Here is a 288358-nt window from a genome sequence, read left to right as displayed (position 1 = left end):
TAAGCCTTGAAACTGTATAAATGTACAGAGTTTTAATAAGTTTATTCTTATAAGTTTTAAATATTAAGAAACACTTACGGGTGGTCTGCTTATGAAGGCTTAACCTTGTCCAAGCTTCAGCTGTTAAGTCATAAGAAAGTATCTTTTTACAACAGCAGACTGGAATTTTTATGGTCTAATCACTGACAGAAAACTTCATTATTACAAATGTGATAAGTAGATGTACTAATTATCTCTCTCAACAAACTAAATTTAACCTTTAACCTAAATTTTATCTTCAGTGGTTCTCTAGCCCATTTAATCATATTTTGTGGTTTATTCTAGAAGTGTGAGCACAAATTCAACCCTTTGCCACATATGGCAAATTCCTTTAATACATCTTCTCTTGATATCTTTTTTTTTCTTTTTTGATGAGGTCCTGGGACATAATTTTGGCAGTTTATCTTAATTTTGGCAGCCTTTTATAAAAAGTCTAAGTGTATTAACATTTCTACAACCTCTTTAGCATGCTTCACATACATTTTATGCGTTTTGTATTAGCAGCAGTCTTTGACTCTGTAGTCTAATAGATAGTCCAAGATACTGATTAAGGCCTATCCTGGGCTTAGTATTTGTACCCATTAGCACGAAAACCATAAAAAGGTTAAAAAGAGTAAAAGCTCTGGTAAAGTCATTGGGTATCTAAAATAGCATGCCTTACCTTGAGGAAGTATTGCCAGTCTGATGCTGCTGAGGCCAAAATGAGCCCCCACGCAGGGCCACCTAGCCCATGACATGCAGTTATAACATCAAGCTGCTCTAAGTGATTAATTTGGCACCCAGAGCCCACCTTGCAGCCTCAAGATTCTGAAAGGGTGGGTTTGCAGGTGGATTTGGTTTCAAATATACACTTATAAAAATGTCAGTAGAGACAACATTCTCCTGAGACCTCAGGAGCCCTCTAGAAAGTGCCTGTATGTAAATGTAGTACTGTTGCTAGAAAAGGTGTCAGGAAATTACATTTTAATGGATCTGTATTGTTCCAGTTCTCTTGTCTCTATGAGACCTGTGGGAACACTCCTTCAGAGTGTAATTGTGCTTAAGCTTTTATGAATTGTTTTAAGAGACCATCAAGTATCCAGCACCAACACTTTTACATAACATGAGAAACTTTACTGAGCAAAGTTGTTTGTCCTGATAAATGTTAGTTGCTCTTGTAAAAATGTTGTTCTGAGACTGGCTAGTTGATCACATTAGGGATAATTGTTTGACTATTCTTTAGTGGGGAGAGGGCATAAATGAAAAGGAGATTCATGTCGTTACTTGATTTCAGCTTTTTTGTTTTTTACTATCTCAATCACATTTAATGAGATAAATTAGAACGAGAATGAGCAGATTTTTGAAAGTTTTCAAAACTGGAGATTTATTGTACAATAAAATCACTTGTGGATAAGCTTGTACCAAGCACAGATAAAGTGATTTGTCTCTGATGCTGTTCTGAAGTTTTTATGTCAGTATGTCTTGTGTTGGGATAAATTTGAATGAATAATTAACATATCTTCTATTTGACGACCTGCAGAGCTACACACACTTGGCTTGTACATGTTACAGCTTCTGCTCTGACTCTATGCTTTGCTACAGAATACTAGGAGAACTGTAAAGATAAAAATGTTTTGTTTTCTCAGTCTACATATACATACATAACACTTTCTGTATTTGAGCAGCAGCCTCTGTGTCTCTCAATTTTCAGTATTGAATTATCTACATAATTACACTACCTGCACTATCAATGCTGATCTTAATTTGCACCTATCCATTACATGTGGTCTTATTTCTATTGTGATTATCAAGGACATATTAATTTATAGAAGAAAAATAGGTTGTAGAAGATGAACCTGAAAAACTAGAGTGCATTTTAAATGGGCTGTAGTCATTGGCTGAGGACAGGGTCCTACAACTGACCAAACAGTCTGTAGTCAAGGAACAGTCTTGACTTTCTTCTTAATGTTAAGTTCCCTTGAAGTAGCACTTGTGAATAAATTTCTATCACTTTTAGCTAACTAATATGTAGCTCCATTAATTCCCACTCAATAATGATCCAACACAGAGCACTTGAGCACATCTCTCAATGATACTTAAGTCTCCTTATACATATAATGTATATAATCATAGAAATATAGAATCATAGAACAGTTGGGGTTGGAAGGGATCTTTAAAAGTCACCTAGTCCAACCCCCCTGCAATAAGCAGGGGCATCTTCAACTAGAGTAAGTTGCTCAAAACCCCATCCAACCTGACTTTGAATGTTTCCAGGGATGGGGCATCTACCACCACTCTGGACAACCTGTTCCACCCTCATCGTAAAATATGTCTTCCTTATATCTAGTCTGAATCTACCCTCCTTTAGTTTAAAACCATTACCTCTTGTCCTAATGCTACAGGTCGAATTAAAAAGTCTGTCCTCATCTTTCTTCTAATTTTGAAATTCTTCTAATATTGAAAGACTGCAATAAGGTCTCCCCAGAGCCTTCTCTTCTACAGTCTGAACAACCTCATCTGCCTCAGCCTTCCCTCATAGAAGAGGTGTTCCATCCCTCTGATCATCCTCATGGCCCTTCTCTGGACCCACTCCAATAGGTCCTTGTCTTCCAAATATAGTTGGAGGGGACTGTTAGAGGTCATCTAGTCCAACGTTCCACTCAAAGAAAGGCTACTGCAGCACTAGATTGCACATTCTCTCACAATTGACTTCTGGTGGATCCAGTAGTCTGTCTGTGGGTAAAAGTAAAAGAAAGTCAAAGAACACAGATGATGACTCTGGCCAATATCTAAATATTTTGGGCAGCATGGAGAACAATAGGAAAGAGCGTCCTAAGAGGGAAATGGATGTTGGTACTGTGAGGTATTCTGCATGAACTGTCAGAAGACTTATTATCTTTTTGCATCAGAATAAAGGCATATATCTTTTGGGTTTTCTCCTGATACAGAAATGCATAGGAGTACCTTCCTCTTCATCAAACTAGCCACAGCCTAACTAACTAACTAACCAAGCAAAATTATAAGTACTTTTTGGAGGAGAAGAATATGAATAATGAATCATATATAATGATATAACAAGCTGAAGACATTGAGGATCTGTGAACATAAACATGAGAAAAGAAACTATGCAAAATGAAATAGAAATATATTAACAACATAATAATTAAATGATAGGCCAATGGGAGAAATGTTGTCCTGAATTCTATTAATAAAAACTAATATTTGTCATGAAATAAGAAGGTTTTGTTATTCATTTTTTCTACTCTCTAAATTTCATCTTCATGTTCAAGTTACACTACTTGCCTTCAAGAAAGAAAAAAAAATAAAACAAACCCAAAAACATTCCTTAGAAATTCAGTTTGGCACTACCTGTCATAATAAGAGCTTCAGTTTGCCTGATGGCTCAGAGAAAGTGCTAATTAATTTATTTAGATGGCAAAAACAATAAATGGCCTTGATTAACATAAGATGTAATATATTAGTTTTATACTTTAGGTGGATAGTAAATCCATCTAACATAACCAAAGAATGTCAGTCCTACCCATGGTTCTGTAAGAGCTCTAGGAATGAAACACAGAAGAATGACACCATTTTCCTCAATGGCAGTTGGAGTAATCTGTCAGTTCAGGGGAATGTTGCATTAAAACCTTCCTGCTAACAGATGAGTTAAACACTTCACAATCACTTAAATGTTAAATCACACAGCAGATGCTTGGTTGATTCATCTGCGTTCTTTCCCCCACTTGCTCATACATTCTCAACAACACAATAAGCAATGGTTAGGCTGAGCTATACTTTGAAATCAGGTTATCACTTCAGCCTGTATTTACTTTGAGAAAAGTGTTTCTAAATTCAGTAATTCAAGGAAAATTGGTATTTTTAATCCTATTCTTATAAGGGAAGGTCAAATATATAGGACAGTACCAGAATTTTTCCCTTAAAGTGTTCAGATGTGTCCTAGGTTAATAAGAAAACAAAGCCATCTCCTTATTTAATACAATTTGCAGAACTGCAGCTTTCTAAAATGAAGCTTGGAGCTAAACTATACTAAGGCTTGTATTTTCTTACTAAGCTGAATAGTCATATTTGGTTTTTTTAAATGTTGTATCATAGCAATCTCAAAATGTAATGGATTCAAGAGTGTTCCTGCACCTATTTTTTGTGAAGAACTGGGAAACATCTTAATCTTCTAAAGGTCAGTTGAGGCTTTTACAAGTTTTTAACATCACACTGCTAGTATTAGTTTTTCCAAAGCTCAGTATGATGTTTGCGCTGCAAAGGGAAGATCTTTGTTTATTTACATGTTCTTTCAATCTATCTGTCTACTACAATGAAAGCATTTCATTCACATAGAGCTCTTTATTTGAAGTAAAAGACCAAGCAGTAACTGAAAATTTCAAAGTTTAGGTTTTTTCTACCTTGTGGGGGAAAAAGAAATTAGAAAGGTTGTGAAGTTCTCATTATAAATATTGAAAGATTATAGGATTATATTTCTGAATTTGTTTAGACATCCAAATAAGTAGTTAGCTGCCCATTACGACTACATGAATGTATATATGCGTATCTAAGCATCTAACTATCTTGAAATTTTGGCCAAGGTTGACTTTGGCCAAAACTTATTAAATTCTGTTAATTCTGATAACTGTTATTCAAGAACAGATATATGTGATATTCTAAACATGTTTTCACATGTTATGGGTATTCCAGGAAAAACATGTAAGTTCATTTTAAAAATGCAGCAATACTGTCTTGGTTGTTTTCAGTTCAATTGAAATTTTCTGCCTAATACAGTCTGAGGCAACTCTCAAATTGAATCATAAACAAAGAATGCACCATTCTTCAGTCTCTAAAATATCAATAGAAAAATCAAGTTTCTAACAATATATGCCAACTTATATATTCTCTGAAATAAACATATATGAAGACAATTTACCATTTCACTCAGCAAAGAATATAAAATATGCCATTAAGGTTAAACTAGGTGTAAAATTTTTATTTTAGAGCCTATGCTGAAGAGGCAAAATCTGATTAAAATGATGGCTTACATCAATTGACCTGAGTCAGTCTTCCCTCGTGATAGAAAACAGCTTTTTATAATTACCTATAAATATTAAACATGACCTGATGTATCATTCTTCTGTGTTTGGGGAAAAAAATCTACACAAGGCATTTAGTAGCATGTAGGAAAATGTGCTCAGTACCTTGGTGTCATTCTTACTTACTCACTCTGAAGTTAAGGCTCAGACTGTGCCTTGTACCTGACTAGATTTTAAATGGTATTTTAGGACCGATATCTGGATTTGGGGGAAGCAGGGGTTGTGCGATTCTACAGCAAATCAAGCTTTGATAAAGAAGGCTACTCTCAGTGCAATTAGTGCCTCATTCTAATTTTAGTTGCTGTTACTACAGGTCTTGTAGGAGGAAAGTATGTCTCGTTCTTTACCTGATGGAAAATGACAATGCCATATGCTGGTAAAATATGCTGAGACACATTTCAATATGTTGAATAATACATGAGAATTCAAGACTATTTCCAGATGTCATTAATATATTACAGTTTCGTCGCATAGTAATAATGGGCGGAACATTACATAAGGCAAGACTTGCTATTTCTTACAAGATATGAAAAGGTGTGCAGTTTGCTCAATACTTGTGTTGCTATTTCTGGGGATAAACTTTGGCTGAAGATCTCCAGCATGGAATATAACCTGACCTCACTGCAATAACGCCACAAACCTAGCTCAAATGAAACCAGTCAGATTAATTAGAACAAGATTCAACTCTTACCAAGGTTGACCTGCATACTTGTTTTTCTCTCTCTGCATACATGACCATACTTGTTTTTCTCTCTCTGCATGAAGTTTTTAGAACCACAGAGGGTGAAAACGTGCACATAAAATACTTGTGCTGTTTTCTTTAAAAGCACCCCTTAAAGGCTGATGTGCTCCATAAGTTTCACCAGAGTTCTGAATATTGATGTTCAGTTCAGACTGGTACTTATTATGCTGAGCATCAACTTGACAAATGCTATTATAGTGAAACCTTGAGATAATGTTTAATGGTATGAAGTGAGACTGCTGTAGTAAAGTTAAGTGATATGTGACTGAAGAAAATAAGTTATTTAGCAAGAATCTTGAAACCTTTAATCTTACACATAGTTTCTTAAAAGCAAGTTTACAGAGAAATATAGAGTTTTTCAGCTCTGAGAGAAAAAATAAATAAAAGCAATATCAAAATGAAACAGCTAGTTTTAGTTTGAGACATTTATTTTCTCCAGAAGGGAAAATCTGCAATGAGTCATTCTAGCAGCTAGTGCTAAAGCTGGGTTAGTCACATGCCTGTGACACTCTTGACAGGGTCCAAACACCCAAAGGTGACTGAAGGAACTAAAACCGGAAGTCCGTAAAATATATGAAGGTCCATGACCAGAAGAAAATCTATTCAAGTCACCTCCACCTTATCATCTTTTACACATACGGCCATGCTTTTAACCAGTTTCTTCCTGCATCTATATTGTTAGCTGGGCATTGCATCAGGCTGAATCAACATTAGCTTATTAACAACAGCTTTAACTGGTGCTAACACCTAGAAATATGTATTGTCCTGTAAATCGTATGTGTCACTGATCCCAGCAAGTGTGGGCTGTGACAGGACAAGGGGTAATGGTTTTAAACTAAAGGAGGGTAGATTTAGACTGGATATTAGGAAAAAATTTTTTACTGTGAGGGTAGTGAAACACTGGAACAGGTTGCCCAGAGAGGTGGTAAATGCCCCATCCCTGGAAATATTCAAGGTCAGGTTGGACGGGGGTCTGATCTAGTTAATCTAGCAATCTGATCTAGTTAAAGATGCCTCTGATCACTGCAGGGGGGTTGGACTAGATGACCTCTATAGGCCCATTCCAACCTAAACCATTCTATGGTTTTATGATCTTTTCTGCACATCTTCAATATGCAGCAACTCTCTTTGGCATTATGTTGCAAAGCCATTTTTCCTTTCCAGGTTTGAAAATTCATTTAATCTTCTAATAAGCTCAGGAGACTGAAAATGTTACAGACTGCTCCTCAGAAGTTCTTCCAGACTAATCATAGAAGCTAAGAGAAGCAGGCTGATTGCAAAGAACAAATGGTTGCTTACTGTGCATGGGTGGCTGAGAAGTCTAATCCCTGATGGTGAGTCAAATTCTGTCCTTCCAACTGAATGACTGTAATAAGATACAGTTGTTGGATGCTAAGTGAGATTTTTATCCCTCTTCAATAGCTTTGCCAGCACTTTTTACATTTAACCTATGGCCAATGCCTGGCCAGGAAAGATCTGGGCTGTCGTGATTCATATCAAGCTGCCCCAGGTTATATGATGTGGGGCAGCCTGATCCACAGCAGAGGGCCCTGAGTACTCTCACATACCTTGTGTGTGTGGCTGAGCTTGCAATGCTGGCATCTAAACACACCAACAGCCAGGGATTAGTTACATGTAATTGCAAACTCAAGAAACTGAACAGTTGGTAATGTTTATTTAAAATGTTGAAATTGTTGCAAATGATGATAGATCACAGCCAGACAATGATGTGTGATATCTCTGTGGCTCTGCTCCACAGGAAAAACATTAAATCCTTGAGGAAATAATTTTAATTCTAGCAACAAGAGGAGCGGCTATTTACAGGACTGCAGTCAGCCAGCCAGGCTTATCCATTAGGCATTTCTAAAAGGGAAAACATTATAGACAAGTATTCACTATTTGCAACTGTTTCATCCCTTCAGTTCAGTAGACTTTGTTATTTTTATTAGGATGTGCTTATTAGAACATGTCCAGAAGAACCTAGTTCATTACAGCTAGGGAGGGGAGGGAAGTGCTGAACAAAATGCATTCAAATGTCAAAATGAAAGACAATTTCACCAGTATTTTTCTCCACTAGTCAATGCCCTGTCAATGCTTTATCTTATACATGTAAACGTTTTATTTAACTTGAAAAGTGTGATTATACTTTCTAGTAAAACAGATAGAGAGACTTATGTGCACACATTTTTGTTATAAACTTAGTCTACTTGAATTCTGGTTATTGCCATCAATTTCTTCTGAGTGTACACAAGTTTCAGCTGACCTAGCTTTCCACAAGACCGTAATCTCTTTTTTTTTAGCAAGCTCACTTACAAGTGTCTTGATGCATAAGAGTTGGTGAGATTATTAAATTCTGATACTGAAATAAGAATCACTGAAATCATTCTTAGCATACATTTCAGATGCCATTCATATATTCCCTTTTATACAGAAATTAAAAAAGTGCACTCTATCTTGCTACTGGGACAGCGTGCACATGTTCAGTTGCAGAAACTTACTTAACAGGTGGTAACTTGTTAAGACTTTAACAGATACTTGTGAGCGATGTGTCAGAGTCCAAAACCTGTGCCCTGCTCTTAGAATTGGCAGTGACAAAAACAATGGTTCTGAGTTGGCCAGAAACCTGTCAAGCTCAGGTGAATTGTTTTTCTGCAATATTTCTAAACTGTTTTCTTTCTCCCACCATATTTTCCCATTTCCTATCCAAACAAACACCACTCCAGTGAAGAAACTTCACTTCGTATATTATAACATTACATTTCTACATCCCTGAAAGATCTATTATTTTCAATAACACCTCCCAGGTTTATATTAAGCTGTTTGAGTACTGAGAAGCAGGTGTTAGCATTGTGTGTTGGTAATTGCCATTGGTCCTACTCTATCTAGGCAATATGCTAAGATTTCTTACAGCACTGGAAATTGACACACATTTAGTTATTTTGTTATACATAAATACACCTTTTCATATATGTAATTTGGAAATTCAATTCACCTTTGTTACGCACTACAGCTCATCTGTACAGGTAAAATGTAGAATTGCTATATCAATGTACAGGTAATCTTGCTAGCCTTCTATGTGCAATCCTGCTGGTTCTTCATAACAACTTTACACCATCTAATACTATTCAGCCAAAAGACAACCAGACTCCAGAATATATATGAAATCTAGGATGGTATAACATAGCATTCTAATCTGTTCAGCAATTGTTAATAATTGCTTTCATACTGTGTTTGTTTTTTTGTCTGCTCTTGATGTTTCTGTTGATTATTTGTGCTAGTGTAAGTTAAAGAATAGATCCGCAATACCACCAAGACTTTCAAATGAGCCGTTGCCAGATCAGTGAAAACATACAGCAAAATCTGTAGTCATCAGTGATCAGCTAGAGCTGTAACACAGCCTATCAATTCAGAACCAGTTTTACTGGCATGCAGCATACAGTAGTGTGGTGGGTTCATCCCAGCCAGCAGCTACGCACCTACACAGCTGCTTGCTGACTTCCCACACCACTGTGGGTTGGAGGAGAGAATAGACAAGAGTGAGAATACTTGTAGGTCAGGACAAAGACACTTTAAAAGTGAAGGAAAGAGAAAAACAAACCAACAACTGATTTAAAGGCAATCACTCACCACCTCCCACAAGCAGACCAATGCCCAGCCAGTCTCTGAACAATAGCTACTGTGGAAGACAACACACACACACACCTTTTTTTTATTTATTGCTGACCATGACATTATATGGTATGGAATATCCTTTTGGCCAATTTGGGTCAGCTGTCCCAGCTGTATCCCCTCCCAAAGTTTTGCCCACCCCCAAAATTACAAACAGAGAAGGCCCTAATAATGTGTAAGCACTGTTCAGCAACAGCCAAATCATTGGTGTGTTATCAATACTATTCTAGTCACAGATCCAAAACACAGCACCATATGGGCAGCTACAGAGAAAATTAACTCCATCCCCACCAGATCCAGTACAAGTAAACAGAGTGCTTAGTGTCTAATCTACGGGAAACTGTCTTGAATTCCATTAGTAAATAGACTGCAGAACTTAATCTTACAAAAGGAAGTACAGCTCATTTCTTGGAGACCATGACTATAGTTTGCTATTTTTCTGCATTATATAGACAACCACTGCTCAGAGTGCCCAGTGCCTCCTGGCAAGCTCCTCCCATGTGGAGAATAGCATGTGTTTCCTGGGGAGTAGGAAAGAAGCAGCTGAAGTTGGGTTGTGCTCAAGTCTCCACAAGTGGTGAGGTTAGGAGATAGCTTTGTTATGCACTTGGTTCTAGGAAGTAAAAAATATTTCTGGGTTTTATGGTACAGATGTAGTCCAAAAACCCCCTTCATTTCCTCTAAGACTGGCAGTGAACTGACATCCTAGGTGGACTTAGAGCTGGAAGATGGTCTCATCCACAGCTGAACTTGAATGGGATGCCTTCATCTGCAAGGCATTTAACCACCCAAATACTTTTAGTCACCTAAAGTCAGGTATTAACACAAGCTTCTAGCTGAAGTGAAGTGTTATTCTAAGTTTGTAAACAGGGTAAGGAAAAGGAGATTCACTTGAAGAGTCAGTGTGCTTAGTTCTTGTTCAATCTCTGTAAGTTGACAAAGTCCTACCTTTCATTAGCTCTGCAGATCTGTGTTCACTTGCGTTGACTTTCATTTCAAGAAGGATGACCTGTTCCTGCAGCAGCTGTGATATAACTGTTATGAATGTGAGAGTGTACAATTCTGTTAATAGAGAGAGGAATTACGTTTTACTGGAAGTGTTGGAGGAACTCTGCCTCATCCCTTTGTACAATTTCTACTCAGCAGTCAATGGACAACCATGCTTTGTGTTCATGAAAGCACTGCATGGTTTCCTGAATTGCTTCTTATGTACATAATCTGAATGCAAATCTCAGCTCTGGGTTCATTATAGGTACTATAAAATAGCAGTAAGTGTTGAAATTTGTAACTGACTGAATTTGCTATAAATGTTGTGTGCTTTATTGCCTGTTAATGCACAGTTGCTGCAGTAAACTTTGCAGTCTTGTTATTTTACAACGTTTTACAGTGCGTATTAGAACAGCATGTTCACACTGGCATAGTTAAGAATGAGTTGCAGTTTCCATTACAAACCTCTGTTTTCACTCATAAAGACTCACTGCTCGAACATAATGCATGAATTTTAGATCTGCACTTTTTCCTTAGAAGCAGCCAGATTGGCTAATTCCAAATAATTTATGTATGAGTACAAGAGCGTGGGGCATTTTTTTGAATTTGGATTAATTTTCAATCTTGTATTTAAATATGGAAGTGGCTTTAATTTAAACAAGGACAACGGTTGTTTACAGGAGCTGTTCTGGTTTAGTTGAGTGAAATCTTTTCCATTCTGTTTTCCCAGACACTAACAGAGGGCCTACATGATGTAAAGTCATAATGACCTGATGTAGACCTGTATTTTAAATGAGTCAGTCCAGTCAGTCAGTGGGGCTTCTGCCTTAGTGAAGAGTACAGGACCAGTTTTATTATGGGTTGAAGTTCATGTTGATAGATATTTCCCAGAAATTAAGTTTTTATTAATGCTTAATAAGGAAGAAATCCAGATTATTTTTTTTTTAATAATCATGTTACTCTCATCTTACATTTTGGCTCTGGAGACTTCATTGCACTATACAAAGAAGGGTACTGGAGGTACTGCTCCCTGCACTTATTCTCTAGAATGGAGGACATAGGTACTTAGCAGGCAAAATACATGGTATTAGCTAGTTACTCAATATCTGAGAAAAGACAAGTGTAGACTACTGGTTAGTTACTGGGCAATGCTGGTTTTTAGGCTAACCTCTCTGCTTTTGTTGTTTGGTTTTTTTTACTTTCCTACTCAGGCTCATGTACTTCCAAAGAAGCTGTAAAAGTCACAAATTCTTAATCAGTAAATCTAAATGTGGCGGGTATACCTCTGGGAAACTACAGAGATGTGCATCTGTGCCCCATTCTCAGAAAAAACTCATGGGAATTATGTTGGGAAAAGAAGAGAATGGGGCAAGAGTGCAGGTCCATGCTCCAAGACATGTTCAAGTGCAAGATTTTTGTGAGAATTTAGGCTTACATAAATCTCTCTTTGAAAGTCAATGAGAAATCCTCACGATTCCTGGCTGTGTTTTTTCAGAGGTATGGGATTTATTTTGGCAAACTGGAACCACACTATGAGATTCCTTGGCAATCTGAAGTTACAGCTTCACCATGGGCAGCATCAAGTTGAAATAGGGCATTATGTTCCACTGACATGGCAACTGAGTGGAAAAATAGAAAATAAATAACTTGATGTACTTGTCCATGAAATGATGTACCGACTGAATGGGTAGAAGTTCATGTGCTCAGCTGCAGCATCTTCCCAAAATGTTAGTCACTCTTAAGGAAGACAAATCTGGGGCTATTGCATGTGCCAAAACATCCCCTGGGCAGCTCTGTTCTCATATATTAAGAAATGTTGGAAGGGATTAATGTATAAAAATATTTGATATCTGGGAACATTTCAGACAAAAATGAAGCTCAAATCAAATTCCTGTGCCTGCTGCTGAGCTGCTGTGTCACAACGGGGCCTTCCATTTCCTGTGCAAAATACTTGGAAAGCAACACAGAGAAAATATTCCTTGATTACTCAAAAGGCAGTGGGACATATGGATGCACAAGAATTGCAAAAAACTCACATGAAAGTCATTGTTTTAAGGGCCAAATGTTTCCTAAGCTGAGAGAGACAGGGGTGGCACAGCCCTTGCAGATCTTCTCCACCTTGCCTAGAGCCTGTATGCTGAGCTGCGAGGTGGCTCCACATCTGCATCCTCACCCTGCACCCGTGAGTGCTCATTAAAGAGGACATGTTTTGTTTAACAAGAAAATCCCCGTATCATCTTCTGATGCTTCCCTTGAAATTCCCCTGAGTTACAGCATTCATCTCTGGGAGCTGCTGACAGGCCCCAAGGCAGAGTTAAGCTGAGCTGAGGACAACTGAAAAAAGAGGCAGTTTCCATCCTCACAGGCTTTTTATTGCATTTCAACTTTGCTCTAAATATTTTTCCCTTTCGAAAGGATGAATTAAGCAATGCTTTGCAGTGACAGGGACATCTTCAAAATAAGCATTTGCTGGCAAAGAGAAGTCTTTCAGCATCCACGTCACAGGATGAGCCATGGAAGGGGGCTACAACTTGTGTGCTGACTTGACCTCTTCACCCAGCATTTAATACCCATCACTGGAGGGGCTGCATGCAGGGCTACTGACTGACGTGGGCATTTTCAGTTAGACATCTCTCTCTGTCAGGAGAGGCAGAAAGAGCCAATCTGTTTAGCACTGTGAATTCTTTGCTTATCTACCTACACAGCTGATCTGCTTTTAATGACACCTTCAGTAATCGAAGGTGGCACACAAGCCATGAGATTAGTACAATTTCTTGCCCTTTCCAGTGGCTTCCCATATAACTTGATTAGCAGCAGTGATAGTCTTCACAGCACTTGTGAGATCCATGTGGAACTTATTTTCCAGTTACCTCAACTGTAATCTGGCAACAACAATAATAATGTTGTTGATGTAGCGGCAGTGCTATTGCCATGAAGGTCTAAGGATGTAAACAGTGCAAGGTCTGGGGAGAGCAGTTATAGCTTTTATCAGACCTACTATATGCAGCTAAAAATACAGGCACGCGAGACTTGATACCACAAACAGACATCTGTTTTCTCCATCTGTGACTCAGTCTAATAAAAATAAAAAAGGAGGGCTCACTGTGTAACCTTTCTCCTTTCTGTCAGAGGTTAATGGTTCTTAAGGACACTGTAGTTTGGCTCAGACAGACAACAAGCTAGAGAAAAAAATTCTTCAGAATTAATGTGTTTTCCGCTGTACGCTGTGGGGCAAAACCCTCAGTGACTGCTGCCCACTCTCTGCACAGAATTCATCTGTGCAGGGGATGCTAAACTTCCCTCTAGGACAGCTAGGTGAAAAGACATATCTGCTAATGCAGCCTGGAAACAGTGGTACTGCCTTTGATACTGATGATTTGGGATTAGCTTCAGGAGATGTTAGTGTATTAATCCATGATTCTGGCTCTTCCCCTGCCTACCCCAGGCTGCGGTGTGGACAAGGGCAGCCCAGCACACAGTTCTGTACTGTGCAGCCCAACAGAGCCCAATTTCAAGACATTTCCACAGCTGTGATTTCTTCAGCATGTATTTATCCTAATTCAGTTACCATAAGTTCTTCTATAGCTCATCCACAGCACTCAGGTGTGATCCTGTGTGGAAATGCTGTGCTTAAATCCTGTTTCTAATGAAAGACAGAGAAAAATCAAAGCAAGCTGAACACCAGCATGAATACAAAGTCTTCTGGGTATTTAGTGCACCAGAGAAATATGATTTCATCTTATGCCTTATGATATCCATTTACAAAGAAACAATGTAAAAATTATGCTGTTGTAGAAAAGCACCCTTTGGAAGTATTGTATAAATGGTTTAGATGCAAATGATTTCTTCCTAAAAGCACAAATGAGTTAAATGTACTTTAACTCTACCTGAGAAAAATTACTGCAATGATTAAACACAGCTCAGGAGCCACTTTGTACATAGTGCTACTAAACTATCAGTTACAGACAAGTCAGCGTGGACTGAATGGAAAGTAAGATCCAAATTCAGAAAAAGGATGAAAAAACCACCGGGGAATATTATCACAGTGACACAGGGAGAAAAGTGAGTAAATTAAAAGTAACAAGGGAAGGACAAGTTGCAAAGAGGAACTGCTGCATAATGCCTGCCTTTTTAAAGCAACTTAATTTTAGCTCTAGGTGATTGCAATCTTGCAGGTCTAGTCTGACAGGACATGGCTTTCCAAGAACATTTGGAAAGTAAAAGCCTGAGGAAAAACGTGGTGCTTGACCTGGGACTAAGCCATAACTTTAATCAGCATGGGCACACACAGGGTGGGCTGCAGCACCTGCAGTTATGAGGGGTCTAGGGCAACGTAACACTCAAGACACCTGAATTTTTCCTTTATTTCACATTCCTGAGCATCAGTGTTATTTTTGTTTGGTTTGGCTTTTCACATATATATTTACATGTATATCTTTATATATATATACACAAATTCATATATATTTTTATATTTTTTCCTGCACTGTTGGCTTAAAACGTGTACTCTGCTGGAGAGTATCACACAATGAGCTTTGCCAAAGTGGGAAGGATTGTCCCCACTCACTCCTGCCCTTATCTACCATTTTTAGTGTGCAAGGTCTGAAGTGACAAAGCAACCGTAGGTGAGTGTTTAAGAAATATAGAGACTTCCTTACTGAAAACACAAAGTATAAAGCTTTTCTCTAGCTTTACAGATAAATATAAACTAAAATTCTAGATCCAAACACCTTTCAGTTTTGAGAAAACTCAGACCTCAAATTAAATTGACAGATCTACTTTAAGATTTTCTCAGGGACGAAGAGACATTTTAGGCTGGAAGAGATATTGCTGCAAAGATTGTGGCTTCAGACTTACACAGCAGTTGAGCCAGATTCTTTCAGGATTTCCATTTAGGACTTTCCTGAGTGCACGCTCCCTAAAAGCTAATTTAGGTGCCTGAGGTTTTTTTTTTTTTGGAGTTTCTGGCCATCAGATGTATCTGAAAAACTTATACACTCTCTTTTCAGCTGAAAGAATTGCTCAAAAATTGCTGGTAGAAGTAGATTCTTGTCTTTTATATAGTCCAGTCACTGACAAGGAAAATGTAATTTCTGGCAAGTTTGTGGCAGGATGAAACATGCTGTTTATCCAGTTTGGAATGCTTTTCACATTTAGTAAGAGTATAATTTAGGTAAACTTTTCAATTAGTTATGGGAGGTATGTTATAAACAGACATTATAAAAAAGGAAAGAAAACTTACAAGACTGAATGTCTGGAAAAATACTTCCTAAATGAGAAGTTCATCAAGCTGTGGTAAAATGTCCCAAGAGTAGCACTGGTCAGCTGCTCAGCTCTTCCGTCAAATACAAGTAGTCTGGACAAAGTATTGCAAAATACACTTTAGGGACCAATTTTGTAGCAGCCGGGAAAATGGAGCAGGCAAACTACAAGTTCTATTACAGTATGGTTGTTTGAAGCAAATTTGTCTATCTAACCTCTGGCTCATGAGTCTGAGAAAGCTGTTACAAAATCTCTGTAGCCATTAAAATGTATACAAAGGGATAATGGAATCTAAATTTAAATGCAAAGGAAACCTAAAAAGACTTAGGTACAAAATGTATCTGTGTGTAATGTTGAAGTCCTGGTCATCTATGACTTATATGGTAATTTCAAGAAGCTTCTGGCATTTTGCTGGGGAATCATTTCCAGCAGCCATTCAGAAAACTTTAATAACTAATAGCAAACTCTCACTACAACCAACCTAAAACAACATCTTTTTAATGCCCTGCTGTCTTTTTCTGTCTTCTTAACTGGCACCTTTAGAACTGCAAACTGAACAGAAGCAAATAGTTTAAATGACTCAGGTTTACATCTTTTTCAGGGGACCTAGGGTAACAAATTGGCTAATGTCTGTGCAAATGAGGCGATTTGTTACTGTGGGCATGAGTGCCTCTATTGTGGTAAGGGTGAGAATGACCTGAAATGCATACCTGCTGGTGTGAGTAGGATTTGGAATTGGTTGCCTGTCTGGCAAACCAGTTATCCGTCCCTTTTACAACCATCCTATTTTGTCAAAGCTCCTCCTTTACAGTCTGTTTGTAACTGATGCCTTAAATTGGCTGCGTAGAGGCCCCCCTGTGTTTATACTGCATGGCAATAGCTGAGCTACAGAGGTTATTGCCAGAGTACACCAGCAAAACTCCTGTGAACACGACGTGCTTGCTTACACTGGACACTTTTCTCCAAAGAAATTTGGAAATTATATTCTGAAGTGCTTTGAGGCCCCCTTGGCTGTACCCATTGCTCTCAGCTTTCTGTAACAGAGTGCGTAGCTGTTGGGCAAACTTCTCATATGGACAGCTGATCCTGGTGTCTGCATTTTGCATTGAGTGTCAATATTATTGTGTCTCAGTTTCACATTGACTGTGTTCAGGTTAAGGGAAAGAAGTGCCTTCCTGGCTGCAAACCATGCAGACAGAGCTGAGCTACATACTCTCCTTCTGGTGGTGTCTCCATGGATAGGGAAACTCAGCAGCTCAGGCCATGCTTTCTGCAATACGCCCTGCTGTCAGTAGGTCTTAGAGGTGTGAGTGGCAGGTTTGTTACCTTCCAGTTATAAGGTCCTCTAGGGCTTCCCTCTCAGTGATGCATGAGGAGGAACTGGAACCACAACATACCTATTTGCAGAGGTTCAGACTCTTCAGGGCTCTTGGGGGTAAGAATAGCCAAACCCATCTTTTTGTGCTGATGTCAGCGATAGCTATCCAGTAACCCAGTGATTTTTTACAATGATACCAAGGAAAAGCTGAGTTACCTGATGGCTCAGTCAGAGATGTCACATAGTCAATTAAAACAATGGTCCCCAACTTTCCCTATATGCTAAAAGGAGGGAAAACAACTGAACTTGCCACTGCTACACATAGCCATGACGTGCTGAAATGGCACATATGCCTAGCTCAAGAGTGAAAGACATTACAGTCATTCTTACAGGAAGCTTTTCCCCATGTAATTTGGACCAGTGGGGCATTAAGAAGGTCTAAAGCTTGCTCTCTTTAAAGTTCAGTTTTTGACACATCTCAGTTTCTGTGCCGTTTAAGTACATTTAATTCTATTCAGAGCTGCTCGGTGCCTCCCAGCAGCTGCCATGAACGTGCAAGCTGCAGCTCCTGCAGTCTATCCTTGCTTCCCATTCAGGCTTTTGACACAGCTCAAGATCCAGCTCTTATTCTTTTTGTCAAATGCTGTATTTTCTTCTTGCTTTCTCTTCCTCTGGTGCCTCTGGACAGTAGTATAATTCTGACACCAATAGTTGTTATAAATAATATAGTTCCTGCTCTGAGGAATGAAGACTTGACGAAGGGAGGCATTGTGCATTGAAAATAACAGGAATGCAGCTGAACTGTCAGGCAAGACCACCAGCCCTAGGTAAGCTACAGTGGAAATTCGCTCATCTTCGGTTTGCCTTTGGCTTCTGTCTTAAGTTTGGAAAAGATAATGGATTTTAGATTATTCTTCAAACATTAGGGCATACCAGGCTTAAGTACTTTGTGATATATTTCTATAATAAACCTATGTATTTACCATAGATCTTGGCAAAAAGACTCTTGCCTAACACTTGAGGGCCCTTTTTTGTTTTAAAAACGTGCAAGGACACACAAAGGGAGACATTCCTTAAAATCGGAACTGCAAGTCTGGCTTCTTAATTTTTAGGTTTTATTCTCAGTGTGAGGGAACTTTTAGGGTTCGCTTTGTGCTTACCCTTTGTCATGCATCACTGAGGAAAACTCATCTGTCCTTCCTTAATGTACTTAAAACAGAAGTTCAGTAACATTTCTATTCCCACTTTATCCTGAGGACTAGTCCTCAGTTTTCAGTTTCTCCCATTTGCACACTTGACCTCTGGCTTGAGGAGTCAGTAGCAGGATGCATCTCCTTTTATGCTGCCGTTCATTACATTAACCATTCTTGTGTATTCATTCTATGTACTTGTTCCCAGAGAGACTGTGGTGGGTGTACCTATTTTTAGAAGTAAACAGTGACAAATATTTCCATCTGGGGAATAATAAAAGAGTTGCTGCAGTTGAACCTAAAGTTTGACTCACAAGGAAACAGACTTCTGCCATACTTTCAACTTCTAAAGTGTAAATTAGAAGATAATTTAAGATAGGACTGAAACTGATTTTCAAAGGCTGTTGTGTCTGTCAGACATCTAATTATCAATGACTTTTCTCTGACAAAGTGTTAGACCCTGGCTGGTCTTTAGTGCCTTTGAAAATCTGTTCTTGCCTAGTCCTGTGTTGTACATGCCATGTGCAAACTATTCTGATTATCCCAAAAAGTTTTCCTTAGGATATCCTAAATGCAGCTGTTTAAAAGGCACACAGTGCCAATGAGCACTCCCTGGTAGCACATTTCTGTAAAGCCTTAGAGGCAGGGATGAATCCCACATGAAAACCCATATAAGACAGAGAATTGCTATTTGGATAGCAAAACCAGAAGGTTATTACTTTGGGGAAGCAATGGAAGTTGGCACTACAGCTTGTCAGAGTGAGGTTAAGTGAGCTAAAGGCCGCAGGCCTATTTAATTAGGTAAGTAGACTATCAGTCAGAAAGAATAACAGTCCTAAATAATAGGTTTATAAACCTTGCAATCTCATTCCACTGATTCCACTGTTGTCTTATCTGCATTATGCAGAACTGGAGATTTTCACTGTGGAATCAGCAGGACAGTGGTTACAAGCTCCTGGCAATTTAGGGAGAAAAAATGGCCAGATGCTCAAAATAGCTTTGACACTTAAAAGGAAGTGCTAGATACTATATCACCAGCCCCAAGTGTACCAAGCTCATGGGTGACTTCAGAATATTAAGTTTTCAGAAGGTAATAAATATCCTCAGGACTTTCCTTTGTTTTCTGAATTCTGTAACTTCTTCATTTGTATTTTCAGGCTTGAAGGTTGAAGCTTGCTTCATATATTTTTAACCAAAAGCTGAGCTTCTGTTATAATTCTGTAGCTCTTTAGCTCAGTTCAAATAAAAACACAAAACTGCAGAACCTCTGAGATAAGATCATGAGGGCTAGCAACAGAGTGAGTTGCCAAACAAATTCCAGGGGGAAGACTCAACAAGAAATCCAAGATGTTAGGAGCCATTTTTAATGGAGATGCCCTGGATCTGATCCTAGATTCTGAAGCATTCAACAGATTTATTATAACTCATGTATAATCCACAAATGCTCTTCCCCTGCATCCTATAATGATGCCACACCTCTGTAGGCAGTGACACCTTCCATGGTGATGGATGTCTAGCAGTCTGAGGAGATGACTGGGGCTCCCCCACATGCTGGTGTGCCACTCCTTCCCTTCATGTGTAGGGATGAATATTAAATCACACAACTGGACAGTAAAGACCATGTAAAAACAGATCTCTGCTACACTTCCAGTGACATTAAGATGGCAAAAAAGTTGCCTTAAGAACTTTTTCTGCAGTAAAGGGTTATAAATGTGTGTAGATGATCTGTAATGGATGTTTATGTGTGGTTGTGTTTTGGGTTTGTTTTTTTTTCTTAAACGAAAGAAGGGATTTTTCCATCATACTTGTTAGCCTGTTCTGCTGTTTATCCAGTCTTAGACTGATATTGAGGAAACTTTCTAACTCTAAACTGCTTTGTTAATGGTTAGCCTTTCTGGTCCTACTCCAAGGAGCACTAGAGAAGTACTGCTCATTCATCTGGAAGACATGCTACAGACCTGTAATGCTGCTGCTTTAGTCAAGGCAGATCTTAAAGTTTCCTTATTGGTTTCTGTTCCTCTTCCTTTTGTCTTCTTCTGTAAGCCAGACCCGCGCTTCATCTATATGGTCCTTAAATGGGCATGTGGGAAATGGGGTACAAACCTCCTCCCTAGTGCAAAGTGAGCAGGAAACTTGTCCTTCTGAGGGCAGATATGTCACTCCTATTATCTAACGTACGGGTGAAATTCCAAAATGTATGACACTCTCCTGGATAATTCTTGTCTGGACTACTTGCATAAATATGTGCCGCCTAACATAAGGAATACAAAATTGGGTTTTTGCAAAAATACAAATCTGCTCAAAATGCCAACCTATAAGTCACTGGCTTAGCTAAACATTTTACTGTAAACTATTCAAACTGACTGTCTTACAAGGTAAGCAATCATCTCTGTCATGGCTTACTTGGAAGCTGTATGGTGTAAGTAGCCTGTCCAGTAATATTTCTGGAGAGATTTTTCCATTTTTTCTCCTAGGTCATAGCACGTTGGTGGAAAAATAAACAGCACTTACTGAAAACTATGGGATTCCAAAGCATAAGAAATACAGTTTTCTAAGGACATTAAGCACAGTGAGGGCAGTTTCTGTTTAAGCTAAGTTGACTTTCCCTTCTCTGTCATGCATCACACCTGATCCTGAGAAAAGCTGACCTTTCATCCTCTCCTAATCCTGGTAAAATTAAGGGAAGATATCCTGTTGTGTTATGAGTGATTGTGAGCTTCTACTGTATTACTCCAAATTAACTTAACCTTAACTGGCACTGAAGACACTGTTGATCCCTGGTAGCCCAGAAGAGTTCCATTGCTCTGGCCTCTTTACCTGCTTTATATCTTGGACCAAGCCTCCTGTTTCTGCTCTCAGTAAATATCTAAACACCCACCTTCTATTAAACGCATTAAAATAAACTTTGCTCTACTTGAAGCATGAAATATTTTAATAGAATGACTGTTCTGAAACAGAAGAAAAGGCACTTTGCTGTTACCCTGAAGTTACCAATAACTGGCATTGGAAGGTCTTATTGCTTAGATCACCAACCAAGACTGAGCATCTCCTAGAGCAGGTAATCAAGAAATTAATTAGAATGCTATTAGGGAAACATTCCAACTCTAACTTTTTTGCTGAAGTTATAAATAAGACAGAGTTTTAGAGCCCTTTTATAGAATGTAATTGGGAGAAAATGTAATGGAGAAGTGGATGGCAACAGGAAGAAAAAGCTTTATAAATCTTTTATCTGTTCTCCATTTGTCTTTTTAAAGTTCGGTTTGTCTTCCTGCATTTGGGGTACCTCATAGTCTAGGATGAGCTATTTTTGGACTTGAACCCTGGGGGAAGAAGGAGGTTGCATTTTTGTCTGCTGATCCAACCCCACACCCGCTGTGTTGTTTCTGAGCTGAAACCCAAGGAGGAGGAAGCACCACAACTTGGATGCTGCTAAAATCTCATGGGAACTCAGTTCTCATGTAGTTTCAGCACCTGCTAGAGGCAATTTTCCAAGTTCTATATTTTAAGGTTCCTGACACTCAAGACAATGTTCATCTGCTCTGCTCAGCTTTATCTGCTTCTGTGATAATCCCAGTATTTGGGATCAAATGTCATGGGAGCTGGTAAAAGGAATGGGGAAGTGAAAAAAAAAAACCATCTGCTCTAGTTTATACTTAATCACGGTCCAAATGCCAGCTCTTCTACAGGGCTCTTTTAGTCTCTTTCCCATGAGAGGGTTTATTCACAGCAGCAGAACACGATATGGTTTTAATTCCCAATTTATTCACTCAACCACTAAGTTTTCCAACCTTTATTTTTAAAAACCTCCAAAACTCTCATTAATTAGGACTCCCTTCTTCCTCCAGCTGTTAATGGGCACAAACATGGCCAATTTGAAATATGTCTAATCAGAGCACTGCCTAATTCTTTCTTCATAAAACAGCTATTACCCTAAGGGACAAATTATGTTTTCAATTGCACACACTCATCCCATTCACCAAAGACTTGACAGTCCATCCATCAGAAAGAAAATATATATTGCAATTAGCTGCACAAGTTACATTTTTATTCATTTTTTAAAACTTTTATTTATTTTGCATGTATGAATATACATGTGTATGTTTTATATATTGTGGATTTGGTTTATTGTTTATTTTTCAGTTAGCCATGCTGTTTTCTTTAGGACTCTCTTTTACATCTGTGCACAAGCCTATAAGGAACCTTGAAGAAACCTCTTTAAATATGTTTCATAGAACATACCCACATGAACCCAAGCTACTCTGTAATTGTGAATTAATCTCAGAATAACTGTGTTTATTGTCTGTTAAAGCTTGATAATCTCTCCAGTATGAGTGTAGGCTGCAGGTCGTCTGCCACAAAACTACACCATCGCTTGTGGAGGTGCAGACTAAGCTTCACAGCTCACTTAGACTAAGAGGACAGAGATAACAGCCAGAGCGATTTGTGGACTATCCTCAGCCCATGACTCCTCCATGCACTGAAGCGGATTTGAAAATACTTGTCATTAGGGTGACAGGGGCTGCTGAAAATGAGGGGAAACTGCCTATCAGTGAACTTAAATTCTACGTCCAGTGAAAGCTAGAAAGCTGAATGTATACCCTCACCCCAAAGAAAGTGAAAAGTAACTAACACTTCACAGGCATTTAATTGCCATGGTAATTTTTGTCTAGCTTTTGTCCTAGTATTTTCCTAATACTTACTTCTTATATCACCAAATTCAGCTTCCTAGTCAGTGCATTAAACTCTCTTTTCAGTGCAGAGAGAACAGAAATCCACAGATAATTTAAAGGTCACAGCCCCCAGTGGTACAGGTTAAAGGCAGTCATATTTTAGCTGTGAAGGTGTCACTGAAATTGGGAATAAAACTCCTTAACACCGATGTAGTATTAAGAAGCAGTCATTCTTTATTACGGCGCTGGATGCCCAGGGAATTGTTCCACCCAACTTGCATTCCACAAGTTGCAACGGCCAAAGCTTATATTGCTCAGTTATATATACACGCATTAGATTTCCTGGCATAATTATACATATTAATTCACAGTGTGTTGCAAGATGTGTCAGTTTCAGCTGGTTTCTGACTCTTACCTAGGTGCAGATGTCCTTAGTTCCTTTTATCTTGGCTTCAACTGGTGTCCACTGCTAGGTTGTTTGCATCCTTCCAGGATGTGCCAATCACACTCATGAAAATTACGTCCTTGAGTGCATTCTTGCCTGATGCCCCTTACAACAAAAGTATGGGTATATCAGGTGAGGTAGCAGCTGCGATACAAACACCTGCTTCCAGAGATATTTGCAACTGGACCCAAGGGGCAATCTCCACAAGATAATATGTGTCTGGAGGTATAATGGTCCAGAGACTCACTGGATGTCAAACCCACCTGGGTACTCCCTCTATGACTGTTAGCTAAGGGCACAACGTGCCCTGCAAAGTCAGAGCTGAGGAACCAATAGTGTGTGGAATTAGGTGGAAGGAAGGGGGAGGCATCCATGGTTACTAGGTAATCCTGCTCTCCCCTATGGGAATATTCCTGGATTTCTGAACATTTCCTGTCCATGGTGGCATTTTCCATACTAATAGCATTACCAAGAACTTCATAGAATTCTCACCAGCACTGTTAAAAATATAGGTCTTCTGGTGATCCTACTTAAGAAAATAAGTTATGTCTAATTCAGAAAGGAGCAAGACACAAGACTACTCAATGAAAACCAGTGTACTTTACAGGTATCCATGTGTTACATTCCTTCTCAGCTGTTCGAACACTACGGAAGTGATACTACCTAATGGGAAAAAAATCAGTAAAGATAATGCCAATTTATTTTTTAATGTATTTTTGGATGGAAAATCTGTGAATAACATGTAAAAATTATGGGTGATAGTTCTTGTACAGTCTTTCTCAAGGGTACTTAAACTGTAGCATTTTGTGAAGCTTGCAAGTGAAAGTTTATTTTCTAATGCCAATGAAATAATTATTCAGGTTTACATTCAGCAGAATTTTTTCCCTGAATACCCCTACCAAAATTAGGTAAGGAATGAATTTCACTGATTATGTTTTGTAAAGAAATAATTCTAATTTGCAGTTACGCAGTGCTCGGTATCAAAGGATCTCAAAGCATATGACTGTTAATTAAATTTCATGACCTGTCTCTGTGGAAGACATGCATAGCATTATCATTTAAACTTTTATTATAGTCATTAAAATCTTGGCATCCCCTTTCACCATTGCCTTCCCATGGAAAATGCTGAGCTGAATTTGGTATATAGTCTGTTTTCCTCGTTTGTACCTTAGTGAAGTGACTACATGACAGTCAATAAAGGCTGATAAACATTTTAGGTGTGGTGGCCCTTGGAGTGGAATCCCAAACCATACTTTAGTACTCAGTAAAAACATCCTGAATATGGAACAACATAAAATAATTCCAGGAGATAATAAGGCAAAGAATAAGCCCTGAGATCTTGCTTCTTAAGACCCTCGTATAAAGATGCAGGACATATTCCCTTCCTGTTGGATCCATAGCTCTAAGCTTGTCCTGGAAAATAGGTCTGCAACTTCATTTGACATATACTTTTAAATGCAGGCACTGTAGGGGCACTGCTGCCCTTCTTTTCACTGTTAGTTGCCTTGCAAGAGTAAGCATAATTTTGGATTTAGGTAGATAAAGTTCACCAACATCCCACTTACAGTATTAGAAACCTTCTCTGGATCTGGCTTGTTAAGACTAAGTAAATGTAACAAATCATAGGAAAACATTTTTATTAGGAGAATAGCACAGCACTGCAACAAATCACCCAATTTCCATCTTTGGAGGTTTTCAGGAGTAGCCTAGACATAGCCATGATTGACTGGATCTCATGTTGGCAACAGTCCCGCTTTGAGTGAGACATTGGACTAGGTGGCCTCATGATGTTCCTTACATCCGAGCTGACTATGTTTCTATGAAATCTTCCCATTGTGGCTATCTGTTATGGGTAATCTGGCAGAAACCAGCAATGCATTGTCAGTGTTTTAGCTGAATATGATTGTGTTTTGTCAACCCAGCAACCTATCTGTGAACAACCAGGTTGATATGGAGGATTATCATTGCTCTGATTCATTTGGGTTTACCTTGTATTCAGCTTCTTACTAGTTTTTGCCTGCTTCTTCTGGGCTCTACCTTCTTATTTATCTACAACTAGAGAGGCTAGGTCAGGAAACTGATTCATGAGAGACTCAATGGCATAGTCATAAATACAACCACGGAAACTCAGCCCTCAGTCATTGTGATGTTGTCTGCACTGAACAGCAGCATTTCCAAAAAGACCTGTTTTGGATTGCACAAGCAAAATGGAGCAGAGTAAAGTTATGGGAATTAAATCTCTGCTTCTTGGCACTGCATGAAACCCCAAGGCTTCTATGCAGTGATCAATATTCAGTAGTCAGTACTAGTTGCAGCCAGCACTCACAAATGATAGGGTAGTTTTTTCTTGTAAGCATTTAAGGGGGAACAAAATCATACGTAATACTTCCACTTTGACTGCAGCTGAACAACAAATATCAATATAGGACCCTTTTGTCTGTATCTTTACAGTTCACTGCCCATAGAAGGCTTCACTAGGCTTGTAAAACTTTTCAGGGTTTGAAGGTGATCAATAATTTGACTTCCATCCACACCCTACCACCCTGGCTGAAAATTAAAAGTAGGAGGATGAAACCAGATTTTTTTTTTTTTTGGTCATTACAAGCATGGGTTCATTTGAAGATGAGGCGACTAGTCAGCCACTGGCAGTTCAAAGCAATTTGAAGATAAATGGTGAGTATGTGTGCATGCATACACATACACATTACACATATATCACAAGTATTTTTAATATGATCAAAACCAGTGGACAGGAAAACTTGGTTTCCATAGCTTTCTTACATTGACCTTTTTATTAAAATTTACTGCCTGGGTAACCACAGATTGTGATTAAACCCAGCTAACTACAGGCAACTAATTTCAAACTATTTTCCTTCTGTGATTAATGAGGAGAAAGTGGGCAGCATAAAACAGTGTTTCATCCCTTAAGTGTCTAAGATGGATGCATGGATACAGGAGATTAATCCTAACCACAGCCTTCCCACTTCAGCTGAGTTGTCATTAATGTCATCACCTTCTTAAGTAATTCTTGCAGAAAGTTAATATTCCAGGTTTCAAAATTTTGAAATTTAAAAACATGGTGTGATGTCTCCTGTTTCCTTCTGTACAGTGACTTACATGATCTTAGTGGATTCTGTCTCTCTTCATAAGACTTACGCAAAGTTCTTTTTCTCCAGGGATCTACTGTGAATAGTTTTTTCTGTTTAATTTTACACCATATGATTTTGTACCTTTTTTTTTTTTTTTCTTTCTCTTTCTTTTTTTGGGAACCCTCATCTGAATCCATATATCAGGTAAGAAGCAGAAGTTGATCTCTGTTGTCAGAAATCAATATATATTAACTAAGAAATTAAATGTTTATGATTTCAAAATTAATGCAAACATTAAGGAACAATATATCTTGCTACGTACCATGAAAACAGAAATTTTGCCCTGGTATATGTGCCACTATCACTGAAATTCACTCTATATATATGCATTTAAAGGTAAAACCTGATCAGTTATGCCTTGCTACATATATTGATCACCATATTCATGTTTCTGTGTTGAAGCATCTAATTTGGACTTCCTACCTGAATTAATAAGTTGCTTTACTTATTTTTCTAAATGAAAATTCTAAAGAAGAAATTGTCGTGGTTTAGCCCCAGCCAGCAACTAAGCACCACACAGCTGCTCACTCACTCCGCACCCCCCCTCCATGGGATGGGGAAGAGAAACAGAAGAGTGAAAGTGAGAACACTTGTGGGTTGAGATAAGAACAGTTTAATAATTGAAATAAATAATTATATTATAATAATATAATAATAATTGTAATGAAAAAGGAAATAAAAAGAGAGAAAAATCCCAAGAAAGACAAGTGATGAAAAAAATTGCTCACCACCAACTGAGAGATGCCCAGCCTGTCCCAGAGCAGCGGCTGCACCCTGGCCAACTCCCCCCAGTTTATATGCTGAGCATGACATCATACGGTATGGCATAGCCCTTTGGCCAGTTTCAGTCGGCTGTCTCAGCTGCACCCCGCTCCCAGCTTCTTGTGTACCTCCAGCCTCCTTGCTGGCAGGGCAATATGAGAAGCTGAGAAGTCCTTGACTGCTTAGGAACAGCTAAAACATCAGTGTGTTAGGAGCATTATTCACATCCTAAATCTAAAACACAGCACTATGCCACCTACTAGAAAGAAAATAAACTCTATCCCAGACAAAACCAGGACAGACACGAAATTAAAACCATAGAAAAAGAAAAAAAATGGTACTTCTCTACCGTAAAGTAAGCAGTAAATTTGATAAAGTTCACTGTTGTAAATTAGAATTGAGTGAAGTATCATGACTGGAAAATGTATTTCCAGGACTTATTATTGACCATTACTCATGAGCTGAAAGAACACAAATAGTTTTAGCTTGTTTCAGCTAGTCGGGAAATATGCTTAATATGTGAATGCTAAATATTTCACAATAATTTGTATTTATGTGCGGGCTTTACCAACTTTTTGATTTATTTTCTTTATTAATTTCTGTATATCCATACTTTCTGGGACTTTGCTTACTGGAAAAGAGACAATAATCATGAATGAAATACAATTATGGTAAATATGAGTCATGGGAAAATGTACTTAACAAGATAAGCATGACCAGAAACATACTATAGGATGAATTTGGCATAGCTAAAGCAAAATTAGAGCAAAGATAAATTCTGACCATTCTGTCCAAAATTTCTTGATTCATCCAAGATAAGCAGTTGCTATGACTCAGGGGAAAATGCATCAGTCCTCTTATGTTTAGAACTTCACCCTTTCCTTGGAATTAGTCCCCTTGTTTTGGAGAAAAGGCTTCACAATTGTCAGGAACAACAGTTATGCTAGAGATTATTTTACCCCTGTGGAAACTGCCTCAGTGGTAGCAGAATTACATGCCTTCACAAAACATCAGTTCCCACAAGCTCCCTGGTACCTTGATGTCTTTTAGCAGCTGTACTCTCAGTGCATTCCAGACAACCTCAAACATACTTCGTCCACATTGTTTCTCTAGACGATGAAGCTGTTATCACCCCTAAATATACTTCAGGAGCAAAGTTGGACTTTCTCATTATTGCTGCTTCCTTCTGCTCTGTGCCAGGGTGCTGCTGTACACCAGAACAACCCAAGAATCTCTCTCTTCTGTATTTTTCTGCTAAATAAAAGTCTCAGAGAGTGAATTTGAGCCCTAGAGTTTTGATCACCCACATTGCTTTATTGTAACTTCTGCTGCCTCTGTTTTGGAATGCTCTATTTACCTTATTCAAAGGTAATAGTCTGGGACATTCAGTTCATTTCAGGGGCTGTTTCTATAAGGTAGTAGGAATGGGTCTGTACCAGATCTTCCTGTCTTCCAAGAGTGTCCCAAAAGACTTTGCACTCTCAAATCCCATGAGGAATACCTTCACCCAATGAATGCTATGTTTACTCTCAATTTCAAGAAAAATCCCCCTACTGTTATGTACAGATTATTTGAACTGGGAAGAAAAAAAAGAAACTAAGCTTAAACACAAAACAATAATTCTGCTGTAGAGACACAGGAGGTCCAGAGGAGACCTCAAAGAAAGTACTGTGTAGTATGGATATGACAATTCTGTGCTGCCAGTGGAAGAGTCTGAATATAGCCTCTCTCCCTAAAGCCTCTTTCCTCTATCCTGATCATCAGGAAAACAGGCAGACACTGCAGGAGGTCATCTTGGCTGAACAGGGATTCCTGATGGAGTTCAAATGAGAAAAGAAAGCTCAGGTGGAAGCTTTGCCAGGAGGTGGAAATGGGGACAGGCTACTGAGGAAGAAGAGTTTGCAGTGATTCTTGCAGTGATGAATGCCAGGCCTGTATTGGGCAACTTTAGCGACAACAAAGGTAGAGAGAAAGTAATTATTAGACATCTTTTTTGCCCTCTTTTTCGCCCTCTTTTTCACATATTTCCAGTTACAGGACTCCACTACATGTTCAGGGACCTGAACCACAAGGTATATGAAAAGAGGAAGCTGGGCTTGTTCGGCCTGGAGAAAAGACTAAGGAGGGGATCTTATTCATCTTCCTGAAGAGAGTTATAGAAAAGATGGAGTCAGACGCTTCTCAGTGGTACATGCTGAAAAGGCAAGAACCAACAGCTGCAAGTCATAGTAAAGGAAATTCCCACTAGGCACAAGTGAAAAAATATTCAGAGGCTGTGAAATCTCCATCTCTGGAAATGTTCAAAACTGGTCTGGAGAAGACCCTGAGAAGCCTAATCTGATTTTGAAGCTGGCCCTGCCTTGAACAGGAGTTTGGTCTCCACAGGTGCCTCCTAACTTAATCTTTTCTCATTCTATGCCACCCAGCACCAGATAAAGACATTAATTCCTATCCATCTTTACCTACCCCTGTAAATGTACAGTTAGTGACATCCAGCTTGTGTTTGGGTGGCATAAAATAAGAATTCATCAATCTTAAAAGGAGCAAGGACACAAGCTACACCGGGAGAGGAGAAAAGGAATACTTCAGTGCAAGAAACCTCAGATTTCTCCAATGAATGGAAACCTTATGTGTGAAGCTTAAGCTGTAGATCATATAATTGAGATTACTTTCTCTTTACTCAATGGATATGAAAATGGTGCCTCAGGGTGGGCACCACTGGGGTACTGACACTTTATCAAAGAAGCCCCTTAGCTGTAAGTTTTTGCTGGAGAAAAAGTCAGTAGTGGCACAGGGACCTGGGAACAAAGAGAAACCATGGTACCATTTTCAGTGTGCGAAAAATGGATACTCCAGTTGGGAAAAGAACATGCAGGCAAGGCCTGGTGCTTATGAAGATTGTTGAATATCAGTGGGAATGGAGAAAATGTGAAATGAGTTAGCAGTAGATGGAATTCACCAGCCAAAATGCCAAAGTGAGGATGGGCAGCCTGAGAAGTGAAACCTAGTACAGGCTTGTCAAAGGAGGAGATTGAAATGAGGATGTGGAAGAAATAAAAATAAGAGAGTCAAACTGCATAGGAAAGGCTCCATTTCTCACTCCATGTGAAAAACAGAGCACAGTTCTGGTGAATAAACCAGTCCTCCACCATCAACTGAAGAGTGTGAAACCTACTAGGAAGCATGTTTCTTATCCCTCTCTTACACTTTTTGATATAGGTTGTGTTTATATTAGGCTATACATGTATACCCTGCAGCATGCTGAGGACTTTTTCCTGTTTCTCTGGTTGGTGAGAGCATGATGCACCTACTGAGTGCCTGATTTTCCTTTCTGTGGAGACCAATGTGCAAGGACATGCGAATGGGAAACTGGTGTCTATCTGATGGCTGGCAAAAGTTTGGAGTAGGGATGCAGCCAGTGTGTTCAGCTGGGTGTGGGAGCTTGAAAGAAGTCTCACAGTTCATGCTGGGCTGCAGAAACTACACCTCAGAGTAATTCTAGCAGCCACTACAGTAGCTCAGGCATCTGAAGGCTGCAGGGAGAGGTTCTAAGTGCCGTCCTTGCTGTGTCTGCAGGTTTCTGCAATGCGGTGTGATAGAATTGAGGGAGGTGGCTCCTATTGAAAAGAAAATTGCTCCGATTTCTTTTAAAAAAGCTCACACTCTGAACTTAAACAAACCAGCTTACAGACCTTTCTGCATTTGCAAATTCTTATTCTCAAGCCACACCTGCAGTCAATTATGCAAAAATGGCTCACAATACAGCCAGAAGGGGAGGGCAGCCTATGGCAATATTAATGGTGATACCTACTTTATTTTATGTTGAAATGCCTCTTTCAACCTTCTGAAAAGGTTGATAAGATTTTCATTTCGTTTGCTGTGGGTGCCCCAGGCACGTGCAGGTATTGTAAAGTAATACTTCCTATTGCAGTATTTCATGATTGATAGGATATGCCTCATCCCCTCCCACCTGAGATGCTCAAGGGTTTCAGGGAACAACAGAGGACAGGAAACTTACAGAGGAGATGTTACAGGGTGTGCCACGGGAGGTCAGTGAGTGCTAACAATGTTTAGGAAGTGGCTCATGAATACTCACAGGTATTTGGGCTGGAAGACATGAAACAAAATAATTTATTTCTTTCACTGCCAGTGGCCAGACCCAGATACTTCACAGGAAACCACAAGCCCATAGTAAAGATAATAGGATAGTTGTTGCACAGTGGAATGTCTTTTCTAGCCTGAGGTAGTTTGTATTTTATATTTGAATCACGGAAGTTTATGTTCCCCCATATATTTTACACTATCTTAATGCAACTCAGGGATTACTTTTTTTTTTTTAATTCATTCCACCTGGTATAAAGAAAAATTTAATCTTCTTGAACTCTTGATTTCGGTACTTTTTTGTGGCTGTTCCTCAAGTTAATTTGATGCCACAGAAACACTATTGTGTTCTATAACTTCCACATTTGTCACCTTGCTATGTGAGTGTTTCTGTGAATCTTGCTCATAATGGTAGAAAAAAGTGTCAAGGAGGGAAACTTTTTCTGTACAGTCACTTTTTAATCTTGGTTCTTGCACTCCCTAGTTCACAATGAATGGATGAAACAAAACTGTTACAAAATGTTTCTTGTTTTGGGATACAGAAAATAGTCACAGGCTACCTTTGTTTTATCAGTGTTTCCTCCTTTTTTAAAGTTGAATTTGAAAAACAAAAGACCTGAAACTGTAAAATCAATTCTTTGGTTTGATTCTTAGCTTCTTGTGTCTGAATAAATGTCAATCAACCTAAAATCCTCTGTTTCTATCTTTCATATGCCTGGGAAAAGAAAAAATAAAAGAGGTTTCTCTCCTATCTCATGCACTTCTCCTGTTTTCTTGAGCCCTAGTCCACAGGGTATGACTGTAAAGAAATTAAGAGTTCTTTCATATGCTTTTTAAAGATCTGAACCTATTTAAACTAAATGTCCCCCAGATCTTATGCACAAAGCATTTCACATTAGCAGAAAACTAACAGAGGTCAGTGCCTGGCATCAAAATTGTTCAGTTTATTAAATGATGCTTAAATTAACTCCAGTGGAGTTGATTTTAATTTCTCATGTGCACAGGAAGTAAGCTAAAAAAAAGGAAAATTAGAGGTAAATCAGGTAAGTAGGCAGTTATGGTCTGGCTTACCTGCTGAGAGATTTCTGCATGCATTTTTCAAGTTCAGGTGGAGTATTCTATTCAATGCCATTCATTCAGTAGCACATTTTGCCATGAATCATATATTTGCAAAAAGTACCTATGAGTCATGAATGGCTTGCTTAGTAGTCAGGCACTTCTTTTTCCTATAACCTGGATAACATGTAAATGAACCAAAGACTGCAAAATTTCATTGCCAATTTGTTTGGCTCTAGTTTATGAAACCTCTACTCTCCATGTGTATTTGCTCTTTGCTGTTGTTCTGCACATTTACCTGTATGCAGATTTTTTTTATACCAAGGTCCCTTCCAAGGTCCTTCTGGAGCACTATCAAGGTTTCAGTTCAGAACTGCTTACACAGGCAAAACTTGACTTCACTGAGAGGTTTCCTTGAGTGTGATACACTTGGAGTACTTGATTTGCCTCTACAAGAAGTTAGAGGGGGAATGACAGAATTTTGTTGCTTTCAAGAGAAGAAACTCTAAAATAATGTGATTAACAAGTGCTTACGGAATACATTTAACACTGTAATACAATATTTTTACACCAAGAGATATCTGTGTCTGTGAATAAATATTAGCTGACAACTTGTTTCCTTCCCAGACCTCTGTGCTGACTTTGTATCTCTAATGTGTTAATTTTGTTACCACTGTGAGTCACAAAAATATAGTTCATGTTGTATAAGCTCTAATTGGCACTTGATGTTGAGAATAAAGGCATTTTGTCTGTTCTTCAATCTTCTTGAGCTTTGAGTATAATTTCAGGTTAGTATGTGCCTTATTTGCTTCTGCTGAAACTGTCTATAAAACTCACTTTATGTTAAATTATATATATATATCAGAAACTAAAAGAGACTGCCTAAAATACGAAAGAAGAATCTTTGAAGCCAACACGAGATAAGAACAGGTTAGACAAAGAGGAGCTTTCTAATCACTACACATTTACGTACAGTCAGCCATCATAAGTCCTACCTCCTGTCATCTATCTTTAGAAAACTGTGGGAGCCATTAAACCATTCAAATACAACGTGCAAGTGCTTAACGTAGGAATGAGTTTTGGGTACTGGACCCTGTATGAAGCGATACCTGTCTTGTAGGCCTTAAGAAATAGGGAAATTCTGATACATTCCTGCGTGAAGCAATTCCTATTGCTTAGTATGGCTTCTGCTGACTACCTGGGTTTTGCAGATTATTTTTCTGAGGTATTCTTTCCGTAGTAATGGCAACCTTTGCATTTCCCATTGATGCCAGTCATCTAAAACACTTGTGCTATGATATCCAACTTAAAGGCAAGTAAATCCATGCTGAGGCTTGCTCTGAAGTCTATTTCTCTTCCCAAATCAAGTGAGGTGGTACAGCAACAAGAAATGGGCTGAAGCCCCTCCTCTTCAGTGGAAGAGAAATAGTGGCGGGTAGAATTATAGCAGAATCTGTATTATATCTGAGCCCCTGAACAATTAAAAATATCAGTTAGGCTAATTAAGTGCTTACCCCTGAGACAGTATATCACTTTTTCTTCCGTTCATGTGAAGAATTCACTTCAGGCTGATGGCTGAGGTCAGAAAGCCTGAAGAGATGCCAGTGTAATGGCTGTCTGGCTCACTCTTCAGTGGATCTTCAGGATGGCTGAATATAGGCTTGTCACATGAAAAATGAAACCTTTCAACAGCTCTTGTTATTAGAAAATGTGAGGATAAAATTAAACCTGACACTGGAAAAAAATGCCTCTTAACTAACTGGACCTGCGCAAACTTAAATTTTCTCAATATTGCATGCTGGAAAGTGCCCAAAGAGTTAATGTACCTTTTTCAAAGCAGCTATTACATGCAGCATTTTAACACTTTTTTCTTATTGATTCTGCTAAGGTATTCACCTGGAACTCATTCTTCCAGCTAGTTATAGCCCCCTGCCTTGCAGTTTGTTCAGTACATTGTTTTTTTCTCTGTTAATTTGGTATTGTCCCTCTTTGCTGAAATGTGAAAGAGGCCTATCAGCAGAAACAATTATTGTCGTTTTCCCTTCCAAAATCAGAACATAGTTATTACTCCTTTGTTTTGTTTGGATGCTATGGAAACTCTTAATTGATTTTTAATTAATAGCCAAGCTAGCTACAATGGAATATTCTTTAAATGGCATATATACCTTTAGGATTTACACACTACCACTAACCCACTTTAAACTGTGCTTAAGAACGCTAAGATTATGCAGAGGTATTCACAGAAAGGAAAGCTAAGTAGGGCAAAAGTTGCAGCCATATTCTTCATGGGAATTTATAAAACAGAAACAAAGTCTATAAAAAAAATACCAAAGTTATTCCTTTGTCCAGGCTAATCTGTTGTGCTCTGACAACTCAAAACTTGAAGGTACAAACCCAGTTTTGGAACAGAGAACTGCTATAAGCCATGAATTTGCAAAAGCGGAGCTGGCAAAGCAGGGAAGATGAGCAGGCTGGGCTTAGCTTTAGATGTTTGTTTTTAGACTACCTTTCTCACCTTCAGTTTCTTATTTAAAAATGTATTTGTAGCCAGAGTTTTTGCATGAAAGGACGTAACTTCAAAATAATTTGGGTTCCTCTCCCTCTGATCTTTGTGTTGGCTGCTTACAAAGAAAACCATAATAAATTATCACTGGACTAATCAGGAAAAGGCAAGAAGGCCAACACTACATTTTGACATTTATAGTGTCTCTTATGTATTTCATCTTTATATCCAATGATCTCAGATAATTTCAAACATTTTCATATAGAGCACCCACACAACTGTACCCACAAAGTCATTGTTGAAATACTTAGTGTGTACAGGAGCAGGCAACCTCTGTTCAGGATACTGGATCCAGCCTTCCAGAAAAATTCATCTGCATAAGCCTGTTTTCATGCTTTTTTTTTTCTTCAGAAGCCCTCAAACATGGCTAAATCATGGTCTCTCATGTTTTGGCCATGTGATGAACACTTAACCTGTTATGTGATGGGTTTGGGTTGAAGTAACCTGACCAGCTTGATAGAAAGAGCTTAGTCAGCTTGATGTAAAGAGTCTGTCTATGGTTAATGCCAATGAAAAGTTTATGCATCGATAACACAGAATTACACAACTCCATGCTGTTTGTTTTTAAGCTGCAAAATTAAATGCTTCTGAATAGTGTTTGTCACCGGCAAATGCTCTCCATTTGTACAGTTACTCAGCCAAAATGATCTGAAATTTGGAGAGAGATTCATGAGAGCTCTATTCCTGTTAAAAGAAGCTCAGTGGATGACTAGCCACCCTGTGAACCTCTCCAAGTTGCGCAATAGCCATACAGCAGCTTGGCAACACTATGTAGAACTAAGAACTCTATTCCACCCACTCCCTGTATCCTCTTTTCCTCATCCATACAGCTTCTCTATCACCTTTAACTCCTCTGCAATTTCATCAGGGATGATTCCCTTCTGTAGCTTTTCTAAAAAATCAGACTGTATATTTTATATATATAAAAACATGTTAGTGTAGTCCAGTATCTCAAATGTGTTTTGGTTCATAAAATTCTTAGGAACTTAAAAGAGTCTGGGCAATACTCGTAGAGTCCAATGTAATATATATAAAACAGACCTGAGGGGCTGATCATGCCTTGGAAAGTCTTTCTGCTGACTTTAGAAGTGTCTTTTGAACCTTCATGAAAAGGTGAATCAGATGTATTAGCTTTTATGAAATGATCAGAGTTTCTTTGATGGTAACACTTCAGAAATGTTTGTTATTATCAAAGAGCCTGAACAGCCAGACTACATCCATTATTTTCTACAATATTTTAATTGTTTTCATTACATAGGTCGATATAATCTGCCAGTGAATTATTATTAATATAGCTTGGCATGGTCTTTTGGGGTGTGACTTTTGATTTCATGACATGCCAGTATCACTGGAATTACTCTCAAATTTAAATCAGCGAAAAAGGAAATCAGAATGAGTCCAAAGTCTTTATGAACCAAAGAGATTTCCTTCGATTTTGGTGGGACATGCTTATATTTTCATAGGCAGAACTGGCTGTGCAGCAATTTGGCATTTTGCAGCTCTTACACTACCTGAATACAGAAAATGAGAAAGAAGTTTCTGCAACTCAAATAGGTCTTGTTACTAAGTGATGCATGAATACTCTCATGTGCACCGTCTGTAGCACCTAGGAGATATGAAAAATTAAGAATGGCATAAAATTAACACAGAGCTTGCTGTTCCTGTATCTCTTAGAATGTAAATTAATGATGAATTCTCCCGAGAATAGACTGTGTCAACTGATCAATGCAAATGAAAATTGTTGACTGGCTAATACCTGCAGTGATGGTTTGAAAGGAAGCTGTGGCTAGAAAGTCTTAAGCAACAGAAGTAAAACTTGTATTCCATTAACACACACTCTTTCACCCTCCTTTATCCTTCTCTTAGAAGAAGTCTAATGTGCCTGTGGAAACCAGGAAACAAACTCAGTGCTGACAGGCATCCTCTGCAACCCACATTAAGTCAGTAGGGTTTGATGGGACTTCAACTTGTGTTGAGTATGCCCCTATGTCTTTTGTAAACTGTCTCATCCATTACCTCTCATGTGCATATAATTTTCTGTACCTGTCCCAATATATCCTCTCTCTAACTTGTTTCTGAGAGCCTGGAAGTGTATCAAATGGGACTTAAGGCAGGAAAACATAAGGATTTGGGTATCTACATCTCTCACTATTATGATAAGAAACATATAGCAAGTAACTCTGCTTTCCTGTCTGAAAATATCTGCATGTTGTTTTCTGTTTACGCTGCACAGTGTTTTTTTAAGAATCTTTTAATCAGTAAACTCATATACAATTATACAACGTCATCATTACACATATTGACTTGAAATCCTTAAAAATTAAGCATACTATTGGACCTTATTTAGAGAAAAAGAAAAAATAGGGGGAGGTTCAGACTTGACATTAGAAAGCATTTCTTTACAGAAAGGGTGGTCAAACACCAGAACAGGCTTCTTACAGAGGTGGTCAATACTCCAAGTCTTTTGGTGTTTAAGAGGCATTTGGACAATGCTCTTAGTAACATGCTTTAACTTTTGGTCAGCCCTGAAGTGGTCAGGCAGTTGGACTAGATGATCCTTGTAGGTCCCTTCCAACTGAAATATTCTCTCTCCTCTCCTCTTTATATGTCATGCAAGGTCAGTTACTGACCTGTTGGCCCCCACTACCGATTTTAAGTTGATCTGAAAACTCTTGCTGAATCTGCATTATGAAATGTTCTTGATTAATATTGCATTATTGGTCACTGCTGTTCTTGTCCTTTATTAGTTTGTCTCTGTCAGCTGGTGCTACTCTGACTCTCCAGCTGCTTATTTCTCCTTCCACTGTTTTCTAGTTTTCTTCTGTGATCTTTATAGTCTTAAATATCACTGATCCACATTTTGCAATTTTCTTTTTCTTTCATTACATTTATTTCATGGTCTATTCCTTGCAGAAATTTTCACATGACTGTATGAATAAAATCTCTCTTGGTCAAAGATTGCAGTAAGCCATAGCCATCCAGAAATAATTTAAAATGAACTGTAAAGGTGTAATAGAATCGAAAGCAGAAAATGTGAAAAAAATTTTGACTGACTGTATAAACTCAAAAAGGCAAAAAGTAGAGTACAATATGGTGTGGTGTAGTGTGGTATGTAACTACCTCATGAAAAATTCCACTGATGTTAGCTTTGTCATACATACTGAGATTCCTGCTAAACTGGGCAACCTACTGAGAAGGAGAAATACTTGCCTGATGCATATGTTTCTTTCTTTCTGCAAGAACATTGTGCAACTGTCATAAGCAGTTAGATGTCATCTATGACGGACTTACAGAGCAAATAGAAAACTACTACCCTGAGCTCAGTAACCTCATCAGCTGTATCCTGAAAGCTTGTTAGACTTATATTTGGATGCAGATATAAGTTGGGATACAAATCCCTGACCTCATGGGATGGACAGTACCACGAGCAGTGATATATGGTCCTTTGTGAACTTGGTTGTGTTTTCCAACAGCTGAACGTTACAAAGGGATCTTAAATGCATCTAAGTTTTTTTTTAAGCTACCTTAGCAATATAAGCTATGTTGGAATAACCTCCAACATGTGTGATTATTACTGTTGGATGGGTCACTGCAGGACTTAACACAAAGCTGCATCCAAAAGTCAACCCAAATATTGCCTAACAGCTGTAAAGCAAAGGTTGAGTCTAGTTTTGGAAAAAGTTATGTGGGAGGAAATCATAAAGAGCTGGTCTGAAGCTGACAGCCACTGCATCTGCTTCTGAAACTCTTTCCAAGAATGATTATATTAGGAAGAACAACAAACTTTATATGATCTCCTCTTGCCCCGATCAAATTCCTAGTTCATGTGATACATGATACTCAGTTAACAGCTGCTTAAGTAAGAAGCATAGATCATGTTAGGTATCATAGACTCAATCAGCGGCAAGATGGCTGTTACAGAATTTTGTTGTTAAGCCCCAGTCAGGTGTCTTTATATGAAAAGTCCATAGTTTTGTGTCAAGGCTGATGAATTACATACATAGCCTGACAATAATCATACATGCACAGATGGAGGCAGTTTCTGGAAAAGCACCGGTTATAGGGAAGACCCTATAGGGTCAAGACCACAGATCAAAGGCTGTGAAGACACAGGCCAATTCTTATATTTACATGGTCAGTATTTTTGTGTTGATGTGATTGTCAAACAGGTGCATAATTTGAGGAGCCTGTTGTCATTTTAGACAAGCTAGGACAAATGGGGTTCAGTGTCTTCGTGATAACCTGCAAACATGGCTGGATATTTGATCCAGGCAGCAACCTACCAACTACATGACTGCATTAACTTCTCTATCTGATTGATGTTGATGGATGTTGTGTCTCTGGCCTTCATAAGATATGCGTTACATCAAAGACTTCAAGGGAAAGGAGAACCTGACAGTAGCTGGCCTGGTCTTCTCTTAGATGTCTTGGGGTGAGTGGTGCTTTTGTGGAAAAGAAACTTCTGGGATCATAATGTCACACTGGATAAAATGCAGAAAAACAGGGACCATTTTTAAAGCTTGAAAACTTGCAGAAGTATACCCAAGGCAATATGTAAATATCTGAGCATTTTTTATGGGTTTGATGATGAGTGAGCCAACCTGACAGTGAGCCAACCTGGATTTCAGAGCATTGTGGTAAGACAGTCCTAGCCAATTAAATTTGTTCAGTCTTGAGATAGACAGCTCTGTGGTGGTATATATGGAACAGACCTTTCCAGTATAGTAATAACCCGATAGTAACTAACATAAAAATTCTGTTCATTTTGTCAAGATATAGAAATTATTTTGGATGGTTTTCTAGTAATAAAGTCCAGTTTGAGAGTGTTCAAAATCTTTTCTACATTTTCTTGTATTTCATTAAATCTGTTATGAGCCCCCATTGGTTCTTATACCACACTGAAAAGGACTTTGAAGCTCCAGTCTGCAGATAGTTTTGATTACTTCAGCAACCCACATCAGGCACTCTAAGTAAAACTTGTAAACCACACTCACCTTTGAAATTCTTTTTTATTGCCCTTGTTTCAGTCATTCCCAGTAAATGAAATCTGTGCATCTGAGGAATTTTTTCAAGCAAGGCTTATTAGAATATATACAGATTATGTGTTTGGGAACAAATTGCGTAGGCTTCGTACACATTAATGGATAGTATATTCCCAAACATTCCCTCCAGCACAAATATTGGCAAGAGCTAACCAGTTTATTTTATAAGAAAAGTTTCATTTGCATGTGCACATTTGCATTATGTTTACTTGTATCACATTGCTAAATATGTTTAGATCCTACTGTAGTCATAACAAGGTAAAGGCTAGTTTTCGAGATGTCTTCAAGGTCTGTGGAATGTTCTCATATTGCCATTGGCTGTTACTTTGTTGATTAAGTTTCCTGTCAGCTTCAAAATAAACACAAGTTCTCATATTGCACAGAGATGTTATGGCCACCAAAAAATAATGATTATATGAATATAGTAAAACAGTTCATGCCAAAAAATTATTTTACACTTCCTGACTTGGCTGCTTTCACAGTGTTTTAACAGTGTGCTACATTTATGATCTTATAGCACCAAAAAGCATATTAGATGCTTTCCAAAATGCCTGAGTTCATGGCCTTTTGATTCCAAGATATAAAAAGTAGTTCAGCTACTTAGACCTGAGGATTTGAAATAATTCTGCATTGTTGTAAAAAGAATCAGCTGATGGAATTAAGTGATTGCACATGAATTTAATTGTTCATATAAAATGTTCTTAGATTTTGTTATTGCAAAGATATAAATTCAAGAGCCAAATGTAGTCTCAAATACTCGAGAGACATATTTGTTTCTTCAAAGAGTTCCCTCAGAATATGTAGGCTTAAGTCATGCTTTTTAAACACCAGAGCATTTGAGACTATTAAGAGATGATCATACAAAACATTTAGCCTGACTTGCATTTCCCAGGATACTTAATGCAGAAACTCCTGTATTAACCCATTTTTGTCCTCATAAATATTTTGTGATTTTGTACTGAGGAAGAGTTAGGTTACTTAGTCAAGTGTGTGTGATATTCACAAACATTTTCCAACAAAATTGACAGCACTACCCAAAATATGTACTGGTACTCAGATGACTCATTAGTCCCTCAGTGTATATTGTTGACAGAGAATTTGTTCTACACCTTCGGGTACTCAGTATGAACATCTCCAGCGGAAAGGCATGCCTCCTACACAGCACATAACATTGGTCTTTCAGAGTTATAGATGGATTGGGTTTGATTGACAAAGGCAGTTGTGAGAAGGATTTCAACGGGAAGAGTGGTTAAGGAAAAGATGCAAATGTTATTTTTAGCTATATGTATGAAAAAACTGTAAGCTAGCCATACTTTTTGCTTGGCTTTGGATATTCTTCAGTAACCTAAAATAAGGATAACCATATTTTTCAGAGTGCTGTGAGTTTCAATTATCTGATCTGAAATATGTGATTAGTATTTAGGTAAAAGCAGCCTGACATTTTGAAATATGCCATACACCTAAAGATCCTTTACAGTTCAATGGGACTTGTTAACCAGAGTGTCTAATAACCAGACAAAGGAGAGGTTTAAAAACTAATTTTAGGCACTGAAGACAAAGTCTGGGTCACAAGAATCTGTAGCGTTTTTAAACTAAGATAGCTATCTGGGATGAGAGATACTAAGTGGCCATAATCAGAGCTGATGCAGAAATCCAGGGCTTTCAGAGAGACTTGAGCAGCTTACTGGCCATTTCACAATAGAAACTATTATTCAGCTATTTCAACACGTACATGTCTAAGAGCAGAACTAAGAATCCATGATACCTGTAACCATGGAACTAAAAAGGATACAGTGCTTGTAGTATTCTACAATAACACACTCAAAAAAAAATAATCTAATAAACAATGACATTAACCTGAATTTTGACAAAAGTAATTTAAAAGCTTTCCTGGACTAATAGAAAACCTTGCTACAGTCCTTAATAGTCAGACCAGTTATCACCAGGGTATTCAGCCCCCTGAACTGGAAGATGGGCACAGAGCAGAATAAACATCCCATAATCCAGGAAGAAGCGGTTTATGACCTGCTGCACCACCTGGACACTCAGAAATCTATTGGTATCCAACCAAGAGTACTGCGGGAGGTGGCAGAGGAGCTCACCAAGCCACTATCCATCATTTATCAGCAGTCTTGGTTAACAGGGGAGGTCCCAGACAATTGGAAGCTTGCCCGTGTGACCCCTATCTACAAGAAGGGCTGGAAGGAGGATCTGGAGAACTACAGACCTGTCAGCCTGACCTCGGTACCAGGGAAGATTATGCAGCAGTTCATCTTCAGCGAGCATACCAAGCAAGTGCAGGACAATTAGGGGATCACCATGGCTTCATGAAAGGCAGGTCCTGCCTGACCAACCTGATCTCCTTCTTTGACAGGGTGACCCACCTAGTGGATGAGGGAAAGGTTATGGATATTGTCTACCTGGACTGTAGCAAAGCCTTTGACACTGTCTCACCCAGCATCATCTTAGAAAAGCTGACAGCTCATGGTTTAGACAGATGTACTCTTCACTGGGTGAAAAATTGGCTGGACGGCCGAGCCCAGAGAGTGGTGGTGAATGGAGTTAAATCCAGTTTATGGCCAGTCACTAGTGGTGTTCCCCAGGGCTCAGTTTTGGGGCCAGTGTTGTTTAATATCTTTATCAATGATCTGGATGAGGGGATTGAGTGCACCGTCAGTAAATTGGCAGATGACAGCAAGCTGGGTGGAAGTGTCAATCTGGTGGAGGGCAGGAAGGCCCTACAGAGGGACCTGGACAGGCTGGATCATTGGGCTGGAGCCAATGGTATGAGGTTTAACAAGGCCAAGTGCTGGGTCCTGCACTGGGGTCACAACAACCCCATGCAACGCTGCAGGCCTGGGGAGGAGTGGCTGGAGAGCTGCCTGGAGAGAAAGTCCTCAGGCTGTTGGTTGACAGCCAGCTGAACATGAGCCAGCAGTGTGCTCAGGTGGCCAAGGCGGCCAATGGCATCCTGGCTTGTATCAGGAGTAGTGTGTCCAGAGAGAGTAGGGAAGTGATCGTGCCCCTGTACTGGGCACTGGTGAGGCCGCACCTCAAGTACTGTGTTGAGGTTTGGGCCCCTGACTACAAGAATGACATGGAGTTGCTGGAACGTGTCCAGAGAAGGGCAACGAAGCTGGTGAAGTGTCTGGAGAACGTGTCTTATGTGGAGAATCTGAGAGAACTGGGTTTGTTTAGTCTGGAGAAGAGGAGGCTGAGTGGAGACCTTATCACTGTCCACAGCTAACTGAAAGGAGGTTGTAGTGAGGTGGGTGTTGGTCTCTTCTCCCAAGTAACTAGTGATTGAATGAGAGGAAATGGCCTGAAGCTGCACCAGGGGAAGTTTAGGTTGGATATTAGAAAAAACTTCTTCACCGAAAGGGTTTTCAGGCAATGGAACAGGCTGCCCAGGGAGGTGGTGGACTCACCATTCCTGGAGGTGTTCACAAATCATGTAGACATGGCACTTCAGGATATGGTTTAGGAGGCATGGTGCTGTAGGGTTGATGGTTGGATTGATTATCTCAGAGGTGTTTTCCAACCTTAATTTTTCTATGATTCTATGATTTACTCTTAAAAATGCAAATTATTTATATCTGTCTTTCACTTGCATTTTGCAGACCCATTGTCTTGCACAGAATTGAAAAGAGTTTTGCACAGGCCTGGAATACAGGTTTACCTAATAGATTACAAGTATCTCAATGCACTCCTCTCAAGAATTGCTATAACAAGGACTGAAACATGAATATGTATTTTATGAGCTTATACGAGAATTTTTGAATCCCATCTGGCCAGTGTCCTGTCCATAGTGAGTACAATGTTCTTTACCTTGCCCTCAGGGAGGCATCTATATATGGTTCAATTAATAAGGGCTGTTTTCCGAAGAGCTCTCTGTTATATAATTGCAAAGAACACTAAAAAATTACTCCAAATTTCTGTGATAGGGTTGTTTGCTTTCTGACAGCACAAGAATAGACGAAAACATCTGCACAGCCTTAGCTTCTTGCCTAATTAGGCAGCTCTTGTATATTTGCTTTTTCTTAAACCAAGCAAACACATTTTTAAATTACATTATTTTATTTGCAGTCTGCTGGGTGTAGAGGTGAAATGTAAATTAGAGGAAACTGTCTGTCTATCTGCATGCTGGATGTTGTCTGGAGACCTCAGGTTGTAGCTGTGGCTGACATATCATTAAGAGGAATAATATGCAGCGGGAACAGCAGCAGAGAGATTAAACTGCTTTATTTTGACATCTGCATCACATCTGAGAAAAGAAGGAGGCATGACAGTCCTGAGGCTGGACAGGAGCCTGCTCAGTAGGCTCACTGAGCGGGGGTGCATCTTACTGACCTTCACTGGCATGAAGCATGTTCAGTGGCTGAAGCATCTACTGAAGTTTTGCTCTGAATCACTGCTAAAATTACCCAGGGCGGTGCTCCTATCTCAACTATCTCTATGACTTTGAGCAAGGTGCTGGTTTCTTTTGCCAGTCTGTGAAATAGTAATGCCAATATATAATTATCCAGCCTACTCTGAAAGAGTAGTTCTGTTTGTAACAGGCTTTGAGCTTCTAGAATAAAAGCTGCCTAGCAAACACGAAATATTATGATGGCTCTAAAGCTGAATGGTATATCAAAACATGTAAGGCAAACCACCCTGCTGGAGACTGCATAGTGTCTCCAAATACACATTTCTATTTGTGTTGTCCAGAAGCTTTTATTGCTTTTAATTTCCTTGTACAGGTGTGAGGAACAACGAGGTAATGAGATCTTGTGTTATTTCTGCTAGTAAGTGATAGAATTACCTATAAATGAGAAAGTCTTTTCTTTTTCCCAGTTTTCCTCCCATCTTACTGTGTAGTTCTTAGTAATGAAAAATCAACATGTATACCCCCATATTGTGTTTTCCTTTTCAATTATGCAAAACAAATACTTAATATTATATTCCTTTCAGATCATCTCATAACATGAAATACTCTGCTCCATCGTAAAAGTTATTAAATAACATTTGAAGCTATCTCCTGAGTCACTACTGCACAAGTAGGAAAGGAGGCATTTTTTCATGTTATTAAGGCTTCTTAAGTGGCATAATTAAATATATATGATATATAAATAAACAAATATAATATATATAACATATACTGTATAATGTATGTTATATAATGCATACTATAATAAATAAACAATTAATATGTAATGGCTTAATGGATGATTAATAGATATTTCAATAAATAATGAATTATTATAGACTTCATCAGGTCAATAGTTTGCCAGTTATCATGATGCTTATGTACATGGTATACTTATAACCATGTGTACAGCTTAGACCTGTAGCATACTCTTAACATTTATTTATTATTTAAAATAATTTATAAGTGTATTAATTTGAATTATGTGTGGTTTTTAGCATATGAAAAAAATAGGCATATCAAGTTTCTTAAAAGCAAAGAACTATTTAGTTCTAATGCATTCAATATTCTCAGCATCTAATTTGATTTGTAGCTTCTCTTGCTTTATGACAACATGATCTTTTCCTGACAGCTTTCCTTTGACAGTGCCAATACCTGCAGTTGCTTGTTCATGTGTGAATATTATTTGATAAGTCTCTATGTGCATATGCTGTCATTCTGCAGCAGTAAAATAAACCACCATCTACCATCATGGGTAGAATCAGATCAGAGTTTTTCTTTTCACAGAAAGATAAAGTAAAATGCTGAAGGATACTATTGCTGTGGTTTTGGAGCATTGTGAACTGAGCTGATGAGGAAGTAATTAAAGACAGGAAAAAACAATCCTACTGAATCCATCTCATACAAATTACAGGAATCAGAAAAGCTTTTCATATGTAGAAGCCTGAATTAGATGCTCTGAGAGGAGAGGGGTAAAAAGAGGCTTTATTTGTGAGCAATGCACAATATCAATGGATTAGTCTGAACAGGCTTTAGCTCCTGGAGCCTGGAAACTGTGATTCACCTCTATTGTGTAGCGAATGTTTTGGGGAGTTAGATCCTCAAGTCCTTCCAGATTTGTTCACAGAATCTAAACAATAAAGAACAACTCTATTATGATTGCAAAATGTTAAATATTTCCTACTTACGTTTCCTTCAGGGCCTAAAGGCCAGCACTGCACCCTTCCAGACTGAAACAGGAGGCAAAAATGTGGGCTGACAGAGGTTTAAAAAGAAAGTCTCATTCTCTGAACACTGGAAGAAATAGAAAGGGATAGTGCTACATATTAGGGACTGTATATAATTTTTCCCTTCAACATGACTTTTAGGGACACACACATGATTTGCTGCGAGTCAAAGCCAGGCAGCTGCCTCTGAAAATGAATATCCCCCAGCCTGTTCCTATGCTCAGACAGACTCACACCACCAGAGCTTACTGCTGCTGAGAATGTCATGTCTCATACGTGGGTTTGCAGAGTCCTCCACAGACACAGGGAGAACTAATGCAGCACTGCCTAACACACAGGGTAAGGTTTAACTCAGAAGACTGAGGGAGGTAGCAGGTGGGGATGAAAATGGCTTTCAGCATTTTTCAGTGTACCTAAGCGATGTGTAGGAGTCCTCCCTAACAGCTTCCACAGGGAAATAGCTGTTGCAAAGCAGCAATAAGATACAAATTTTTGGAAAGTAGTGCAAAGCCAGGCATACATGAGGTGATTCTAGATGAGGGAGGTTAAGGGGCAAAACGCCACACTGTCATGTAAAGCTACCCATATAGCATCAAAATTACATAGCTGGGGAAGTGCAGAAGTGAATGCAGTTGGGAGGCTGATGGGGCACTGCACTAGAGCGCAGCGTTGTACCAGACTGGGATGATGGAGGCACAACACTGCAGCTACTGCTGTACCCTCCATCAGAGCCAGAGTGTGGATAGCAGAGGCAGTCCACCATGGGAGGACCAGACTACTTCAGTTCACAGTTTCATCAGGGCCTAGGTGCATGGACAGGCCCCCAGATATCTCCAGTTTCAAAATTTGTAAAAGCACAAACGTATAAAGTAAACTGATGTCTAGAGGTGAAAAGCACTAAGTATTCTTGCAGCGATTAGTGGGAGGATCTCAATACCAGAAAAACGTGTCACCATTCAGAAACAGCAAGATAGTATTTTTATGCTTAGATTTTTTCTTGACTGACCAAATAGCAAAATCTAAGACCGATCAAATAGCGAAATATAAGACCCATTAACTCAGTACAATATGACAAATAAGTATGTTTACAATCCTAATGCAAAAAAATAATTTCCTGCTTGTTTTAAACCTTCCATTCTGCCTGTGCATGTGATATTTGGCAAATAAACTTGGTAGGACAATGTTGTGAAATGAAGTCTATTTAACATAGGATACCCTATACATGCTAAATAAGGTTAATTACAAATAATCTATACTTTATAAGATCATCTACAAGCATGATTTTTCCATTGTAATTTGTGCATTTGGGCTCACATAGATCCCTGATCTGGGGATGATCTGGGAACCATGCAGTATCATGGCATGACCCATTAAGTAAGCCAAGTTCAAGCCCGATGAGAGTTCATTTAAAGGATTAAGTTCTTTTACAGAATCACAGAATGGTAGGGGTTGGAAGGGACCTCTGGAGATCATCTTGTCCAACCCCCCCTGCTTGAGCAGGGACACCCAGAGCAGGGGGCACAGGAACACATCCAGGTGGGTTTTAAATATATCGAGAAGGAGACTCCACAACCCCCTGGGCAGCCTGTTCCACTGCTCTGGCACCCTCACAGGAAAGAAGTTTTTTCTCATGTTTAGGTGGAACTTCCTGTGTTCCAACTTGTGCCCATTGCCCTTGTCCTGCCCTTGGGCACTACTGAAATCTCTTCTCTTAAAGAGTTCTCTATCTCTTACAGGAGTCCTAGGTAATTAACTTATATTAGATTCTAAATGCACAGATATCTAAAAACAAGTGATATGACTCTCAGCACACATAAAAAATACCCAGAGAGCCTCTTTCTAATGAAGGTTACATAGAGCTACAAAATTTCTTGCTACTTTTGCTGTAAGCAGGAAGAAAAGCAGACAGCAGTTGTTCCCTTCTATCCTGCCACAAGGGCAGGGGAAAATGCTTGGTAAAAGGGTTTATTTACATAATCCATGCAGAAAGGACTGACTTGTAGTCTACCACCACTGGCAGAGGAGGGCACTGAGAAAGTCCATGAAGTCTAACATACCATTGCTACTGTAATTGTTATTGCAGTAATTTCAGAGAATACCTGCCATACATCAACGCCCTAGAGTGCCAGGCTCTATACTAACAAAGACCAAAGGATGATCCTTCCAACAAAGGTTTACTATTCAAAAGCAGTATAAAATATTATTTGTACTAACACTTGCTGATCCATGCTGATCTTAATTTTAATACATGAGTGCATCTGAGACAAGCCAATTCTCTTCAGCAATATGAAAAGGGTGGTGGAGCACTAGAACAGGCTCCCCAGGGAGGCAGTCATGGCACCAAGCCTGATGTTATTTAAGAAGCACTTGGTCAAGGCCCTCAGAGATATGGTGTAAATTTGGGGTTGTCCTGTGCAGGCAAAGGAGTTGGACTTGATGATCTTTGTGGGTCCCTTCCAACCCAGGACATTCTATGAATGATTTTATGAATACTAGCTGAATCTTAATTTTTATCTTTGCTCACTACACTTGCAGCTCATGTGGCTGTCAATAAGCTGCAAGACCATTTCTGCATCCTAGTGCTGGACCTATCCATTCTCAATCATTTGCACTTTCTTCCATTTTGTTTGTTTGACTTTTTAATGTGTCCTAATCACTCCCCATTCCTCACAGATGAGTTGCACTCTCTCCATTGAAACAGTTTCTCCAGCATCTGGATGTTTCTGGCATCTGGAAATTGGCAAAAAAAGGAAAGCTTTTAGAAATGTCATGTGGTTGCCTCATATGTTATAAGGGATTGCCAACTCTGAAGGCCTTTTTTTCAAGATAATCATTGTCGAATGAATTTATACTGCATGTAATAAAATGGGTATGTTTCATGGAGCTAGGCACCCAAAACAAGTGTATTATCAGTGATCGTGCTTCCAATGAAATGGGCACATCTAGTGCTCAGAGTTTTATTTACTTATGATAGAATCATAGTATGGTTTAGGTTGGAATGGGCCTATAGAGGTGATCTAGTCCAGCTGCCCTGCAGTGAGCAGGGACATCTTCTACTAGATCAGCTTGCTCAGACCCCCGTCCAACCTGACCTTGAATGTCTCTAGGGATGGGGCCTCCACTGGGTCTCTGGGCAACCTGTTCCAGTGCTTCACCACCCTCACAGTAAAAAATTTTTTCCTAATATCCAGTCTAAACCTACCCTCCTTTAGTTTAAAACCATTACCCCTTGTCCTGTCACAATAGGCCATGCTAAAGAGGTTGCCCCATCCTTCTTATAGTCCAGCTTTGAGTACTGAAAGGCGACAATAAGGTCTCCCCAGAGCCTTCTCTTCATCAGGCTGAACAACCCCAAGTCTCTCAGCCTGTCTTCATAGGACAGGTGCTACAGCCCTCGGATCATTTTTGTGGCCCTCCCCTGGACCCGCTCCAACAGCTCCATGTCCTGTTGTGCTGAGGGCTCCAGAGCTGGGTGTAGCACTGCAGGTGGGGTCTCACCAGAGCAGAGCAGAGAGGCAGAATCACCTCCCTCGACCTGCTGGTCACGCTTGTGATGCGGTCCAGGAAAAGAACAGGTGTGTACAAGGACATGAAATGCCAGTGATGTAAAATATGGAGAAAAAGATTCTGAGTTCAGTTAAGAGGAAACATAAGAGTAAACAAAAACAGGTAAACAGAATAATTTGTGCACACAAAATATATTGCTTCAGATTAATAGCACAGTGTAGACACAGCTGACAGTGACCACAGCCACGTATTTGTCTTTGTCATAACTGTGCATTGAATACTAAATTAACTCAAAACCCAAAATGATTTGGGGATGTAGAAAGCTTACTTCTAAGTCATCAGCACAGGAGTGCTGGAGTAGCATCAGAGTAACACAATAAGAACCAGGAGCTGTGATTAAATCAATTGTCCTGAGCTGTTGCAGTTCTCAGAGAGAAAATAATTTATTACTTTTGTGTAGGTCTCTGAGTAAAGACAAAGGAATGCAATTGAGTGGTATTTGAAGAAGCTTTGATGCAGCAAAATTGTAGCCTGATCCTTTAATGCCAATTAGAAAAAAGAATGATAAACTCTCCCAAGTATTGAAAGATAACAAAAGAAACAACATCTGATTTCCCTATTTGTTTTTCCTGTTTGATTCTGATCGTATTCATGTTTACTTTACATGTAAGAAGAGTTAATGTCAAGATAAGATAAGCTTAGGTGATAGACAGTGCTGCCTTACCTTCGTTAATGTAAGCAGAATCTGGACCTCTGATGGCAGCAAAGAAGAAGTTGTCTGGGGAGGAATGATAAAACACAAAGAAAGACTGATTTTCCCAAGGTGGAATCAGACTTTAACTGTGAAGAGCTGCGCTCTTGACATCGTGTGGTGAGCTACTTTCATCTGTGTATTAATCTAACTAGAGGTCAGGGGACAGAGATCGGGATTCAAAATATTAATAGTGAAAGAAATTAATTTTCTTCCCATCCTTCAGAAATGAACTGGAACACCTTCAAAAGCAGGCAGGACCCTGCCTGGCTCAAGTGCAGTAAGCAAACTTTGGCAGGGGTGGTTTGTGGGGCAATGAACCAAACATGGAACAGGAACCAAGTGCCGTCCAGTTGTTCAGAAATATTTGAAGTTTTGAGGGTTTATCCTGAAAAAAACACACACAACAAAATAAACTGGGAAATGTGAGGAGCTTTCTCAGCCTAGATCTGGTAACAAGCAAAGAATTGGGCAGATATAAAAAAACTGTTGGCAGTCAGCTAGGTGGGTGGAAGTCAGGTCCCTTAACTCCAGGTGTCCAAAGCATCTTGTTTCAGGTAATCTCAGTTCCCTCTTGAGTCACTGTAAAGACAGAGGAGGACTGTTCAGAAGACCACAAATTTCTCTCTGGAGGCACTTATCTTTTTCTACTGACTATAAAGAGCTCAGACAACCAGCTTGGACTAGACAGCCAACTCAAGATGCATGAAATTAGCTAAGTCCTATCTTTAGTAACACAGAGCATGCCAGAAACTTGCCAGTCAAAGAGGTATTGTCATTCGTCATCAAAATACAAGTATGGGCAGAATGGGTTTTTTGTTTTGCTATATTGTCTGCAGAAATGATCCCACCCATAGTTACACAGGGACATATCCCAGGGTGAGCCAGTCAGGTAAACAGAAAGGTAGTTTGCAGTATAGTGGGAGTGTTCAGTACTTACCCTGACTAGTCTAAACTGATTGTGTAGGAGATTAAAACTGAAAAAAACTGAATTTGAGGTAGATCTTGGAGGTCAACACAGAGAACAATATTAAGCCACAGTATGCAGTATGTCTGAAGATGAAATGTGTTATATTTGTTCACTGAAGAATAAAGTTCATTGTAGAAACAGTACTTTGAGAAGTGCATTAGCCTGACCCAGGCAGAACTGTTCACGCTTGCAAGCCACACACCACCCAAACTCTTTGCAATTGCCTTCATGCTTGCACTCTTCTCACCACACCAGTTGCTATGACTTCTGGGCTGGGAGCTTGTTGCAGGGTCCTCATATGCACCCCTCAGTGAGTTGTCCTGCTTTGAATCACAAAAGCTTTCACAAGCCCTAAGCAGGAGTGTTCTCAAACCTCTCAGAGACACGAATTTTTTTTCACCACTGTTTCCATCGCAATCAACAGCACATCCAGGTATCAGCAGCAAGGCAAACTGTGTATCATCAGCAGAATTTAAATTCAGGGTTTATAATGAAGTGAAGGGAGTGTTGACGGCAGCTCATGGTCCTCAAATTTTGCAGTGTATTCAACTACATCTAACTGGCCATCTTTATGTATGAGGTGCCTGACTGAAGTTATGACGGTTGTGTATTCCCCTGTGCTCACGAAAGGCTCGGGGTCACAGAGCAGTGGGGCCACAGCAGGCTTGCAGCTATCATCAGACCTCCAGGATTTCTGTGTGAGAGTGGGTGCAGGACAAGCTAGCTCTGTGTCAGCCTGCAGTGAGACAGGTCTACCAGTACAGAAGCAGCTTTCCACAGCCACCTAGAAGCTGATCGACCCAGACTCCTACAAGCTGGACGGTGCTCAGTATTAGTGAGTCAGTGCTGTCTTGGGTGGGGATGGTAAAGCCATTGTGTTTATAATTTACCAGAGCTGGTGGAAATTGCTAATTTCTGGAAAAGGAGATCTGAAAAATAGGTCCTAAATATAAAATCTGTTTTCACATGAGCAACTTTGCCATGAGGGCCCACAGTACACCCTCTTCACATCCCCTGCACATCACAGAATAGTCTATGCATTTGTTTCTTCATTTTAAATTGTGAGCTTCTTATACCTGCTTTGTAAAATTCTTTAAGCTCTATGGACAAAACATGCTAGCTAAGATCCAGGTATGATTATCCTCACTGCTATTCTTTAATCCCCCAAGAGGTTAGGTGAAATTACTCTTTAGATTACTTTTGAATGTTTCTGACTTAATTTTTCTCTGTGCACATGTGATTAGGCAGGTGCCAGATGTTGAGTTCAATATTTGTTTGATCAAAATCAGCAACCATTTTGCATTGTTTGGTTCATGTCCACCTTGAATGTATATATCAGAAGCTGAGCTGTGAGCACTGGCTGCCATGATCCCAAACATGGGAAGGACGAGTGTAGCGAGTATTTACTTAGGAGTCAAATACCTAATTAAATGAGAGTCTGGAGAGAGGAAGAATAAAACAGCTATGGGGATGAAAAAAACAAAAGAGTTTTACACGTTTACCCATACTCCAGGGAATAGCTCTAGTTCAAAACCTAAAAGTGGTGCTTTGGCTTGCAAGTATATGACATGCTTGTTCAACTTAGAGGCATTAAATCTGCAAAAATTAAGTAAATATTCTGGCAGCTTTATTAAACATTCTGCTTTCGCTAGAGAGGCGCATCCTGGATTGGACTCAGTTCAGAGACAGGTTCTCAGGCTTTACCAAAGGCACAAAATGCAGCAATTACATTACTCAGTCAATCATCCCACTTCCCTTGGGATGATTTTCACAGTCTGGTAGACCTCACTACAAGGAAAATCACACTAAAACATCAGGTTGAGTTTCAGTCTACTTTACCCTTTTTTTTTTCTCTTCCCCTCCCTCTAAATTAATGCAAAATATTCTTACAATCATCAGCACTGAGGTATAGGCTGTTACACTTTCGACACTTAGTTGTCTTTTTCTTGACTTTTGAGCCTTTTGCGTTCAATTATAATAATTTCTAGTGTATTTATTTTGACAGAATCAATCAGGACCTTAGCTGCTGCAGTGACCAGCTATTACTGCCAGCCAGGAAAACCCTCTACCTTCAGTACAGCATGTGGACTCCTCTGTGCAATGCAAGAAGACATATAGGCATGTAAGGAGGGAATTTTCAGAGAAAATGAGTTAAACGTGACCCCTCACAAATCCCTACTATTTAAAAGCAGTGGATACCCAGCTGCACTTGGAATTCCCAGTCAATGCATCCTTTTTGGCTGCTGGAGTTTGACCCAGGTCAACCCTTTACCATGAAGGACCTCAAAGGCTATTGCCAGTGTGACTCATAGATGTGTCTGGGTCCTCCCTCCTTTCCCATCATCTCTGCTGGGGCATAATTGAATAACCCATGGCTTGCCCTCTGCGTGTTCTTCTGTATTTCTTTCCAGAGAGAAAGCAAGCAGAGTGTACATCCCCACCAACTGTCACTGAGTTCTTGGACTGAACCTGCTCCAAGAGATTTACTTGGCTGTGTTTTTGAGAACAGGAAGGGCACTGTCAACATTTAACCTCAAAGGGGATCAGTAGTGGGGCATTGAACCTGTGATGTGAGCCCTGAGCTGTTCACCAGGGGACACATTGTGGGCGGGTTGGAACAACTGCACAGACATAAACATAAGCACCTAATGGTGTTGCTATCAGTTTACACTCTAGGCTGCTGTAAAGTTAGGCTGTAGCTGGGCAGAGGGCTTGAGGACTGAAATGGTGCTTAGACAGTCTAACGTGTCTCCAGAGTGACCTGAAACCTATGTCTGCCATGGGATGGGTGTCTGGTTTCCCAGAACTGAGGCAAACTTCTCTAGAGCAGAAAAAAAAATATTATGTCATTTGAGGGAGAAGGGGGATTTACAATGATGCAAAAAATGGAAATGACCTCATTTTTCTTCAGAAGCACTGGAATACAATAGTCAAGTAGGTGCTACAAAGAATTTTGTTGCTGGTGTGAAGGTTGCATGACTCTACATATTACAGGTTTATTCTTGTATCTGAGGTGGGTTCTGCAGCAAAGCAGCACTGTCTATGGTCTGTGGTGACTCTTGGCCATGGTGAAGCCAGTGGGAAAATTCCAGATGACCCCAGAGCATGAGCAGCATTGACCACCGGAACCAGTGAGCAGGATCAGGTCTCCTGACTGTTCTGTCTGCTACTGAATCTCAGGTAGTGCTGAGTTACAGGTACTTTGGAAGAATATGGTAAGTGTAAAATATTAAATTTCTGGGGCAATATTTTTTTACCAAGATATTGAGTCATTGCTTCTTGTCCTTAACCATGGCTTTAGATTCTTTAGATATGTTTATTTCATTATGTGAGGTATTACATTCATTTTTCAGACAAAGAAAGCCCATGTCCTCAGCCCTAGAGAAAAATTATTTCACATTTCAGTCTCTTTTTCTGTGGGATTCAGGTGACACTTTGTGCTCTTTTTGGAGGGGAATACATCTTTTCATCATCCAGACTACAGTTTTGTCTTATGCCTTCTGAACTAAACAACTTTTGCCTTCCAAGCCCCAAAGGCTCATCACCAAAACCCACAGGATATCCAGAGTGATATGAAGTTTGCTTCTTTCCATTTAGCAGTTAGGATATGAGCTGGAATGGGAAATACAGAGAATGCAGAGCCCCATGCCAGACCGGCATGGCTGCTGAGATGCATATCAAGTGCACCAATGCATGTCAACCTGTGCCAGGTTTTGCACAGGTCCTAACGCAGGCTAGGAAGTAAAGTGTCCTTGGCCCTGGCCACTGCTTCCCTCCCAAGGGAATTCAGTGCATGCTTGTGAAACACCACTGAGGGGATGTCACTGTTTGGGAGGGTGTGAGAACACAGCAATGGTCACAGCTGTTTCCCTCATTCCATGTGCAGAATATTTTTCTTTCTTGTTTACAGTGCTATAAATTGTTTTGTAGTTGGACCTTTGTTCTGTGCGCGGCCCAGCCTTGAGCGGGGTTTGCTTGTTTGTTTCCATTCCTGCTCCATTTCCTCTGCCTGCCTCCTGGTGTGACTAATGCTGTCTGTGCTGCTTCCCTTGTCTCCACAGCTTCCCCTCCACACTCTGCCACAGATTCAGGCAACTCCCTTCATAGGCAACTCCCTTCTGAGGGGAAGAGAGGGCCCGATATGCCAGCCGGACCCATCCCATAGGTAATTCTGCTTCTTCTGCCTCCCTGGGGCAAGGATAAGAGACATTACCAGGAAGCTCCCTAGGCTAGTAAAAGCATCCGATTATTATCTGCTAGTGGTTTTTCACGTCAACAGTGATGAGGTAGCTGAAAGAAGTACAAAGACAATCAAAAGGGACTTTAGAGAACTGGGGCAATTACTGAAAGGATCAGGAGTGCAGGTAGTGTTTTCCTCCATCCCGTTGGTAGCTGGGAGGCATATGGAAAGGAACAGGAAGCCCCGTCTCATTAACACGTGGCTCAGAGGCTTGTGCCAGCAGTGGAATTTTGGGTTTTTTGATCATGGGGCAGTTTACATGGCACCAGGCCTGCTGGAGACAGATGGGGTTCACCTGTCACAAAGGAGGGAAAGGATTCTGGCTCAGGAGTTAGCCGGCCTTGTTGAGAGGGCTTTAAACTAGATAGAAAGGAGGAAGGGGATAAAACCAAGCTTGCTAGGGATAAGCATAGGGGTGGCATGCCTGTGTTGGAGATGAGATCCATAGATCAACTGAAGTGCATTTATACCAATGCACACAGCATGGGCAATAAACAGGAGGAGCTGGAATCCATTGCGCGCCAGGAAAACTATGATGTGGTCACAATCACAAAAACATGGGGGAATGACTCGCACAACTGAAGCGCTGCAATGGATGGCTACAAGCTCTTTAGAAGGGACAGGCAAGGAAGGAGAGGTGGAGGGGTAGCCTTGTATGTTAGAGAGTGTTTTGACTGTCCAGAACTCAATGACAGTAATGATAAGGTTAAGTGCTTATGGGTAAGGACCAGGGGGAAGGATAATAAGGCAGACATCCTGGTGGGAGTATGTTATAGACCACCCAACCAGGATGAGGAGACAGATGAAGTATACAAGTGGTTGGCTGAAGTCTCACAATCTCTAGCCCTTGTTCTCATGGGAGACTTCAACTTACCAGATATCTGCTGGAAATGCAACACAGCAGAGAGGAAGCAGTCTTGGAGGTTCCTGGAGTGTGTGGGAGATAACTTCCTGACGCAGCTGGTAAGCGAGCCAACCAGGGGAGGTGCCCCGCTGGACCTGCTGATTACAAGCAGAGAAGGCCTGGTGGGTGATGTGGTGGTTGGAGGCTGTCTTGGGCTCAGCGACCATGACATGATAGAGGTTTCAATTCTTGGAGAAGTAAAGAAGAGGGTCAGCAAAACCACTACGTTGGACTTCAGAAGGGCAGACCTTGGATTGTTAAGGAGTCTGGTTAACAGAGTCCCTTGGGAGGCAGTCCTGAAGGGCAAAGGAGTCCAGGAAGGCTGGATGTTATTAAAGAAGGAAGTCTCAAAGGCACAGGAGCAGGCCATCCCCATGTGCCGTAAGTCGAGCAGGTGGGGGAGAAGACTGGCTTGGCGGAATAGGGAGCTTTGTCTGGAACTCAAGAAAAAAAGGAGAGCTTACCGCCTTTGGAAGAAGGGGCAGGTGACTCAGGAGGACTACAAGGATGTTGTGAGGTTATGCAGGGAAAAGATTAGAAAGGCAAAGGCCCAGCTGGAACTTAAACTGGCTGCTGACATTAAAGATAGCAAAAAATGTTTTTATAAATATATCAGTGACAAAAGGAGGGCCAGGGAGAATCTCCCTCCTTTGTTGGATGTGGAAGGTAACCTTGCCATGAAAGATGAGGAGAAGGCTGAGGTACTGAATGCTTTCTTTGCTTCAGTCTTTAATAGTCAGACTGGTGTCCTTGGGTTTTCAGGCCCCTGTGCTGGGAGATGGAGATAGTATGCAGAATGAAGTCCCAGCTGTTGAAGAGGTGGCAGTCACTGACCTGCTCCTTCACCTGGATGTTCACAAGTCCATGGGGCTGGATGGGATCCACCCAAGGATACTGGCAGAGGAGCTCGCCAAGCCACTCTCCATCAATTATGACCAGTCCTGGTCAACCAGGGAGGTCCCAGATGACTGGAAGCTAGCGAATGTGACGCCCCTCTACAAGAAGGGTCAGAAGGAGGATCCGGGGAACTACAGGCCTGTCAGCCTGACTTGGGTGCCAGGAAAGGTCATGGAGCAGATCATCCTGAATGCCATTATGCAGTACGTGTGGGACAATCAGGGGATCAGGCTCAGCCAGCATGGGTTTATGAAAGGGAGGTCCTGCCTGACCAACCTGATCTCCTTCTTTGACAGGGTGACCCACCTAGTGGATGAGGGAAAGGTTATGGATATTGTCTACCTGGACTGTAGCAAAGCCTTTGACACTGTCTCACCCAGCATCATCTTAGAAAAGCTGACAGCTCATGGTTTAGACAGATGTACTCTTCACTGGGTGAAAAATTGGCTGGACGGCCGAGCCCAGAGAGTGGTGGTGAATGGAGTTAAATCCAGTTTATGGCCAGTCACTAGTGGTGTTCCCCAGGGCTCAGTTTTGGGGCCAGTGTTGTTTAATATCTTTATCAATGATCTGGATGAGGGGATTGAGTGCACCGTCAGTAAATTGGCAGATGACAGCAAGCTGGGTGGAAGTGTCAATCTGGTGGAGGGCAGGAAGGCCCTACAGAGGGACCTGGACAGGCTGGATCGTTGGGCTGGAGCCAATGGTATGAGATTCAACAAGGCCAAGTGCTGGGTCCTGCACTGGGGTCACAACAACCCCATGCAATGCTACAGGCCTGGGGAGGAGTGGCTGGAGAGCTGCCTGGAGGAAAAGACCTTGGGGGTGTTGGTTGACAGCCGGCTGAACATGAGCCAGCAGTGTGCCCAGGTGGCCAAGGCGGCCAATGGCATCCTGGCTTGTATCAGGAGTAGTGTGTCCAGAGAGAGTAGGGAAGTGATCGTGCCCCTGTACTGGGCACTGGTGAGGCCGCACCTCAAGTACTGTGTTGAGGTTTGGGCCCCTGACTACAAGAATGACATGGAGTTGCTGGAACGTGTCCAGAGAAGGGCAACGAAGCTGGTGAAGTGTCTGGAGAACGTGTCTTATGTGGAGAATCTGAGAGAACTGGGTTTGTTTAGTGTGGAGAAGAGGAGGCTGAGTGGAGACCTTATCGCTGTCCACAGCTACCTGAAAGGAGGTTGTAGCGAGGCGGGGGTCGGTCTCTTCTCCCTAGTAACAAGCAATAGGACAAGAGCAAATGGCCTGAAGCTGCACCGGGGAAGTTTAGGTTGGATATTAGAAAAAACTTCTTCACCGAAAGGGTTTTCAGGCAATGGAACAGGCTGCCCAGGGAGGTGGTGGAGTCTCCATCCCTGGAGGTATTTAAAAGAAGGGTAGAGGTGGTGCTTGAGGATATGGTTTAGTCGTGGACTTGACAGTGATAGGTTAGTGGTTGGATTCGATGATCTTAAGGGTCTTTTCCAACCGTAACTATTCTATGATTCTAATATTCTAACTGCTGTGCTGTTCCTCCGTGTGCTGCCACGGAGCAACCTGCTTAGCATGGAGCAGTGTGGGAAAGTGTGCTGACAGCAACTGAAAGGTGATCACCCCATGATATAGATGCTAAGCAGGTTGCTCCGTGGCCTATTTTTAGTTAAGCAAATGAAAGCTTTGCTAGGCTTTCCTTTTTTCTGTAGCACTTACATGAGGGAAGCAAGATGCATGTGTGATGAAGAGGAAGAGGTCTTGTTAACTACATCAACTGAGGTAATTTCTGATGGATTCGTAAGATTCTGGGAGATGTAAAGTGGCAGCTGTCTTCATTTGACTATTCATATTCCTTTGAACCAGATATGTGCTTTCCTTCTTTCACTTTGTCCTATTTTTTGCTGGTCTGGGCCAAGCTTCATGCTCTGCTATAATTGATATGACATGTCTTCTTAAATGACAGCTCACTTTATCAAGTCAGGCCTGTTTGGCCTCTTCATAGCCCAGCTTGGCACACAGACCTCCACTGCAGTGCTCCAGCATCTGCAGTGCCTTTGCTGCCTCTGCAGCTACCAGCAGTCCCTGAGTTTAACTTCTGGTTCATGGATCTTCTCTGCTTCCCAGAATATGCAGACTCCCACCTTAGCACAGGAATGGCATCATGCGCTAATGGGTATGCAATCACCACAAACATGGACCTTCTCAGCTGACTGGCTTCTTTATTACTGCTTGTATTTCATGTCTTCTGCAAGCTGAAGTGAAAATGAGCTTGAACTGAATCCTGATGTGATCAGTGAAGGGATTCCTTTAGATTTCAGCGGATGTTGGAGGGTGACCCTGAAACCTACAGTTCCTCTGGGTACTTACCTTGCCCAGCTTTGCACCTCTAGTTATCCCACTGACTTCAGGTTTGAAAGTTTTGCTGAATCCATTCTGGGTTCACAGGGAATGTACTTCAAAGCTTACATGGCGCTAGAGCTATGACAGCTCAAAATGCAGGCAAGCAGTGGGAAAAGCAACAGCTTTGTTATTTAACAAGAACAATTCAACAGAATCTAAAGAAACTTGCAAGTGGATTTAAGGCACTTTTTGCCAAGCCCTAGTGCATGTTTTACCATATATAGGTTTTGCAAAAAGAGCATTGTTTAAGGAATTTATCTCTGTTTTGCTTGTTGCTCTGATATGAATTAAAATGTTGATAGCATTATTTTTCACTCTCAACTGTTCCCTGTATCCTCACAAAGGTGGACAATATAGAGTTGGTGGGGATGGTGTTCCCAGGGCCTGGGACACTGACTGGGATTCAGAGGACCTGAATCATTTTACAGCTTCATCATGGACATCTTAAGTGGCCTGTGTCGGCTATTGCACTTCATTTCCTCATTTATAAAATATGGATAGCAATGCCTTTCTGTTTTAGAGAATGATGTCAGTATAAAACCTTTTAATGATTATGAGACACCACAGGCATTATAGCGATTGAAAGCACATATGTTGATAGATGTAACCTGTTGAGAGACTCAGACTGGGAAATAGTCTTGACAAAAATGAATGAGAAAAATCTAAATGCAGGGAATGGTTTTCCACTGAATTACGCGGTAACAAATTTGATATTGCACATATCACCTCAACACAGAGATGCATATGTTGTGTACATCCTTTATAGCAATTGTTCTGAACATACACACCTTCATGATAAACAAGGGAAAGGAGATCAGGATATTCTCGCTGCATGATCTCAGTCATTACTCACTGGCAAAAAGTGAGCAAGTTGAGCATTTCCCCAGCTTGTCAACTTTCTGGGAAGCTGAAGCCAGGACACATTGCTGGGCAGGGCAGACAGATGCAGACTGCTGCCCAGGACAGCTTTTGCACAGCACCAGTTGCAGCATGCTTGTGCTGTGCTCCTGCTCTGGGAATTATCTGGTTGTATCCATGCTACTGAATGAAATGTGCCAGGGACTGTTGTTTCGCCAGAGGGCAGAGGATATGGCATGGTTCACCTCTGCATGGCTAAACTGTCTCCTCTGTCAGAACAGCATAGCCTCATCCATCCATCCATCCATCCATCCATCCATCCATCCATCCATCCATCCATCCATCCATCCATCCACCCATCCATTCTTTGGGAAACACTTCCTGGCACTCACCATCTCCAAACTGTGCCTGAACATGGTCAGGGAGAGGACTAGCAGGTCTGAGCCAAAACTATTCCAGGGAACATGCTTGTGACCAAACCCTGGCCAGCTGCAGAGCAGAGCTTAGGCCTCCACCTCTTTATTTTACTAGAATAGATACATGGGGTAAGTAATTGGTGGAGATGGTTGCTCTGTTCTGTGTTTGTAACATGCCTCATTTAGAAAGGTTGTGGACCATAAATGTAGTGACAAATCTTCATCTCAGTATCAAAAAGATAAGAAACAAGAAAGATGGCAGGTGTTTTCCCCCTCTGTAGTGTTATCTCCTCAAACATATTCCTGTCTTAGATGCAAGATGGATGAAATTCAGTCCTATGGTAACCACCAGTGTATAAAAAAACTATAATGTAAGGTTCATGAAGTTCCCATTTTCATGGAGCTAAAATGAGAAACTTCATTAAATTGTAGGAGCAATCCCCACTTTTCTATGAGCTATATATGTTCTTCATTTCTAGCCTAAGTACCAGGGCACTGAGAGGTGACATTTTGTGGAACCAAAAGGTATTTCATACCATTTACAGAAAGTTTTATGGTGGTCTTTGACTTTATTGAACTTGTGATGAGGACACATGACTTTAATATCAAAAGGATGTGAAGGCAAGCTGAAATAATTTTTAAACATCCTTAAACTTTCATAAGATAAATCTCTGCAGCTTCCTTGGCACATGCAAAATTCATGAAATGAGATTATACCAGATGATGCGATGTACTTTACAGCCATGTAATGTTAGTTAGCCTGGAATCCAGTTTTCACTGTACAGACACTATGTAAAACAAACCCTGACCCAGACACCTTCCTGTTTAGGCAAGACTGTGCAGCCTGCTGACCAATATAATGAATTTCTGATTACTCATTTTATTTCTTATTGGTCTGTTAAAATGCTCTATCATGGAGGGACAGGAACTTAAATAAATACTAGAATGCATATGAAACGGCTGGGTAAAAACTACTTGTATTTTAAACAGTGAGGGTACTGTACTGTAGGGCTCTTCTATGCATCCCTCAACAAAAGGGACAAGGAACATTTATCCTTATTGATTTAAAATGAACTGCAACTTCAAATTTAAAAATAAACTTTAAAATAATATTGAAATGTAAGTAGACTTAAATGTAATGGCTGTTACCCTTCCTGGCCTAAGCCCAATATGTTGCTTTTGTGAAGTATGGTTGCCAATTACAAATTTTATACTGCAAGGCAAGTCTGGTACTGGAACATTGCATTGCCCAAGCGTTTTATTCAGAGTGTCAAACAACATGTTAATAATTGACTTAAATTCTAGTATATCCAGTAGTTTTATGATATTATGATTTAATTTATTTCCTAGTTAAATTAAGAAAACTGAGGTGGGAGAATAAAATGGAAAAGGGCAGAGAAGGTGAGATCTGAAGATAATTTCATCGCTGATTTGGGGCTGGAAAGAAAGCATACATCCCACAACCCATACTCTTTTTCATGAAGGTAAATATAGAAATGTATGGTTTACCTTAAAATTGTAACTTCTGAACAGCTCATTATATGAACAACATAGAGTGAGGGAAAACTTCTGGCTTTCTTGAAAAAAACTTTTTCAGGAAAAACTAGGTTTTGAGGTTACAGAGAGACCAGAAAAAAACCTGAGTAACTTGGAATTAATTAAGAGAAGAGGATAAGAAAATACATAAAAAACAAACCCATGTGGACCCCAAGAGAATCAAGATAACCATCCAGCCTCTCCTGGAGAAGAGGAGAAAGACACCTCTGCTCCCAGCCCTTCTCCACACAAAGACCCCAGGATGCTGACACACCCAGACAGTGACGCCAGCGTTGGAACCCAGGATAGTGCTGGCAGGGGGAGCATAACACCGAAGAAACGGAGGAGGTGCTAAGAAGGTTTTTCTATATTAAATATTTAACAGATATTGATGTTTTTCTGTATTGATTCGTATTTTTAGTGTACAGTGTTGCTACGAAGCTAATAAATGGGATTATTAGCCTGGTAAAACTTTAACTCTACTAACTATCAAATTCTTGTCTTCACATATATGGTGTCCTCTCCTCTCTGTCCATAGTAAAATTTTGAGCATAACAGAAGGTAAGAGGTCTTCCCATAAGCTGCATGGAGTAGTTTCAGAAATGGTAAGAAAGGTGAAAGGAAAACATAATAGTGCCAGGAAAAATTCAAGGCACAGAGCAGAATAGAGGAGACAGAGCTTAAAAGCTGAGGGTCTTCTTGGAGCATGTAACAGTTGTCTGCCTAAATATTACAATAAACTAAATTTGCATAATTATAGTAACTGCCAGGACCAAAGCATAAGGTAAAAGAACAACCAAAAAAAAAAAAAACAAAAAAAAAAAAGAAAAAAAGGAGGATGCAAAGTATGTCAAAGTAATGCTATTTTCTATGCCGGTGCTATGGACATTTCATAAACTAAACAAGCTCCTAAGACTAAATGTTTTTTAAAGCCATACTGCCTTATCAAATTGTGATTTCTCATCTGTGACTTAGATACGTCTTGGATCAGTAACTTTTCAGAGTTATTCTTTACATTATAAATCATATATCTTAGTTTCTAAAAATAGCCTAGCTGTTCAGCAAAGCAACTTAAGTTCCTCAGACCATAGGGAGCCTATCACTTCCTATATCACCAATTCATACATTGTAATCATTCTTCTTTGCAAGGCAAAGATGTGTTTTATTTCTTTCTGGCGGCATTATGTAATATGATATAAGCTTTGGAGTACAGCCTTTCAGTTTAAGTAAAAAGCTTTCTTCACTGCCTCATTGTAATAAAGGTTTTCTATAACTAAATTATGATTCTGCTAGCAACACCCTATCCTATTTTATTATTATAAAAAGAATAACTTCCTATTAAAACAAACTTAAAAGGTTATAAAAAATGTGGTTTACTTAGAAGTTCAGCTACATCAGAATGAATAACCTTTTGCCAACATGTTCCCAAACAGTTTGGCTTTTTAAAGTGCTCATGCATTGGTGAAGTTTGTAGTTGCCTAGGTGTTTCATATCAGTCCTGTAGGTAGAAACACTTAGGATGTCACAGGAAATAGTGTCCTCTGGATTAGCATTTTTACAAAGAAACCCACTTAAACATGAAAACACGTTTTAGGATATGAGTACTTAAATTACTTTCTTCAGATGAGTATTTTCAAATCTAGGTGATTTCAATACAGATTTTGGTAACTAAAAACCAGCTATGTTTTCAGAAACAACCAAACATCAGAAAGCTTTCAGTGAAGTAATTGATTCACCATAAATGTGTAGCCTTAAGCAAATCATTTAAGAGGTTTTTTTTTGTGTTAGGTTATGTGGTAAGAAGCTGGTCCCCATGTGCAGAGGAGTCCCCAGTGGGGGGACCCCAATAACACCCAGACCAGAAGCTCCTGGGGGATTGCAGGAGCCCCCCCAAAGGCTCATGCTCCACCATGAAGGACCCTGGGGTGCAAGGATGGGGTGGGGGGGCCCAGTGACTGCATCATAGACACAAGCCCCAGCCTACCCACCCAGGATTACTTGGGAAGCCTCAGCCTGTGGGCTGGGAGACACCCGTCACCATAGGCCAACAGGATACGGTCCCCATTGCCCCACAGACTGAGGGTTGACTGCCAGGGAGGTGGGGATCACTATGGGAGGCAGGGGAAGGGCATTTTGGGATTGCACAGGATTTATTATGGGATGTTCTGAGGAGAATGGGGAAAAGATTGAGGTGGTCTGGGGAGGAGTGAGTGGGAAAACAGTGGGATAAGGAGACAGAAGAGGCTGGTCACATGCAAGCAGGGTCTGGTCAGTGCACCTGCCTGGCTGTGTGTGACCAGTACAGTCTATCCTGGCCGCTCACTAAACCCCATTTCAAGCTATTTTCCTCAATGAGGGTTTCTGTCCTGTGCACAGAGGTGTGTATGGGGGGATTTATCGGTGACAGCTCCTGGGGTGGAAGTGGGGGTTAGAGGCCCATGTGTCCATGGTGTCAGTGACTGGAGAGACTGAGTTGGCTGCTGGAGGGACCAGAGGGTCCAGCCCACCTGGCTGTTAACTGTGGGGTCTGGGGGTCAACCGAGACCTGCCTGCAAGTGTGTTTGTATGTGTGTGAGCACCAGAGAGCCATCCATACCAGCAGCTGGAGCAGGGCTACAGACTTGGGGGCTTGTATGTCCAGGTGGGACACTAGGTTTCTGGGACAACTACTGGGCAGACTGAGTATCTGAGCTCAGCTGCTGGATGAGTAAACCTTGCATGATTGTATTCCCCCATAAGGGACCTTCAGACTGAACTGCCAGATGGGAGAACTGCATGAGGCCATTGATGCTGTTTGTGTCTTTTGGAGTGCTGTGTTTTCTGTATGCATTGATCCCTGTGGCCAGCCATGTATGTACGTATATATGATGTATTTATGTATATATGCGGCATATATGTGTGCTTTCTGTTTCTGTGCTTACTGGGAACACTGGTTCAGCCTTGCAGCTGGTTGGACCTGGGGGTATTGAGATGTGGCAGCCTCGCCTCTGTTGAGCTGCAGGATTTGGCAACTCCTAACATCATGTGCGGCTTCGCTTGCCTGTAAACACCAATAGCAAGGCACTACTCCACTCCTCTCACATAAAATCAAAGTTTAAATTAAAGACGTTGTCCTTAAACTAACTTTTACTGAGAGGTGCAATGTGGTATTCAGAGGACTGGAACTGGTCTATGATCTGGGCTGAGGCGCGAGGCCAAGCAGTCTAGGTGAATAAGGAAATTGCCTTATTCAGGGGCGGGAGCACAGAGCTGTTTTCAGTGAAGTCACTGGGAACCCCATCTAGAGGAAGTATAACTGCAGGGGCTTGTGCTAGCAGATCACATAGACCTCCTCACACTGAATCATGAGAAAGCTATGGCTATTTGACTCTACTCTTTTGTATACAAATTGAAAACCTGAGTCACGGTAATTTCCTTATCTGTGTTCTGTTTTTGTTTCGTGAGTCAGTGCAAATAACTGTCTCGAGAATGACAGTAATTACAGGAAAACAAAGCTGAAATCCTAGAGGGTGACACTTGGGTCAAGCCCTTTATGCAGCTTTGACATTTATCAAAGATTTTTTTCTATCCTGTACCCTAGTTGTACGGATGTGACAACTTCCTCTGCACCAGACAATAGGGAAAGGTTCCTGTGACTGAAAACACCAGACTTACACAATGACCAATTTTCAGTTTCTTTTTTCCTCCTCGAGAGAAGAGGGTCTTTTTATATTTCATATTTCTACCCATGTCTTGCTGTATGGCAATAACAGTAATGACATGCGAGATGGATAGCTGTGATAGATTATTTCAGCGACAGAGTCAGTGTGGGGAGAATACAAACAATCTACACAGAGAGAGAAAACAAATAGAGCAGGAACTGGTGGATGGCTAAGATGCACCTCTGTAAGAAATCGTTGCCAGGCACCAAAAAGGAGCTCAGGAGGGTCATTCTATACACACATTTTATGCGTTGTTTGATGCTAGTTCAAAGACTCACCACATCTCTTTTCCAGTGAGGCAAGATGGCAGAAAAAGCTAGCAAGCAGTTACATGTGAGATTTGGCCCACTGCTGGTTTACTTTAGTAATTGGTGTCTGATGGGCAATGGACATTCAGGGATATGAGAATAAGTGTTAAAAACAAATGCCAAGTGGTTCCTGTTTCTGTGGGTCTCACAGTACTGTGGGTATATTGCCCTAGCTTTGCATTCCTCAGGTTTCCAGTAGAAAGAACACAATGATAATTTCTGTCCCCCACAACAAGAAAATCCTGACCTACAGCATCTCTTCAACATTCCATATTCACAGTTATTGCTCTGTATCTCTCCCAGGCACTATTTTACAAACTTGTAACAATATCCTTAGACATGGTCTTTGATTATTCTGTTGTGGATTGCCTTATTTAATTACAGAGCCTGAAGAAATCCAGACCCATGTCTTGAAACTTTTGTTCTTCAATCTAAACTATGAACTAAAGTGAGCTGAAAGGGCTGATTGATAGATCCTCCTGAAGACAAATGCAGCAAGGATCAAGTAAGCAATATATTCAGCTAATTGATAAGTAGAATATCACACCTGGGAGAGGCACTCCGGCTTTCCATGCAGCACAGAAGAAAATGGGACAGTCTTTCCTGCTTCAGGAATATGCCACATGCTCTTTGGACAATCAAAGAAATAGGAAAAGATGTGCGTGTGTAGGTCTTTTACGCATTTAGTGAACTTACCATAGAGTGGCACAATACTGCAGTGCTCAGAGTTATGTGCAGAGCCAAGCATCCTCCTGTAGTCATCACACTTTATAAGACAGACTCTAACATCTACAAGTTAGAGTAATTTATTACCACCCTGAAGGTTTTTGATGCAACATCTTTAAGAACAAATGCTTTGCTGCAGAGAACAGTCTTGCTCGCAGTCCTTGTCCTGGCTTCCCAAGATCTGCACATCCCACGTGAGCAGGTTACTGAAGCTTTCTCTGCTTTGGCAGTGAGGTGTCTGTGTCCTCTCCTGGCATCAGCTGCTCAAGGCCAAGAATAATATACAGGTTACAGACCTAAAGTAAAGGCCTTGGTTATTTGCATTCACTGATGTGAATGTATTCTATGTTACAGAGTAAGGGTTTGGTTCTAAAATGTTGCTCACAAAAAATATGATGGAATATATCCGTTTCAGAGCCTTTGAGCATTTTTTTTTTCTCTTTCAAAAGGGAACATGAAGCACTTTCTTTCCTCATGATGACTGCTCATGTCTGTGATTTTCCTGAGAGTTTCGAAGGTTAAAATGGGTTAGCAGAAGTGGCACAAGGTTAATCTCCCAATCCTCACCCAGCAGTAGAATAATGGGGAATAACTGTGCTGAGTACTGCTGACTTCTGCAGCTTGCACAGGTCCATGCTCATTTCTGCATTTTTTTATGCACATGCGTGCAGTTTGGCAATGGGGTGGTGATTTGTTCATTCTGCAGCTTTGCTAGTTTGGGGAGTTTCCATTATGATCTCAGTATTTCAGATTTAGTCTTTGTGGTCCCCAGCCAGCCCTTCCAGCCACCACTGCGCTGCCTCCAGTCCCCACAGTTTGGCCACCCACACCCAGCAGCTGGGGCAGTGTGTGCTGCCGGAAAGGACGAGGCCTCCACTGCTGAGCTTGCACCAGCAAAGCCAAACTCACAGATGGTTAAAAGCAGAGCCAATTGAGCAAATGCGAATAGTGGCATTCTTGAGTTTTGCTCATCTTTTATGGAGAGGTAGGGGTTGCTTCACACCAGTGCCTGATGGGGACGAACCTTATGTAGTAACAAAACCTTAGCTCGTGGTACTGACATGACTGTGATGGGCATGATCAGATTTATTATTTGATTATGGTATATGACCCTTACAGACAGAGAGACTATATAGTGACAGTGATTGAATAGCTTCGTGTCCAGATGCATAGTGCTCGCTGAAATCAATACCTATTAGTTATCTGAGCACCTCTGAAGATCTAGGCCAATGTACTCTAATGCTTCAACAGCTCATCAAGTGGTGCTTTTCCTCTGAAAAACAAGGACAGAGGCTCCCACTGAGTGCCTAATAACATCTCATTATGCCTGCTGATTTTACATAAAAGGTGATCAGGCCATCTGCAGGTGGACAGCAGTACAAAACTTATAGGAGCTGCCTAGAAAACAGTGTTGGTTTCAGTCTGTTGGATGCTGCCGTTCTACATTGATGCTGCTTTCGTTTCTCCTTATTACAGCAGTGATAAACTGTCAGGCTTATCAGCAAGTTCTCCTCGAAGGTGTGACTTGCATGTGCATTTAAATATCTCTGTTTTCAATCCTACCCTAAAGTTACCTACCAGCATAAATTTTAATCATTGTTATCTCAAGAGGAAATGCTATACTCCAATTAATGGCACAAATAATTGTGCTCAGTATGCAATTTGGCTGACAGTCACAGCTTTTGTTAACTATATGATCGTTGTTGTGGCTCGTACTGGAAGATCATGTTATTACTATTTCAAGATAATCAGCATTTACTCTGCAAACTCAGAGGCTGGACAGAGCAGAGTCGTATATACTGGAGTGACTCTATGTAATACACTGCATTGCAGCAAGACAGCTAATAACAGTGCAGCAAAGCACATTAGCTGTCAGGCAATACACTATGCTGTGGAGCATAGACTGATACTGTGTCCTATTTCATAATCATGCATACATCGGGTTTTTTTTAAGAGCTGAGCCATATTTCTAACAGGGATGCTAATATAATGAGCAAATGCATTTTTTTCATATTGTCACTCTGCTATTTGTAGATGTTGATGAGACAATTCTCTATGTGTTAGAGTGCACTGTTTGTCTGATGGCACACCCCATAGGGGACAGAGAATAATATGAAAAGTCTGTTGCAGTAACCATACCCTGGTTTAAAACAAAAACCAGCAGCAAGGGTTATAAAGCCACAATATTTTAGGATGATAATACTTTTTCTTTGAGGATATTTTCAGTTGCACAAACCAGAGTTGGACATTTGTTTTTCCAGTTAAATTCTGTAGAAGTTTGGCACTTAAATATCCACTGTGCTTTTGGAATAAATGGTAATTTCACTGGATAGCTGTCATTGTTGTAATGGTTGATGCTGTTTTGCATCATAATTGAGGACACAAGTAGTGCAGAAAGCATCAGAGCTAGACCTATTCCTGTGAGTAAAAACCTGAAGACTACATTACATTTCCCATCTCTTCGCAGGTGACTTGGCAAATCCCTGTGAACCTGAGCTGTCCTGGACTTTCCTACTACAAAACCCAATGTCTGGTGCATGATAAGGGGGATGAGTCAAGTCTGGTGGAAGCTCAAGCGCCTATGCAGACCTATGCACAGTATTCACAGTTTGCAGTATTCTCCAGACTCTAACTTGATATTCACTTGCATCCTTTGCTTTGCACCATTTCCTTAGCCAACAATGTGTGCCAATCCCAAGAAGTGGAGGTTTTCCATCCCTAGGGCATGTTATTTCTGCCTATTAGTAGCCCTGAGTACAAAAGGACTGGCTAACAAATTGTTCTCAGCCTAAAAAGCCCTTAGCTTGTCCTTAAAATATGTCCTGAACAACTGTCCTTCCACTCTTTACAGAGAAGCTTCCTCAAGAAGCACATACAGTACATCCAAAGCATCTAGGTATGTATTGCTAGATAAGATTAAATAAAGACTGACTATTGCTTACCTATGTAACTGTACACTAACACTTGTTTAGGAGAAATAGCTGAATTGAGAACTGGATGAATGGCAGAGCTCAGAGGGTTGTGATCAATGGAGCAGAGTCTGGATGGAGGCCCATCACTAGTGGTGTTCCCCAGCGGTCTGTGCTGGGTCCAGTCCTGTTAAACATATTCATCAATGACCTGGATGAAGGGATAGAGTCTAAGCTTAGCAAGTTTGCTGATGATACCAAGCTGGGAGGAGTGGCTGATACACCACAAGGCTGTGCTGCCATCCAGCAAGACCTGGACAGGCTGGAGAGCTGGGCCAAGGGGAACCTCATGACATTCAGCAAAAGAAAATGCAAGGTCCTGCCCATGGGGAGGAACAACCCCATGCACCAGTACAGGCTGGGACTGAATTACTGGAAAGCGGCTCTGTTGAGAGGGACCTGGGAGTGCTGGTGGACAACAAGCTGACCCTGAGCCAGCACTGTGCCCTTGTGGCCAAGAAGGCCAATGGTATCCTGGAGTGCATTAAAAGGAGTGTGGCCAGCAGGTCGAGGGAGGTTCTCCTTCCCCTCTACTCTGCCCTAGTGAGGCCACATTTAGAGAACTGTGTCCAGTTTTGGACCCCCCAGTTTAAGAAGGACGTGGAACTGCTTGAGCAAGTCCATTGGAGAACTACCAAGATGATCAGGGGACTGGAGCATCTCCCTTCTGAGGAAAGGCTGAGACACTTGGGTTTGTTCAGCCTGGAGAAGAGAAGACTGAGGTGGGACGCCTATAAATATCTAATACCAGTATAAATATCAATTTATATAAATATCTATATAAATATCAATACCTATAAATATCTAATGGGTGGGTGTCAGGGCAACGGGACCAGGCTCTTTTCAGTGGTGCCCTATGACAAGACAAGGGGCAATGGGCACAAGTTGGAACACAGGAAGTTCCACCTAAACATGAGAAAAAACTTCTTTCCTGTGAGGGTGCCAGAGCAGTGGAACAGGCAGCCCAGGGAGGTTGTGGAGTCTCCTTCCCTGGAGAGATTCAAAACCCACCTGGACACCTTCCTGTGTCCCCTGCTCTAGATGTGCCTGCTCAAGCAGTGGGGTTGGACAAGATGACCTTCTAGCCCCTATCATTCTGTGATTCTGTGAAAAATTAGCTATTTTTCTATGAATACATGGGGAAAAAAACGTTTGAAATACCTTCAGAAATATTAATAGAAGATGTCATTTTTTAAAATGGGAAGTGAATCAGGTTGTAGGTTTTTGAACATTTGATTTTATGATGGTGAATAAATAAAACAGCTTTCAGAATTTGTACTGAAATTCTAAAACTGCTTTTAAAGAGCTCACATACACTACAGTGATCCAAAGGAAGACAAAAATATTTTTAGCAGGAGCAGTGCAGCCAAGGATTAGCAAATTCACAATGACAGATAACAAAATCACTGTCATTTACTGCACCTAACCAAGAGAGGAAAGCATCCTGTTTCATTATATATAGCAACATATTGTTACATTATATATAGGGAAATTATGTATACTAAGTTCCAGTGGAAACATAGAAAAGAAACAATGTCTGCCTGGTGGGCTTCTGAATTTACTGCTGACTCAATGTGGTATTGTCACAGAGGGGAATTTTACTGATCTATGGCTTTTTTTTTTTTGTACTTTATCACTAAATAAATGAATCACAACCAGCAAAAAGTTTGATCTCTTTAAAGGTTGTCTATATGAATGGAAAATATTAATATTTAACAAAATAAATAGTGACAGCAAACTACAAGGGCTTTATGACCTTGTAGGGATTTAGCTCAAACTGTCCCCAAATTCTCATCAGAGAGAATTACAGGAAACTCCAGGTTCAAAGGTAGCTTTCTGAGAAAAGTTAGGAGTATGTGATAATCACTTGACCAAGTTCACAACCTTATATATAGTGGGTTTGGGATTTTTTTCTAAGAAATTGGGAATTCAGATTTGACTTTTCATTCATAACTTCTATGAACATAATAATATTTTTATTAAGGTGTTTTCTGAAGTTGATTAGGATTTTAGGTGATGAGTCATTTGTGAGCTGTTCTCTTCACTATTTCTTTAACTGTGTGACATTTTTAAGCCAACATGATGCTTGTTTCACACTGAAGAAGGCAGAAGGTGAAATTCATTCCATACAAAGAACCAGTGCAAATTTTTATACCTGCCATGAATAGATTGAGCATGATTTCCCCAGAAGTATATCTTAAAGTATGATCAAGGAGAGGTTTAAACTTGTTTTTTATTCTACTTTTGCCATTTTCAGTTTTGCAATGGGCTTCTGCAGCATCTATGAATATCTTGTCTCTAATTATTTAATTTTTTAATTTTGCTAACATGTCAACATATTAGTCAAAATATATTCTGCTCCATGTTTACAAAGTTAATCTTCAGGATCCCAATTGCTGATGAGTTGAAAAATCTGCTGTACAGTATATGTGTGAGGAAACACTAAGGTAACAAAAAAATCTGGAGATGAACTACCCTGTATTTAACACTATTGATTACCTGCAGTGTTAAGCTGTAGAGTTCTGTACTTCTTATTTTAGTCTGGTAGAGAGGTTTGCTGTTTGTTTTGGGTTTTGTTTGTTCGTTTTAACTAAATTTTAGGATTTTGGTTTGGAGAAAAAATAATATAAGTCAGCCAGGAAACAACAATTTCTCAACAGTAGCCTTGAACATTTGTGACCTGAGTAGGTAACAAAATGAAAAATACTGAGAACTTATCTTTCTTCAAAGCCATTTCAATCCATCAAAGAAACATTTTCTGCAGAGGATGACAGGCTTCTGGGCTGGCTAGTTGCTAGCAGAGCGTTTTGTGCCTTTTTGGGGTCACCCCAGCATGTCCACGTTTTTCTAGTTCTAGGGAAAACCCGTCTTGTACTAGTAATTATTAATATCACAGCAGTTTCCCTTCCCTTCCCTTCCCTTCCCTTCCCTTCCCTTCCCTTCCCTTCCCTTCCCTTCCCTTCCCTTCCCTTCCCTTCCCTTCCCTTCCCTTCCCTTCCCTTCCCTTCCCTTCCCTTCCCTTCCCTTCCCTTCCCTTCCCTTCCCTTCCCTTCCCTTCCCCTTCCCCTTCCCCTTCCCCTTCCCCTTCCCCTTCCCCTTCCCCTCCCCAAAATGCTGCCTAAGTTCACAAAAAAAGCCAGAGCCCTCACAGAACTGGGGCTATGCCACAAGAATCAAGTCAGATTCCTGCAGACAGGAGAAAGATGTCCAGGAAGGACCCTGACTGCTGCTTGTTCTGGTATCCAGTGACTTAACACCAGCCTTTCCCTTCCCCTTTGACAGAGGAGACTTCTGCACAGAGTCAGGTCAACCGCCTGTGTTTAACAGTAGCTATGAACCATTAATACCCCTCTGCCCTCCCTCCTGTCTCTTTGAAGGCCAGTGCAGTGCTATGACTGATATCCCATGCATTGGGGAGGTCCGAGAAGACCACTTCAGCAGCAGTTTGTGAGTAGCAGTGTGCAGAAGAGCATGTCAGCCTCAAAACATCTCTCCAAACACATATTTCTCTGCTGTTGATGGAGGTACTAAGAGGTACCCCTTGTTACAGTCCTAGCTCTCTGGGAAGGCAGCCAGTTGTTTCATCAGTACTACAGTGCGAATTTCTATATTTTAGTAAAACAGGAGCGTCTATTCTTCTGTATCTGCCTTTTGGAAATACTACAAGTAATGGGAAAAAGGTGCAAGCAGAGATAAGTGAGTGCAAAAGACTGAGTCATGCTGGTCAGCAGAGGCAGAGGTCCTTTTCCTTGTGGGAAATAAGAATTCTTATCTTGAATGATTTATAAACTAGGTTTCTCCACCACAGATATTGAACAGTCATATTCTACTCACTTGCTTTTAATTCCTTCAGTTGTATTCATGACCACGTAAACAACAGGAGTAAAGAATCAAATTTGGTCTGTACATCCCCCCTCCCAACCGCCTGGCCCCCACTCTATTTCCAAGGTTTCTGTAGGAAGATCCTGTCAACAACATGGGTCTGCACCAAAAGTCACAACATTTCAGTGCACCAGCTGTAATGTTACACTGCAAGCTATCTCATTTGGTGAAATCACTGTACAATTAATTGCTACATTAAAATAGAATTTGCATAGGGGTACTTATGACACTCCCATTAAAATCACATTAGTTAATCATGATTAACACACTTTTACTGAGCATGGAATAAATTAATCTGTGGATGTTTTGTTATACCTGTGCCCAGAAAAGCAACTTGCAGAAATAGATAGGGGACATGCTTCATTTCTGTTGTAAGATGACTATTCAGTGTCTGTTTCAAATCAGAGCAGGCTGAAAGTGAACCATGTCAAGCCTCTGTGTAAACAAGAAAGCCAGCAATTAATAATTCACAGGAATGGCCAAGTAACTCAAAACCACACTTATTTTCTCTATGACCAGAAAAGTAAAAGCCAGGACCTATTTACAGAACCTATTTACTATTTACAGAAATAGTTGCATGAGATTTTTTTTTTTAAAACCAGTGGTGCTAATTATTTTGAATTTGCTGAAAATCTTACTGCTCAGACCAATGACAGCAGAGATCAACTGATGCTGAACACAAAAGTCCTTCACTTCTTCAGCCAACGTTTAGATGTGATCCATTGGTGTGATAGTGTTGACTAACCTTTGCAGAGTGCAATTCTTGAAAGTGAGGGGAAATGCAAAAAAAAAAAAAAAGTTCCGTGTTGATTTCAGTTCCCACATATCACAAGTGGCTTTAGCCAACAGGGAAGGGGAAAGGGGAGGAATGAGAAGGAGAGGAGGAGAGAATCAAGAACTAGATCTTCAAACTCCCAAAGTCTGAGAAGAAAAAAAATAAAAGCTCTTCTTTTTGTCTGGGCAGCAACCTGATTCATAACTGGTCTTCCAAAGCAGACCTTTTCTGGAGGGATTTTGAATGGTCAAAGGTGCTGCTGCCCGCCCAGGATCAGTTTCCCACTTAGACATAGATTTTCTGGACAGACAACTCTTCAGCCAGCAGGCAGGAGCTTTGGGTTGTCCTCTAGAGTAACACATTGCTCATCATCCAGATTGTCCTCTGAATTTTTAATATTTCTGCAGCATCTCTTTTGGGCTGTAGGACCCAGAAATGCACCCAGCAGGCTACATACGGTTGAAACAGAGTTTTATTCAAAGGCATAACTTGTGTTGCTTTCCAAGTAATTCTTAATATTTGCTTTTTGTCTGCATTTTTAATGTGCAAGTTCCCACTTATTTATGTATGTTAGGACAAACTCAAAAGAACTTCAAGTCTCAGGACAGATTCCAAAACAGTTCAGTCTCTGGAATGTCTGAGCTTTAACCTGATTATAGAGTCCCATAGCACCAGCTGAACACAATTATGAACAAATGCTTTATTCTGAGTTTTATTGCAAGGCTTATAGATAGCTTTTTGTCTGTTTGTTTGGTACACTTTGTGAGGGCAGGCCATGAAGTATCTTGGAATATACAGAGACCTTGAAAGTGATCTGAAATTTAGTGGGAAACCAGAATGCAGACTACAGAGCCAGACTGATGTAGCTGTGTTAGCACGCATGGCTAAGACACACTACCTGGGTTTCTACTAGCTAGAATTTCCTACATGCTGAAAGTTCATGCTCACATTTTGCTATTGTCTAGCAAGGAAGTAGCATGGGCATAAATGGTGAAAATAAACTCACTGCCCATCTGGGTGAGACAAAGTATTCTAATGAACTGAAAATGGGTAACACTGTAAATGCAATGATGCACAAACCTACTGGTAATGAGGAGTCAAAGAGCAGTTGTCAGCTTGGTCAACTGGAAGCTTCACTTCTGCTCCATTGGTATGGGGCTTTTTGGAGCAGATGTCTTCATTCATAAATTAGTTTTATTCAAGCACAGGGCTGTAAAGGTTTGACTGTTCTTGATGAAGGATGGGCAGTGTGAGTCATCTGCATATCTCTAGCATCTAACATATTTGATCAGTCCAGTACATTATTTCATCACTAATTCACCAAATGTTTATTTCTAGTTTCTGAAAAGGAAAACCTCTTATGACTTTGGATGTCCATAAGGAACAGGCTTACCTTAAGTGCAGGCCACTTTCTCTCACTGTAACCTGTCTCAGCCATGCTGGACACTGTGGAGAGGTAGAGGAATAAAATAATGATCATGTATTCTCTGCCACTGACTAGTAGAGTCACTGAAATTTTTTTCATATTCCTCTCCTTCCTCAATCCAGATTGTCATACCTAAAGTATTAGATTCAGAAAGACAAACTGACAGTTGTCTGACATGGAAATGAGATTAACAGCAGAATTATATTCAGAAGATGTCCAGAAAAGACTCCTTTCTTAAGGGTTGGGACTTTGAAGGAGGATATAACCAATCCTTCTCCAATTGCTTCACTGGTGTACGCAGTGCATCAAAAAGGCAACTATCGCTGTGATAAACTTCAATAAGTCAGAATAAAGGTTTAAATGTAGGTTGCAAACAAACGGGGCTGATGCTGGCCTGTTGTAAAAACCTGGGGTGATATTTCTCCATGGTGGGTAAGAGCCATTTGAACTCTAAGACTTCTTGCAGGAAAACAAATTTGTATAAAGCAGTTATAAATAAAAATAGGCCAGAATTTACAAGAAATTTTCTAATCATCTAAAGAGTGAAACTTTGGTAGAGCCTTCCAAAGCTCCTCCAACTGGGGAAAGAAACCCAACTCTGTTTAATGTAGAGTTTGTTAAAGACAACGTGAAGAAACTTAGAGCATGGCTGAATGTAATATCAAGAGACTGGGCTGAGTGATTCAGGAAAGCCTTTTTTGGTTTATGTTCTTATAGTCATCATCTTAGCAAGTGCCTTTGGGTCAAGATTTGGCAGCCTACATGGAAAGATTATGAGAAAATTGCTATTTTTCATTCAGTCTATCTTACCTTTTGTTTCTGCCATTTCATTTCTACTTCCATCCAAAGTGATACCTGTGATCAGGTTTTGTTGTTTTCAATCAGGATGAACACATGCAACAAACACCTGAGATAATCCCACAGCTGTTAGCAATTGGATTTCTTTTTTTCTTCAGGAAAGTGCTTACAGCTACTGAATTGGAATCAGAAATGTATTTGGAAGTCAAACAGTTTCCTGACTGATGTGCATTTCTGTTTTCCAGATGAGACTCCCTTCCCCTAGGGCAATGAGAACTGCATGAAACTCATACAGAACTTGAGCCTTCACTTGCGGCTGTTCCCTGCATGTTTTCAGAGCAAATTCACTCTGCATCATAGATCTCTATTACACATTTATTCCAATTGTTAGATGCATTGTCAGGAGGATAATAGGATAGTGGGGATGGGAAAGATTTATCTGGCTAGGAAACTCACATTGTGTTCAGACTCCCTGTAGAGCTTTTATTGATTCTGCTGCCAGCAGAGATTAGCACAGTGCAAAACCGTTAAATACGCAGCCCAGCACTTCCCACTATTTAAGTGGTTCAAATAATTAGCAGTTCTCAGCCTCTCCATTTACATCTTTTTTTCCAGCTGGCAGACTAATTTTTAAAAATATATCTACATGGATTTGTGTGCTATCTTAACACTTTTGAATTGGAAGGCTTCTACTGGGCAGTCTATCACTTTGGATAAACATATTACCCAGTGCAACATATTCAGGAGACTGTTAAAAGCATTAAGTTAAAGCCTCTTCACAAAATCACAGAAGACACATTTAATATGTAAATTAATTTGTTAATTTATATTCAGTCACATAACTGCTGCATCTACAGTGGTTTACATCATACGGTAGCATAAATACAATACTTTCCAATTCTCTTTCAATAGAATATCTTTCCACTGACAATACAGAGACCCTGAAGGTATTTAGCCCTCTCTTGACTTCAGCATCTAAAAGTATATAGAAAGGTTTCAATATCTGCTATCAGGTGTGAGGAAATGCACCCCTCCAGATAGCCTGGTATGCAGCACAGGATGAAAAGCAGGTGAAAGAAAGACGGGGCTAAATTCCCAAAGAATATTACAGTAATCATGTTCTCTGCTTTATATGAAACCCAAAGGGTTATGCTTCAAGACAGGAGTGTTACTGGAGTGCCTCTGTGTGTTCTTGGGTGTTTCATTATATTGTTTAAAAGCAGCACTTCCTCTCTGTTGGTTTATACAGTGCAATATAAAATTTTTCTTCTGTTACCTTCTTCTTGTCTGGCTAAATGATACTCTAGTTTCACAGTAGAACAGGCTCAGAATTTCAAAGATACGTGGGAAAAAATGGTGGTTGAGAGGAAACACATGGTACATTTAAAACGTTTACCTAAGAGCAAGAATTGCTTCAGACATTGTGGGACCCTGAGAAAAAATGAGAAATGGGACGCTAAATTATTCTTAAAAAAGGAAATACAACTGCCCCCCCTCCAAAAACCCATCCGTCAGTGAGTTCAACTTCTTTTCCTCCTTTGCTTAAGCCCATTTCCCCAGAAAGCTTCAGTATTAGGAACACAAAGAGAACATCATACACTTTGGGTCTACCATGCAAAGACTTCGGCTCTGGCACTAAATACACTGGCAATTCATTATTAGCTTTGATTTAGGTATTGCCTCCTGCCAGACTCCTTTGAGTCTGATACTTCAGAGAATTGTCCCCATGAGCTTGAGGGGATCACTTCGCTTAATCTGTTTTGAAACTGCAAGTGACTCCAGGACGTAAAATGGCAGACATTAATTGGTAGTAGTAAACACCACACAGCTGAAGTCTAACCCTGTAAAAGTTGCTGACTTCAAATCCTCTGACCTTGGTATCATTGTACGCTTCCAGACAAAAGGTCTTTATACTGGTAGTTGTGAAAAATCAATCTCAATTCCCTAAAGGTGGGAGTGCTATTGCTAAAGGTCACTGAAAGTTAGCAGCTGCTTTTCACTGCGGAAGTTTTGAAGAGAAATTTTAAAAAGAAAACACTGGTTTGATGATTGTATGCAGGTTCCAGTGTTTGTGTTGCTGTTTCAAGTGTGATGTTTGATTTTTGGTGTCCCCACCTAAGGAGATCTCCTTTTTTTGTATACTCGTCTTTACCTTTCCTAAGTTTTTTGATGTCTTTGAGAGTCATCCATAGAGTGGGTTCTCATCCCAGACTCCAGGCAATGAAACTAGACGGGACTGATGTTTGCATATTTTTGCCCAATAAATTACTCTGTGAAGACTTGGTCAAGCCAAAGACCTGAATTCAGTGAGAATATCTTCTTCTATTGAATTGAACCAAATCAGACACAGAATCAGGAACAGCCTGGGGAAAATACAAATATAAATAAACTCAACTGACCACAAGGTAGTGCATACGTGTACCACTGTATCTGCATTTGTGCTTCCTGCTGGGTATAGTAAGCAGTGATTGAGTTACATCTTTATGGTGTTGTTGGTCTCTGGATGATTCATATTTTAGAAAAAACTAAAAAAACAACCAAAGGAAGAAAGTCAGCCACTGAGGGGACCTACTCCAGAGCCTGCCTGATCTGCAGCAGAGCAGCAGATCTTGATGTGCAAGGTGTTTTCCTGAGGCAGAGAAATGCTAGGGCAGTGGAGAGACCCTCCAGGAGCTGTCAGCTCTCATGGGAGATGCTGACGAGGCCTGGGCATTGCCAGAGCAACTGTGGCCACCCCCACACCTACAAAAAGCAGCCTGGGGAGCGTGAACCATCAGGAGCACTGCCAACAGAGTGGGCAAGGAGGGCATAGCACATCAGCCAGGGCGTGGTGCAGCAGTCTGCATAGAAGTTTGTGCAGCAGTTTGTATGGCAGGGCAGGCAGGAAGGGCATAGTCACCCTACCAGCTCAACAGGTGAGTTCAGCTGGTGGTCATCATCCTTTCAGTAGGAACTTAGTTATGGTGTCCACCTGGCAGAAAGCTAAGCCCTCTGCACTTGCCAAAATGGATGTGGCAACCCAGACAGAGGTCCCATGGAAACATGCAGCCATCCAGGTCTCAGGCTGCAGGGAGTGCCAGAGCCTTTCACAGGTAAGGGATAGCAGCCATGAGAACAGCTGTGTGAGGTGTGACCAGGTGGACAATTTCCTCTACCTGGTGGCAGAGCTACATGAGGAAGTAGAAAATTGAAGAGCATCAAGGAGTCTGAGAAAGAGATAGACTGGTGGAACCATGATCTGCCCTCCTTGAAACAGAAACAGCCACCAGGTAAAACCCAAGATCAAGGGGTTCCTATATTGCTCCTGTGCCAGGCTGAAGGCAGTAGCTTAAAGGAAAGGAGTGAAGGGAGGCAGGTCCATGCTCAGGGTTGCAGGTGAACCCCTTCCTTGCCTTTCCAGGTGCCTCTGTATAACAGGTATGAGGCTTTGCTGGTGAAAGGCTAGTCAATGAATAATGTGGATGATGGTCCATCTACACCAGAGGAGCTGCCAAGGTCAGAAAGACCTACTCCTCATATCATGACCACCCCCATAAGGAAGAGAAGATGGGTTATAGTTGTAGGTGACTCCCTTCTGAGGGGAACAGAGAGTTCAATATGCCAGACAGACCCTTCTCTCAGGGAAGTCTGCTGCCTCCCTGGAGCCTGGATTCAGGACATTGTTAGGAAACTTCCTAGTCTGGTACAGCCCTCGGACTATTACCCATTACTGCTCTTCCATGTTGGGGGTGATGAAGCTGCAACATGTAGTCCAAGGGCAAACAAAAGGCACTTCAGGGCCTTGGGACAGTTGGTAGGGGAATCTGGAGCACAAGTGGCTCTGTGGCTAGTGTCACTGCCACAGTTTTGGGTTTTTTGATAATGGGATGGCCTACATGACACCCAGCTTGCTGGTGTCTGATGACATTCACCTTTCTCAAAGGGGGAAGGGCGTCTTTGCTCATGTGAAAGTGGGGCTCATTGACAGTGCTTAAAACTAGACTTGAAGAGGGAGGAGAATATCAGGCTTAGCCGTGACAAGGTGTGGGATGACACACAAGGCTAGAGGGCCCTCAGCCTGGTGCTCTGAGACGTACTGGCTACACTAGAGCACACCTGAAATCTTATGGAGATAAGCCAGGAACTCCTGAGGTAATGGGAACTAACAGGGGAGCACTGGTGAAACATGTCAAAGGAATTAAAGAGTATTCTTCTAAGAAGGTGGCATGGCTGATAACCCAATGCATGCAGCCTCAGCAACAAACAGGAGGAGTTGGAAGCCTCTGTGCTGCTAGAAATCTACGACCTAGTTGCCATCACTGAAACTTGGTAGGATTAATTCCATGACTAAAATGTGGCTATTGATGGCTACAAGCTGTTCAGAAGGGACAGGTGAGGAAGGAGGGGTGGAGGCATTGTCCTCTACATTAAAAAATGGACAGTGTGAAGACCTGCCTCTGAAGAATAGCCATGAGCAGGTTGAAAGCTTATGATTAAGAATTAGAGACTGAGGCAACAGCGGGAACCTTGTGGTTTGTGTCTACTACAGACTGCCTGATCAAGAGGAGCCTATTGAAGCCTTCTTACTCCAGCTACAGGAAGCATCGCTCTCACAGGCTCTTGTCCTGCTGGAGGACTTCAACTACCCTGGCATCTGCAGGAAAAGTAGCATAGTGAGCTGTAGGCAATCTAGGAGACTCCTAAAGTGCATTGAGGATAACTTCTTAAGCCAGGTAACAGACAGTCCTACCAGAGGGGATGCAATACCGGACCTGTTTTTCACCAGTGTAAAGTGAGTGTCCTGGTTTTGGCTGAGAAGGGGTTAATTCTCCTCACTGTGGGGGTCGGCTACCTTTCCAGCTTCCCGCGCTCTGCCGCGTGGCAGGGGGGCGGGGCTGGGAGGGGCGGGGCCATGGTGGGGACGGCTGACCCCGACTGACCAATGGCAGGTTCATTCCATACCACGTGACACCATGACCAGTACATTAAGGGGGGGCAGTTGCGGCTCGGGAGTGGCGTGGCATCAGGTCAGTGGGCAGCTGCGTCGTGGGTGGTTTGTTTCAGCGGTTCGTTCCCTTCCCCTCTCCCCCGGGGCTTTGCGCCTCTCGTTGTTCTCCTTTCCATTGCATTTCTGTTGTTCTTTCTTTTAATTTTAATTATTAAACTGTTCTTATCCCAACCCACGAGCGTTACCCTTCTGATTCTCTCCCCCATCTACCAGTGGGGGAGTGAGCGAGCGACTGTGTGGGGCTGAGCTGCCGCTAAACCACGACAGTCTTTTTGGTGCCCAACGTGGGGCTCAAGGGTTGGAGATAACAACAGCTGCTGGTCACAGCACCATGTTGTCCTTTTTGCAGTTGGTGTTAAAGATTGGTGTTGGTTTGTTGAGTCTGCTGTGTTCTGCTGTGATTAGTAATGTTTTGCCTACGAGATTTGTTATACAAACACTCGTTTTCAGCTTTATCTGGTATTTGGGGTTTTTGCTGAAACCGTTACTGTACTTCGGATACCACCTGTTGAGGCAATTAGCAATTATACCTCCTCCTCGGAGAGACTTTATATGGAGGAAATACAGAATAGTATCTTTGCAACTTTGTTCTATGATGTCTCTGCCTCTATTACAACAACCTTTTTGTATCTTGAACATCCTTGGGTGGTTAAGGTGCACTTATTGTTAGTTTTTGGGCATGTTGTTTTGGTTTTGACTAAGCAACTTAAGAATATCACCCAGAAATCTGTCCCAAGGCTTGATAGTTATGAGTGGCAGGGTATGTGGGATAGCATGGGCAAATACCTAGGGCAGTGGGCACCCCCAGTGTTTTGGAGTTTCACCCCCGAACAAGTGCAGAATCCTAAAAAACTAGTAGAATATTTGGAGAAAGTATGTTGTTGTGCTGGGTACTCCAGAGAGACACAGATAACTGTAACGTGCTGGGGTCTGGCCCATGCGTACTGAGCCCTGCTCAACAGTATTCAGTGCCCCCAGGGGGAAGAGAATGTCTCTGGATTGAAATGCAAAGTGACTGGCACTGCAGACACTCCAGCCCTGATGACAGGCACTGCAGCCACTCAAACTCCCACAACAAGTAGTGGAGCTGGCTCAAAGAATCAACCTGTACCAGTATCAGTTGTTCCCATACACAAGACGAAATATTGGAAGCGGACGTCAACTCGTTTAGAACGAGATGATGAAAAAGCAGGGCCATCGCGGGGAGAGGAGGGAGAAGTCATAAATGAAATAGAGACCACCCGACCCCTGTCCTTGAGCGAGTTGCGAAATATGCAAAAAGATTATAGCCATCGTCCTTCAGGTGAGCACATTGTCACCTGGCTGCTCTGATGCTGGGATAATGGGGCCAGTAGCCTGGAACTAGAGGGAAAAAAAGCCAAACAATTGGGATCCCTTTCTGGGGAAGGGGGCGTTGACAAAGCAATTGGGAAAAAAACACAAGCCCTCAGCCTCTGGAGGCAACTCCTGTCTGGAGTGAAGGAAAGGTATCCCTTTAAAGAAGATGTTACATATCGCCCAGGAAAATGGACAACTATGGAGAAAGGCATCCAGTATCTAAGGGAATTAGCTGTGTTTGAGGTGATTTATGGTGACCTGGATGATCAACGGTCATCCAAAGATCCAGATGAAGCCAAGTGCGCACGACCCACGTGGCGGAAGTTTGTACGGAGCACACCATCTTCGCATGCAAACTCATTGGCAGTGATGTCCTGGAAAGATGACAAGACACCAACGGTGGCAGAGGTGATTGATAGACTCCAGGATTACGAAACAAATATCTCTTCCTCGCTCGTCTCTGCTGTGGAGAAACTATCCCAAGAGGTCCAGCAACTCAAAGAAGATCTGTCCTGCTCCCCACCTCGACAGATTAGTGTCTCAGCTGTTAGGAATAAGCATCCTTTGGCTCAAAGGAGGGGATACACACCACGGGCCACCCTATGGCTCTACCTGCGTGACCATGGAGAGGACATGATGAGGTGGGATGGCAAGCTACTTTGACCCTACAGGCACGAGTGCGTGAACTGCAAGGAAGAACAGGCACTCAGGGAGGCTCTTCCAGGAAAGCTGCTGCTCCAGTTTCCTTTGAGCAAGTCCCCAGACAGAGGAGTAGAAGCGCAGATTTTATTTCTAAGTGTAATAGAGGGACTCCTGATTCACATTTACAGGAAGTGAGTTGTGACTGCCATGATCAGGACTAGAGGGGCCCTGCCTCCAGCCGGGTGGAGGAAAGGGATAACCGGGCTTACTGGACTGTGTGGATCCGATGGCCTGGCACATCCGACCCACAGGAGTATAAAGCTTTAGCAGACACCGGCGCAGAGTGCACCTTAATGCCATCAAACTATATAGGGGCAGAACCCATCAGCATTGCTGGAGTGACAGGGGGATCCCAAGAGCTAACTGTATTGGAAGCCGAAGTGAGCCTAACTGGCAATGAGTGGCAAAAGCACCCCATTGTGACTGGCCCCGAGTCTCCGTGCATCCTTGGCATAGACTATCTCAGGAGAGGGTATTTCAAGGTCCTAAAAGGGTACAAGTGGGCTTTTGGTGTAGCTGCCTTGGAGACGGAGGAAACTAAACAGGTGTCTACCTTGCCTGGTCTCTCAAAGGACCCTTTTGTTGTGGGGTTGCTGAAGGTCGAAGAACAACAGGTGCCAATCGCCACCACAACAGTGCACTGGCAGCAATATTGCACCAACAGAGACTCTCTGATCCCCATCCATGAACTCATTCACCGACTGGAGAGCCAAGAAGTCATCAGCAAGACTTGCTCACCCTTTAACAGTCCCATATGGCCGGTGCGGAAGTCTAATGGAGAGTGGAGGTTAACAATAGACTATCGTGGCCTGAATGAAGTCACTCCACCGTTGAGTGCTGCCGTGCCAGACATGCTAGAACTTCAATATGAACTGGAGTCAAAGGCAGCCAAGTGGTGTGCCACAGTAGATATCGCTAATGCATTCTTCTCAATCCCTCTGGCAGCAGAGTGCAGGCCACAGTTTGCTTTCACACGGAGGGGCGTCCATTACACCTGGAATCAACTGCCCCAGGGGTGGAAACACAGTCCTACCATTTGCCATGGACTGATTCAGACTGTACTGGAACAGGGAGAAGCTCCAGAACACCTTCAATACATTGATGACATCATTGTGTGGGGCAACACAGCGGAAGAAGTTTTTGAGAAGGAGAGAAAATAGTCCAAATCCTTCTGAAAGCTGGTTTTGCCATAAAACAAAATAAGGGGAAGGGACACGCACAAGAGATCCAGTTCTTAGGAATCAAATGGCAAGATGGATGTCGCCAGATCCCAATGGATGTGATCAACAAAATAGCAGCCATGTCTCCACCAACTAGCAAAAAGGAAACACAAGCTTTCTTGGGCGTTGTGGGTTTTTGGAGGATGCATATTCCAGATTATAGTCTGATCGTAAGCCCTCTCTATCAAGTGACCCGGAAAAAGAATGATTTCAAATGGGGCCCTGAGCAACGACAAGCCTTTGAACAGATTAAACAAGAAATAGTTCATGCAGTAGCTCTTGGGCCAGTTCGGGCAGGACAAGATGTAAAAAATGTGCTCTACACTGCAGCCGGGGAGAATGGCCCTACCTGGAGCCTCTGGCAGAAAGCACATGGGGAGACTCAGGGTCAACCCCTAGGGTTTTGGAGTCGGGGGATACAGAGGGTCCGAAGCCCGCTATGCTCTGACTGAAAAAGAGATATTGGCAGCATATGGAGGGGTTCGAGCTGCTTCAGAAGTGGTTGGTACTGAGGCACAGTTGCTCCTGGCACCCCAACTGCCAGTGCTGGGCTGGATGTTCAAAGGAAACGTCCCCTCTACACACCATGCAACTGATGCTACGTGGAGTAAATGGGTTGCACTGATCACCCAGCGGGCTCGAGTAGGAAACCCCAGTCGCCCAGGAATCTTGGAAGTTATTATGGACTGTCCAGAAGGCAAAGATTTTGGATTATCACCAGAGGAGGAGGTGACACGTGCTGAAGAAGCCCCACTCTATAACAAACTGCCAGAAGATGAAAAGCAGTATGTCCTGTTCACTGATGGGTCCTGTCGCCTTGTGGGAAAGCACCGGAGATGGAAGGCTGCTGTATGGAGTCCTACACGACAAGTAGCAGAAACTGCTGAAGGAGAAGGTGAATCAAGCCGTTGTGCAGAGGTAAAGGCCATCCAACTGGCCTTAGACATTGCTGAACGGGAAAAGTGGCCAGTGCTCTATCTCTATACTGACTCCTGGATGGTGGCAAATGCCCTGTGGGGCTGGTTACAGCAATGGAAGCAAAGCAACTGGCAGCGCAGAGGCAAACCCATCTGGGCCGTCACATTGTGGCAAGATATTGCTGCCCGGGTAGAGAACCTGGTTGTAAAGGTACGTCATGTGGATGCTCACGTCCCCAAGAGTCGGGCCACTGAAGAACATCGGAACAACCAGCAGGTGGATCAGGCTGCCAAGATTGAAGTGGCTGAGGTGGATCTGGACTGGCAGCATAAGGGTGAACTATTTCTAGCTCGGTGGGCCCATGACACATCAGGCCATCAAGGGAGAGATGCAACATACAGGTGGGCTCGTGATCGAGGGGTGGACTTGACCATGGATGTTATTGCACAGGTTATCCACGAATGTGACACATGCGCTGCAATCAAGCAAGCGAAGCGGGTAAAGCCTCTGTGGTATGGGGGACGATGGCTGAAATATAAATATGGGGGGGCCTGGCAAATTGACTATGTCACACTCCCACAGACCCGCCAAGGCAAGCGCCATGTGCTTACAATGGTAGAAACAACGACCAGCTGGCTGGAAACATATCCCGTCCCCCCGCCACTGCCCGGAACACTATCCTGGGCCTTGAGAAACAAGTCCTGTGGCGACATGGCACCCCAGAGAGAACTGAGTCAGACAGTGGGACTCATTTCCGAAATAACCTCATAGACACCTGGGCCAAAGAGCGCGGCATTGAGTGGGTGTATCACATACCCTATCACGCACCAGCCTCTGGGAAAATTGAACGGTACAATGGACTGTTAAAAACTACACTGAGATCAATGGGGGGTGGGACATTCAAGCACTGGGATACACATTTAGCAAAAGCCACGTGGTTAGTCAACACGAGGGGATCTGCCAGCCGAGCTCGCCCTGCCCAGTCAGAAATCCTACATACTGTGGAAGGGGATAGAGTCCCTGTAGTGCACACAAAAAGTATGCTGGGCAAAACAGTCCGGGTTATTCCTGCCTCAGGCACAGGCAAACCCATTCGTGAGATTGCTTTTGCTTGAGGACCTGGGTGCACTTGGTGGGTGATGCGGGGGGATGGAGAAGTCCAATGTGTGCCTCAAGGGGATTTGATTTTGGGTGAAAACAGTCGATGAACTGAATGGCACAATGTGAACTGCTATATAATATTGTGTGTCACCTCTGTGTTGTATCAATGATATCAGAGTACGAGCCTCCCAACCCATGGAAGATACTATGAAACAAGCTGTGCACCAGTGATGGAATGATGACTGACTCGGTTTGCAGCAACCCACTGCCACACACCATCTCTCCCACCCGGAAAGACTGATACAACAGATGGAGCCCAGAGTCCTGGACTGGGTGCACTCAATGGACATTTTAATGGACATTTTACAGGGAAGGTCCATGAACTAAGGGAATGATGTCTGTGTATTATGTTAAAGGATGGGAAGGGGAGGGGTGGTGGTTGGTACGGTTGTATTGCATCGTATGGGACCTGGGCATGGTGTAAATGGTATGGAATAAGGGGTGGAGAATGTGCTGGTTTTGGCTGAGAAGGGGTTAATTCTTCTCACTGTGGGGGTCGGCTACCTTTCCAGCTTCCCGCGTTCTGCTGCATGGCGGGGGGGGCTGGGAGGGGCAGGGCCATGTTGGGGACGGCTGACCCCGACTGGCCAATGGCAGGTTCATTCCATACCATGTGACACCATGACCAGTACATTAAGGGGGGGCAGGCTGCGGCTCGGGAGTGGCGCGGTGTCGGGTCGTCGGGCGGTGAGCGGCTGCGGCGCGGGCGGTTTGTTTCAGCGGTTCGTTAACAATGGATGAGGAGAAGGCTGAGGTAATCAACTTCTTTGCCTCAGTCTTCACTGACAATCTCTCCTTCACACCCCTTGAGTGGATGGACCGCAAGACAGGGACTGGGGAAGCAAAGTCCCTCCCACTGTAATAGAAGATCAGGTTTGTGATCACCTGAGGAACCTGAACATGTGTAAGTCTATGGGACTTGACAAGATGCAACCCAGAGTCCTGAGGTAATTGGCTGATGTAGTTGCCAAGCCAGTCTTCATGATATTTGAGAAGTCACGGCAGTCAGGTGAAGTTCCTGGGAACTGGAAAAAAAGGAAACACTGCACCCATTTTCAAAAAGGGTAGAAAGAAGGACCCTGGGAACTACCGTATTGTCAGCCTCACCTCTGTGCCTGGGAAGATCACGGAACAGATCCTCCTAGAAACTATGCTAAGGCACATCAGGGACAGGGAGGTGATTCAAGACAGCCAGCATGGATTAACCAAGGGCAAGTCCTGCCTGACCAACCTAGTGGCTTTATATGATGGAGTAATTACATCAGTGGACAAGGGAACAGCTATGGACATTGTCTATCTGGACTTCCATAAGGCCTTTGACACAGTTCCCCACAACACCCTTCTCTCCAAATTGAAGAGATAGGGATTTGATGGGTGGTCTGTTTGGTGGATGAGGAATTGGTTGGATGGTCACATCCAGAGGGTAGTGGTCAACGACTCAGTGTCCAGATGGAGATCAGTGACAAGCAGTGTCCCTCAGGGTTCCATATTGGGACCGGTACTGTTTAATATCTTCATCAGTGACATAGACAGTGGGATCAAGTGCATCCTCAGCAAGTCTGCAGATGACACCAAGCTCAATGGTGTGGCTGACACACCTGAGGGACGGGATGTCATCCAGTGGGACCTGGGCAAGCTTGAGAAGTGGGCCTGTATGATCTTCATGAGGTTCAACAAGGCCAAGTACAAGGTCCTGCAGCTGGGTCTGAGAATCCCCTGGTATCAGTACAGGCTGGGGGATGAAGGGATTAAGAGCAGCCCTGCTGAGAAGGACTTGGGGGTACGGGTGGACAAAAAGCTGGACATGAGCCAAGAATGTCCTTGCAGCCCAGAAAGTCAACCATATCCTGAGTTGCCTCAAAAGAATTGTGGCCAGCAGGTTGAGGGAGGTGATTCTGCCCCTTTACTCTGCTCTGGTGAGACCCCACCTGGAGTGCTGCATCCAGGTGGGATCTCACCAGAGCGGAGTAGAGGGCTCTGGAGCCCTCAACACAAGAAAGACATGGACCTGTTGGAGAGGGTCCAGAGGAGGCCACAAAAATGACCCAAGGGCTGTAGCACCTGTCCTATGAAGACAGGCTGAAAGAGTTGGGATTGTTCAGCCTGGAGAAGAGAAGGCTCTGGGAAGAGTTTGTTGTGGCCTTTCTGTACTTAAAGGGGGGGCTTATAAGAAAGGTGAGGACAAACTTTTTACCAGGGCCTGTTGTGATAGGACAAAGGGTAGTGGTTTTAAACTAAAAGAGGGTAGATTCAGACCAGATGTGAGGAAGACATTTTTACAAGGGTGGTGAAACACTGGAACAGGTTGCCTGGAGAGATGGTAGATGCCCCATCCCTGGCATCAAGGTGACATTGGACAGGGCTCTGAGCAACCTGATCTAGCTGAAGATGACCCTGCTCACTGCAGGGGGGTTTGACTAAGTGACCTTTAAAGGTCCCTTTGAACCCAAACTATTCTATGATTCTATGATAAAAATGTACAGGTGTTTAAACATGGAATTAATAATGAAAGATTTCAGCAGTCCCCATGTCTTAGCTAAATGTCTGTATTTCCTCAGTGTGTTTGACAACTCTTGAATCCCTTTTCCCTCTGGAGTGTGGGTATAATAATAGCTATTTGTCTAATTCATTGTGAATTTGAGGCTTTCATAATAACTATTTTCTTTGTATCTTAACTGTTGCAACTCTAGTCTTCTTAACACTCAGAACTGCTGAAGCATACTGTCAACACAATATCTTAAAAACAAAAAGCTATACTTGTCTTCTGTTTTAATTTGGCTGTTTAAATTAAACAGCTCTTCAAATTCTGAGTTTCACACCAGCAAATTATAGCTCTGCCCAGATAATCCTGTATCTTCCTCTTCTTCCCAAATTTGTAGTATTACAATTATTAATTTGGATTACTATTATTTATAATCGCTGGTGTCAGTCTTGAATACACAGATTACAGTGTTTAAAGGAAAATAGTGGTTAAAATGTAGTATTGCTCTCCAGGATATTCATAAATCCTTTTCTGTCCATGTTTGGTGACAAACACTTGAAGGAAGTGTCCTAAGACACTGAAAATAATTTTAAATTAGATATTACAATTTTATGTTTTAATCAGCAGTAGCAGATTATTGCTAGCATTAAGTGTTTGTTACAACTGACACATTTAAACAAAAAAGCTTGACTGAAATGTTATTCTAGCCATATTGTCGCTGTGCTTTCTCAGATTTACAATAAATTGACTAATAGGTGGGATGCAGTATTCTAAATATGAGTTTCAAGATGTCTCCCCAGTAAAGCCTGGGACTCTGCAGACATTGTTTCACATCTGCTGGTCCCAGCTGGATGTCTCAGGTACCACCAAGCATCTGAGAAATATGGCTCTGAACTCAAGTGTTCAAGCAACTGAACTCCACTCATGATGCACCTTATCTATCAGTTGATGTGTCTTGGAGGGAGGAAGGAAGAAAAAGAGGAAGAGGATACAAATTGGTTACCATTTTCATAACTGGTATAATTTTAAAAGGTTTTGAAATTACTTAACTTCTGAAAGGTAAGTCCTCAGCCATTCCTACTTTTCCTATGCATCAGGACTATGTGGAAGTCTTAGAGAGTCACTTAAACGGTTGGGAGGAAGTTCTGGAGTCCTCTTGTCCAACATCTTGCTCAAAGTAGGGCTGTTGCTGACACTAGATGATGGCTGCATGGCTTTACTGAGCTGAGTCTTGAAAGCCCCCAAGGATAGAGATTTGACAGCCTCTCTGAGCAGCCTGTGCCAGGACATGAGCCTGTGCCTCATGTCCACACAGAATGTCTCAAGCCGGGAACAGTGACTGTTGCTCCTTGTTACACCATCTGTTGTTAGCAAGAAATTTTGCTCTGCTGCTTCTGTAAGTCTCCTTCAAGCAGCTGCTGACAGCTACTAGATTTTCCCTCAGTCTCCTCTTCACCAGACTAAACAAGCCATCTTCCACAGCCTTTCCCTATGGGCCATGGGCTCTAGGTCCCACACCATCTGGGTAGTCCTTCACTGGACTCTCTCCAGTTTCTCGATACTTTTCTTGAACTAAGTGGGTCTAAAACTGGACACAGGATTCCTGGTGTTACCTCATCAGTGGTAAATGTAGGGGGACACCACCTTCTCTTCTGCAGATGACAGCCACCCTAAGGTATCCCAGGATGCAGTCTGCACTATTTGCACTGAGACCACATAGGTGCCAACAGTAACTCCCTGTCCTTTTAAGTATGACTGCTACTGAGCCAGTCCTTTCCCAGCTTGTACTGGTGGGTGGGGTTAGTCCACCTGGGCACAGAGATTTGCACTTCCCATTACTGAGTTTCATGTGATTTCTGCTGTCCCAGTTCTCAAACCTGTTAGAGTCCTTCTGGACTGAAACTCTGTAATGCACTCTTACACAGTCCCTTCCTTTCTTCTACCTCCAATTTAGTGTCCTTCACAGATTTGCTAAGATTTTACTTTTTCTCCACATACAGGTCAGTGATGAAGACACTAAAGAAGACTGCCTTAGTACTGGCCTCTAAGGTACCATGTTTGCAGAGAATTCACCACTGTATAGGGTTTACATTATTTCCCTTTCAATAGTATGCTTGCATATCTCGGATTATATTGGCCCTGCATATTCTTAACCTCAATGGACCTCTTAAAAACAACATAAAGACAGTTTAGGTATAGGTGCTAGGGATGTGTGGTTTTACGACTCTAAAGGACAGCAGTCTGTGGATAAGTCCAAGCCAGAGCAGGGGCAAGGGGAGCTCATTACAATGTTAAACACAATGGTCTGGTCCGAAGGGACCAGGGGTGGAGACTGTAATGGAAATACCTTTAAATTATTGTAACCTGTGATTTGAGTTGCATATTACAGGAATTATTACAGCAAGAACCACCCGAACAATGGAGGACAAGCCTTAAAAGAAGCAGTGCAAGTGCAGCAGTGACCCGACCTGAGCTGGCTTTGGTGCCCAGTAACTCCATGCAACACACCACCTCTCCTGTCCTGAGTGACCACAAGAACAGATGGAGTCCAAAGCCATGACCTAATGAACTTAGTGGACATTTTGTGAACATTTGTGGACATTTTAAAGACATTTTACAGGGGTGGTCCATAGACTAAAGGAATGGTATTTGTGTATTATATCAACAGATGGGAAGGGGGTGGTGGTTAATGAGGTTGTATTGGATAGCACGGGACCTGAGCATGATGTAAATGGTATGGAATAAGGGGTGGATACTGCCATGGTTTCAGCTGGGATAGAGTTAATTTTCTTCATAGTAGCTAGTATGGGGCTATGTTTTGAATTTGTGCTAAAACAAGTGTTGATAATGTGGAGCTGTTTTAGCTGTTGCTAAGTAGCACTGACACTAATCAAGGACTTCTTCAGCTCCCCGTGCTCTGCCGGGTGCACAAGGAGTTGGGAGGGGGCACAGCCAGGACAGCTGACCCAAAGTGACCAAAGGGATATTCCATACTGTATGACAACATGCTCAGTGTATAAAGCTGGGGGAAGAAGAAGGAAGGGAGGGACATTTGGAGTGATGGTGTTTGTCTTCCCAAGTAACCGTTATGCTTGATGGAGCCCTGCTTTCCTGGAGATGGCTGAACACCTGCCTGCCCATGGGAAGGAGTGAATGAATTCCTTGTTTTGCTTTGCTTGTGTGTCTGGCTTTTGCTTTACCTATTAAACTGTCTTTATCTCAGCCAATGAGTTTTCTTACTTTTACTCTTCTGATTCTCTCCCCCGTCCCACCAGTGGGAGGAGTGAGTGAGTGGTTGTGTGGTGTTTGGTTGCTGACTGGGGCTAAACCACGACACTCAGAAAATAAAGACAGCTGGGTCAACGCACTAGCGTTGAAATAATAGCGAAAAGAGTAATTTAAATACGGACTTAGGTACTACATTTTTGTGATTAAATGCCATATTATTTATGAAATTTATGGCTTGTACAATCTCTAGATAATGAATTAATATCTAAAATCAGATACTTAACATAAGTGTCTAAGGCAAAAGCCCTAATTGACTATAAATTCAGTGAAGGAAGATAGGAACAGAGAAACACACTTCCAGCCAAACACGCACCTTTCTCCAGCTGGTACTTCATGTCATCTCAGGGGCACCTTTGACTCTTAAAATGGGATTCATCTCACCTGTTGTTAGAGTTCTACAGTGCAGACACTAAGGATCCTATTAAAATTTATGTAGGTAAATAAGCATTTTTTGGGCCTAATTCTTTTGACTAAATGTAGAAATCCACTTTAGGTTGCTTGTTTCTTCCCTTGGTTATAGACGGGATGTTAATTTATTTAATTGTGGATGTTTATGTTATGGACATCTACACCTGGTCAACTGAATCTTACTCTTGTTGACTATATAGGGACCCCATAGTTTACACAAATTCCAAACTTCTGTGCCTAAATGTAATTTGAATAAATATGTTCTTTCTTTGTGACGTGTAACAGAATGCAGAAATGAAAAGAGTGTTCTACTGATTTCCTTAATGTCAGATCAAGTAAACTTAATCTGTTGCTGTCAAGCTTCTCTAAGCTTTGCAGCCATTTAAATGATCCATCTTTCCTGTACTCACCTTTGTTCTTCATTTTGGTAAGAATGAGTGTGTTTGCAAACATCAGAGCCATCCCTCCTCCTGTACAGCCATGATAAGGGACACCTCAGGAGATTATCAAAATGCAGCTTAGAAAGCCATGCAGTGCTGTTATCCAAACTACAAAATAAAGAGAGAGCTAATAGTAGTTGAAACTGTAGGTGACAAAAAGAAAAACTGATAGAATCAGAGGAAAGGAGTCAGGAGGAACCTTTAGAAGGATGACAGAACTCAATAAAATACAGCATCCACAGAACATTAAATTAACTTAGCTTTTACTTGACTGGGCAAGACTGAGTCCATCATGGTAAATAAGCCACTTACACAGCTGTTATTTTAGTATTAGAACATATGCACAGTATTTTAATTTCTCATAATTCTACAGAACTGAACAGACAGCCTGAATTACTGATATTAATAGAATTTAGTACCTACTGGTATTGCATCAAATATACCATATGGGAAGAATAATGGGGTGCCTATAAAAATAATACAGCACAATACCCTTAGTAGCATAAACTAACTACAGTCTCTTACTTTTTGCTCAGGGACTACGAGCAGAAAAGATATTTCCTGTTACTTGGGATCTGCTACCCTGAACACTTCCCTTCTACTCAATGTAGAACTACTTTTGCAACCCTCAGCATCGTTCTGGTATGGAAGAGCCCTGAGACACTCCTGAGAGCACTCAGAGGCCTTCTTGGGCTATGGAATCATGACTTTGAACTTCAGCAGGGAAACAGGATCCTTCCAAGGCAATGCCAGACACTAGCTAGAAATCATAATTTGTTTGAAATACAACTCTTTTCTGCTGTTTCATATTCTATTTATTACAGAGAATCTCTAGTCTGGGAATTGGACACTTGCCCAGTTGATCCCAATGGGAATTTGTGCAGTGAAAAAAAGATAGTTTATGTAATGTTGCATATGATAAAGTTCCTTAATGAAATCATGTTTTTATTGGCAATAAAACTCACCCCTCCTGCGTGTAGTAAATTTCTGCAGGTTCTATGGAGGGCTCTGGCATGGGCTGCTCAGATGGTATTTCTTCTCTGGCAAGCTGTTCAGAGCTCTGCCTCAAAATCCAAAGTAGTAATGTATACTTTTGGCAACTAATAAGCTAGTTAAAGTTTCTACTTCTTTTAAAGACTGTATAAAACTTACAGCATATTTCTTCTGATTTTAGAGCTTTAAGAATTGTTTGCTGACTGCAGCATAGCATCACTCAAAGAAAATTTGTTGAAAAATTGTCACTATTTACAGTGCAGCCAGCATGGATGGCAGGTAACATTTAATTACATATTTAAATGCCCACATGTTTTGCTATGAACACTCAAACAAAAAAATCACATTATATTAATAACACTAATGCCTGGTCTGGCTACTGTTCCTCCTGGCAGGTGGTAGTGCTTAGATCACAAAGATGTATTCAAAAGGGTATTAAAGCCAGAATGATAATTTTCTGAACACTTAATTTTTTCATCTTGCTGGATTTTTATGGTTGTTCAAAATTGTCTCACTTTGTGCCACTGCAATCCCATGCAATTGCATAATTTCATGCAGTTGCAACTCTGTTCTTATTTATTGGATTTTTTTTATACATGTGTCTCTCTCCATCTGATCAACTCCCTTCCCTTCCCTTCCCTTCCCTTCCCTTCCCTTCCCTTCCCTTCCCTTCCCTTCCCTTCCCTTCCCTTCCCTTCCCTTCCCTTCCCTTCCCTTCCCTTCCCTTCCCTTCCCTTCCCTTCCCTTCCCTTCCCTTCCCTTCCCTTCCCTTCCCTTCCCTTCCCTTCCCTTCCCTTCCCTTCCCTTCCCTTCCCTTCCCTTCCCTTCCCTTCCCTTCCCTTCCCTTCCCTTCCCTTCCCTTCCCTTCCCTTCCCTTCCCTTCCCTTCCCTTCCCTTCCCTTCCCTTCCCTTCCCTTCCCTTCCCTTCCCTTCCCTTCCCTTCCCTTCCCTTCCTTCCTTCCTTCCTTCCTTCCTTCCTTCCTTCCTTCCTTCCTTCCTTCCTTCCTTCCTTCCTTCCTTCCTTCCTTCCTTCCTTCCTTCCTTCCTTCCTTCCTTCCTTCCTTCCTTCCTTCCTTCCTTCCTTCCTTCCTTCCTTCCTTCCTTCCTTCCTTCCTTCCTTCCTTCCTTCCTTCCTTCCTTCCTTCCTTCCTTCCTTCCTTCCTTCCTTCAATAACCTTGAGTTTAGTTAGCCAAAACAAATTTGTGATAATCATTTACTTCCAAATGCAAGGATATGAAGTTGGAGAAGCTCAGCACTGTGCTGTCAGGGAACAACGTGGTTCCACCTTCCCCAGCCAGCTGTTCCTACCAGCTCAGAGAGTTTTTTCTGATTTTTTTCTTCTTGGTTAATTTTCATACAGATATTTCCATGGCCCAGCTCACTGCATGACTATGTAAGTGTTAACACCAGTGGTGATGAAGCAGAAGAAACTAATGTCCACTAGACTGATATCAAAGATACTGGAACTTAGCCTTTTGGATGAAGAACAAGCTGTCGTAAGTCAAAGCGACAACATTACCAAACCTCATTACGTTCAAGAAATTAACTTAAGCATGCACACACAAGCTATGCTGAATTTCAGCCAGAGATTGAAGCTGTAACCTCTAGACAGACTCAGTTCCATGAAACCAAACCGGAATGAACAGCACCCAAATGAACCCATTTTCCAGATTATGATGAATTTTCTTCTTAGCTTCCAGGTTTTGGACCCTTCTGCCCCTCCAGCACTTCTCTTTTTCTTTAAAGCAATACTTTAAATCCAAAATCTTTTTAAATGCAGAACCTTGATCTGTTTTATATTCTGTATATAAATAGTATATTGCTATTTCTACCTTACTGTGGAACAGCTCTTGCAAGTGGTCTTTCTGGCTAATGTTTTCTGTGTCAAAAATTGCACAGGTAATATTTTTAAGCTTACTTGTAATACTTAATGTGTATTATAAAAAAAAGGGTTTTGAGAAATAAACTATAGCACAAACTGCTTTTAGGGTTTAGAAACTATCTCTGTTTATTCGATCAAAACAAAATTAACCCAGAGTTTCTCTACAGTTTGAAAGCAGCACTAAATTAAATTCTGTCTTCTGTATCATGCTGCCAGTGCTGCTAAGAAAGACAGCATTAGAAATAAGATGCCACAGTATCTCTTTTGCACTCTAATTCCTTCAAGGATTCTAGCCTTTGTTTCTCTGTAATCTAGGATTTCTTTAGCACAGTAAGAAGCACAGAGAAGATTTCTGAGAGGGCAAAGGATAATTTATAACATTCTACTTGACCCATTCCTCAACTAATAAGACCAATTCTATTCTCTGTGATACCTGAATGTCATGGGGAGTTAATCATCACAGCTTCTGGTCTTTACACAGTTCCCATGAGGCTTAGTGCACCATGGGTTCTCGCAACCTAAAATCTCTTTTCAAATTCATATTGCGCAACTTCTCCATGCTGTCCTGCTGAATTATTTCTTTAGGCTTTGTAGAAAAGCATCATGCACTCCAGTAGGCTAAACATAGAGTAAATTAACATATTAGGGGTTTACAAAAATTCAGATTTTCAAAGGTGATTTTCAATACCTATTTTGGCCATTAATGTGATGGGGAATTTGTAATCAGCTAGACTAGGCATCTTCCAGAAACAAAAATATCTCATTTTGTTTGGATTTTTGGTTGGGTATTTTTTTTTAATTCTCTGAAACCAGAATCAGAACTTCTATGTCACTTTAAAAAAAATTAAAATATTTTGCGTCTTAGTTTTCTGACATTACCTCTGCAATATCTACAGTTTCCTTGAGTGCTCCCCACTTTGATCTTTTCCAGCAGTTTTTATTGGCACCTGTTTCTCATGTGTGAGCACTGGCCAATGTCAATGAGGTTTGACTGATCAAGGTGACTGCAGGGACAGTAGGTGTGACCACGGCTTGCAAATCACCTGCTGTACACAGGTTGGAGATGAACCTGTTTAAAATTCAGCTGTTTTTCTCAGACAAATGGTTTTGGGTGAGATTTTATCTTCACCCTCTCAGGAAAACCTCTACAGAATATAAATATTTGTGGGGAGGATATCATAACAGTTTCACAGTTTCACTAATATCACACAGCAGCAAAGCTGGGAAAACTGAAACCCTGATTTGTATTCATTTTTGGATGCTGGCACTTAGAATGTTTTTCTAGCTTGTGGTGATATCACATTGATGCATGTAAATAAATACTCAGCACAAGCTGAAAACTTCGGCTTCGGTGAAGCATGGCTGTTCCAAGGTGAAGCATGGCTGTTCTGAATTTCACAGAGAGGTTTGCCCTTTCATTTCACCAAAATATCTTTCTTGCATTCAAGATCTAATGTAAAATGTTCAACAGGAGTACAACAGAAAGAACAATTGTTTCTCTGTGGACCAGAATCAGTTAACTTGTGAATCCAATGGGAAAAATAATATAAATATGGAGATCGGTGTGAAAAGAAAACTTGCTTCTGAACACTGCCTGATATGGGGGGAGATGAAAAAAGGTGGAGCAAAACAGTTGTGTTGGATTAGAAATAACAGAAATCCCAAGCTGTGAGTTGTAAGCTGGTACCTTAACTAAGCTAGGGAGCTGGGGTTTTGTTATAGAATGATCTCTAGAAACAATTGTAATGATCCATGCCACGAATGACATGACATATGACGTTGTATGCCTGAAAAGAGTTAGGACTCTACAAGCATGATAAATCCATCAGCCATCCATCCAGAAGGAAAGAGGAACTTATACATTTTCCTCTGCATCCCTCCATCCATTTCAGCCAAATTCCAAACAATATTCGGGCATGGTAGTTTTCCCAGCCGCTTGTACAGTCTCTTGTAATAATTATTTTATGAGAACTTAGCCTTACTGTTATTAGTTGGAATGTACTTTATAACTGCCCATTGCTTCAGTCTCTCCTAACAGTTCAGAATTAATAGACGGGAAGTTTACATTTTCTGCAGTTTTCGTGACTTTTTTGTTACTTTGCATCCTGCCATTCAGTCATCACCGGGAAGTGAATGGAGAGAATTGTTTGCCAGTAGGCAGGGGAGAGGACTTTGCAGTGATCTGTCATTTATTTTTAGTTTTACCAGATTTTAGCATGAAGTAATGGATGATGTAACCAATGTAGTCAGTATAGTTGACAAACACTGCCTTGGAGTAGGCAGCGTGAATAAATAGCACTATATCACTCATTTTCTTCAACAAAGAAAATCATTTATTTGCAATGCTATAATGTGCTTGTGCTTAAAATTACCTTACCATCTACAAAGCATGCCAGTATCTCTTCATTCTGGTCTTATAAATGCTGCATCAACACCGTATTTAACACGCATAACTGTATTTAACGTCATATTTAAGTTCAAACCTATGTAACTACAACACGTTAAAACTCTGCATTATTAGGAAGAGGTTGGAAATCTTTACATAACCAAGTAGGAACAGTAAATCTAGATGACCTTTCTTCAAAGACCAGGGAGTGGTGTGTTTAGTTACCAGTGACGACTCAGCCCAATTATTCAGCTTTCCATCTACAGATGTGTCTACTGGGACCAGCCTTCAACCTCCAACAAAAGCAAGACTTAAACTAACCCTTCTATATTACTTTGTATGAGCTTCTTTCCCTGTGCATAAACCTGCCCCTATTCCTTGTGCTAGCTAGCTAGCTGTATGTATCAGGAAATGAACCTATGGTCTAAAGCCATAGCACTTGCACTGAACTGGGCTGTCAGATGATCTTGTCAAGGGAGTGCTTGTTCCTCTTTGCTCACCTTCCCTGACTTGGTTTAGATGTTTGTGTTATGGTCAGAGAAGCTGCCCTGCATGGACCTGTTTCTCTCCTGTGACTCTCAGGGGATGTAGGCTGTGCATTTAGTCAGAGGAATCCCGTTTTATCAGACTTCTCAACATTGCTAGGTTTCCAGGCCAAAGACCCAGTTAATTTTCCAGTGTTAATAACTGACAAGTAATGCACAATCACAATATCAAACTGAAGCAAAGATTCTTGAGGCCAGACTAACCTTCTTCTGGCTTTTAGAGGAACAAAGGCTCATATTCATCTTTCATCCTCTGTGTGTCTTTTCCTGTTCTGTCAAGTGAACTCTGATATAATACGTATCAAATAAGTGTTTTAAGTCTTCCTCTCTGCATAGGTTGTGGCCCTATGAACACAAGACTAGTTATCACCTTAGATGAAAATGATAATGCTAGAAGGTTTTCAAGGAGTTGCAGCTCAGGGTGTTGCCCCTTGCAAGGCAAACATGGTAAGGGGATGTTCAGGCTTTCATGCAGTTCACCATTTCCAAAAGATCTTCATGCTTTGCTAGTATCTTAAGACAGTAAGACCTCTGGCTTCTTATAACATGTCTGAGGTCAACAGCAATGCCTACTTCAAAGACCTTGGCAGAGGTATATGTACGATTTCCTCTTTTCTTGTGCACTGAATTTCTCTATCAAAGGTACATTTCTCTGATGTCCTGTAGATTTAAACATGCAAAAGACAAAGCATGACTGTTAGCAATCTTTCAAGACTTGTGCAGAGGAAACACAAACTGCAAAATTCATAAAAAGAAATTCGGCTGAGGAGTTTCAATGAACTATGACTGGCAACCTTCAGTCACTGTCTTAGCACTGAGCAGACTTCTCAGAATTTCCTGTGAGAGCAGTGGAAGCCTGGAAGAGGAAGACTGGGAGAAAAATCACAGGGTCTTGCATACTGCTTGTATTAAAAGCCTTTAGTGATTTTATCTTGGAGTTAAAACAGCTGGAAAAGTTTATAAAAATGTATATTAAAAATATGTGTAATATATATTTTATTAATATATATACATACACGGCTATATTTATATATACATACATATATCAGCAAGATGCATTTGGTCAGAGGATTGTTCCATTTTGGATTAAATGAAGGAGAAGCAACTGCATGGAACCAAATGCAGTTAAAGAGTTACTTGGAAAACTTTCTGAGACTAGAAAAAACCTCACAACTTCAGTGTGCTACATCATATACTATTGTATGGCAACTTTCTCAGTTATTCAGTGGTGTATCAGGTGCTCTACAGTCAGGAAAGTTCACAAGGTCCTTGGCAGTTTTCAAGGACCACCCAGATAATTTTGTTTTCCTGGACCATGCAGTCTCCATGAGTTTTCTCCAAGTTACAGGCCTTAGCATGGCCTTTTTAAATTCCCAGCCTGCATTTATCTATAGACAACTTTTTGCCAGTTTTATGCTGCACCCACATAAACATATAGCTTGCACAGGTTTTACAGAGAATTAGTATCAATATTGTGTGTCAGCCTTCAGTTTTATAAGCTAAACAAGGTACTATGTCAGGTTGCTTCTTTCACCAAACCAGTTGTAGATTGTCTACTTGTATGCCCCTGAAGGCCATTGTGAGTAGGTATCAGACACTCTGTAGCTGAGAGGGTCATAATGCAGTGTAAAGGGTGGGAGACATCAATGGTAATAACAGTTCACTTAGCAGATGCCACACATAGTTTATAGTTGGGCTATCACTTTGCCAACTTGCAGCCATCATTGATTATTCAGTAGGGTCCTACATGAATATACAACATTGTGTTTTGGAGTCTAAAAGCAAATTAGTGTCTTTAAACTCATGCCAGCAATGAGAAAACTCTGTCAGCCTATATGCAAATTATTCTAAACACAGTTTTGGGGTTTTTTTAATGCAGATATTTGCATGTCCAGGTGAGCTCTGCTCTATGCAGGGAGTACTCTCTGGTCTCTGTTTTTCAACAGGCACTGCTGTGAAGGGCAAAGAAAGCAGTTTAGTATTTGGTGAAAGTTGAATAGCTTGTTAAAATGCTTGTCAGACAAAAGTACTTATACACTCAGATAAAATAAAAACCACTTGATGCCGGCCAGAGCAGTGCAATCAGCTAGTGATATTGAAATGCAAGGACCAGTTTTCATTTGCTCCTTGAATTAGCTTTATGTAGAAGGACTTTTTAAAGGATACTTTCATTTTGATTATTAAAATTGCTGACTTAGCCTGCATTGTTCAGTCCTGAAGATTTCAGGTATGCAATAGCTGCATTTCTCAGTTGAACTAATTTGCTTACCTTTTCTTGTCAGGGTCTTAATTTGGACCCAAGTGTCTTCACCTTAATTGAAAAAAACAATTAGTCTTCTTCATGGAAGTCTGGATGGCTTATCTTCATTTAATAATCAGTTGTGTAATTGGTTTTCAGATACAGTTTAACGGTGAAAATTGCAGCATTTTGCCTATGTGGGGTCATCTGCATACTGAAACTGCAGATTCCTATAAAGCAATCGATTCCTTGAGGGCACACAAATCCTTGCCTGACCTTTTGAAATAAATGAGCAACAAAATCCAAGGGCTGGTATTGTGATGTAAACGTTGCAATGAATGCCATCTGTCGGGTACCAGAATGGTTTAATGAAGGCCTCTTTTACATCAGCTGCTCTCCAAGTTCGGGAGGATGCTCTGGGGGATGTGCTGCAGCCCAGTCTATATATTCCAGTAAAGCTGGACAATTTGCCTTCCTATGACTTAATGAGAAAATCTATTTGTAAGCTGTGAAATACTCCAGTCTCCAATCTTTCACAATCAATGAAAGATTCCCCTGTGATGGCTTGCTGCATGGTGTTAGCAGCTGCTGAGTCTGGCGGCCTGATGGAGTTGAGGCTGCGGCAGATCCATGCACCCACATCCAGCCGGCAACGGGGCCAAGTACGTATTCCCATAGACACACACACACACATACGCATGCAGGTGGGTCTCTGTTGACACCCCCACCCCCACCCCCCTGACCCTCGAGCAGTTGGCCTGGACACTCTGGTCCCTCCAGCAGCCAACTCAGTCTCTCCAGTCACTGGGACCACAGACTCACAGGCCTCCAGCCCCTGGTCCCACCCCAAGGGCTGTCACTGAGACCTCCCCCACACCACTGCACATATGACAGAGCCCTTGCTTGGGAAACAGCTAGAAATGGGGTTTAGTGAGAGGCCAGGACAGACTGCACTGGTTACACACAGGGCACAACCCGGCAGGTTTCACTGACCAGCCCCTGGTTGCATGTGACCAGCCTCTTTTGTCCTCTTATCTTGCAGTTTTCCCACTTGGTCCTTCCCAAAGCACCTTGATCATCCCTTTCCCCACCCTTCCTGGAACATCCCATAACAGGTCCTGTGCAATCTTGAAATGCCCTTCCTCTGCCCTCCCACAGTGGTGCCCATGCCCCTGGAGGTGACCCCTCAGTCCGTTGGCTCGTGGTGACAGATGTCCCCCAGCCCACGGGCGGAGGGTCTCCAGGGCAGCCCAGGGGTGGGTGGGCTGGGGTCTCCATTGGTCTGCTGAGGTGACTGGGGCTCCCTCCTGTGCCAGTGTGCCCCTCTGCTCCTTCTTGTGTGTGGGAATGAGCCTTTAGTCATGTAAGCTAACAAGTTGTGTCTGTTTTATTAATGAACCAGACATTTACTATATCCTGGGAGGAAAAATCCTCCTGCAGGGATGTTTGGCCCTTCTCCCCATATCACATAAAATATGTGTCTCTGTCTGGGCCTTGAATTATCATATTACTGATACTGTTGGGAAAGTCTGGTGCTAGGAGATTGAAATCCTGACTACTTTGGCAGGCAGAAGGGCCTGGTCACCATGGACTGGAGGGTCTTCCCTGAGCCACAGCCCTCAGTGGATGCCCAAGACTTTGTCAGACTTTTTTCTGTTCCTTCTTTCCAAACAGTTTGTCAAAACAAACTAATCCCTTCCCCTTGCTCTACATAAAGTCTAGTAATAGAGTGGAGTCTCCATCCTTGGAGAAATTCAAAATGCAATGGAACATGACAGCGCAACCTGCTGCGGGTGACCCTGCTTTGAGCAGTGGGTTGGACAAGACCATGTCCAAAGGTCCCTTCCCTCCTCAGCCAGTCTGTGATTCTTCAATGCATAACAGTTTTCATTTACGGGGAGGGAATCCTCTTTCTCCATATACTGGGTACAAGTGGAAATACCATATTACAAAACCAAATTGATTTGTTTATTCTTTCTTTGGTAAAAGTCTACCAAAGTAAATGCTACCAAGGTAAAACGATAGAAAGATTTGACAGAATTGTATTGATAAAAAAGGGTGGTTCTATGGACCACCTTCACCTGGATTTCAGACTGAACTGAGAGCTTATCCCAGGGGTACATCTGCTGCTTGAGCTGATACTCTCCAAATTCAAAGACCAAAAAGGTTAAGATGTCTGCTCTTATTACTTATCTAATAAAAATGCAATGAATGAAAATTAAAGGGTTTTTTTTTTTTTTGTTATGTTATCACCCTTTATATCAAAATACTTCAAAGGTACCCCATTTTTATTATCCTGTTCTCTTTGTACTGGTCTGAAACTGAAATTCTTTCAACTGAAGCAGAAATCCTTTGTCAGCTTGAAATTGGAGCATTTAATACAGAAATTGTTATTGTGGAACTAGTTGCATTTTTATTAAAGCATGTTGATGCCACAGCAATTTTCTACAAGCAGTACATTAACAAGGTTTTAAAACACACTTCCAAAATCAGTTTTTATAAATTAAATTTTGAAATATGATTTTTCCTACCTTTAAACGAATTTCAGACCAAGTCTTAAGTCAAATCAATTTTAGACGAGAGCCTAAAACCTAGAATACTTCCTTCCTACTATTCATGGCAGAATATTTGCTGGTTTGGAAATCCCATTTCTTGAAGAAGTCTGAAAAGAAATCCAAAATCGGATTTGCACTTTAAACAGTTCAGGCAGATTTTCAAGGCCCATCAATGAATGACCAAATAAATTACGAACGTTATGTATTTCAGAATATTTGACCAAGACTATCAATAAACAAAGTTAAAGTTCCTAGAATGAGACCAGAATACTAATTTCTGCATTTTCATTAGCTGCTGCACTGGACTCCCTAGGAGAATAAGCACAAATTGGACATCTGTTGAATTTGCATTACAGCGGTGTGACTGGGCCATACACGCCAGAAAAGAGCAAGAGAAATCTTAAATGAATTTGCAGGGAAGCATTTTTAAAGCTGTTGCAGATCTTAAAATCACCTAGAAGAAGATTCTCTGTTCTTCAGAAATGGGGAGAATAATGTTTAAAAAATACATTAATTTTTAAAAAAGGTAATGGTGAGTTCCTGAATGACCTCAGGAACCATATACTTTTCCAGCTGAAGAGACAGAGCTACTTTTCATATTGCAGATTTATAAAAGCTGTCACTTGTGTGAGCACAAGGACAAACTGATGTTATTTAGCCATTTATTTACCCATTAGTTATATAGGTACCTAGTGATGCCAGATGGGAGGAGCTTTATGCCATCCCTGGACACATCCCTGGGCAGTTGCTGAGCTGCTGTCTACACAGTGTATTCAGTGCATTTTTGAAGGACAAAAAAATGCCTCCTCCACCCATTAAATATGTCCTTGTTCACTGTACACAAGAGAACTGCTTCCTTTGTTAGGAAGCACACAGCAAATGGATGCTTAGCTCTGCCCTAGTTCAGGTGAGATGTGGAGCTCCAGCAGGAGCCTCCTTTGAGGTAAGGAGCAACTTAGTAGAACAAGTGAGGACATCTCTGCTAGAGCCATGCCAAGCCTGCAGGGGCTGAGACCAGCACTGAGCCCAGGGGAGCATCCTAATCCGGCTATCAGAAATGCCGTGCTGCTGTCATGCTGTTGCTGCTTCACAAGGAAGCTGTCAGCTCTTCCAGCTCAGGGGCTCAAACTTGATTATCCCAAAATTGTACTTTGGTACTTCCCTGATGCTCCTGGGAATGACTGCTAAAATTCAAAAGGACACCTAGCATGGTGGTATCATGTCACAATGTCCTCCTGTAAATCACGGGTGTAGCTCACTTGAATTCTGAATAATCACTCAGAGGATCTTCTTTCAAAAGCAGTATTTATTTTTTCATCAAGGTAAGACATATTACATACTGCATAAAGTAAAAAATACTGCTAGAAAAGCTGCATTTAACTGAGATAACAAAAAAAAATACATATAGATTGCACTTGAGAAAGTAGGTTCTATCCCAGAAGAATACAGTAAATAAAAAAGTTAGTGAATGGTTTAAAAATAGGAATCTGAGTTTCCTTTGAAAATTTATTTGGGGGGGCTCCAATTCTACTAATAAAAATGAACTAGATTAGTTTTTTTAATAGCATTGCTTTTTAAGTTGCAACAATATGTAAATAACATATCAATCATTACATAGACAAAGGAGAAAATAAAGGTGTGGAAAAACATTTCTGCAATTTCTGCTAATAAATAGAAAGGAAAAGTTTTGCTGGTATTTGGTTTCACCAGGGTCATTGCAGCTTGGGGCTTGGGCTTTTGGGAGTTTTACATAGTTCACACGTATGTTTTAAGTCCCACACTGTCACATAAAGCCCATCCTTAACTCTCCCGCTCTGGCCTGGAGCATACTGTCTTTATGGTAGATGGCAGCATGAAGCAGTGAATGGTTCTATCCATTACTAAGTGTCTCAGAAAAAACACTTCAAATTTTGTGATGAGTTTAGCCTCTATTTAAGAAAGTAAACCCAACATTAAGCAAGAGGATAATTCCAATTATACCAATCTCTTTTTACTTTACAGCTGAATTTTCCTGTTGGACCCTGGCACCCACTGCTGCCTGTATCTAATTCAGCTAGGTAAACTGAAGTTTAGCTAACTGAAAGCTGTTCAGTCTTTAAAATGTATAGTATTCATACTATCTACCTTTGTGTATCTCACTTGGATGCTAAAATCAGTTTTCTAATCTCCCTTCATGGTCAAAAGAGAGAGATAAAACCTCCCACGTTGAATAATTTCAACCTAGGGTCTAAGGCACACTTTGGGAGAGCCTCTCTCCCCATTTCCTGCAGAGGCAACTCAGGCTCCCAGATGAGGCTGGACCCCCAAAATTGGGAGGCACAGAAACTCCCCCCAAGACGCGGTTGTTCAGGTTGGAGACTGGGTGAGCATGCAGAGGTGTGTGGGAGATGTCAGGTGCAGTGGATGCCTGGTGTACATCTTCCCCTGGGGAATGGGAATTAAAGAACCACTCAAAGCACAAAGCCATATGAAACTGATCTTTCCTTCAACAAATGCTAACTACAAGGCCAAAGTGCTTAGGCGTAATTCGGGCATAATTCAGTCAGGAATATACATTAGAGTTCACTGCCTCCAAAACAATCAGTACTGCCAAGGTCTTGCATGGAAATTTCTTCCAAAATTAGCTAAAAATTGTGGAAGGGCTGGGTCAGTCTTGTTATTAAGCTAGAGACAGAAAAATAATTAAGTAGTCTTTAAATAGTCCTGAAATATGAAACGAAGTTGGCAATCTTTGGTTACAGTGCTGTTCTTTTAATGTGAATTGCTTTGAAAAATGGTGAATCACTTCCCAGGTCAGCATTCAGGAGCATTTTTAAATAGATATCTGGGAGGCAGAGAGGAAAACTTAATATAAATAATAAAAATCCCACACATTTTAAAGTAGAGGAAAGAAAGTAACACAACATTTCTAAGGGATGTTTCAGTAAAGTTTTGCTAAAATTATGAAAGAGCACTTACAAAATACTTGAGCTGATAAAGAGGGTAAGTCAGAACATTAGGGCACTTTTATTACAAAACTGTAGATTGCTAAGGCATACTGGCTTAAAGGCTCTCAATATTACATTGTAGCACGTGCCAGTTTCCACTAATTATAACACACTGTTGTCAAACTACTTTGCTCTTTCAGAGCCAGAAACACAAGAAGCGACACAAACATGACGAATCGATGCAACCTATGTCTGCTGTTAAATATAAACCATCAGCCATTAAATGTGCCACCCCATTCCCTCTCTTACATTCATAAACAAAACTCCAATTCTTTGCCAGACTTAAATCCGCCTGTATTTTACAACTTTGGAGTAGCATTTTAAAACATTTAAAGCTAGATTGGAAGGATATATTTTTTTTCCTTTTTCAGCCAGAGCACTTTCATAATATTTTAAAAGGCATAGGAAGCTATGCTGTAGCTTTTAAAGTGCTTACTTTATTATGAGGTGGTGTTTAATGATATTTTTCTGGAAGTTAATAAATGATGTACATGTTCCATGACAGACAGACATTGCTTAATGAGTTAATATGCCTCAGCAAAATGCAATCAAAAAGAAATTCACTGTCAACAGTTTAACCATGGCAATACGCAGAACTGAAATGAGACAACTCACCTCAGATAACTAAGATTAATGCTTATATGAAGAAGTTATAATAATCCGTATTTAAAACAAGCAAACCCCAAACCAAATAATGATAATTAAATCTCAAGCAGAGTTTTGCTTCCCAGTAACACAACTTCAAAACAGATCAGTATTTTCAACAGAAGCCCTATCTTCGTGGGGAAACACGGCACTCCTCGAACTGCAGCAAGGAGGATGCAGGGGGAGGGCTGTCTCTCCCTTTTTGTGTTGAGGGGGTCCCTCCGAGGCAACTGTGGGCAGCTCTGGGTAAGGAGTGGGAGTCTAGTCCAGGTAGGTAGAGACCAGAATCAGCCCCAGCCCACAGGGATTTACCTGGGGACTTTGCAGGAGCTCTCTCTTGCAGAAGTGCCTGGCAATAGCTCCTGTGGAGTCACCGTGGGAAAAGTACCAGCCTCCGCAACCCACTACTGCCACCAGCTTACAAAGCATCTACTAATTTCAGCACACGATTTGCTCGAGTACAAACAGTGAAATTTCACTTTATGGTGTGTTATTTCAGGTAGTGATGGATTTTCCTCATTTTATCTCACTCAGTTGGGCAGGAACACTGGGAAGCACCCCCTTGGAGTGGGACAAACAATTTTACACTCATACAGGCTCAAATTCTCTCTTCATTTATACCCACAAAATCCTACTGACCGTCAGGAGAGCTGAGCAGGTAGAAATGGGAGCAGAATTTGAGCGTAGGGACTAGTGAGTGAGAAACGGAAACATGCTATTTGACTGCCAGCTACCACAAATACCTATACAACTTGTGTTTAATTTCAGTGGGCATTGTGTGCCTGAGGACTATAAGTGAGCTTTGAAAATCTCAACCCTCAGAATCTAGCTACAGATAACCATTATCCTATATTCTTGGATGCTGATATATAAATCTATGATATACCTGTTTAGCTGCCATGGCACTAATCAGCACAGCTATGCTGAAACACAGCAATCATTTTTGCTAATTGCAAAGGCAGGCTAGTAGCAAAGTTCAAATGATTAGTGAGTAAAGGTCCTCAGAGCAATCCTGCTTCAAAGTAAACGTCCAGTAAGCTGCAACTAGTGTGTCTTGTGTTCTTCTTTCGTTCCTTTATTTATTTATTTATTTATTTATTTATTATCGGGGTGGTCTTGAACTGCAGACACAATCACAACGCTCATGGTGATCCAGCTGTATATCTACTAAGGCCATGTTGTTCCTGGTTCTGCCTTTTCTTCTGGAATGCCCAGCCTCAGGGACAAATTTCAGCACCTGGAAGGATCAACAGAAATGCACTGATTAGAAAACACTGTTAAAAAATTTGAGGATGAGGGTGTTGAGGCCTTGTGGGCACCGACAGCCCTTAATGGCCTTGAACAGCATTAATTTGGACACATTTTTGCTTTACTTCCAGCTTTTTCTTTCCACTCTGTGACATCGTGGTGTACTGTTTTTTCTGGAGCTTTGACAGATTGGATTATTTCCTACATCAGGTATCTTTATATCGTGCAGTTTCCTAACCATGTCCAGAGTCGCTCTTTCGCATGCAAATTATCAAGCATGTTTCCTTTGGCTCGTCTTTGCAGTCCCATACATATTTGAATTGCTCTGCCCCTTCTCTCACTTGTATAATATTTCTGCTCTAAAGAACAAGGAACACTTTTTTTTATGCAATTTGAAATTTCTGGAGCACATATCATTAGAATTGGTCCAAAAATGAAATGCCTGTGGGAGGCAGAAGGAGATAAATGGAGCTTGTGCAAAATATGTGCCAGATCCCATCGAGTTTCTCTGGAATATTACTTTTGTTGGCTTGTCTTAAAATTCTCTGCCTCAATTTAAATAATTTCTTAAGAATTTACTGTGAATAATGTGAAACAAACAAAGAACACTGTTTCCTAGGGAAGTATACATTATATAAGAGGCTTCTCAAAAAATTCTATCTTGGCAAGATAACCCTGAGACCCCTAAAAAATAGGGTTGTAGGTTATAAAGAAGATGAAAAAGAGGCAACAAACACAAGGTGCAACAAAAGAAATCCTGTTTGGGTATATGGAAGAAAATACTGAGAGTGGTTAAACATTGGAGCAGGTTGCTCAAAGAGGTTGCAGAAACCTCGGAGATAGTAAAAATTAACAGGAAATCTACGATTCCCTGAAAATGGTCTTGTGGATATGTCAAAACACCCATAATGTTACATCCTCTCTCATCTTCTGTGATACTCTAAGTATGGACTTAAAGTCCATACTGGAAAAAGCTGAGGGGGATGGCAGTTTGCAGGGCCATGCTTTGCAAGCCCACCCTTGGAGGCTGAGTGCCATGTAAGAGCTCATACCCCCATTAGCACAGTGGTGCAGGTTGAGGGGAGGAAATCCTCAGTTTTGTTTCAGTTTGCTGTTGGTAAGGCTACAGTAGTTTAACAAAAGAGATATTAATTTCCAATTTATGCCCTGAAGCTCAAATGTTAGTTTGGATTAGGTACAACAAATGAGTTAAGACTAAGACGACTTTCACTATCCTAAAATATTTTTCTTCCCAAATCTCACAGCACATTGCACTGAAATATATGTATCATTGTCAAACTTGTACACATGGAGAATCTGAAACAGATTTTCTCAAGGCTGTGCAGCGTATCAGTAGAAAAACTATCAGTGCCATTATATGGTCCTTTCCTTTTTGAAATTGCTTATTTACTGATGGGGAGCAGGACACAGAGAAAGCAAGGCTGCAGCTCCACAGCTGGCAGTAGGCAGGTTGGCCTGTTTTGCTCTCTGTGCCCTCAAGCACTTGAGTCCACAAATCACACACTGGTAAGGTATTAGAGCTAACTCGTCTCACCTCTTGGAAGGCTGCTGTGACTCACGCTAGCCTGGCCAAGTGACTGATAGATCTGCTGGGTTTGTCTTGCTTGTTCAAAAGATGGGGAGAAGTCTGTCTCATCTATTACCCGCCAAAGCCACTGTTCAAGTGGGGAGTGGGACCTAAACATCTCACGTCTCAAGCACAGAAACACCTACACTTCTGCCCTAAATAACAGGCCCCCTAACTAACAGATCATACCATTTCTCAATTAAAAATATTTTTTTACAAACTACTTTCTGTACTTTGACATCACAACACCATACAAGAATTGAGATGGTCTCGGGAAGGATAAGGAATAAGGGGATGCATGCCTGATCAAAAAAGTATTAGCAATTTCAACAGGATTAGAAATTCCCCAAAAGTAAGTGTGAATGACTTGCCAAAGGTTAACCACAGATGCTGTGCAGAGTGGGTGCGGAAGGGCAGGCAGGTGAGCAGCCTTCAGGATGAAGGGTCTCTACGATTAATGCCTGGAGGGTAGGAAGGCCACGGGATGTGATGAAAGTGATAAGCACTGAATACAGTCTATTATTTTGTCCTCCCTTTTGTGACAAAATTTATGTTTAGCCTACATAATAGCGAGAGGAAGGACTGTGACTAAGCAAGGTACAGACAGCTGCTTTAACGTGTTGGGAAGATATAATTACTTTTCCCTGTTAGAAATGAAGACACATGTTTTTTTTTTAAGCAGAAAATTATAATGGATTTGAATTGATTTCAAACATTGACTGCCTCAAAACATGCATCAAATCCTGATGGACACCAGGACAATTCACTGTACCACACTGTAATGCAAAACACAGAGGAACTGAACCCAATCAGGTTTCTGTGATTATTACAGAGCTGAAAATAGATGGCATTTTCCAAGATGTGTTTTTTAAGAAAACATACTTTTAAAATGAAGTACAGCTGCTGACGCTGAACCCATGATAAAAGTCTTTATTTAAAGAACCCTTTCATCAAAACCTGACAAATTCAGATGATTGGCACTTTAAAACATCATGGGTACGTAGATCTGCTTTTTTAACTGGGATCAAATGGAAGTATGCAATGGGACGAGAGCAAAGATGTGGGCAGTATTTAAACTAACCGACCTGACAGCTTGGGGATTCTCCCTGTGTTTCGTGTTAAGAAACATGAGCAAGTATATGGGCTTTGCTGATAAGAGAAGAAAAATGAATTGGCAGGCACTTCCCAGACAAGACAGGAAAGCAGTGTTTGAACACAGCTGAAATTGGACTGCTTTAATAGCTGATCACAGAACTGATGTTCAAACCTCTCTGTCTAGCTTCCATCTAATAGTTTTAGTTTCAGCTAAATACAAGGGAATTGAAAAGAATCAGGAAGTAAGGCCATTTCTGGTGACTACAGTAGTTGTAAGAAAACCCTTTATTCTGAAAATAGCTGCTGTTTATTCATTACATGGTCAGGTCCTTGAAAGTGAGGAACTACTGAATTAATGAAAGCAGTTCAAAGAAATTTTGTCCAGGACACTTTATTGCTCTTTTTTTTTGATGGGATCAGTAGCTGTAAGAAACTATGGATGTGAGGAAGGTCTGGAATGTTCAAAAGGTTTGTTTTGTGTGGGTGAAAAAGAAGAATTACCTTGCAGTTTTCAGATTAAAGGAGCAATATCTGTCACTACTAATGAAAATGTGGCGCCTCAGCTCTTCAGATCATTGCCTCACAAAGAGTATATAACTACAGCCACATCCCCTTCATCAAACACTGGGTTAATTATGGTTATAAAATTATTAAAGCAATAAAAAAAAATCAAGACAGAGGACTTGGCTTCGGAGCTGGATTTGGTCTTCATAGGTAATACAAAAAAAGGCTATCAGGGCCTTGTAGCATTTCTTGTGCAGACAGCTCCACAGGAGCACACCAATGTGCTAGACGGCGTTTTACTTTGTAGATATGCCTGAGCTTCTGAGAGGTTTCAAGGGGAGGTGGCCGTGGCCACTGCATAATTTTCCTTGGGGGCAGTGGTGAAGGAAATATAAAGCAAATGCTTAAATATGTTTCCCTGCCAGGAATCTTGCTCATTGGTTGTGCATTCAATTTGGATGCCAGCTTCTGCAGGACTGTTTAAATGCGAGCAAAGCCATCACAAAAAAACAGCACCTGGAATCTGAAGGCAGAAAAACTCAAACTGGAATTAGAGCACACTTGTTTAAGTCAGGCCAACCTATTGCCTTGACAGCTCTCCAAGGTACCGTGGGGTTTCCAGCCCGTTTGAGGACATCAGAAAACGGCTGCCTTTCCAGAAGGTACACTGTACAAGTTTGCGATTTGCTTTGGAGCAGCAAGGCCTCTGAGGACAGGAGGTCAGGGCTATCAGCCCGGTGGGCCCTCTAATCTCAGCAGATCTGTAAGAGCACTTTATGATCAGGGGCTGAGGAAAGCAGGGCAGTGATGAGTGCTAAGCAAAGGACCCAGCTGGAGATAACCTGTTCACCCTGACCCATACCTGGCATTTCTCCAGTAGCAGCAGCAATAAAGAGGTGACTCCAGAGAACAATTCACCTCTGGTGGGCTAGCTCTGATAACCAGGAAAGGAGCCCAAAGGCTGGAATCTCAGCTTTAGATGGGTAGAACCAGATGAGATGAACTACTCCCTCTGGCATTCACTGATGGTCCTAGCCATGTATCATTTACCTTTTAAGTCAGGCAACATTTAGCCATGACAGTCCATGATGTTTCTGTTTTAATAAAAAGCAAAGAGTAACAGGAAACCCAGTCAACACTTCTTAAAAATACTAAAAAGGGAGTATCCAGTTGCTCATAGCCATTTTTTACTTATAATAATTTATTTATTAGGAACAATAGTACAATTCTATGTTAAATTCTTGTCAGGTAGTTGAAACACCAATAGAAAACTGAAGCCTCACTCAAAAATCAGCTCTTTGTTTTTTGTTTCTGATTAGCTTAAGAAGACCACAGATAATCAATAGCACAACTATGGCCTACCAAATATTCAGTTAGCTTCATATTCCTGTGACAGAAGATGAAGAGCAACTCTGGCTGCTATTTTAGATAGTGAAATTTGTACTTTGCAGAACTTATTTTAAAATCCTGCTCTGCAGCATTATCTAATCTCCTTCTGCTCATCTAAAAATACCATCATTTTAGCATGCAAACCAAATTATATTTGTCTGAGATTCGTGAAAGAGGAAGCATCAAAAGTGCAAAACATTCAACACAGATCCAAGTTGTGATACAGATAAAAGATCTTACTCCGCAGTTTTTGAGTTATCTAATCCAAAGGTCACAAACAGTTTAGCTGTGCTCTGAGCACAAGAAACCAAGCATTATGGGAATGCGGTTCATAATTTTGGCATAAGGACCTTTATTGTAGTAGGAATGTAGCCTAAAACAATGATGTGGACCCAAAGCTGTATTCTCTCTTACCAGAGATAATTATAGGATATCAGGAACAAGAAAAGAAGAGTTCATTTGCTGATCGGTGGTAGCATTCAAACTAAGGGATTATTAAATGTAGTTGGGATTATTGATTCTCTTGTCTTATTTGTATGAATAAGAAACATCTGGTTTTAACACAGGGAACATGGGGAAAAAATTTAATTGGCTTAAAATGCAGGCATCTGAAACAGCTATGATGTTTTCGACATACATGACATCAACAAGACCCTCACTTTTGGTGATCTTGTCACGTATTATGGCTCCAGCTATTGCTTTTTCACTGATCAGATACAGGTGTTTCCCCTTCACAAATTGCCTCTCTTCCCAGACATCTACCACAGGAGCTATCACTTGCTTAACCTTCAGAAGTCATCCCAAGAACTTTCATTTTCATCTAGTAAAAAATGAACCTTTTTTCTCCCACTGCACCTTTGTGCTCTCTCTGCTCATCCTGTGACCTAGCAGTCATTTCTGACTCATTCCGTTTCCTTGTATTTGCATTCCAAATAAATCCCGTTGCTGCTTCTTGTATAATATTTCTATGCATTAACTCTTTTGTCACGTTAATTCTGTGCCTTTATTACCATAACAACCTTTTATCTCCTTTATACATGTATTATCAACTCCAGGACGTACAAAAATCAGACCATATTCCTTGCACACTGGTTTGATGATGCTAGCTCTTTTTAATCCCTTCGCAAATTCCCTTTGTTAGATCAGCAGCATTTGTATAATTTTTGTGCAGTTATCTTATGTTTCCCTGTGTAAAGACGGGGAGAATTATTGTCTGCTCTCTCAAGTGCCTCCTTAAAGTTTGTTTCTAATTTCTCTGAAAAAAAGAAAGAAAAAAAAGGTGGAAAAGAAGCCCACACAACATAAAATTCTATTAGTTACATTTCTTAACTCCATTGCAACAACTCCACTGTCTTACTGAAATCCTATGTCACCTTTTTCTTTTCTCCCCTGCTCCTCTGTTCTTTTCTCCCCAATAATATTCCCTACTGTCTTGTTTTTCCTTAAGAACGTTGGGTCCAGTGAAAGATGTTCCTATGCCCCAGCAACTTGTGCAAAGACTTAGTACCGTGTAGGTACTCTGAGGTGCCTGCTACCTCTCTCAGGTCAGGAAGGGGTTACGAAGTAGCCGCCTTATCACTAATCTAAACCTTGTTGCTGAGAATTAATTGCATGTATGTCCTCTGAAGGCACCAGACAAGCTCCAGTCAACATGAAACTTGAATGGAGGTATAATGCTTCAAAGGGGGGGGGTGGGGGGATTGGGGGGTAAGAAGCACCATACAGACAGTGAAAAAAGCATCTGTCTTTGCAGCAGAGACAAGTAAGTAGGTAAAAGATGCAATCAGCTTTCACCACTTTGCTTTTTTCCTTACATGCCTTTTAGCTGTGTTTCTCAGCACTGTGTTTGTGGAGGTTTATACACTCTGACAACTTCTGGTTGCTACCTTAGAGCATTTATTCCTCACGGAAACTCATTTCACATCTCATCAGTTACAGCAATGAGATGGGGAAACTGATTTCTTGTTTTCTGAGGTATGTGCATGCTGGGCAGATGGCACAGCCGCAGCCCAAGCTGAATTAAGTCCTGGCCTGAGTTCCCCCACACCTCCTCTGGGATGGGTGATCTCCAGGTTTAGAGCCCCCCGCTCTTTAAAGAGCAGCTCCAGGCATTTCCAAAGAAATGCACTGCAAAGGAAAACGTGTTTTCATTTCAGCTCCCCTTTAGCAAGTTAGAGAGAGGTAGACGTGAGTGTTTGGTTAAGGTGTGCTGCATCCATTTCCACGAGTTGCTTTGTCTTTCCCTTGCACAGAGCCCTGCAACAGAACTCTGTATCACTTTATGGTAGACTGTGCCTGAGAGATGTTTTGAGACACTGCCAGCACTTGGCCTGTTTGGTTTGCAGAGTTTTTGACACTATGTGGTAAATCATGAGTATTTGTCCATGAGCTCTGGTCTTGAGCAAACCCAGAAACTGTGGGAAACCACAGAGCATCACAAGACTCCTGCAAGAACAGCGCAACCCCCACCCCCCCCCCCCCCCCGCCCCCCCAGACTATCTGTTTACTGAAGTTATGAACCCGTTTACTTCTGGAAACTGCTGAGCATTTCAGTAAAGTTATGGCAAAATTCCAGATTATAAAAAAAACTTGAGATCTCATTATTAGCATTTCCCAGGACAATAAAGAAAAAGATACCCTTTACCATGGCATTCCCATTTTCTTATTTTCCCTGCTGTTGCATTATTTCTTACAATTGGACACAATAGGAAAGAGCTGTAGAGTCTGTTCAGGGAACTGGAGCAGCACTCACAGCTTGGGGAAATTAAAGGCTACACGTGATAGCTATTAGTCCTGTGATACTAGGAGAGAGCGCTTGGTGATGAGTACAGTGTGAGGCTTTGAATAGGAACTGAAGGGGAATTAAAAAACATTAAGAGCATAAGGAGAAGATAACCTTGTAATCTCTCTGGGCTAGAAGCCTCTCTCTCAACAAACTCTCTGGGCATTAGTATCCCCACAGCTGCCTGCATGCAGCTATGCCCGCACTGCAAGGCACTGGCTACAAAGCCAAAAAGGAGCCTGCTGCTTCTGAAAAACTTGCCTGCCTATCTTTTTCACCCAGAAATACTGGGTAGCTCAGAAATGCCAGACAACTTTTAAGCAATTTCCGGTCACATTTTTACTGTTGAGGACAAGCATGTACGTGTACAGGACAAGTAGCTCTGGTGGGTCCAGAAGCTCAGTAGATGAAGCTCCAGGATAGTGGTTAGGCAAAATGAACCTGGCAAGAGAAGCAATCTGGGGTCTGCAGGATTCAGTGTCATCTGCTACGAACACCTTCTTTGCTCCAGTACCTTGTATTTCCTTCTGGTGTCTTCTGCAAGTAAATCAAAGTAATTAAAATTTGTGCTTGAAACTGGCCTAAATTCTCCTGCAGCAGAAGGCAGTTTTTTTAACCAAATTAACAGTGCTAGGGTTTTCATGAAGTATGAAGCTCCATCCCTTGTTATGCAACTAAAGACTTTTTGCTTAAGGTTAGTGGGTTTCAAATTGACTTTGGAAAGAGTAAACCCGCTCCACGGTTCTAAAACTGGCATGTTGAGTTGCCCCTCCTCAGTCCTATTACTGCCAGGCATTTAAATAAAATTAGAGCTAAGTGTCAAAGGAGAATAAAGTATAAAACTGATTAGCTTTGCATGGCTAATAATAATAATAATAATAAAGTGGAAAATATTTTGGACTAAAATTAATGGACACATCTTTAGTATGTCACACATGAATTTTTCTGCATGACTTCCACTCGTGTTAATGGGAGCCACTTGGCTAAACTTCTGCTCAGTGAGCTGTTAATTCATCCCTAAGGGATTAAGTTTAAATTTATACTTACAAAAGCCATTTAATGTTAAAGCTGAAACGCTGTCTTGAATTCATACGGTTGTCAGAGAACAAAGGACTAGTGAAATAAATTAGCAGTGATTTATCAGTGTAAATATTGAATTTCCTAAATTTAGTGATTAATTTGCGATGGACATATGTCGTGATATCATGGTTCTGACCAATACCCACTTAGTGTAATATTCCAGTGTTCCAGCATAAGATGGTCCCAACACCTGATTAAAAAATAAGTGCTTGATAACATGTTTATAATCAGGTTTTTTCCTAGGTACTGTCAATAGTTGGCTTAAGTTCTGATGCAGATGTGACCCAGGATTCTTTAGTTTATATTTTACTTCTAATTCTCTCAGAATCCTTCTGAGTTTCACCACTCATATTTAGGTGTTGAAATTCCATATAGATTTATTGTGCAAAAAAATCAAATTGATTTTTATAATTTTAAATTAGTTCCCTTTCAACCTCTCTCATACTCTACTTGTTCTATTCTTAAGGAAAAGATTATTCAGGAAGACCTAGTTTTCCTTTACGTACTATTCACTATTTTCTATCTTTCCCTGTGTCCTCTCTTATTCTCAGTTTTTTCTAATTGAAATGATCCAAAACTTTTGGGCCGCTTTCCTTACAAATGTTTTTGATGCGTATCTTCTCCTGTATCTTTCTTGATGTATGTTTTCTGCTTCTGTGTATCTTTTCTACTCCTGCCTGTATCCTTATAAGCACCAATGGTCAAAACCCAGTTTAAATACCGCACCAATTTATCCAGGACATGATAAATATTTGCTGAGTTATTACCTGTTGATGTCTATTCCTGCAGAAGACTGTCACTTGTTTTCTCCCCATCACCACTGCATTAAACAACTATTTTCCTGAAGCTCTTCACAGTGGTTCACTACTTGACCTTTAGTCCAATTTCCACCCCTCATTTCTCCCTCCTCCCCTCACTTACCCAGTGTTATACAAATAAAGAGTTGAGACTGCTCATCCTAATACTTGCTGCTTTTCTAAACTGTATGCACATAGGCCTTCTGAAATCACTCGCAGCCTTCTCTGCTGTTAAAGTATGTTATCTCCTGTGGTAGCTGTCATTTTTGCCCCCTCTCTGTTCACCTCCCTCCAGACTGATCACACATGAAATAACACTTAATCTGTGTGCTGGGGGCACCTACAGATAGCCATCTCCTGTGTAGAAAATTGCTCATCTCTTCCTCCTCTTTGCACTTTATCTCTGAACAATCTTCTAATCCACGTCTGATCTCATCTGGTTGACTGTTCACTCTCTGAAGGAGGGTTCCAGGTCTTTTAGCATTCTTGCACAATGCTGTGGTGCTGTATAAATATTTATTCATATGTAAGGCATTGTAAGTTCATTTTATCAGTTCATAGTCATCTAGGTGTTTTATACCTATTATTTTTTTTTTCCAATTAACTTTTCTACCACTGAGATAAGGCTTTCCACTCTGTAATTAGCAGGGTCATCCCCTGTGTCTTGCTTAAAAGTAGACAAAAAATTAACTATTTTTAGTGCTAGCTGATACAGCTGTATGCTGTGTCCTGCAGTTAACTGTGAGAGAAATCTCTTACCTTCGAAAGAGTAACCACGCTGCTCACAGTGAGCTTTCTGTTACTGTAGCCCTAGGGTCTCCCAAGTTTATGTCTTTATGGTATAAGCCCACATCACATCCAGATTTAAAGTCCATAAACTTAATTTCCACTTGACACTTAAGCCAAGTGGCAGATCAGGCTCTTATAGGAGATATGTGTCAGAAATTAAGTCAAGATGGCATGTAGCTGCCTACTTTCAGACAACTGAATGGATAGTATCAAGTAACTTCCCCATATATGTTCACTTTAGCAAACATTGTTCATGTCTGGTTCTGAAAATACTGATTTAAAGGCAAGACTATAAAATGTTTTTTTTTTTTTCCTCTCTAAATGTGTTTTGAATGGATTAAAAAGAAATACGATAGACTTTGTTCTTACGCAAAAAATTTTGCCTTCCTAAAAAATTGCTGAGTGGGGAAAAAAGCTAAGGCCAAAAGATTCAGTTGCTTCCCACAGGTAATAAATCTGGAAGGGAAGAGAGTTTACAAGTGACTTAATTGTCATTTCCAATCTTGGTCATAATTTTAAAAGTTACACCATGAAACAAGAGGAAGTGCAGTCCAATACCTCCAAGGAGCACATGCCTCTGTGTTACCAAAAACAGTATTTCCAGTGGTTGTATCAGTCCTTCGCTGGGAAAAATCAGTCCAATGTAAGTCTCATTCTTGCAACAAAGTTCACTAGGATGCTGTCATAGCATCAACGCAGAGAGGTGGTGAAAGTTCCCTCCAACTTCTTTTAAATTAACTTATCCATAAGTACTTGTTAGCACCCTGTTCTAACACATATTATCTCCTTCAACTCTGCTCATTCGCCACTTCCAAATATAAATTGCTGGGTGATTGTTTCTGTCTACTGTATTTCCCAAAGCCAGAAGTTCATCAGGAAAATAGACGTTCCAAAAAAAGAGAAACTGCAGTAGCCTGAAGCTGTGTTGCTATGTAATGTGATATTAATATTAAACTTACTCAAAATCAGGCCTTCTTGCAGGTTGACTCCATGGGTGTGTGTCTCTCTATGGCTTACTGCAGTGGGAGGTGAGAATGCTGCTCCATGAGGTACCAACCTGGTATCTAGCATGGACTGCAAAGAGCAATGCTAGTTACCTAAGTCTAGGCTCCACCCTCAGGCTACCTGAATCTGTCTGGAAGCTTAAGCAGACTCTTCACCTCAGGAACAATGGTGACCACAGGGGGCGTTCACTTAAACACTCTGGTCTCTCTCAAATGATAGCATCGTTGCCTAGACACTTCATGGCCAGTGATTTTCGCACTGAAGACCAAACATGATAATCAATGTAGACATGGTGATATAACATGATAATATGACATGATATAACATAATGATAATGTAACATGATATAGCATGATCAATATTACATGACAACCAATATAGGCAGCACACATAGCTCTGAGAAAAGCCTTCAGAATCCACGTAAGCAATAAATACACAAAAGAAGTACCAAAGAAAAGAAAAAGAGTGAGAATACCTCATGATATTTTTTCACTGTTTTCCCTGACATGCACATGCAGGATTTCCAGTTTAAAGTCCCGCAGCCACAGTTTCCTCCGCAGCGTTGGACAAGGAGGCAGCGGGGGAAGAAAACTGCACTTGTCAGCTTCAGTTCCTCCCTTAAATTGACAGAGTAGTTTCTTGGAGTGCAGCTGAAACGTTTCACATCATCATTCAACCTGTCCAGGTCAACTGCAATGCAAAAGAGGTTTCATTAGTAAGGTTTGAGTTGGACACTTCTCTGGTTCATACCACTCCCCAGGCAGCCAATAACACAAAGTGATGTGACACTGGTTGGAAAATATGTGAAGTACTGCGGTGATTTCTGAACAGATAAACATAAACCCACCGATTTTAAATCATTACAGGTGGCCAACCAGGCTCTCATCCTGCTCCCACTGACTCCCATAGCAGAGCTCACGCTGACTATAAAGATGAAGAGAAGGCTTGAAGTAAAATACTGGCCTGAAAGCCGAAGACTGGTTATTTTATTTGCTCTGTCACTGATCTGCTGGGTCCTTGGGAAGAGATTCCACCTCTGCTACTGTCTACCTCCCCCTGCCCTACCTGGCTTACTTAGATGATGAGCTCTTGTTTTTTTATCATGAGCGCAATTCCTTTGGCCCAACTGCAGGTATACAAAAGGCAAATACTTTAAATAAGGCTCTTCCTGTGCTCAGAAAAGAAACGTCTGCAGAGAGTGATTCGCCCTTCCCTCAGAAGGGCATTTAGGACAGGTGGCATGACTTGCTTTCTCAAGTTGTCTGTCTGGATTGTTTATGGATAGAGTCTAGATAACTGATGGAGAAATCAATCTAGGCAATATTAATTTCAGCTGGTGAATGCTACTATAATAGGCATACAAATAAATACAATTAAAACTAATGAGCTTCATTGAATGCCAGTAGTTGGTTGATGTTTAAATGCCTGGTATCTCTGTGAGATGTGTCATGTAAACAAGTAGTAAAGCCAACCATAAAAATAACTTATAGACTATCAGCTGTGAATTTAAGTGCTGTTTAGCTTGTAAAGCTAAAACAAAATTTAAAAATCCCTTCCATAAATAAATTTTCCACAATTGTAACACAGATAAAAGTAACAAATTTAATGAGTTTTATTTCTATAGAAGTATTGTGATTTCTTTTTCCCTTGTTTTCTATATTCCTATTTTCCTTAGGATTCTGTCCACCAACTAAGTGTTCAAAAGCTCAATAATTCATTCAGGATTGGAGGACATATGAACTTGTGTTGAGAAGTGAGGACCTCTGGATTGAAACTGAGAACCAGAAAGAAAATTAAAATGTGTTTTGAACTCATTGAGCTTGAAAGCTGAAGAATTAATCTTCTTTTGATTCAAAACTTCAAATTTCAGAAAAAAGTTGAAAACTGGAAACCAAAACCACCATGTCGCATTGACAAACCATTAATTATATGAACATTCTTTTTTGAAAGACAAGTAAATTACACTCAAAATATAAACTAAGCTGAACAAAGAAAAATGACAAAATGACTGGAGGGTGCATCAGACAAAAAATAATCCCTTCCTACCCCAAACAGTAATTTCCAATGGATACATCAACAGGAAAACAGGAATGGCTAAAATGAGAACTGAGATAATGGTCTAGTGTTTATGAACATATCAGATTTTCATGGGCATGTTTAATAGCTCAACACCACCTCTGGTCCCGAGTGCACCTAGGCTTGTGCTTTACTGTGAACATGTGAAAACCTCCAACAAAGACAGGAGCAATACAATGCTTCATACCTTCTGTGTCTCAACCCTTGTCAACATCACAACGTAAACTGTGGAAAAAGGTGTGATTTGTAAATATCATCCACCTTTACCTTCTGGTCTGGAGACATTCACAAGGCAGATATGCAAGAGGCAAGGGTACGTAAATGTCATGAGCACTATTAGAAAACCATAGAGCTTAACTTTTCTGGCAAGGTGTTAGTTAAAAAGAATTTAGCAGATAAATTGTGATTTTATAGCAATTGTGATACATCTTGCCATGAAAACTCAGTGGTTCTCTCCAGAGAGCTAGCATCTCTCCAAAGAGGTATATATAGATCATCCTCCTGACATAAGCACAAAATCAATGGGGCTGCTGGTATAGTCATGCACTGGGAGAAAAATACACTCTGAATGCCCACAGCCAGGACTTAGAAGTCCAGAGGATATTGATTTCTTTGTTTTAACAGATGATATTTTGTTCTCCGCTGTCATTCTCCAAAGCCATCCCTTCGCATTGCAGGCTCTCAGCCTAATTCTGGCAGGGAAGTGTTTCCCACTCCTCTAGACATTCTCACTGGGACCTTTGCCATCAGCTTTGCTTACCAATAAAGCAGAGAGGTATCTAGCTACTACTCATTTCAGCTGATTGACATGAAGGAAAAATTAATCAAAGGAAGAAGAGGGCAGAGAATATTCTGCCTTCACGAATAATGAGTTTTCTGGAGGGGAAAGCCTGGATCATCCACACTCTGGCAGGGCACCAACCCAGGGGAATGGATACTGATACGAGCAGGCTCCTGTTGGGACAGGCTGGCCATGGATGGCATTTGCCAATAGTGTATCTCTAGACAGAGTTAGAATAAAATGGTTAAAAGGCTTAATTCAGCCTGTGATTGCAATGCCTCCTGATGAGGTAGCACAAGAAACAAGGTTTCCAGCAACAAACTGGTCATTAAAGAAGACCCAGATGGAGGTCACATGAACTGACAGCTGCGTCCAGGAGATGTCCAGGGGACTGAACAAAATTTGCCCTATCACATACGAAACTTCCCCTCAGGCTCAACAGTCCTCCTTCCTGCACTGAGCTGATACCTATTATCACTGCTGTGTTATCAACACAGAAATGAGCCTTTGTAGCAAGACTGGCAGAGGGAAAGCACCGTCATTTAAAGGACTGGGGGGGAGGGGGGGAGTGCATCTTTCCTGCAGAGAGCATACTATATCCATCACACTGTTGCACATATTAGCCTCAGTACTTAAGCTGCTCAATTTAAATGGCAAGGGGTGACCTGGCAAAGGGCTTTCACTGGAGGGAAGGCTTCAAAAGCCTAGTTTTGATAACTTTCAGAAGACTTTGCAGGGTCTTTTAGGCTGTAGCTGAGTCAGTACTGTGGAGAGCTGTTGACTTGCTCAAAGCATAGGAGGGAATAAACAGATAATTAGGATAATTTTTTCCCTATGCAGTATGAAGGAATCAGCTATTTTCAGTGAGGGCTCAAAACTTCTGGATGCATTCTTCAGTAGTTCTGAAATCAACCAGTAGCAAAATACATTTTATTTAGTGTATTTTTCTATGATGAACTATTTTTGAAAAACCTATGGGGAATTTTCCAATGGAAAATTGCATGAATTCTCCTTGGTTTCATACTCAAGGCATTCTGATCCTTATTTATTAGCAGTTTTCAGGACCCCAAATCCCAGAGTTATCAGTTAAAATGTGAATTCTCTGCATGTTGGCAATATCTCAGTTATCAGAGTCCAGGTTGAAATGGAAAAATAAAATAGCAGAAAGGCCTTATTTTAGTGATGCTGAAATTATGAAAATAAATAACTGCAAGCAGAGAAGGAAAGACTAAATAAAGGGCTTAAGAGATATGCAAGTCATCCTCCATAAAAATTCATCTGGAGATAAACACCTATGCTCTTTTTCACTCTGCTCCACTGAAATCCAGCACTTGGTGGGATAAGGTGAGTGCGCAATGTCTTCTGTGAACAGCGTATACTGTACTCTAGAAGTACCATACTGACACCTAAGAACAGCTCCCATTGCCTAATTAGCTTCAGACGATGGTTTGCAGCCCCCTAACGAAAGAACACATTTTGCTCTGAATAAATGTCTCTGCTGAAAGCTTTGATATGCATTTTTTCCTGACTTGGGATTGTTTTACTGTCTGGAGCCAGTCCATTTCCTCATCCATATAACAATGAGATTTTACAGTACAGTCAGTTTCATGCATCGCTTCACTGCTGTGACTAAAATGTAACCAAGCCTTGGTGCGATTGGTGTGAAATCCTGCTGCTTTACTTATCAAGGACTGAAACCACTGGAGTACTTAATTTAAAACTAGAACTAAAAGGTTCTGTAGACTGGATGCAAATAACTTCAAAGTATTATTACAGAATGTCTGCATCAGAGATTCAATTTAAAGGCAAGGCAGACATCTTTTTATAGATGTACTGGAGCAGTAAGCTGGACACTTGGGTTACAATGTTTGCCCCCTTCTCCCCCTTAAATCCTATGCTTAAATCCATCCTCATTTCACATAGTTCTATGGCATGTGCTTACCTTGAAACATTGATCTTAATCAGAGGCAAGCACTGAAATCAGGGACTGCAGCTAATACCATGTCTTATTCAGTAGGGACAGCCTTAAAGATTGGAGAGAAAACCTGTGCTGCTGGTCACTGATTAATTTTAAAAAGACAGGAGGTCTGTTAGGGTTTCTTTGAAAATTTTATCTGTTCCAAATTCATACATGGCCCTAACACTGTCATATCTGAACATTTCACACTGTTTTTCATGCATCAGTCACAGACCAGCACTGAGGTGTAAGAGACGGTAGCCACTTTGACACAGTATTCTGATACCACATGTACCACTTATGGGTATAAGTTACTCCTAGGGAGATTCCGACTGGACACAAGAGGAAAATTTTTGACAACGAAAACAATCAGCCATTGGAATAATCTCCCAAGGGAAGTGGTGGATTCCCCAACATTGGACACTTTTAAGATTCAGCTGGACAAGATGCTGGGCCATCTTGCCTAGACCGTGCTTTTGCCACGAAAGGTTGGACCAGACGATCCTTGAGGTCCCTTGCAATATGGTATTCTATGATTCTGTGATTCCATGTCAAGGCCATCTACAGGCAAGGCAAGAATGATTCAGGCAGGTGCAAACCAGTCCGCCTAACCTCAGACCATAGTAAAATTAAGGTGTAAATCTTCCTGGAAGCAATGTCCAGGCACATGAAAGACAAGAGGCCAAGCAGAAGCTTTGCAGAAAAAGCCTTGGCATCCTGGTAGACTGCAGGCTGAACATGAGTCAGCTGTTTGCCTTGCAGTGAGAGAGGTTGCCCACTGAGCTGGATTAGGAACAATGTGGCAGCAGGTTGAGGCCAACAAATACTCCCCTTCATTCAGCTCTTGTGAACCTGCACCTGGAGTACTGTGTCTAGTTTTGAGCCCCCTCCAGCAGATGAGAAAGATGAACAAACTAGTAGTTCAGTGAAGGGTGACTATGATGGTTAAGGTGCTGGTCCAAAACAGCCACAGAGAGGCTGAGGGAACCAGATTTGTTTAGTCTGGAAAGAAGACTAAACGGGGTTCTAACAACTGTTTTCAGCTATCTAAAAGGGGCTACAGGGAGGATGGAGCCGGTCGCTTTTTGGATGTGCACAGCAAAAAATGCAAGGGGTAAAAATAACACGTTGCAGCAAGGGACATTTCAGTGAGCTCTAAAGAAAAACTAATCCCTATGAGGATGGTCAAACACTGGGACAAGTTATCCAGAAGCTTGTGGAATCGCTCTAGTTGGAAATACTCCAAACTTAACTAGAGAAGGCCCTAAGTAACCTGATTTAACCTCAGGGTTGGTCCTGCACTGAGCAGAGCTTTGATGAGATGATCCACAGAGTTTCCTTGTAACCAAAAATCATTCTATTAATCTGTGATTGATACTAAACTGCCACAATGCCTGTATGTCTGCTGTCCTTCCTGAAAGGGTATTGACATTTCTACCCATATGGACAGATAAGGTTTAAAAAACTGATTTTGGTCTGTTATGAAGGCAGTGTGGATGTGTGGAACCAGATTTCAGCACAACACTCAGCACCAGACTATGCTGACAACAGACCACATTAAGGATCATCTGTATGTAGACAGAATATAATGCTTAGATCCTCAAAGATGTTAAAATACCTAACTCTTACTGAAGGGATTTGCCAACATTACACAGGGAATGGGTGCACAGACCTCCCAGCCACTGACCATCCTCCCTGGGATGTCAAGCAGAAATCTACATCTCCTTAGGCCTCCTGCTGAAGGCTTGCAAACACATGCCAATTCTGCTAAAATTTCTAACTCTTGTGCTCTTTTTGGCAGCTACAGAGATGTACTCATGAAAAGGGCCTGCACTTGTTCGCTTGTCCGTGTTCACATTTTGTGCAGTGTATTTGGTGTATTGTGTGCCAAGTGGGGATCCAGAGCTCAGGTCTAGTTTGACTCGCATCCCTCTTCGTGTGTGGCTTACAGTTTCTAAAAAAGTTGTTGCACTGCTGTTTTAATTTCGACTCTTGGCTTAAAAAAATTCCTCCTATAGAGCATGGAATTTCTCAGGGACATATGAATGTATTGAACTCTTTATCCTCAGCTTTCATGCTCCACTAGCATACAGGTGTGTGCCAGGGCTGCATCAGGTAGAGTAGAGGCATTGTGCAAACAGTCAAAGACATTCAGAGCAGTGCTGTAGCTGACTGAGGCTATGGTGTGGTTGAACTTGAGGGAAAATGCAGTCCCATACATACGATAAACAGTCACATCTTCCACTGGTTAAATCACGTAAATGCACTGACAGTGATGAAATTATTCTTCTCCATATCAAATGTTGACCAAACCCTGTGGCCACAGGGTCTCCAACACATATGGCTGATAGTAATCACTGTTTCACCGCACATGCTTAATGATACCACAATAAGCACTTTGTTAAATATAGCTGAAAACTTTGGGATCTGTCCAAGTCTTTCTCATGGGAGCTGGGGAGAAGATGCTGCAATTTGGATTTACTACAGAATCAAAATGCCAAGACAAACCTCTTCAATACAGCAACTATTATTTTAGAGGAATGAGAGATCAGAATTTCAGTGGGATTATAACAACCCGCATGAAACAAGGTTCACAACATATGGGCCTATTATAGACTGGCAAACCCATTATCAGCTGTGGTATGGGTCAAGTAGGAAAAGCAGGCCAAACCATCAGTGTTGCAAATGGACATAGCTTCATTGAAATCAACTGAATTGAACAGCTTATTCCAGTGATAAAGAATATGCTGCAAGTTTCACTGGCATTTTAAAAAAAGGTTTAATAAGAAAAGCTTTCACTGCAGTGACTGACAATAATGTCACATAAAGCATGAGGGAAAATCTCATTTGTCACAGAGGGGAAAGAGTACGGATGTAGGTCTGAATTAGATTATTAAATGAATGAATGTGTGTAGTTTGCATGCAACAGACAACTTGGTTCCCAACTGAAGAAGGGTGGAAGAAATATCCTGTGTTTTAAGCACAGGAAAAACTTTATCAGCTATTTGAGAAGGTATTCCATCTACTTGGAATATTCATATTTGCCATCAATGAGTGGGCATTCAGCATCTGTGATGCCTGCACTCCCTGTCTCATGCACTGAAACTGGCTGGCAGCTGTCCCAGAACCTTTCAGGGAAGAGTACATGGATGTTTGCAATAATTTATTGGCTACTGTTTGCAAACCACTAAGAAATTACGTTCCTGCATTAAAACTTTAACTTCTTCCTAGACCATTGTCCGATCTTGGGAACCTGTTTGGCAATGGACAGCAGAAATATTCCATGAAGACTTGTGGTCTCATCTTGCTACTCCCCTTCTAGAGAGCAGCGTGGCTACGCCAGCAAGTGTAAAGCTGTCACTGCAGACAGATGTTATTGCAAGAATGTCCCACCTGATTAATTTCTTCTGATAGCCAAAGGCTTCTTGCATACTATTTCCAATAGGAAAATGGGCTCAGAAGCATGTGTAGTCTTGTTAATTACCAGAATGTATCTATCCACATGTGTTCCTGCTTTCTAGGTTTATCTGTGAAAAAATCATTCCTTTCTAAAGATGACCCCTGTCACCAGGTACCATCCCCGTGAGATTTGGATCTACTTCTCTGATAAGAAACAGTGAACTTTTCTTTCTCCTTTTTTTCTTCATTTGTACAGAAACCATTTCACAGGGAGAGGTATTTTCTTTTTAATATTATAAAGGCTTTTTCTCTGGAATGTAAAACTTCAGAGTGAACAAAAAAAGATAAATGCAGACAAATGTGTGGGAAAAAATTAAATGATGTTTGATGATTGGAACTGTTCTCAACAGTATCTTTGAGGATCTCCTCTAATATTATCAAGGAAACACATCGATGCTTAAAAAAATTTAAACTGTAGGATGAAGAGGTTTCCTCCAAGCATTTCTGAATGCTCTTTATGACTTTCTAAAAGAATAGAGACCTATTTGCCTAGAAGTTCAACATAACCGTAGAGTATGGCTGTTTTCTTTTTTATATCTACCTATGTTCTTGCTAAGAACAGTATGAAATAACCCAATAGCCAGTGATATCCTTTTAGAGGCACTTTATATTTGTAATGGCCAAATTACTATGACACTGAGGTTGGCTACAACAATGCAAAAAGAATTATTTTAAGGAATATATTTTATTTGGTATGACTTGCTTTTTTTTCCTAAGAGTCTAGGATGAGTTTAAGGCCGAATATTCATACTTTCAGAGTTTCTAAAATGCAGCAATGGCTAACAAACCTTTTTGAGTATATTTACAAGTGCTGCAAAGGTTATTCTACTTGTCACTTTTTCATGTAGGAGGCGATTATAGCTTATACAAGGCCTCTTATTTAAGGATTTTGAAAATATGAATGTGTATCTTCCTCTTTTTTTCCTGTGGTTCTAGTGTTGACTTCTACTGAAGTGGTTAACAGCAAACCTCACTGAACATATGCAGAATTAAATTTAAACCTTCATATGGTGATTAGCAAGACACACCTGATACCAATACCTCACTTCAATAGTGCAAATAGAAAGAAACACATTTAACTCTATAGAGTTGCATCAGTGTTGTAGAGGTGTGAGATCAGATTTTTGTAGATGAAATGGAGTTACCACACTTATAGATCTAATCAACACACTCTTCATCTTTAAGGTTCTTGCAGGAGCTATCCAGGGAGGGATCAGTCTTATAACTGTTCATAAATACATGATGGAAGGGAGTAAAGAAGAAAAAAGATGGAGTCAGAGTCTTTGAAAGGACAAGAGGTATTGGACACAAGCTGTAACATAGGGAAACTTATTTAAATATTTAAAAATATTTTTTTTTTTTTTGTTCCAAAGCTGGTTAGACAAAAGCTGCCCAGAGAGGCTGTACAGTCTCCATCCTTGAAGATATTCAAAACTTGCTTGGACATGGTCCCAAGCAATCTGCTGTTTGTGGCCCTGCCTTGAGCACGTGGGTTGGACTATATGATCTCATGCACCTTCCCACTTCATCTACCTGTGATTCTGTAAGTTTCAGCTATGCTAAAATACTGTACTACTTATTTACTTGACCCTGATCCTTACCTTTGTGGATTATTGGTTGCCAAATTAGGAAAACACACCTTTTAAATATAATTTATCACATATCCCTGTTATCAGAATTGGTATTCAGCAACACTGCCTCATCTTGAGTGAGCTCACCAAGCATGTGCAGGACACCCAGGGGATCAGGCCCAGCCAGCATGGCTTCATGAAAGGAAGGTCCTGCCCAACCAACCTGATCTCTTTCTGTGACAGGGTGACCCGCCTAGTGGATGAGGGAAAGGTTGTGGATGTTGTCTACCTGGACTTCAGTAAAGCCTTTGACACTGTCTCACGCAGTATCCTCCTAAAGAAGCTGGTGGCTCATGGCTTGGATGGGTGCATACTTTGCTGGGTAAAAAACTGGCTGGATGGCCGAGCCCAGAGAGTTGTGGTGAATGGAGTTAAATCCAGCTGATGGCTGGTCACGAGCGGGGTTCTGCAGGGCTCAGTGTTGGGGCCAGTCTTGTTTAATATCTTTATCAATGATCTGGATGAGGGGATCGAGTGTACCCTCAGTAAGTTTGCAGAAGACACCAAGTTGGGTGGGAGTGTTGATCTGCTCGAGGGTAGGAAGGCCCTACAGAGGGACCTGGACAGGCTGGATCGATGGGCCGAGGCCAATTGTATGAGATTCAACAAGGCCAAATGCCGGGTGCTGCACTTGGGTCACAACAACCCCATGCAGCGCTACAGGCTTGGGGAGGAGTGGCTGGAAAGCTGGGGGTGCTGATTGACAGCCGCCTGAACATGACCCAGCAGCGTGCTCAGATGGCCAAGGTGGCCAATGGCATCCTGGGTTATATCAGGAATAGTGTGGCCAGCAGGAGTAGGGAAGTGATCGTGCCCCTGTACTGGGCACTGGTGAGGCCACACCTCGAGTACTGTGTTCAGTTTTGGGCCCCTCCCTACAAGAAGGACACTGAGGTGCTGGAGCATGTCCAGAGAAGGGCAACGAAGCTGGTGAAGGGTCTGGAGAGCAGGTCTTTTGAGGAGTGGCTGAGGGAACTGGGGTTGTTTAGCCTGGAGAAGAGGAGGCTGAGGGGAGATCGTATCGCTGTCCACAGCTACCTGAAAGGAGGTTGTAGTGAGGTGGGTGTTTGTCTCTTCTCCCAGGTCACTAGTGATAGAACGAGAGGAAACGGCTTCAAGCTGCTTAAGGGGAAGTTTAGATTGGATATTAGGCAAAATTCCTTCACTGCAAGAGTGGTCAGGCATTGGAACAGGCTTCCCAGAGAGGTGGTGGAGTCACCATCCCTGGAGGTATTTAAAAGATATGTAGATGTGGCACTTTGGGACATGGTTTAGGAGACATGGTAGTTTTGGGTTGATGGTTGGACTTGATGATCCTAGAGATCTTTTCCAACCTTAATGATTCTATGCTTAAGCTCCATTTCGTGGCACAATTTGGTATGGGCAGAGTTGGATAGGAGTGAAATCATTAGTGATTAATTTATACCATTTATATGACATATTTTGAAAATGCTGTGAAAGATAAGCAGAGATTACATCAAATTTTTCTACCCTGCCCAAGGGCTGTTCTAACTAAGGATAAAGAATAAAACCCAAGCTGGAAGCAGAAACAGAGAGATACCTGAAATAAATGATGATATAATCTATTGCTCTCTTTGTTGCAAGGTTATCCCAGTGCCTATAAACATTCCTCAGAGATCAACAGTATCTGTGTTTAGAAGCCACCACGCTTTTCTAATTTAAGGACTTTTTAAAGCTACTCCCTACTCCTGACATCATTCAAGAACAAACCCTTAATCTTGTCAAAAGTTTATGACTAAATAAAAATTCTTAACTGAAATTTTTTAATTGTGGTAAGGTACTTTTGTCCAGAGAGCTGCTAACAGTCAGGGAATTTGGCCTTTAGTTTGAGGACAAAAGAAAAACTGTTACAAAACTTGTTTTTGCTTATTCCTGTAACCAAAACAGTAAGAAAAATAATCCTATTAAAAGAAATCACGTCTTAAAATAATAACTGGGAAACTCTTCATGTCTTTTTTAACAATGTTTTCTTATGCAAGAAGAAGAATTACATTTATACTAAATGGAGAAACCTTTATGCACCTGAATTTTTTGAGCACTACCAGATCAGATTGATACCTGTAGCCTACATGATGAGCATCAATAAAGCTGCAAATGCTATTTTATATATATGTAGTAATTTAAGCATATGAGGTACCCAACCAAATATGATCTGAGAATCAAATGAAATCTGGAGAGCAGGACCAGTACAGGATCCTGGTTTCTAATCAGCTTCTATTAAAATCAAAACAGACCCTTTATTTCTTTTGTATGAATGTGTATCAGTGCCAAATCCACCCTGGGAATAAGGGAAGGACAGCTCATGTTCCACAGACCCCTAAATGAGATCAAACTGATCTCAGAAGTGAGGCAGCCCCAGTCAGATGACGTTTTTCACAAAACATGGGCTATTGTGGTTGCCTGATATTTCTGATATGCCAAAATGGGACAAAGTAAAGGGGTTCAATTTTCACCGGATGGGTGCTCCAGGACTTTATCGCAGATTCCTTTGAAGTGCTGAGCTCAAAAGCAGACAGCCAACATGTCTTCGAAACGGTAGGCCAAACTGGCTGAATATCTACTAATACATTGTATATGCCTGAGGTCATCCTCCTACACAAAGGTCAACAGCCATGGGACAGCCCACATCCCTGTAGTAAACCTCTTACCCTCCAAGACAGGGTGGTCATGTGCAAACTGCCCACTGAGAATGGCAACTCCTGTTTTGCCCAGCGATGACCTCCATGAATAACACTTGGCCTGGGCCAAAACTAAGCAGAGACCAGGCTGATAATTTAGCAACATGATGATTAGATTTCAGGGCCTCAGAACACTCCTTGACACCATTTTTCCTAATATAGATGCAGCCTATATATCCTTTTCCAGATCAAAGCACATTAAAGCCTCATAATTTGATAGCAAGTAAGTTACAAACATAGAATTAAAATACTCTTTCCCTGCTTAGCACACGCATAATGTAGCAGGGATGGGATTTGAGATGCAAACAAATTGTAAAATGCACAGAATCAGACCTGTGACTTGGGCATTATACTTATAAAGTGATAAAGAAGAATGCATATAAATACCTATCTTGGAAATGGAAGACAATATTAAGAAGAGAACTCTCATAAAATATTTCCCTCCAGACCTTCTGTGAAAACTACATTGTCATCTTGGAGAACCCTAGTAGAGCTCCTAGACCTGTGCTTGCACATCATAAAGGGAAATTTCATCAGGTCCTTCAGTGCGTGGTAACCCCAGAGCACAACTGCCTCTTCTAAACAGTGTTTCTTTATCATTATGGGTTTGTACTGCTAGCTTAACATCCCTTTGCTTTACCATTTGGTGGAAGATTTGAACTAACAGAAGGAAACAAGAAATATAACCCAGAAACGTGTGCTTTGCTCAATTACAGACAAAGATGTTAAACCACAATAATGTTCCCCACATAACGAAAAACAGTGAGATGTTCACATCCTAAAAAAACAGCTGCACATACAGGTGTCTGCACCAGATGCTTTCCTAAGCACAATGTGATAAAAGTGATTATTCCTCACTCAACAGACAACAATCCCTAAGCAGGGTATTTAAAGGAGGATGATGATATTGCAGATGATTAGGAGCCCCATGCCTTACACACAAAGCAATGTTTAAGAGGGTGAAGCTGAGAACCATCTGTCCTTTACACATGGGCCTAGGATTTTATTTGTGAATTCATCATAATGATGGGCAGTTTTCAGTCTGATTTCTCAGGAGAGATCCTACTCAGTAAGAAAATGATTAGGGATTAAATGACTTATCTCTGGCTTTAACAGGTGGTAGCTTGCCGAGGGTCCAACAGGAACATGGGCAACAGAATCTAATACCTTACCAATGGATGTTTTTGCGAGGAGTGAAGGACTAGCCTGGTCTTGCCCCAAAGGATGCATATAGTGTGTTTTCCTACCTTTGGACTTCCTGTCATGGTAGCTCCTGCCTCGATAATGGTGGCCACTGTCTGTGTACAAATTCTCAAGATCCTCTTGCCAGGAGTCTGGGTTAAAGTGTTTGAGCAGATCCTCCACTGTGTCAAATGCAGCAATGGTCTGATCCAGTGCTTCTGCTGTGAGCGTAGGGTCAGTCACTGATGGAGAGGGATAGGATACCCCCTAAGAGTGACATACATCTCAGTGTACTTGGAATAAATTACAGCACCACTTAAAACAATTGAAAACAATTACTGAGAAGCTTGTCTCATTATTGACTGAAACAGCTACTTTGGGCCATCTTTTGAAGTCCTTAGCTGGGTCAAGCTTTGTTATGCCTGTGTTTTCTTTTGCAAGGAGAAGAGACATCAAGGAATTCCCCAGCAAATCCCAGAGCAGAAGCAAGGAGTGGAAGCACTGCCACTGCTTGCACTGTCAACATGCTCACCCACTCCTCAAAAGGGACAATGGTTTGCACATATACAAAGATGTAATGGAAAAGTCTTCTGAAACCACTGTGATGGCCAAGACCACAGAACGGAGGTGCCTTGTGGTGCAGGGATGGTGCCTTCACAGCTCCGCTAGCTCTGTTGGTAAATCCATAATAGGCAAAACAGAAACCACAGCAGAGAAAGACAAAGGCAACAAGTCCATTAGATTGTCTTTTTTTCCTGGTCCATTTGGACAATACATTTGGCTTAGTTAAAGACTTGAAAAGATGGCCCTTCATTCCCAAGAATTAAATGTGTTATGAAATACCAATGAATGACAATTCTCCCACCATATTAGCAAAAATACAAGTTACTAAGCAAACGAGAAAAAACACGGATCTCAGCAACATAACAATGAATATTGGAATTACACAGTGATATCCTCACAATTATATCATAATACCAAATGGAATATTATTTCCAACCAGGAAGAGCCAAGTACCATTCTCTGAGCATATTTGGTTCCTACCGAACTTGTGGCAAACTTGACTTTGACAGAAAGATTGCAGCAAATTCATTTTTACTGGTGAGGACTTTAAACAATTTATAACCTTAAATTTTTACTATAATCTTATAATTTTAATAATCATTATTTAGACTCAGAATATACCCTACCCTGATACCACTTTGTCCCCTTTCGAACCACAGACTCATAGTATGTGTAAAACATGTGCAAGAAAAACTGTTAGTGCAGATCTGTTACTTTCTGAAGAACCACAATCAAAATAACTGATTTTGCCCAACAAGAAGCACAATTTAACACAAGAGCTCTGTTTGGATTTTGGTCTTAAAACATCGGGGGAAAAGCCCTGGAAACACTCTTCTCTCACAAAAACCCAGCTTTGAAGTGAAGTAGCAGAAATATGCCATTTAAAATTAATGGCTCCCAAAAATAATTTTTTGCCTCATCTCCCAAGTAAATGCATACATGAAACTATTAATCTTTGTGATTATCTTCACTCGGTTGGTCAGTAATGGAAAGGCCAACCCATTTGAGTAAAGTTACTCACTTGTTTGCAGGATTGTGTCCTTCAATGCTTACTGAAAAAGTTTTAAAGAATATATGTCTTTTAAAATAAAACTTTTGTCTTTAAGTTGTATCATAAAATTAACAATCCTTTATATTTTACTGCATATGTTTGCTGAAAGTAGGGACAGTCCAAATTATTGAAAACAAGAAAGAGAAGAAATAGAAAACATTACAATGGTGCAGTCAAGAAAGCATAGCTGCACTTTACTGCTTATTGCCAACAGCACAAGAAGTTTCAGAGGACCCACTTGTGACTGCAATGCCTCTACATTGCAGTGCTAAATAAGACACAGTGCAGATGGCTGTAAAAATTCATGACCCACTAAAAAGGAAAGCATACCTTAAAGCATCTCTCCTGACTTCTAAGTGGCTTGGAATACAGACTGCCAGAGAGACGGGAGCCCCAGGAGATGAAAAGCTCACACCAGCAAAGTGAACACAGCATTGTTACCTAAAACAATGCTGCAGGAAAGATTCTGCTGTAGGTGGGTATCATGCAATGTGCTAACACAGTTACTGAAGTCACAAAAGAAAACTGCATCCAAATGCTACTTGCTTATTGAGGAGAGCTCAGTGGAGCTCATGGCTTGTTTGTGACTGGAGCCCAACAGGGAAACACCAGTCCCCAGCTACCTTTCAGAAATGAGGGAGATGGTGCAAGGATGCTGAAGAAACAGCTGCATAAAAATCAGGCCATAGGTGTGTGGCTTAGATGATGCGAGAGTTTTTGGCACATTTTCAACTCTGCGTTTCATTACAGAACCGCAGGTCAGGCTGTGAATTTGCAGCGCATTTCAAACTCATACAGGCAGCAGGGATTCCCCTTTTTCTTTTCATATAAAAGCTCCTACTCAAGAGATTTGTGCAACCTCATTCACATACAGAAGAAAGCTTAACTTTTTCTTGGTGACAGCCAAATCAAGAGGAATTATTTCAACAGCTCAGATAACCTACTGGCAGCGACATCATGTGACAGGCCCAAAAGCAACTTCAAAGCTGCCAACCCAACTGCCTCTCTTTTGCCCTGCCAAGAATGAGGCACTAGCTTTAGAAGAGCTTGTGCTCATCGTAATCTGGCTTCTGAGATCACATCCAAAGACAGAGCAAGAGAAAGTGAAACGCTAGAAGCAGTTAAGAGCAAGGATTTTCCACATTATGTACCTCTTCTATGTTTCTTTAAAGCATTGAACACATTTTTAATTTCATGGGACAAAAAAATATCTTTTTTGTCAGCGTTTTTACCCTTAACTTCTAATCCTCCATTCAGTTATATTTTCTATCTGCACTGTGAAGCTGACAGGCAGTACAATGTGCATCACAGTTGTTTGTTGGTCATAACATTACTTCACAAATAATGGAATTTTCCTTCCTTCTTTTTTCTGGGTTTGCAATGCAGGTTGAAGGGCAGAAGTATTGGTTTTAGCTTTCTGAGAAAAAAAAAAAGAAACCCAAGAAATATGGTTCTGTGATACGACATCAGACAAGGAAGAATAAATTTTCTCACCCTCAAATTTTCATTTTGAGAGTTGTAAGTGCATTACAACTTCAGGTCCTAAAATGAGTCTTTGGGTTGCCTGTGGGTTTGAGGAGCAAAACTTAGATCTGCCATGCTGAGTGTCAGCAGAGCAGTATGTCATCTTGTCAGCAACCACAGGTCTGAGTTTGCCCTTCTGACCCTCACGAGCACAGCAGAATCCCTGAACTTTTCTCTCCTGAGGAATTCGGATGTCCTCCGACTTTTTCTTTGGTGCCTTTGGGAAAAATTACTCAACCTCTCTACCTTATTTTCCCTGAGGATAAGAAAGGGCTAGAGGGTACAATGCATGACCAGTGGAAGTAGGTATGCTTTATTAGATAGGGGATGGAATGGGAAAACCAATGAAACTAGGGTTCCACTTCTGGTTTAGCTGTAGGTTTCCATGGGACCTTGGGCATCAGCTTGCTACCTGTAATATTTGTACTGAAATTCCCTGCCTGTAATACATTACCAACAACTTTTCAGAAACAAATAGATGTGAAAGATAAATAAACTTTTTTTCCAATAGGAAAAGAATACTGGATTATTGTTTGGATCATTGTGCGGCTTATCATGTTAAGGACGATGACTAACATGGCGTTTACCATATACTTGATCTCATTTTCAGAGTTACCTGATGAGGGAGCCCTAGGCTTACATTTGCAAACATCAGCCTACCATATTTATAAACAAAATATTCTATCATCACATAGATTTTTTTTTTCCAACACCATATTAAAATGAAAAATTAGTTTATGTCTTTCAGTAAAGCAGTGTTCCAGCATCTCCTGCTTGGCACATCTAGTAGACCTCAGCCCTGCTCAGGACTTTCAGCACAATTAGTTCAAGGCTATCAATGCATCGTATCATGAAGGGCAAGTGTCATTTGCAATCTCAAGGGTAAACACGAGTGAGACTGGTTTAACTTCTTTCAGTTTTGGCAATACAGAATTTTCTCTCTACTTGCTGTCTGGCTTGGACAATAATCGGTAGAATTTACCTGTATTTTATTTACTGCTCCTCTACTGGAAGCTGCTGTAACAAAGGTGCCATCACTAAACCCTCTTCCATGAATGCTCCAAGCATTGGTCTCAAGTCTGGTTTGAGTGCTTATCCTCATCTCACGTGTTTTAACAGGAGTTCGTAAGAACTGTGACATGGTGCTGACCGGCCAGCAGAGCACACAGTAGAGGACTGCCTGTATTACGAATTCTGCTGCTACACTTAACTTTACTTGGGAAATGAAAGAGGGGACAGATTTTTGGCCAATGACACAAATCAAATGTAATGAAGAGCAAAGAGAAAAATACTGGATTGCTTGTATTCTTTCTTTTTTTCCCCCCCAAGTTACAATTCACTGCTGAATATGGAGACTTCAGATACAATATTTTATTACAAACACTTAAAAAAATCTCAGGATTGACAATGAAAAGCTAGATCTATTTTCTTGTCTTCTATTTAGGTCAAGACATTCTACAACTGAAAATTGTAAGGAGTTTATCTTGTACTTTCATCTCAGCAGGATATTTGAAAACAAGAAAGGTTTCCTAATGGCTATCTCATGTGGTTACAATAGTTGATGGCATATCCTGAGTCTTTTCTCCTTAAAAACACACTAGTTTACTCTTGTATGAGTTAGATAAACACTTATTTCATCCTCTGCCAAAGGTGAATATAGATTTCCTCTGTGCAGCTGCTATTTTAGCGAGTTTGATTCAAGTCATCCTACCAATCCATCCATGGACAAAACAGTAATAAATTACTTACTGAGACAGAGCTTGTGACTGACTCCCAGTTGGTTTCTGAGGCTGCATGCTGGAAATCATCCTAAGGGGAAAAATCCACAGGAAAAATCACCATTAAGACCATGTCCTAAATTAACTAAAGAACCTAGAAAATATCTCAGCATTCAACATCTGTCACTTTTTTCAACCCTCTTTATTGCAAAAAGCCCTTGCAATTTTTCACTCCTAAATAATGCTGCTTGCATTCAGGTTCCTCCTTTTTCATTGTTTGTAAACTAGCTCCTTGTAAGCTCGCTGGGGCAAGGCTGGTATTATTATTATTTGCAATAAGATACACGCTGCTTTGCATAGCAGGACCATTGCATTTACCTTCCAACATAAATACTGAACACCACCTCTGTATGTCTACAGAGCATTAGTGTTGTTCTCCAAATGAATCCATTCTGGAAAGAATGTGGACATGCTAATATGCTAGTACTACTTAGCCAAGGTGAAAAACAGGGAAATCTAATGCACTTGAAATGTAGTCCTAACACAACTGTACTGCTTTTGGTGCTTGTGCTGAACAGGACTTCCTTATCTGTGCAAAGCACTGAATGGCACTATGTCCTTTGCATCAAAAAACACAGCCACAGCACATTTACATTAGAAGTGTCATTGCACAAAAACCCTGGGCGTTTATGATTAATTTGAGCACAGGGATGGGATTCATCTCATCTACCTTTGAACATCTACAAAGCAAACATCTAGTCTAGTTGCTCTTGCTTTCATTTACAGTCAACTAAAACTAGCATTTTTAGGGTACAAATTATCCTATCGATTCTAGAAGCTTAATTTGGGATGACACTGCATCCTAAAAATGCTTTTTTCTCTCCTTTTTCTACAAAGGGAGCCTGGGAAGACTAGCGCAGATACAGATATCAAAACTGCAGATATTGACATGTGGTCATCTGAATCCCAATCCACTTCTCTAATGAGTGATGGACAATCATTACTTAAATAATGAAGAAGCCATTTCTTTAATCTTTTGGGTTTCACTCATTTCCAACTGGAATAATGAAACTATGAAAAATAGGCAGCATTACAGAATGGTTACTAAACTCACACATGCAGTGAACAGCTGATGATTGGCATGAATAGGCAGGTAAGGAAAGCAGACTGAAAGTGACAGCATACCAAGATTTTAATTTCTAATAACAGAATTTGCAACGAAAGGATTTAAAGAAGATGGATCAATGGCTGGGCTCACCATTTTACACTTACTCAGTATCAGCTACACAATATCTAAGTTGGCAACTGAAAAGGAAAATGGAAGGGTAGCTGCTTAGCTGATGCTCTCTAGACTCAATGCTGCATTGGATCATACATATATGCATATTTTCAGTTATTTCATAGGAATACAAAAGGAAAAATTGACCACATAATTTGTTAATTAATAAAATTCTCCTTTAGTCAAGAAGGACCAGAGCTGCTTTCAGATCCAGACTCGATAAACATGGTATTTTAATGCTTTTCATTTGCTAGAGAAAATATTCCAATATCCCAAAAGTCACAAGATTGTTTAATCAATACTGTCACTGTTTTTTCTTCCTTAAAATGTTCCTTTCTCTCAAATTTGAGGCAGCAAAACCATAGTGATTTCTTCCGTACTTCAGATTAGTAGAAGTTAAGAAACCCCATAACACTATAGTGTCGCTAAGAGACCACTGAAACTGCAGGGCTATTAAAACATTAATAATTAAAGTGGTCATTTTCTTCTAGGAGTACAGAAGCAAAAAATTATTGGTGAAATTTTTAATGCACTTTTCTTTTTTAATAAACAGTAAAGAGATCTGCAAATGCTATCATCAGGTCATAAATAATTCAGGAGAAGTGGGCTACCTTGGCCACATTCTCTATGCATTTGGTTGCCCGGCTCTTGACAAGCCACGATTTAAAGTACATAAAAATGGATTTGTAAAGCTCATGGATACTCTGGTAATGGTTGCCAGTTGCAAAACTTGGAAATCATTTCCCCTCTGTTATTAGCTTTCATTTAGCACTTCCAGAAAAAAGTGGCATTGAGTTCTGAGGCATTATTTTAAAAGAGGAACAATCTGCCTCATTGAATGTCTGGAGAAGACTGTAGACAAGAAATAATTTTGTGTTTGAAGTGATGGTCCCCTTGTGTTATCTAATTGTAGACATCAAAACTGTTTCTTTGGTCTATGATTCTTTGAGATGGTTGATGCCAGGGAATCCCTCCAAAACCCTGATATAGACGTGTACCTCCTGCTTCTTGGATCTCAAACCTGATGACTGCACATTTTGACTCTGTGATTATATTTCATCTGCATAGACTATTCACAACTACATGGCTTTGTTCCACCATCACTCAAGGCAGCTGCAGTCATTCTTGGCTTCTTGGAGCCTTCAACCTCTACAGTTTGAAGATTATTATTATCTATGGCTTCTGCTTGTAGCTATTTCAAGTAATAACATCAAAGTCGTTCTCATCATTACAGAACCCTCTCCTCCTTTCTCACCATTGTCCCTAGCAGAACCTGAAGGACAAATCTATTTTCAGTGCTCTCTATTAAATTCATACTACTTTGTTTTTATGAATTTGCATATGATCACATGGCTATTGTTTTCTTCATTACTTAAAGTGACATTAAAACTTTTAGTTAAAACATTAAAAAAACCCCACATCTTTTTTAACTGAATACTGGAAAAAACAGGGTGGTAATAATTTGACTACATCACCCTGACAACAGTGCTTTTATTTTTGTATGTGTGTCATGGTAACATAACAACATTACCTGAGACTTCAGCAAAGCATTGCATTAACAGTTGTACAAGCAGCAAAAATACAGGCAAAGCAACGGGGCTACCAACCACCTTCTGACAGCAGCTACTTTTATTGAGGAAAAATTACTTCCTTACCTCAACTTCCAAAATTACACCTCAGCATGGCAAATCCTGAGCCAGTCCTTAGAGTTAAATATGTATGGACATTGATATATTGTTCTTGGCTCTGTTTCAGACAAAGATAAGCTACTCTCTCCTTCACAGACTGACTTTGTCTGCAGCCTGTCTCCCACCACTGATCTCCAGTAAGTGGCAAAGAGTCATGGGGAATACTCTGTTTCACCTAGGGCTTTCACAAGTGGAGATCATGAGGCAAAATCACTGCTGTCAAGGATATATGAGACTGCAGAGCCTAGTTGCTGAGGAAGATGGTTTGCAGCCTGGGGGTCTATGACCTGCAGCAGCACAGGTTCTGCTGAGCTCAAGCCGTGTGGTTTGGCAGGGTCAGCAGGAACATGGAGGCATCAGGGATGAGGCTGGGAAGATCACCAGTTTGAGAAGCATGTTGTCCATGACTCACTTTGCTGTACCAGAAACATGGCAAAACATGTCAGTCCTCCCAACAATGCTGAATTACTGCCTGGACCTCAAATTAAAAGCAAGAAGCACTTTCTAACATTTCTGTGATTCTTGCTTTTTTACATACTTTATCACTGTAGTCCAGCCTTTTGTCATCTTGGTGCTTGACATCTATGAGGTATGATGCCCGGGATAGGGATTAACCTCCACAAGACGGGCACAACACACTGGCAGCTGTCTCCAGTGAAAAGAAACAGCCCCATATCTCTATAAGCTCCTCTCTGAACTTTCTCCTAATCTGCAGGTCCCTGGGGTAATGTGATTAGGTTTGTTAAAAGATTGTCTGCCAAAACAACTATGGCTAACGAAAGCTGAAGTGATGCTCTCCACTTCAGGGAGCAGGAGGGGTTCACAAGAGAGTTGTGGTTAAGAAGAGCCCAGACAGCATCCTACACTGACATTTAGGGCCTACCCTGTTTAATAAGGTCCTCTCCTGAAGGAGCAACCTTCTGTATTGTGACCCTGTCATGAGAGTGGAAGAGAAGTGAGGGGGGAAAGGTAAAAATGCAGGCATGTTCTTGGGGCAAGTAAACATGAGAAAGAGGAATATAGAAACAAACTAAGGAAAAGTGAACATAGAGAAGATGAATGTGTTGGGCTCTGCCTGTGGTCACCTCATTTGAGGTAATTAGATGCCATAGCTGTAACCTATACAACAGCTTCTAGAAGTTTGCAGAGGAACAGGGCTAAGGGATGTACCGAGGCACAAAGGAGATTCTGCAAAATCACATCAGAGGTGAAATGGGGCATGTTCAAAGAGGTCCCAGTGAAGAAACAAAAAGAAGTCAGAATCTCTCACTGGAACATAGGAATTAGGGACAAGGACAGTGGAAGGTCTTTAAGGAAAACCTAGGGTGTATTATAACTTGAAGAAAAAGAGATTAAATTATCCTTACATGTAAATTACTAAAAGAAAGCTCAGTGAGAGCTATTTTTGAACTGTGTCAACATGCATCTATTGCATTCAGAGCTGTTTGTGGACAAGTAGCTGATAAGCAGATAACCTAGTAGTTAGTAATAAGAAATTAAAATAATCTGGAAATAAGGTCTTTCTTTTTTCCCCTGTAACAAGCAATAGTACCAATATTTTCTCTGAACATTGAATTTATAGATATTACATTTTATATACAAAGCAGCAGGTATTTCAATCAAATAAAACCCAAACTCAGAACACACTGTGTAACATCAACAGTGTTAGATAAGTAAGAGGCAAAAGAAAAGTCATAGATCCATTTTAAAAAGTGCTGTGACAGCTATTCAACTTTGTACGCTTCCACTAATTATAATGTCTCATGTGGCATTTTAGCACACCCCAATTTCTATTCTTAAAGATAAATAAACACATAGAGATGTACACTTTGAAATAGCTTTTTCTTTTACCATAATTCCAGTTCATCACATTCGTAGGTTTCATTTTCATATCAGAATGGTATTTATTACCACTTGTCCTAAGGATCTTGAAGGATACCTGTTTTCCTACAGCAGGCTACTCACTAGGAAGTCAGAGGCTGTATTTTATTTACTTACAGTAATGCCCAAACCACTGCTTTGTTCAGTTCTGGTGACCAGGCTTTAAAATAAAAGATGCTGAATTTGGAAACCATGCAACAATTACTTGTAACCTGGAAATCATGCCTTGTAATGAAACACTAAGTGGAGGCCAGTGTCTTTCAAGAAGGTTAGAGGTACCTTAACCTTGTCTCTCCAGATAACAACCTGTAGTTAGCTACAAGAGACATTTCTAATGTTAACAAGCTCTTTTATCTAGCAGTGCAAGCGTTTAACAAAATCAGATGTCTGTAATCTGAAAGCAGTAATATTCAAACTGGAAGGACGAGCATATTTTACCACTAATGACAACTATTACTGGAACAGATAAGAAATGAACAAATAACTTTAACTGTATTGATTTTTCCTTTGTATTTTTTGGTGTAGTCCCATAAAGGCAGGCCATCCATGACACCACTATTTTAAAGTCAGTAACAAAAGGTCAGACAGCCACCAAAGTGTCTGATCCAAATGTGATAGTGTGATTCTTGCCCTTTAAAAAAAGACATAAATTGAGTTTCTGAAGCCCAGTTGCCACTACATATCAGTAACTACAACCTTATCAGTTATGACTAAGTTAATACTAGTGCAAAATGACATATAAAATCACTCTGATTTGTTCTGACACATTTACTAGCTCTAACTGAATGGGAAGCACCAGATACTTAAAATTTCAAAAGTTTAAGGCTGTAATAATGATTTAGGTTAACTGCAGTTTGATACATTTATGAAAAGTTGAAGTAAAACTGAAGCAGAAAAATATATTCAATAACAGTTATGTTTCGTCAATACTTCTCTTCATCCTTCACCTAGTTTTGGAATTAGGCATTGCTGGGTGCATGTTATGAGTGCCCAGGACATTGACATTTAAATCTCTCTAAAAGGTCAGATAATATTTGCTCAAATGAGACAATAGCCATGCCTTTTAAAAATCAGATGTCATCTAACAGTATGCTGCCCATGAGCACCCTGTTTGATGAACATGCCCACAAGAGAGTGCACAGGACTTCATGGCTATGCTGTGCAAATTGTGTATTACCTTTAATTTTTCTATTTGTCACAGAGACCTGTCCTTGTATCTCCATGTACAAGGGTTTTAATTTGCTAATAGCTACTCTGGTGCATACTGCAGTTAAGCAACTGTAAACAAAATATAAATCAACTAACATTCATTGGAAATACTCTGCAATCCCTCCTTTGTCATTTTTACCTGAATGGCAAATTTTACTTCTGCAGTTGAACACTGTGACACAAAACTTGAAAGGCTCTTCCAGGTCATCACTTCCAAAACCCTGATTGGTTGGCTATTTCCAAGCTAAATTTATCTTTATTGCACTTATGTAAGTGTCAGCTTTGTCCTTTCCTTCCTCTCCTGAGTTTGCTTCCTGCAGTACTTCTGAAGAGATGTTATATCCTCTCTCAGCACCCGTTTTATTGGACTAAGCAAGCCAAGTTGTCTTGGCCCTCAGTAAGAAATGTCCTCTTTTCCCCCGACTGTCCCGTAGCTGTTCCCTGTATACAGTCCAAGAAAGATGTGGTTGCTCCATACTACGTGAACCAAAACTGTACGAAGTATTCCAGAAAAGATGCAACTACCGCCTCACTGTACTATGCCTAGTACACCCAGAAACTTTCTTCTCCCCACTTTGCCAACCAGTGAGATGCCATTTAACAGCAAATGTTTTTGTTACTAATCTCTACGTGAGTGACCTCTTTGCTCTTTTTGGGCTGTTGCATTTCACCGCAAATCAGTTCTCCAGTGCTTAAGGTCACCCAGTTCTCTCCAATACTCTGATTTTCCCATTCATGAGCAGTGTACTTCAGCTCTGTGTGTGCTGCAAAAGCCATTAAAATGCTACTCTGACAGGTTGTGCTCTGGTCCCTAAAAAAAAATTAAAATAAAACCGATCGTAAGACCAATGCTTTAGAAACTCCCATTAGTGAGCTCTACCTAGCTGGATACTCCCTTTTGCATTACAGCACACTGTCTCCCCTTTGACTGCCACGTGGCTCTTTTATTAATTGCCATCTCCTCCAGTGTAAGTGATTGTTTACTGCATGGCACCAGATGAGATGGTCCTCTGATGTCCAATTAGATTTGCTATACAGCATCTCCTTCCTCTCCAGACTAGTTTTTTTTTCCAGTTTCCTGTATCTTTAACCACTTTCTCTGCTGACAAGTGCCATGTAAGCTTTCTAGGTCAGACTAATGAGTGTACAGTTGCCCTGGCCACCTCCTGCCATTGACGTGATAGACTGCCACTGCATTCGCTGTTTCCATGTTAGCCCTGGCTCACCTTATCACTATCCAAGGATGCAGGCCAGGTGTGTTAAGCTAAAACTGCAGCTGCTCCCTGCTCCGTTTATATTACTGTTGTGTGGAAAGGGAGACTTGCATTCAGCAGTGACCCTGTCCCTTATGGTCTGCAGTGCCCATCTCTTGGCAGTGACAGTAGAGGGTGCTTAAGGCAATCGAGCTCCTTGCTCACCTTGGTTCAATCTCTAAGCACACCTGGGCCTTAGTGCCAGCCCATTTTACAGAGCCTGCTGGTCCCACTGTGATGCCTCACGCTGGCTCTGCCAGGGCAGTGGGGAGCAGACATCAAGAGGGGTCCTGGTCATTGCGATGCTGCACATCAAAATGGTGTCGGGGAGCTGCCAGGTGGAAAAGAGCTTGGGAGGAGTGACCCCAGGAGCCAAAAACTCACTCCTAGGTCAGAGTCCAGTGCCCTTGAGAGGACTTTGGTGAACTTCTGCCATGCTGACTGACAGGTTTTTGGAAGCAGCCTCCCTGGTAATAGGTGAATCCGCCCTGAGCAGAATTGAAAAAGCTGACATTTCACTTGCCCGGCAGTGTCCAGGTGGGCAAAAAAGTCTTCCAGAGTTAACAGAAGGCAGTGACAGCTGGTTATTTCAGGTCCTCCTTCTTGGTGACTCATACCAAACGGGAATATACTGAGAGGCACCAGTACTAGGGGTAGAAGGGAACATATTAATGAAATAAAACCTCCTAAGAGCTAGCTATTAATTTTCTCTTTTCCACTTCAGTGTCTACCTATTTTTTATAGATTTAAGCATACTCTAGAATCAGTGGAAAATAATCATTAACAAATATTGCCTAATTTAATTTAATATTCTAAGTTTTCCGCTGTTCTACTAGGAGGATCTGCTAAGTGCTATGACATGCACGCTCACTTTTTCAGATGTGATTTGGGAGAAACATGGGAGGAATAATAATAATAATGAAAAACTCTAATGGAGCTAAGCAAATTTAATTCCAACACTGAGGACACAATGTAAAAAGGTACTGGTAAGGGACATTAGCTGTCCTAGCAGCAATCCCAGTCTATTGATTTTTTGTGAAGGATCCATTTGTTTTTGAGCTCTCCCACATGATGCTGTTTAATTCTGCAGTAAGCATGCAGCAGGAGCATGTGTTATGTTTCACAGATAATGCAAAGCAAAACAATTTGTTCACCCTCCTGCTTTGACTGGAAGGCATTGCATTTTCTAGGACAACAAAAAAGGATTTCTAGACAAACTTTCTAAGATGATAATAATCATAAAAATAGCAGGAATACATAATACTTGAAGAATTACAAAAACTGTTTTTTCTTAGCTTTTCCAGGTTTTTCACTGGGTCAAAGGCAGTTATTTATTGCAAACAGCACAGGATACTGCTAATTGGGAATTTCTTTTAACTTAAGTTTCATCAAAAAGCTAGAGTAAGGAAAAGAAAACTATTCAGACTGGACTTCCAGCCCCAGAACTATTCCTAAAAAATGCCATTGCTGTTAAAGCTAAATACAAGTACTTTAGCAACAGTCACATTTTTAATTTCTCTTAAGCATTATTCTTACAAATATAAATTATAAGTAACACTATGAATGAAGACTAGATAAAAAGAAAACACCATCATTTTTGTAAACAATCTGACTAAACCATTTTATCAGTTTTGGGATCAGCTTACCAAAAGCCAAGCCAGCCAAATTGAGACCACGATCTCAGGCCAGAATTAGTGTGAGACACTTTTTATTTAAATTCTGACTAAATACAAGCATAACCAAATAGACAAGGATGGCTGTAGAATTATAATAGGCTAAATATTTTTTAAGCAATGAAAATCAAGAGGAACAGTTTATTTCAGTTTTATACTAATGACCTGGAAAATGTCACAGAATTTGAAGATGGAAAAAAAAATAAAGTTGGAAAAAAGAAAAGAAGTCGTAAACACCATTTAATACAAAGAAATATGCTGGGACTACTAGAGGTCAGAAGCAGAGGCAGGAAAGAAAAATAAGCTTTCACTTAGAAGAATGTAAATGGAGAAAAAGGTACAAGCTATAAACTCCATTTGACGGCACACACAGACTCAGAAAGGTACTTGTGCCAAGAGTCTGGGCTGAGCAAAGAAAAACATGAAACTAATCTGCAACGTCACATGGTGGCATGGCATGCAGGGTGACATATGCCTGCAGACACAGAGATCTCCCCCAGGGCGTGGGCAGATGTTCTCCCCATACCAAGGGGATACCACACCACCACAAGTCACCACCTCCCAGGGGACCAAGAGCAGAGGTGGGGCCTCTCCTCACTGGTTGGGGTGTGTGAGAATCTGCACATCTTCACCACCTTCCCACGGGTGCAGGACAGGGTTGTGCTCAGAAGAGAGCGAGGTCTGTGGGTGCAAGCAGCTTCTCTGGAAACTGAAGATGGGTGTTCTCCAGACAACAGGCACAGCCAGTTATCTTTAACTCACTTGGGTGTGACGTCAGTATCAATAAAATTTGCAGGAGGTAGCTTCATACCCCATCTATGAAGACACCAAGGTGGCACCAAAACCATGCCATCCTGGCCTCGCCGTGCTGGCCTGAGTGGCCAGGTTTCCACCTCCACCAGCAACACAGGCTTATGGGAAGAAAACATGGGGGGAGTGCGCTTGCACCCTCTAGCAGAAAGACTTTGCTCTGTGGTTCAAAAACTCTGAGTCTTTCCTGAACACCAGACAGCATTTTTTATGTACCAAACCTACAGTCTGTTGAGTTTTTACTGCTGGGTTTAATACAGCTCCCCTGGCCATCTTTGTTCAGGATGACAAACCCTCCTGGACAGCCACTGCACCACCAGACCAGCAGCCGTCCAAGCCTCCAGATTTCAGCTGCTGGCATTACAAGCATTTTCTCTGCTTTTAATCTGTTTCCTAATGCACCTGGAAAATGTACCTGAACCAGCACTGAGCTAGCAATCCCAGTGCACAAAGTTGCTGCTAAGGTGGGAAAGCAGTGTGTTTACTTTAACATATTTCTGATGGAGATAAATTATATACATAGGGAAGAGTGTGTCCCATTTTCTGCTGCCTCATATTATCTGCCCCGACTACGCTTGTTTTTTTCCCTTCAGAGCTTAATAATACAAAATTTTTCTGCATAAACTCATGCATATGCAGAAAAGGGGTGGAAGGCCTGAATAAGAATATGACCAATATATCCAGATTCTTTGCTAAACATGAGCATAAGATAAGCATATAAGACCCTGTGTTCATCATGCCTGCCTAGAGGACAGGTGGCTCAGAGCTAATACAACATGTAGTACATTGCACATTTTGAAATACGGATTTCATTTCCAGTTTCACCCCATATGTAAAACCAGGAATTGCTTTCTGTTTGGTTTAGGTACCCATACCTACACAGTATTGCCAATTTTTGTTCAATTCTAGAGAAAGCAAAGTTTTCAGCAGCCTGTTTCCATCACTAGCAGCCTCTTCAGCACGCAACACAAACCATACAGAGCAGCTAGACTACCTGTCCTCATAGTGTCCAGGTTCTTCCAAGCATTTTTTTGGACAGACCTTGGTGTGAGATAAATTTTTGTGGCCCAAAGGTGGTTGTTTTACCCTGACTTACAGCAGTTGAAAAATTAGCCTCATTCTTTCTAGGCCGTTTTCCAAAATTTAAGAGTTTGTTTATTCTTTTTATTTTTTCCTCAAAGAAAAGATTCTCTTTTAGAAGTACCCATAAGTCTGCAAACATTGAACCCCAGGGCTCACAGATGCTGTTAACTCCATCACTCACAGTGCTGTCAAGCAGTGACAAGAAAATGAAAGAAAAGACCGACCTCCATGTAAGAACTTTTGTGCTAAATCTTTATTAGTAAATAAAATGAAGCAGAGATTGATCAGACATGGTGTGACTCATGTCATAGGACATAACTATTGCCCTACAGAACAGAGTGTCCACAACAAACTGCATATTGGAAACACCCTGAGGCCCACGCTGGCCCCAAACCAGCCGTGCTAAAAATCTGAGAGTGCAAACCACCTTGTGCCAACGCTTTGGCTCACATCCAGCCTGTTTAATAGTCTTTGCTGACAAATTTGGGATACACAGACTTCTTTATTAGAGGGTCTGATCCTGCAAGAACTTGTATTTATGCTTCTTTTTATACGACTGATGGTTGGACAACAATGGTGCCTAGAATCAAGAACATGCAATAAGACAGCATAGTCCCTGATTCCTGCGGTCTGAGGGAAACTTTCAGTGCAGAGTATTTTTCACCACACATCACCTAAGAAAAACATCAGGACACAAATACTGATTAAAAGGAAGCATTTTTATAGCTGCCAAGATTAGAAGTATTACTAAAAAAAAGGTTTCTGCAGCTTAAGAAAAGAAGGGCCCCTGGAAAATAAGTTTTGTCTGCCACAAAACATCAATTTGTACAATTAAACTATTTCCCCAAACAAAAACTGTTAAAATGAAAAAAACCTGTTCTAAAGGGTCACAGAAAAATTGAAAGTTGATTCTGCTGAAAATTATGTGACAACAAGATACACAAATTCCACAGATCTAAAAACTATTTTTAGCTTCCAGTGCTGCAGATGAGTTGCAAAATCTGACCCTGCATAGTTAGAGGCTCAGACCTTCTCTAATTAAGCACTGACTTGTCATCAAACTGACAATCAAGGAAAACAGAACTGCATTTTTCTTGGTATTACAAGAGATAGGAAATGTGATAGATCATTTTTTTTGGCATGGCATGTATGTTCAAAATCAGTTCAGCACGGAGATAAATGTCTGGGTTGAAAACAGAGGGGGTTGTAGGCAAAGACTTATGGTAACAAGCCAGGCACTGGGTCTGAGGAGGTGTTCAGTTCGGTAGCACAAAGCTCAGCACCAGGCAGGGCCTTATTTCATGTAATAGTGTCATTTAACCGAAAATTTTCTAGTAAGATTTATCCTATCAAGTCTAAAGTGACAGGAACCTGCAACTACTATAAGATATGTGTGTGTGTGTGAATATGCATGTGTAAGGGAAAAACAGAAACAGTCTGTGCCATATCTGTCATCTGTGTTATTATGAAGACACACATGGACTTTATCAAGTGCTCAGAGCAAAACAAGGTTGTAAATTTAATAAAGATGTATGCACAGAAAATACAAATCAGATTTATACAGTGCTGTGACTGTCTTTGGAAATGTGGTGTATAGCATGAAGGTCATTGAAAGTAGAAGCAATGTGCTGAGCAAAGAACAGTGCCAGCTGCAAGCACACCAGCTTCTCTAGCATGGAAGAAGGACTCTCTCTGACGACCTGTGCCTGGAACTGCAGAGTTAGAATAAGACTAATCATTGTTAAAAGGAAGTGTAGAAATCCCAAGGGCCCCAGTTATGATGCAGCCCAAGGAGGAGGGGAGGGATAAGAATAGCCACCAGCCTTCTCCCACCCACCAAACCAGTTGCAAGTGGCTCTTGTGGTCTGAAGCCGATTTTGCTGTTTCATCTTCCTTGTTTGAAATCTGGGATTGCTGTTCTCAGGTAAGTCTGCCAGGCACAGAAAAAGCAAGCATCCAAATAAAAGAGTTTGCAGAAAAACCTCTTCGTTCATCAGTCTCAGCTTGACCAGGCAGCCAACCCCACTGGCAGTGTCCCGGACTCCAAGCAAACAACAGAGCGTGCCTCTTTATCATCTTTTAGAAGTTAATCTTGTGGCATTTTAAAAAGGCTTGTTGTGCCTGTCTTTGAGGTGGGAAGACCTGAGGCTGTGGGAAGGTGTTAGGGCAGGCAGCGGTAGACCCGGCCCAGAGCTGCAGCTGCGAGGCCAGCACCCTCACTGAGGGCTCCGTGCTGCACCCAAACCTGCAGGCAACTCAACAGTGGGCACGGTCATCTTCGCTGAGGACGTGGAAGAACCACAAATATTATCAAAATCCAGCAAGGGGAAAGTTCACCCTAGAAAAAATGCAACGTAATGTGTTCCTAAATTACATGCTGAGCAGAAGGAGGAACCTAGGAAACTTGGGAGCTCAAAGGCAGACTGAGCTGACAGAGAAGAACACATTAAAAGACACGTTCTTAGTGTTAGGGCAACCATGACAAAGAGAACAGACTTCTTTATCATAAATTAAGAAGGAATACAATTGCAGGCAATGGTACAGCATTAAAAAAAGGAAAATTCGAACTCATTATCAAAGAAAAAATGTCTGTCTGACAGTGATTTATTAGTCTACGGTTTAATCTCCCGTGAGGTATGCTCCTATGCTTGTTATATTTAAAAATTATACTACATGAACAACCAATAAATTTACAATACAGAAAATTCTTGTCCTTTGAGAAAAATGGGCTGAATGACCTCACATCTTTAAATTATCGGGTTCTATGTTTGGCTGCATTACATGTTACTGAACAAGAAAAAGCCTACACTCCTTCCCCTAAATTTAGACCTGGAAATATTAAAACAGTTGGTACCATTTGATCTAGGGCTGTAAGCATTTTCCAGCAGTTACAGCTGTTGCAACAAACAAGGCAAAGATTTATTCTGTAAGCAATTACGCACACATTATACACAATGCATTGTTTTTCCTGGCTTGCCAAAAATGACTAACACACTGAAGAGTGCTATGGTTGAAACAAACCCTGCAACCCAAACTTGGGCTAGATGAGTACAAGAGCAGGACTGTGCTGCCAAGCTTTGTAAGATAACATTGACACGTGTTCAAATAAATAGTATTGGTGGAATACAAAATGTGAAGGCCTAAGAGCCCACCTCTCCACAAAACTGTGAAGACATGCCAATTCTTGTTTTGACTTAAAAGACAACTTGCAACCAACACCTGCTGGGGTGGGTTTTCACAAGTTCCTCAGTGCAGATTGGAGGTCTAGCATTTTTCAATTCACCAGTCGCTTCCTCTGGAAGCCTGTCAGAAAAAAATCCTGAAAGCAGAATGACTTCCTCCTAGTCTCCAACACAGCTGGCACACATTGAAGTTATGCTGCACCTTCAGCTATCATGAAAATTCTAGAGAAGAGACTGCTCAACAGGAACAGGGCCTCTTCCTCTTCCCTTGTGGCCACAGTGGTAAGAGGGACCAGCCTCACAGCACTGAAGCACCAGGAGTTAATTAACACCTCTTTGCAGTGTTGTAATACAACCTTAGTGCCTAATTAACCTTTTCACAGAATCAAACATGGCATCTCTGTTCTCCCTACAAATTTGGCATCTATAACTAGATTTCTATAAAACACCTTCCAAAGTTACCAAACCAATATAAAAGGTAAGTAAGTTCCTCATATATTATCATCATCCCACATGCTAACATTCTTCAGCTGTTGCTAAAGTAGAATTAAAAGACAGAATATAGATTTACAGAGACAGCATTAAGTCCTCAAGTCAACAATCTGAAATAGTCCCACTGTTCAACCAAACAGCTCATGTGATGGACAGGTTAATGAGTGCTGTTAAAAAAGTTTGACAGTGTAAACTCACCTCATGTTCATACACACTGATGTGTGCTTTAGGATAAACTTAGGTGAGAATGGTTGGATTTAACCTTCCTCTTTAGTGTAGACACGGAGAGGTCCTCACATCTACCAGCAGTACTGATGGTTTGTGGCATGTCTAGTTTGCTACTGTATTTCCCATCCCCCTTTCTGGTGCCCTCCTAATGGTCAACTCTAAGCAGACAAATTAGCTACAAGGTCTTTCCACGTAGCTCCATACAGCTCTAACCGGAGCTGTATCGAGACTGCTACTGGCCTGTCACTATTGCGGTGTCAAAATACCATGTCCAATCTATAGGTATTTTCTGTTTGGTTACACAGACATGGGAAGCAAAGTCAGGGCACAGGATGGCCTTTACCCCCTCTGAGGTTATGCTCATTATGGCACAGAAAATGTACCCTTCCATTTCATGCGTTACAATTTTCAGTGCCGGATCCAGCCTAACTTTCTGCTACCTGTACATGCTAAATGTTAATTAAGAAAATTGCTTTATGGATACCCTGAAAAAGCTGTCTAACATGTGTGGTAAGTAGCATTACTGATTTTAAGACTGGCAAGCTCTAAAAAAAGCCTGAAATCATAAATCCTTTTTAAAACTAATTGATCTTCCCAGAGTAGTTTCAATATAAAAATATATTTAATATCCTCCATCCATTTCTTAACCACCAGTTATTCACAAGAATTCCAGACTGTTAGGAATCATTGATTTATTTCTCTAATTATCAATGGTTACTTAAGCCTTTTCCAAAAAGTTTGGGGATGGGTTTCAATTCCTACTTGTCCAATAGCACAGTTTTGCCAGTGACCACTAATTAATGAACTCTGGCTCACTGGAAGTGTACTTGGAGTGTATTATTCTGTATTTTTGTTTAATAGAGATTGCTGGACCCTAACTGACATTTGAAGAATCGGTGAAGAGATTAGCTTTCATATAGAATTTTTTTATGCATCCAGCTATGTTAGGACAAAAACTGATTATGAACTGGGAAGCAGCATGGGCATGCAGGCTGATGGGACAGACAACTCACCAAGAATCTTCACACATCCTCTCACTTCGCCAAGTACAGTGGCAAGATCATGGCTAGTTGCTACGACACTGGGACTCACTTCATTCATTTAATTTAAAAAACCAAACTCACTATTCTGCCAGTATTACACTCTTCCCAACAACTGCAACATTCCTGGAGCCCTTACCCACTATCCTTATGTGCTATGTAGTTGTCTGATCTTATCACTAATATGGTTGCATGCTTCTTGGAATTTACCGTTTCTTCTGCCGTATTTTGCAAGAAATCATGTCGATGCTGAATAAGGCTGTTGAGCTTCTACAAAGAATAAACTACGGGATTTTTGTTGAACATGGGTAACCCTCTTGTAATGCGTATGATGGTCTTTTTCTGGTTTTGCTTTTGTATCTCTAACTTGTCTTGGAAAAGTAGGAACCTCCTCTTTAGGTCACTGAATTTCTCAGGAATTCTTAAAACAGGTAAGTATTGCCAGCAGGAAATGCAGTCTTTCAAAATCTAAAGCTGTCCTAAATGAACAATGTGTCTTGTTAGAGTCAATTATTTGGGGCAGGATACGGGATTTGAAAACAACACGCTTGTGTTTGTATAATCCTTTGAAGATACAAAGCGCTATATTTTCTTGTCCTTGGCCACCGCCACAAGTTTGGTGAATTCTCACACAGTGCACTATTTGATTAAAGATGTAGTGTTTTCAATGGGAATTGGACATCAACAGCATTGCTGTTATGTTAAGACAGATTGATGACAATGTCTTGCAAAGGAGTCACACTTTAACTGTGCTGTCAACAAATCAGGGACAGAGGAGCAAATGGCCAGTTCTTCACCATGCTGTTCAAACAACAAAACTGCAGAGCACACATGCTTGCAGCTGGGAAAACACAGACACTAAGGTCTATTTTCCTTTCCGATTAAAAAAATTGTTTTATCAGTTGAAGTCTGACAACTTCCAGGAGCTTCTGTGTGCTTACTGGGTCCTGCTGCTTCTGATTTTGCTATCTTCCTTGCCAGAAGGTCTGTTATTTCCCTGGCCATAACTCAGTTCCTCACCCATGTTTCCAGCTGACTCTTTTCACCTTGGAGACATGCCCAAATCCAGCCCTGCTACTCCTCAAGTTCAGAGTCAGAGGTCTTGCAAAAAGAGGCTGATGTATTGATATGGCCCTATTTTTGCCCTGCTTTCTACCCAATCCATGACTCCACTCCTAGACCCAGCCTTTCCTATTCCAGGTCCACTGTTTAAAATCTTCAATTCATCTGCCTCCTTTCCTTCCTAACTGTGCCACCACAACTCCTCTGGTTTACACAAATCCCTCCCTCCTTTCATTCCCTTGTCCTTCCTTTTATTCCCTTATTAAAAACATCTCCTTAATTGCCATTCACCCTTCTTCAGTCCAAACGAAAATACTGTAATGAACAAGTGACACGTGGACAACTTCCTGGTAATAATCGAAGGTCTCTTCTTCCTCATCTTTCACAATGTATCTGCTAAGTTTGATATTGTCAGCCATACCTTCTCTGTCCTTTGGCTTTTTTATTTTTCCTTTCAGCTTTCAAGAATCTTTGCTTGTTTGGGTCTTCTGCCTCTCTGAACATTGTCTTTTGGCATTTCTACTTCCTTCTCTTTCTCTGTGGACTTGCCTCTTTCACTGTGTGTGCTTTGTTTACCCACAATTACCTTTATTTCTGAAGTTGGACTACACACAAGTCTCCTCCCTTGCCTTTGATGCTGCTGCCGTTTCATTGCCATTCCTGGATGATCCTGTATCAGTCCTTCTCTCTGTACTTGTAGCATCTTCTGATGCCAAGTTGGTAGGTGATTCCCCTTCCCCCTGAAATTTACTTTTGTTCATCACTCTCTTATCAGTATAATCTCTCACTTAAAAAATGGCTTTAGATATTAGGACACAAGACAGGGAGACTCCTAATGAAATTTAAAATTTAGAGAGTCACATAGTAGTAGGATTGGGACCAATCCTTGTGTCTGGGACAACAGGAGTAAACATGGAAGGGGGATCAACCTTCAGAAGAGACCTGCCAAGAGAAGTATGACATTAGACCACAATCAAGGTAAAACTGGGACAACTGACCATCAAGTGCTGGGCCATGTCAGGTCATAGCTTTGGCAGCGGCCCCCAGGCTCCCTCTGACTCAAACACTTCATTCTGCTGGTAGGTGATAGGCCTGAAAACCTGCGAGGTTTTCCACCAGAGGAGATGGTATGGGCAAGACTTAGGAGGTAAGCAGTAAAGGTTTGGCGTTTTGGAAGGTGTAATAGGAGGTTGGAGGGAGAAATAGCTCTTGGTTAGATGCAAACGTTGGAATGAATCTTTTAATTAGGATCTTCTGCTGCCCCTGGAGCACTCAATGCTGCCTGGGAAACTGCTCGTCCAGACATGCCTTCTCAACACAGGTACATCAGCTTCATCAACTTCCTTATTGCTGAGCTATCTGACCCCCAGTTTTGCTTCTTTTCGTATCCTTCACTACCTTTTGTTCTGCTCTGAGTGCTGGGAGAACTGGAAGGTTCCTGCCTTCCACACTGCTTGGCTTGTCTACCACTTTTGTTTCTTCATCAAACCCTGCTTGAAGGACAGTTAAGCATCAGATCAAGGTTTGCTGGACTCTCAGGTAATGGAAAGCGTTGCTCCTCCCCTATAAAATTACTCTGAGATACTCCATGTCTCAAGATGTACTGAGGCACAATCTCTCTTTTTAATATGCTGTCATTTTATGTTGCTTTTTAAAACATTATAACACCTTCCAAAGTAAAAAAAAAAACCAAATGCATAGATAATCTCTTAAATCTTCTGCTTATGTAAATTTAGGGAAAGAATGTTAAAGATTTTGAGCAAGTTTTATCTAATTAGAACGGACTTAATTACTTCTCCTGGAAGATGAGCCTCTGGCTGATAATTTTAAGAGGATGATACGCCTTGAGCAAAAAACACAGAAAATAGTTTTCTGTCAGAACATAAAAAATAGAAGTTTCATCATATAGATTGTTATGAGTTTTGCACATGGGTAGTATTTATAAAAAATCTTTTCTGTCTAGCATAGACAGGCAATCACAATTGAAATCAGAGAAAGAGTAGCAGAAGAACAACTGATAAAGCTTCCACATGTAAGTTCTTGCTTCTTCACTGTGAGATCTATTTAATGTTCAACCACTTTATTATCAAGACATTCCCCCCGCCCCATTCCTCTCCTTCTGTACCCCCAGCAATTTACTGGGATTCCTTCTGTGGATTATGTAAAAGCAGGGAAGGTGTTCATGCACCGTTATCATGCCTGTTGTCACATAAGTTATATTATATGGGTTTTCAGGCAGAATATTTTGTCTTGGAGACAGAAATAAAATGTCTCTTCTGTGAAAGAAGTGACAAGCTAAAATAGAAGCACAGCAGCAAAGACTCATGCAGCTCCTGGGCTGGATTCAGCTCTGTGGACTGTGATAAAGAATCAATCATCCTTTATGGTCTTTATGGATCTGTATTCACAATGGTGGTTGAATCTTCTTGCAATCATGTGAACTCTTACAAGGAAGTTTATTTGTTGACTATTTAAAAAACCTGCAGCCTTGTGCTGCATCACTTGTGCAAACAAATCTGCTAAAACACAGGGAGCCAGTCGCTTAATTCAGAGGGACTGTCTGTGAGACTACAAATATCAGGACCAGGTTCTTATTCTGCCTATTTTCATATTCTCATTGTGATTTGAATTTCTCGTGTTTTCTTGTGAGCTTAACAGGCAAGTATCAGAGAGTTTTAAGTCTAGTATTTGAACTAAATTTGATTGATCAACATTTTTTGCATGGGCAAGTAATAAAATTTTGTTAGACTGCCTGTGGTGTCTTTCCCCAGTTTGTGACCATTGTTCTTTTTCTGATCACATGAGTGGTAGAGACCTATAGCCTGGATGTTTAGCAGAAAGCTAGTTCTCTGTAGAAGTCCGCATGTTGGTTCAAACCCTGATGTTCTCCCTGCAATCCATTAATTTCTTTATAGCTCCTTCATTCATTTCAAACAAGCAAAAATTACTCATGATCTAACACGTTAATACACATTTTGACACTTAATGTTATCCTGGGACAAATGTATTTATGTTCTCCTGTTTAGCACCACGTGTCCACTATAGCTGGTTTCCAGTTCCCAAAGAAGTACAGATTGCTCCTAATGTCATGTGATATTTCCTAGCAATGAATTATATTAAAAAGAAAAGAGAGGTAAAAGCACAGATGTATTTGTATATATGTAAATAGATATATACGTAAATATTTTTTAACCTTATATCTTTGTATGTATGAATGTTTGTGTATATACATGTACATAGGTTCCAAACTTTCTCAAAGCCCTTGTTTCCAATAATGATTTCAGCCAAAGTTCCCAAATATGGATTTCATTTAGGATTAGTGAAACAATTAGCAAGGCAATAACAATTTACTGTTATAACCATATAACATATATGTGACTTTTGCAATAAACTTAAAATAGTGGTTTTAATTAGCAAATGGAATTCAACATTTTCTAGTCGTCTCATTAAAATGAAATTAGATGCAGGGTTGGGTATTTTAATTCAAAACATTCACCTTTATTGTTGGAACACGTTCCTGAACAAGTTCATAGATTATTTTAGTAAATGTCCATGCAAATGTCCTTGTAAAACGTGGGGTCCAAACTTGTTAACATTCCCTTCTCAAATTAGGACATCGGAAAACTTCACTTCAGAAGGAAAAAGGGGATTGTATAAAATTACTTCAATCAAGCAAAGATTATTTCCATGTGTAACAGTGTAACTTAATTTACATTCCTACATCTCAAAATAATTGAGGCACTATTTTTAGTAATTATTGAATACTTACTTGCTACATGCAAGATCCCTCAGTTGAGGTAACTTCACTGCAAGCAGTGGTAGAAGGAAAATTAACATTTGTGGCAATACGGAATATTCACATCACCTACTTTAAGGTGTGCAACCCTGGGGCCTCTCTCCTGACCGTGAGCACCTCCCTTCTAGCAACTGTGTAAGTAGCCTAAGATGACTTATCTTCCTCCGTATCCCACATTTCTACAGTGTTTGTTGTGAAACACTATGTCCTTAGAGTAAGAAATTATATAATGTGTGAGAAAAAAAGATTGGAATACCTCAGTGCCTTCTATAAAGTTTCTAATGCAACACAATCGAGAAAAGTAAAAAAATATTTCAGAAATAAGCACTTTAAGTGATAATGGCAGGGAGGAATTTCAAAAAAATCTGCAGCTAAGTGAGGCTCATGCCTAATAGCTGTCCAGGGCTTGCTCCAGACCATTTTGCTCTAGTTCTGTGAAGCTTGAAGGAAAAGACAATTTTTAAAGAGGTTCAGGGGAGACATTTCTCTGTGTGGATATTCAGGCTAAGCCAACAATCTGTACAGCTATGACTGGGGGCTTTGAGTGTGAAATGTCCGTAGACACCAGTTACCAGCTGCACATACTTGCCTACTCCTACTCCCGCACTGTCACAGATAGCATAGAGTAGGAGTGACTTTTCCAGCCACATTAGGACATTTTTGATTCTTATTCAACTTGGGATAAGTGGTGGGGCACACTCAAGTCACTAATAAGCTCCTGGAGTCAGCTCCACCCTGGAGCTCCCACTCCCAGGGAGTCCTATGGCTTCATGAGGAAAGAGTGGTTCAGGGACAGGTAACAAGCAGCAACGTGTTGAAACTGACCCTTCTCTCCAAAATCACCCTCGCTGTTCCTCCTCCAGACTTCCTAGTCCCTTAGACCCACGGAGAGGCAGGCACAAGCAGAGGTGCCAAGAGGCAGAGGATGTGGGGAGAGTATGAGGAAGACAGAGAAGGTGAGGGAGGCAGCCTTGGCAAGCAAAGGTTGCTAAATGCTGTGTTCAGATGCTCAGACTTTATTTCACAGATCTGCTCCCTTGCTCATTGTCCTCAACCTTATACTGGGACAGTTAATTACTCCCACACATTGATACGGCTTTCAGCCTTCTCCTGTTAAAGATCATCTTTGGATTTTTTTTTCAGTCTAATGTTCCAGAGGAACATTGAATTCTAATCCCACCACCCCGAGTGACTGAGCCCCTCCATCTTATGTGGGTTGCTTACTTTGCATGCCTTGTTTCACAAGGGCAAACATGGCTTTCATGGATGCAAGTCTAAATTTTTATCTTCTCTGGAAAAAAAAAATCCCTTCTTGTTTCTCTAAATGGTACTGAAACGTTAAGTTAATGCAAAAACACAAGTACATGAAGATAATGAAGTATGTTTCTGCTATGCTCTGCGGTGCCTCATTTGTGCCTCATGCAGAATGCTGAACTAAGTAAAACTTGATCTGCATCAAATGAAGTGATCTTAACCGACTTCCTTGAAGATTCATAAATGACAAGGCCAGAGAGCGAGGCTGCGAGGCTGTTTGGCTACATATATAACAGGGAGAAATTCACCCAGCCATTCTGGCACCATGCTCAGGAGATGCATCTGATCAATAAACTCAAGAGAACTCTCCAAATTGCTTGCTTCAGTTTTCTCTGGAAAATTATCAGTCAGAGTCTGGTATACAAATAAACAACCGCCATGCAGATCCAAACCCCAAATATAAAGAAAAAAAAAAAGTGAGCTAAAGATTTGCACGTATCTTGTGCACCATTTTCCAAGAAAGCCCCCAGAAGTAGCCTTGACTTGCAGAAGATTATAAAGGAAAGAAAAAAAGCAATGTAAAGGTCTTTCATGTCATCTGATAGAAAATACCATATGTTTTTGCATGCTTCATTAATGCTCCTTGGTTTGCCGCCTAGAAATGCACAGTGAGTTCAACCTTCAGGGGTCAGCAGTGCTCAGCATATCTATGAACTGAGCTCTAAGTGACTGTGGGGACTATAGAACAAGGGCTGACTCTGCTGAATATTAAACCTCCAGTTTTATGTTGGACAGTTTGGAATCTGAAGACCAGCTAAGATCATCCCCCATCTTGCAAATGCCACTAATCACCTGTGCAGTTCTCTTCTCGGAAATAAAATAGTATTTCATTCAGAGGGTGCACTTGGAGAGTATTCTTCTGAATAGATCTGCTAGTCTGTAAAATTCTCTGTTTACTCATAGTTTTGACATTAGATAAACACAGTAGCCTTTTTTGAGCTTTCTAGTGCAGAGAGTCCTGTGTTTTGGGTGATAACGTTCATTTTTGGAAAGCCTAATACTATCAGACTAGCTGTACATGGTCTGGAATAAAGCTTGCTAAATGCAGCAGAGTTTTTGTGGCTGCACTGAAATACGAGTAGCGTAAAGAGAGACTGCTTCACTGTCTCATTTTCATGCCCAGTGATCTTTCATAGATTGTTCTGCTTAAATTTTAGTTTTAGTAGATTACCTCCAAATTAGAGTAAATTAGAGTTCAGGATTTACTCACAGTGCAATGCCTTACTCCACTAGAAGTCTAACAATTTAAATGCAAGGGAGCACAATCTTTATAGCTTTAGGGCTGTCTTGACAATGTGCTGTTTGTGGACTCTTTTTAGCATACATAGGCATACATGCATGCAAAGCTGAGAGGTTGAAGTGAAATGACTCAAACAGTGGATCTCTCCTGTTACAGCATTAACATTATTGCTATTACAGGCTTTCTTATTCTTGTTAAATAACAGTGGATTAAATAAAAAGGGAGTAAGAAGTGTGATGGATATGAAAATATAATGATGACAGTATAATAAATTAATGCTTACCATTTCCTAACTGTTTGCAAAATCTGCCTCTTTCAAGCTATACTGCACCAAAAGCATTATAATATTAATCAGAACAATACAAAGGAATACATATTTGTATCAAAATCGACTTAGAGGAATGAGCATTCCTGCTCCCTAAAGACAAAACCAAAATAAAAAACCAGGAGGTTTTCATCTCATTGAAACAGTACATGATACACTGCTAATACCACTGCATACACAAAGAGGCATGTTTATACACGGTTAAAAATACAGCCTATGACTTAGCACGTTGTCTTGTATGTAAAATTTTATTGCATGTAGAATAAATTGCTCTGCATCTAACTCAGAATCACAGCCATAACCCCTCAAGATATTTTTATTTGACCTCAAATGAACATAAAGGAGTTCATAGAGCAGCCATTTCTTTGCTGTTTCTGCAGCATCTGTCAAGGCACTGGCAGTGCAGCCTCAGTTCAGAAAGTGTTAGTGCTTCTGAAACACGTTATTAGTGTAAACCTTAGCCTGGACTTAACTTTATTTTATATTTAATGACAGGATGTCAAAAATACTTTGATCTGTATTAATGTAGTTGCTGGAATGAAAATACTTTCAGCCAATTAGTGTTTTGATCCAATGCTGTTAGCTACGCCATCCAGTCTTCACGTACTGATGCTTTTTTACACTACAATCTGTCTCTCACCCGTGACACAGCTAGGTGACTTACCACAAGGGAGTAACAAATCTTGAATCCAGGTTTAGCCACAAAGTAGTCATCGGATTTGAAGGTTATCTTTATCTGATTTGTTCTTGATGTTATTCTTGGAGGTACTTCCTTGTGTCCACACCACCGTCCTCGTATAACTGTGCTGGTCTCTGACACATCTTCCACTTCCACAAAGTCATACCTGGGAAGCAGTTTGAAGGATTAGGTTTTGCTAACTGGCTACAAAAGATGGCTGCAAATAGACAGGAGCACAGCTGGGGACACAAAGACAACTCTCCCCCATTCTCCACTGCAAAACATCAGACTAATTATTACAAGTGGTGGACATGCATGTGTAGCACAACATACACTGAGCTGCAAGCTACTGCCCACGTGCTCAAATGGCTGATTTTTGGGCTCCTGGAACGTGACAGACAGTATTTTCTACCATGCTAAAATAGCAATGAGAGGCACTTGCATGTGCTTAGTACACAGTAAACATACACATTGCATTTCATCTGGTAGATAAATAATTTAGAGACTTGACAAAATATTATTTAAGGCAGGCTGCCCAAGCTGAGCAGCTGCAAGTCCTTGTGCAGTTTCTGGTGGTCCCCCAACTCCTTGCAGCAGCAGCAGCCACCGGCTCCTGCCTGCTGTGCCTGTCAGAGGGCTGGAGCTGGGCTGCTGCCATGCCAGGAGCAAAGGGAGATGCTGGAGGGACACAGCGCAGTGCATGCTGCTGAAAGGTGCTTTTTAGGACCTCCTTTGCAGGAGGCAGGGTATTCCTGCTAGATGGTTTGGAAAGACCCGTTTCAAGCTTTCAACCAGAAAAGGGCAGGCTGGCACTCTGCGTGCTACAGCAGCAACTCCTTCACTCTCAGCCTGTGTGCTGTTACCAGAGGAAAAGCAACAGCACGTCTTGCCCTGTGCAAGGCCACACCTTGGCCAGGGCCCTGTGCCACAGCCCAAAGAGGGCTCTGCCAGGAGCAGCAGTCGCTAAACCCTAGGGATGAGCGGACACAGTGACAGCATTCACTGCCACAGCCTGCGTATTTGCTGGCTTGGGTCATTTATTGGGTTCATTTCTTGAGCTGGAGAATAAGGAAACCAGAGAATAAAGTCCTGATCTCACTATGTCTATGAGAAAAACAGTCTATTCATATCTGTGGAGGCAGAATTAAGCCCCAAAAATTGCAGCTGGCGAGGGAGAAGTGATGACAAGAGAAGCAGGTTGAGCACAGGCAATGAGAGATGGAGAGAGCTGCCATCCCGACAGTACAGTTAAGCCCTAAAACTTTGGAGGTCTTTACGAGGAAAGGTTTTTATTATCAAAGCCTGTGCTCCCTCCAAAGAAGCTGTTTAAGACTTTTAACAGATTCTTACTAGAAATGTGCTGCTCCCCACCCCCTAGTCTGTGGGCCAGGCGCCTGCCTCCCAACCCAGTTGTGGAAGCGGAATAGCTCTGTAAATAACAGACCTGCTTTTCTTTTTCTGCTGAGAGGCCATGTGAAAAAAATGCAAGTACTATGTGGCTTGAGAATATCAGCACTGCTGCTTTTATATTCACCAACCTCAAATTGCACAGAACAGAAAATAACAGATTTGCCATAACCAAATCACTTAAATCTGCCCAAACTCTGCTGAAACATACATTTTTGTAAGACTACAAAGTTTAGTTCCAGACAGAGGTAAACTTGTCTCAGGGTGTCTCTACTGTCCTCTGCTCCCACTCCCTCATGGTGATGGACATGGTACCCAGGCAGAGCTCCCCACTGCCCACATGAGCATCCACCACCACTGACCCTGGGCAGCATGACAGCCAGTGAACGCTTATCATAACATGAGGGGTTTCTGGGTTTTGAGTATAAGCCTTGTAGGCTTTGGTGAAAATTGACCAGCCTCTACTTTTTGAGGCTGGGAGCCAGACTAACTGTTGGAAAAAATGGGGCAAATCCATGGCTGTCAGGGATTATTTCTGCTTTCAACAGAAGAGGCTTTGCTGCAATGATCATGGAAGTAGGTGCAATCTCAGTTGCTTCTGTGCATCCGAAGAGCCTCAGAAGCTCGGTAATTTAATTGCTTTTCAGAATCATCTCTTATCAAGTGCCTGGGGAAATGCTAATGGCAATTCTAGAAAATTCGGTAAATCCTTGAATATTTCCCCTCTTTCTGAAACAGCTCTGCTAAAGTATACCCTTTCATTCCTCAGCCTGAATGAATTTCAGTCAGTTCAGTCTTAATAGTATGCAAATTACAATAATCAGCATTAATGAAAAATTGAAAGAAAACACTAGGAAGTTTCTGTAAAAAATGTGTAAGGTCAAAAGCAAGTACAAAAGGAAGGTAAGGTGCAGAGGTCCTGAATTACTCATCCAATATGCACCCCATTCAAGTACATCCTCAGCTCTCAGCATTCATTTCAATTAAAACATGCCTCGCTGTCTCTCTAAAGCAGCACTGCAGGGATTGTCAGAGACTGAAGTTGCAGAAAGGACCTAGTTTTGAAAAACATATTGAGCATTAGCAAAAAAATCTAACTATGCACACAGTACTTAACAGGCTTAAAGCCATCACGAGCTGTCTGCCCGGGAAATTCCTCACTCTGGAAGTAATACTACGCAAATAAAGGTCTTCCAGGAACACCAGGGAAAGCTTTATTGCAGAAAAGAATGTGGTATTTCTCCAGCTTCTATAGACACTATGGATGATGGAAGGTCTTTGCTTCTCTCTGCATCCTAAACTAGCTGCTCTGGAAAAAGCTGGCAGACTATATTCCAAGACAGTCCCAACTCATAATGCTGGTAACAGCTTGACTTCCCCTCACCATGCCACCACCTTTAATGGCTCTTGACAGAAAATACTTCATCTATTTTCCACAGTAAATTAGCCCTCTGTTTCAAAGTTGCAATGCTTTAAGGTCAGCCACAGTTTATCCACTATGTAAATACTAACAGGCCGCTTCTGTATGCATTAGGCTCTCAATCTGGGAAAGTGTTTGCGGTGCTGGGAGGTAACTGTCATTACTGACTCTACTGCTGATCTCGGAGCAACAGCACCAGACCAGAGCTGCAGCTGCCAAGACCATCAAGGCGCAGGGAAGGAGAGCCAGTTTCAGGCTTCTTTCTTTTATTACTAAATTGAAAGCAAATGTTCTCTCTATTGGTAACATATAAAATTAACAAAGCAAAACAAAAAAAGAGAATTCTACCTTGTAAAGCCCCACAGAGCTGCCAATCCCTATAAATGCAAATTAATTGACAAAGAAGATAAGATAAGCAGAGGCTGGGTGTGCAGAAATCCTAACAACCCAGTTCTGTGCATAGATAAGGCAAAAGCAACAGCATGATCAGGCAGAAAGCTGGAAGCTGAGACTTGAGCATTTTATGTAAGTAGCATCACAGCAATCTGCCCTTCAGAGCACTCGGGAATCCTGAGCCTGCTCTCTCCAGGAGAACAGATAGCTGAATAAAAGAAATATAGACAAAAAACTCCATGGATTTATACTGTTTTAGCAAATGTTGGCAAGATGCACCTCTGTGCTCTGCTAATGCAAAGCAGTTTATCTACCCGGGTTAATCTGCCAGATCAACTGAGTTTATGGTCACTTTTGCTCAAAAAGGGAAACCAAAGCAACCAGGATACAGTAGAGTATACTTTATTAGATATATCACTATGCAGAGTACACTGATGTTTGTGGAGCTATATTTAAAGGTTTTTTAAAAAACTGTACCACTGAAGACTAACAATAAAGTCAAATAAATAATTTGAAGAACATAGTTATATCTTTCGATGCATTCTTCTCCATCCCTCACAACCCAATATAAACATATACCTACTCACTCAAACCTCCCAGGGCCTTCCACCTACTGAAAAAGATGGATTTTGCCTGGCTGAAACATGACAGAGGTGATAGAGGACAAAATCCTGTGAAAGTAGTGCCTAAGTTGTTAGGTAGCTGGATTTGAGCATACAAGTGCCTTGTGCTTAAAACATTATAGAAGGACTAAAACCTCACAAAACTGCTTCAAGTCCAGGACAGCTCAGTTTATTTATAAACTCAAAGACCAATTTGGGTAGGAAGGAACCCTTGGAGGTCTGTCCTCCAAGCAGGGCCATCCTAGATCCCGCCAGAGATACCCAGGTTTCGGTTTGCAGCCTCATGCCAGTGGCCACGTCCTTAAGCTCGAAGGTGGTATTAAGGAGCCCTTTGCAAAATTCCACTCACCACTCACCTGCAGATATCATTTTCAGGCTCCTCCAGCCCAAACTGATTATCAAAAGCCAGCTGGATCCTGGTGCTTTCTGGGGAGTGGAGCCGCCACGTCAGCAGGAGGTTCCTGGGGTAACTGCTGGGGAAGCGAGGACTGTGGATGCAGCCGTTCCCTGCCACGCTGATGGTCTCTTCTTTTCGGTACAAGTCTGTGAGGTGATTGCTCTCTGTTAGTAGTCACAACTTGTAGAAATTAGTATGTTGCTCCAGTTACAGGAAGGCAAAAAAGACAACAATTTATAACACAGCACAAATTATTTGCATTTAAAGTCTATAACAAGTTGGGTCTAGGAGCAGTTATTATTAAGTAGGAAGTACAATGTATTTTCTCTTAATTTAACCACCTATAAACAATAAGAACAACAGTATTCAACTATATAGACTATTTTACAATAAACTTATCATTACTTTTACATTGGTATTGATTATATAATTTTCGTCTCACCATTTTGGTTTTAAGACAGAATTTAAACTTTAATAAAAGGTGCAAGCTTGAAAACAATGAGTGAAACAGGGTGAAGTAAAAAGGTAAACAGCCCCGCTTTCCAAATTTGTGCTCTGGGAGAGATGCCCTCTGAACAAAAAAGCACCAATAAAAGGCTGCAGGAAAGTGCGTGCAAGTGAGTCTACGTTTGTTTATTGTACCTAAGTATTTCCTCCCACAAACATGATTAGGTCACATTTTGCTTTTATTTATATGGTCTGAATCATTTGATGTAAATGGATCATTAACACAAATAGCTACTCCATGCTTGCACTGATGTAACTGAAGTCAGAAACTGTCACAACGACCGTCTTATTGAGTAACTTCAAGACAAATAGCCAAGTCTTTACTCAGTTAAAATTCCACAACTTCTGCCTGAGCAAATACTCAATTGTTCCTAAAGTTTACTTATACTAAGGTAAAACCTCAGCTGCTGTAAACCCCTGGCTCCAAGGATAACAGGAACTGTGGCAAGACCCAGCTCTCTAAAAGTCAAAATGACTTCTCAGTTGCACCATGCACTCACATTGCCCAGCTGTTACTGATACTGGAATTTGGCTCCCACCATGAAAGAACTGCAAAACTACTATGTTTTTTGTGCATTGACAACTTTAGTGTGGTGAAATTTCTGGGATCAGAAGGCTCCAAGGCAACACGCAGTTCACTTCCTAATTAAGACACTCAGATCTGAGCCTCCACCTGTGAGACAGCTATCTGTGTTCCCCATGTGCTGTGTCGGGGTCTAGGGCTCAGTTCAGTTACAGAGAGATGTCTAACACCATTTAAGACACAGTACAGTTTCCTGGCTGGTATCCCCTACGACAGGGAGGCCCAGCAGCAGACCCAGCAGCCCCCAGCAGAAGTCCCGTGGAAGTGGTGCTGTCTCATGCTGAGCCCCTTCTCAACATAGCTGGTGGGAGCTACACCCGGGCAGGTCCAGAGTCAGTCACCCAACTGCATTGACCAAATTTCTAACTACACAACTTGGACACTTGCTTTCATGTAAACACCTAAACTCTGGTATCCTAATCACCCCCAGTACTCTGCCGAATGTCAGGTAAACCTCCAGTTCCAATACAAGCAACAGAAATATAAAATTGGACCCTTCTCCTGAATTTGGCTACTGAGAAGAGCAAATGGGGGAAAAATTTCTCCCACCAAGTTACTCTATGGACGTTGGAAATACAAAACCAAAGTAAGCAACCAGCCACAGCCATCTGTCACACACAATAAAGTTTTCTCTCCTAAAATAACATCTAATGTTTGACTGAAGCTTTCTAAGCTCTTTATATAAAAGAAATATATTTGTTTCATAAATGCTCATGGAAAACAAGAACCCAGAGAAATGGTACAAACTTCATGGTAAGAATGTCTGTTTTTCAGGTTGCTTTTCACTGGTTCCTGGCTGTAAATACCTCCCTGCATGTTAGCTGCAAGCAAAGCATGGTTGTGTGTCAACAGTTCATTGTACCCTTCTGACAGGGTAATAATTCTAGCTTCCAAACAACCTGAAACTTGTAAGATAAAAGTCCATGTTTCCTGTAAAAATTATCTCCAAAAATCTATTTGTGACATCTTTCTAAGATGCCTTCCTTCAAGATGAAATATTCACACACCCTGAGCCACCATTTCTATGCAAATACAGCCCTGACTCCACAGTTCACAAAGTGCAGAACTAGGCAGTTCTGTTTTGTTCTGTTTTGACCAAACAATTTGCATTGGAAAAGTGACAATTCAGTGAAAATAAAGACCACCTTTCTATCAGTTTTGTTGCAATTTTCATCAGGAACATCTACACTCAAGTCTGTTTTCTATTTTATTTTATTCTATTTTTTTTTTCCTGGTGAAATAATAAAAAAAAAGATGGCTCTGGGTTTTCTTTTCCCCTAATCTGGGATGAAACAAAATGTCCAGCCAACACTACTGAGTTCCTACTGAAATGCTGAGGACTTTGGACTCTGAAAACACCCAGTACACCCAGGAGGACAAGGTATTTCAGAGGACTATGTCCAAAATGTCCAAGAAATGGGGTAAAAATAAAACAGTTTTGATGAAAGCAAATTCTGCACTTTTGAATGAAACAACTGTTCCCTAAGTTAGAACAAAAGTTACTGCAATAAAACCTGGCAGAACGCATCCTATACCTTAGAGTACTTGGCTCTTCTTTCTTGGACAGCAGACTCTTGCCATTTTCCCACTATCAGCATGCACTTCACTGTGTGGTTCAATGTAGTTCATACTTCTGAGGGAAAGGTTCCCTCTACCCAGCCAGTCCGAGTACAGGCTTTACTCTGGAGTAGTCAGCTGCTGAAATTATAGTGCTAGGGACAGTGCCTTTTTAATGTGCTCTCATATATATACCCCCAAACAAAAAATCTGTGCACTTTACTGAGCATACTCACTGAGAAAGTATATTACCAGTGTTCTTGTACTCCAAGAAGATAGGCTTTGTCACAGCTTTTCATTTAACTTAAATTCTGAATCCCACAGACTGGGGTGCTCTGCCAGAAAGCCAATCACAGCTGACCAAGATCAGTGCTGAAATGTAATGGCTGGCGCAGCTCTGCAGTACCCAGGTTGAACAGGTAAATGGAGAAATAAAGCTGCATGTGTTAAAAGGTTTAAAAATCAAAGCACAGTGACTTGTTATTTCTATCATGGTACATGCAGTAATTATAAAGTCATTATAGAGGAAAGGCTGGAAAGAAGCATGGGAGACAATGCTCAGTATAGTAAAATAGGGGATATAAAAATATTACAGTATGAGATATGCCTTTTCCACAAAGGAAGGAAGTATGTTTTATGAGAATGGCCATAAATACTGTTTCTATAACTCACACGGGATGAAATGCAAAGCCACTCAGAGCGGTCACCTGACACTGGAGCAGACTCTTCAGCAGCTCTGAAACAGCTTGATTCCCTCTTACCCCTCTCCCCACATGCTCAGTGACATCCTGGAGTGGTGTAGCCAGGACTGGAGCCAAAAGCACTATAGTTTTCCAAGGGTATTTTCAGTGGGATTTTGCAGAGTTAACTGGTTTAGATAGATATGGGAACACAGTCAACCCAAACTCGGTCTCTGGAGGTTGGCCCCTCATGAATCGTCAAGCATCTGGAAACAGCTTGAGGAGATGTTAACTATTCCTGTACTTCTTGTAGCACCTAAGATGTGAGACTTAAATGACAAGACCTTTCCAAGCAGACAAGTGTTATCATCATCAGATACACTGGGGGAACTTGTGGAAACCAGACACTGGTCATGGGGAAAGTCAGGAAAAAAAACACTGGAGAAAAGATGTTGGCAAAGGAAAAGGCAGTGCCTTTTTCAAGGCACTGACCTGTCCCATGTTGCAATGCAATACAATGCAGTATTATACAGTGTTCTGAATGTCACATACTAACTGTATTCCATAATGCTTTATGGGAGTAAATAAAGATGACAGTGGATAATACACTGCCTGTCACATTTCCTAAAAAGCATATAAAATCATTTCACAATGAATAAAAGTAGGTGTTAAGTCATAAGGCAAAAACGCCATTTAAGCAATACACTGAAGTAGGATATCCCAGACGGCAGGAGGCTACAAAGACATCCTTGCACTAGGGGAGGGAAACTATCTCATAAGGAAGATGAGTGAGAAGGAAGCTGGGAGACATCCTTTGCAGTGAGGCAATTCCCTGCAGAGAGTCTGAACTGAGTGGGAAGCAGCTTGCTCTGTATTTCATTTATCTGAACTAATCTCTCTTTTCTTTTCCTCTTAATTCTTTCCCAACCACTGATTGTAAACATAATGATATACATGATAGTCCAGCTGTCCAAGTCAGAGGAGTTCCCATTTAAGTGCTCAAAGCAGCTGCACTTTAAGAAGTGCGAACTGGGAAGTTCAGCTCACTATGCAGAAAACTGTGCTTGTCTCAAGACTTGCCCCACCGTGGGTGCCCAGCACATCCCATGTTTCTCCTTCCCAGCTAGGGCATGTTCTCCTAACACCATGCTGCATGAGCAGCAAGATTCAGAAACACAAATTTCATCCTGCATTTGCTCTGGATGCCTGCATTTCCTTGCAAGCTTTAGCAAGGTATCAACACATTCTTGTTAAAGCTAATTCCCAGTCATGACACACCTACTACAGAAAGAAGTTCACTTTTATTATCATCATTGAACAGACAATTAATTCCTTCACTAAAATAAAATAATAAAAAAAAAAAACCAAAACCAAAGCAACAAAACCCAAAAGGCAATTACTGCTTGCTTATGGCTAATCTGACATTTGTTCTTGGATATCCTTTGAGCAAGGAGTGTCTGTAAGTGTCAGTTCCTTCAGAAAGAAGAATAATTCACAGAATGACCTTGTCTAAGGACCTAACCAATAATATGGAATATTTAGTTCCACTTTTCTAAGGTTTCTGGAATTTTAGCCTCACTTACTAAGGTGTTGGCCTGTGCATAAGTTTCCTTCTTCTGTCCTTCTTCCACTTGTAGAAGTGGTTCGCCAACCTCAACAACTTTGATACGGTGGTAGAGGCTGAAAAGATACCATATCCTGACATGTTTTATGACATGAAATATACCCTCTTAAATCCCATGGACTGTAACCTGATGAGCCCATTTTCTGCTACTGCTGAGGAGAGAGTTGCTGGAAACCATGTGAAGTTCATTTTACCACTTGTGAAATTATTTGCTATTTCAATAAAGGACCTTGGGATTTTGCATGTGGGAGTTTTCCAGATATAACCCTCCTCCTGTATGGCTGCTTTCTTTGAAATAAATACAGCAGTCAATGGTTCGCCACCAGTTTTTAAACAAAGGAGATAACCTTCGGGGAGAATAATAGCTCTTCAGTTCCTCCAGTTGAAAATTAGCCTGATCCAAATAGCTGAATCCACAGAGTAACAAGCAAAGAACACTACGGCATTTTTGAATCCAGACCACAAATCAGTTCACCTGGGGGACAGACATGCCAAGCAAGCTGTATTTATGGCAGCCAGTTCAGATATTCATTGCCTTTTTTTTTAATTCCCCCGCCCTCCTGCGATAAGGAGAAACTTTAGTTGTTATCCATGAGGTCTGTGTAAATCAGAGGAAAAGATGACAGAGTTCATGGTCAAAATAGCATATTCCATAGCTGGTCACAGCTTGTTGGGAAGAAATAAAACTGTAAGGTCATTTACCTTGTTAAAAGTGGGGTTTATTTTAGTGGATGTAAACAATAAAATTACTCCTAGTGAGTGCACACAAAATCACAATTCTGCTCTCTAATGAAGAAAATAATACTATATGGTAATACCTGTCTTAGACATCTCTGTCCTTTTAAGGACAGAAGCCTAACACACCTAGGTCAGCTCTGCTCCCAGCCCAGTTCACCAGCAGTTCTCCAAGAAGGCAGACCAAGGGAGGGAAAGGGTTGGGATCACCAGTATAGAGACAGGAATAGCACAACCCTGGCCAGGCTAGAAATTGCAAATTGTCTCTTATGGAGCAACTAAGCTGAGGAAACTGTCATTCTAGTTTAAGGATACATGTGTAAGAATATATTGGGCCAGTGGATCCAGTCCAAAGCCTTACTTCAGGTTGCTTTCAGCTTTATACAACTTCAATAGTCCTGTTTATTTCAAGGAGACTACAAACTAACTTATAGTTAAGATCATACGTAAGGAGTTTGCTGGATCAAGACCCAAATAAGAGAGCAGCATTTTAACACCACCCTATGTGTTACTTGTCACCCAGCAACCAAGCAATTAAGAAGTGGACCCAAACTCCACTGGAGTTGATGAAAGACTCAGTTTGGTTGACCTGCCACTGAACTTGAAAGAAGCAGCTCCAGGTACCTGCTCCTTCTCTTGTCAACACGCCATTTCTTTTTATCAGGAGCATGAAAGATACTCCAGGCATCATCAGAGTTCAAATCTAAAGCATGATCTGTTCTGCCACTGCATCAATATCAAAAGATGCTGTGTGTACGTTCAGCCAAATTCAGACCTCATGTGAACTCACTCAGCTCCCTCTGAATCCTGGAGCTGTGTGGAGATCTTTTCTAGAAGAATATATTTTATATCTATACAGAATGTATCAAAGCAATGAAAAACTGAGCTGTAGTTGAAAGAAGCAAAATTAGCCAGGGCAGTATACCGTTACAGAAGGCATCAAAGAATGAAAAAACCCCAGCCATTTAAAATCCAATTCAGAGCCATCATCGTTTTATAACAATGGTCAGCACTCTGCCTGTGCTTCTGTGCAGAGCAACTCCATGAGTCTTGGCATTACATCGTCAGTCTATGGTTGAACAGGACCTCAGCAAAGACCACTCATGAGAGTGTTAAGTGAGAAACTGATAAGGAAGTCCAGGCATATAATTCATAGAAACAGTCTGTTACAATGCTTCTTACTATAATAAGCATTATTTTATTTGCATTTAATAATATTATTTGGGCTGTGGAATGGTCATCATCATAACTGCATTTTGAATGTGGTACTAAAGAAACAGTCCTGAAATGAAGAACAGGCTGTACTGCATTTTGGTGGGATGAAGGCTCTGAGTCTCCTTTGTCTCCTTTGGTGGGTGCCTTCCTCAGACTTCCACAGATGAATACCAAGAAAACAATTCGTTACTTATTTTTATGTTCGCTTTTTGCGGTGACTTGTACTACTTGCCTTTATTTGACTTCTTGATAAAGATTTTGTTCTACACGAAAGAACATGCTGAATGTCTTATATTAAAGCAAAAGTGTCTATAGAAAAGTAACATATGTTAGGCCAACATATAAACAACTTTGTTAACTGCTTCTTCTTTCATGGATGGTAATGTTGCAATGCATCTCTCTGTTGGACTCTTAAACCAACAGCAAACTGAATGTATTTTCTCTTGGGATTCCATAATTAAGTATGAAAAAGGAAAATGTGTGTATCAAGAATGTGTAGCTCTAATGACGTGAAGTAAGACTAATGCAAATAACCCCATGACCATGAGAATAAAAATACATAAAACCTTGAGAAAACATGAGAAAAAATAAAGAGGGAAATGACTCTCCTGGTACTGAAAAGAGCTTAAGGGAAACCTAATAACTGAAGAGGAATTTTGCAGTGAGCGCTGACACCTCCATGAGAAGGCTGGTACAAAAGGAACTTGTGGAGTGCCTCAGACAAGATGATGCCAGTTATAGATACAATTGCTATTAAGCATGAATATCAACACCAGACTTTGGTTCACATTGTTTTACAAAGAACTGGCGCATTGTGAACTTACGCACTCTAAATTTTCCTGTTTAGGCAGAAGCTTCAAGTATGCAGACCTCTGTGGGAAGCTTCCTTCAAATCCTCCTGGTACAAAGAAAATATACTCCTTTTTCATTTTCTCTTCATTATTTTTCAAATTTTTATGACCAAGCAAGGACTTTTTGCCTCAGAAGTCTGGCATGGCTCAACTCTTGAAAGAGAATTTAAGATCCTGTTCTAGGAACTGTTTCAGTCAAGCACTCCTAAAGCCCAAAAAGATGTGGAATTGCCTTAAAGAAAGAAAAATATCAATAAAAGGAAAGAGAAAATCCAGACAAAGGGGGAAAGGCTTCTCGTGTTAAACGTATTATAGCGGATAGACAGGCAATTACGGAGTGGAAAGTCGTACATTAGAACAATAGCCAGTAAAAGGAGAAGTTGTTTCAAAAGACAAACCAAGGCAATTTTCTCTCATAATATGAGTTTCCTTACCCTCTATGTCAGTACTGAAGATCTGAAATCTCTGGAAGGGAGTAAAAGGTCGCTTCTTATAACGGAAAGTCTGGCAATAGTATTCTACCAGACAATTTCCTTGGACTGAGTTTGCCATGGGCATGCTTTTAGTCTCTTAGGGTCCGTATATCAAGTGATTGCACAAAGATAAAAGCTTGCAAAGAAATTTCAGTCCCTTTAGGGCAGGTGCATTGAAGACCCAAGTACCTTAAAGTTACCTAGATCTTTTAAAAAAAAACCCAAACCACAGGCAGACCTCACTGTATTAAAATATGATTCTTGGTATCCTTGGGATCCTTTTTCTGCAGTAGCTTAACAACTAAATCACTTCCAAGGAAACAGGACCCTGGGCTGTGATTCTTCTATTTGCTTTAGAGAATTCAGACCACTTCTGTCTCCTCTCAAGTGATGGACGGGTTCTGGATGCTGCTTCAAAGGTCAGTTTTCCAAGAAATGGTTAGAGGCCAAATGCAGCAGCAGTTCTTGAAGCAGGGACCAGAACCCAAGACTCAGCCACAAAGTAAAGATCCAGCAGCTTTTCTAAATTCTACTCCAAGGTACATTGTCTTGGGTCTCTGACAGTTGAGACCAGAGCACACCACAGCTCCCTTTTTGTCCCATGCCTCAGTTTTCTTCTTCTGGAAACCACAGCACTGGGGCAAAGAGAGCAGTAGACATTGAAGTCTTTTCCCAGCATGGAGGCAGAACACAAGTAAGGCCACAAGGATGGCTTTCCATCATTTAGATAAAACCCTCCTGTTGAGAAACAACATTTCCCTGGCCTGGAAAGCAATTTAAGTCATACGTACTGAAAGTACTGAGTACTTCAAGGGCAGAGGATCTTTCCTGTACGTGCGTAGGATTTTCTCTGGAGGTTTGGCATCAGAGCGCTGCAGAGCTGTCATGTGGATAGATACTGCAATTTAACAAAGTTTCCAGGCACATTCATAAAATTCTTGGCTGTGGCCTTCTTTTTTTGTTATGATCTTGCACCAAAGGATCATCTAGAGATTACCTTAGTCCTGCACCAAAAAACGAAACTACATGCGGTGAAAGAGCAGGAGGGCTCATTCACTGCCAATATTCAGGGACCAGTGGCTGGGAAGATGATGCTGGTGTACAACAGCAGAGCTCACAAGCACAGGAGCTGCTGTGCCACATGCAGCAACAATCTCTCACACCAGCACAGCTACATCCTGATCACTGTAAGCTGAAACCAAAATTGGAAATAAGACTTGGCTCCAAAGGCTCGATTTACACATCCCAGCTTCCCAATCCCTTTCTGGAAAAACAGCTGCCTGGCTGGTTACCAAGAGGAAGTGATTGGAACCATTCCTTCTAGGTTATGTGGGGGTGTTTGACAAAAAAGAAGAGCCTAAGAAGTTCTGGAGTTACGCCACCATTCAGGCTCAACTTGTACTGCTACCTCATGCAGTCCCTGCTGCAGCCATCCCACCTGCACTCAGCCCCAGCGGTACAGGGCTTTGTGTATGACTGGCTGGTTGCAGGTCTGCAGCAAGGGTAAGGATGTCCAGTGATGAGAATCACATCATTTTTAGTTCCAGTCGTGGAATTTACCAGTCATTTAGTGATACTTACTGCATGAGTCAAGCCATCTAGCGCAAAACTTTTGTTCTCTCAGAGTATCCTCACTGTAATGCCCAACACAGGAGGGGCAACGTAAAGCATAATGTAATGTAAATTTAAAAAAAAAAAGTAAAAAAAAACCCAACAGTGTAAAGGCATACACAGGTAAAGGTAATTCCAAGGTCAGAAGACTATTGCATTACAGTTCTCTGTTTAACAGTGGATGTCTCATTGGTTTGGCTCTCTGTCTACGTGAACCTAACACGTTCATTGCTAATTTTGTGGGGGTTGGAGATTCTGATCAACATTGTGTTGTGCACTATGGAAACTATGGAAACAAAGCGAGAGATAACCTCTCCTCTGAAAAGTTTACAGTTTACAAGATAAAGGATGGAAGAACTAGAGAAACATTATATATATCATTCAGCAAACCAGTGATGGGACAAAGAATTAAATATTGCCATCACTGGGCAATGCCCTTAGAAAACCAGGTTTTATTCTTCAGCCAGAAGCTCCTTAAATAGGATGGGAAAACTACAAGTAATAAAAATAATTAAAATAAATCAGTAGGCTACTTCCTCCTATTCTACCAAATTAGTTTGCAACAAAAGAAAGATGTGCATGGAGGTTTTCTTCCTCAGAGAAAGCTTTTTCTGTCCATTTCACCCCTTAAATAAATTTAATCTAATACAATTTCAGCTGAAAAACATGCGATCAAAGCAGAACTGGGACCTTCTTCTGCAGATATTCTCAAACTTTTCATAATGCATATACCTACTATTAAGTTTGTTAAGTTAGAGCCACAACAGATACTGCATGAGCAGATGAAAACACACTGAAACCTGTTTGGAGGAAACTATATTCAGGACTCTGCTAAGACTCCATGGGGAACAGACATTATATATCTATATGTTTTGAACAGAGCTGAGTATACTGTTGGCAAATCAAGAAGTAATTAAATAATCCTTCACTTTCATGGGCCTTCGATGAACTCTCACTTTTAAATGGAAAACTGGACTCGCCAGTGTAATCACACTGGCAGGTCAGCCAAACATGAAAGTTGTCCTTTGTCTGCAGGTTCAGTGAAACATTTGACAGAAGCAGAACTGAGCAGTTACAATGATAAATTCCCAGCTTTGGCTCCAGATCTCGCCAGAAGGAACATGATGCAGCACATTTCACTCCTCCACCTTTCAGAAGATGCACGGGATGATGTAACATTAACCAGCAGACACCACCAGCACCCCCGCACCTCAAAGCTTCCAGAGCACGGTGAACCAACCAAACTCAGCTTGCGTCTACCTTGCTGAAAGCCTAATGCTGTGGAGAAATCCCTGTAGATGACAGGGCAGAAGATTTAAGAGACAAACCTCAGGCTGTGTCTTACTGCTCTTGACCTAGACTGCATACCAAAGCAGCAGAGAAGCACACAATGGTGGTATGCAGGTGGCTGGACACCAGATGGGACTTTTATGCTTGCCTCAGGTGTGACTAGAGTAGGTCCCTGGGTGCATGCGGGACCCAGCACAGGGAGACCAATGCCAGGCTCCCAAGGCTTGCAGCCTCTAGGCAGCCTTATGGTGAGAAGGTCCAATCTCCATCTCTGTTGGCTGGGGAGGTAGAGGGGACTATTTCACTGCTGTCTCACCCCAGCTCTGTGCTGGTATTGATGTTGCACATCTAGATGAATGTCACGTGCTGACATCCTGTCCACCAGAAAGGCACAGCTGTGTTGACTATTTAACACAGCTCTGAGCAGCTGTTCGGCCAGAGAGGAACCCAATAAGAGCCTTATGTGACTGAGATAAAAAGGGTATGAAAATCCAATAAACACAGGGCGCTCACATCATTTTGTGAACACCCTGTATCAGAGCTATTGAATGCAGACAGAGACATACTGCACCATTTCCTAGGAAAACTTTTTTCCACACTAATGCTTGAAATGCAGAATGCTACCTTAGCACTCTTTGGACTACCCGAAGAAGTGACTTTTACTCAGTTAGGTCTGCATATCTTCATGACATCTAGGATTACAGTCCAATAAGACAAATGTTTAGCATCAGTCCATCTCTACTCATAACAGGAACAGCATATACAATGCCAGGGGTTTTTTTATTAGCTTCGGCAACCTTGAGCCATATATTACCAGGTATGGCATCAAAAAAAGGAAAATAAAATTCACCATAGTACTGCTTAAAACTATGCTTTGGTCAGTTTCCAGAAAAAAATGAGGACTAGTAAGTGCTCCTTTATTGCATTTAAAGCTCAGAAAGTAACAGTTCCAAACCACTTCACTCTTGCCAGGTTGAACCCTTGCCCGAAAGAGGAAAAATGTTAAAGTTCATGTGTTTGACACAAGAAAGAAAAGCAAAAAATTCAGCTTGGCAGAGCAGATATGAAAGCAGGATTAATAACAGATTTAGTGTCAAAATTGTATTTTTCTGTTTCTATTTGTTGGAAAGAATTCCAGAGACCTTTATTTTGTAGTTTGTTGCCCTTGAATGACTGAAGCAGGTTGCCCTTCCAACATGCTTCAATCATTCCTGCTGAGTTTATCTCAGTCTTTTCCATGGAAACCATGGAAGTATAGTCCATCAGAGGATAAAATTTTAAACCTTTCTTGATTTACAGACTTCAGAAGTCCTACTTTACAGAAGACACTCAAGTACTCAGTAAGATGGAATGGCAACAACCATTTCTGGGTTCCCTACGATGAAATGTTCTGGGTTTTTTATAGCATAGACTGTAATTAAGAATACCACAACTATAACTTTGAATATCTTCTAGAATAAACTATAATTAAATAACTGACATCTTTGGTAAATAACTGTTGCATCGTGTGTTACTAAAATCAGTTGTGAGTAGTGTAAGTAGTGTTTTATTTAGACAGTTCTGCACTGCCATCCTATCAGTTGCTGGCCTCTGCATTGGTTTACTTGATTTGAAGTGGGTTGGTTTTTTTTCATTCTCAGGGTGCTCCTCATCTCACAACAGTTCCATCTTTCTAAAACCTTCACTTCTGATTTGTTACTAAAACAAAATTCCCACATCATAAACCTCATGAGCTGTTACACTGATTCGCTCAGCCATTTCTCCTCTCCGCTTGCAGCTAAGGCTGGGCAGCTGCAGGGACCGATGAGATGCTGGACTCGGCTACAGCAGTAGGGGAGGGGAACAGACACCAGCTCAGGGAAGCTGCAGGAGCACTGGGTCAATTGCATAGAGACTTTTCACCCCATCTTCTCCCACACACCGGATCTGCCAACCCAGTCCTTGCCCTTGCAGTGCACAGGACATGGGGTAGTGTTTCAGAGCCATCACCCTTGCTGTGCTCCCCAAGAGCATCACAGGCTACGGATGGGATGGAGCTGCCTGCATCCACGCTCCCTCTCCGAATTACAGGTCTAGTCGTACTTTTCAAATCCACAGTGACATGAGCAAACACTACCAAGATTAGTGCAGCAAATATTTGGCAAGGAAAAGGCAAGGAGAAGGCCTCTGTGTCCAGGTGCAGCAGGGTCAGCACTGGCATGCACTGGCATGCACTGACAGAAGGTGATGGTGTTCCCAAAAAGTAACAGGAACACCTGAAATCCCAGCAGACTCACAGGTTGCAGCCTGCCAAGGGTTTGTCTGATACACAGCTGCAAGGTAAAGGCCATGCATCTTCCTGATTAATTCGCCTTAATTAAGGGACTGGTAATCCCCCACCTGCCAATTCAAGTCTACCCTTATACACACATTTACTTGGTTATTTCATACATAAAGCTTTAAATAAAATTCCTTTATTTTTTGTTCCTACTTTTTAATGGATTCAGAGAACCATTCTGTCAAGAAAGAAACAAATGCTCCACTAAACCCATCTCAATGGACAATTTGTTTCTTCAATGCAGCATTTAAGTAATAAAGAAAGAATAAACATAAAATTCTGAGAAATAAAATAAAAACACTCTTAAAAAACACTTGTCTGAGACATATTAGGATGCTAATAAACTCAGATCAGACATTTACAGATGGAGCTTGCTCGCCAAATCCATTTTCATAAAGCAGTAGGACAATCTGGAAGCAGATCACTTGCTTCTGTAAATCAGCAGCATCCTAATAGTGATCACAGCTATTTACACCAGCTGAGGATCTGAAAAGGGCAGCACATGAAAAGGGGAAGAGAAAACTCTGAGAGCAAGATGCAGAATCTGAGAAAGAACAGGAGCAGTAAATGCCCAGTGCAGTGATACACTGAACTCATGAGAAATTGAACTAATTCAGCTCACAGTGATATCAGGGAAAATTTCAAGGTATGCCTCTCTGACCTATTAATTAGAGTGGAAGAAATAATAGATGCTTTTCATTCACAGGTTGAATTGGGGATAAATCCTATTTATATCAGCATGGGATGAGTTTTTTGATCCAAAAGAAAACATTTTTTTTTCATGTATTTCTAAACACATATTAAAAGATAATGTAGCTTTTTTTTTTTGTCATTTCTGAATGATCTTCTAGACATAAAAGTAATGGCTGAATTCAGCCAAATTTGAGAATTTCAGTCATTACTTTTCACATTTTTAGTGGGGTTATAATTTGCTGGGGTCAGTAAGGCACCCTTGGAAGTCTCACCACCTTCAGTAGGGACACTCGTATGACTCAAGAGAACATCAGCTCATCAACTGATGCAAATCAGTATTGTTCAGATGGCTGAAATGGAGCTGGTCTGATTTACAGTCCTGGAGCAAGTATGCAGTGGAGCCAGCTGCTCTTCAGCCAGAAGGAGCAAGACCCCTGAGCTCCCTGCCATTACCAGAGAGCAAAAGAAAACACTCAGCCCTTTACCAGAATGCAATGACCAATGCCTTCACCCAGGCAATGCAAATCCTCTTGTTTTTTTTCCCTTTCCTGGTCACACCTTTTGAACACAATTTCCACTGCTGCACACAGAGCCAGAACACAGATGTTGAAGTAAGAGTTTGACGTTAAAATGCATAGTTTACCATTTGTAAAATTTCTTAGATGCTATACTATTTGTGATTTTTTAAAAACTAATGTAATACCTTTAATATTATGTTACTGACACAAACTAGACAAGTTTCAGGCTCTTAATTCAAAATTCACCTAAAATCTTGTCAATAGGAGATTCCTGAGCACGGTATTTGACTCGGTTTTTTCCCCCTCTCCTTGAATCATCTGAAATATTTCAATATGGCCATAAAAAGACTGCTTTTAAGAAGCAAGTCCTGAAAGAAATGCCATCTAGTCATTAAAAGCCTATGAATCAATTAGATATCTGCTGAGTTCTTCACATTCTCCAAGTACAGGTTGCTGTTTCTGTCAAGATGCAGAATTATCAGTCTTTGTGTACTATAACAATTAGTCAAGAAATCCAAGGGCAGAAGGAGTCAGCTCAAAAAAACAAAAACAAAGTTTGGATGAGCTTGTTTCAAAAAAGCACACTGGCAACTGCACTTTGTTAAAAGGAATATTAAAGGACAGAAACTCAAGGCTTGAAACAAGATAAACAATTAAAAGAGAAATTAAAAAATTGGGGATTTATTTTCTTAGTTGAAAATGTACGGCATGGATGTAGGGATTCCTTTTTTCTCCCCCAAAAAGACAAGAACTCACAAGCTGGACCAACTATGACAGAGGAAAAATGTTTGCAGAGAACAACTTTCTACAGAACATAACACACGGCTGATTACAAGGAAGCCTGCAGACTATATTTTCTCTCAGAAACTAAAAGAGCATGAGGCAAAGACTGTCAAAGCATTTGACGTTACCATAAATATCTAAGGTTAGTGGAAGGACATTAAAGGTAGTATTACTCTCCAAATTCAACAGTGGCAGATAAGAGAAGGGAGTTTTCTTGACTGATGGAAAAGACAAGAGATGTGTTGGAGCTATCAATTATTAGCATCATCGTAGTAGTGACAATATTGTTAATATTCAGTAACTTCCAGCAGACTAAGACCAAAGCTCTGTTATGGCAGGTATTGAAAAATATAATGGGAACCAGACTCTAGTCCTGGGAGGCTACTTACTGAATAGGTATCACCAAGGGAATCTAAATTATCTTGGGATTCAGACAAAATTTAAAATTGAGCTGGACTGGACACTGGATTGCTTTGTCGGGAGAATCAATACATTTGTCATTGCCTGTATTCTTTGTACCCCAAATTGTGGCTAGATACAAAAACACCGCTTGGGCACCGCACTTGTACTACAATTCTGGCAGAATTGTACTTCTGAACTCCACCAGCACACTCTGTAAAACTTCTGCCTCTCTCCTTAGATGCCTTGGAGCACTGCACCTTCTGCAGGGCTTTACCCTCCGCGTTCTGCCACACCCCAGATCCAGACAGTCCCAAACACAGATTGATTGGGCACAAATAACTCTTGATTCCATGTTTGGAAGAGTTAATACGTATTTTCTGGCAGATTACAACAGCTTTTCATCATACTTTGCATACTGTGATAGAAGTCAAAATGTTGGTAGTTTGAATTTCTGTGCATGCAGAACTATCTAGTTGCAGCCATTTTTTTTTTTTAAATCTGCATAGATAGCTAAGACATTTCTGCATGCATGCCTCTGGTGATTAAATTATAATAGTTTTCTACATCGTTTTCTTAATGTTTAGACTGATTGATAGAAGAATATGTTTTACTCCCATTACTTGAAAAAGCTCTCTTATTGAAAGTAAATAGTGATTAAACAAACCATAAACATTGCTCCATTTAGAATTAAAGCTACTTCAGCTACTTCTTTCGTAGAAACTACAGAAAGAAGTGAGGCAGACAGGGTGCTGTTATTACACAGAATCTGTTTGTGGCACAAGTATTTTTTAAGTGTCTTCATATTTTCACAGGAAGTAATACAATTATCAGAACAGTCCTGGATCTCAAAATGTTTTATTATTCCCCTCACTGCCGTTGCCAGCATGAATAAAAGAAACCAAGCAGACAGAAACTGAAAAAACTCAAACCACAATCAAGTTGCAATTAGTTATTATGAAAGGCTCCCTTGTTATAATATCCTTTATTCTAGATCCTGCTTGTCATTAAAAAGGGAATTGATTATTAAAGAAGACACCCAGGGGCTTATGCACATTCTGAACGACAAACAGAAATCTGGAGAGAAAAGTCCCCGCTGTTCTTGCCAAGCAGAATTAGGGGAGGATGGTATTTGTGGAGGTTCATATATCCTCCCTCTTAGGACATGATATTATTCTCCTTGAAGCTGCATTAGTTTCATCAGCAACAGGGTTGGGCTCCAATTTTTCATTCATGCTGGATTTTGTTTCTGTGCTTCTTTTCTCCCCATCCCTTTTCCATGGTTGGGAAAGATGTAAACCATATAAACAGATGGGATTTCGCTACACTAGTTAACATGTTGATCAATCACATCATCTGCTATGTGAGCCACCCTTCCCTTCCCTCCCCGCTTTCCACAAACACAAAAGAAAACCACCAGACTGTTTGTATATCATTGGTCACGATGATACGCAACACATTTCTCAGTTTACCCCCCTACTTCAAACATACAAAGGTCTACACAAGCTTTTTGCACCTAACTTAACCATAACAGATACACAACGCTCAGAAGAAAACCCTGGTGCCAGGTTCTGCTGTGCAGTGTAAGATCTAGGACATGCGTGCCCACAGCTTCTTGGAAGTCTTCCTCCAGGGTTGGCAAAGAAGCATGCCACAATTGCCTGGGGACACCTTCAGTGACGAGATGTCTCTTTATAATATGGCTGTTGCTCTTAAAATGTATTATGGCAGCAACTTGTAGTCCCCAGGATTCAAGGCGTTTCCTGAGCTATACACCATATGGTTATGCAAAATCCTTCTGCAAAAGCTGCCGCCGTGATAAGTGGCAGGATAGGAAAAGAAGTGGAGAAGGAGCATGAAAAACAGATCACTGCAACAACGATAAGTGATAGAAGTGTATACAAAAAGCAACAGCCGCTGCACATTCATTACTAATTACTTGTCTAGCATTTGCCAGTAGAAAAATGCTGTGTGGTCCGAGGGTAGAAAAGAAAGTTTGCAAGAAAAGGTAACATTTTTTAATTAGACTAGATGAATTGGGTTAAAAAATCAAAACGCCTTGGGGCACAAAGTATTTTCATTGGTCCTCTCTTCTTTGTGGCTGAGCCCCATTGATGAGATTTAGAAGTGGATTTTTTGAGATCCTTACTCCTCCTTATGAGGGACTTGGGGGTACAGGAAGGGCAGATGAAATTCACTCACCAGACTACTGGGACAAGAGCTGGTCTCCTGGAAATGAACACCTTGAGGAGAACAGAGAAGGGACAAACCGATCCTGACTGAAACAATGGGCTTCCTTCATACATGCAAATGAGACATCAGAGCTGGACCCCATTTTTTAAGGAAACCCATAAATAGAATCATACCAACTTTATTCCGAGCACTTTTTAGCAGTAATTAACACACAGAGATTGCAAAGGTCTTCCAGCAGCTCTGATGCTGCTGTTTTATAAAAATGTTTAGGAAGGACATGATACTGCTCCCTGTCTTAAAAGCTGCCATCTACTAAAAGCAGACATTAATTACAAATTGCATTCAGAGCACATGGGGAGCAAAATCAATGTTTGGCCAAACAGATCAAGGAAAACGACTCATTGGCAAAGTAACTGTGTTCTTCAGACTCCTATGTGCCCAGTTCAAATGTTACTGAAGTCAATGCAAAGGAACCCTTGGGTTTGTGATCAAAAAATTATAATTTAAAAAAAAGCCAACAAAAATAAAATCAAAACCCAAAACCATGACTGTATAGCACATTTAAAATGCAAGCAATACACACCTCATATTCTCTGGACCCAGTGTTTAAGTGTGAGAATCAGGCAAAGGCGCAGAAGGTCCCTTCAGCTGGCATACATATTAATGAGAGGATTTTGGCAACCATCAAGATTTGAACTCAAATATCACTTCTGTTTAATGTTGGCTGAAAGAGCTGTAGCATCTAATATTTAGACATCAAAGGAGTTGAACATATTCCAGCAAAACTATTAATCTTTAATGGCAGAAGAAAGCTCGTGCTTTCAATACACTGAGAGACTGAAGATTTCTCTGCATTATCTTACTATTGTTCAATAATCTGTGTCCATTCAGAGGTAGCAGCACTCACTTAAAATGTTGAAAAAAAAAGACATTCCAGCAGTGGCAACAGTATAGATGAATTGACTTTCAACTTTGATTCCTTTGAAGGAAAAAGGCTGAAAAATGGGGCTGTATTTATGGCAAAAACAGTGCAAAATTAGTAGGAGAAAGGGAGGGAGAAAAAAATGCTGAAGCTTTTCTTATAAAGTGACATCTGAATATGAATATAAAGATTCAATTATTATTTATAAAGTTGTGTGTTTTCAATAGACCTTTTCATCAAACCCATAAAGGCACAAACAACTCCAGCATTAATCATCAATCACTTGTATTGCACCATTTTTTCCATTTTTGTGGCAGGTTTACCAACAGAAAGTGGTTGCTAAAAACCTATATGAATCTCCAAAACTGCTTTTCTTTAAAAAACTTCCAAAGTTTTCTTTTTTAAAAAATACATAAAATACAGGCAAGGAAACAAAAGAAAAGAGAAGCAGCAGACAGAACTCAAAAAAATTACTGATGTTGTGTAAGCATTATGTGCAATCTAAAAGCAAGCACTTGCAACTCTTCAGGATGCAATGTTTCCTGCAATACTCATTCATTCCTGCTTGGAAGAAACCATGGGCAATGCTATTTTCGTCTTCCTAACCCCATGACCAAAATGCAAAAATCATATGCGTAGCATTGCCTTACAAGTATTTGCGTTCTGTAACTGGATTCAAATGATTCAGAGCATTTTTCTGGTAACAATCATGCTCTTCTGCAACATTTTTTATGACACCCTCCACATCTGGATATTGCAATTATATCAGAGAAAGAGAATCAGAACTGACTAGGGACCCAAGATCCCAAGATCCAAACCTGCATGTGCTCCCTCCAACGTTTTCCTTCAGCAAAGCCTTTACACAATAAAAAATTTCCAGAAATAAAGGTTAACAATTGCAATTAAAAATTATTTTTGTGACAATCAACCAGCTTTATAGAGTACTAAGATAAATACTTTCCTAAAGAGAAAGGATTTCTTTAGAGGACAATCTAGTAGCAAACAAAACTTAGACCAGTATTAAATTGTTTACATGTTTTTAATATGTATCACTGATGCAAAGGCTGGTGAATACTACTGTGAAAAGGAAACTGGATAAGGGATGGAAAGAAAATGAGACTGTTCATTTCTCTTAGTTGTTCTTAAGGTGCTAACACACACTACAGTAATACTCAGACAGGTCTTTGGGGGATGCAGGACTACTCTCATTCAGAAAGACTGTAGCTGAAGAAGGGATGAAATGGCTTGATGAAAAGAAGTGAAAGCTCTTCTCAAAACCTCACTGAAGACATTTCAGAATAGTTTTGAGAAAACAGGCAGCAGTTAACTACCTAATCAATAATGTAATCACACCAAACCCTAATCATTGTCTAAATCCGTGACCAACAGGTGACAATGACATAAAAAAAACAACCAACCAGGAAATAAAAAGTAAGATGGGGACAAGGGACAGATCTTGATATGTATGGTGAATCAACAAATACATTATTGTCAGACAAACAGTTCACAGATGATAAAACCAGAAGGGACCATCATGAACATCCCTGATAACTTGTGCAGGACACAGGCAATAGCCCAAAGCCAAAATGTATTAGGTTAGAAACAACGGTACTGTGAACAGCAGAACAAATAAAGACTGGTTTCCTACTGTCTCTCTCTTGCTTGCTCAACTTCTGAGCTGAACTACACTGAGATATTCTGTTATCTCTGCCTTTCCCCTTACAAACCTTTCCCCACAATTTTTGTCAGAGTCTTGTAGACCACTCCAGCAAACAGGTCCCAAAGATGTTATAGTTGCAGCATTTAACTGACCTGTTCAAGATCATGCAGTAAGAGAGTGGCAGAATGGGTAGAATAACCTAACAAGAACAGCAAGCACCTGACCTCCAGCGAGGGCAAGAGCTCATGGTGAGCATTTTCCAAGGCCAGCCTCACTCTCAGTTTCAGACCGAGTGTCTTAATAAGAGGGATTGGGGAGATCTGTGGGAAACAGATGATGCCAAAATTGCCTTTTCTAAACCTTAAATGTGAAGATCAGCTATCAGGAGATAACTGTATATATACCTGCGTGTATACACATATATTTGTGGTAACCAATACCTATATATGGGAAAGAGGTATGGCACTTCGGCTGCTTACAGGGAAATACTAATAACGAAGCCCAAGAAATGTGTCCCAGCTTGACTCCAGCAGCAATATGCAGTATATGTTCATGAATCAGATTTCTTCTAGATGCCTCTAAGGATAATGAGCAAAACTAATTAAAATGCCATCAAAAAGTAATGGCATTCTTTCTCCACTAAATTCAGGCACAAATTTAATTCTCCAACTGCTGTGTCGAAGCTGCACTCTGAAAAGCACTAGTAGTTCTTGTTGGCTGAATAGGATGTAACCAGATCTCAGGGACTGTACATGGTGTTTAAACTATCAATCTTTCAAATCAGCAAAATACTGAATGGAAAAGGAATGCAGAGAAAGGAGTTCCCAGCTGCATTAATTTCTAACTCTGTCTTTTCCCAGAAATCATTATATAGCAAAGTGGTCAACATCTTTCCTCCAGCTTCATCCAAGGTGACAGCATATTTATGTTTGACAGATATGACAACCATTACTTGTCACCATTCGTTATGGATCCCAACCACATTTCCCACACCCTGCTTTGAAAGTGCACACATATGGAAAAAGCAGAAAAATAGATGAGCAATTTTATCCATTTATCCCACTCTGAATCCTAAGCATTGGAAGGAGCATGTTTGTCAGTGCTCATTCAGTTGATGGAAAAGGTTGACGAGTATAGACAGAAGAAACAGTTGCTAACATAATATCTAATCTTTCTGCCATAGGCAGTTTTAATGTACCCTTCACATGGAACCTACATTTAGAAAAATGGAAGGGTCAAGTTAAAGTAACAACGCAACTGCAATATTAGGTAAAGAAAGGAGGGTGAGAATGAATAATCTAACTACCAGTTTGGTGGCAACACTGTAAAGGTTTATGCAATGTAGAAAATGTCTTAAAACAGCAATGTCCATTACTAGAAGTGGGGGAAGGTTTTTTTGGGGGGTTGGTTTGTGGTTTTTTTTTCTCCAAATCCTCCATTTTAAATAAATAAAGCCAAAAATTCCAATTTAGAAATATGTACAGTTCAATTATAGGAGAGACAGTTTTAAAGGAAGAGTTAAAAGAACTCCAGGGACCTTGCAGGATTTTTCATTTGCAGCAGCATCTTGGCTTTATAACGTGAGTCAGAGAAAACTACTATGGGACCCAGCAGCTACTCCTTGAGATTCTGAAGATGTTCAGACCATGCTTAGTCAGGAATACATAATGGAAAATATTTTATTTTAAATAGAAGTTTTTGTAAGTTTGTATTCAATAAGTAGTATTTTTGACTTTGAGAGGCAGCTATTCATAGGGCTTCATCTATCCTCAGGCAGAGACTGAGGTGAAGAGAGTTCCTGCCACTTGCAAAAGGGATCTGAAGTCCCTCAACAGCTCTTGGTGCAACCACTCACACCTCTGAAGGTACACATACAGACCTAAATGCCTGGAAGAAGACAAGTGTCACTGCATCCTCTTTGTTTTCTAACAAGCATGAATAATATATGTAAAATTTACGCCCTCCCCTCTCAGAATTATCTGTCCTAGCAGACATAAGGTTGTGCGCATTCGGTTGTCAAAAAACAAAGTAATGTGCTATGCTGTAATTGTAGCTTGTGCCCTGTGCAAGGGCTGCATGTAGCTCTGCCAGCCCTGCAGTGGACCAAGGGATGGTGGCACTCCGCCACCCACAACTCTGGGGTCTGAGGTCCAGAGCCCAGGTCACAACACTAACCTGACAAAGCTGCCTTGGTGGAAGTATGCGGTCCTGCACCTTCATGTCCACAGGCACACAAAGCAAACAAGACTGCACAGAGAAATGGAACAGTATGTTGGCTTCAGGTCAGGGAGCTCTGATATACTATAGAGAGCAAAAAAGAGCAACTTTGGAAGTTATTCAGAGCTACAACACAAGAAAAAGATCTTCCAAGGTAAGAAGTATCTTAAAGAAGGGAATTCGGTTTTCTGATTTCAGGAACAAATACAACCTTTATGGAAGCCTTGCTTTGTTTCAAAGGTAGAACTCTAATAAAAATGACTTTAAGTTTTATTACTTATGTAAGTCCTCTAGAGGTGCCTTAAAACCAAACATATGACAATCATTTATTTTAAAAGGCCATGCTCATGGTTTTCAGTGGCAAGAGTCTGAAATTCCTTGTTTGCCTGCTTTCCCTTGGTCAAGAGTAAGTTGCAGAGTCGACAATGTGCCAAGCTAACAGAACACCGAGCTCCTTAACTGTGCGGCAGCCACAAACCTTGTACAAGTGTCACATTTCTGAGGACTGAGAGCACTGATATTCTGCAATACTAAACAGGAAGAAAATGGAGTAAATCACCAAACCTGACCTTGTCACAATGCTCACATACTTCTCTGCATACTTTTTCATGTAACCCAACAGCAGCCGTTCAGAAACTGTCACTGCCAGGCAGTGAGACATCAAAGCTTTGCTGAATACCCCAAACCTGGGATAATTACTTTCAAATAATAGCTGACAAATGCTGAGCTTCGCTGTATCCAGTAAAGCCAGATATCTATGACAAAAGATGTACTGATATGGAGAAAAAGAAACAGGTAGTCCCTTTCATCTCCTCTACTGTGGTCCTGTTACCATGTCTCTGGCTTACAGTGTTGGCAGCATTTTCTCACTCCAGATCCCGTATTTGTTATGCCATGCATAAGCTGTATTGATTCTCTCTGGATAACAGGATACAGACTTTCACAGCCATCTGTACAGCTGAAATGCAGCCTAAGCTGTCATCTCTACCTGTATCACGTGGACTTGTGCAACATTCATATCCATCCTGAAACCTCCTGCAGAAATAATTTCCAAGGCCTTTGGCCATATTCCCTCATCTATATGTCACTTTCTGACCCACTCTGCTCTGCCGTATCAAATGTAAGGCACTTGTCCTGAGTTCCAAATCATCTTTAATTTATTCTGGCTCAGTCATAATTTCTTATGTGCTGTCAAACTGTTGATGACTACAGTAGTCATGAACATTGCCCTGCAGTCTATGACCACCACAGTTAGTTTGATATCTCACTTTCAAACAGGCACCTTCCTATCATCCCCTGAGGAACTCATTTATACTTACTTACACACTCTTACATATAATACCCATGAAAACTTTGCAACAGCCAGGTCAGTCCAGCTGCTGGTTATGATGCTAACTTCTTTTAGAATCATAGAAGAGACTGAGCTGGAAAGGACCATCCAAGATCATCTAATCCAATCTCCCTGCCACGGGCAGAGACACCTCTCACTAGATCAGGTTGCTCAAAGCCCCATCCAACTTGGCCTTGAAGACTTCCAAGGATGGGGCACCCACTTCTTCTCTGGGCAATGTGCTCCAGTGCCTCACCACCCTCAATTGTGAGAAATTTCTTCCTTATGTCCAATCTAAACCCACCTTCTTTCAGTTTAAAACCATTGCCCCTGGTCCTGTCACTACAGACCCTGGTGAAAAGTCTCTCTCCAGCTTTCTTAAAAGCCCCCTATATATACTGAAAGGCTGCTATAGGGTCTACCTTGAGCCTTCTCTTCCTCAGGCTGATCAACGCCAATTTTACAGCCTTCCTTCATAGCAGAGGTGCTCTATCCCTCTGATCATTTCTGTGGCCATCCTCTGGACCCACTCCAACAGGTCCATGTCTGTCTTGTACTGGGGACACCAGAGTTGGATGCAGTACTCCAGGTGGGGTCTCACTAGAGCAGAGTAGAGGGGCAGAATCACCTCCCTCGACCTGCTGGCCATGCTTCTTTTGATGCAGCCAAGGGTACAGTTGGCTTTCCAGTCTGTGAGTGCACACTGCCAGGTCATCTCCAATTTCACATCCACCAGTAAGCCCAAGTCCTTCTCCTCAGGGCTGCTCTCAACAGTCTGTAAATTTAGCCTGCCATTGCTTGTGTTGGACTCCATCTGCTCAGGATAATCTCTTCTTTTAAATTCACACAGCACACAGGACAAAGAAAATGCCTGACTATATTGATGGCAGAGGATAAAACCGTTTTTAATTTAGAGAATGTGACCTGAACAAATTCAGAATTGGGGTGGCATGGGGGAGAGAATCTGAAAGTAGAAGTGAGAAAACTCATAGGCTGAGATAAAGACAGATTAACAGGTAAAGCAAAAGCTGCACAGACAAGCAAAGCAAAACAAGGAATTCATTCACTCCTTTCCATGGGCAGGCAGGTGTTCAGCCATCTCCAGGAAAGCAGTTTCCATCACGCATAAGGGCTATTTGGAAAGACAAACACCATCATTCTGAATGTCCCCTCTTCCTTCTTCTTCCCCCAGCATTATATGCTGAGCATGACATCATATGGTGTGGAATAACCTGCCGGCCAGTTGGGGTCAGCTGTCCCAGCTGTGCCCCTTCCCAACTCCTTGTGCAACCCCAGCCCACTCGCTTGTGGGGAGGTGTGAGAAGCAGAAAAGGCCTTGACTCTGTGTAAACACTGCTCAGCAATAATGAAACCATCCCTGTGTTATCAACACTGTTTTCAGCACAAATCCACAACACAGTCCCATACAAGCTACTACAGAAAAAATTAACTCTATCCCAGCCAAGACCAGCACAGATGTGAACATGCTGAAAAGAGTCATGTCTTTCATCTTCAACTGCCTGAAAGTAAGGTGTCTCACTAACCCTGTCACATAGGCTCCATTTATATTCAGTGAATTCAGGGTTAATTAAGATGCTTATCTGCTGGCAGGGAAAGGGGAACTGCTGCACTTTACCCTCTGGTATGATAATGCCCACCTTGGAGTAGGAGGCAGCAGGTGAGGGCAGGTGAGACCACCTGCCCCCAGACCACTGAGGATCTGCTCGCACTGGGGCAAGGTCCAACAACCTGCAGTAACTTCCTAACTGCAGTCCCCCTCGCCACAGCTGGATACCTGGGCTGAAACAGTGACAGCACTAGGTCTCACCGAGAAGGCCGAGGATCTGCCACAAGTTTTAAACAGCTCCTCGAATGTAACATCACCTCTATAATGACAGCAAGTTGGATTTAAGGAAAAAGGGATCAGCCTCCTGGTCGTCCTGCCCTGCAGTCAATACACTGCCCGCTCTGGAGTAGCAGGGGCTTCTCATACATGAATTGAAGTGAATGGTTTGTATTCAGTTTTGTTGAGAGGCAGACAGCTAAACTGGCTCAGCAGCACTTTCGTCCCTCCTAACTGTGGGGGGAAAAAAAATAAAAAGATTCACTATTCTTTTTCTTCTGGACAAGACTGGATGTTTCGCCGTTTCTTCTACTCCTTGGCTAACTCAAAATTAGAGACACACCACTCTCGTGCCTCCGACAGACTTAACGTTAACTGTTACAGGCTGCAAGATTTGACAACACTGACAGCTTTACCTGATTTTGTAGAAATGCATTGTTCCTGCCTCCTTTTCAAAAACCAGAAGGTTTGACTGCTTGCTCCCAGCTACTAGCACAAGCTTGAGTTTTTCAGGTATTTCTTCCTCCTTGTTCCTTACCAAAACCCTCCCCAAACCAGCACAGATTAAGAGGCACAAAGAGGTTAAAAAGAGTAGGAATTGATCTTTTTTTCCCCCCTGCCACCATGTGGTGCTGCTATGGGACCACAACAAACCTTGGCTCTTTGTCCCTTTTTTAATAAGGATAAATAAGACTGCCAGCCCCCATGCCATGTAACCACCCGTTAAGTAAAAACCACCATCTGCGTACATTTCAATTTCACAAGACAAAGTGCCTAGTTCATCTAAAACATCTCTCCAGGGGTGTATATCAGAGTTACCTCACCCTCAAATATCCAGCTGCAGATAAAGTCACTAAGCACTTACACAGAAACAGACCCAAATGAGGCACACATGACAAGGAGACCCCCACGGTTAGTGACCACTGCTGCCTGGGTTTAATGTCAGGATTGTGATTTCCAAATTCATGCTGCTAATTTTGGTTATTCTGGGTACTACAACTCAGGAGTGATCAATCTGTGAGGAGTGAACCAGAAATCCCTAATGCTGTAGCAGCCAGCGAAGCATGGGTGCACACTCCCAGTTGATGTGCCAGAGACAACATACCTGACAAGAGGATGCACATCACCCACTGCTTTGGGATGGAGGAGCAGAGTGTAGCTCCCTCCTGAGCAATCCCTTTCTTCCTGGTGTGCACTGCTCATTGTGGTGCCTCCCTTACCCAAATCAGCAACTCCTACACCACTCAGTCAGCACCGATGTCATGGAAAAGCCTATGTTCCCTGGTCTGGTCCATTCCCCTGGTGCAACTGCAGGGAGTCTTCTTCAGCCTCGACCAGGAGATTCTCTGCGTGGCAGCACACGTGCACACGCAAGAGCTCTGGGAGTATCTGCTGCACACGGACAAACACACAACTTTTCACTCAGACAACTGTAGGAGGAGCACATCAAAAAGCATTTTCTTATCAGAAATTCAATCTCTCATCCCCACCACCAGCCATCCCCTGACAAATTTCAGGTCTCCATCAAAATACAGAGGAGTTATAGCTACTCAAACAAAGTCAACACATTTATCAAGATCAGAAGACAAACATTTTCTTCCCGTTTTATTCCCAGAAATGCCTGAAATTTTCTGGTCACCATTTCCCCAAACAAAATAATTAAAATAATATAAGGGCAGATATCCATCTTGGAAAAACTCATCCCAAGCTGTCAAATTGTAGCACAGTCATTAATCTTAAAAAAAAAAAAAAAAAAAAAAAGGAAATGAATGAGATCTTCGTAAGAGATACTATTCCTGAGGGTGCTCAATGGGACTGTGAGTGGAGCTGAGCTGAGCCAATCCTTCCTCCCAAAACAGGTCCCACCACACGGTCAGTGGTGTGCCAGCCCTGGAGTGTGCTGAGTGGCGGCTGCCGCCAGTCCTCCCCAGGGGCATGGTGGTCAGCATGTGAGCTCTCGCTCCAAGCTCAGAATTAAAAGGATAAACTCCAGGCCATGGTAGTGAATCAAGTCTGTTCTTTACAGACAGACGAGTATGATTAATAATCCTACAGACTTTTTTTAAGAGCACTATAAATATTTCTCAAGGGGCTTCCCTGATTCATCTCTACCATGGACCCCCTCTGCTTTGGTGTGACACCAAAGTGCGCAACTGTGTCATGGCTCATCTCTAGTAATACAGCCAGATCCTGAAACACTCACAATAAACCCCTTATCTTGTATTTCATAGTACACTGGGTTTTCCCCTCAACCTTCCTTGCTCCCTCTCACCCTTCTCTCCACCCATAAACACGAATGACTTTGAGAGCATTTCCACATACTCATGAGTGTAATCTTGTATAAGATATACACATTATATTAATTACACCTGAAAAAATAATCTCACAAAATATATTAGCTGGGTTTTCTTTTGAAAAATAAGACCAACATGAAATGCTTAAGACATTCAGATTTCTCTGATTAAAACTGACTAAAATGTGCACACATACGCACACACGGAAAAGAGAAGGTGAACAGAGGCACTTTCAGAGAAGACATCTTGAACTGAAAACTGCCTTCATTTTTCACTCCCTGCAAGGATTTACTTCTAAATGCTATAAGCAGAAAAATCTGCATTACTAATATACTTGAGTCTCAACTTATTCTATGTTTTTGAAACTCTTTAGTCACTGATGCCTTTGCCCTAGAAGGTCAATCATTTAAGACAACAACATTTTGCCTTTTTAGAGCATGATACATCACAAGAAGTGTTGAAGAAAGAACTTCTCTGAACGCCCTCGATGAAAGATTCCTCTGAAAAAACAAAAATCAATTAAATCTTTGAAGTGTTGTTCTGAAGTACAACTGGTCTAATTTTCTGTTGTGCCAGCATAAAACTGACTTCTGAGCGATTTTTACAGAAAGAAATAAGTAGGAATTGTCTTATTTGAAATGGAGGTCACAATGAAATCAATAGAAAACTTATACCATCTTTTAGATAAATGCTCCGAGAGGCTCAAAAATAAACAAATGCCATAAACATTTTAAAAACTTAATGACAGAGCCAAATGCTTGAATTTAGTGAGGTATGTGTTCAGCGTCTACCTGGAATTCTGGATGGGGAAAAGAGAGATTTGAGCTCCCAGTTCCACAGATCCTGCCAATTTTCTTGGAAAGAGGGCTGCAGAGGTCTGCTGGTAGTGCCTGCAGCCTTCCCTGTGGTCCAGGAAGATCACACACATCCCGCAGGACAGGGCACGCCCAAGCCCACAGCAGTCTGCTGCAGCAGACACGGAAGTCTGTCTGTGCTTAATTAATTTCAGTTTTTAACAGCATGCATCCCTTCATTGTACTCAAACACAGCAGGGCCCACGCCCGCACTGCATTCATTGATTTGTACAAAAGGCAACAATCTTTAGCTTCCACCCTTGCAAATGCCCATGGTGTACCTGCCACAGACCTGCTTTGCACCCACAACCTCCGTATGTATTTACTCCACAGATTGCTATGATATCTGTGGAACTGTATAATCCTAATTAATCCTAATCAATGATTAATAACCACAAAGACCACAAAGACTACTAGAGTAATTTGGAACCGCTGAATGATAATACTGCCCAATAGGCTTACAAAAGACTGTCATTCTTTCTTAAATAAAAACTGCTAAGTTATAATGTACAATGAAAGGTGTACAGCTTGCCATTTCTCTTCAGATTTCAGCAACATCTTCCCATTTCCAGGGCTATCATAGCACTTGTGGTGTACTGCTAAGAATCAAAGTTATGTTTTAACTCCTTCAAATATCACCACATTTTCATGCTGCATTGGTAAGAAATATATTTGACTTAGCATGGTATTTTTTATGCATGTCACTGCCTTAATATGTTTTCACACAGTTGTTCTTTCTCTTTTTTTAATACCGTAAGTTTTTATGTGTTAAGGCATCTTTGTGGGATCACTATTCAATAGGCGTTCCTTGGAGGGAAGGTTAGAAGCAGTTAGAAGAGACTGTTGTGCCATTTTTTTCTATCATCCATCAAGGAGTACAAAACAAATACTCAAACCGCTTCCAAGGGACCATGGGCAATGGTCTCACAACACTTCTGAGAAGCAGAGCTCTGCCTTGTCCTTGTCTCATGGCTCCTGCCCCTGAAGCTGCCTGATGAAGAGTTGCTTCCACTCCCCCTTTTATGTTCCACATCTTGTTTCATTTTGAAACATAATTCAGCATCACTCCCACACTGCAATGCTCTGTGCAACATCAGAATTAAATTATTAACAGTACACAAACACTCTGGCAGCATTGACATGCCAGTGCCACACCAGGCATCTGATGAAACACAAGATGTCCCTCACTCAAACGAGGCTCATGTCACTCTGACCTTTAGCCAAACGTTAACGTCAGGAACTATTAACTTTGCTAAATTCATTATGCATTGAGTGTTTTTTCTTGGAAATAGTCTTGTTTGTAATGTTGTGTTGTGTAATGTTATGTTTAGGATTATATGCTAGACTTTCAACAAGATTACTACAAAACCAGAAGAGCCATATTTATATTTCCTTAATTTTGAGACAAATAATTTGAAATAAAAGAGAAGAAACAGATGGGCAATCACAGTGAACAGAAGCAGATTCGGCCTCTGTCTAAACTGTTGCTGACTCATCACCAGATCACAGCTTGAGCAAAGAATGAGACAATATTCCACTCTTCCATGAGCTAAGGGATTTCACGTAACCAGATGTAATGATAGGAACTATGCCAATATTAACATGAAATCTCAAGGTTTTAAATTACAGACATCATAATTTCATGACTACTGAAATAATACAGGGCTAATTTGTAAAACAGAAGTGTCCATGCAAGCAGTCACGGACCTAGCAAGATCTCCAGGGTCATGCAGGTGACTTTCAACACCTTCTAAACAATCTTTAAATGCCTTATCTTTTAATGATCTTCAAACGCCTTTTAAAACCTTCTGCAGTATTAGAGGGTCCTGGCACAGTTAATGGACAACAGCTACTCTGAAGTAATGTGGAAGACCTCTCAACGTCTTGGTTACAGCTTGTTCTTAATAAGGGGCTCCAGACTACCCTACAATTTTTCTGCCTCAGAGCAGTTCCTAAAATATTTGAAATAATCAGTGTGATTACTCTCCAGCTATATATATATGTGGGTGATATATGGGATCTCAGTGCCTTTCACCCTTTTTCATACTCCTGCAAGGCAAAAAATGGCTTGATGTCTTCATTAATATTTTGCACGCCACTAATACATGCTGTGAAATGCAGCCTCAAGTGAGAGGGGAATAAATGAACTTTCTGAGCCACTGGCAGTTAGTTTTGAAAGACCGTGTAGATCTAGTGAACTCCTGAAGAAACAGAAAAAGGAAAATGTGGCCTCTGTGTTTCAAAAAATAGAGATAACAATTACCTGAAAAGCAAAGCAACATGCTTCTGACCCTTTCAAAGGCAGACCATCTGAGTCCCCAGTCTTCTACTATACCCACAGTGTGAACATACCACTAGGGTGTTGTGTTGAAGGAGTATCAAAAGAGGAGAAAATTACTAAACTACCCACAGGATAGTGACCAAAGTGTGACATGGAAAAACAGCAGCTTTCTGCATCACAACTGCTTTCAGGAAAAACAACAAAGAACCTCAAAGTTAATTTGCAATGTAGAAAACCACATCCAAGGGGACAACGCTTTCTCCCCAAGCCAAGTGCTCCATATGACACGCTTGACTTTCATTCTTCTTCTCTGATTAAACAGGTTAAAAACAAAGAACAAAGACAGACTATCCACAACATACCTAACCAGAATTTTACCTTATCGGGTGACTGAAACCATCAAGTCACTGTGAACCATATGTTAGACATAGCTAACAATTCCTCTGCTTATAAATCTGACTCTGGCTTTTATGAGCGCTTGCTGAAGTCATGGTGATGAGGTTGTTACTTCATAACTGAATAATGCAGTTTTATGGCTTGTAAATTCCCTGCTGAATGGTTTGACGTTAACTGATGAAAAAAAAGAGAGGGAGGCAGAATGGCTGTAGAGGAAGATTGCTGCAGAAATCTGCCGTCCTCGCTGCCCAGAGGCGACTCCACACTCTCTTACTAAAGGCTGAGTCTGGAGCTTCAGAAGGCGCTAGAGATTTGAAAAATATTTCATGATGCATGACAAAAATGGTGAAATGTGTTTTGCATCTGTTCTCTGCACTGGTTTGAGAGAGGAAGAGAGCATTCAGAGACTGTGCTTGCTTCACCAAATAACATTTTGCTCCTAAGTTATTTCAGTAGACCTGAAGTTCCTGCAGATCAGATCTGAGCCTCTGGAATTTCGTGGTTTGTAAAAACACCCTATTCCACAGTTTATGTTCATAATAGGAGACAAGAGTCCTGGAAAAAAAACCCTAGCAGAGAAACTCGAATAATATGTAAAAAAAAAAAAAGTGCTTTATTGCAAAAGGTAAAGGAAAGAGAATACAGCATTAGAGCATAGCAATGCATGAACCTGAATGAAGTGTTACAGCAGAATAGGGAGGAGAATTCACAGAGAAACACAGGAAAGACAACTACAAAGTATTGAAGATTAAATGGTATTTCTACGCTACACGCTAACCCCCCAGGGTATTCCAGGGCATACATATTCTCAGATACTGTGCCTAAACAAGAGTCTGGAGAAAGCTATTTCTGTCAATTACAGGCAGATTTTTCTGTCACCAGTGCTGAAGTGGCCATTTTATTCCGTGCCAAACTACAGATTGCTTTGAAAGAAAAAAAGGTTTCTTTTTTATTATGATGACTCTAAACCAGTTACAGCTGTCTAACAAAACAGATGTGGGATGGCAAAAGTGGAGGAAAGTTCACTGGATCAACTCTAAAGGAAATAATTGTGAGACAATATGCTATTCTGGAACCCTAAGTCAGTGCAGAAATGCTAACAGCTTTCATGTGGACTCCCCCTTCCTTCCCAACGGCACAATCTGCTGACAAATACAGGCGCTGTTGAATTGTATTTGCTTGCTCCTGGAAGGCACTGACGCTGCGCGTGCTGCTGTGATGCTCAGAATTTTAATGCTGCCCTATCACAAAAAGAAACAAAGTGATCCTTATCATGATGGCGTCCTGCCCTTCCCTCCCATAATTTTCCTCACCTTTTTAATTTCCTGCAGTCAAACCGAATACCTGCAAACGAAGAAAAGCAGTCTTTCTTTTCCATTTTCCATTATCTTGTTGGGCATACCCCATATATTATATAGAATACTTATTCACCATGTAATCAGAGTACTTATTCACAGTCAACACTCCAGTCACTAGAGCTCAAGGGAACATATTTGAACTATCTTTAAATTAGCTATCTCAGTATTGATAGCAGGGTAGCTATCATAACACAGAGCACAGCACCGCATGCTGAATATTGCAGCTGCTTGAACGTTACCACAGATATTTCTAAGAGAGCTGCAATCTCAGCAGCATTTGCAGCGAGGGGCTCTTTTTTTTTGCATATCTGTTTAACTATCACAAGTTCAGAAATGAAGAAGGGAGGATAATGAAACAGAGGAAGAGAGGAGGGATGAAAACCAACATGAATCAGCTGAAGGAAGAAAACAAAAACCAGGCTCACCTCCTTCATCCCTTAAGTTATCCAGGTTATTAAGTAGTATTATTTACCATATTACCATGTAAAACAATCTTTTTGGAATAGATCTGCTCAAATTGAAGCCAAGGGGTAAAAAGTAAAAAAAATGGCAAATCGGCTGAAGAGACTTCCCAGGGTTTAAAACTACATAGAGATGTGATGACAAACACCAGGAATTTTGGAAAGTCATCAATTTGACTAAAGGACTCTGAAATAAGCTAAATACACAGTTGTGTAATGGACTCTTAAACATTCACTGAAATTTTCACAGAAAATGAGAAAGCATATGCTTACTTTTGGGCGAGAGAGGGATATAGTCCTGGTCAGTAGGATGGATGGATACGGGGAGGTCCTCAGGTATGATGCACACACAATATCTGACATTCCTATTTATTTTCTCAAGATAAGGACATTTCCAAGTAATTAGTGCTGGGAATTTGCCCACATTTGGAAAGTCATATCAGGCATCATGTACCCAACAGTAAGCAGATGAGCAAAAAGGACAACACAACTTACAAAACAGACTTTGAACTCTCTTACTTGTCAACCTTGGTTATCTGAGCAACCCAATATTCTGGATCAGAGATCTTGATGCAAGGGAGTATACATAGACAGATGAGCCATCAGCCCGTTCTTTCTTCTCCTGATTTGAGACTTATGATCTATATACACTGCTTAAAGAAACATTCCCACTGACACACTTTCAATATTTCATGCACTTAATCTTCATTTTCACCCAGATGGTTTGCTTAGTCAGATAATTTATATGATCAATATATTACGAAGCCAAGAATTACCAGAAGACATTACGAAAGTTCTAGAAGACTTGAACAATAATGACACTGAAAAAAAGTTGCTTGAGTTATATCCCAAAACTTGCATAAAGCCCCCGAACTTGTGTAAACCTATACTAAACTGAACCCTCTTCTCTCCTTCCAGTGGATTACTGCATGTCAGAGGTCTTGTATGAGATATATGTATGTATGTATGAGATATGGAATAAAAATTAGCCCAGAAGACAAGGTCTATCAAAAAAGATCTAGTTTACAAAAGAAATAATGCTATAAATACCCACGAAAAGCATTCCTAGCAAGTACCTGCCAAAGGGAGTGCCACAGGTCTAGAAAGAGATACTAAAGATGAATGCTGAAGCTTATTTTTTAGTCTCTGTAGCCTCTAGAGACAGAAAGTGAACTTGATTATGTAAAAAGATTGTGATCAAAAGCTTGGATTTTTATGACTATAAAAATGCTCTGGAGGAAAGGGATGATAGTGAATAACAAAAATGTTTAGTGTTGTACTCTGGTCTGCGCAGCTTGTTATCAATAAAAAATTTACTTACCTGAACATATCCTGGGCCAAATATTGTCACCAGCTACACCAAGGCCACTCAACTGAGGTCCATGAGTTCAGGCAGAAGCAGAAAAAGTCAGGATTATGTTATTTAGTGTAACCCATCATTTCTGAGCCATGCTAACAACACCCATTTGTAATAAAAGGAATATACAGAAAGATCTGAATAGGCTGTTACTGGTTAACTTTTGACATAAAATTACCTTTCCCTTTCGGAGAAATTAGTCTTTTTCAAACTAATGCAGTATATTCAAGGGTGACTATCTATGTCCTCAGAGAACAGTAACATTAGAAATAATTATGAGCCATCTTAATTAATTAAAGCTGGTTTTCCACCCACTTAAGTTTTTAATCTATTGCTGCGCTAGCCAACTGAGAACTGACACACTGACAGTAAGGAACTGATTATATCACCACCAGCATTTTCTGAAAAAGTGAAGAGCCAAACACCAACTTGCCCTTGGGAAAGAATACAGCTCAAGGAAAGGAAGTGGAACTAAACATGCTAAAAGCATCAGACATAAGACTTGAGGAATTTCTGTACTGATGTCTCTTCCCAAAGCCAAATTTCAAGACATATGCCCATACTGTTACAGGTAAAAGCCCAGAATGAGATCAATGTGACAAGCACACACAAAAGTTAACAGAACCAACCTGACCTCCCTGCCACTTGAGGGAACAAAAGTGTTATTTTCATTATGTCCTTAATTTTGGTGTGTCTTTAAAAAGGCTTCTCAGAAAGAATGGTGCTTTCATGTTCCACATTCAAAGCCCCATTGTCTCCAAATGATGTTAAAAATTTTGGCCAGTAGTAACTATATTGTGGCTCTGCCACTACACAGAATTCTAGCATAATACTTAGTGGATTAGGGGAGGACTGATCATGCAATGGCACCTACAAAAGCAGAGCAGGTCACAATATAAACCTCCCAGATCAAGACTTATGGGGAACAGTTCTTGTGTTCAAGAACAACAACAAAAATAATATAATAAATAAAAGCCACCAATGGCTAATGAAAGTCTAACTCATTCCACAGGTAAGCTTTAAAACTCCTATGTCTGAGAGTTTTTCAGTTGTGTCCAGCTCTGCTGGACCTGATATTGCTTTGCTGGACCTAATATTCATAAACAAGGAAGGACTGATCAGGGATGTAAAGGCTGGGCGCAACCATGGCTGCAGGACCACAAAATGGTGGAGTTCAGGTTCCTGAGAGAATCGAATGATGCAAACAGTAAGATCACAGCCCTGGATTTCAAGAGAGCAGTCTTTGGACTGTTTAGGGATCTGTTTGGAAGAACCCCATGGGAGACCATCCTGGAGCAAAGAGGGGTCAAAGAGCTGGCTGATTTTCAAGAATCACCTCCTCCAAGCTCAAATTAGTCCATCCCTAAAAGCAGGAAGTCAAGCACGGGTGGCAGGCAGCCTTCATGGATGAATAAGGAGCTGCTGACTGAACTCAAACATAAAAGGGAAGCCTACAAGAGGGGGAAGCAGCAACAGAAGAAATGTAGAAACAGTACGAGCATGCAGAGACAGAGTTGGGAAAACCAAAGCCCGTCTGGAGATCAGTCTGGTGAGGCACATGATAGGCAACAACAAGAGTTTCCACAAGTATATCTGCAGCAAAAGGAATACCAGGTAAAAGACCAGGAGTGCACCTTCAGCAAGTTTGCAGATGATACAAAACTGGGAGGAGTGGCTGATACACCAGATGGCTGGCTGCCATTCAGAGGGACCTTGAGAGGATGGTGAAATGGGCTGACAAGGATCTCATGAAGTTCCACAAAGGGAAATGCCAAGTCCTCCACCTGCGAAGGAATAACCCCAAGCACCAGGACAGGCTGGGATCAACTGCCTGGAAGGCAGTTCTGCAGACAAGGGAGTTCTGGTGAACACCAAGTTGAACGTGAGCCAGAAATGTGTCCCTGTAGCCAGGCCAACAGCTTCCTGACCTGCATTACCAGCAGGTCTAGGGAGGTGATCTTTCCCCTCTGCTCAGCATTGATGAGGCCACACCTGGGGTGCTGTGCCCAGTTCTGGGCTCCTCACTACAAGGGAGACACGGACATATTGGAGACAGTGCAGCAAATGGCCACAAAGATGTGTAAGGTCTTGAAGCATCTGTCATATGAGGAGAGGCTGTGAGAGCTGGCACGGTTCACCCTGGAAAAGAGAATGCTTGGAGGATCATATAAATATAAATATAAATATAAATATAAATATAAATATAAATATAAATATAAATATAAATATAAATATAAATATAAATATAAATATAAATATAAATATAAATATAAATATAAATATAAATATAAATACCTGATGGGGACTAAAGAAGATGGAGTACAGAGGACTTTGCCCAGACAAAGTAAAAGAGGCAATGGGCACAAATTTAAATGCATGGAAGGTCATTTAAACATAATAAAAGATGTTTTTTACTTTTAAGGATAGTCAATCACTGGAACAAGTTGCCCAGAGAGGTTGTGGAATCTTATCCTTGGAGATATTAAAAATCCAATTGGACACAGCCTCAGGCAACCTGCTTTGTTGACGCTGCTTTGAGCAGGGGGGTTGGATTAGATGATCTCCAGAGATGCCTTCTGATCTCAACTATTCTGTGATTCTGTGACTCTGTGATTCTGTTTTCCCTAGTATCCTCATACTTTGCTTCCTACAGCGTGAAAATACATGGCATTTTAGGAGCACAGCAGCAAAAAATGCATACATGCTTGCATATACACAAGCAGCCTACACAAGTGGAGTAGCAGATGCCTTTACAGACATGCATTACTGTGCATTTCTAACTGTGTGGAACTTGTACCACAACCTCTGTTCTTTGGCTGAGAGACAGAATTGACCCAAGTCCCTGCACAGCAGAAAAGCAGTTATCCCTTATTCATCATTTTTTCAATCAAAGGAAAAGAATAAAAGAGTGATGTCCGTGCTGCATGTACCAGGAATGTTGGGAAGCAAAGCGCCAGCGAGCAAACCACATCTGTACTCCTAGTATATCATTTTACACTATTCATGGATGGAATGTGCTAAAGCAGCATGGCCCAACTGGCAGCCGGCGAGTCAAACCCAGTGCCTCCATTCAGCCTGCTGCCTTTTCCCTGGGCAGCACAAAGAATGGCTAGCTGAGCAGCCAAACGCCTCCTCCCACGCCGGCTCGCGGGCCTTCGGGCTCTGCTGGCTGGCTCAGAGGGAGCAGATGGGAAGAGGTTGTTATTTCGGGGGGAGGGAGAGAATAATCTAACTAACAGCATTAGTGATGAAACGCCTTGTTCCTAATATCACAGTCCTATGCTACCTAATTCCCCACCTTCCCCCTCCGGGTGTGAGCGTGCCGCCTCCCTGCCCAGGGGCGATGCCCAGCTTCTCTGGTATGTGCACAGGTGTAGCCACCCTGCAGTGCAACCCTGCATGCAGACAGACCTCACGGACAGAGTTCCCAGTCTGGCAAGCCTCTTACAAACCCGCATGTTCTGTACTGTCTTCTTTCACACATGATATTGTTTAAGCACCACCAGTGCTGTAACTGAATCCTGTAAATAGGAAGAATCCCATAAATAAGAAGAGTCATTAACTTTTTGCCTACCAATAGACTGTTAACAACTTTCAGCAGTCTCCTGTCCTCTCAAGTCAATTTTCCAGGTTAATTTTACTTTACTGTGTCCTTTATCGACGCAAAATTGTGATGTAATTTTTCACAGAAATATACAAATATGCCTATATTAGACAGAAAAGACATGGCATCAGAATATTTATATTAAAATCCAGTTAGTAACCTGGCTAACCCAAGAGAGAATGTGTTGGACACTGACCATCAGAGGAAAATGTATTTGATGCACTGATTCTCTGCACTCACTGTACCATAACTGTACATGTATAGAAACAACCGCGCTAGCCTTACCCCTCCTAGATGGGGTAGTACTCCAGCTGAATGCATAATATTGTTTCCAAAACAAAGGCACGCTCCAGGTCCTAAATCCAGCTTGCTTATAAGATAGGCTCACAAAGCTAATTTCCCACCAAGTCTGAAGTGTGGTGCCCATCTGTTCTTCTCAAGTGGAGATGTATTTCCACAATGATACACAGCTGCTTGAAAAACTTTGAGGGACAGTAACTTAAAATAAAAAAAACATAAACAAAGATAAACTGTATCAGAAATGTCACTTCAAAAATCATGCATTTCTTATAACAGACCAAGTGGCCCCATTATTAGCCCCCTAATCCCCTACGATCCACATCTCCAGAGAATATCTTCTACGCTGCGGGGAAGTTTCCCATCTCTAAAATCTGCAAGATGCTAGACAGATGGGGAATTAATGCCACACACTGAAGACGCTGAGCACTTTGTGGCTATCAGTCTTGTTTGGCAGGACAACCGGTACAGCAGACAGGGTGATGTGGCCTTGGCTGTCAGGAAGGGGAGAGAGTACGCAGGCGGTGTCTGGAAACAGCTGGGTAACCTCCCCACACTTTCTACCCCATGATAAGCCAGCAATAAAACAATACTTTGTAAACCAAGTAAGTACCCGGATTTAGTGGGGACTTTCCTTCCAGTGACCCCTGCAGCACTGTACAATGATGGGAAAGTGTCATGGTGTTCCTTTTACATGGGGGAACTGGCGGCATGTTTAATCACAGTGATGGAAATGAAATACAAAGCTGCAACCCTGGCTTCATGGTAATCCAAAAAGTTTTACCATTAATGTCACTGGAGCCAAATTTCACTCAGATCTTTTGACTCCTGTACATCCCTCTGTACACTCTTTTTTTTTTATTGTATGAATTTGCTTTTGTTTTCTTAGGGTGAGGGAAGAGCTACTCCCTAGGATTCCTGTTAGCAATGTCCATCTCTTTATTACAAACATGCTCACTACGTACCAGGGAAACAAAGCCCACTTCTGCACTTTTGAATTCAGGAGTCCTAAGGTGGATATAGAGACAGATGAACAATGTGAAAATAACCAGAAACTTAAAAAAAATAATCTGCAAAAGTTGATTAATTGCTTTTGTTTGTATTTAAACTGGCAACGTGCATGGGTAGCACGCAACCTTTCTCCCGATACCCTCTGAACACACTATCTCCTGGATCTGTTGGGATCAATTCTAGGAGCACCAAGGTAACTCACTGCCCATAACCGTCCAGGCTCAGGCCTCTGAGGTGAGGCACATAGCAATGTCAGCATTGCTATGCCTTGACCATGATGCAACACCACTCCCATTATTTTCAATCTTATCAAATATTCATTACTTTTTTTCTATCCTACCTCTAACTTCTGCTGGAAGTTCTCTCCAATGGTTAACTCTCTGACCCTATCTTTGACCCCTCTGAAAATCCGGTCACATCTTTCTGTTCCCTGGCTCCATCACATTAACGATTCTGCCTTCACGTTTCCATGCAGTGCGGTCCCAGTCACAGCACAACCCCGAGCCCTCCTTCAGCCCCATGGACCCCCATGCCTGCCCACTGGCACTCTGATCCTTCCTGGAGTCACTAGATTAAATTAACACAACTTCACTTCGGCAAAACGTTTGCAGAAAGCCCATGAGACTACTGCCTGAATAAAGACTTTGCAAAAAGCCCTGGATTGTGCTCACTGAGGTTATACACCTCTGGAGGAGACCAGTTCACAGATTCAGGCACAGCTCTAAGACACTAAACCTGGTATGTGGATGAAAGGTATCTCTTGATTTAGTGTCACAGAGGGACACTGACTTCTCTTGTCACCATAACCAACCAGCACATGGTCTCTCCATACTCCAAACATAAAAAAAACCAAAAACAAACAAACAAAAAACAACAACCAAACCAAACCAAACTGACCAATGCCAGGTCAGAGACTGTTCTTAAAGACACCTGTGCCCCTAAAGGTACCGTTGTGCCTTTAAGCAACACAGAGCCACACCATGTCCATGATTTCAGGTCACCACGATGCTTTTGATGGTGGCAAGGAACAATCCTTACAGAAGGCAGCCCTACTCCCTACCCGGCCATCGCTCATCCCCACTGGGAGAAGCAGCAGTGTTCACCACCGTCTCTCGTCACGGCTAACGCAGGGATGCAGATGTGACAATGGCTTGATCTGGTCAGGCTGCATCCAGCATTATACGCCATCAAATACAGTGGGCATGCTACAGGCTGTTTAAAAGCCACAATGAGGAGACAGCAAGCTCTTCAGTGATAGATGGCTCTAAACAAGCTCATGCATAAAATTAAAAGCAATCTGTAGAACTGTAATTTCCATTCTCCCATGGAATTGAAAGGTGGATGATTATTGTAGCAGCAAGTGCTAGGGCTGGTATATCAAAAGGTCAACCTGCAATTTCATTACGTCCACCCCTCAATACATACACACATAACAAAGACCAATCCATTCACATTTCAAGAGCTTGTAAATCCTCCAGACATGTCATGTAGTATACAAATCAGAGCCCAGAAGCACTCACTTGCCATAGTAAAACTAGAAGGTCTGTTTGTAGGTATGTTTGAAGTTGAGGAGGTCTAATAATGTACCTGGGTACATTTTCATGTCAGCTTGTTTCACACACTTCAGCAAAACAGCTTTTACTTTTTCTTACTAAGAAATTTTGCACCCTATTAACCTTCTCTCCATTCTATCAGCAACACGAGCACAGCAACATTATTCTCCTGTGCAGGAAAGCAGAGACTGGACCTGCGACAGAGGACTGATCCTTTTCTTTCATTCTTTCAGTCTCGGTACATTTACAGAATGTAACCAACTCACAAAACACATTCCTACAAGATTAATATGTGTATTGCTACCAGCAGTAAAAGTTGAATCACTTTACTGAAACAGAAACTTTAAGCTTGCATTGTCCCTTTAACTTTGTGAAAGCTTCTTCTGAAATAAAAGCCATAATATCTATTGGTTTCAAGACATTTTTAAAATTGCTAAATGTTTTGTGCTTGTGATCAGAGAAAACCGAATTATCTTCTTTCACGTAAATGCTTCACCTTCTAAAAAAATATCATCAGTGAGGAAATGATATACTAGTTCAATACTACGCTCAGCTATGATGCCCCACAAGAATATCAGTGAAATTTCGGATGATGAACACTGCAATATTGAACATTATATGAGACTGAAGAAAAAAATGAGGGAATCTTCAGTGCATTAAAAGCAATTACCAACTAAACTAAGACCAATGACATGACAAACTACAACACTGGAATGCTTTTGCCTGCTTGAACTGCTTCATCTGCTCTCAAGCTTCAAACAGAAGCCTAATTTAGAGCTTCTGAATTTCATGACCTTCTACTATGATTTGCTTATTCACACCAAAACCTTGCAGATGAATCTATCAGTCAAGTTACTTTGATGGCATAAAACCAGCCTGGACCTGTTGCAATGCATTCTGTTACACAGCAACAACACACCACAGGCCAGGCACCGAGATTATCTCAACCTAAAAAGTACATTTACTCTTGGCACCAAACACAGTATTTGTTTTTAAAGGATTATTGCAGTTAGGTCATTACACGAAACTACAGGAAAATAAATCTTGACTTTCTCTTTAGAAAATGTGACACCAAACAAAGCATGGATGTCTGGTATAGAGCCTAATTTTGGTGGATTCAGCAGATATTTTGGCAGGAAAAAGTAGAAACAGGCCAGAAAATATTTACTTCACCTGAGGCTTCCTACAAGCCAAACTAGATGACATTTGCTATTAATTCACTCCTAAGAAACTTATCCCTGATGAGGTTTTCTAAATGACTATGTGAGGGATGGGAACACAGCCTGAGAATTTTGCCTCACCCTGCCTTTGAACCAGCAGTGCCCCATATTCTCAGCAGAGAAGACAAAAATCACCCGGCTCCAGAAGGAAGAAAACATGTTAGTGGTGGGTGCATAGGAGTAGCCTTTTAAAAACTGACTATGGAAATCCAGAAAAAACCCCACCACTTTCAGAATACATTGATCTATACAAAATCCCTTTTAGTAAATTAAGAATGAGAAAAAGTAAGAGAATCCTAGACCAGGGATATGACTGCCTCCAAGCTACTTGCTCTGCAACCCAATGGACTCAACTTCTTCAATGGACAAAATCTGACTACCTCCAAATCCACCAAAAAGCTGAATATCAAATTATGTACTTAATACATTTTATAATGCTGTCTGTGCAGGAACATAACCTATGTAAGAGCAACAACCGAACAAGAACATCCTTTCCTGAAATTTCCATCCCAATAGGTTTCTCTAAGGATGTATCCATGGTGTTCCTGTACCCAGCACTACCACAGCATTGTAAAATCTTTAACACACGTATCCTCACAAAGCTCCTGTAAGGCAAGGGAGTATTATTGCAACAGCAGATTCAGGTCCATGCTACAAGAGGGATCTTACCACATCATCTGGTATTGTTTCATACTAACGGGAGAAGACAATCCTCCAACAGTCCCCAAAATACTTCTCATTATTAACATTGCACAAAGAATTGGTCAATGAGGATTGCAATGGAAGTTGTAGGGGAAGCAGGGGTTTAAAATGTTCTTTTCCACGCAGCCATCAGACTCTTCTTCAACTCTTCTTATTCAGACCTCCTCTGGGCTTTATTTGCCATCTGCATAGAACTTAGAGCAAACTACTATTACAGAACTAGTGCTGGCCTGATTCCCCCATAATTCTCAGTTTAAGACAAGAAAGAGGAACTCCTGTCAGGAATTCAAGCCTCCTGAAGTTTTTGATGAGGAAGGACAGAGAATTTACAGGCAATTAATATGGAACCATATTTTGATTTCCAGTCTATGCCTGGCATCTGTTGCCTTATAATGACTGAATTTACACTATGAGAGAACAAAAAGGTCTCACCTTAGTTACAGTCTACTGCCTAAATGCTGACTGAGACAGGTACTCTGTCTGAAGTGACAAAAGCTATGGCAAAAGCTAGCTCATTTTTAAAAGTTATGTATGTATTTGAATAGCATGGTTATATGTTAAGGATAAAAGAAAAATGTACTGTGGTTGAAGTCTGGCATGTGTTTGGGAATGTAAAACAGAACACTTGCAGAGGAGATGTTGGCAGAGTCTCAGTTATAACACACAAGTTAGTTCCACTATAATACAATGCAGATATTTAAAATATTTCAAACATTTAGAATTTTTGTACGATCACAACGCTTTTGAAAATCCACTGCATTAGCCAGATATCCAAGCTCTGGCACACATTTTTACATGCAGCTATAGAATTTCAGACTCCCATAAGAGTCAGTTTTTACTACCCTATGTCTAACACAGTTTTGCATTCAAAAGAAGATCAATGTATATTTATAAGCTTTAACTGCTCTTTTCCTTATGACAAAAACAAATTAAGGATTTTTTTTTCTAGTAAGTGTGAAATATTTATTTTTATAAAATATCATGTAAATAAACTGCCTTCTAAATGTGTAAATTCAACAAATTAGGTACCAAGTATCCTGGGACTTTGCTTCAGAATAACAATTTTGCACAGTAGATGCAATTTCTTCTTGGGCACAGCTAACTATTAAAGCAACATTTACTACAAAAACAGTAAGGCATTTGTGAATATTTCATATGTAAAAATGGGACCAAAAAATCTTGATGCAAACAAAGCTTAACGATAACATCTCTCCCTATCCCTATTAACAGAGTGAATTACAAATAAATTTTTTTAAGCATTTAGTTCCTTAAACAATAAAAATCTTACCACGGTTCAAAAAAGGAAAGAAAATTTGATATGTTTTAACATTAGTTCACTTCATGAAATCCAAAGAAAAGCTGTTTATCTACCTCTAGAACCAGCAGCTCTTAAACACGACTGTGCTTTGTTTTCTCTCCATGCAAGGAAGTATCAAACCATTGCTCTACACCACCCACACAGCCATACTTTCATACCCTTGCCAGAACCCAGCTTTATTCTTGCTATTTTACAGAGAATTGAGGCCCATCCTTAGTCCTATGAAATCAAGCTGAAGCTTCCCTTGCTGTCACCAGAGAACCAGAAATACCCAGGGATGGTTCACACCACCTACCAGAGACACCGCCTGTAGGACCGGATCAACTGCCTTACAGAGGAGGGTAGCTCCTTCCGTTGACTGTGGAGGAAGTTTACAGAAGTCCTCCCTAGGCTGGATGCTTAACTTTAAAATCTCCAGAGCCAGATGGATCCCAGTCTGACCAGGAGAGTGATCTGGTAGCTGTCACAAAGGAACCCCAAAGCACAGCAGACATCTAGGGCTGCCTGGTGGGCGACCCAGAGCAGTCACTGGACCACCCTTCCATGGGGAATGGACCAGTCCTAGGGGAGCACCTGCAGTTCTGACTTCTTAGGAACACGGGTGGTTTAGCAACAACTCCGTAGCTACATAAAGAAAGCCACAGAGGGAGGTGGCCACTAAATAAAAAGGGTGGGCATGATCCTCAAGAGTGACCTCAAGTGAGTTTCATTATTCCTTGCTTATCCAAGGTGGCTTTACTGTGCATCCTCTCTGCAATGTTTCCTCTCCCAACTGCTAATGCAAAAACCGTCTGAACAATGGCGTGTGGCCCACCTGATGCACTCTGCTACCAGCACCAGTGGTTTTGTACTGTAGGTAATGGACGGCCGTGGCACCAATACAGTCCCTCCTCTGTTGCTTCCTCCAAATAACCCAAGTTCACATGATGTCAGCGAGGCCACTCCCTTACAGTAGGAGTTGTTCATTTGAATAAAGGTCTCTTACTTGACTCCAAGTATGAAAGAAGAGGCTTGTAAGACTAGCACAGCTATGCTATTCCAGCCATCTCAGGCTGTGAGAGCCCTGTGATCGGGTTATTAGAGTACTGGAAAGTGCCTTGCATCAGCGCCTTCAACTTGCTTATATCTGAATACATACATATTTAGCTCTACAAATTTAAATGATAAGAACCAAAGACACTCTATTTGCTCCAGCTATTCAACGAGATTTGATGAATCTCTCACTTCATGAACATAATGAAAAATAAACAAGAGTTGTAACATATATTCTTCTGAGAACAAGCCGTGGTTGTTCATCAGGCTTTTGAATGGTCTGGCAGTCCTTTCTGCCTATGGACAGGCTGTCATTGCTGGAGTGAACCTCCAGCCTGGTGCCTGACCTTGTGGTCAATCCCCCTTTCATCTTTTATATAGGCTTAGCAGACAAGATGGCTTTATAAAATCTGTGCCTAATGCATTTTGGCAAAGTACCACAACTCAGTAACTGTTTTGCTTTTGACAGGCTTCTCGTAACTCTGGCCACTTCTGCAGTTTCACTTGCTGCAACTATCCTGTATCACCCAGGGATAGAAATGTGCAAGCGGTATGCTGCTTGTTAAAAAAGTCCCAAAAAGCCTCCTTCAGGTCAAAGGAAATTCACCCCCTGCCCTTGAGCTGAGCTCTCCTCATTCTCGGTCTCACTGGGCATGAGTCTGGAGGCAGAGATTGGCTCCATGTGTCAGAGGAGACGCTGCCAGCCCCCAGTGAGGCTTGGGTCTGGCACAGACCCCAGCAGACCTCAGCAGCAGGCATGACAGCCAGGACATATGACAGAGGTGGAAAGGTTGGAGCTTTCAGAGCAACCAGGATGAGAAAGCTGGCAGTTCTGCAGCTAAACAAGATTTGACACAGATACTTTGGCCATTGTTTGCTCATAGGTTTGGAAACAGAAAGAACATCAGTAAAGTTTCTCAACAAGAAAAGCCACAATGAAATCAACATAGCAATAGAGAGGAATGCAGGCTCTTGCGAAGATCCAGGATTTCTAAGTAACGAATTCCAGAAAAAGAAGACAAAGCTGACTCTTACTTGGTTGCTGATGCTTTCTGATCAGAAAGACTGAACTGTCACGCAACCACCCTGACCCAAAACTCTCATGGAGAGGAATAGACCAAGACAGGTACCAGCTTGAACCCACACCGGGAATTTTCTCTCCTCTCTCCTCCAAAGAAGTAGAAAATAAATACATGTTACGTTACCCAAGGTGGGGTTCATCCAAGTATAGTGATCTAAAGCAGAGGTATCTCTGTCACCTCAAGGCTTTTTCTGTAGCCAGGAAAGACAGGCTGCCCTGGAAAGGAGATCAGCCTCCATGCATCTTAGAATGGGATGTGTTTACTTTTAAATGAACAAAGTTGGATGATGTAAATTCCCACCAGAGTGTTCCATTTTTCATGTACCTCTCTCCTACACAGGTTCAAGACAACTGCAAGGAGCAGAACAGCTGCCAAAACAAAGCTAAAATAAAAATGGTCTGCATCGGTTCAGGGTAATCTCTGGCTTCAGCTGAGTTCAGGAATTCCTGCAGCAGTGAATGGGAGCTTGCACTCTGAATTTCATGGTGGGGTCTGCAGTGGGGATATGACAAAGCTACTGAATTCCTGGCCTGTGTCATTCCTGTGTCAGGGGATTGCTCTCCTTGCCCCACTGCAGCATATTTGTGGCACTTCTCTGCTGACAGGAGACCATACGCAGACTGTGTCAGGGATGAGAATCAGCTGCTGTAACTTGCTGGCGTTCAAGTGCTAGAAGGCAGATGGCCTCAGCTCTTTCGTACCAAGCAAAGCAATGGAGATGAGAGCCAGAAGGGAAATGCAGTACTTTAGGAGCTCCTCATAGCCTCGCTCCTATGATCCCTTGATCCTCGTTAAATGTTTGCTCAATTCATCCAACTTATTCGACTGTTGTTTTCCCAGCTCAGCTGTTTTGCAGGGACTCTGGCAACACAACCATTCCTGACAAACATCTGGGATCCCCAGCAATGTATTGTGGAAGAAAGATAGCCACACACTACAAAACAAAAAAGGAAGAAATGGCAGAAGACATGGGTACATCCAGACTGTAGACCACAAGACAGAGAAACTCTCTCTTCCACGCCCACGAATGGAGATGAAAGGCTACCTTGAACAAGCACTACCCTGCAGACTGCTCTGTAGAATACATACAGTTTCAGAGGAGTAGTTTTGATGTGCCATAAGAAAGGTGAACTGGAGTCACTACAGAATCGCTGAAACAGAACAATTTTAAAGCCCCATAAATGTCAGCTTAAGTTATTTGTGGATATTGCAAGTAATTCAGGAGATGTTAATGTGGACACACATGGGGCAGACAGCCAAGAATACGAAATTTCTATCTATTGCCCCCCTAATCTCATCCTAGGAAAGTCTCCAACAAAGACCAGATCTCAATAAAAAAGACTGATTAAAAAAAAAATCACTGGCAACTGAATGGGTGCTTAGGGATCTCATGCCTCTACACCAGCTTCAGCTGTCTGTGGCCTAATAACTAGAAACTGATGGACCTTGGCTCTCCAGGATGACTCCTGGCTGACTACAGGTGAGTAAGGATCAATTAAGTGGTTTATTAGTAACAACTTAAATGGAAGACAGTGGTTAGGCACCTAGAATAAGAAGGACTAAAATAGGTTCAGACAGCACTAGTCTCTTCTGCAAATACAGAGATAATGTATCTTTCTTGACAGTTTATTTAAATATTTTTGGTTCACCGAACAATTCATTCCAAGTTGAAACCAACTAATAGTTGAGAAAAAAAAAACACAAAACAACCAAAACCAAAAAGCTTCAGAGAGAGCTTGCTTTCTAATTTCATCTTGTGCATAAAAGCACAGGGTGAGAGGATGAGCGCTGCGGTTCTAAAGCCTTGAAGGCAGCTATCAGAAATACACAGATCGTCATTAACTGCAAAGTTCTTTTGTTTAATTAATCACTTTGTTTTAAATGATAAAACTTGCAGAAAAGTTATCTAAAGGCAAAATATATTCCACATATATGAGGTAGTTCTCACTCTAGCAACATTTTAAGGCTGCTTTTGAACACTTCTCAGTTAATGTGATTTTTTGTCACTACACAAGTCGGGATTTGGGCAAGTCAGAGAAAATTATTATCCAGGGAGAGCTGCATTATTCCGTTTTGTTTGTTTCTTTTATGAAAACATACAGATCAAGGATCTGAGTGAACCTGGTGTTTCTGGGTCACAAAAGAGATGCTAACTGCAAGTTGCCACTTGAGAGCTTGCAGAAGGGGAGGGCTTTGCTCATGGAAGAAAAACTGCTGCTGGGGAAGGTGCCTTGTATGAGAGGGTAACTGCAGCACAACCCTACAGCCTCTCTCCTTAGTCCTTGAGCAAGGAAAGCTAGGTGCAGAGACTGCAGATCAAGCTGCATTTGACTGACAGCATTCTGGCAAGGGACAGAGGCTGCAGTTCTGTGCTGCAAATACATGAGGAGCAGGTTTAGCCATTGCAAAATGTAAGAGGGTCAGCTTGTGTAGACCTCATCCTCAGCACACGAGTGTAGTACTCCTGACATCAAAGCCCTGCTCTGCCACGGACCTGAACTCTAGCAACGTCAAAGGTTTTCTACGACCTGTACATTGGCCAGGAGAATTTTTACCTTGATTTTTCTTTCTGAAGTGATGGGAGCAATGTTTCCCTACCTTCCTTGCAGCTTGCAAGAAAAGTGATTGAGTTAAGGTTTGGAGGGCACTTCCGATCACAGAAAATGCCATATACTTAAATGAAATTGACTGAAAAGTTATTTCTAAAATCGAGAAAGGAGGTAGGAGGAGGCTTTCAAGACTGCTTCACTGCTCTCTTTGAGGCAGATTAAAATCTGTACATGAACACTAGGATGAAATAAAAACAACCCCACCTAGGTAAAAAAAGAAGAAAATGAAGGAAGTCAGTGTGAAGGACTCCTCTTTTAGAGAACAGGCTACTGCAATATTTGCTTTCCATTAAAATTCTTCAAGCTGTAAATTTAAAATATCACAGATCCTTTATTACTCTGAGAAGGCAAATTTATGCTGCTTAATTTGTATCCAGACGAAGAAAAAAAAAAGATCCACCTGACACTCAGTTATGCAGTCATTTTTCAGCTCTGCTGTATTACTGCACAAGAGAGATAAAGTACCATCACTAGGGAAGCTTTGAATGCTGTGATGTAGCTAACAGCCTCCTGGGCGCACCACCTCGAACAGAGCTGCATTTCACTTGCTGCACCAGCATTTCTCTTAACGTTGTGCTGGAAATGAAGCGGACTCCCTCGCTGGAGTGCCTGGCCACCATCTGCAGAGATTCAATGTCTGGAGACACTCAAAACAATTTTCTTCAAAGATGCCACTTCATAAAAACTTCAATATAAAAATGAAGTTTGGTCATAGTCAAACATTGTTTGGGCACAAGAAGACGACTACTGTTGTGACAGACAGAAAGTCTGCCTGAATTGCATGGTTTGGCACCAGAAAATCCCAACCCCTTCAGCACTGCAGGGAAAGAAACAGCAGCAGGAGTTACGGTTATCGGTGGTGGGACACAAAAGCTCAAAGAACACTGGCACGCTTTATTTCCAGGAGTGTAAAATGGAAATTAGTCAGGGCCTTACCTGTACAAACAACCTTCTGTACTTCAGCGCTTCATGCCAAAAAAGTAAAACAAGACGTTTTACTCAACAGCATACAACTACAGTGAGACTTTGCTACTCCTGAGATGCTATAGAGAGAAGGGTGCCCATGCACCCCACTGCTCCCTATGCACTTGGGTGCCCACCTCAGTTTTGGTGGTCAGGAGGATGACAAGTCGCGTCCCCCTGGGTCCCAGTGCAGAGACGGTCACAACCCAAAAATTAGGCACCTTGGGCAGTCCCAACCCCTCCCTGCCTCCCACACTACCTCCACAGGGGACCGGTACCCAGCAGTGCGGGGTACCCGATACGGACCCACTCCCTGCTCTCGTGAGCTCAAGCACGACGATGGCTGCAGTGCTAGCCATGTGTGTCGCCGGAGGTCTGAACTCAAGGAACCTTAATTCATTCCCAGGTCCTCAGTGAGGAAACAAAAGCCACTGATCCATCTTGGCTTCCCAAGGTGAAGCAGGAGTTAGCTGTTTTGTTTATCTTGTTCACTTCTTCCAGGGTGGCCCTGTGTGTCTTAAGCACAAGGAGATTTACAGACACAAACAACATTCCTGGGCCTTTGCTGCTATTTCTGGTGGGTGTGGAGCCATCCCTAGCCAACACATGAGCTGCTCCACCCGGCTGGGAGCTTGACAAAGCAATATATCCTGAGGCTAAGCTCTATCCCAGGACAAGATCATCAATTATCTCATTAAGAATCATCATCTCAAGGCAGAATTTAGTCTTTGAGGTAGGGAAAAAGTCACTGGGGGAGATGCCATGAGATAGCACCATGGATAATCAGTGCACCATAGAAAAAACACTACAAAGCAAGCCCAGCTGTAGCAGAGCAGTCCTACAGAGCAGGTATTCCACATCTAGGATTTATAGAGATATTAGGAGTTCAAAAGGAATTACTCTAAAAAGCTATAGGATTTATTAGACAGTGCTAAACTTTCTATTAGGGTTTTGACCTATCACACATGAAATACAACAGGTATGCAGCTTTTTAGTGTAGAGCATGTTCCAAATACAACATTTTTTTTTTCTTATTTTCTACTAAAAGTTATATGATTTTTCAGCAGGCATTTTATACCTATAGAATTTCTTTCAGATACTCATCTATTAGCCCAGTGGTGGTCCAAAAACACTTGAAAGGTCTCACAATGACATTTTCCCCTCCACTTTCAAAAGGTGAAATGTTCTCCATGAATGGCTGGCTAGCTGCCTGGCACAGTAAAGAGATGAAGCACCTGCCACCTCCCCTCTGATTTCTGTAAGGAGAAAGGGAAATCTTCTATCCTGAAAAGCATGAGTTGAGCTGCACAGACACACTATTGTCTATAGCTGCTGTGGGAAGACATGGGGGAAGGTCTCTGACGAACAATCAAGAGGAATCAGGAAAAACGTCATCCTCAGACAAAAGAGAACTCGACCTAGAAAGTGAACAACAAAGAAAGACCTTGAAGATTTGCTTTTAGTGCTCTTGAGCAATTCGGAGCAATGCTGGCAGACCTGGGAAGACACTGTCCTGCAGAGACAATGCTGGTGCATTTGCAAGGTCCCTCTCCTGCTGGAGGGACCCATTATGGCACGAGGACCTGCACCGGCTCTGTGGTATGCACCAAAGTCACAGTGGGTTTAACACAGAATGTAGCCTCCTCCCTGCTTGTTTCTTTCATGAAGGCTAAGGGAAAGAAACCGTTCCAGCATTAAAACACAATACCAGATACACACACCATAATCTGGTATTAAAAAGAAACAATAGAAAACGTTCAGATCTCAACGGATATTAATCCTCACCTTGTGTACTATCGCTATCCACCATAAAAAGTACATTTGGTTGTGTATTAAAGGCTGTTTATATGTGACTTTAATTTTCTCTTTTTTAATTAGCAGGAGTAAGTAGGTTTAGGGGGTTTAATTAAAACTAACTGAAATAACTGTCTGATGGTTTTAAAGGATTAAATGGTTTTCCATTCCTAGAATGAAAAGGGTACAGCACATTTGTGACACGGAGGCTGTGGGGAAGGTCAGACACTTCACTGAATACAGTCTCTTTCCAGAAAGTCAGCAAAAGTGCCACTGGCAGCTGCTTCTGCGCAAAGAAAGCAGGCCAAGAAATGGTTGGGTTGACATTAAAATGGAAAGGGTATTCCTTTACTTTCCTGTAGCCAGGGAATCTCAGGTAGAGAGGCCAGTCACTCCAGTCATGTGCTATTTGGCTCACAAGAGGCAGAAGGACGGTCACCACGTGCACAAGTACGGACAGGTACCTCAAGCAGCACTCTCTGACACCTCATACCCTCTGCACAGGGACAGGATGGAAGTGGCATTCCAGTGAAGAAAATGGATATTGTGGAATAGAAGCAGCATGTTTACAGCCAGGAAAATTAAATAGTTTTCATACAGCACGTGTTACCTTGTGGAGCTCACTGTTACAGGATATGGAAGAGGTTAACAGTTTAGATGACTTCATAAAAGGACTAGACATTTGTAGAGGATGGATTCGTCACAAGCTGTAAAATAAGATGGTTTGGATGCAAACTATGGCTCAGCAAGTCTCTGTAGTATTGATTACTGAGAGTTGGAAGAGTGTAGCAGAGAAAATGTCTCTATATTTCCTCTGATTTTTATATTCTTTGGTCCGACCCTTGTGTTATTGCAGTCTTCACATGACTGAAAATAACCTCTCTGCGTGCAACAGACTGCAGCAGGAAAGCCAGGAACTACTTTGTATTAGGCAACGACTCCCTTTACAACCCTGGGCAAAGGCGTTTGCTTCTGTTCTATTTCTGCAGTCACCAACTTGCAAGCAGTTTGAGGCAACTAATTAGCTAATGTTATACATGTCTTAAACATGAAATATGCTACATATCATCAATGGGTCTCATTTAACAAACCCAGAAGAAAAATATTTATTAAATCCCCTATTTCTTTAGGAACTTGTACAAAGAGGTAGCTGTTATAGCTTCTAGCAGAGTAACCTGGCACTTTAAAAAAACCCTCTGTATTAAAATAGTGTATTAAAACAGTACAGCCTTGAGGGTGAGATGGAATAACTGATGACACAGGCAATTCTACTAGCTTTTACATAGTACTAACTTCAAAGACAAGATATTAAGTTTACATGGATACAAGCCACGTGTCACAAACTTCCAGAGATGAGATATTACATATGCAGTATCTTCCAGATGAATCCCATCTCAGAGACTGAAGAATGTGGACATGACTATACCATGGTCTGCAGCAACAGCAGCTCATGGAAACCACTGCATTATCTTTAAACTACCTAACTCTGGATATCTGTAACAGTACAGGTGCAGCAGCATAAAGTTTAGGATGAACTGGCTGAGCATTTACCCAGCTCCTTGGGCAAGCTTACCTACCTATCCTGAGCTCTATACTTATGCTGGTGGTAATGCATAATCAAGGCAGTCCAAAATTACATTGGGTAGATGCGAATGCAGTCCCTGCAGTCAAGGAGAAATGGGCTCACTAGCTGGGGTAAGCCATCTGACACTACCTACCCAGTCTAAACTAAGTGTCTGGGTTTCCTCTGTAATCACAAGAGGTGGAATAACCAAGCACAGACCCAAAGCTGACGTTGTGTGTGTAAGAATCAACATCCAGTTCCGGACACCAGATTTTCTGGGCATCAGATGTGAACTACATTTGTACCTCCATCCTTCATTCAGGTTGTCTGCTGTTTTAATTGAATAAAGTAATAAAACTATCACTGTGCTATGTAAAAAGCCTTAATGTGGCTGCCAACTGGGCAAATTAAGAAACAAAAGGACCAGTAGTTTCTCACATGGTTTTTTGCTGAGAAAAACAGTGCGCTCAAGCTATTATCACTATTATGCTACAAGTTATAACAGGAAATCAATAAGGATAAGACAGAGAAATGTTCACACTCATCCCTGAGACACTGAAATCTCCCCTCCTTTATGCAAAAGCAAAGAAGAGAATTGAAGAGCTGCAGTGTCACTAAATGATGTCAAAAGGCACGTCTATTACTCACAGAACGAGTGTTGCTGCCACAGCCATTTTGTGAACTTTGAGTATTTTAAACCAAACCTACCTTCAGTGAAACTTCCTAGCATGCAAATATCAGACTGTAGGAAACAAGGTGTAGAAGCAAATCCTCTGCTCAGCAGAGATCTCCCCAGCCCTGGCACTGAGGCTGGCATCTCAAGCTGCCAACAGACAGATCTAACATACATCTCCCATGCAACTGCACGTAAAGGAGCTCCCCTACACTCCTGCTCTCTTCCTGACGCTGCTTTTCTCTTGCCAAGCCCAGCTGCGGCACAGGCTGTTCCTCCCTCCGCAGCTCATTGCCTCCTGACCCCCGGGACCTTCTGCTGGATGTTGCCACTTGCTATTATCATTAGTCCTTGGAAATAAATATATCCATACTACAGAATGGTAGTAGACCAGCAACTAAGAGAGACACCTCCAAATTCTCCCTGGGAAAAAAAGATAAATCAATTACTTTTATCCAACTCTGTTTCATCCATTGACATTGCAGTCTAGCTCTTGTGAGGAAGTGAAGGAAAGACAAACATAGGAGTTGGTGAGGAATGGACACAATGGTTGAGGATAGTGAGGACAAGGGCAGAGATAAACTGAACGTAGTAAAAGGGAGACCTAAATTAGAGAAAGTTGGAAGAAAAAAACAAACCAAAACAAAAAAAACCCCTGATGATGATGCTGCTATTAAGCAAAAAAAGGCTCTAGCTGCTGAATCACCAGATCTGAGGGCTGTTCTTTACATCATATGCTCTCAAAAACACTTCTGTTTATTTGCTTAGTTATTATTAGTACATATTTTTTACGTTTTATCAATTAAGAGGGTCATCAATTTATTTACTGACTCACAAATTAGTCCAACCTATTTATGCATAAGAATAGAGAACAGAACTGATTCATTTTTCCCCAATATCTATAAAATTTCTGAGATCAGCTTTTGAATAAATATGTAATGTTTTAAAAAAGTCCATGATGTTGTAGTTTAAACATTATATTGACATGTGCCTTGTCCATTGCATCTCTCCCTTCTTATATTTCAGTATCTGCATGGCAACATTGGAACAGAAGAGAACTGTACAGTTGACATTTCTCAACTGATGCATCCCATTAATGAAATGACAGTAATGGATTATGGAAAGTGATGATGGTGTTTCACTTTTCCCCCCTCTATTACTCATTCAGCTTAATGCTGTTGTTTGTAAAAGTGGTAATACATAAAAAATGACACTGGATTTTTTTCAAACTCTCTCAAAATATTTCTAAAATACGTATGCTTAATTTTATGCTAATACAGAAAGAAGACATTATAGTTCTTCTCGATGGCTTCACTTTTGGTTTAACCTCAAGTAAGCAGTGCACCAAACACAGTTAGATAAATTTTATTTTATGATACCCATCTCTCATATGGATCTCTCTCTCATTACCTACCACCACACAAAACATATAATCTCTTTGAAAAAGTTGCCAGATTGCACAACCAGGAGCCAGAACTTTTAAAGGAAAAAAGCAGTGAGGTTGCTCATGATTACACCTACTTGAGTCCCTTCATTCCACTGTGCAGCCCCAGCTACCACTCTCATTAACCCACTTTTGCCGCATGATTTCCTCTGTCTTGCGCTGTGCAAAAGTTAAGGCACCAGAGTCACTTTTTCTAACTTACAAGAAGAGGCAAATTTAACCTCGTTAGTCTTATTTTTGGGGGGGCAAGCAGGCTCTCAGTAAATATTTTGGATTCCCATTTCTTTTTCATTTCTCATGTAGACCCTACTCTCTGTCCTTTCACAGACTTTTCTATCATATATTAAATATATTAACTTCTCCCTAGCAACAAGACACAAACACAGAAATTGGCAGCTCATGTTAGCTTTCAGCTTTTCCGTGCCTTCCTCCATCTTGGCCATTTTTGGTCCCAGTTGTGCAACACTTAGGATGTGCCACAAGCTCTTGAAAGCAACACATAACCTAACATATTAATTTACAGAGAAACAGAAACGAAGTAGAAAAAGTAATGTAAACTAATATATACTCCCCAGGGACTAGGGCAAATAAAATAAGGAAAAAAAAAACCAAAAAAGACAAGTCATAGATCAAGGAAATGCCCTAGCCGAAGTTTTTCATTGAATGGAAATTAAGAAACAGCTAGCATACTCTGAAATGCTAATAGTTAGGGAGATGCAACCGTCTGTTGTTCAGAACCAGTCCTACAGGACAGTTAGAAGGTTAGCCAAAACAAACAGGAGAGCAGAGGGGATTAGTATCACCTTGCCTTAACATCAGTCTGAGGTGGGGTAAAGCCTTCTCAGGACGAGCCTGTCACTGTGTCATTGCCTACAGACAGAAACCAATGACCAGCTTCATGTACGCACTGCTTTAATCATTAAGTGAGATCAATCCAAAGGTGTCACCAACCCTGCTCCATTTCAGTGGGACATTCTTCCGTGAGGCCAAAACAAAACAAAAAAAAAAAACCTGTAAAGCAGCTTCTGGGAACATCTGTGCCTGTATGTGCCTTTGAACGCTCTGCAAGTCTGCATTCCACTGAATCTCCCTGTAAACAAGATGATATCATACTTTCTATTTTTCATCCTTTCTGGCACACTATTTCATCAGCATTTCTCCTATAATCACTAATTGACAACACATGCTAGCATTTTCCAGCACAATATTTAACATTACACACAAAGCTGCCAAAGCTTCACTGTGTCACTGGCATGTTAGGCAATGCTGGAAATATTCTCCCACCAGAAAACTTGCCACTTCCACAATCTATTCCTTTTTTTTTTGAGAAACTATTTGATATTCACTCTTTCCAGAATCTGCAGGAGTCTCAAGCTTTCTGGAGTATTTTCTTGTTCTTTGAAAGCTTCATTAAAACAATTAATGCATTAATACAATTTCCAGTTAAGTTCACAACGCCATTTTTCCAGAGTGACATCTGATACTCCACCACAACCCCGAGCTTCTGTTAAGCAAGAGCCAACAGCTCACAGATTGGGACTAACCATGACTCACGAAGCCACACCAAACCTGAAGGATGACCCTGCTGGAGAGAGAGGTCCTATGCAGATATTGCCCAAACTAAACTTACAGAGCTCTGTTCATGATAGGAGAAAAGAAAGAAAGGCTTTACACATAAAATCATGTCCTCCAGAGCCCATGGCTTAAACAACTGCAGATCTGCCACTGTCCCACCACAGTCCAGGTTTCTGGGGACTGATAAGCGTGAATCAGAAAGGTCCACGCTTCCTAAGTTTTATATGAGACTTTCTTCAGCAGTAAGGAGGACAGAGGGGAGCAGAAGTTGGCAGGAACAAAACATGCCTTAGCAGGTGGAAGACAGGAGATAAAGGTCCCTTCTAACGAGCTGGAGAATAGGGAATTCCACAGTTCTCCAAAATAGAAAGGAACAGACCGAGCAAAGTGGCAGAGGGAGAAATTTTGTTCATAACAACAACCTTCACTGGAAGGTCCAAAATATAAAGCACACACTTCTGGCAAAGCAGCTGTGTTATGACCATGCTCCTCACCAGCAGAACATAAGCTGTTCTGAGTCTGGAAATCATCCTGGGATATACCTCACACAGGTATAGCAGGGGTATTCGATTTCATATTACATCATATTTTAAAGTTTATTAATAAAGTGCAAAGTTATCTTGAAAAATCTGAATTCTGATCAGTCACATAGGGGACAAAACTGTATAAAACTGTCATGAAAATAGAAGCTTGTCTTAGTGCCTTAAAAAGCTGGGAATAATCTTTCACACGAGCAAATTCACATATTGAAAATTCTCTCACCCAGTACCCATGTTCTGTTCCCATTGCCACTATTGCAAGTATTTATATTTAAGGCACAGCAAGCTGCTACAGTTCAAAGACAAGTCTAGACAAATTCAGACTTAAAATGAGATCAAATTAAACTCTGAACCAGTGGAATAACTTAACAATGGATTCTAGCAAGTTCAAGTGTTTAAAAATAGGATTTTTAAGTAATGAAAGAAAAATTTGCTCTAATCACAAATGTGTCACTGCAATGAAGTAATCATGCAGTGAAATATTATAGTCTGCTCAATGAAGAATGCCAGAATAAATCTAGTGGTTTCTTCTGGTCTAAAACTTGCTTACAAGTTCTGGAGGAACTCCTCTTGCAGAATAAATATCCTGGGATAAATAAACCTGTGTTTATAACAATAATGTAAGTCCACCACAATGGCATTATTTGAAAGGCCACTGTCAGCATTATAGGCCTAATGCATCAGGCCATTACTCTGTAGCACCCTACTTCTGCTGAAGTCATTCAAGCCACAGTGGCATGAAACAAGAGAAAGGTCTTGAAAAGTCAAAAAACAGAGCCTTTGTTCAGAGCTGAGAGAGATGGTGAGGTAGTCTTTCAACTCAACATCCACATGATCAGCAACGACAATCGGAATAATGATAATACACACGTGGAGTGTAGGTAGGCTTCAGTGTAAGACAAAGATTTCTCAAAGTCTTTCCACCTTAAAAAAGTATTCATGCTTCTTTTATTGTACAATTTATGTTAGCCTTATTCATTCTTAGAATGCAATGGAAAATAGAAAATAGAAATAGAATATTCAATATTCAATAGGAAAAAAAAAACCCCAAACTGATAATATCAAATACATCAGGTTATTCTTAACAAAATAAAATATTGGTCATGTTTCACTCTGCAGACACATAAAACTTTTGCCAAGACCTCCCTTAGTTCCAGTTGCTGGCACATAGCAGCACAGTCTGTGTTCTCCTAAGTATGAAGGTTTGACAGTGTATCTAGAAGCAGATTTTCAGCTTTAGGCAACTGGTTCACATAACTTTGCTATCAGACTGATGTCTACAATGCATGGACACAAAGCAGCTTAATGCTACTGAAGTCAGTGGGATGGAAGTATGTGCTTGAGTGTTGCCTTGATTCGGGGACAAAAAGAAAGGCTCTGAAAAAGAGGAGGTTAAGAAATGGGCGTTGGAAGGTGGGACACACTCTGATGGAGAATTCTGCTAAGTATTTAATACTCAGTAAATCATGAGAATCAAATGGTCTTGCCCACTTTCTTCCACCTAAGCCAACATAAAATCCAAGAGGTGCAAAGGTTTAAGGATCTGGCACTTAACCACCTCAATGGGTTGTATATGCCTGATATTTTAAGAATATCAACATGATCTCCACTTTCTGCAAAGGACCATGGTAAATAGACACAGCTAGTCCTTTATACAGGCATGAGACTAGCTGTTAAACTGTATCCACATAAATTCTTTAGTCATATATATTTTTCATCAAACTATCTCAGTATTTTTAAGCATGTGAGACTTGCACTTGGTGACCTATAATTTAATAAACTATGCTTGAAGCATGCACAATAACATTCAATATACAAAGTGATCTTATATTGAGTCAGCGCATTTACAGGCAAACAGTTTTAGAGTTGGTTTCCCATATGAACACGCTAAGTCTACATGTCTGCTTGTCAATCCCCACTACTGGATTTTTAACCTTGGAGCTAATTGGAACCAATCTCAGATAGGAAGACAGGTTGCAAGATATAGTACTTCTGCAAATTAGGAGAAAACAGGAGGCCAGCCAGAAAAATGGGCTCTGTTAATGACACTACTCAGAAAAAAGTTGCAGAATGGGAGCACTGTTATCAGGCATCAGGGAATCCATGCTGGCTCTCACCATAAAGATTAAAAACCCTTAAGAAACCAGTCATTGTTGGTTCACTTCTCATAAAACAGCCTATTGTCAGAAAAGCATTTTAATAACTTCGCACCCAAAACCCAATTCATCTGTCCTCTCTATAGTTTTCAACCACTCTTAATATGCTGCCACTGCTTATACAGCAGTATAGCATTCACATGCTAAAACTGTAGACCAGCATGCTAGTTCTGTATTCCAGAAGGGAACAGGAAACAAAATTACTCGGAACATCTTCCTGTTAGCAAGGGTCAGTTTATCAATACATAACATGATCATTTTCTATAAATACACCAAGGAATGAATTTCAAAGAGAGAGAACCACCCAAGCTAGATAACAGAGTTTGTCTGGGAGCAAACAGATGTAAACTTGGTGCAGCCAAATCATGGCCAGAATTATAGGAAGGCTGATAAACAGCTTTGGTACAGCCACCAAGGAGTACCATCAGTAGCACAGAATATACTGTTTTTAAGATGGAGCTCACTTGACTTGTATACAGGGACTTAGACTGAGGCAGCCCTTCCAGCTGCAGTGTAAGCTAAAGAAGTATGGAGGTGAAGCAACCGCACTATTTGATGTTGAATAAAATATGTGAGCAAAGGATTTCATAGGAAATGTGAAGAGTGGTGAATTATGTTAGTAATATTGCCTAGCAGGAAGACAGATATAGCTCTATGAATGGGAAAAGATTCAGACCTCAGAAAAAAATGCATATTTAGCAGAATATGGCATACAAAAAAAAAGGTGTGAGAAGTGAGACAACCTGTGGGTAGTATGAGGCACTACTTACCCCTACTGAAGGCTAGAAAGATGAATGAGCTACACAGAAAATGAAGGACAACAAAAGTTAGGTGTATGAATATGGAAAATTATTTAGACAAAGAATGGGAGAGGACAATCATGCTGAGAAGACTCCAGTTATGTAGGCAAAAGAAGCCCTTGAAAGTGGACTATAGCTTAGAGAGACCACAGGCTTGCAAAATGTAAAGAACACTGAGTAATCTACTCCCAGGATTAAACATGTTTACATTTGTTGCTATATCTGAGCCACAATACTCAGCATTTTTAAGATTAAGCTGGTGAGGGTGAGAAGAAAGCCATCTAACAGTTGTGAACCTCATGAAGAGGCCAAGTGAAAAGATGGAGAGATGCAGAAAGAGAAATGAGGACCTTAGCTTTATTTTTAATGCCTGCTAAAAGCCTTCAAGGTGCAGACTAAACTTAAGGTACAAAATGCTATTATCTTTACTCTGAACTAGCCTTCCCCAGTGGAGTTTTATTCAGATCAAAAGAGGATTGATGCTGAGATCCTTTGGTTCAGATCACATACAAGTGACTTTTTTCAGTGTATCAACAGATAATAATGACAGGAGAGAGGACAAACAGTCACTGCTTGTCCAAATCATTATCCCTAGCATATTCTACACATCTGCCTTTGCTTTTCTGTTTAAACTCAAAAATAAGAGCCAAGAAGGAATTCTTACAATTTGTATGTTTGTATGTCTTGGTAGGAACTGCTGGAACAGGCCAAATCAGTCGTTGAGTCTCATACCTTTCTTCTGATAGTACTTGGGCCAAGGTCCTCAGAGGGTAACTTAAAACTACAATAGGGATAAGCGATTTTGTAATATTAGGTAACAAGAGAAAATACCTTTTTGATAATAGAGTTTTAAAATTCTATTTGGATTCACAGACCTAGAAACGTTCAGTTAATTTAATTATAGTTTCTATTCAACTTCATTCAGGGCCACACTCTGCACACTGGAAACAATGGTAGCAATGTCATTATCTTGCAGGGCCTATGGTCAAATCCAAAAGTGTCTTAGCATTGCTCAGAACTTATTAAACCATTTGTCTCACATTAGATGCAACCAAATACCCTTTAGAAATATCATGAATCAGGCCTTCTACCACTTGAACTTTTGCAAGTAAATTTATTGTGTAAATAAACCCTTACAAGACCTCCACAGAAACACCATTTTCCAGTTAAATTGGGTGCCATCATCTATTCCCAAAACGGGTCAAAGAAAGAATCCCATCTTAGCTTTTCTGTACTGTGTTATTTATATACCCTCTCACTTCTGCATTTCCATTCACTAGCTCTTACATCAATTTTTGTGCAGTTTGTTTACCCAAACAAAAGATGCCTCACAGCTGTAAGACAAGGAAGCAAGACTTAAAGTCCCCACTGGACATGTCTGCATTTCCTCAGGTTTGGATTTCTGGTATATCAGAATCTAAAGCTTTTAAAGCTTAACTTTGAAAAGACAACTGATTAATAATTATACCATTTAAACTACAAGTTATTTGTGGGGACAAAAGTCCAAGCTTGCAAATACTTTTTTCAACACCAGTAGCTGGAAGGAAATAATGTGAAGGGCCGAATAAGAATGGGCTGGGATCTCTTCCTGAAAAGGATGAAATGGGGCATGCTGAGCTCTGATGTTTTATTTCTGTTCTAAATGCGTTACATGTGAACCAGAAACAGTATTTGGATGTCCAGAAAATACTCAGTTTCTAGTTGCAATTGTTTTGGATTCAGAGCCATTGCACAATGCTAAACAAACCTTATAGGCTCACGGTGTTCCTACCAAGATATAAATCTCAGTCTAATAACCAAAATGTGATTTGCCTCTCTACTTCTCCCATGCACTCTGCAATCTACGATATCTGTTATGCTTATGTTCTACTTTCACATGGGAATTACACATTAACTACCTTTACCAGCAAGTTTAGATAGAAACACCTTATGTCCATTCTTAATGGCATAGAATCTCTCCAGACTCTTGCTTCCATTAACTTCTTCCGACAATTATTATTTTCAATAAGAGACACTTATTTTATCTTCTTTTTCAAGAACAGAAGTTCCCTAATTCCTACAACTCTACTTCCTATGACTTTCTTCCTTTATGTGTTTAAATTCTCCTACTGAAGTACTCATAACTCTGAGAAACAAACTATGACTGGATGAGGATTTCTGAAAGCTCTCAATACTCTATTCCCATTGAAGTCACTGCCAGCTTTATCCCATGCTCCAGTGGGATGAGAGCTCAGGGGATGGCTGAGGCCTGATTCCATGTTGTAGTGCTTCCATAAATGGAATTCTAGGTATAAACAAAATCTACATTTTAATACTTCAGCACTCCATAACATCACCAGTGTGAATTTGCCCTATGCCTATATTCCCATTTGTGAGCTTCCCTAATAACTACTGAACCTGTTGGCTAAATTGAGGATAAAAGCCTCAAAGGTATTACAGTTGTGTTAGTTTTCTGAAGATAGGCAGGAAAATGGAGAGAAGGGAGACTGTATTAATACCTCCCTTGGAGCTGGGAAGCATCATGAGCCTCATCCTCACTGGTCTGCAGGCAATCCAGAGGGAGAACATTACTGTATGCTTTAACACTGGGAAAAGTTTCAAATGCAGCTCACGTTTCACAGCACAGCCTACCAATGAGACACAAAGCCTTCAGAGATCAGGTTGCATTACTTCTGCTGTCCAAAGAATTACATTTTATTTGAATTCCATACGTTAAATAAAGCTTACACCTTAACACAGTAAGATTTAGACATTTTATATCTGCATTTAGATAGGTTTATTTTAAGCAAGAAAATACATTTTAAAACAAATTCTAAATATATGTGGGATTATTTTTTCTTTGCTTTTACATCTGCTGATCAACAGGGGAAAACAGTATCTTACAACATGTGACTGGTATAAAGTCATCAAGTATCTTTCACTACACAGTTTGAGGTGCTAGAAGATACGTAGAAGTCATTGACCACATGCGCTACAGCTGCAGGTCCAGGGAGGACACCTGCAGGCACAGGTGTTCAGTCAGCATTATGGCTGAGTAGGTCTGATCAGGATGAGTCAAGAGAGGAAAAGGGGAAAGAGGCTTCAGTTGAGCAGCGAGACAAACACAACTTCCAAGACACAACAAGTAAGGAGGTAACGGGCTCAAAAAATGTAGATTCATGTTTGCATTTACATGTTCATGTAAATGCACCCAAAGGTATCTTATTAGGAATGCTACCACAAGATTAATGATGTTCTTTGCAGTTTGGGAGTTGACATTCAACTCTGCAGCAACCCCTGGCTCAACTTGCATGACTGTGTACCTTCAACAAGGCATTGCTGAGAGCTGCTTCCTTACAAGCAGTGGTTTCAGTTCCTGCCAGAAACCTCTGACAAATTCATTCTCTGTGAGTCAGATCCTAGTGCCATTATGAGGACTCAAACAGCTGTCAGGGATGATACATATAATCTCAGTTGACCTCTGTCCATATAAAAAAATACTAACACAAAATATTGTGCAAATATATGCTGGTTTAAGACTATTTAATAACTGCCTGTCATCCTGATAAAAAAAGTGAAGAAAAATCTAATCCTAAACCTGCTCTTATTCCAACAGTATTGTCAACCCTCCACACTTTATCCCAAAAACAGTGGTAGCGAATACTATTCTTGAGGCTTGCATTCCCAGCGTGATGTACTGGTATCACTTGCTAGTCAGAAATAACTAGCATAATGCCATTGTTCATCACTCTAAAGAAATCTTTAATCTTATCCTAAAGATGCAGCGTTTTGAAGAGATCAAGAAAACCCAACTCACATTTCTCAGACAGCGATAAAAACTGGCATATTTTAAGGTACTTCCCTGAGCTTGCCATGCAACTGACCTAGTTGCCCTAGACTCGCTCTGTATTGAGTGCAAAAAGAAGGCACATGCAGAAGGTAATTCTACCCACTTGAAGACAGACATCTAAAACAAATGGGATGAACGGTTCTGTGCAGGTGCCTTTCTCTCCCCCTCAATTATAAGGGAAGCTTTAACAAAATGCCCCATTTTTCAAACCACCAAAGTTTAGTAAAATGAACTTTTTTCTCTATCAGTTACATTTCTGCCTCATTGAAACACATGATAAGGCAAACTGTATCTAAATGTAAACGTGTAAGAACCCCTTAAGCATAAGGCAAACACGTACATACGTACAGACAGATGTATGTACAAATGTATACACACACACACACTTTTCAAAGGCCTGCAGCCAGGAACTGAGATAAAGTGACTGACTTCATGACATGTTTTCTGATCTACTGTGGAGTTACAAAGATGGATTGATTCACATCTGAGATTTCAGATGGGATTTAAAGCTACTAGAAGGAGACATAGCTTTATATCTTTAATTTTAACCTGAGTTTTCATTTTTACTTTTCAGGCTTGTTTGTTTTAAAAGAATGCTTAAAGACACAACCATTAAGAACATATTTGTCTGCAATTAAATATAACTTAGCACAAGATCGAGTGATTCTGCTCCCTAGGAAGATGAGTTATATCTAATAATATTTAAAGCAACTTTGTCTCACCATATATTTATTGCACATCCTGAATTTTATGATTTTTTAAGTTGTCAGAGAACATAATCATAATAATGAAAATGATTGTTTTTACTGTGATTTGCATCAAGCTGCATTTGGCTAGAAATCAGAATTCAATTAAAATGTACATATCCCAGCATTTTAAATAGCTCTTAGTTAAATAAAATTACATTAATTGTGTTGAAAGCATCAGAAAAAGAAGTACCATAACGTATTTTGCATTCAAGTCTGAAGGAAATACTGCCTGTTAATGAACTCCCATTGCTCCTATTCACACAATAGCAGCCATAGTTCTGAAATGATTCATGGGCCCCAAAATAAAATGAAGTGAAAATTTCAATCTTTTTGAAAGCATCTGTGCAGGTATGTTCCTATGCATATTTTGGATGTTTTTCTCTGCAATGCTGACTTCATACACTTGTAGTTGTTTTTTACTTATGGACTGAAAGAGAAAACAAATTATTCTGGTTTTGGGGGGTTTTTTTGTAAGCCAAAACTGATTCCTCAATTTTGAGTGAACTAAACAAAATGGAAAAAAAAAAAGAAGAAAGAATATTCACTCTACACTTGCCAGGTAAACTGAAACCAAGAACAATGAAAGTGAAATTTCTGCACAGCAGCAACTTAAGTCTCAGATTTTGAAAAAACTGCTAACACCAGCATTTAATCAACTGTAAATATAGAAAATGCAGGTACTTAATGAACTACATCTTACTGTGATATGGTTGCAAAACTTGAGCTGACTTCAAGAGATAGAAATAGTTCTACAATTCCATACATAATTAAGAAAACAGCAATATTTCAAGCAGTGGAATTTGACAGATCTCAATGAAACAGCATTTTGCAGTTATCCAATACCTTGTGTTATATCTCACAAAATATTACATTTTGCTCACATCTTCAAATAAGCTGTTATGATTTCAAATGGGTTTCTTTTTCAAACTAGAAAGCATGCCTTTTTGATTAACAATGTTTTTATTACACAATCGAGCCCTATATTTAAGAAAAAACTCCCTCAAAAAATAATCAGAGAAGAATTTGCGGATTATGTGAAGATTCCTGCAGAATAGTCTCCAGAGCATAGCAGCCCCACCAGCATTCAGTTTCAAATGCAAAAATCATGTGACATCAATTCTTCAAAACAACATAGGATTAGAAAGATTTTCACTGAAATATAAAACATGATTATAGCTGAGAACAACACATTTATTACTGTAGTATAAAAGTTTTATGTCAAGACAGTTCCAAAACTGTAGAAGCAAAAAAGCGTGACCTGCTTTTCTATCAGAACAATAAAAAGTCCTGTATAGAGTTTATGTAAAAGGTTGTAGGGCCTGTTAACAAAATTTTATCATTCGCACATCTGAATTTGGAGTTAGGTCCCAGATACTCAGAGATGAGCATCAGCTTAGATCCCATGCATACTACCAGGGATAGTGGAACTAAAGAAATTTATAACACTTTGCACTTATTGGAGAGAAATCCTAACTAGAAGTGAGATAGGAACCTCCTCACTGCCTGATAATGTGATTTGGTTCATAACGGCTTCTTTTCAAAATACAGGCAAATAGAAAAGGATTATTCTGAAATTATTCTGGCAGGAAGAGCCAAAGGAATGAAACACAAATGTTACAGCATAAAGGCTCCATATTATCTTTAGAATGCTCTATGGAAACAGAGCTATTTACACTAGAATCAAGTAATACTGCATGGCATTTGATTACCTTTCTACAGATAGACTAGCTGCTACACACACAGATACACACACACAGAATCACACAGACCAGAAACCACCATTTCTCTCTTAGAAAAACAGGATACAGGAGAAGGTTACAGAATATGGTTATGGTCTCAAAACTAGGTGCTTGAAAGCACTGGAAACTAAAAAATCTGTCCAAAGAATCCCAAAGACCTCTGCTTAACACCCCCATCAGTGGTAGCATGAATGCAAGTCTGAACTACCTTTGCAGCTGAGGATTTCTCCATGGGGAGGGCAACCAAAGCTGTCTGAAGTGTATTCATTACATTCTAGTTTAGAAGTTGCCAGAATAATTGCAGGGAGAGACAGTAACCACTAGAAGATAACACAGCTTATAAAAGAATAACTCATTATTTACATGCTTAAAATTAGATGTCATCAGCTGCTGCCTCAGTGTGGACTGAGTGATCCTGATGGATTTATGAGACACAATCCTAGACACTCTTTTCTCTCAAGATTCCTCAAGCATATGTTTCTTTATATACAGGATGGTCTCCGGCTATCAGATCTAGAGGAAAGCACACACGAAGATGCTGCCTCTCATGTTTTCTGTAATAATTCCATTCATCCTCTGCCAACCACAGGGGAGAAAAGCCATAATTGTTTTATATATAATTTAACCAGCTCTACTCCTTCTCTTCTCTCTACTCTTCTCTTTTCTCTTCTCTTCTCTTCCTTTCCCTTCTCTCCTCTCCTCTCTTCCTCTTGTCAAATATGAATCCGTAGAGTATGAATCTAGGAATACCAGCTAATACTGGAAACAAGGACCTCGCTCCTACAGGAGCATTAACTACAGTAGCATTAACAGCTTCATTACAGTTCGATTCCTCTCAGCAAAGATGTCTAAAAATTGTCAGTCTAGTGTGGAAAAAAGATTCAGTCTAATGTGGAAATTAGGTGCTAATTAAGTCACCTGAACATCTGAACTTTTGCATCACAAAAGTTGTAAATGCTAATCTATGTATTTTATTTATCATTCATTAGGAAGAGGTGAACGGTAGCTAAATTCACACTACGTTAATAAGGTCACAGTTACAGTAAATTACTTTTGTACAATTTAAGTACTATCACACAATACTTAAAACTGCATTATTCCTAGTCTTGGGCGTAAGGTGAGGAGAGGACCTACATCCACTGTTCGTCTTCCAGGGTAAGTGAAAATGGCACACACTGATACAAAATGACACAAAAGATGTGCCTCACATGAGGAGCACATGGACTGGCTCTCCCACGCAGCTCAGCGAGGAATACAAAGGCTGAACACATCATCTGTTTCTCTAAGCAAAAGCTGCAGTACCACATGAAGTAACTGCAAAAAAGTCACATTTGGCAATATATAGGATTGTTTGCTGACACAGGGCTAAGCTGTGGCTTTGTTTCTTCGGGCAGAGGGGAGTAGGCAGGAGGGAGCCCCATCCAGTGCACCCTGGAACAAGGGGATCCCCTTCCAGATTTACCTGCAAGACATGGAGCAGCTACTTCAGTATGGAGTAGGGATGAGTCTTAACAAACTATCCAACTTCTTCCAGCCTCTCTGCCTTAGTCATTATTTACAATGACATCCTTTCTACTGCACTGTGTTTGTACACCTGAGAAGAAGATTAACTGGGAAACCAAGGCAGGGCTGCAGCTCCTTCCCCATCTTCCCTCTGACATTCCATACATGGCTGGTCATGCACATGCTCAGCTAACATGGTTTTATCCTTTAATCCTGCTATGTCTGGCCCTACAATGAATCTAACAAAAAGACAGACAACCTTTTTGGTTCTCCTATTTTCTTTATTTTGTACATTTAACAAGGCTGTGTAGTCAATTCCACTTCGTACCTAATGAGACTTTGAATTTCATTTTAAAAATACGTTTCAGTTTAATCCCACATGTTTAGTCATCTGGCAGTGTTGGTTTTCATCCTGCCAAGAACTGAAATAAAAATGTCTCTGTTGCTAATATCTTTTTTTCTTCTTTTTTTTTTCTAGTTGCCTTCCTTTGCCTTATTATAAGAGAAAATATTTGGCAAAGGTCTGTGAGGGCAGTGCTTCGTTTTGAATGTAGTAAATGGGTGATTTGACAGGTACTGGAAATCTTCAGCTTTCAGTCTATTCTCAACTCAGTTTTTCTGGGCCTCAGATATCAGCATCAAAAAATCAAAGTTTATAACTTTTTAATAGAAATGGTGCATATATGCAGGAAAAAACATGGGCATTCCATGTGAAATCATTCAGCAACCATTATGTGTATGAATTCTTTATTAGTATCCATCATAAGCAAGCAGAGTGTATCTTGGATGGGGCATGTAGCTTTCTAATAGAAGTTCAGCTAAGTCCCTTGTGGGAGTAGCCTGGGCTTCTACTCAGCTCTTTCAGCAGGCCCACTCACGGTCTCTGAAAAGCTGTGCCAGCTGCTGCTGTACAGGTAAGAACCTCTGATAAAACCAATTTACAGAGCTGCCTGGATTCGCGTGCTGGCATTGGACCCTCTGTTTTATCTGGTAATTTGAAGAAATTTAAAACTGGCAAAAACATCAAGCCATCAAAATAATCAAAATGCTGTGAAGTTCATGATGTCTCCTAAGTTTAGGCTTTGCTTTAGCCACAGTAGATGTAAAATAAAGTTAAAAAATCGATGATACTGATTTATAATAAATAAACAAAGGAAATGCTTGTCTCCTACCCACGGAAACACAAGAAAAGCAGAACTTGCAGTGACCAGGCTGGCTATCCTGTCTAGAAGAGGTAGCTCTGGGTATTTCTTTTCTGGTCTGGCTAATCATCTTCAAAGGCCTTCTTGAAAATGAAGCACTGGAAATACACTGTCAAAACTACAATGATGTGTACTTAAATTTGCAAACACTTCATTACAAAAGCATTTTTAGAAATATATTCTATCTCTCTTCTGATAAAAATAACAGGTGACACTTTTTTTCCTCAGTCAATATTTTGACTAACGGCTTCCCTAGGGTAAGCTGAAAAGCAATCTGCCTGACAAGGCTTGACTTTAAGTCCTGCAAAAGATGGTGATGGCACAAAAAATAGAAGTAGCATCAGGAAACAGCATTGTCATTGTAAGGCTGCAGAGAGAAAACGTGAGACAAGACCCTTCTACAAAAATAAAAGGCAGCACCTGCAAGCCTTGAAAAATATCCTGCATGTATTGATAAAAAAGACTTTAAAATCATTCTTCAAAAAAATAAACTGAAGTGGCATATCAAGTCATTATAATTTCTTCTTCATGGCCCTCCTCTATTTCCTTATGCACTAGATGAAACTAAACCCAAGGAATGTGCAAAGAAACAAAAACAGGATAATAGCTTCCCCTGTTTTGTTCTGGGTTTTCTTTGGAGGGGAGACTGCTATTTAACACCCATGTCACAGGAGTTATTTTCAGGCAAGCATGTGAGATCCAAGATATTTGATTTTTATGCAGGACATCCCACTGTTGTTTCTTATGATTCTCTGTTCCTCAAAAATGGCTATCCACGTCCCCTGTTATTTTACCTCAGTATGTCACACAGCTCTGAGCCTGCAAAAAAATGGCAGCAGCTCTGAGCAGGAAAGTTGACAGGAGGTGGGACAGCACAGGCAGCAAGCCCACAGCATTTTAAGGATGGCTGCACCCTGGTAAGGATCTCCAGTCTTTGCCCACATGTAATGACTGCAGTGAGTGGCAGTTCTGCCCCTCCAGGCTGCCAGGCTCAACCCCTACAGTGAAACAGAAGGTATTACCATATACCGTTGCTGCCCACAGAAAAACGTCATCAAATGCATGAACACTGCGCAGTGAAGTCCTACTGCATGTGCTGTGACTGAATAGAGGACTGGAGAAAAAGCAAGCTGAACAGCCACGCTGGTCCATTTCTCATCCTCCTCTGCTTGCCGCTGTGGGAACGACACAGGTCCAGAATCGGTCCTCAGATGCGCACTAGCATATGGCATGAGGTTCCTCTGTGGTGCAAACATGTTTCTTTTCTGGAGTGATGCTTGTTTCCATGTTGACATGTGGCCAAGGGACTCATGTCTTGAAGTCTGTTGGGAGGCAGGCTGTATGTATGGGGATGGGGATGTAACGTCAAAACCTGGCTCTGCTGTGCAGGTCCAAGGACAGACCCAAGACCCCTTGGCATCACTCAAGGGTGCCGCAAAGGTGGGGTTGTCACTGCATCCATTTCTCAGAGGCACCATTCAAGACACTCTAAGCGCACTGTGCTGTAAATGTGGTGTGCACTGTCAGAGAACTGACTTTGGAGGTGCTAATTATGTGAAAGCGGATCACATATATACTGGCTAGGAGCAGCCAGATTGCTACTACAGGATGCAAGAATTTCATCTCTTGCTTAGAAGAAGAGGTTAACTTTGGCTCCCACTTTCCAGGATCTAATGAATGATGGGAATTGGTGAGAAATGCATACCGTGTCATTAGGCTCTCCTGGGTGACAGGTGTTAATTAGAAACAAAATAAAACCAAGTCTACCCAAGCAAAGAACTGTTCTCTGCCATTATGAGGATAGAAGGAGCAAAGAATATCCTTCTCACAACTACGCTGCCACCCTACCAGAACAACAGCGAAACATGCAGGCACAGGGGGTTTAGAGGCCCCAGGTCACACCGTATGGACAGCAATGAAGGAAACCAGCATTCCCCTGTGCTGACTTCCAAACATTTAGCAGCCTAACACAGCAACGTGAAAGTGACTTTAGCACCAAGGGAACAGGCCTACCACCTGATCCAGGAAAAGAAACACTACCGTAACTTTGGGGCTTTCTATTGATTTCGAAGTAGCAAATTCTCTGTAGGCTTCTGTGATCAGGTCTTAAACGTTATACTGACATCTGTATGTGTTAGTGAAATAATTCCTATCAGCATTTATCTCTGCTGAGGCATCGTGATTAATAAGAAAGAATAAGATAAGAAGCTATGTTGGTCCATTTCCAAAGAATCTAAAGGCATTATTAACACCTGCTTGCTGTTTTCACCCAACATGTCTGTCGCTGGTTTGCTAAAGCAAAGGATTTATTATCAAGCAAATTCCTGGTTGAAAAATTGAGGGCATAATAGTAGATAAGGGGTTTCCAAATGCCACAGTATTTCTGGTAATCAGCATTCTGTGTACCTATTTTTATCCCTTCACTCTAACCAGTCTGGGTCTCTGCTTTATCCTCAATCCACTTTTATTGTGAGTCACATCAGACCAGAAATACAACTATGAGAAAAATCTTCTGCAACTGATCCAAGAAGAAACAATAACAAAAACCCACGCATATTACACTTGGAGCCTCTTTAAAACTAAAAAAAAAAAAAAAAAAAGCAAACAAAAAGCCCAGAAACAATGCAAGACACTGAAAAATACTGACAGGTTTCCTTAAGGTCTTGTTTAGAAATGTACTGCAGCTGAAGTCTCTTGTAGCATACTGTATGGATGGCACAGAAGATCGTCAGTATAGGAGAAAAAGCAGATGGACACACTGAACCCACGAGGCTTTGCTGTGTACTTTTGCTACACAATCTGTAGCTACATCAGTTACCCTGATTTGGGTATTTTTCAGTGCAGGGACACTAATTGAGTATCTTAACTGTGGGTATTGTCAACTTTACATACACAAGCCCCTCACTACAAGACACTGAGGTGCTGGAGCGCATCCAAAGAAGGACAAAGAAGCTGGTGAAGGGTCTAGACCACAAACCCTATGAGGAACAGCTGAGGGAACTGGGGTTGTTTAGCCTGGAGGAAAGGAGGCTGAGGGGAGACCTTATCACTCCCTACAGCTACCTGAAAGGATACTGCAGTGAGGTGGGGGTTGGCCTCTTCTCCCAAGTAACAAGTGATAGCACAAGAGGAAACAGCCTGAAGTTGCACCAGGGGAGGTTTAGACTGGATATTACGAAAAATTTCTTCACAGAAAGGGGTTTTGGGGATTGGAACAGGCTGCCCATGGAAGTGGCTGAGTCACCATCCCAGGGGGTCTTTAAAAGATGCATAGATGTGGTGGATCTTTGGATGCACCATATGCATATGGACATGGTTTACTGGTGGACCTGGCAGTGCTAGATTAACAGTTGGACTTGATGTTCTTAAAGGTCTTTTCCAACCTAAATGATTGTAAGATTCTATGATTCTGTAACGAACTCATCACTGAATTCCTGAACATTTTTTTTCATCCTGTATTAATTCATGTAAAGTGTGAGACAGACCCTGCTGCAGTAAGAGGTGATGGAAGTTTTGTCATTGATTTCAGTGCAACAAAGGTCAACACAGCTATTTTTTGAAGTTTTTCATGGACCTAGTGTTTAATAAGTATTTTTAGAAAGTCTAACATCATCAAGTCCCAATGCACAGCAGGGCTAAAATACATTGGCAGGAAGTTTGTCCAGAAGGTAGAAGTGTGTCCTCCTGCCCCATCTCCAAGTATGCAGAGCTCTGTCTGCCAAAGCAGAAATACAGGACGTTGGCCTTCACAGCATGGGACACGGATCAAAAAGGAAGCATGAAACTGAAGATTACTCAAGTACAATAGGAAGCTTGAGATCATGTAGGATTTATTCACTACCAAAAATATTAGAGCCAAACCCAAACTCCCAAAAGAAAATCTAGTCAGTTTGACACTGTAAACAGGACATTTCCTTAGCTTTGTAAACAGGAGATTAATTTGGAACAAACTGCCAAGTAACCTAACACAATCCAGTATTTTAGCCAAGAGATCCTCACCAGAAGCAGTGATATAAGTGGTCTCTTTTATCCAAAATGTCGTATAACGCAATCAACCTCATAAATTTAATAGCAGGATTTTGAATAGAGCTTGAATCAACTAACTAAAAGGAGTACTACTAAATTTTCCTGCATTAGTGGGCAAATTCTAACTGCAGAGAATGCCAACACAGAGCCTTCCTGGTATTCCTTAGAACTCATTTAATATCCTAGTGTCAAATCCCTGCAGGTCCACAAAACCAGAGCAGGCAGGGCAGACAGCCCTTCTCTACAGCTGGGCACATGCTATGAATATTGAGAGCTAACTCAAGGTGTCTCAGCTGGGTAAGCAAAACCGAATGTTGCTATACAAGGAATGGAGGAAGAAAGCACAGAGAAGGGACACAGCTGGGCCCACAGCTGTGGGCGAACCAGACTTCATGTTCCTGCTACTGATGCGCGTGGGAAGAGGGGTGAGAGTGGGAAAGAGGGAAAGCGGGACAGAAGAGACAGAGAAGGTGACCACTGCTTCTGAGGCAGGATGTCTTCCACCCATCACACCCCCACACCAGCTGCAGTAGGTGCCATTACAGAATGGTTGAGGTTGGCAGGGACCTCTAGAGGCCATCGTTATTGCCCTGGAGGCAACAAGGAGCTGAACATTTTGAAGCCTTTTGGACTCTGGTATCGCAGGCAGCTGCCTCCTTTTCCTGTGATAAGAGCCAGTCCTGTAAGATATTTTATCTGCTGTTAAAAGAGATCAGTCTGTAATTTGCAACAGATATATTTTAATACAAGCAAGACTGGAGTATAAACCATACAAACTTCTGCTCCATCTTTTGTGTATATACTATTATTAGAGGTATGAAACAAAAGCCATTCCCTGTCCTTCTAATTTACTGTTCCCCAAAGGAGTTTCTTGCTGTATAAATAACACGTATTTTGCAGATCTGTTCCTTTTTCTGTAATATTTACACCCAGTCTGAAGGAGTGCCAGAAATGTAATTTAGTGAATTTGTATATTATTTTGTTGAAAGAATTTCTGCATTCAATAATCCTTTTCCCTATAAATTCCTTTTTACTTAATAAAAATTTTAATAACGTGTAAATTACTTGCAGAACTTCCACTCGCAACCTGGAAAACTGACAAACATTTTTAAACATATTTGGTTTTTTCAACCCAATATCCATAAATAATGTGGCTAACAACATCATGTAAAGAGGATCTTAAGTACCTCAAAAAGTTAGGCTCAAATATTTGTCTAACAGTTCACTGTTCAACTAGTACTTCAAAAAGTTACATTACACCTGGGGTTTTTTTTTAGTATTCTAAAAAAAAATCCCTGCCTACAATTTTTTTTTTTATTTGAATGTTAATTTGGAACCAAGTATATCAAGTGTGCTTATTCTCATCTTCCTGTGCTTGTGTCCTCTGATTTATGCATTAGATACGTATATATCCATAATAATATCCTACACTAGATAATCTGTAAAAGATACAATGTATATTTATTCTGTGCATGCATGTAAATAATATGCATGCCTAAGATACATATGCATTATATTTTTAAAAAATTTTAATTGAATATTTGACAAATTTTGCGAATACTTGTACTCTTGCTTCATCATAAGATATTAGTTTTACCTACACTCTCTCACATATAAGCTATTTGAGCTGTGTTATCCCAGAATCCTATAGGACTCAGCTCTTTGACTTTAATCAAATTATAAAGATGCTCAAAGTTAAGGACATGTAGGATGTTATTGCTCTAATGATTCCTGTGAACTTCCTGTTTATGTATATTCCTAGGTGTTTTATAAAACACCACCTCTCTGTGGGATCACAGTGAAAAAAAACACTTAGTATTTTCAGCAGTGTACAATTTCGAAGAATCAAAACAATAAAATTATCAAGTTTCCTGTGCAAGCCTTTTGAGAATTAGCTGGCCTAGTTAAGCTTTATACAAATACAGTAAAAAAAAAAAAAAAAAGAAGCATTGGAGCATTGGGAGTGTTGAGAAACTCAGCGCTGGCTGGCTGGAGAGTTCAGAAGTGAAATGACTTCCACTATATGATACACATTTGCCTGATAAAATATTTTTCAGAGCTCCTTTGGAGAGTTCCTCCACACTGCTTACTGCTGAGTCAGGGTTGGAATTCTCATGCAATATCCTTTGATACTTCCGTCCAAACAGTTAATTATACAGATAAGAGACATCATCAAAGTTAAACAATTGTAGACCAAAGTGCATTAATACAGGTATATTACTGAGGTGGGTTTTTTAATATGATAAAGCCTGAAATACACATTTTTTTTACAAAGCCTACAAAAATAATCAGGAAAATAAAGCTTATAAAAGCAAATTTATTTTAGCTATTTTCCAGTTGACACAATTTTATGTTACCAGAGTCCTTTAAAAAAAAACCATGTATATGAGCCTAATATAAAAGAATTCAGTAAGTGCATTCCAAAACTGAGGTTCCTATACCTGTAGTGACACAAGAGCCATTTCAAAGTGGTATGAAAAAAAACCCAGTTATGTCTTTTCCCAGGAGCAGTCAGTTAACACCTATTTGGTGAGAGAATACTGCCCAAATCATCACATGCTTTTTTCTGTGCACAGGCGAGCACAGGGAAGGGGAGGGTAGAGTTAATGGCCCACATCCCTTTGGACAGGACATCAAAGAGCCAAAAGCTGTTGCCAGTTCCCCAGAATGATAAAGCAGAATTTTTCTTTGTATTTTGATGGTCCACAAGCAAACAAAAGTTTGAAAATTCCTAATTTTTTTGATTCAAAATGAAAACCAGAAACTTATCTCAAGTCATCTGATGTTATGGTTTCAAATCTACATCAGAAGATATTGATTCCATGGCTTTCAGTTGTTTACATACTGAAATGACTTGACACAATGCTGCCTCTTCTCTTCTGCCTTCTAACTTTGGATTTTGAAGTTTAAAATATGTATAGTGATGCTTAGTCTGAGCATACAGACTAGGCGCACTTTCCTAGATTGAGCATCCATACAGATGTTTGTTCAGTAACAGATAAGCAACTGATGTTAGACACCATACAGTAAATAATATTACTTAGCACTTTTTATCTCCAAGTACACATAACAACAAAAATACTAGAAACAAAATAGCAGACAACTTCTAATTAGGCAGTAGTACCTGCATACTGTAAACTGGGAAACTGAGCCAAGGAGAGCAATGGAAGCATCTGGAAGCCCTCTATGTGTTATTCTGATGAACTTCAAAGGACTTAACAGGCAATGGCATTAATAAACACTTTCAGTAAATACCACTACATGTGCTATAAATGTGGCTGGCATCTCTGTGGCACTTTTTAAAAATTGATTAGTGCTACACTGGACAGCTGAGTCATCAATGCCCGTCCTTCCACTAGGACAAGAGGATGCCTTGTAAGCAGGTTATTTATATTCTTAATAACTTCAGCAGGAAGTACAGTCTGGTTAGGTTTGGTAGTCATTAAATAGCAATTTTTGTATGTGCTGCCCTTCATCTATAGATTTCTTCCCAGAGCAACCTCAGTCTTAAGTAAGAGCAATTACAAATAGGCAACCTCTTTTAGCCTAAAAGAACAAAGAGAATCTGAAATCACCATAGGGCAAAGGTCTGTTTTGGCCAGAAGCAAGACCAAGCCTCCATATTAAAGCTCTATGTATGCAGTATCACTAGTTTATCCTCCTTGAAGGTAATAGAAAACTGGAATCCAAAGGATCGTTTTCTTTTTTAATAAAATTGTGCAGGTGGTCTTGGACTTGCCAAGATACAATATTTTTTCAGAGAACTGAACAGACCTTGCTTCCTCTTCAATATCTCTCTTAATTCCACAACATAATAATCATGAGCATCAACCCAGGATGTAATATTAATTTTTATTCCTGCTGTGCATTTTGAGAGAGACTGTTGGAACATACTACCCCCAGTGTACTGTGTCCTCTTAGATCCCATTCCATACTGTCATGTCTGCAAATATTTACAAAACAAAAAATACTGTCTGTCTCACTCAGCAATGCAACCCACAGGTCTTTAATGCTATTCCATATCAGCTCTTCAGACAAAAACAAGGCACAAGCACCACTGAAAATTATAAAAGACAGAAATACTTTTGGTGGCCTACAGCCAGCTATGGTCTAAACACTTTGCCTGTGAGCTCGTCACATGCATGCAACATTTGGAATACAGCTCATAACCTTTGGCAGCACAAATATAGACCTTTAGTCAACAAACGCAAGCAACAGTTTGGTTCATCTGAGTAAAGCCAGGATGATCAGCAGCTGATGTGCTTTAGATGCTGTGACCTGATGCCCAGCTCCACTGCCCATACCAGAACACACTGCCCTTTGCAGAGAAAAAGCAGAAGGATTCCCAAGTACAAGTAGAGAGCAAGGCTGCAGCGTGCTAGGGGTCTGCATGTGGTCTTCCTAGAAATGTGTTACCTCCTCAGTACATGGATAACATCTGCTAAAGGCCTGCAGAGACATCTGACTTCAGCGTGGGTGCGTTTCACTATGCCTGTAGGCTGCAGGCCTAACTAGCATGTGGCCCAGGCAGGGTCAAAGGCAGGGCGTAATTTCAAACAGATCTGCTGCTTTCAAACAGCCCCAGTACCAGTCCACCACGGTACCCAGAGAGTTCAGCCGCTACAAGTTGTGGAAGATAATTTTAAGGGTACAAAGCTTAATCACAATGTAAAATCATCACAACTAGGAAAAGAGCAATTAACTAACCATTTTACATAGGCTTGTTCTCTTCATCACTCCAAGAAGCAATTTTACCACAGGATATCCATGGAGTAAAACACCTATCACACTGCCACTAAGCTGAAAACTTGATTTATGTTAGGGGTTACTGATTTCTTCACTGACTCTACAGAGAAGATCAGAGTAAAACACATTTTGAATTTCTAAGTAAATCACTGCAGTTTTCTGCAAAAAAGCTTCTTTGGAGTTTGACATGGAAGGAAGCTGGCTTAGCTTTGTTCAGAGACGGTCTCAGTTCTTCTATGAGTTTAAGATGGGAGGTTAACAAGTCACAAAACTTGATAAAATACACAATAGTTTTAAAGGATGACACAGAAATAATGGATGTATGATTTTATATAGATTTTTCTTAAATTTGACTTCTGAGACAGAAGGAACTGCAATTCTGTCTTGTTTCCAGACTCACTATCTCAACTCTAAGAAGAAGCCTCTTCTTCATCTTCTCTATGCCTTCTTTCAGTGACTACGAAAGGCATACAAAAGATTATTAAATTCAATATGGCTCCAAAGCTGAAACAAAAACATCTTCCTAAATCAACTGTATACTCATTACACACATTGTATACATGCTGAAAAATAAACACTGCCAAATAGAGAGTACAATCTAGCAAATGGCTCAAGTGACTGGATTCTTAAAATGGGTTTATAAAATATATACATTCTAGCAACTGGAAGATGTTAACTTGAAGACTGAAGACTTCATTTTCAGGGAGAAGATTCTGCATTTTGCTCTGCAAGACAGTACACTGCAACATGCAAGAGCAGGTGCTCCACCTGAAGTAGGAACTCAGCTGAGGCCCATCACCCTTCCCAAACCAAAAGACCTGGTTTTCTTTATCTTTAATCATGAACAAGTGGATTCTGAAGGTGAATTTCTGTGGTGTTATTTTTATGCAGCCTCCGCATTCGTTCACCACAGGGCCGCAGCACATGGCCACGCTGACTGCTCACTTGAGGCGCCTGCGTCCCACGCAGCTGTGCTGCAGACCCTCGACAGCACCTCAACTGTTGAGGATACACTCTGCCACAGCTTGCAGCAAGAAACATGCCAGAGTGCAAACACCAAGACTGAAGCCACCCTCCCTACCAGGCGGGCAGTGTCCAAAAGCCCACAGTGATGGTGTTCACCATCACTGGGCATCCCATTCCTACCAATGGTGTGGCTGGCACATGGGACAAGGCTGGTCTTCACAGGGAACTGCACAGCAGACCCGGGCGAACATCCAGCCCCAGGCCCAGATCTTCCCCCCAAGGCAGCCTTCCCCCAGGAGGAGGCACCCCGAGAGCCACCACAGGAGCCGAAGGTGGCGGAAGGCCGCAGCGTAGCAGGGCGAGGAGCCGCGCTCCCGCCAAGCGCCCCTGAGGCGACGGCGGCGCCGCCCGCGTGCCCTGCCTCGCACGCCACACACCGGCCCTGAGCCCGGGCAGGAGCCGCCACAGACTGGCCGTCCTCCCCGCACCGCCCCCGGCGTCGGCTCATCGAAGGGACACAGGGGACGACGGGGCCCGCGGGCGCCGAAGGGCGCCGGGCGTGGCCCTGGGCGGCAACTGGGACCGAGCGCCCCGCGCCGCCTGGGGCGAGGGGCCGCCCGCAGCCCGGAGGGGACGCTGCCGGCTCCGAGGAAACCCCATCGAAGTTGCCCTGAGAAGTTTGGGGCCGCCCGGCGAAGCAACCGCCGGGCAGAGCCGCCCCTCAGCCCAAACCTCCCTCCCGCCACCCGGCCACACGCTGCCGGGCTGACCCCCGCCGGCCTCCCCGGGACGGGGCCGCCGCCCTCTGGGGACGCGGCCCCCGCTCCCCGGGAAGGGGGGACGGCAGCCCCCGGGGCGCGCCCCGGGCGCGGGGCTGTCTCTGCGAATGCAGCCCTTGGGAATAAAGAAGACAGAGGGACACTTACCATCTCGCCTGATATTCGAGGACCGCAAGGCTTTTATAGATCCGCTCTGAGCAGGGGCAGTGGTGCCCTGACGGCTGCAAAAGTTCGCACAGACGACAGCGTAGAGGAGGAGGAGGATGAGCAGTTGCATTGGGATCCGCTGCGAACGGGACCGTGCCTCTGCAAAAAAACCCGGCTCTCCCGCACCACGGGTGCTTCCCTCCTTCCCTCTCTCGTGTTCTCTCCCCCTTCCCCGACTTTTTGTTTGTTGTTGCGCGTTGCTTGTGTTTGGGGGAGTTGTATGCAGGAGGGGAAAAAAAAGGCACAAAAAAAATAAAAACCAAACCCAACCCAAAAACAAAAAAGCACGCCACCCGAAACAGCAGCAGTCACAGCTGCCGAGTTACTCTCCGAGCTGCCCCCAAACTTCTGCACGCTGAACTTTCTGCTGCGTTTCTGGGGCCGGCCGAACTCGGCAAAGGTGAGAAATCGCGGGCCGGTCCCGCCGCCCCCGCCCCTCGGCCGCCAGCGCCGTGCCCCACGCCGCCGGCGGGGGGCTGCCGAACCGCGCCGCGCCGCGCCGCGCCGCTCGGCAGGAGCCGCCGCCGGGGTGTGGAGCGGCGGGAGCGCCCCGCGCTCGGCGGCGGGGCCGGGGGAGAGGCGGCCCGGGGGAAGGGGGCGGCCCGGGGGCAGGCAGGGAGGGAGGGAGGGAGGGAGGCGGGCGGGAGCGGCCGGCGGGGGGAGGCAGGGAGCGGTGCCCGGGCCCTCCCCGCGTTGCCGGCCGCGCCGACTCCGGCCCGGGCAGACAGTGGCGGGAGGGGTGGTGCAAGCGGACTGGCCCCGGTGCGGCGTGAGCCTGCCCCGCCGGGGGCGCGGCGCTCCGCCGGTGGGCCCGGGGGAGCCGTGTGCCGGGGCTCCCTGCAGCAAAGAGGCCACGCACCCGCGTGTCCCGTCACCCTCGGGCCCGCCGCGGCCACGTCGAGGTTGTCCGTGGGGCTGGTATTACTCAAATCGCTGAGTTGCACCAGGGCGGGTGAGGAGACGCAGTGGAATAACTGGTGAAAACACATCGGCTGAAGAAAACCTGCAGTTGTCCTCGGGAGAAATACATGGGCTGTTCTGTCGTGCCAAGCACTGCCCAAAACTTTTCATAAAAGGTTAATTCCTACTAATTTAGACCCTCTTCAAATTGGGTCTGGTATGAAAAGATTGTATTATTGCCTGGAAGAGTTTAGGTCTAAACGAAAGGTATGTGAGGACTGTGATCAGATTGCTGTTGTAACACTTTTTTTTCCCCTTGCAACAGCTCCAATGAAAATAATCAAGTGAAGGCATAGAAAAAGGAGTCAGGTTTTAACAGTTCTCTAATAAAGCCTTACCTACTCAGTTTATTTCTTAAGACACTTCGTATAGTCTTAGCCACTCTAACAAATTGTAACATGCTGCTGGACCTTTAACAACATGAAACAACACCTCACTAGTAGAACAACGTTGATATGGTGGTCTATTAGGAATATCGGATGAGTCCTGGTACGCTCAGAGGGCTGCCTCTGCCTATATGAAATGTTTTCTCCAAGAGCGTGTTAGGATGGCAATGAGACTGAAACATCTTGTATGTCTTAAGGAAGCAGTAGGGTGCAATTCCTGTTATGCATAATTCATGGTTCGTTATCTCTTTCATGTTCCCCAAAACTGACAGTGAACCTAATCCTGCTCCCACGTGGTGGGTAATGGAAAGGCTCCAACAGTGCTTCATCTGTGAGCAGATGTGCCTATATTTTAGGTGCCCATTTCAGGGGGGAAACTGGGCAAACAGAGGGAAGGTTGCTGATCCAATGATGCTAACAGAAGCGGAAAGTCAAATAGAGGACATACACCAAATGAAGATAGGGGGAACTCTGACGGTGTCTTCTGTTCATCCAGTCAATGTGTCTGCCTCTTTCCAATTACAGTACAAGGAACTGGCAGAAAGCATCAATAGGATCCCAGCTACCTACCTCTTCTGAGTGCAGGTACCTTTTAAGATAAAAGGAGGTGGTCAATACCTTTACCACAGCCCCATGGTGAAGTCCTTCCTTTCTCAGTGCCCTCAGGCCCTCGTTCTCCCTTAGACTCAGGGAGCTAGAACCCATAATTGCTTCCCTGTGGGGGAGTGCAGTGGCCATTTTAAGCTGGTAGAGGAGGAAGGGAAGGAAGGACAGATTATCTTCCACCCAGAAGGCAGACAAAAGGTGTTTTGACAGTATCTGAGCAGTTATATAATTCAGTCGAGAAAGGGCACTGTTTCCAAGGCTGTTCCTCTTTCTGTACCCAGCTTCACCCGTATAAACTTTCTCATATAAAATTCATACAACATCCTAAGAGCTGAGCCTGGAGCTAATTTCACGTGGTGTCTTTCTGGCCCTATGCCTCCCTGGCTGCACAGGTCCAGCTTTGACATGAGTGGAACAGGCTTTGGCCAAAAACACTCCACAGCTGTTTGGCTGATGTGCTCCCTGGCTTAATAGAAACTATAAGTTTAAACTTCCTCAAGCTGACCAGGGCTTAGAACTGAGGTTTTCTCAGCGTTCTTTTTTTTCCTTTTAAAAACGGTACGTACTATTGTGGCACATAAGATGAAATTCCTGTTTCTGTAGCAGAGATACTTGTTGCTTAGAGAACTCTCAAGCAAAACAGCATGGGGCCTCATAAATTAGGCAGTGATGAAAGCAGGCAGGTGGATTCTACCACCAATGGTTTTGATATGTATCAAGAGGAACTGTGTGTAACTACTGTCATACACTCATGGTACATTTCTGTTCCTCCCTGTGCAAAGCGCGGGATGCTGCCATCTTTGTTCTAAAGCCAAAAATATTTTTGTAGAAGGGATGAGTCTTTTTCTCAGGTCAGAAAACAGCCAGGAAATATTACTGTGGGGTTCCAAATAGAGGCCTAGCTCTATCAATTGTCAGAAACTTATTTTAGACCCAGTATCAAAAAATTCCAGATTTTTCCACTTGATATACAAGTGTACAGAAAGTTTTTGGGATAGAGCCGCCAAACTGACATGCATTGGTAGACCTTTGTAAAAAAGCCTGCATTTCAATGACTGTTGCTACAGCTTCTGAATTCACTTTAAAAAGCACTAAACCCACGATAAAACAAAATAGTGTATTTATAACAAGGTGTCACAGAACCCCATGTCAGAAGGTGAGAAGTTTGGATTATGCTCAGATAGTTTTATGAGCAGATCACTGGATCTTCACTTTCTGGAGAATATCCTAGTACATTGGCTAAACTGTATTCTAAGGTATAATTTAAAGCATCAGGTGGTTTCTATATGAAAACCTGCAGCAAATCAGGGTTACTGCATAAAAGGACATACTAATGTATAAGTGTGACGACCTCGGTAATTACAAATCTGTCAGCCTGACTGAGATCCTGATAAAATAATGTAACAGTTGATATGAGACTCAATTAATACAAATTAAAAGGAAAATAATATAATTAATGCTAATCAATCTGGAAAATCTTATCACGCTAGCTTGGAAATCTGGTTGACAAACAGAATAGCACCAGATTACAGCTTTCATAAGGCGTTTGATTTGGTACCACAAAATTTAAATCATATGAAATGAAAGTCATGCATGTTTTCAAAACTCATTAAATGACAAGTTTAAAAATGTTTAATGAAAAGGGAAACAGTATTAAACGGATTCTTTGCAAGAAAGCCCCACTTAGGCTAATTTTTGCTTCTGCGTTGATTTGCATTTCCAACAATGACCTGGGAAAAATGTAGTCATTACTCATGACATTTGCAGATGACAAAAACCTTGGGGGAGTAATAGGCTGATTTATATTAATGGATTTATATGGAGATAGACATGTAGATACCAGGTAGAACTGTAAAGCTGAGCCCTGGCATAGCTTATGCTTTAAAATAGCCAATGGCACCACTACCCAGTGCCTGTGGCATCCATCTCACCTTAATTTATTCTTCTGAAAGTTCCTGGTGTAAGCCAGTCTTGTAGGTTCTCATTGCTCATGGAGAGAATTGGACACCCATCAGAGGGCACTCTAGCCCAGCGGTTTTAGGCAGTTGTGCTAGGATGGGATAAATTGTTTTCTGGAGGGTCCAGTTTCTCTCCACTGGATATGGAGAGAGAATAGAGAACAAACAGATTTCTAGCTACTGGATAAAGTAGTTAATCCTAGAAAGCACAGATGCAGAAAAAATTCTGGGGGTGGATTATCAGGGAACTCAATGGGCTACAACCTTCTCTGTTAGCATTTGTTGGCTGGGAGATGCTCCAGTGTCATACAGTTTGTCCATGGAGCACAGATGTGCTGTGGGTCCACCTCTTAGAACATTGGAAATAGGATGATTAAGTAGCAAAACCCACAATCTTTGTGCATTATCATTGGGATCCTTAGATATTTATTTATAGAGGGGAATATCAATAAGAGTAGGGGCACTATGCTTTCTTCTGTTATTGTTAGACTGCTATATCAAGTTGCTGTGAATGTAGTCTAAAAAAGGACCATGATAAAGCGAAAAACACTGAGGGGAAAACCACAGCATTGGTTAGAGGTTGAGAGGTATGCCATTCAGGTAAAGCTTAAAAATCACAAGTCATTTAGCTTGTCAAGGAGAAACTCAGAGGGGTCACAGCTACCTCCCAGAAGTAGGATATTGATTCTAGAGGGCTATTCTGTCAGTGGACAATGACATGTCAAGGTGAAAGTTGGAGTTTGACAAATTAATATTAGAAATAAAAGGCATACTTTTCAGTGTGGAAAGCCACGAAAGTATCAAAGTTGTATTTTCTTCATCACTGAAAATTTGAAACACAAGATTTTATGTTTTCCTAAAACCAGCCAAGTGGTTTCAAGCTGTATTTAGGAATTCGTGCGGCCTATTGATCACTTCTAAAAGGTCTGTAAAGGAGACAGGGAAAAGCATGTTCATATGTACTGTACTACAAGACACAGATGAAATTTCTAAGTGGTTCTGCAGTAGAAATCCAAGGTTTTATAGAAGTTGATAGGAGTTTTGGAAGTCTTAGCTGCGAATGTAATAAGGCATAGTGTTGATGCCCAAGGTGGACAGCCAGAACCTGACAACTAAAAAATAGTACCTCCAGGGATTAATTCAGGGCAACACTGATTTCTGTTATATAGGAGGACAGGCAAATGATGGCAACAACCCCATCCCCCGGTTTATAATCTGTGAATGATTTGAGAATGAGTGTAGAGCAGGATGGAGAAACATCTCACAATTGCTAAAATGTGCATCTTATATAAATGAGCGTATCCATGATGGCAGAACAAAGGAATGCAAGGAAAAGGTAGACCAAAGCCATTATGTGTCCGGAATTAGAAAACAGACAGAGCCGTGTGTTGCTAATATAATGCCAACACCCCACAGGCACCAAGACACTCAGAAGAGAAGTGCAGCACAGTGATCCATGGCCCAGATTTACTACCTGAGCTACAGGCAGCAGTTCAACAACATACAGAGAAAATCCCCAGTGAAACTGATCATTTTAGGTGTAGAGATTATCAAACACAAGCCCAAGCACTGCTGCCTGGTATCACTATAAACTTGGCATTGTTTCATGGGAACCCATGTTAAAACACTCTGAACATTAGATCTGGGCCACAGACCTGCAACTGGTGCTGATGTTTGTCCTCCTCCAGCAGCCAGCTGTGCATGCTCGCTTTTCTGGCCCATTTTTGAGAACAGCTGCAGGCAGCTTCGATTAATAGAGTCTTCTGGTTGTCCCTCTTGTGTTTGCACCCCTACGGGTTACTGTGCCTTTCTCCCTTTCAAAGCACACCTGCTTCCTTTCCCAACTCTTAAATGACACTTCCTGACTCTGTGTAACCTTTGGCTAGTTCTCCAGTGCAAGGGTTAGAGACAAATACTGCCCCAATGACATGCACATAGGGAGGGAGAAGAAAAGGATGTCCCAAGCTGAACACATTCATTTATTACATTTTGAGAAACTGATGTAACAATAAGACTCTCCCACTAGTACCTAGTGACAGGGCCAATTGACATATAGTGTGCAGCAATATTCAGAGTCATGCTTTCAAAAAACGAGTATAAACCACAATGAAAGAAGAAATGTTGCCCTCCTGAGGTTCAGTAGGATCTTTTCCCCATTGATATCAGTAAAACGAACATTTAGATTTAAATTCAGGTTTAAAAATAATGGGCTCATAAGTTTTTCTTAATAAGAAAATAATACCTTCAAAAAGACTACATTTCTTCTGTATCCCGGTTCCCAGGTTCATAGATTTAAAGGACAGAAGAGACCTTTCTGACATGGTATAGTCTGACTTCTGGCATAAATAAGCCGAAGTGTTTTGCTGAGTGACCTCCTGCTTTGATTCCTCAAGAGTCAGGATGGTATCTTTTAGAAAAAAAAATCAAAACTTGATTTTAAAATAGGAGGAATCTCAGTTTTACACTATCTTGAGAAAGAGAATCACCCACTATCAATGTTGAGTAACTCAAGCAATTAAAGACTATTTTTAAAGATTTGGATTTTTCCCCTCTGGGTCTTGTACTGTGTATGAACAGTAATGGTTTGTCATGATCCTCTGCTTGGTCTTTCAAAATATTTGGATACAAGTAATCTGAACCTACTGCTCTGGTCTTTGCAAAACAGCTGTCCTTAAGCCACTGTAATTTCTACCTAATCACTGTTGTTATTTCTGTGATCAATTCCTTTGCACCTGTCAAAATGAGATTATATTTTGTTTGTCTTGGATATAATATATTTGAGTTAGAAAACTGTGACCTAGATTTTTAGAGAAATTCTAGGAATGTTTTATTACTGGTAGCCTGAGATCTCTAGGATCAGAGGTTTCAGACTGAAATGTCTCATGATAATTCATGTTTTCTGTCTGCACATTATAGATATTACTTAAGAAATAAAGCATCCAGTTTTAGTTAGAGAGAACAGTATGGTGTAGGTTTGTCTGTAGGTTATTCTGCCCAGACATTCCCTCTTGACTATTCTGTGTTCTCTCCTGTGGGACAGGAAGCATTTTCCTTCTCTTGACTTGAGCGTTTTCCTTCTCCGGCACATTTTCAGCATGGGAATGCTCTCAAGTTCTCTAAATTTTTTTGTTAACAACTTAGAACGTACCATCTGAATGATGTTGTAAAGACTGAAATGCACCTTGATGCTGAACCCTCAGAGCAGTAACTTGTGTCTTGGCAACACAAAGATGTCACATGAACTTCTTGTCATCTACTGTTTTGCAGTTTGTTCTCAGTTGAGAAGATATGTAAGAGTTCAAATGTCTTCCTTTGTTGATTAAAGATTCTCCCTCAGTTTCCTGAGAGTCAAAGTTCTAAGCAGCCATCATAAACATGCATCCTATACAGAGTCTTCTATTCAGCCATCTAGATCATTGGAAGTTTATTGATTTATTTTCAGAATTTTATAAGGACTGAATCTTCTACTTATGTAAAATTTTTCCTTGCCCTCCTGAGTTACGTCCTCCTGAGTTACAGCATGTCTTTCATCTATTGTCTTCAGTTTTACAAAACACCACTTACTCATCCTGTCAACAGTGTTTCAGAATTGCTGAGCCATGACTCTAAGCTTTTTTTTTTTTCTTTCCTTCTTGGGTGATTTCATTCCTCTTTGATGTCTGGGTGCACATGTGCAATGGGGATACTTACTAAATCCAATTGTCCAAAAGCATCAGCCTTGTTTTCTTCTGTTCCTGTTTCCCGTTCAAAAATTTTCTAACATAATTTTACAAATATGGAAAATTCTGGTTTGCAGAAAGAAATGACAACAGACAATGGAGAACCACTTTTCCAGTGCTGACCATTGTAGTACTGTGTGTGATTTTGTGCTTGGAAAGTGAACTTGTCATACTTCCTCTTGACATGCCTGTTAGTCACAGATATACCAAAATGAGGCCTCTTCAGTCATTTCAGAATCAGTTACTGGACACCATTAAATGGACAAATCCAGAACCTGAGCATCAGAAATGCAAAACTCTGAGGTCCAAAATTCTGCCTCCTGGAGCTTGTGTCATAGAATCATAGAATCATACAATAGTTTGAGTCTGAAGGGAGCTTCAAAGATCTTCTAGTCCAATCCCCCTGCCATGGGAAGGACATCTTTCACTAGATCAGGTTGCTCAAAGCCCCATCCAACCTGGCCTTGAAGACTTCCAAGGATGAGGCATCCACAACTTCTTTCAGCAACCTGTCCCAGTGTCTCAACACCCTCATTGTAAAGAATGTCTTCCTTACATCCAATCCAAACCTACTCTCTTCTCAGTTTAAAACCATTGCCCCTTGCCCTGTCACTACAGACCCTGGTGAAAAGTCTCTCTCCAGCTTTCTTATAAGCCCCCTTTATATATTTAACGGCTGCTTTAAAGTTTTCCCGGAGTCTTCTCTTCTCCAGGCTGAACAACCCCAACTGCCTTTCCTCATGGGAGAGGTGCTCCCTCCCTCTGATCATTTTTGAGGCCTTCCTCTAGATCTGCTCCAGCAGGTCTATGTCTGTCTTGTACTGGGGACCCCAGATATGGACGCAGCACTCCAGGTGGGGTCTCACCAGAGCAGAGCACAGGGGCAGAATCACCTCCCTTGACCTGCTGGCCATGCTTCTTTTGACGCAGCCCAGGATGCAGTTGGCCTTCTGGGCTGCGAGCACACATTGCCAGCTCATGTCCAATTTTTCATACACCAGTATTCCCAAGTCCTCCTCTTCAGGGCTGCTCTCAATCCCTTCATCCCTCATTTCATTTCCCTGACCCAGATGCAGGACCATACACTCAGCCTTGTATACTTTAAAATGTACTCTGTGCTTACAGTTCTTTTTTTTTCAGGAAGGTAATTCTACATCATACCTAAAATAGAACCCATATACAACAGAGTACAATATATAAGCAACCAGATTTTCAAACGGATTTGAAAATGATTCATTTGAGAATGATTTATCTCTGGTTCCAAATTAGTGGGAATACATTCAGGCTGCCCAACTCTTTCTTCAGATCATGTTGCCATATAGAGGAGTTGAGTTCACAGTTTTATGTACACAACACATTAACATAAACTAGTTAACCACCTGGCATTGGTTAAGCAGAATTTATGCTGATACTGTGCTAATGACCTTGCACTATCATTAGACTAAATCAGTCTCCTGGGGAAGAACCCAACAAAGCATACTAATTCAATGCATTCCCAGGAAGTAGCATGTACAGTAAAATATATTTTGTCATTTATCTAGCTTCATTTTCATTCAGAATTACTTTCTAAATTAAATACCGAGGCCTCTCCAGAGGCCTCTGGAACAGCAGAACAAAATAAAAACATGCACTGAAAACAGACAAAAGATTTGTGCACACCTACTGTCATTGTGGGCATTTTAAAGTACTGATGTACTGTATTAACAAGTGTAGGAATAATCTGCTCTAAAAGTAGACTTACAAAACAAAACTTAGAAGGCTAAATCTGATATAGACACCATAGGCTCCCTTTACAGTCTGTGAGAGGAACAGGTGCCACCAGAGGGTGCTTAATCTAACATACTATTTTCATAATTATTTTAGGAAGTGTTGAGTTCCCCTTGCCCATCACCCCCCTCCAATGGGTTTCTCTTTCCCCAGTGACTGTAAGACAACTATGGGTGATTAGCGCAGACTTAGATGTCTAACTTAAGGAAACGTAAGTTAGGGCAGATGAATTTCAGCCTGAACAATCACAGCAATCAGGATTTAGAAGATTTCAGAAACAAAATGCTTTGTGAATCTTCATTCAGCCTCCTTTTATGTATCTAGGACATATGCTTTAATTATTATGTGTGCAAACTACTTTTTTCAGAGGATTCAGTACACATAATGGAGGAGATGAATCATAACTTTACAGTCTGTAGAACCTTTACTTCATTTGTTGCAGAGTTGAAAGTTACGAAGTGAGTGGGGCGGGAGGTGGATGGAAAACAAAACTGAATCCCTAAGGCAGTTGAGTGCCATGAAAGGGTTTCTACACCCGCCTGTTTGTGTTGCTGCACAGATGACGTAAACCAGATTTCTCACAGCTGGTCTCTAGTGCTGTGTTTCTCATTTTCTGGATGCCCAGCTGGAGACAGTAGGGTCTGACTTGAAGAAGTGCAGAGCATTCATAACTATATTTGAAGTTAACAGTTGTTTCTTGAATATGTGTAGTGCTATATAACGCCAAACATTATAAATCTTAGTACTTAGAACTAGTGTAAAACTATTTAATTTAATCTTTCTGTACCCCAATCCCATTTGGGAAAGGGGATGATGTACTTCACTATCTACTGTAGCACCCAAATTAAATGCCTGGTATATATTCTGCCAAATAAAATCCTGCATAGGCAAAAGTTGACAGTTTTTGAACAGGGTTCGTGTGTTTTAGATGTCTATCTGAGAATGAGTTACACCCTGGAAGTACCTGTTTCTTTTTTAAATGACACTAAGGGAAGCCCAAAGTGACTAGTTCAGGTGTAGACATTGGGGCCACAGATGTCTGAAGGCAGGGCAGGTGAATCCTGCCTTCTGTGATGACTTCCATTTTGGGTACTGAACGAGGCAGACACTATAAGAAAAAATAGTCACCAATCATGTTATTTGTTAGTTGGTTTTATAATAGATATGCACAAGGGACCAAATTAAGGTTGCACAGAATGCCTTTTGAAAGCTTGGCACGGCAATCTTAATAGCAGTATAATAGTTATTCTCTGGGAATGAAAAGACATCAGCCTGAGGCAGACACTTGGAATGTTGCATTTCAGTTCAAACAGTTAAAGTTTGAAAAGGGAGTCTTATAGTAGGAAAGGAGGGCAAGTTAATAATAGGTGGTTTTACCAGCTCTCCCTGAGAAACTTCCAGCCTTTCTCAGTTCTGTGGCAGACAACAGAACTCGCATGGCAGCCCTGTAAGCCTGTGCACGTCTCAGCTCTAGTCCTTTGTTCAGCATTCCTCTGGATTTAGTAAGCACATTGCGTTTTCAAAAGTTTTTCAAAAATGGCCCAATCATCAGAGCCTTTCTCTGGAAGCTAGCTAGCTGTTTGTTAACATTCACACTGTACAGATAGGGAAAACACTGGTTAAAATTACTTGTTCAATGTCACATCACACAAAATTATCCGGTAACAAATGGCAGTCCAAGTCAGTGTTTAACTCATTGGGCTAAAATGTCTAATAAAATTTTCTCTCTGATTCTTCCTGGCAAAGCTGCAGTGTACCATTGCATGTAGGGCAATGACTTTGCATGCTGATGTTACAGACTTGTGGAAAAGGAAAAGGACCTTGACTAAGCACTTAAAACTGTTTGTGTGATATTGTCACTTAAAACATCTCAGGGACTGCAGTGTCTGGTAGGAGGTGATTGTACCACTTGATTCACAGTTCCTCAGACACAGTTTATGGTAAACTCAGAAGGCATCTTTCATGTGTCCTCCTGGTGTAAGTCTTAGGGATATTATATGAGCAACGAGAAGTCCTTCAGTCTCACCAAACAGCATTAGCTACCATTCCCTTTCCTTCATCTGCACTTCGCTTGTGCAGAAGCTGCCCTGGACGGTCGAAGTGAGCAGAATCAGGCATTAGAGGCTCTGCTGTAGGCTCAAGCTGGCTGTGTCACAATGGAAACTTTAATTAAGCAGGGGTAGATCATGTGAGCTTCTTATTAGCCATTATGAACCCACTGAACAACGTATGAGAATTTAGTGACCATCCTAGGGAGGGCATTAACATCTAACATATTGGAAGAGGGCTTTGGAGACATGAATTCTAAGCCTGACTTGATTTAGTTTACTGCAGGACACCAGAAAACAGATTTAGACCTGTATTTCCAAAATTGCCTACTAATTTTGGAAACCTGTCTTTCAGAAGAGTGCCACTGTCCACAGCCACAGTAGATATTCAGGCATTACTATTGTATGTCTATTGCAGGTGCACATTTACTTGAGAAGGGAGAGGAGAAATGGACCATGAACTTTTTAGTCATTAACACTGACCAATTCAGCACATGATTAGGCATATTTGCATTACTGCATTCCCCACCTTCCTTTTAAATAAGGACTGTGGGACTACTCACTGTTAGAAAGATGTTTTGGAGAGATCTGCTGTTTGTATGGCTATACTGGCAGCTGCCCTGTATCAAAAGTCAGTGGAGGTGGGAATGAATTTTATTTAGCAATCTGATGTCTGAGTCATGCAAATCTGCATGGCCAAAAAGTGACACGTCACATAGTGACTGCTATACAAAGACAGCTGTTTTAGACTGAGCATGGCATGGTATTGGTGCAAATCTAAGACACCAAGTGAAAATTTCAAGAAAGAAACCTACAAATATTTCCCTGTGAAAGAAATATCCTTGCTTAAAACTTTAGGTCTACAGAATCTGCTGCTCTGATCTTCAGTCAGTTGCCAAAGTAAACTAATCTGGAACAAAATCAGCTGAGTCACTGAGATCTGAAAAGAACAATTTGTAGTGGGCAAAATGGTTGGGCGCTTTCTTGGATAAAAAGAGGTAAAAGGTTTACTGCAGATTTTACAAAAGCATTCGGACAGTGTTTTCTAATCAAACCTCACAGTTTTAATAGAGAAGGAATTGATTTAAGTAATTGAAAACAGTGGTGTTTGTGTGAGATTCTGTGTTGGAAGTTATGCGCATATCTTGACTGTATTCTTACAGTTGGCACTTTCACCTATCCGTGCAGTTATGGTTATTTACTGTTAGAGTAATTTGCTGTATGCACTTGCACACACACACACACTGTCTTCTAATGTATTTGCAGATGGGAGAGGCCTTATTTTATGTTCATCATCAGATCTAATCAGTGATGAAAAAGAGCTCAGTTCCAGTAACCTAGCTCTGTGACTGTGAGGCAGGTAGCCAAAGTATGATTTACAGTCTGGCGGTTTTTGTATCATATTTTCTTACTATTTGATAAACAAGATAAGGAAAATAACTCTCTAAAGAAGGAGTAATAATGCATTCTTCTAAACTCTGTTTCAGAAGGCACAGAAGAATAAGCAAATGAAGTGAAAGGGACAATTTCTGTTTGCCTCACAATTCCCTTCTAAATCTGTTACTCTTTAAATAGTATAAACAGAGATTTAGATGAAAAATGAGTAGCATTGCTCTTATATTAGATATTTGAGAAGCACAAAGAAAAAATTTAATCCAAGGAAGATGTTCTTTCTTGGCTTGGAATTCAGTCTGTAATTGCAGTGGAAGGAGCTATGGTTTAAAGAACTCAATCAGGAATGTTAGTTTGTTATTCATAAAAGTTGAACAGTAGATGATTCATTATTCATTTGAAAAATGGAAATCCATCATGTTAGACATGCCTGGTTTGGTAAAAATATCTCACAGTTTGAATAGATAAAGCTCTTGGGAGCTTCCACCAATTTGTATCTTTTCAGGAGTACTTAACCTCAAGTGCAGTCTACCTGGTTGCAGGATGAGGTGCCTCGATATGTTCCACACCTGCTAAATTACTGTCTTAGGTACAGTCTATAATCAGTAATTTGAGACCCTGTGTGGGTCATACAGAGGTGTCAAACAGAGTTAATGAAATCTAAATACCTTTGTGCCTTCCTTTGATTTGTAATTAACATTGCCTTCATTTTCCTTCTACCTCCCCAAATTCACATTTTCTTCCTCTTTTTGTAGCTATTGTTGAACTTTGTTATCCACATCTTAGGCTTTCTGAAGGCAAGTATATCGGCCTATGCTGTAGTAATCTTCCCTGATTGATTTGGGATGTCTGCCAGTCTCTTCTATTATTCTGCGCTGATATCTTTATATGACTGGCTTTCATCCAAGTGCTGTCATATTTGCATTCTCTTTATCCCTTCCCTCTTTTTGTGCTGAGAGACCGTATTCTTAGCCTTCGAGTGTTGCCCCTTCATCCCTTACGTTTGCAGTGTAAATGGTACAAAGGGCAAATTTCCCAAATACTGAGATCTCCATGCTTGCCCTTTCTGGTATTTTCTCTACTCTTTGTGGTTAAGGCAGTTTTTGCATGGCATTCATCTACTTAATAAGATGATATTTAAAGGTTTGATTCAGTTTACTCCCATTTAGTACTTAGGTGAACTTATTTTTAGTGCCTTAATTTTTTCTCGGTATTTTAGTTTGTATTTTCCACTCAATATTTGATTCATTAAAGAAAAAGAGATGTGGTTCAGAATCAGAACACTGTGCCATCATGATGTTCCCATAAAGCTTTCTCATGAAGCTTCTTGATTTCTGTAAAACATGTTGTAAAAGAGATGAATTTATAATGAGCTTTAATGTAACTGAAAAGCAACTTGGTTTTATACTTGGAGTCATTATGTTTTCATCTTCATTATAAGGTTCATAATGTGTATCACTTCTTTTAGATTAAAGGAAAAAAAGCTATCCCTAGACAACTGAAAATTCCCATGTTGTGGTTATATTTGATTTCCTTTATACGGTCCAGCTCTTTCTTCATGTGTCATCTGCTGCAAAATGAGCTCTGCTCTAAAAAACATAGAATAAAAGAAGTTCTTTGGTGCCCTGCTATAGAATATCAGCAGTGAACAGAGGAAGAAATATAAAATTCCATTTAATTACAGACCAAAACAGAATCACATATAGCTGATTTCCTCAATATATCTTTGTAAGGATTTTTTTTTCCTCATTTCAGTGGTCTGTCAATCAGGCAATTAATCCTTGGATAATAGAGCAACCGTATTCAGCACAGTGTATTTACCATTTCCTTAGCCAAAAATGTGTGGCTAATTCACAGTCAGTCGAACTAATGTGGTTAGTAATAGGCCCCTATGTAAGGTTAACATTGATAAAGTATTTGCTAAAGAACAGGGCCTTGCAAACTTGCAGATTTATTATCTGATCAACCAGATGCCCATCACCAGCTTAACAAAGACCTTGTAGCCATCTTCTCCTGTCTTCAGTTCATGAAATCATCAGTGATTTATCTTTTGTTACTCTAAAACCTAATATTTTTGCATACGGAAAAGCTTTCATGGATGAACCCAGCTGGACCCCAGCTGTCCAAGTGAATGGAAAAAGGCAGTTTATTATATTCTTTTTGTAATCAAGATTATGATTTTGGTGTCTATGTTTTTAGGGTTGTAAGTACTGGAGAACGTACATATAGAAGTTGGAGATCTGATTCTACCAACTATAAGGATTATAATCTGAATACTTTAGAGATGACACCATCTGGATGCATTTCAGAACATTAGATTTCCCTTGGATCATTATGCAAATATTTATATTGACAATAACACATTGTAACTGTCTATAATATTTTTTATTAGTACTGAAAATAATAATGAATTATCATGCCTTTAGTGTATTTTATGTAATACACTACGTGGAACTGATGCAATTACAATCAGCAATATACACTTAGAATCCCCACCTAAAATAGTATCTGAGCCATTTCCAGAATATGTTCATCTCTATAACACCTCTGTTAGGCATTATTAATCATCATCTGCCATCATTTTACAGAAGGAGAACTGGAAAATATAGGCCCTGTGTACACTGGTTTTTGAAAGCAGATTCACCAATTGACCATGTTATTCACCACAGGGAGCGATGCAGGGGCCAGGTTTAGGGTAAGCCAGCTGCTGCACACAGTAGGAAAATCTCTACTACCTTCTGCATTGTGAAGTGCATCCAAATGCACCATTATCTGCACTGATGGCAGATCCACCCCAGCAGCATGTGTCTGCCCATTTTTATATTTCTTGCCTGCCTTTGCAGTGACATCGCAGTACTAACATCATGCATGCAAGAGAGCGCAAAATTCTTCTTAGAAGGGTCTAATTTGCCATTTACAAGAGAAGGTGGGATTTATAGTTAGTCCTCATTCTGGTTGCTTACAAGGACAAGGTAAATGCCTGGAACCAGGTCTCTAGAGGATGTGAGCATGCGACATTGCTGTGACTGGGCGGCCCAGGTTCAGTATAGATGCCGTTGCTGAGACGAGGTAACTTGCCTTGTAAGGAGTATGTGATAAAGTAGGGGATTAAATTTGCTGTTTCCATATCCCACTGTAATACTGTAGCTATTGGGGCTTCTATCCTTTAACTGGCAAGTTACGCTTGCCAGTCACATAGCACTGTGTATTTTTGACAAGTTCTATAAACAGTAAGTAGTTAGTGTTCACAAAATTCTTAGGAGATGATTATCCTGTTTACACAGGTATTAGCCCTGAACCCAAAGGCTGCAGATCATAGATCTGAATTTTCTGTTCAACTTGAAATTCAAGACATAGCATCGCAGAAGATCAAATCTTTGCAAGGTCTATCCAAATGACTCAGTGGGCTATTTTACCATCTTGTCCTATAATTAACTATAGCAAGTAGTAATTAACAAGGGTGCTTTAAATCCTTGATTTAATGTAAATCCTTGATTTAATGTTCTTTTAAAATAGATACAAGGTAAATGGAACCCTGGACAATCTGTCTGGCTTTCTCTTCTCTGGCATTTCAAAGGCACCTAGAAACTTGGCTTCTAAGTACAACTAAGCAGATTTAGACCCAAAGGGCATGAGATACATAAAAATTAGACTGGCTGTAAGATAAAATGGAAAGGGCAGATTGACAGCATTACATCAGAGCAGACAGTCTGTTCATCATAAAAGAGGCATAGAATATGATACCAGGTTGGACTATCTCTTGAAACTCTTAGACTTCAGATGACATTAATAAGCTACTTTCTCCCTTGTAGCTGTACGCTTCTACGGGAGAACTTATCTTGGGCCGCATATCTCCGGGACACAGGGCTCTACCCACCCTGGGGACAGTGATGCACAGACATCAATTTGATGGATACAAAATGTCCGTTTATTTAGCTGCATCACACGCTTATATAGCTCTTGCGCTTCCTGTTCCTGCCACTCCTATGGGGAGGAGTCTATCTTTCCGTCACATCCCGTAATCTTCCGGTCGCCGATCCCTGTCTATTCCCCTACACTCCCTCATGCTTGTAGCCTTATTATGTACAAGAGAAGAATATAATGCTCTTGTATGTAATTTATTCTGATCCCAACCTGTAGATGCGTAATCTCATGCTCTGGGAGAATTTTCAGAGTTTGACTCCAAATTCACAGGACTTTCAGAGATGCCAGAGCAAGCGTAGCAGCAGACGTGAACAATAAAGTTGATATTAAAAAAGGTAGATAGGAAAGTGAACTACCAGTGTAACTCATTGCCACCTAATACACTGAAGCTAAGAATTCAGGAGCAAACAGAAAGCACTGGACGATTCATGAGTAATGGGAATATCCAAGTTTAAAACAGAATTTAAACCAAACCCAAACCAAAAGAACAATTAGTTGGAGCCTCTAAGGGTATGTTCCCACAGAATGGTCAGAACAAGAGAATATCACTGTGATAATTATTTCATGGCTATAGGAGAATGGTGAGGCAGTATGATCAGGAGATGGTGCTCATTGTGTAAGTGAGAGGTAAGGACTATTGTGCATGAAATGAATCCTTCATATTGCATAGCAGCAAGTATTACAACTACAGCCTTTTATCTGCTATGCTGGAGCTTTAGACAAAACCTAATCCTAATCATAGTGTGATCCTTTCCTGTGGTAATCTCTAGTATGTGTAAGTGTGAAATACTCTCTGTAAAATATTCTTACTCTCTCTCTGGGAAGTATGAAGCAAGATGAAATTAATTGCATAATGGGAAATGGTGCCTAATAGTCTAGTAATCGGACTGGAAGTTATGAGGTCTGCAGTATGTTACAGTTTTAGTTACAGTGAATTGACACCTGGTTTGGGGACTTTGGGATTACATTAACTTCTGCCCTTATTTGTGTCTGAATTGAGCAAATAGTGAAACAGTTTGAACTGGAGCAAAGAATACTAACTATATAGGCATGCTTCCATATTCAGAAGAAAAGCCATTAATAAATACCAAAGTGGGAACTTCTGCCATCATGACAATTTCTTAAAAATTATGACCTATTGCGTTCTTGACTAATAAGTCACAGAGTGGCAGCACGATGCACCAGGAACTCTTCAGTTTCATGTATAGTATCATCTCAAGCTTCCCCACTAGCACAGAAAGAGGCCATCATTGCAAGCTCTGTAAGACCCACTGATCATAAATGTTATTTCTTTCTCACAACATAGCTTCTACAGTATTTTTTCATGGAGAAATTTGCTGAGCACTTAGTTTTATATTCAAGATTTAAAAGGGTGATGAATTTGGCTCTCTTCTGAGACAAAAAAAGACCATTGATTTAGTTCATTGTTCAATTCATCTGCTATTAGTATGCAAAACTGAAGTGAAAATTCTTTGAAGATAGAGTAGGCATCCAAAAAAATAGGGCAAAAGGACTGCAGATTAGTTAGACTGAACTCCTGCCCTGAAATGGGATAAAAAACTTAGTGGTTGGAACCAGTCATTTAGAAAATATTTCTGTTTAGAAGTAGCTCAGATTTAGTATCGAATGGGATGTATAATGGAAAGTAGGACAATGTAAGAAACTAAAAATGAATTGCTGTTCATGAAGCAGAGGTTCTGTACTCCCTCCTTCTATACAGCTTAGCATGACTGGTGTTTTTGGAAATAATATTGCCACACTTGGCAAAACAATCACTGTCCCAGTCTCAGACAGTATATAAGCAAGTATCTAAATTTAAATACGTATTTAGTGCAGAGGACAGATTTTTAAAGGTATTTGGGTACCTAATTCTTAGCCTCGTGTGCTTTAGTACCTTTCCTAATCAAGTCACATTCATCTTTCAAACACTTGCTATCCTAAGATAGGAATCTACTTTGCAAATATTATTTATGAAATTCTCAGGGCCCTGTGAGTTAAGCAGACTCTTTAAGGACTGGTACAAGCAAGTTCAAAGGTGCTAAATGGATGATAAAGCACATCAGTAGAAGAGCTGCGTCAAATACCTAAAAGACTTAAATTCTAGTCCTTTGCACTCAACATTTTTTTATGAAGTTGCCTGTATGTCATATAAAACCCCAACAATGTGCAATTTAACGATGTGCAATTTAACGATGTTTCATATGCTCTCCCTGAGATTCAGTACATGGACATTCTCTTAGAAGTCAAGACAAATTATGTACAAATAGTTACAATCCCAGTTCTTAAGGCATAAATGGGATTTTTCCAAAGCTCATCTGGCTGCAAAAGTTTATTGCTACTTGTTAGTTCTTTGGGGTTATTTTTCAGTCTTTTATGTGATGATTTGGTAATCTTTATTGTTAGAGAATATGGAGCTGTCCTATGCAGCTGTCTTTGCTTTATGGATGATAGCAGGAAAACACTGCTAAAGGTTAGAGATGGCAAAATTCACTTTACCTGCAGCAAAATAGAAATAGAAAATATACCAAAATCTGTTTTTATTTGTAGCTTTATAACAGATATTACAAATCACCTCAGTTGCAAATCATCACTGAATGTTAAATGGCATTCATAGTAATATAGGTTCTACAAGATGTATAAGACAATTTTATTGTACATTTTTTGAAACTTTCTGCATTGGCAAAGAAAAGCCAAATGTCATTTGTAAAAGGAATTCATATCTATTGCTCAGCTAACATTAGCTGCTGGGCTGTAGTAGCTTGCATCCCTTTAAGTGATATCCGAGTCACCTTAGGTTTCTCACTACGTATCCACTCAAGGGAGGCAGAAATTCTGCAACACTGGCGAGCATACAGTCGTAAAGGATTGTATGTAAAGGCCCTTACTCGTCTTTCCTCCTTTTCCAGATATACTATTTGGACTAATAAAAAGTGTTGCTATTATTTACACACTTTTCCGTGCCTATGTTCCAGGTGGCTGTGATTACACTACTGCTGGGTGCTCTTCTGTGGAACTTACTTAGATACAGCATACCTTGAATATGGTGAAACTTAGCAGGCCCTGAATCTGAAAAATGTCTTGAGTCTTATTTTAAACCCTGCAACATCCATCTTCAAACTGAACCCCTTTACAAGCCTAAGTTTAGACACCCACTTAATTATTTTGCTGAATGGGAATGCTAATGAGCCACAGTGGCATAAGAGAGGAAAATCTTTCTAAAAGGTTTTAATAGTGCTTTGCTCTGTGTCCAAACTTCTCAGAACATTATAACACCAATGGTGTAAACTAACATTAAAAAAAACCACACAGGAAACAATTGAGGTAAAAAGTAAATGAAGAAAAAAATAATTTTGAGCAATCTCCACTAAAAATGTTAAAAAAATATGTATAAATACTTCCTCTTCTTCAGATATATGTGGTAGTTATGTGAAAAGAAAGGATGAATTTTAACATTCACCGTGACAACCTATAATGCCATAGTGCATTTTTTCATTGTAGTTTGTAAATTGTAAACTATTATTGTTTTGTGTTACCATAAGTATGCAAAGTCATTTACACAGTAGCATGTACAAAACCATGTTTTAGTAGACTTTCAAGGTATTTTTCAAACTTTATCATTTTTTATTCTTGGAGATTGGACCAGGTGATTTGTCTGTTCATTTTAGTTATTTTTGTCATTTTCTTATCCATTGGATTAAGATGCTGAATATTAAATGGAAATCATAAAAATTCATGAATGATGCTGAATATTTTTCTACCTGTCTTCTCTGAGCATCAACAAATAACACTAACCTAAACCAAAGTTGCAGGCAATAGATTTGCTAGAGGTTTCCTGCCTGCAATTGGCTAAGAACAGAAAATAGTAACTTTTAAAAGGTTGAGCTTCTATAAGTTGTCTTAATATGAAGGTTTTGAAAATGAATTTACAGTGCTATACCAAAACAAAATAAAAAAAACCCAAACAAACAAAAAACCCCAAAGCAAACAAAAACAAAGCTGCAATGATGAAAAATGGATTATTTGCAAAGAGCTAAGCCAACTCCAAATTCCTCTGAAAATCTAGCAGGTGCTTTTTTAGACTTGGTATTTGGTAAAAAATAGTAGCTTCAGGTTTTTTTGGTGGTTGATTGACGCCACTGTCAGGATCCAAGCTTTTGGGCTGCCTCACTGCTATCAGAAATCCATCCCTGTGGTCATTTTTAATGAATTGCATTAGGTCACTATTGTACCCCATGCACAATTTTTGGCCACTGGTTTCAGAGAGGGCATTCTGATGGAACATGGGAGTCTTACGAGAAGACCAATGGTGTCATGGAGTGCATAAAAAGGAGTGTAGCCAACAGGTCAAGGGAGATTATCCTCCCCATCTACTCTGCCCTTGTTAGGCCACGTCTGGAGGACTGTGTCCAGTTCTGTGCCCCCAGTTCAAGAAGGACAGGGAACTGCTTGAGCAAGTCCAGCGCAGAGTTACCAAGATGATCAGGGGACTGGAGCATCTTCCCTTCTGAGGAAAGGCTGAGAGACTTGGGTTTGTTCAGCCTGGAGAAGACTGAAGGGGAGATCTCATCAATACCTATAAATATCTAAAGGGAGGGTGTGTGGAGGATGGGACCAGACTCTTTTCAGTGGTACCCAATGACAGGACAAGAGGCAATGGGTACAAGTTGGAACACAGGAAGTTCCAGCTAAACATGAAAAAAAAAAATCTTTACTGTGAGGCAGAGCAGTGGAACAGGCTGCCCAGGGAGGCTGTGGAATCTCTTTCCCTGGAGACATTCAAAACCCGCCTGGACACGTTCCTGTGCCCCCTGCTCTGGGTGTGCCTGCTCAAGCAGGGGGGTAGGACTAGCTGATCCCCAGACATCCCTTCCAAGCCCTACCATTCTGTGATTCTGTGATTTCTCAGTTGGATCTGATATATTGGAATATTAATGCTGAAATCTATGAAAAATTAGCTTGTCTCAAGAGGACATGCAGAATCATGTACAGCATCAAACCCTATGGTGACTGTATTCATACACAGGAGAAGAGGAAGTACTAATTTTCCTTTTGTGCAAGACCATGGTGGTTAAAGCATTTCCCAGAAACATATCAAATGCTGTTGCTGACATAGGTCATAACAAATTTTATCCATTGACTTAGCTGTATTTAAAAAGGTACCCCTTCCCTCTAAAATATGAAAATAAGACAGGACTTAGAAAATAAAGATTTATTATTTGATTACTTGAATAATTTTACAGTATGATGCTTTTAAGCAAAAGAACAAGGATTTCGTAGGAAAGGAAAAATTATGAAGTAAAATGCAAAAGAGAAGTTCTTTAAATGGCAGGAAGTTTTTACAGAACAATTTGTTTGCTGCCGCTGCTGCAGAAAGGTAAGGCAGAGCATGTACAGAATTTTAACTATCATCTCTTCAAACCCAAAAGACTTCCAGTGAGGAGAAAAAGCCACCCTTTTCCAAGTTCATGAACAGGAAATCAGGTGACACACAGTATTTTGCAGATATATTATCTTTATACTTAGACAATATCTATTACAAAATTATGAAAAAAAAGTAAGATGAACAATGAAGACGAGTAAATATCTAAGTCCAATAATTTTTAAATAGATATTTTTAAATTAAAATATCGCTACAGCTTGTTACTGTCAATTTAATTGTGTGCAATTTTTTTCAGCATCATCATATTTATCTATCTAGCTTGCTCTCTTGTTAAACACAATCACTAGCAGAGCAGTGACAGCAGGAGAGCATCTTCTCCGCAGCCCAATACATGTCAAAGTCAAGTGTATGGTCCTGTAAATGGCTCGAGGCAACGCCCAGTATCAATACAGACTGGGGGATGAAGGGACTGAGAGCAGTCCTGCAGAGACGAACTTGGGGGTATTGGTGGATGAAAAATTGGATGTGACCTGGCAATGTACTCTTGCAGCCCAGAAGACCACTGCATCCTGGGCTGCACCAAAAGAAGCATGGCCAGCTGGCTGAAGGAGGTGATTCTGCCCCTGTGCTCTGCTCTGGTGAGACCCCACCTGCAGTGCTGCATCCAGCTCTGGAGCCCTCAGCATGGGAAAGACATGGACCTGTTGGAGTGGGTCCAGAGTAGGCCACAAAAATGATCAGTGGGCTGGAGCACCTCTGCTATGAAGACAGGCTGAGAGAGTTGGAGAAGAGAAGGCTTTGGGGAAACCTTTTAGCAGCCTTCCAGTACCTGAAGAGGGCCTACAAGAAAACTGGAGAGAGCCTTTTTACCAAGGCCTGTAGTGACAGGGCAAGGGGCAATTTTTTTAAACTGAATGAGGGTAGGTTTGGATTGGACATTAGGAAGAAATTTCCTATGATGAGGGCAGTGAGACACTGGAACAGGTTGCTGAGAGAAGCTGTGGATGCCCCCTCCCTGGAAGTCTTCAAAGCCAGGTTGGATGGGGCTCTGAGCAACCTGGTCTAGTGAAAGATGTCCCTGCCCACGGCAGGGGGTTGAACTAGATGATCTTCGAAGGTCCCTTCCAACACAAATCATTCTATCATTCTATGACATGAAATCTAGGGCTTGATCACACGTTTAATGGATGCAGCTGTGCCATGCAGAGCACAATATGTCAGTGCTGACTTGGCCTGTCCGAGCACATGGGATGTGACCACATACCTATCTGGAGATACTAGAAATAGCTAGAAATTTTAGTTTGTACATAATGATGTTTAGCACCCTCCCAGAAGATGTAAATGTCACTACTGCCATGGCCGGAATGGATTTAGTCTTGAAAGTCCAAAGCAATATTTTGTAGAGAAAGCCTATGCTCAGGTGCTCAAACTATGAGTCCTGCTTATCTCAGTGTAAGGGTTTGACCTGGCAGAAGTGGGAGGTTTTGAGGACATACATTCTGAACCAAGTTTCACACAAAGTAAAAAAGAAGTCCCAGAATCTGTAAGGGAAAGGTTAGAGTTGTATCTACCACAAAGATCTGGATTACTGTTATACTGTAATAATTTTTAGTAACAAAATAAAACTCTGGCCCTTCTATTGATATTTGAGCTTTGTTACCACTAGGCAAACCCCATGGGCATTCCAGGTCCTGCCCAGAACTTACCTCCCTATCTCAGACAAAGTGAAGCAGCTTTGCTGAAGTAGCTGGTTGAGTACGCTCTCCAGGAATACCTCTAATCTACACCGGTAACCCACTGCTACAATTCTCTCATGCGGAGGAATAAACTGAAGCTGGAAGTGTTCTGCACATGCTAGATGAGTTCAATAATCTCATAATCATTGAAGTATGTTGAGCTGTTCTTCAGTTATATTTTGTGAGAAAAATTTGAGCAAGGCACTTAACTTCAGGAGATGTTTTAAGTCCCTTTCTTCAGTGTGGAGAAAGTTTCCTAAATCCTTGGAGAAGAAGGGTATAGTTTAAAACACATTCCCCTCTTCACGGTGGGAAAATCACATTCTTGCTTTCCGTAGGCAGGCTCCTGATCAGATATAGGATTTTGCAGATCCCTTTCTTTTCCACCAATAACTATATCTGAATATTGATCTTCAATGGAATTGTACAAAATATATGGAAAATACAAACCTGGCAACTAACATTTGTAACTACTGGAGCCACAGACTGAATAGAGATATTGGTTCACAGCCTTTTACAATTTTCCTGTCACTTCTCCCCTCTTCCCCACAGATGCCGACCAACCTTTCCTTTCACACAGTCTGTTTTTTCTCTGATACACAAATTATATCCATATCAATTGTTCCTAGCTGGAATTTAGCTTGATACTTGCTGTGTTTCTCCTAGAGAAAGGCTTGCTCCTCTGAAAGCTTGACTCCTTTTAGCTGTGTATATATATGTATATACACAGAATCTAGGCAAATAAAAATATTGCTCATTCCCACAAAGTTTGTTTCTCTTTTGTATGGTAATCTACATATTTTATCTAGGATTTTGTTAAGTATTCCTGTGCAAAAATGTATGTGCTTCAGCCTCTTTTTGCTAGAGAATTGAAACAAAGGCTATATTGCTTTACACAGTGGTGTTTCAAGATCATGGTTCTCAGTGATTAATTTTCAAGCTGACCCATATCAGGGTGTATTTTTATTTCCTTGGAGTTCTGGTTTCTGTACAAAGGGAAACTGTGGTGCAGACAAGAGCCCTCTGTGCTCTGGATGCTCTGTGGATTCAGCATGAATTTATACATTGAAATAGTTTTACTTTCTCTTTTGTTCTCAAATAATTTCCTAGTAAGTCCAAGGATTTGATCTGTTGGGGTTTTTTTGTTTGGTTGATTGTTTGTTTTGCCACCTGGCAGGTACTGAGCACATGATCTATCTCTCATAACCTCAAGTTTCACTTGTATGGCATTAACGGTCACCTCAGAGCCCATCATTTTATACAGGAAGCCGAGAGTCCTTCTCCTCACATGCATCATTTGACATTTATCTACACTGAATTTCCTTTTTCATTTTATTGCCCACTCAGTCTCATAAGTTCCCTTGTAGTTCTTCATAGTTACCTTCTGTCATTTTTATTTTGAATAACTTCATATCATCATCAGACTTTATCATCTCAGAGCTCACTCTCTTCTCCAGCTCATTTATGAATATGCTGCCTGGAGAACAAATCTATGCTGTATAGAGAAGAGCTCTTAGCGGAAGGCACTGTGAACCCTTCAACACTTTGACTTTAGTACAAAGGCATCCACCTGAGAATTTTGTGGTGTAAGTGCCTGTCAAATGCTAACAGATGGAGGAGTTTGCAAGCCTTCATTTGGATGTTCCCTATGGAGACACGTGCAGTGGGATGCAATGATCCACGCAAGAGAAAGGGTTTCCACATAGACACATCAGATGAGATAAGCAAAGAGTAATTCCCAGATAACATGGGAAGAATTGCTCAGTACTATGACTGCTTACAGCTTTCTTTAAATGCTGTGTCCAAAATTTGTTAGGGTTAAGAAGATGCTCTGGCCACTACTCTAAAGGCCAGTGTCATATGCGTTGCCATCTTGTTCCAGATGTTTGTTTGAAAGTAGTTTTTTCCATTCTTTGAACTGTTTTCACTGGGGATTAGTTTGGGTTTGGTGGTGTTATCCTGCTATCCTGTTGCTTTAAATCACATCATACAAATCTGGAAGCAAAAGGCATGCGTCATACTGAAATGGAGTTATTGGATGGAATAATTATACAAGGGCATCTTCCTTATCATCAGGGAGATGAAATGTCTTTGGAAGAAGACATCAGTCATCAGCTAAATGCGTAATCCCAAAATAGAGCTGCAGCAGCTAACTGGGCAAATGTAAACTTTGTAAGCAAGACAGTAGCAAATAAGAAAGCGATTTTCCCTCTCTGTCTGGAGATGACAGGACTACTTGTGAAAGGCCACTAATGTCTCATTTGAAAACATATGCAGGAAAATTGAAAGCTATCAGAGGTCACAAGAATGTTATGAAAACCTACATTACAATAAAAGAAGAAACTCAGTCTATTTCATTTATGGAAAAAAAAAGAGTAAGAAGTAATCTGAAAATGACAATATGCAGAATCTAAAGAAAAAAAAAAAAAAGTAGAGAAACCCAGTGACTGGAAGCTCAAGCACAACAATGTTAAATCAAAACTGAAACCGATGCGTAAAGTGAAGTAATTGACTGTTGGGTCATATGGACATGACAGACTCTATTACTTCATATATTTCAGTTGTGAGTATGTATTTTTGTACAAGGATGATCTAATTGAAAGAGAAGTTACGTTCCTGTTATGCAAGCTGTTTTGTAGCTGATACTGCCTTTGTCATGCTTAGGGCTTTAAAATATACAAATATATAAACTCAGCTTCAGACATGGAAGTAACTGTGTCCGAACTAACATCTATGGAGAGGAGTGCAACTGGTCAGAATATATATTGCTTAAAACCAATTTAGCAGCAAAAAGATAATTATACTGCATATACAGGCTCTATAAAGTGGCAAGGTATTCACAGTCCTTTATTTCTATGTTCTGTGGTCAAACTGCAAAGTCTTCTTCGCACAGTAGCATGAAGCTGTCTACCCACTTCAATCACTTGTTTGGGAAATAGTTTCATATTAGTAGGAGCCTTCACGCCAGAATATTAATATCTAAGAATAATTTTCTGCACAGTGTTAACTGTCAGGTATACTCCAAGTCAGAAATACCATGGGCATATTAGACAGAAGCAATCGTTAGTGGGGTTTTCTTACTTCTGTGGTCAACTCAAGTGCCAGTATTTTCATCTTCTGATCAGATGGCAAGATACACTTGTCTCTGAAGAGCTAGATTTGTAGCACTGTAATTGGTCTTAGTGTAAGGACTTATCTAAACAGTAATGAGAGCTTCGTCTCCCATTTTTCCTTATTTTTTCAGTATTTCATGGACATAAATAATCCTCTTACTGAAGGCTGAGTTTGAACCCAACAGTCCCAGAACCAACACAGTATCTTTTCCAACTGGTCTGATTTAAAAGACTTGTTCCACCTAACTACTTTATCATTGTAGCTCTAAATATTTTAGTATAATTTCATAATTTCATTAGTCCATTAACTCTTGTGTTGTATGATATATTTCTCCTGAGAAGACTTTCTTCCTGAGGGATTTTGGTATTTGTGTTAATATAATGGAAGTATTCAGTTATTCCTTGATGTTTAGAATGTCACTGAAAAGTGCCATTTGGGAATGCATTATTTAGATTTAATCACAGAGATGGATCATTAAATAACATGTATCTAGCATAAACATCTATTTTACCCTCTGACTATTTTATGCAGGTCATGAATAATGAATAGTTTAGCACTAAAAAATAATTAGGACACCAAAGGTAATGTATTTACCACACAAAGACAACTAACTATATTTTTCATTGCTGCCACACCTGCAACAACACTTCAGCTCTTACTTTTGCTTGTGAGTTTTAATGTATGTAATATCTACTGTGCTTTTTAGCTACATCTTTGGATGTGAATTCTCCTGAAATTTATGTCTGTTTTCCAGTGAATCCAACAGTTTAAATAGACATTCTTAAGGGCAGCTAAACCCATGACTTGCCGCCCTTAGGTCAATTTAATTTTTGATTTAAAGAGAAGAAAGAGGATGTTTACTATGTAACATATATCACACTAATCAAAAGAATCAATTAGTTCAGTGGATATAAGAAGATTGGTTTATTTATCCATTGTTTTTTTCAGGGCTGTGTACCCAAAGTACCCTAAAACGATGCCTTTTAAATACTGAGATCCTCTGTCAGTTATTCCCAACAAGTTATGCAACTAGTAATAACAAAAATAAGATCCGAAATACATATATGTGATTCCATGAGAAAATACTGGTGTTTAAAAAAACGCCCTCAAGCTCAGCGTGCATCAATAAACAGAATGAAACTCCCATGTGATTTGCTAGGAAGTCATTTAAGTGGGTATTGTGACAATTTTCAGGGGGTTTTATTTTTTATTATGAGGGCAAACTTGATTAAATAAGCTAACTTTGTGATTTAAGACTGCTTAAAAATAACTGATTGGACGTTTTGTCCCAGAATCTGTGCTGTGGAGTGGTGTCTTAGAGAAGCACTAGGCATGGATTGAGTTTTTGGAGGTAGGTATATGATGCCATTTTAATTGCCTTTGGAATCCTGCTAGACCTTCAGGTGCTACAGGAGAAGGACACAGCTCTTCTACAAGTCCTGAGTTGTACCAGTCAGCACCAATGGATTCTCTAGAACATTGCCAGTCTTACATACATTTAGATAACTGAATCATACCACATATGCCCAAACAATTAAAAAAAAATGGTGTGACATCCAGAGCAGCTTCTGCATCACTGTCATTTTTGTGCTGCTGAGCTGTTCAGAGCATGAGGTCAGCTGAGTGCCAAGGACAGCCTCAAACCTCTTCAGCAAACTCCTCCGGCCTCTGTAGCCCTGTCTACTCCAGGTGTATCATAGAATGATAGAACGATTTGTGTTGGAAGGGACCTTCAAAGATCATCTAGTTCAACCCCCTGCCGTGGGCAGGGACATCTTTCACCTGGCTTTGAAGACTTCCAGGGAGGGGGCATCCACAGCTTCTCTCAGCAACCTGTTCCAGTGTCTCACTGCCCTCATCATAGGAAATTTCTTCCTAATGTCCAATCCAAACCTACCCTCATTCAGTTTAAAAAAATTGCCCCTTGCCCTGTCACTACAGGCCTTGGTAAAAAGGCTCTCTCCAGTTTTCTTGTAGGCCCTCTTCAGGTACTGGAAGGCTGCTAAAAGGTTTCCCCAAAGCCTTCTCTTCTCCAACTCTCTCAGCCTGTCTTCATAGCAGAGGTGCTCCAGCCCACTGATCATTTTTGTGGCCTACTCTGGACCCACTCCAACAGGTCCATGTCTTTCCCATGCTGAGGGCTCCAGAGCTGGATGCAGCACTGCAGGTGGGGTCTCACCAGAGCAGAGCACAGGGGCAGAATCACCTCCTTCAGCCAGCTGGCCATGCTTCTTTTGGTGCAGCCCAGGATGCAGTGGTCTTCTGGGCTGCAAGAGTACATTGCCAGGTCACATCCAATTTTTCATCCATTGGTATCCCCAGTACAGACCCTTGAGGGATATCACTTGTTACTGGGTTCCTGAAGAAGCCCAGCAAGATTTGTAAAGCAAATGAGATCCCTTAATCATGTATATGAGATCAGAAGCAACATGAATGCTGAGTTAGAAGAGCTCTTAATGAAAGACAGAGTGCTTGCAATAAGTACTGTGAAAAAGCAAAATAATTAATGTTGGACCTTGAAGCCTCAGTGATGTGCACTGGATCCAGCTGTGAGATGGTGGAAGAGACAATACAGACACATTACAGCTAGTAAGTTCTGTGAATGCTAGCTGATTTCATTGGCTGATCCCAGTCCCTTCCCTAGTAGAAGCTTAGTGTTTTGTACAACTAATAAACTTGACTTCTGTTTTTCTTTTTTTTCTGCAAAGTTGATTTCTAGGTCATCTTTCCAAAGAAGTCATCATCAGAAGGAACACATCCCCACAACTGAAATCACCCTGACCAAATAGTGAATGACTTCCAGTGGGATGGTTTTCTTAGCTTTGATACTGTGTCAGGTAGAACTGCTTACTTCAGTGATAGTGCTCTAGCAAGATGTATGACTAATCAATTAGTCAAATTCTAAGCAACTAAACAAATAAATAAAACCAACAATATCCATTTCAGACATTTTTGGGGGATTTTCAGTAATGCTGAAAAACTAACAAAGATATTACTCTGAAATGAAATATTAAAAAGTAAGATAAAATGCATATGGCTCTGTGTTCATTTAAGCCTTCTCAGACAATACTATAGATCAAAAGACAAGACCATCTCATTTCTATAGTAAAATGAAACTAGTTGGATCTTTTTTTAAAAGCTTTCCATTGGAGGCTAAGATGCCAGAACTCATCAGTTGTGTTCTCTCCTCTCCACCTCATCTGACCCTACCCTCATCACTTATGTTCTTTAGAATGCCACTGCGTAAACAGTTTGCTCTAGAGAAACGGAAATGAGAGTCACAGGAAAGTCTGCCTTCCTCTTCCAGTCTTTATAACCCTAAAGCTGACTTCTACACAACATATCAATCTGGGAATACTGTTGAAATTAGTGAACATATTAAAAAGGGGTCACAATATCTATAGATTTACCTACTTAACCAAAATTGTTGACTGGAGAATTCTGATTAGTCAGAATATTTGCAGTCACTTTATGGAAGCATAGTTATTCATGGTGCCAGATAACACAGGAGCAGTAGCCACAACGATTAATTCCTTACCAGAAATACACCACTGGGTGTTAAGCAGATATTTCTTTTGATATATAGTCGTGCCCTTTCAGGACACTACTTATATTAAAACTGGGAGAAGAACTTTCAGATGTATTTCAGTGCCACAGATTAATTGCTAGAGAAGAAGAAACAATGTCATACTAATGCAATGAATTAGCATTGTGCTGTCCTGTTTTTCCCCTGAATAAATCAGAACCTTCTGGCAGGAAAGAATAAGAAACTGAATGAAAAAGAATTGTGAGGGTGACAGAGCAGTGGAACAGGCTACCCAGGGAGGTTGTGGAGTCTCTTTCCCTGGAGACATTCAAAACTCACCTGGACGCGTTCCTGTGCCCCCTGCTCTGGGTGTGCCTGCTCAAGCAGGGAGGTTGGACAAGATGATCTCCAGAGGTCCCTTCCAAGCCCTACCACTCTGTGATTTTGTGAATTTAAGTATCCCGAAAGAGTTAAATGAATAGAGGGAGAATAGAATCTTTCTGATTGCCTGTATAATTCTGGCCTGCAGTGATGTGCCAGCTCACTAGGGAATAGGGCGGAATAGTGAATAATAGGGAACAAGATACCAGGAAGGTAGAAATTATTAATTATTTCCATTGCTAGAAGCTTTTAATGGGCTGTCTTACATTGTCCTACAAATAAGGAAATGCATCTGAGGGGGAAAGGTATGAAAAAGGAATGACCCTGATTTCTTAATTGGTTTACACACTACCTGTCTTCACACCTTTCTTTCTCAATTGATGCTTATCTCTATATTCCACTTTCCTCTGTTCCTTCCCATCATTTTCTGGTGTCTTCGGCCTCCATATCAAGGTCTACTACCACATATATCTGCCAAGATCCTCTCATAAACCTTCATGAAATTGGTCACAAAGTGTTTATAATGATGGTGAAGAGGATTATTTTGTGCTACTGATGTTGTGTATTGTGTATTAATTAAATGGTAAGATCTTAACTGGAAACGTTGGGAAGTGGCTTACTCCAGGACAGAAGGCTTTAGCACCTGATGGGTTTCACATACCTTTTCTACCTCCTACCACACGGTGTTTTTCCTGAAGGAGTCTATGGCGAGTGAGAGGACAAGAAATTTTTGTGACCTATGTCAAGCTGCACCCAAGTAAGATGCATTAAAAAAATGAACTTCTGTAATTTGGGACTGATATTATTTCCCATACACCATCTCTTAATCTCTTTTGTATTTAGCTTAAAAGCTGTTTGGGGTAAGACTTTCTTTTGGTAGAGGCTACAGACCGTGACTACTAGCCTGATGTTCCTGTGCAAGGGAACAGATGCCGGACAGCAGGGAGGCAGGCTCTGCAGGGACGTCTCTGCCAAGATACATGGGAAAGGTGAAAACAGATAAGACCTGCACCATGTACAGTAACATGCTTTGTGCATTGTAAATGGAAAAAGAGGCCCTGAACTTGCTTGGTTCCTGAGGAATAACATATTTATACTGGGGGAAAAAAAAACAAACATGTTTGTTTGACATATGTAAAACAATATAAGAAACTTGGATTCGGATAATCTAAATGGTGATGTTTGAAAAGAGATCATAGAAAAAAATGTCAAATTTTCTGGGACCAAAGGTAGTAGCTAAAAAACACTGTCATACATCTTACCTTTTTCTGTTAAATTTCTGTGTGTGGCATCTGGCTTCAAAAACCTGGAATAGGTTCCTGGAAAGTTCTCTTAAGGCAAGGGCAAGATAAGGGTAGAACAGTAAATTTGGTAAGTCTGAAAAGCAATCTATTGCTTATTTTTGTTGACCTTTTCATTCACCTTGCTGCCGTGTGAAAGCACATTTTTTCAGAATAAAGTAGAGAGGAAATCTGTTCATATTGAAGTCCTGACATGTTCCCTTCCTGCTCGGATTTTATCCTAACAAAGGGTGTTGCATCATGGTACAAGAACCCTGGGGAGCTATAAAGATGGTACTGATGTATTTTTACTGTTTAGGACTCTGAGTCATGTTAGGGCTGAATACAAAATGACAAATTAAAAAAAAAAAAGGCTTTTGAGGCTACTGTGTATATGTATTATATAATAAATATCTCGTGCAGACTTCATAAATAGTCCTGGTGACACCCAGAACTTCCCTCTTCTGTGTGAGTGTGTGAAACAGTAGCCTACAGTACTGAGGCTTTGGGAAGTGAAAAAGTTCATGCAGTGAGGGAACAAAACTTGCTCCACAACCACCAGGCTGTGATGCTTTCTCCTTAGGACTGGTTACATTAGACTCCTGTTACAGTCAATGGAGAGAAACAGGAACATTTAATGTTGCTATTCATCTTAATTGAAGGGGTCAGCTGCTGTAGAAGTACTGATTACTCTCCATTGACTTAATTGTCTACATATGTATAGAGACAGACATCTCTATAAATGTATCTGTAGTGTAACTGTTTGCAGTGAAATGAGACAAATACCAGTTCCTAAGGATTTTGTTGGCACAGAAATGTTACAAAAAGAAAAACAGTATGAAAAATACTGTGTTAGGAGACCTGCAAAACCAGGCCTTAAGATTCTCAGGCTGGGCATCCCAGATTTGCAGACACTTTTAACTTTCTATGCCTAAAGATCCCATCTGTCTTTGGGACTAAAAATGGTACTGGATTGCCTTGGAAGGTAGTTAATAAAGTCTGTGAAGTTTTATAATTTTCACAATTATCACAGAAATGCCAGGGGAAAAAAATATGTACACTAGCTTTGGATCAGGACAAGAGTACCATACAAAAAAAACCAATTTGTAGGGCTGTGTACTGAACAACATTTTGTCACTGTTCTTTTACCAAATACAATACATCCTGTGCAGTGACTGACAATATGGCAATCATTCAGTTTTGAGAATTTACTAAAATACAGGAATTCTGTAATAAGATATTCAACATCCATTCATATAACTTGTGAGATAAAATGCTCTACTTAGCAGAACACAGGGTCATCACTAGTGCTAAAGTACCAAAGAAAACCAGCATTTCTAGGAGTGGGTTCATCCCATTCTGACACAGTTTTGAAACAGTGCAGATGGTCACAACCACCAGAGCACAGAATCAAGTCTCTCATGGTATCTGTCAGCAACATGTTATTTACAACCAAATTTAGAAATCTAAATGTAGGAAAACATTTTAAAAGTCTAAACATTTATGTAGAACCACATCTCAGACTCCCTGAGACATCCACATGGAGCTGCCACATGTGACACAGGATCTATGGGAGGTCTCCAAAGTGGCCTCTTGGGATCAGAACAGATACCTTAGGATATCTGAAGTGCACTGCAAACCTCACTTCAAGCATGTGAATTAATCTGTACAGAGTGTTCAGTTCCTAACCGATAAATACCCGGTTCCATTTGGGAGGTCACCACAGTGCCTGCGACCCCCAGGCAGAGCAGACCAGCACGGTGCTGTGTTACACCAGCCCTGCCCTGTCCTGGCGTAGCAGCTACAGGCCAGGTGAGGCTCCTCGCAGCACCTGAAGTGACACTGCAGAGCCTGTTTCCAGACACCTGAACCCTGCTCTGTGCAGCCACTAGGTCAGTATGTTAAACACCTGAATTGCTCCCCAGTGTTTAGACACCACATTTATTTGTCTGCACCCTCATGCTGAGCTCCACCTTGCTCTGCCCTGGCCCTGACAGCAAGGAGGTCCAGGGGAGGTGGGGTGGGACAGGGTGGTGAGGGGCTGTGAGGTGACCACAGCTGCAGGTTAAGAGGCTGTCCCCACACAGAGAGCAGTGACAGCGGGCTCTCTGTGTCGGCCTTTTCCCCATGGCCCTGAGTTATGGGGTTTGTCTGTCCCACCGCATTAATCAAGGCTGAAAAGCGACGGCCCCTTTTCCCCGCACAGCTGAGGGCTGGGCCTTCCATCAGCCCTGGCTCCCTCCAGTGATGTGGTGGCCGTGTCACAGCGGGCAGAATGTTGGTGGTGGCGTCTCCCAGGGAGCTGGTGACACGCCCAGGACGGGTATAAAAAGGGCTGCGCAGTGAGGCAGCCCCGGCTGGAGGCGAGCGGGCGGGTGAGCGAGGGCTGAGGCGAGAGGGCAGGGAGGGGAGGGCAGGGAGGAGAGGGCAGGGAGGGGAGGGCAGGGAGGAGAGGGCAGGGAGGGGAGGGCAGGGAGGAGAGGGCAGGGAGGAGAGGGCAGGGAGGGGAGGGCAGAGCTGCCGGCCTGGGCAGGGGGGCAGGGGATGCCTGTGGCGCGACAGATGGTGGCTGCTCCTCCTCTGTCTTCCAGAGCTGGAGGCTGACACAAAGCCAGGACCTGACCGTGGTGCACTCCTGTCCTTGGCCACACAGCCAGAGGTTCCCTACCTTCTCCAAGGACACAGATGCTGAGTTAAGGCATCAGGAGCCTGGAAGAGCCCTGGGCAGGGGTTGCCCATGGTGAGCCAGGGTGGCTGTTGCTTTGCTTGTTATCCTGCCTTTTACAGCCTCAGGCCCAGACACGGACAGGACCAGAAGGCGGCACACTCCTGTCCTCAGTCACACAGCCAGAGAGATTCCCTACCTTCTACAAGGATGCTGACCCAAAGTTAATGTGTCAGGAGCCCTGGCAGAGCCCTGGGCAGGGGTTGCCCATGGTGAGCCAGGGTGGCTGCTGATTTGCTTGTTATCCTGCCTTTTAGAGCTGCAGGCCCAGACAGGGACAGGACCTGACCATGGCACACTCCTGTCCTCGGCTGCAGACAGATTCGCTATCTTCTGCAAGAACACAAACGCTGAGTTAAGGCATCAGGAGCCTGGAAGAGCCCTGGGCAGGGGTTGCCTACAGTGATCCAGGGTGGCTGCTACTTTCCTTGTTATCCTGCCTTTTACAGCTGCAGGTCCAGCAGGGACAAGACCAAACATGGTGCACTCCTGTGCTCAGCAGCACAGCCAGAGAGACTTGCTACTTTCCACAGGGATGCTGACGCAAAGTTAAGACATCAAGAGACTGGCAGAGCTCTGGGCATGGGTTGCCCATGGTGAGCCATGGTGGCTGCCACTTTGCTTGTTATCCCGCCTTTTACGGCCTCAGGGACAGGACTCAACCATGGCAGACTCCTGTCCTCGGCGGCAGACAGATTCGCTATCTTCTGCAAGAACACAAACGCTGAGTTAAGGCATCAGGAGCCTGGAAGAGCCCTGGGCAGGGGTTGCCTACAGTGATCCAGGGTGGCTGCTGCTTTCCTTGTTATCCTGCCTTTTACAGCTGCAGGTCCAGCAGGGACAGGACCGGAACATGGTGCACTCCTGTCCTTGGCCACAGACAGATTCGCTACCTTCTACAAGGACACAGACGCTGAGTTAAGGCATCAGGAGCCTGGCAGAGCCCTGGGCAGGGGATGCCCATGGTGAGCCAGGGTGGCTGCTGCTTTGCTTGTTATCCTGCCTTTTAGAGCTGCAGGCCCAGACACGGACAGGGCCCGACCATGGTGCACTCCCATCTCCTCTCTCCACAGCCACTCAGCCAGAGATTTCTGCAGCTTTCGACAAAGACGTTCACCTGAGGACAAGGAAGCACACACAGCCCAAGTCTGCACCACGCCATGGTCCCACAGGCAGCTGGAGTCTCCCCACGGCCGTGGGCAAGGGGAGCTTGGTTCCACCTGCCCTCTCTCTCGTCTGAAACTGAGCTTGAAATAAAATTTTATGATTCATGAGCTACTGGCTGGTTCTTCAGCTTTTGGGGTAATTTCTTGGCTTTTTCCTTTTTGTCCTTATTACACTGAATTTCTAGATCTTGACATATGGCTATAGATGAAAATATAGATGTCTTTGGATACAGACGCGTAGAAAGTGTACATGCATCTTCCTTATGGGAAGGAAGTTGGAGCCAATCAGAGGCCGCTCTGAGGTCACGTGCACAGTACAATGCTTTTAAAACACACAAACCAGCCAATCATGGAGCAGTACGAAAGCACGTGGGGTGTGTGCTAAAAGCCATGTCCTTGCGTCAGTGGGATGAGGCTGGAGGCTAAGCTCAGCCTGTGGTACACAGGCTCCACGCAGGCCTCATCACGAGGTCGCTTGTTGCCTTGTGCACAGCTGGGGCGCTCTGCGCTCTGCCTGGGAATTTTCACCTGAGGCCATCAAAGGAAAACATTCCGCTGCCTTACCAGTTTTCTCCTAGAAAACATCCATTATCCATGCAGTTCCCTACAGATTCACATAAATATGCATATTTTTCCTATTTGGAATATATAGAATGAAATATCATATATTGCATCAAACCCGGGGCACAATTTACTAAAGACTTTTCCCTATAATTCATTACAGAGATTTTTTTTAAAAAAACCTTCCAATTCTCAGAAAATCATAAAGCTAAGTCAACGACGATAAGATGATACTGGTATCTTAATAATATCTCAGTAACTTCCCCAATTCATGGTAGAATCTAAGTTTTGCCAAAGTATGTAAGCCAATTTTTTATGATTCAGATATCTCTGGGGTAGACTACGTCATGGGAGCTGGAGCAGTGCTCTGTTAATTCCTGTGTCATGGAATCTCATTTGTTGTCTTCTGTGATTCTTTTTATTATTTTTTGAATCAGTGAGATTGCTAATCAGGTAATACAATGAAAGTAACATACAGAATTAAAATACTATATAGATGAGACTCAGAGTCCTAAACTCATTGGCAATTTAACATCTGTGGTGTTGTCTCCAGTTCTTCTGCTTTGATTTTTTGAGGCAGACCTCTCCCAGAAATGTCAGTGCATAGAAAGGAAGTGCATAAAAGTCATGTTTTGCAAAGCCAGGTGTGACATCCTCATGCTACTCAGAAAGTGTTGAGAAAATATAGTGTTTAACATAAGAAGGGTATTACAAAAGATTGTCATGATAAATATTAGTCATGTTGCACCACATACCACTTGAAGGTGTAGAAGTAACACTAGGACAGGTGCAGTGTATGGCTCAGTGGATTAGACTGGATTACATTAAATGGAAAGCTGCCTTGCCCCAGTCTGTCATCCAAGGACAAAAAGAGTGCGAAGGAGAGAGTTCTGAATTCACTTTGAAACAAAGTCCTTCCTCAGTGTTGAAACCTGATTCAAATGCCATACAGTTCAGGGTCAAGGTACTTATCACCGATGATGATTTACTGACCTGTAATGTGTAAGGTATCAAAACCACTGAAATAATATTTTGACTCAACTCAATTACTTTTTAAAAACCATTAAATCAGGTCACTTAATCACATTAGGAATGCCTGATCACTCGGTTTCATTTCCAGTATGGTCTGCACAGCTGATGTCTTGTATTTCTGTGGTACCAAGCAGGGGTTTCTCAGTCCTTGTGTGACTTCTGAATGTGTTTTCCTTCAAAGCTGATCAATATTTTCATATTTTACTATACTACTCGTACTAAATGCCTCAATAGGTGTGCGGGTCTTCTTCACTGGCCCTTGGGTGTTTGTGAGCCAAATTATAAACTCTGAAGACTGGGGTTGTTTTCCAAAATGTTTCAGTGCACATCTTTTATTAGTTAGCATAGTACAAATGCTCATTTTTGTGGGTTGTGCTACATACTCTGAATGTATTGCATTACACATCTGTTAGAAGCACAGAATGGACCAAGTAGTTGTTAGAGGTGAGACCTCATCTCTTTTTGGTAGGTACAATGCATATTTCTCACCTTCTGAATTAGGCTTCCTTTATAGCCAGTGGAGAGAAACAGGTGCTTTTAGGGATCATTCATTTGACCTGCTTCAGACATTGATTTAGGATGAAATTAATCATATCTTAGAAGGGTTCTGTTTTCTCTACTGATGATGAAGAGAGTCTTGGGCATAACTCAGCTATAAGCATGGAAAGGTGAAGTTCAGTGAAATGCATATGATCCTTGCAGACTGTGAATGATATAAGGGACCCTATGTCACACATGCTTACACAATCTTCAGTTATTCTATCTGTGTTTCTATTACGGTTTAGACTAACACTTTGCCTGTTTTATGTTGAACCAGAGCTGATCTTCATGAAAGCCAGTGACCAATGCAAAACACTTAATTCCATTAAACAAAGTGTCTGCTCAGAATTTGCTATGATCACCCTGTGCATGCAGTCTTCAAAAAGTGATGCAGAATACCTGCTCCACTGTGGTCTCTCCCTGGGCCACAGGGGAATCTCCACTCCAGCATCTGGAAAACCTTCTTCACCCCCTTCTTCTCTGAACCTGCTCTTCATATACTTGTTTCTCACACTTCTTCTCCTCATGCCACCATACAGTTTAAACACATTTTCCCCAAGGCACCACCATCTTGGCTGCAGGGCTCAGCTGTGCCCTGCGGTGGGTTGGTTGGAGCTGATTGGAACCAGCCCAGCCCCAGCCTTTCTTCACAGCAGCCCCTACACTCCCCCCCCCCCCCCCCCAGCACCTTGCTATATAAACTCAGTACATTAGTGCTAATCTCCTTAGATTTTTTTCTAGGATGTAGCCAAGGGAAAGAGACAAAATCATTTACTTGGTCATGGCTACTGCTCTCCAAAACAGGTGAAATTTCAGGTGGAAGTTCTTCCCCAAGAGTAACTGAGCATGGTCAAGGAATCACATCCAATTAGCACAATCAGAGGGGAGCCCTGGGAAGGTATTTTCCCCTCTTCAGGCAATATAGAGGTGATGGAGAGCTTGTAGAGGGGTCAAGCATTAAGCATGGAGCTGAACCTTGGACATGATGAGAAGAAAGACATATTGTCTGTGGGTTTGGAAGATGACTGGCTGTCTCAGTTGTTGCAGGTGAGGAAGCTGCTGAGCTGGGAGAAGCCTGAAGGAAAGGATGTTACTGATGAGAGGTAAGGCTTGTTTATATATTCTCTATTCTTGTACTGTTTTATCTAGTTATTCTAATCTTTGCTGTTGTAAAAGACATGTTGTAGTAAGACTTGGCTTGAAGCTTATTAGAGGCTTTATGTTTTCAAAAAGGTGAGGGACTGCTCTGTCTCAAAGCTTTGGTGGTGGTGATGATGTAGCTCCCCTTTGTGATATTTTTTTGTGTGTAGGTATTAGTTAATAGGGATCTTTGTAGAGGCTTTACCCAGAGCAGGAGGCTCTCCAATAGAGAGCAATTCAGGGCCATCAGGTCAAGATGGAGGAAACCCTTTGCTTTCTGGTATTTACAGCTGTGTACATTGTGTTCTGGTGTTTACAGCTGTGCATGTTGCCTGTGGTAACTCTGAAAGTTACTGAAATGACAAACTAAAATTAGGGACCTCCTTTGTATGTTTTAAGTGTTACTCCTGAACTAATTTAACTTTTGAAGAGAAGGCAAAGAGTCAGTACCCTGGTGTCTCAGTGGAAATTAGATACCAGTCACTCTGGGTGCTTGGAAGCATGTGATTGATTTCAGGATT

General features: G+C 41.1%; 1 protein-coding gene across 2 annotated transcripts; it reads right to left on the bottom strand.

The window, feature by feature from the left end:
• Positions 1-106075: 106075 nt before the first annotated feature.
• PDGFD (platelet derived growth factor D) lies at positions 106076-249104 on the bottom strand. 2 transcript variants are annotated; one of them, XM_064441294.1, is made up of 7 exons: positions 248437-249104; positions 167772-167958; positions 163558-163738; positions 139370-139429; positions 134547-134748; positions 121172-121386; positions 106076-109656 (listed from the first exon to the last, which is right to left on the bottom strand). In XM_064441294.1, exons 1-7 carry the CDS (start codon positions 248564-248566, stop codon positions 109522-109524), a joined length of 1110 nt encoding a protein of 369 aa, XP_064297364.1. In that variant the 5' UTR covers positions 248567-249104; the 3' UTR covers positions 106076-109521. The 2 variants fall into 2 exon arrangements, with proteins under 2 accessions (XP_064297364.1, XP_064297363.1); XM_064441293.1 differs by having other exon boundaries at positions 167772-167976; positions 248437-249103.
• Between the last annotated feature and the right edge of the window lie 39254 nt (positions 249105-288358).

The sequence above is a fragment of the Phalacrocorax carbo genome, chromosome 1 (assembly GCF_963921805.1).
Source record: "Phalacrocorax carbo chromosome 1, bPhaCar2.1, whole genome shotgun sequence".
Taxonomy (NCBI): Eukaryota; Metazoa; Chordata; class Aves; order Suliformes; family Phalacrocoracidae; genus Phalacrocorax; species Phalacrocorax carbo.
This window is presented reverse-complemented; position numbering and strand designations above follow the sequence as displayed.

Excerpts from the sequence above, each read along its gene's own strand:
- PDGFD (XM_064441293.1), bottom strand. The coding sequence starts at position 248,566 with ATGCAACTGCTCATCCTCCTCCTCCTCTACGCTGTCGTCTGTGCGAAC. Across the intron at positions 121,387-134,546 it reads CCATGACAGGAAGTCCAAAG|TTGACCTGGACAGGTTGAAT; the intron begins GTAGGAAAACAC and ends TTTGCATTGCAG. Across the intron at positions 109,657-121,171 it reads CAGTGAAAAAATATCATGAG|GTGCTGAAATTTGTCCCTGA; the intron begins GTATTCTCACTC and ends TGATCCTTCCAG.